The sequence below is a fragment of the Pelodiscus sinensis genome, chromosome 3 (assembly GCF_049634645.1).
Source record: "Pelodiscus sinensis isolate JC-2024 chromosome 3, ASM4963464v1, whole genome shotgun sequence".
NCBI classification, from domain to species: Eukaryota; Metazoa; Chordata; order Testudines; family Trionychidae; genus Pelodiscus; species Pelodiscus sinensis.
In genome coordinates, this window is record NC_134713.1 from 77231129 (window position 1) to 77488377 (window position 257249).

The 257249-nt window shown below is 42.7% G+C and overlaps 1 protein-coding gene and 1 long non-coding RNA gene across 2 annotated transcripts; one reads left to right on the forward strand and one right to left on the reverse strand.

The window, feature by feature from the left end:
• Nucleotides 1–14389: 14389 nt before the first annotated feature.
• On the reverse strand, nt 14390–38988 carry LOC142827510 (uncharacterized). The gene is made up of 3 exons (XR_012902193.1): nt 38955–38988; nt 27774–27938; nt 14390–14573 (listed from the first exon to the last, which is right to left on the reverse strand). It is a non-coding gene; the product is annotated as an uncharacterized LOC142827510 (long non-coding RNA).
• Nucleotides 38989–44188: 5200 nt separating this feature from the next.
• FOXO3 (forkhead box O3) lies at nt 44189–204984 on the forward strand. Its single transcript, XM_006123179.4, has 3 exons — nt 44189–46066; nt 177285–178726; nt 199429–204984. The coding sequence occupies exons 1-2, from the start codon at nt 45494–45496 to the stop codon at nt 178689–178691; spliced, it is 1980 nt and encodes a 659-aa protein (XP_006123241.2). The 5' UTR covers nt 44189–45493; the 3' UTR covers nt 178692–178726; nt 199429–204984.
• The last annotated feature ends 52265 nt before the right edge of the window (nt 204985–257249 follow it).

The window sequence follows — 257249 nt, forward strand, 5'->3', positions numbered from 1 at the left end:
CTTTTTATCCATCTGCTGTATATTTGGTTTAAGAACAAATAGCTATTTGCTTACGTGCTTCTGTAAAATGTATTAATTGTTGTATCCACTGATTTTTTAGTGCTTAGTGAATCATTTCATCCCAGAGTACTTCAGTTACCTACCATTGTTCAGGCATTCTCATGTTTCTTTCTGACATTGAATTAAATGGAGGTATGCCATGTGAAACTGTAGTTTCTGTAATGGCCATTAATATCAAAGGTAGTTTTTTATCGCAGTCTTTTCCCTTGTTGATTAACCATTTTTCTTAGAGCAGTTTTTACTGTCCTCTTTATTCTCTCTACTTGTCCTGGGGACGTGTCAGCAAGAACTCCTGCTTGATATCAAAAGCTTGACACAATCCCTTGGTGATTTCTTCTATAAAATGGGGTCCTTGATCAAAATCTGTTTCTTTAGGGATTCCTCATTGTGTAATGACTTGCTCTATGAGAAATCTTGCTGTGGTCAATGCAGTGTTATTTTTGTAGGGATTGCTTCAACCCATTTTGTAAAAGGATCTATTATTACTAGACAATATTGATTCCCTCTTGCAGTTTTGGCAAGTGGGCCGATAAAATCAATCTGTAGTCTTGCCCATGGGCTTTCTATTCTCTGATGTCCTAATGATCCTTTTATTATTTTGGCATCCATATTGTTAGCTGCACAAGGTAGGCAATTATTCACATATTACTCTACATCTGCCCTCATACTTGGCCATCATCCAGCTCTCTGTAATCTATCAATTGTCTTTTCCACTCCTAAATGTCCACTATTGTGTAACAAGAAGATCATTTCAGTTTCTGCTTTTGGAACTACCCATACGGACGTATTTTCTTCTGTCTTAGTAGCTAGTTCCAATCTCATCTTGTGTCAATATTATCCACCCCTAATGTCTTTCTTTTTATACTAACTTTTGGACTTCAGGGTCTCTCTTTTGTAAAGTCACCAAATCCACTTGCCCTATTTTCTCTTCTATTTTTTTTATTGAGGCTAATTGAATCTTTGGTTGCCATACTGCCCCCTCCTTGGGATCCTTCCTTAGTTTGCTCATCTACCTTTTTATTCCATTGAACTCCTTCAATGTTTTTCTTATAAGCTTTCACTTTTCCCATTGGTACTGGTGAGGTTCTTTGTTGTGCCAATTCCCACAAAGTGGTTAATTTTTCTGAGTGTCTGATAGGTTTTTCATCTCCTGATCTCATCCCCTTCTCTTGCCATATTAGCATCCAGTCTTTTATAGCTCTTAACACACAATCAGAGTCTTTAAAAATGTCTACAGTCTCGTTCCATGGGATGTTCTCCAATTACATTATGATAGCTACTATTTCAACAGCTTGTGCCAAATGAGATAGACATGGTTCCTTGACCACTTCTTCATTTGGTACCTTAACAGCTGCTGCATATCCTGTGTACACTTTGCCCTCTTTGTAGAAACTGGATCAGTCCACAAAGCAAATTAAATTTGCTAAATTTATTACTTCACTCAGCTTTGCCCCTCCTTGGAAGTATAACAGACCTTTAGGAGGGGTTTCCATCAAAGGACACTCATGTTGATTCCCTTCAATTGACAGGCCATATGGAACTGGAGATAAACTCAGAAGCGTCTTCATAATGATGCTTTTATTTAGTAGTGCCAATGTCCATTTTGCAAACATGGAACTAGAGACATGTCCTTCATTGATTTTTCCCCATTAATATATATTTGTCCAGTGAGTGAGAGGTTTTTAGTAATACTGGAGATAACCCTACAAGGTATTCCCAATTCTGCATAGCCCTTACTAAAGCTTGTTTTTCTTTTTCACAAGGGGAAAGCCCTTGGTCTGCTCAAGATTTTAGAAGCATAAGTTTCTTAAAAGAAGAACATGAGAATAAAATAAGGCTTCTAACACTAAGCCCACCAACCCTTTTGTCTCAATGTGATTAATGGCCATGAACATCAACATGGGCCCAAACACTGAGTGTCCCACTCCATATTAATTGATGACCATTCAGAAGCTGTCTGGAATAGTCAGCACTTCTTCACTGGGCAAGCAGCTCTCATTTTTCTGTCCTTGCACCACAGGGATGGAATGGGCTCATCACACAGTCCCATGAAAGTGGCTTTTCTCATCTGAAAGTTTTGCGCCCACTGCTCATCATCCCAGCCTAGCATGACAGTGTGATCCCACTGCTCAGTGCTTGTTTCCTGAGCCCAGAAGTGGTGTTCCAACATGGTCAGCACCTCCTTGAATGGCACAAGACATCTCATGTAGTTACGACGTGTGGCAAGATCAGTGTTGGACTCCTCATTGTCACTTTGCAGCTTAAGGAATAACTTGACTGCCATTCGTGACGTGTCAGCAAGAGCTATCAGTGTGTTCTTCAACAGGTCATGATCCATTCCCACAGGCAGAGGAGACTGAGCACACAGCACAAAAGCCATTGAAAGATGGCACCAAATGCAGACAGAAGCTCAGGGGTTGTTGAGATGTGAAGCAATGTCCCATGGAGCACTGGGACTGAACTCAGGATGCCTTATGACCTCCCCCTCTGCCTTCCCACAAGCCTCAGCAGCAGAAGAGGAAGAGCTGCTCCGTGGGATAGCTGCCTAGAGTGCACCACTCCGAATGCCATTACAAGCGTCACCGAGTATGGTCATGCTACTGCAGTGGCACCTGACAGTGTGAACAGCAGTTTCCCTGCAGCACTCCAGCAGTGCTGTAACTCTCAGCACTTTACCTTTGCCAGTGTGGACATACCCTTAGAGAAAAGGATTGGATTCGGAGAGGGGGAGAGGGTGCTCTGGTTGTTCTGTAAAAGTCCAGTATCATCTATTAAACTCTAGATAGTTGCTGATCTATGCCAACCACATCCCTCATTGTAGCAGTGTCTTTCCTGTGCACAATTTATATATATGTAAAAAACTACCTTAGTTTTGTGATCAATTCTGACCAGTTATTTTACAGTTTTTCTACTTCCTGTAGTGTCTGAATTCCTTCTCCGATGCTGTTATTGTTAGATAGCATCTGCACTAACTTTGGTTTTTCATTTTCCAGTATATTGAGAGTTTTATAAATTCTAATTTAATTCTCATGTATAAAGGACTAAAGAATTTTAAGTCCTTCAACATCATGAAAACAATTTATGCTATAGTAAAGAAGTCTGAAACTAATAGTACAGCCACATTTTAGAAGTATTTTAATTAATTATTCTAGGTATGTGTTTATCCTGGTCCTTTGTGCCAGGTATGGACTGGTCACAAAACTTGCTTTTACTCACCATTTGTGTTCATGGTAAGATACTTTGATGCTTTGTCAGGTATGGCTGAGATTTATTTAAACAAGGTATTTAAGATGGGCTTAAACTCTGAAACATGAAGTTTAACATCTCCAAAATTAGCATTAGCTTTAACTATTCTAACTCTAGAAATTAATATTCACACAAATGTCTGGTTCCTTGTAAACTTTACTAAGCTTTTTGTTTCAGGGGCATCCTATGGCAATGATTTCCATGGTTTAATTGTGTGTTATACAAAAAAAGTATTTCCTTGTATCATTTTGGATTAGCCACCTTTCCACTTTATTCAGTGTCCCCTTGTACTTGTGTTATGAGACAGCATGAACAGAGTATCACAATTTATCCCCTTCTCTGTGCCATTCAGTATGGGTATGTCTACACTACCTAGTTCGAACTAGGGTGGTAATGTAGGCAACCAGAGTTGCAAATGAAGCCCAGGATTTGAATTTCCCGGGCTTCATTTGCATCTCGCCGGGCACCGCCATTTTTAAATGTCCGCTAGTGCGGACTCCATGCCGCATGGCTACACACGGCACAGACTAGGTAGTTCGGACTAGGCTTCCTATTCCAAACTACCGTTACTCCTCATTTCACGCACGGCACGGAGTCCGCACTAGCGGACATTTAAAAATGGCGGCACCCGGCGAGATGCAAATGAAACCCAGGAAATTCAAATCCCGGGCTTCATTTGCAACTCCGGTTGCCTACATTACCACCCTAGTTCAAACTAGGGTGGTAGTGTAGACATACCCTATTTTATATACTTGTTTCCTCTTAACTGCAGCCTTTCTAAAATAATTAATCCCAATCTTTTCAGTCTCTCTTCATATGAAATCTTGCCCTTGCCCTTGATCACGCTCATTGGTCTTCTTTAAACCTGCTCTATTGGTGCAATATCCTTTTGTGAGATAGAGTGAGCATGAGCAGTACCCCACACAGTATTCCAGATGAGGCCATACCATAGATCATATTATGTCATATTTTCTCTATTGTTCCTAATTTTATTCCTTTTGCATCTTGTGTTTGTTTTGCTTTTTTATTGTCGCTCATCACAGTGATTCCCATTTTTGAGCTGATACAATTAATGTGGAACCCTGTGAGATGTATGAATAGATTTACATTTTTCAACCAAATATGCATTATTTTGTATTTATCAACACTGAACTTAATTTGCATTCATATTGCCTTGTCCTCAGCCAGAAAAGAAAAAAAAATCCCTGTTGCTGACTTCTTCCCACCAAGGGTCTAAGAAAGCTACGTGGGTTAAAGTATTCTCTGCCAACAGACAGTAGGCTCCCCTTATCTTCTGTCATTTTCTGAGGAAAAGGTAGCCCACTAGCCTATTAGTCTGGGCCCTCCCCATGTCTTTAGTGGATGGCTGGCAAGACTTCTCCCACACTCTCCAAGGCAGCCAGCATTGTAGCCAGGCCCCACTATCACAAATCTATCTGAGGTGCTTTGTTCATCTCACTATCAAGGGGCAGGAGACCAGGAAAGGCATGCCTTTAAATGACACTTTTCGTTGCCCTGGCTTGTATAGACACCACGTGTTCCACATTAATAAGGAATCTTCATTTTCATGATGAAAGGTTTACAGAACTCTACAGCATGTATATTTGAATAAACCCCACAGGAATATAACTGTAGAGAATTTTCTCTCTGGAATGTACCCTTATTCTGGAAATTGTGCTGAATGGAATGAAATAACATGACAACGCTGGAATATGCATGCCACTTTTGAGATGGAATATTTTTCCTACCTTTATGTTAGGTAAATGGATGTATTCCATTTCCTTCTGCTGAGAAGACATGTTTATAGCTGCAATCCACCATGTAAGAGAGCAGGAAAGGAACACTAGATGGAGCATGCAAGCAATTAATTCCTCTCCTTCCAGCTTTCTGAGTTCTCCATATATTTGTAAGACTACTTTTGTTTTAAAATGAATCTAATTCTCTTTGAGTGCCATCAAAATACAGAAATATTACTTTCTGACCTCACTCTGCATTCATGCTGGTAAAATTTTGGATGAGTTTGTAATATTTTACCATACAGTTTTTTGTCAGGGTGAAAGGTGTGCTTGGCTCTGATATCTCACTTGCTAGTTGAAATTGTTCATTTAAAACCCAGTGATTTCCAATGAGAATCCGGCATTCCAAAATTCAAATCTCACTTCTAATAGAACAATTCCAAATTCTTCTTTAAATGCAATCAGGGTTTAGACCTGTCCAAAGTAAGTTCACAAGGTATTCAGAATGCCCTCCATTCAGCACCCACTCAGCGATCTCATCCATCAAAATATACAAAAAAATAATCAGGACACCTCAAGTGCAAGTTATTTGTTTATCAGTTCCTTCAACAATGATAACATTGCTTGAATATGTTTTTCTACTTCAAATAGATTATTCCACACAGTTGAACCCTATGATTTATATGATACAAACGTATTCCATGTGAATGGTAGTGCAAAAAAATCATTAGGGTTATTGTGCATAACTATAAATTCCCATAATTTCTACAACTGTCTGCTATTAAGACATTTAACAAAGGGTGAAGACGTATGATTTGACTGTGATTTGAAATAAGATGGTCAGATGCAGGAAGGCTTTTGCAGATAGCAGAACCTGTGGAGGAAGCAGCACTGTAACAGTAACGGCTAGGAAATGTAAGGAAACAGTGTTCCTTGCCATGAAGTTGGGTCATCTTTCTATCTTGTGGAGGTTGCAGGGCAGTATCACATTTCCTTGGTGATAGCACCTATGGTGGGGGAGTGAATGTAGCATAAACCCTGTCCTACCCCCATTTTGTTTCTTTGTTTGTAGACACTGTGTTCTGGTATCTTAAAGCAAGAGACAAGGAAGCAGACACAAAGTGACAGAAGGTTATAAAACACAGGAATAATTATAGCTCTCTTGCTTTAGGCTTAACTTATACTTGTAACACTGAATTCCCAAAGCCTCTATGGGTTACATTAACCTTTCAGAAACTAGACATATGTGTATGCATAGTGACTAGCACAGCAGAGTCTTGGTCTTAATTGGGGCCTTTAGGGACCACTAAAAATTAAGCAAATAACTGTGTATAGTGTTTTAAGCTGAAGCTAACCAAGCTGGGAAAAGAAAAGGATTACTTCTGTCCCCAGAAAAAGTTTTAAATGTGTCCTCTGCTGTATTTTTAAGAATTGCTTAAACCAAAAAATCTTCACACAGCCAGCGCAGAATTAATTATATTTATAATCGTTATGATGATGTTGAGATCATTTGTGCTATGAACAAACTGAAAAGTCTTTCATTGCTAGCTACACTTGCAATGAGAATTGGGCTTTGGTTGTTTTTTTTCTTTCTTTTTATAATGTAATTTTCTCCACCAACTATGATGTTCTGACCATTATTGGCTTTCAAATCTTCTTTATCCGGCTGATGTGTTGAGCACATTTAGTATTTCCCTGTAGAGAGAAGATTTTAAACATTCTGCAGATGACTGACAAAGTTGTTGTATGTGGGAGAAAATTGAGGTTAAACACTTGGATACTATGGTGGTGATCACTATAGAATATCCTAGCAGAGAGATTTTTCAAAATTGTAAAGTTGGACTTAGTGAAGCCCATTTAATGAGGCAGCTGCCAGTTGTGCCTGTTTGCCAAATAAATTGTTGGAAAATGCTGATTGAACTGTCCACTGAATGCACAATGCAAATGAAATTTCAGTTACAGACTCCTGGCCCATTTTGGTTTCATGCGTCCAAAGAGTATGCAGACATAGGCAATGAAGCATTAAAAGTGTTCCTACTCTTTGCATTAACATATCTTAGGAAAGCTGCCTTTAGCAATGTTGGAGATCAAGACAAAACACAAAAGCTGTATGCAAGTTTGTAGTATCAATATATCCTTAGCTCTCTAGTTGCTATTTATTCCATAATTCAAGTACACTGGTCTGCAAAAAGGAAATTGCATTTGGCAAATGTTTTGAATATGAATAAGTACAATCAACTTGTTGCATATTGTTAACACGAGTAAAAATAATTGTCTTTCAGTGTAAGAAAAAACCCACAGAAACAAATCCTGGATATTCTGAAGAGGTTCATACTTTATAAAACAGAAAAGCTTTAAGTCTTTACATAATATTTATCCACAAAAAAGTGACATTCTTTTTAGTAGTGGTTAATATTGAATTTTTGTATGATTATGGTTACCTTCATGGTTTATCTACATTTCCTAAATAAATAGTTATTTTTAACATAAGAATGGCAATACTGATTCAGACTAATGGTCCTCTGACAGTGACAAGTGCACCATGTTTTAGAGAGAAGGAACAGAAAGCAGCAACTTTGAGTGATCCGTCCCATCATCCAGTTCCAGCTTCAATTAGAAGCTTAGTGATACCCAAAGCATGGGGTTGCAACTCTGATCATCTGGGCTAATAGCTGGCAGTGGAGCTCTCCCACAAGAACCTATCCAGTTCTTTTTTGAGCCCAGTTGTACTTTTTACCTTCACCCACCTCCCATGACAGTGAGTTTCACAAGCTGACTGCATTATGTGAAGAAGAACTTTTCTTTTATATTAAACCTGCTGCCTATTAATTTCATCAGATGCGTCATGTGAAGGGTAAGTAACCCTTCCTTATTCATTTTCTCCATACCACTGATGATTTCATACACCTTCTATAGATCTTTAGTTATCACTTTTCTGAGCTGAACAGTCCCAGTCTTTTTAATCACACCTCATATGGAAGCTGTTCCATACCCCTTTCCATTTTTGTTGGTACCTTTGCACCTTTTCCAATTCTTTTTGGTTTTGAGATGGGCAACCAGATCTGCACTGAATATTTAAGACATGGTCTCATACCATGGATTTATATAGTGGTATTATAGTATTTCCATTTTATTATTTAGCTGTTTCCCAATGTTTCCTAATTCCATTCAATTTTTTGAACGTCAGTGAATATTGAGCAGATGTTTTCAGTGAACTCTTCATGATAACTAGTGAATTATTATTAAAACAATAATAAAATAGAATGCTTTGTATGAGCACTGAACCAACAATACAGAAACTGATATTATCTAAGAAAGCTCAAGTATCATGATAGAAAAAGTGATTGTCCTTTATGTTTATTGCACAATATAATTAGGTATCAAAGTGAAATGTCTCCATGTGTCTCCAATTTCCTCCTTCTCCCTATAAGGGTACTAGTATTCCTTGATGCCACCTGCTCCCATTGCATTTAATTCTCAGTCTCTTCCTACTATCCAGGATCAAAACCCACCATGTCATGCCTAATAATTATTCCCATTAGTTTATATTTAATTTGTTTTCCTTTAATCTCTGATATTTCATTTGCTATTCAAGCTCATCTAGAATGGAAACCAGCTTTCATTTCTTAGGAATACTATACATGTTCCCTGTTGAATTTCAGATCTTTCAGTAGCAAATTTACAGCAACTATATGTCTTATTTCAAGATGTCTCCTCTTTGGTGCAGGGGGAGAGGAAGATACCATTTCTGTGAGTTCAAAACATTGTGCTTATCCCAAGGCTGTTCTTACATATGTGGATGTTTTGTATTTATTAATTCTTACCTCTGCTGAGCAGCACTAAAATCTATCACTCAGCATGCTAATGCTGCCTTACTCTGTTGCAAGCTGAAGCTGCAGAACTTGACTGGAGAATAAACACAAATAAAATGTGTTACATTGGGTTTCCTCCATTCTGCTATGAACCCAAACCATTACCCACTTGCTGCTTTTTTGCCGTATGCTGTGTAAAAGCAACACTCTGTATGCTTCCCTTTCCAGAACCAATTTTGAAATCTGCATTCAAATGCACTCTGCTGCTAGTAATCATTGCAAAGACCAGAAGATTAAGTATTGTATTGTAAAAGTAAAAAGGAGTCCTGTGACACCTTATAGACTAACAGATGTATTGGAGCATAAGTTTCGTGGACATGCATCTGACAAAGTGGGTCTTTGCCCACAAAAGCTTATGCTCCAATACATTTGTTAGTCTATAAGGTGCCACAGGATTCCTTGTCGCTTTTGCAAATCCAGACTAACACGGCTACCCCTCTGATATTGTAAGTAATTTTTTAGAGTTGCAGTAATAGCCTCCCTCCCCTGTGAGGATTCTGGCTCCGTTGTCCAAGGCCCTTCAAGATCATAATACAAACTGTCCTAGTGAGGAGGAATAGTGAGCTAGTAAGGGGGCTGTCCATGTAAGAATGGGGAGATAGTACTTCCCAATCTTCCTTTGGTGTGGTGAAGATAAGTATGTTATAGTGTGTAAGGCGCTCAGACTCTACATCACCAGGGCCAGATCCCTATCTGAGCCTTATGGAAGCAACTCAGAAATTATGGCAATAACCCCAAAACCAAAGAAATCTATGGTTGACACTGAAATTCTTAATATGCCCTGTCCTGCACAAAGGTGTTTGACTTTGGATATGTAAATGAAATACAGAAAAACACTGGGGGAGGCATGCAAGATATTAAATTGCACTACCTTTAACTGGTGAAGTTACAAGTGAATTGACTATGCTTAAGACACTGTCACTGTATATACTGGGGGAAGTCCTATGGCGCTTTAAAGACTAAAATTTATTTGGGCATAAGCTTTCATGGGTAAAAACCACTTCATCAAATGTATATGCAGACTTTTTCACATGAATTGATTACTTAATTTGCTGTTGGTTAGTACAGAGCTGTTTTAGCACATTATTTGTGTGTATTTGGAAACCCTTTGGGCTTCTGATGTCCTCATGGACAGTAATTGCTTTCTTAGGTTTGAGTTAAGGTTTAGTTAAGGATTCTAATCTGTTGATTCTTGACTTCCCCTGTGATGCTAGTAACCAGCTAGGTAGCCGTGTTAGTCTGGATCTTCAAAAGCAACAAGGAGTCCTCTGGCACCTTAGAGATTAACAGATGTATTGGAGCATAAGCTTTCGTGGGCAAAGACCCACTTTGTCAGATGCATGTAGTGGAAATTTCCAGAGGCAGGTATAAATATGCAGGCCAGAATAAGGCTAAAGATAACCAGGTTAATTCAGTTAGGGAGGGTGAGGCCCACTTCTAGCAGCTGATCTGGAGATGCGAACACCAAGAGAGGAGAAACTGCTTTTGTAGTTGGCTAGCCATTCATACAGCCAACTACAAAAGCAGTTTCTCCTCTCTTGGTGTTCACACCTCCACATCAGCTGCTAGAAGTGGGCCTCACCCTCCGTGTCTGAATTAACCTGGTTATCTCTAGCCTTATTCTGGCCTGCATATTTATACCTGCCTCTGGAAATTTCCACTGCATGCATCTGACATAGTGGGGTTTTGCCCACGAAAGCTTATGCTCCAATACATCTGTTAATCTGTAAGGTGCCACAGGACTCCTTTAGCTGGTTACTGACATAGCAAAATGATTGGAGTGCAGCATGCCAGCCCATACAAGGGGACACCTTGATCAGCTGGGATGGACCCTAATAATATCTTTATATTGTGCACTGTAAGCACTTTATAAGGCACAAGGTTAAATACTTGTATCTAGGACATCCTCATTACACACAAGTGTGTTGTTATCATTTCCTTTAAACCGCAGTGTAATTGATTGGTCTCATTTTAAAATGTTTTCTTCAGTCTGTATAACTCGTTGATGTTTTACTCTTGTTCTTTCCAGTTACACATTCCTATTTCATTCTGCTCTCAGCCAGTCAACCTATCTGATGTACAATTACAGAGTTTACAGGGCACTGGGGTGAAACAGGCCACAGATTTGGGGAATACATTTTCTAAGAAATGAGTTGGGTTGGTGAGACAGCACCCTCTTACTGGTGGCTTTCCCGAGCTGTTTACCACCTCCTGGGGTAGAACAGCCTCTTAGAACTGCTGCAGAGCTCTCTCTCCCTCCTCCCCGCACTTCTAGCTGAGTCAAGACCATTTTCATGCTGGGGAGGGGGAGCAGAAAGCGCTCATAGTGGCATCTATTTCCCCCCCTTCTGAATGGGATGTTTCTGCTGCTTCTCCCCCTACACACTCTCCAGCTCTGCAATACTTGACTTGCAAAGCAGCAGACCTGGGGAGAAAAGTAAAGGATCCCTGAAGCTGCGGAAGATGAAGTGAGGTTGGGAGATGCTGAATTCATAAGAATGCTGGAGGGGACCAAACTGATGTGAGGGCAGTACTGATTTGAGCCTTAGAAGTAGAATTAATTACTGGACAGTGGGACTAGCAAATTGTAGCCCCTTTGTTCAGAGCACTTTAAGGCTTAAAAGTACTGGCTCAAAATCATACAATATTTCTCCAACCATACAGTGTACAAATTCCTCCTCACTCATTCTCTCTTGCCTTTAGAAGCTTTTAGAAGCCTAAGTGAAGAGCTAGAGTCCCATTTGCATTTTAGTTGCTTTTGAAAATTGTATCCGTTGCCTTTTAAACAGTAAGATCGTTCAATGTAACACGTCTGGGTCTATATGTATGAAAAGAGGTTAAAGTAAAGTGAGAAAGGGGTGGTGCCTAGTTTCCACTGTCTGTGCTAAAAGCAGAAGAGATCTTCCTGCCATTCTTCCTGGTATCAGGTAGTCAATGCTCCTCTGTACAACCCTTCATTCTCCCTGGCTGGGGCAATGAGATCACCTGTCCTGGTTTGCTGTTTGAACCATGCTGTATAAATACTGAACCATACAAAGTGTATGTGGAACTATTTACACATCCTATTGTAACTGATTTAATAAACATTAGTATTTTGTTGGGTTACAACATTTACAACTTATTAAATAGAGAGGGTTTAAGCATAGTACTGGGAATCAGGTGAGGGTCTGATCTGTGGCTCCTCCCACACTGAATCAGTGTGTGACCTTCAACAAATTACTTCAGCATCATGCCAAGACTATGCTTTCACAGCAAGGATATGTAAGGTTAATGAATTAAAATCCATAGTAAACCTGATAGTTTCAAATGACAGATGCTATAGAAAATTCAAAGAAAAAGAAGTTGGAGACCATTATGCGGTTCTACACTTACTTTACTATTCGTTTTATTTTTCTGGACTGTTTTATTTTATTTATAATGCTGGAGTGTATCCTTCTTTTCCTTTCCTTTCCTTTCTTCTTTTTTCATCACTGGCATATCAAATCAGGAATTATACAGGCAGTCCCCGGGTTACGTACAAGATAGGGACTGTAGGTTTGTTCTTAGGTTGAATCTGTATGTAAGTCGGAACTGGCGTCCAGATTCAGCCACTGCTGAAACTGATCAGTTTCAACAGCGGCTGAATCTGGACACCAGTTCCAACTTAGATACAGATTCAACTTAAGAACCCCAGGCATCCCCAAGTCAGCTGCTGTTGAAACTGATCAGTGGCTGATTCCAGGAAGCCCGGGGCAGGAGCTTCCTGTACTCAGCTGCTGGTCAGTTTCAGCAGCGGCTGACTTGGGGATGCCTGGGGCAGAGCAGCTGGGGTGCTGCTGGGTTGGTCCAGTAGTGCCGCTGCTCCTCGGCGCTACTGGACCAACCCGGCAGCACCCCAGCTGCTCTGCCCCAGGTGTCCTGATTCAGCTGCTGCTGAAACTGATCAGCAGCGGCTGAATCAGGACTCCTGGGGCAGAGCAGCTGGGGTGCTGCCGGGTTGGTCTAGTAGCGCCAAGGAGCGGTGCTGCAGGACCAACCGGCAGTGCCCCACCTGCTCTACCACAGGCCCGGGGCTTTGCTCCACGTCTCCCTAGTCTGCTGGGGGGGGCGCACTAGCTGCGTCCCCCCCAGCAGACCAGGGAGACGCTGAGCAAAGTCACGGAGGACCCGGGCGGGATTGCGGCGCTTCCAGATCAGCGCCGCGATCCCGCCCGGGTCCTCCGCGGCTTTGCTCAGCGTCTCCCTGGTCTGCAGACCAGGGAGACGCTGAGCAAAGCGAGGAGGACCCGGGCGGGACGCGGCGCTGATCTGGCTCCTCTCCCCCCCCCCCCCCCCAGCAACCAGGGAGAGGCAGAGCAGCTTTTCTCGCCCCGGAGGACGGGGACAGCAGGACCGGGCATCCGCCGCTCCCGTCATCTGGGGTGAGAAAATCCCCGTTCGTATCTGCGGATCCGACATAAGTCGGATCCGCGTAACTCGGGGACTGCCTGTATCCTGTACTTTATTTTAAAATATGTATGTAGTATAGTTAATTAATCCAGTTAAATTAAACATTTCAAATTAAAATATTGCATGTGGAATATTATCATGTAAGACTGGAAGCCATGAATAGGTGATTAGTCCCTCATGTTTGTAAAAAATATTTTTATGTTGGGTATGTGTGCTATGCTTTTCATATGCCATCATCTAGCTCCACCAAGTGTTGAAATTAATCTTTCTGCAGTGGGGGAAGAGGAGTAGATACTCTTTTTTTTCTAACCTAATTACTTATCAACCAGTCCATAATAGTACACTTCTTTAACCTCTAAAAAGATATTCAATATACATAAATCAAATGCATTATCCAGTATGCTTCCTTAATGCTTCAGCTAAAAATGTACTCTCTGCAATCTGTTCTACATTCTATAGGAATATGCAACAGAAAAACATGCCAGGAAAAACTAATGGCAGGAAAATAGTGAGCTAGGACTACTGGGTTCTAGTTGTGTTTGGACTTTGAGTGAACCATGGTTTTAGAAATATTGGTACCAGACTTCTGTAACTGATATACAATCAGGCTTTGCTGCTTCTTCCCCATCAAACTTTGGAGCCTGATTCACTCCTACATGCACCTACCCTCCCATAGAGATGCTTAGGGTACTTCCTTTGTGCCTGTAAAGAAGGCAATGCAATTCATAGCACCCATAGGTACTTCCTGAACTTTCTGGCCTTCCTTTTCAATTCACAAGACTCACATTGTCCACCACCTAAAGGAGCGAGTTATTTTGAATTAATATAATTAAACTTAAAAGGACAAAATAAGCATAAAACTCAGACTTCTTTCAAAATTCTTTTTACCTACTATTGTTACAAGTAACACCTTGTTCCCTGCCCTTGGAATCATCCAAGGAATAAGCCCAGACAAAGGGTGAACTAGAGCAGCACCGAGGCTTGTTTATTTGTACAGATTTGTAATGGTACAGCATTACTCACACACACATCACATTCTTGCTGGAAGTTTGGAGGCAGGCTGCAAGGGCAGAGAGAGGTTTTGTTTTCACAGGTGGCTCGGGCTGACTAGGCTATAGCTTCCTGGAGATCAGCCACAAGGTGACAAGTGTCCCTGGAGTCTCTTTGGATCCATGGGAAGGCTCTACTGTTTCCAGTCCAGTCCCGAGTTTGGCATGCTGTTACATCTTTTCTGAGGAGAGAGAACCCAACCTGACTGCCCATCACATTAATCAATTTATGCACTTTTCAAGATCCTTCCTCATGGCCGGGACAGATGAGAGTTTTGCGGGGCATGGGGCCTATTGAAGCGCGGGGCCCGGGGCAACCGCCCTGCTCGCCATGCCCTATATCCGCCACTGCTCATGGCCATATAAGGTAACATATGCTGTACTACCTTATGATTGGTGGTTTCTCATTCACAATTCTTCATGCACTTCATACATTGACAGGTTACAAATTCATAAGCATGAATACAATTGATTCTATTAAGACAATGTGGTTTTAGCAAGCATCTAACATTATGGGGATTTTTCACTACTCAGCATAACAGGAAACTGTTCAGACCGCAGCTACTGAGCATAACAGAAAACTGTTCAAATTGCATCTGAAAGGGCTATGCACCTCACATTTTCTATGACTGAAGGCTATCAGAGATAAGAAAAGAAGACATTTCTCTCTTCCCCCACAGTTTGTACACTTGGTGGCATTTTTGAATATACAGTAATTCCTCATTTAACACTATAGATGCATTTCTGAAAATGTTTGTGCTAAGTGAAAACATTCTATGCGGGGTCTATTTTCCCATTAAAATAATGGAAAAGGTGGGGGTTGCGTTTCAGGTGGTAGTGGTGGCAAAGTCAATTTTTTGTTGGTGCTCGGTTATCAACATCAACATTAGATCTCTAGCAACACAAGATATCTAGCAACATAAGTCACCATGGTTTGTTAAAACAAAGATAAACACGAGTGAGAGGAGGAGTACTGTGACTACGTGTATTCATCTGCTCATGCGTATTACCATTGTTTTCACCAACTTATACTGCCACACGAAGTAGTCCACCACTTGATTATTTTCATGTTATTTCAGGGACAGTTGTGTTATTTGAGAAATGTTCCCTAAAAAAAATTGTGCTATTGCGAAAACGTGTTAAGCAGGCACGTGTTAAACGAGTAATTACACTGCTCTACAGCCAAAATGCTTCTGAAATAAATGTAGTCAAATTTTACTAATTCTGGGTCACTGAGAATGAAAATGATGCTTAAAATTGTTGATGGGCTCTAGTTTTCAAGATATGCTATTAGGTCAGTATATGCGACCCTTGACTTGGGAATGGCGGAGGATAAGTGAGTTATAAAGGGAAGGGATCTCAATTTAAACCAGAAATGACTAAAATACATCTTTGACTGGATCTATGAATAAATCTATGACTGGGTTTGGACAGTTCTTGCTTTTTAGGCAAAACAATGAATGATGCAATCTGAAGCTGGTATTGGATCATACATGATATGAATTTCATCATGTTATTCCTAGAAGTCATGGATATTTTGCTGCATAATGGCAATGTTTTGCCATCAATTCCAGTTGGTCATGCAGTCCATATGAAGGAAACCTATGACAACATGAAACAACTTTTGAGGTGCATAAACTATGACCAACATCAGTGGCAGCTTTGTGGCGATTTGAAGGTTGTTGCTCTCTAGCTTGGTCTGCAGACTGGATACACAAAGTACTGCTGTTTTCTCTGCGAATGGGATAGTCGTGCAAGAGATTCCCACTACATCAAGATAGACTGGCCACTCCGACAGTCATTGGAGCCTGGTAGGAAAAGTGTTCAGCATCCACCACTTGTTGAATCAAGGAAGATTTTGTTACCACTCTTACACATCAAGCTGGGTATGATGAAGAACTTTGTCAAGGCCATGGACAAAACACAAGCAGCTTTCAAGTATCTCCATGGAAAATTTCCAAGGTTAAGTGAAGCGAAGATAAAGGAAGGTGTCTTTGTTGGTCCTCCGATTCGTGAACTTCTTCGAGATTATGCCTTTGACCATGCACTGCGTGGCAAGGAAAAGATGGCATGGAAAGCCTTCCAGTTAGTGGCAATAAATTTTCTCGGAAACAACAAGGCAGACAGCTACAGGTTGTTGGTGGAAAACCTTTTCAAGACATACAAAAGCCTTGGTTGCAACATGGCACTAAAGATACATTTTTTACATTCTCATCTAGATTTTTTTCCACTGAACTGCGGAGCAGTGAGCGACGAGCATGGTGAGCGATTTCACCAGGATTTTGCAACAATGGAGAAACGCTATCAGGGCAAATGGAGCCCATCAATACTTGCAGACTATTGCTGGACAGTGACAAGAGACGCTCCATTTAATGAATACAAGAGACAAGCCAAGAAGCGCCGAGTAGACACTGAATAGGACTAAACTATGTACATAATAGTTTTTTGCCTTTTGTTTCATAATAAATTTTATTTATATAACCCTTTTGCTGATTTTTAAAGTGTTACATAAACAGGACAGGTGAAATATTATTATGTAAAGCAACCATAAACACGTGAAAAGACCTAGGTTTACAATTTATTATTAAAACTCTACTATCTACACAATATACATAGATGTAAAATGTAAAAACTTAAATATCTTGGAAACAGTAGCCAATCAGTTGTTTTAATTGTCATATTTGAATTCAGCGCATCAAAATACATAATTAATAGCACATTTTATCTCTGAAACAGATGACTTCTAAAAAATTGTAGACCAGTGTTACTGTAATTAGAATTGTCTCAAAGTTCAACTGTATGGTACTGGCTCATCTCTAAAATTCATTGTGACATTTTTGGAAAGCTACAAGGAAGGCTATCCTACCCACAGTTGATGACTATGGTAAGTACAAATGCTGTTCACAACTGACCATCAGGCCCAAAACAAGCCACCGCTTGTGAAAAGTTTGTCTCAGATATTTGCCCTTTATTCCAAAATGCTTTTTAAATGTATTTTCTCTTTTCAATGTTTTGATGTCATTTAAAAGTGACATTTTTAAATAAAAAGGAATAGAATGAATTTTGCCAATAAGAATGATAAAATGGTTAACTTAAAGAATGGAGAAGGAATTTTGTTGAATATGTTGAGCATGTGCAAAAGGAACTAAGTTAAATTCAAAACAATTGTATTTAATGAATTTTTAAGAGTAGAAAAATAAAATTTCCTTATTATGCTTTTCTGAGCCTTTGTTATTTATAGGTTATTTTTATAATTGATTTTATATATATATAATTTCTTATACAGCCTCTCATGATAGTGTTCCAGTAGTGCATTGAGCCACATGACTATGACATCTCATGCATGTAGTTGGATCTCTCTCATTGTTTCCCCAGGGGAAGAGCTGTGTATGCAGTGGAGAATATTGTTTTAATAGTATTGTATTGCTTTTTAAAAGTACACATTGTTCTGTGTTTGTTAACAAAGGCAGGTAGAAGATATGTGCCACTTGGAGCAAAGAGCAGTGGAGTTTGTGCTGGGTCTTAGTTTTGGGGGGAGTTATTGTCCACCATATAGGACAATATTTTCAAAAGTGACTCTCTATATTGGATACTCTAGTTGGTATATGCCTGACTTACCAGATAAGGCCTGATTTTCAGAAATGCTACACACCAATAATTCTAAGTAGTCACTGAGTGTTACTGGTGCTCTGAAAATTGTCTGTTTATCCTTTAATTATATACTTACCACTCGTGGCAGGACTATGTCTATGATGATGGCTTTTCCTTTTCTTATTTTAAAAAAAGTTTTTTTCAAAAGTAATTTAAAAGAGCTGGTAAGACAGTTACAGAATAGGAGGGTTATATTACATCCCGACTTTTAATTGGCATTTGCCTGCAAGTATGATTAAGACCACAAGATGGCATAATCAGATCACTGAATAGAAGGTATGAATATTACTCATTTGCAACAGCTGGGAAGGAAATGACTTCCTTTACTAGACTGCAAACTGTGCAGACTAATCATGGCTCACTGGCCTATCCACCAGCCAGCTAACTGTTCTTATTGTAAGACATTTCTTCTTATTCCTAACTGGTGAGAAAAACTATGCTGGGGCCTTGATCTCTAGTTCAGGCTGCAAATGAAAGAAAACAAATATTTTGCATGTTGCTTGAGCATATTTCATTATTTCCTGCATGTACTGATTCTGTCTTGTAAGCACTATTCTCATGGTGACTATACTAGTATTGCAACAGGGGAAAGTGTATGCAAAAAACAGTAAGTATCTAGTAATGTGTGATATAGAAAAAGTATGCAGGTGAAATAAAGGAGAGTGTTCCCAGTGTCTCAAAAAGATACTTTAACACTGACATCAGCATTGTTTCTTGTTGCAGTCTAAGGCTATATGAAACAAGAAAAGACGAAGCCAAATGACTGTATTCAAAATCCTGAATTTTAGCATCTTTAATATTTTGCAAACTAAGAGTATATCTACACTGCAGGACATAGGCAAATTAAGACACCCAATTTCAACTATGTTAATTGTGTAGCTGGAGTCAAAGTAACTTAACTCAGCTTTTGGTGCTGTCTACACTGCAGGAAGTTGAAGGAAGAACACTTCCTTAGACTTCCCTTTCTCCTCATGAAAGCAGGATTACTGGTATCAACCAGAGTGCCCCTCTCACTTCGAACTAGCTGTCTTAACTAGACCGCTAATTCGAATTCTCAGTAGCCTCCCCAGGAATTGAAATTGGGGGGGGGGTGTTCGAATTTACAAGGGGAGGTATCAGGGCCGATGAGGGGTGACATCATGAAGGTGAAGGTGGGCTGTATGGCACCATAGTTCACAAAACTGGAGGGGTGTTGGGAAAATTCAGGGGGGATATACAACCCCATAGGGAGGGTGTAGGGATATCCCCGTGAATTCTGGAAGATTGACAGCGGCAGCTTCAATCTTCCTCTGTAGTGTAGACTACCCTAACTGTCATACACATCATTCCTCCAAGGCAGATATATAGTATTAGTTTTCTCATTTGCAAAATGGGATTAGATAGCTTGGCCAAAGGAGGGCATCATCATCAGAGCCAGGATTGGAATATAGCAGTCCCTTACCTCCAGAGCTGTGCTTCAATCCACTAGACCCGTGGTCACCAACCAGTCGATCACAATCAACTAGCTGATTGAGGGGGCATGGCCAGTCAATCACGAGGTGTTCCCAGCCCTCCTTGCTCTCTTTCTACCTCCAACGAGGAGCCCACACTCATGCTATAACCTCCTGCAAAAATGGAGTTAGCTCCAGCTTCCTGAGGCGTGGGGGTAGGAAGGAGAGTTCCGTGGTTGCGTGCTAGATCCGGCTTCTCAGGAAACACATGCACTGCTCCTCCCACCCCTACAACAGCTGGTGCACTTCCTGAAAAGCCGGATCTATGCAGCTGCGGGACTTCCCCCCAACACCACAGGAAGGAAGGAAAGCAGCACAGGGAAGGAAGGAAAGACAAGAAAGCGCATGCTCCTTCCTGCCCACAACAGCATGTGCACTTTCTTGTCTTCCCTTCCTTCCACGTGCTTGGGGGGAGGGGGGAGTTAAAATGGCAGCGCAGAATCCGGAGCAGCAGGATTTTTAAAAGGAGTTGCACGTGCGCTTCATCCAGCGCTGCCTACAGATTCTGTCCCAGAGAGCCTCATCCCTGGAAACCCCAAAGCTGTCCCTGCTCTCTCTCCCCTTGCTAGATACCCCCACCAGCACCCTGCTCTCTGGCCAGACCCCCACCAATACCCTGCCCCCTTCCCAGGCATCATCCAGCACCTTGTCCCCTGGCCAGACACCATACAGTAACCTGCCCCTCCCTGCTGGCCAGATGCCTACCCTAGCTTGATCCTGTACCCTATTTTCCATCCAGATTCTGCAGCCCTATCCCACTCACTGGCAGCCCTGTCCTGCACACTGAGTCCCTCATTTTGCACCCCACCTCTGAGTGTAGAGAGGCCCACAAATGCCACTAACCCTAGACCCCCAGAAGAGTTAATCTGGCCTGATGACTTGAACCTAAAGTCCGCCCTACTCTTTCCCCTCCTCCGTGGGGCTGAAGTGCCAGGGGAATAAGGTGTCTCAGTTGGGGCCACATCAGTGAGGCTTTGGGGGGGCTTGGAGGGTTTGGGTTTTTTTGCATCTCATTTACATGGTCCCCAACTGATTTTTCTGAACGTCAGTGGCCCTGACCCAAAACAGATTCTTCGCCCTTCCCATAAGTACAAACAATGCTGAAAAGTTGTGTTGGACATAATAATTTATTTTAAAATAAAACCTGACCCACAAGCACCCAACTGGGGCCAAACCTCCATCTGGCCGCAGCATCATAACACTCTTGGACCTCCCACAGACCCTAATCCTGAGCCCATCATTCACCTGAACCCCCTGCCCTCAGCCCCTCACATCCCCAAACTCTTGTAGCCCTACATCTCCAGTCTTATGCCACAACACTCCTGCACCAGCCACATACTGCAAATCTGTGTCCTGAGCCCATCATACTGCCAAACTCGCTGCCCTGAGCCCCTCAGCTACCCAACCCAAACTCCTGCACCCCCACATCCACAAGCCTGTGATTTGCTCAGTACCCCAACCCTCCACCTGGACCCCCAACGCTCTCCAGCCTGGAACCCCCCTCCCTGAGTCAGCATCCCCCTCCTCTTGCACCTAAATTCCCTCCCAGAGCTTGCACCTCTCACCACTTCCCACACCCAAATCCCTCATACCTACCCCAGAACCTGCACCTCCTGTCTCAACCCAGTGCAGGACTGGCCTTACAATGAGGCAAACTGAGGTGGCCGCCCCAGGTGCCAGACTGTGGGGAGGGGGGCCCCACTAGGACCCAGGGTGTAGAAAATTGTGTCTGCTGCTGGTGCAGCGAGGGGGATTGGGGTGTCATTTGAGCTCCCCGGCTCAGGTGCCAAAATTCTGTGGGCCAGCCCTAACCCAGTGAGAGCAAGTAAGGGCTGGAGACAGCAAATGATGGATAGGAGGGGAATGGAGAGGGCAGGATCTCAAGGAAGGGGCGGGGTCTTGGGGAAGGGAAGGGGTAGCTCTTGGCTTGCCCTGACATTTAAAAAGTGAACTTGGGTGTAAAAAGGTTGGAGACCACTGCACTAGACCCTACTGGTTTTCATAACAGTGCCCTCTTGCTCCTTGTGAATTTTATGTCAGCACAGGAGATGGCTCAGCAATAGAATATGCAGGTTGACACTGCTGCAAGTTGACGTGAGTTTCTCTCAAAAATTTGGCCATGGGTTTACGGACCCTCTGCAGTGATCAGTTTATACTTTCAAATTTATCCTTGGAAAGAAAAGGAACAGAAATTTATTTTAAAAACAGATTTGCCTTGACTTCATTATACTCAGTCCTAGAAATGTCAGGAATCTATTGTTCTGAGTGAGAAGGGAAAAGGCTGTTATGAACAGATTAATACGTATTAGGCCCAATTATTTTCATAGAACTAATAACGTACGAGGCATCTCCTAGTTAGATTTTTAAACAAGAATTGAGCGTTCCAAAGCCAACTTGGGTATTTAACCACAGAGCCCCCAATGTCATTAATGCAAGTGCAGTGGCTAAATCCCTTAGTCAGCTATGAAAACTTCAACAAAGGTCCTTGACCTGATATGTCTACAATCTAAATAAGGCCTATCCAGGGGAGAAGTGTTTCAGGGATCACAAAGGCACCACTCAATTTGCTGAAAGGATAATGCAGACTCCAGGGAAAAGATAATACTAGGAGAGTGAAAAGCAGGCATGCAAGGGAAAATTATATAGATGCCCTGAGAGAGAAATGAAAATAGCTAACATGAGTATTTGAGTGAACAGGGAAACATGACTTTGTGTGTGTATTTTGTATAAATAAATAAAATTACCCAATAATATACCTGATTTAAATAATCAATATCTGAGTCTAATATAAATGATGCTGCAAAGCCCTGGGTACAGGTTGAACTTCTATACTCTGGCATCCTTAGGATCTGATTGGTGCCAAACCAAAGAAATTGCCAAACCACATGAGGGTCAATATTGTCCAGCAGCATTACCAACACTTCCATGGCTTACTGGGCTCTTAGAAGACATTTAAGTTTAAATCAGCACAGAACACTGTGGCTGTTTCTAGATTACATCCCTTTTCTCAAAAAAAGGGATGTAAATTAGACCCTTCGAAATTGCAAATGAAGCCAGAATTTAAATTTCCTGCACTTCATTTACATAATGGCGACCGTGGTTTATTTCAAAACGAGGCTTTTTGAAAGAAAAACAGCAGTTTAGATGGGGATCGATCGAAAATAAACCCTTTTTTGATCGATCCCCATCTAAACTGCCATTTTTCTTTCAAAAAGCCCCGTTTTGAAAAAAACCCACAGCCATCATTATGCAAATGAAGCACGGGAAATTTAAATCCCGGCTTCATTTGCAATTTCGAAGTGTCTAATTTACATCCCTTTTTCGAGAAAAGGGATGTAATCTAGAGGCAGCCTGAGAGCCAGGAATGGTGGCTATAAACAAACTCTATGGAACTGTGGGCAACTTGGCCACACCCATGATAAGTGGACATCCACCTAACTAAAATCATGCTGAACCATGGATATTGCCGGACCAGAGAGTGTTGGACTAGAGAGGTTCAACTTGTATTGGCTAACTGCTCACCCAAAAGGGAAAACAAAACCAAATTTTTAGCCTGCGCGTGCACACACAAACACAGTTTGTAGCCCTAACTTACGAAAAACAAAACAGGTGAAAGTACTGTATTCTCAAACTGGTGCATTCTCAAACTAGTCTTTTGTACCTCTGTGGCTTGCACACAAAGAAAGGAACCTTTGGGAGTTTTTCAAACCAAATTCTGAAAAAAATTCTCCATGATTAAGAAATATAAACACACAAAATATATATAAGGATCATATAGTGAAATGAATGTTGCTGGAAACCCTTACTCATAGGCAGAATCTGCTGCAACAGAGGTCTAATACTGGTAAAACTTTTTTTAAAAGGCAGGACTAAAAAACATGTAAAAGGTAAAGCAGCTGCAATATTTTTGCAGGCAAGAAAGATGATTGGTCAATATATCAAAGGAGATAAGGAAAACACAACCCATGATGTGAAGCCAGAGCCCTCTTTATAGGTAGTCTTTGAAAAAAATAAGGAATCCAACCCTGCAAAAAACCGAGACTGAACATCAGACAATACTAAATTGTGTTAAAAGAATAAACAGGCACATTAACATAACAAGCCAATGGATTTTAAGATAATTAATTTCCCAGAAAAATAGCTGCATTGCTGGGGTAACCAGATTGGCAAGGACAAGGAACACAAACTAGTATACCAAGAGATGACGAGATTCGCTACAAACTTGGTTGTCTAAGAAAGTAGGTTTTACTTTAACAATGTCTGTCTGCTGGATTCTGTGTCATTATGCAAATAGTTCTACAATAATGATTACTAGTGGTCTGAGATCTGGAGGGCTTTCCACATCACTCAAAACTGATGGGGACCTAACAGTGCTGGGCCAAAAACTAGGTGCAAGTCAGATGGGCTGAGCTACCATTCCTCAATGATAAACTGATTCCTTAGTGCTACATCATCATAAAAAGTGACTGAAACTGTGAACATCATGCAGAAAGAAAACAGAGCATTGAGTGTTGAGGGGGAGAATAAGCTACGCAATTTGTGTAGTTCAAATTGCATAGCTTATTTTGAGCTATGGGTAAAGTCTAGACACATCCCAAAAGGGAAAGGAAGATGTTTTATCACCCATAGGAAAACTTTACCTACCTGCAAAAGCGGCGAGGAGTCCTGTGGCACCTTATAGACTAACTGAAGTTTACCTACCTGGAAATTAGAGATGGGCTCTACTACAGGGATGAATTCCAAATCAAAATGTCCTCTGTGCTTAGGCAGATTTCAGATTCATGGTTTTAGTTCAATTCTAAATCTAGAAATAGGCATTCATGGAATTCCAGATTTGAATGTCCCATAAAGAAGTGTCCCATTACAGAATTGAGACCACTCTCTACTGAAGATTCATACAGATCAACATATAAGAATGGCAGCCACCCTAGGACCCTGGCTTCCCTGAGCCGTCTCAACATTTGCTCAGTTATGTCAGTTTTGAGGACTGTAATTGATTTGGTGATTGTCTCCTTACTGTTTGGTTTTATTAAAAGCAATTAGTTGCAGCTCCAGTGGGCACAGCCACAGGAGTGCATGTCTCCCCGCTGAGGCAGGTTGTCCTGTACAAGTTGCAGCAGATTTCAGCATCCTCCTTAAAGGGTGCCTAGAGGACTGCCCCAGGCCCTTTCACCTGCCTCGTGATACTCTTTTCTGTATGATTTTTTGAGAGACAATCCCATTCCAGGCACATTTCATTTTCTTGGCACATCCAAACCATTTCCTTGCTTTTTAAATTATCATAAGAGGAAGCTGTTTACAAATTTGGAGGTCCTAGCTCTTACCATTTAGGAGGAGTTCTTGAACAGACGGATACACAGTCAGACAGACAAACTCTCTCAAATATAGAATTGAAGATGTAATCCCTAATTATTTAGAGGGGAAAGCAGGGGGCACTAGAGCCCCAAATTGTTTATGCCTATGAATAGTACAAGTATATTCGGTTTAAGAGTAGAAGGAAAGGAAAGATACAAAGTTCTTAGGCAAATTAGAGTACAGGCTGTTCCAAGTCACTAGAAGATTACCTAAGATCAATGCAAAGGGAAACCACTCATATTTCAACATAGAAAATAAGGGAACTCATATCTTAGACAAAGGTTGTACTAGGAAACAGATGACGACAGTGACAATGGGGGAGCATGGAGCTACCAGTTGGGCTGCTAAGCATGGTGCCTTTTACTCTCAGTCCAATAAAATGAAAGACTCTGAAGCCAATTGGCACATGATTTGGGCAAGATCCCTAAAGCACTAAACAAATAGATGCAACATAGGAACTTTGGATACATTTCTGTCAGTGTTTGGCCTTCATGCTTATTGTTTTCTTTCATTTTCTTCTAAGGAGAGCTTTTCCATAGAGTTTAAGATTAAAAGGGACCAATATATTATGCATTTGCATATTATAGGCTCTTATATTTCATCTACTTGCTTCTGAGTAAATCATAACTCATGTTGTATTAAACTCCCCTGCAGTGGGGAGCCAGCACTGGCACTCCAGCTATGTGGGGGAATTCTGAGGCTGGAGCGCCAGCACTAACTCTTCGCTGCCAGGCAATGGGAGCCCCAAGCCTTGTGGACCCAATCCAGGCAAGCCGGGGCCAGATCCAGCCTGCGGGTTTTGTCTGACAGGGGGAGTAAGTGGCTCTGCCTGCTACAGGGAAGCGCTCCTGGCAGGCACCATTCTATGTCACTCCCACTGGCCAAATTACACCCAATGTAGCACAGGGTGGTGCCTTTATGGAGCACTTCCCTCAATGGTGGGGAGTGAGGTGAATATAATTGTTTTTCTGGTTCTCAGTTGGGGTCCACATCTGTGAGGGTTTTTTTTTCCCTCCCCATTTGGGGGCCAGATCAGTGAAGGGTTTTTTTTCCTTTTTATGTGTGGCCCCTGACTGATTTTTCTGTAGGCCTGTGGCTCATGAGCCAAAAAAGGATTCCTCGCCCCTGGATTAAAGCATCTCTCCCATTCTTGCTTTGGTAGTTCATTCCTTTAATAGTCTGTTCCAGTAGTTAATCACCCTCCCTATTAAAAATGTGCCTAATGTCTATTTGAATTTGTCTGACCATTGGTTCTTGTCTGGCCTTTACTTAGGGTTGCCTCAGCCCAGAGCCCTCTCCCATGTGCAGACTCCTGCCTAAAGCCTGCACCGGAAACACTAGACATTACATCACAATCTACATTACATCTTATTTAGAAAATACTGGACATTTATATTTTCTCAGTTTGTTTCCTGAACAGAAAACTCAAATACCGGACTGTCCAGTTCAAAACCAGACACCTGACAATCCTCTCTCTACTCTGCTAGATTAGAGAGCCCTATAGTGTCTGCTATTTTCTTCCCATGAGGATACTTGTACACAACCATGCAGAATTCAGGTCTTTGTAACTTATTAAGAGTGTCTTGTATGCTAATAAAAGGTATCCAGTTCTTGTAAATACACCTTCCAATGATACTCTTAATACTTTCATAGCTAGTTGTCTTTCTGTTATTCTATGGCATACTTCCTCTTGAAGAGACCAAGCACCTCATGCGCGTATGCCCAACACAAGAGTTTGGGACTCGCTATCTACACACACAAAAGGGGGAGGGATAGCTCAGTGGTTTGAGTATTGGCCTGCTAAACCCAGGGTTATGAGTTCAATCCTTGTGGAGGCCATTTAGGAATTTCAGGCAAAAATTTGTCAGGGATGGTACTTGGTCCTGCTGTGAAGGCAGGGGACTAGACTTGATGACTTTTCAAGGTCCCTTCCAGCTCTAGGAGGCAGGCAATCTCCATTCATTTAATTTTTAATGTATGAGAAATACAAAGTCTCCCCCCCTTACATAAGTTATATAAGATGCTTCCTTTCTTGAAAGGAACAGAATAACTACACTGAAAATGTAGCACTTTGTTGTTAGATGGTAATAGTGACAATAAGTTATGATCATAATGAGTTAGAAATACCTGTTAACAGAACTTTGACAATCACTAATAGCAAACCTTGTATCCTTTCAAGAGCCACTAATTCAGGGTTCCTCTGCTTGAAGTGCAATAAGTTGACTTCACTGTATAAATCCTTTAATAAAGTAAATCAGTTTTCTATTATTTTTAAGCCTCACAATATGGACCAATATGACATTTCCTGTCTGGATCTACCACCTACCTATGATCTAGCTTTAACCACTAAAATAAGTCAGCAAAAGCTACAATTAGGTACATACAGCAAAGCTTATTTTAATCTAGTTATATCCAGTTATTGGGTAGGTTATTCATTTTAGACCCAAATATATTTGTATCTCAGGGGCAAGGTTGTGCCTGTACAGCACAATATAAATTAAACTTTCTAATCTCAACAAAATGTGCAGGATTTTCAGATCCATTCTACACACAGGAGACATCTGAAAAATCCAGAGTTGAATTCAAATCCCAAAGACACCACTGCTTCCAATTTCAGGAACTAAGGGGAGAGTATTCTGAGACAAAACATCTCAGACACATCTGACCAATAAATACTGGATTGGATTTTTTAAAATGAGTTTTTTATTTTTATTGTCATATAAAAATATATTTACATCTGCTCCAAGCCTCTCTCTCTCCCTTCCCTCAGATGTTTTACTTTCCTGATGTACTAATTTCTCTGTAAATTAGTGACATAAAATGCTGAATCACAAACCCAAAGCTTAAAAAAAGAAGCAATTCATACACCGAAGGTATGTATCTTACCTCATTTCAGGCTTCCCTGTCTGCTCTTTGATATCATTTTTCTTATTCTGCGCCTCTGTTTAAAGGACATTTCATACAACTGATTGTTGACTATGGTAGTTCAAAGATCTTTTCTCAGAGGAGAGGGTCCAGGCAATGCAAGAGAAGCTATTTCCAAAACCAGTCCTGCAGCAAAAATTCAGTCAGAGTAATATTTTTCAATCCACTCTGGAAATCAATATTCATCATCATACCAGCATTCCATGGGCTGGGAACTACTGCAATAATGAAGTATTGCTGTCATCTATAGCTATGAAAAATCATGATTCTACATATTTTTGTTAGTCTTTAAGGCCACATCTAAAACTACAGATAAAATTGAAGCAGCTGCAATCTATCTTCCAGGATTGAATTAGCAGGTCTAGTGAAGACATGCTAATTCAAACTGAGAGGGCACTCCCGCTGATGCCAGTAATCCTGCTTCTACAAAGATTAAGGGAAGTCAAAGAGAGAGTGTGCTCGGCACTAAAATTTGAGTTAAAATAGTTTGACTTAAGCTATGCAATTAACATAGCTGAAGTTGCATGTCTTAATTCAAACTTATCCCCTAATGTAGACCAGGGCTAAGGTGCCATAGGACTGACTACTCATTGCCTTGAAACTCAAGGTATCTTATTTTCAAACCAATCAGGTCAAGTACTGTATCATTAGCACTGAATCTGTTTGTTTCTCAACCTTCACATTATTTTAATATAGTTTGTTTCCTAATAGGATATGTTGCATGTCCCATAAATACTATATTTAAGAATGCTTTTGTTGATATGTGTACCATGTTTCCAAAGATTTCCCATTTTATGGGCTTTTGTGTGTTGTCAGTTTCATTGATTCAGGGATGTCCCCTTTTTTCCAACTGATTGGTATCGGCAGTAATCTGAAACAGATTTGGTAACCCTATAGCATTAAATCATGCTTTATGACCCTTTATTCCAGATTCAAAAGACTGCATTAGTTGATACATACTATTGCACCAGAGACATTGAATACACACTGAAAAGTATAGGTTGGCACCCTCTGGACCTGACTAGTGCTGAACCAGTGAATCTGCCAAACCACAGGAGGTCAATATTGTCTAGCAGCATTACCAACACTTCTACTACTTACTGGGCTCTTAGAAGACATTTATGGGTAAATTAGAGCTAAATAACAGCACAGAACACTGAGTGCCAAAACTGGTGACCATGAACAATCTTTATAGGACTGCAGAAAACTTGGTCACACCCATGATAAGTGGATATGCGGCTAACTAAAATCATGTCAGGCCACAAATGTTGCCAGACCAGAGTGCCAGAGAGGTTCAACCTGTAATACATGATTCCATGTGGTGTTAACTTTTAAAAGTGATGCACTACTATTTCAAAACAATTTGTGTTTAATTTCCCAATTCAAAGGCTTTGAATAGATTTTCTAACACATGGACATAGACACACACACTTCAGTTCTCTCCAGCAGAGAAATTGGATGAATTAATAGATTTCGCAGTCAAATGGTATCTTTGGTCAGCTAGTTAGCAAGGATGCCATTAGCCTAGACAGTTAATTTCTTCTTCCTTTTACTCAAAAGCAGCTTGTCATCATTACTGCAGACACAGGACATAAAGACTCGCAAGTAAATTGAATAGCATACGTTCCTCCTTAATCCGGTTGTAATTGAACATACGTCAATCCCGAACTACACTCTCACCCCACTTTTTCACTCTACTTTGCCAGGGGAAAATTCCATTTTGAAAAAACAAGTCTTTGGAATAATTCATCACTTACATATTTTAGATTCATTTGTATATATGAACTATTAAATGGGGCTATTTAAAAACGGAATCTTTCTTGAAGAGACCTGTTCCCTGTGTATTTAGCAGGAAGAAGTTGCTGTCAGATTTTACTTTTTATTCCTGTTAGCCTTTCAGACCTAAAATAGCTGAGAGTGAGCTGGATTATAGTTCATTTTTGTGCATAAACTATTGTTTACTCAATTGAAAGCAATAAGATTGCAGAGGTATCAATGAAAGCATAATGTAGTCTGCAGAACCTTTATGACTGATAATACAGAAGAAGGGAAACAAAAACACACACACACACCTACCTCTTTCTCCCCCCTACTTCTAAATTAAGCACATTTCTAGTGGAAGTAACAGAGATACAAAGCACATAAAATAAATTAATAGATTGCAAAGCAAAAATGGTCACTTTGATAATCTAGTCCAGAGGCTCTCAAAGTGTTGGCTGTGGACCACTGGAGGTCCATGACCATCTTGCAGGTGGCACACGAGGTCACCCCTCCCTTCCACAGCAGGGAGCCTGCGCTAGTGCTCCAGCCCTCAATCCCCCATGAGGTTGGAGCACCAGTACCAGCTTTCTGCTGTGGGGAGGAGGAGCCTCATGGCTGGATCCAGCTTGCAGGGGAAGGAAGTGGCTCCATTCACTGCTGCTCCCCATTCTCCTGGCTGGGGGAGGGGAAGGGGACAGCAGCGCAGGAAACCATTTGCCTGGAGGCTTTCCCCACTGCTCCAGTTGGCCAGAATCACAGCCAGGGAGCAGTGGGGGATGGTGCCTGGGAACAGTGGGAGGTGTGGAGCCTGGTAAGCACCCCCATCCTCCTCATGTACCCATTTTGTCATCAGGGGTGGTTGGCTGGAAGTCCACGGAAAGGTCTGCATTGAGCGGGGTGGGCTGTGAGCCAAAAAATTTGAGAACTGATCTAATCTGACTTCCTATAAAACACAGGCCACAAAACTTCCTTAAAATAATCCCTACAGCAGATCTCTTAGCACAACATCCAATCTTGATGGAGAATCCACTATGATTTTTGGTAAACTATTCTAATGATTAAATTACTCTTGTCAGTAACAAAATTTCACCTTATTTCCAATCTGAAATTCTCAAGTTCAGTGGTTTTCAACTTTTTTTTTTATTTAAGGACCCCCAAAACATTGGAAAGGGAGACAGACCTCTTTAGAAATATTAAACAGTTTGCAGACTCCCCCCCCCCCCCATAGGTCTGTGTATCATACATTGAAAACTACTGGTCTAGTTTCAACTACCAGTCATTGGATTGTATTAGAACTTTATTTGCTAAATTGAAGGGTCCACTATTAAATATTTGTTCTCCATTTGGTTACCACTTAATCTTATCTAAGATAAACAGAATAAGTTCTTTGAGTCATGTTTTCTAATCATTCTTGAGGTTCTTCTCTGGACCATTCCCAATTTATCAACATTCTCTTTGAATTGTAAGCACCAGAACTGGAGATGGTATTCCAGCACCAGTTGCACCATTGTCAAATATACAGGAAAAATAACTTCTACTCAAAGTTTTGCTTATACATCTCAGGATTACATTAGTTCTTTGACCAGGGAGAGTTCATGTTCAGCTGGTTATCCATCATAATCCCCAAGTCTTTTTCAGTCATTGCTAACAAGTATAGAGTCCTCCATCCTGTAAAGATGGCCTACAATTTTTGTTCCTAGATTATACATTTATATTTAAATGTATTAAAATGCATATTGTTTCTTTGCACTCAGTTTACCAAGTGAGCCAGATAGCTGTTTCAGTGACCTGTCCTCTTCTTTCAGAATAATCAGAATTTGATTTCAGTTGAAAAGATCAAGATATTCATATCTATGAGCCTGATCATGTTTCCATTATTTTCGTGGAAGACTCTCATTCACTTCAGTGGGAACTCAGTTGGGACGTATAAGAACAACAGATTTGCTTTATAAAAACTTAAAAAAAACAACAAATAGTCTTGCAGCACCTTAGAGACTAACAAAAAACATGAGCTTTCGTGGGCCACTTCTTCAGATGAACTCAGAGCCCTAATCCTCTCTCTATATTTCAATGGTCAGAAATTAAAGTTTAACTTCTCCCCACATTAAATATAATTATCCTTTCAACATATATCAGAGAACTTACAACTGTTTTAATAACACCGCAAAGAACTAATATTATAATTTCAAAACAAGCCCTGAGCATAACTAAATGAAATATACAGTATACAATGAAGTATGTCTTAAGTGACTACACAAGGCACAAGCAAGCAAGAGAGGTCTTCATTCAAATGCTAAACATAAATATACAAGAAACTCTGAGAAAATCTTTAAAACTGCCAGTTGAAAGCGATCTTTAGGCAAATTTCCTGTACTTATTAGCACAGAATAATTTTTGCTGTTACTATCACTGGAAATGTAACAAATCTTGTGAAGTAATTTATATAAAGAGAAGGTACCGTGTCCCCTTCAAATGGAGACTTTTGTTTGGCCGCTTATGTTTAGACAGTGTTAAAAGTCTCTCCTTTGAAGGATGAGGGATTTTTTTTCTGCACGGGTTTCAATGAGACCAAGAGATGTGGTGGATTCAACATCACTTGCAGTGTTTAAATCCAGATGGGATGTCTAAAAGATAAGCTTTATCTTAATCAATAGTTATAGAGCTTTATGCAGGAATTACAGCATAGAAATTCTATGGCTTTTCTTATACCGGAGGAGAGACTAGATGATTATAGCAGCCTCTTCTGGTCTTAAAATCTGAGACATTTAAAATCCCCTTCATAATTTAAACTCTCATTCTCAGTGTGCCAGCTGTATAGTGGCCATAACAATGACCAGTCTCTTTTCATCTTGATCATTATCTATTTTTTCTTTTTTTGTGGCACCTTCATTAGCTAATTCCAGCAGTATTGCTACCCCCTCAGCTAGAGCATTGCTATAAGCACATCCCACTTGGAACAGGAACAGTCACAAGAGTGAAATGCCTACAAGCTGCATATAAAACTATTTTAAAACATAATACATGTTCAATCTATATATATACACACCCACACACCACACACAGTTTAAAAAAAGGTGAAAGGATGCATCTGTAACTAAACAACAGAGTAAAAGAGACAGAGGCAAAAAGGCATCCTTTAAAAATTGGAAGTCATATACAGGCAGTCCCCAGGTTACGTACAAGATAGGGACTGTAGGTTTGTTCTTAAGTTGAATTTGTATGTAAGTCGGAACTGGTACATATTGTAGGGGAAACTCTAGCCAAACATTTCTCCAGAACTCAGTTTTATTCTCCCACACCTCACTTCCCTCAGTCCTTTATTCTCAAGCTGAGGTGTCTGCTGAGAAAAGCTGCTCCACATCTCCCTGGTCTGCTGGGGGGGGGGGGCGCTAGCTCCTCATCTCCCTGGTCTGCTGGGGGGGGGGGGGGGGTCGCTAGCTTCGCGTCTCCCTGGTCTGCTGGGGGGAAGCAGCTAGTGCGGGGTTGCCTCACCCCGTTTGTAAGTAGGGATCCGATGTAAGTCGGATCCATGTAACCCGGGGACTGCCTGTACTGTGGTAGGGTGACTGGCCAGAAGGGTTAAAGCAGGCAGGAGGGAGCGTATACATAGCCCTGGCCAATTAGGGAGAGGCTTTAAGTAGCCAATAAGGGTGCAGCTTGCTGGGGCAGCCCTGTATAAAAGATGCTACTCAAATGGGGGCACAGGCTCTAGGCAGGAGTAGAAAGTGAACAGTTGTGTCCTGACCAGAGTGGGTGCAGGCCTGGTTCCCTCAGAGAAGGCACCTTTGATAGAGAAGTACTGGGCAGGCTCAGGGGACCTAGAGAGGGAGGCTTCAGCCTAATACCTTCCAGGTTGCTGGCCTTGCTTCAAGGGCCAGGAGGATGCAAAGGATCAATGGAAAGTGGCCCAGGGAACTAGTGGCAGTAAAGGGTAGTAGAGGAGGGCAGGACAAGGCTACTGCTAAAGGGTCCCAGGGTTGGGACCCAGAGTAGTGACTGGGCCTGGGTCTCCCCCTTGCCGCTTGCATCACACCTTGTCATCAAGGCATGACTGATACAAACTGGGGTTTGCCCCTGAGGTAAGGTTGGAGGCCCAGTGACTCAGGACTGCTGATAACCCCCAGAAGGGGGTGAGAAATCATTGCAATGGATACTGCCAGAGAGCAGTGTCTTGAAGATGCTGCGGTCGAGGAGCAATGCAGGTCCAGACTAGAAGCATAGAGCATGGATGGGGGAGACACCAGCCCAAAGTAGGCAGCCTGTTGATGAAAGGACTAATTCCTCAAAGCTACCAGCAGGAGGCCCCCCACAGGAGAGAGTCCCACCCCATGACACCTACTAACCAATAAATATAAACAAGAACTTAAATACTGGCAACCCAAGTATAAAAATACAATTAGGCAGGACAAAAAAGAATGTGAAGAGCAAATAGGAAGAGACAGAAAAACTAACAGAAATTTTTAAAGTACATCAGAAGCAGTAAGCTAGCCAGTCATGGGACACTGGATGATCAAGGTGCTAAAGGAGAACTCAAGGAAGGTCAATGAAGAGAAGCTATATGAACTCTTTCCATTGGTTTCATTGCAAAGATATGAGGGAGGTTTGTCCACCTGAGCCATTCTTTTGAAGTGACAAGTCTGAGGATTCTCCCAGATTGAGGTGTTAATAGAGGAAGTTTTGGAACAAATTGGTAAATTAAACAGTAATAAATCACCACAATCAACCAGTCACCCAACAGTTGTGAAGAAACACAGTGGTTCTGCAATTTCATATTGTAGCATAATCTGTATCAGATCTGGAGGCGAGATAATGTAATACTGATTTTTTTTAAAAGGCTCCGGAGGTGATCCTGGCAATTACAGGTGAGTAATCATAACTTCAGTACCAGGTAAACTGGTTGAAGCTGTAGTAAAGAACAGAATTATTAGACACAGATGAACATGATTTTTTGGGGAAGAGTCATCAATTTTTTGAAGGCAAATCATGCCTTACCACTCTATTAGATTTGATGATGTCAACAAATAAGTGTGCAAGGTTGGTTCAGTGACTATAGTAGTACTTGGACTTCCAGAAAGCCTCTGACAAGTTCATATACCAAAGGCTTGTAGGCAAACTAAGCAGTCATGGGATAAAAGGAAAGATCCTCTCCTGAACCACTAATTGGTTAAAAGATAAGAAATAAAGAGTAGGAGCAATTGGTCGATTTTCATAGTGGAAAGTGGTAAATAGCAGTGTCTTCTATGAAACCACACTGGGACAAAAGCTACTTTTCACATTCATAAATTATCTGGAAAATGGATTAACAATGCAGTGGCAACATTTGCTGATGATTCAAAATTACTCAAGATAGTTAAGTCCAAAGAACACTGAAAAGTGTTACAAAGGGATCTCACACAAGCAGATGACTGGGCAACAAATGGCTGATGAAATTCAATGTTGATAAAGTAATGCACACTGAAAAAATCTCAATTATATATAGAAAATGATGGGGTCTAAATTAGCTTTTACCACTCAGAGATCTTGGCATCATTATGGATAGTTCTCTGAAAAGATCGGCTCGCTATGCAGCAGCAGTCTAACGCACTAACCGAATATTAGGAACCATTACAAAAGGGACAGATAACAAGATAAGAAAATATCATAATGCTCTTATATGAATCCATGTTATGCCCACCCCTTGAATATTGTGTGCAATTATGGGCACCCTATCTCAAAAAAGATATTTTAAATGGAAGAAGAACAGAGAAGGGGAAGACAAATGATTAAGGGTGATGATTAACAGTGTGGAACAGCTTTCATATGAGGAGAGATTAAAAAGATGGAAACTGCTCATTTTCCAAAAGACATGACTAAGTAGGAATGACAAAAGTCTATAGGTGTTGTGAAAGCCAAAATTAATTGGATTTCAAGTAGCTAACTTCATGGAGAACAGGTCCATCAATGATTATTAGCCAAGATGATCAGTATGCAATACCATGTTCTGGGTGTCCCTATACCTCTATCAAAGGTTAGGACTGGATACTAGGAGATGGCACACACAAACTTGCCCTGTTTATGCCCTCTAAAATCTGGCACAAAGCACTATCAGAATACAGTAGAACACGGGTTCCCAAACTTTTTTACATGGGGACCAGTAAATCCATTTGGAGGACTTGTAATATTCATTTGCATATTCATTAAGCACATTATGAATATTCAAATAAGTTGCTTCTGGTCCTCCCAAAGGCCCCTAGTGCCAGCGTTAGCAAAGCTTTTGATACGGTAACCCACAATATTCTTGCCAGCAAGTTAAGGGAGTATGGATTGGATAAATGGACTGTAAGATGGACAAAAACTGGCAGGAACAGGGTTTCCCAAAATTTTTACTTTAGTTGGAACCCATATTTTTTCAGTACTGTTTTTTGCAGCCCAAAAATATAAACACATATTAAAAAAAAGAATGAAAAATTAATTAAATTTTCACTGTTTCACCTGGCTGCATCCTCCGCCCAGGCCGGGCCAGGGCTTGGGGGACGTGGCCCCGCACAGGCACTCTGGGAGGCGGGAGCAGGAGCAGATTGGGGGTAAGGTATCTGGCTAGGAGGGAGGGTGCAAGGAGCGAAAGGTTGCCAGGTGTCCAGTTTTGTTCTGGACAGCCCAGTATTTGAGGCTTCTGTCTGGGAAACAAATTGAGAAAATATCAGACATATAAAATGTCTGGTATTTTCTCATTAGGTAAGTTTTATTATTATTAGGTGTATCAGTTTATAGATGTGAACTGCCTGGCTAGTATATGTGCTCAGGCTGGTCAGTGTGTCTACCAGCCAGACAGTTCGCAACTACTCGAGGCGAAGGGGGGGCAAAATGGAATCCCTGGGGCCAGACTCATTCGTGCTTTGCTCCCCCTTGCTGCCCCTCCAGCCAGCCCCACTTCCCCAACCCCCCCCCCCCGGCCTGCTGTTTCTCCCCCACTTCCCCTTCCGATCTCCCGTCCAGCTCCGCTGCTCCCATCCAGCCCTGCTTCCTGTGGCCAGTTCTCCCCAGCCAGCCCTGCTACTCCCTACCTTGCGCCTGCTGGCCAGCCCTGCTTCCGCTGGCCCCCCAGCCAGACCCACTGCTCCCCCTGACTCCCTCACAGTTGGTCGGTTCTCCTCCTGATCTCTCCCGGCCAGCCCCGTTGCCCCAGTCCAGCCCTGCTTCCAGTGGACAGTTCTCCCCTCCTCCTCCTCCTCATGATCTCCCCCGGCCAGCCTCCTCCCTCCTGGCCATCTCTGCTTCTGCCAGCTGGTTCCCCCCACCCATCTCCTCAGCCAGCCCTACTGCCCCAGTCCAGCCCTGCTTCCGGTGGCCAATTCTCCCCTTCTCCTTCTCCCAACCTCCCCTACCCAGCCCCACTGCCCCCAACCTTCCCACCCATCCCTGCTTCCCGGCCGCCAGTTTCCCCCACACTTCCTCCCGGCCTGCCTCCTCCTCATCTGAGATTAAGTGTGTCCAGCATTTTTTCTGAACTCATCTGGTAACCCTAGCTACACCTCTGCCAGGAGCCTAGAACATCTGGCTGCATCCTCCGCCCAGTGCAGCCGAGGGCTTGCGGGACACGGCGCCACACGGGCACTCCAGGAGCTCGGAACACCCGGGCAGCCATACTGAGGCCCGGTATTTTTTTTCTCACAGCCTGGTAGCGGGCCACGGTCTATAGTTTGGGAAACGCTGCAGTAGAACCTCACCAATATAAATACCTCAGGCTTGGACATTGTAACTCTGAAATGCTCACAACTCTGAACTTTAGGGTTGTTCTTTCAAAAGCTTACTGCTGAATATTGATTTAATACAGCTTCAAAACTTGACTATGCAGAAGAAAAATGCTACTTTCCCCATTTTAAATATTACATTTAACATAGAACTGTACTGTTCTTCCCCTTGTTTTTAACTCTCTGCTGCCGCTTGGTTGTGTAATGTGGCAAATGATTGGTCCAGTTCTGGTGTTCATAATTCTGAAGTTCTACTCAAAGGTGAAAGTAAGTTGGTGTGCAGTTGATCCAGCAAGAACTGACTTAGCTGTGGCAAAGTTATCAGAAAGTTATTTAAAGAGCTGGCAGGGACCTGGGTTACAATAGGAGAGTATCTGAAAATTTTTAAATTAGTTTCACCGCTGTTTCTATTGTACTAGGATTAATGACCCAGTATAGCTATTCTTATGGTCTTTATAAGAAATAGGCATATGTACGGATGTGCAAGCTGACTTGCAACAACTGAAGAGAGGCACGACTGGTGTGTAGTGCTGACAGACAGAATGAACGAGACCTCTGCAGTTTAGTGCATGAGCCTCTACATCTTGAACTAAAAGCGAGCTAGCTCTCAGGTAAGTAGAGCAAACACACTAGCTGTGTCTACACTGGCATGAATTTCCGGAAATGCTTAAAATGGAATACTATTCTGTTTTCAGTTTTTCCGGAAAAGGAGCGTCTACATTGGCAGGCGGCTTTTCCGGAAAAGCCCTTTTTCCGGAAAAGCGTCTGTGGCCAATGTAGACACGCTTTTCCAGAAAAGAGCCCCGATCGTCATTTTCGCGATCGGGGCTTTTTTCCGGAAAAGACCACTGGGCTGTCTACACTGGCCCTTTTCCGGAACAGTGTTCCGGAATAAGGATTTATGCCTGAGCGGGAGCAGAATAGTTTTTCCGGAATAGTGGCTGATTTTGTACAGTAGAGCATCGTTGCTTTTCCAGAAATTCAAGGGCCAGTGTAGACAGCTCGCAGCTTATTCCAGAAAAGCGGCTGATTTTCCGGAATAAGTGGCCCAGTGTAGACACAGCCACTGTTTCTCCCTGTAAGTGGTCTAAGTACCATTATATGGGATAGTGAGCCACACCCAGTAGGTGTGTAGGTTACATGTGCATCCCACCAGGTTAGCTGAACATTCCCAACAGGGTGGGCAACCTCTCTCAACACACAACTGGACATCCTGCCTCTTCCCGGAGTTGCATCCCTCCTTCCTGGCTCTCCCCCAACCTCACTCACTCATTTTCACCAGTCTGGAGCAGGGAAATGGGGGCGCAGGCTCTAGGCAGGAGTCCGCGCATGTTAGGGGGCTCAGGGCTGAGGCAAGGAGTTGGGACACAAGACAGGCAGGGCGCTAGCTCTGGACAGCAATTCCTGGGAAGCAGCTGGCTCCTAGGCATGGGGGCAGCCCGAGGGACGCTGCCCCCCCCAGGCCCGTCCCTGCCACTCGCACTGCTCGCAGTTCGCAACCAATAGGGGCGGCGCTTCAGACAGGGCGGGCAGCCCACACAGCCCGTCCCCACCCCGCGCCTAGGAGCCGGAGACACGCGCCAGCCATTTCCCTGGGGCACTGGGCGCTAGGTGGGGGCCTGGGCAGCTCAGGGGCAAACCAGACACGTACCAAGTGAGCCAGGGGGCGCCTCCGGAAACCAGACCCCGCCCCCCCCCGCCCAACTACAGGTGCCCGCGGCTGCCCTTTGCCCAGCCCCTCCCGCCCGGCGCTCAGGTCCGCCCGCCCCCGCCACGCACGCAGCGCCCGGGCCTGGCACCGACCCCGCGCTGGGCCACGCCCGCCTCGGGAACCCTTCCCCCGCCCGCCAGGCGCCTCAGCCCGCGGCTCCCCCGCTGGGCACAGCCGCTAGCGCCGCATCGCCCCCCCCGTGCAAGGTCCCGGCCGCCAGGGGGTGACAGCGCCCCCGCCAGAGCGCCAACGTTACTAGCTTGTTTATTATTTTGTAATGGGCCGTGGAGGGGGGTGCCCCTCGGCCAATCAGGAACGCCGCTGACTGGACTGACGGCAGCGGCAGGCTAATGTGCAGAGAGGGCGGAGCCTTACGGTCACGCGCTTATTTATAGCATGACATCATCTGTTTGCACGCCGCAGCCTAGCTTGGTGGAAAGGGAATGGGCGGGACTGGTGGGCGGGGCGGAGCTGGGAGTGGGTGGGGTCTGTGAGGAAGGGAAGGTGGGAGGGGAAGGAATAGTTCGGGTACTTAATGGGCCCCTACAAAGCCCTGAGCGGGTTGCAGCGAGTTGATCTCTGTTGCATTTCCTACTACACCCACTGCTGGTGCATCGGTGACTGGTACAGCATATTATACACGTCCCCCAAGAAAATATCCATGGCATGCTAGCAACTTTGAACTCCCTGTCTTGTACAATACACTGAGGTCTTGCTCAGTTTTTTGTAGGGAACTTAGCCTCATGCAGGAAAAGAGAGGAGAAAGTGCAAAGATTCCTGAACAGCCTTGCATGTGGAAGGTGCTTTATGCTAAAAATAGGTGCATTGTGATATTCCGTATACCACCTTTCTTGGAAGCCTCCCAAAACATTTTACAAGAATTCATAAATAATACTTAACACCACCCCTTTGAGGCAGACTCACTGCACATGCCTAGGGAAGGGGCCATGTCTTCAGATATTTGGGTAAAGGGACATGTTAAATTATAAGAAGATGATAATGAAGTATTAAACAAGTATTATCCCTATATGGGATAACTGAAACATAGACAGGTTAAGTGACTTTGTGAAGATCATATGAGTCAGTGCCAGAGCCAAGAGCAGAACCATATTTCCTGACTCTTTTGAGGCAGCCTGGTGAGATGAATAAAGCACCCACGCAAGTGATCCGGGCTATCAATTCTGCAAAATATCGAGTGAAAAAAAATTAGAGGCTTTAAATTCCTCATTAAATGACATTTGAGCAAAACTCTCCATCATAGAGGTGAAATACTTCAGATATTTGTCTAAAAAAGAATGCATAAAGAAGGACTCTTCCTTTTGTAAGGTTGGCAGGTCTTAGCAACTTAGAATCATTCCACTATAACCTATAAACTGAACTATGACAGTATTGCAAACCCCAATTATTCAACAGACCGCCCTCCCCCAAGAAACTCTGGGATATGGAATAGTCTGCCCATAAGGACATTTTCTTCCTAATCCCCTCAGAGTAAGGTTACCACTGACATCTTTTGCAAATCCCACCCATAGATTTTGTCTAGTTAGATTGCAAACTGTTCAAGCCAGACCTATGTGCTTTCTACAGAAGCTGCTGAACCCCACCTTCCATTACAAACCTCTGTGAAGAATGCTCTAGAACCACGATCCACCTCAATAAATCTAGAATGTGAGTGAATACCATACCAAAAAAAAAAAAAAAAAAGCACATAGGTCTGGTTTGAACAGTTTGCAGTCTAACTAGACAAAAAGCCATTGGTGGGATTCTCCAAAGATGTCAGTGATGGCCTAACTCTGCTCCCATTGAAGCCTGTGATAAAATTCCTGTAAACTGAGTCCTTTTAAAAATCCCATTGATGGAGCTGAGGGAATGGATGTAACATGTTAGCAAAGTGAATGAACAGTTTTATGCTTGTCATGTGTAATGTTTATCCCCAGCGACATGTGTCTGTGTTGTGTTGTAATGAGAGATCAATTAAAGATTTAAGGTGAAATATGGGAGAAGAGGTAGAGAATTGAGTTTTAGGAAGGAACTTGACTGACAGAAGTGAGGAGATCATTAAGTCCTTTGGGCTAAATTTTGGTCAGTTTGCAAGCAGAATTCAGTAGGACTACTTCTGGGATTGTAATAAGCAGCTTCAGCCATGTAACTCTTTTTCATATTAAATATAAAAACTGCAGAGGTTATTCATTGAATTGTTCATTCTTTTGCACAGCAATAAGAAGACTGGAAGTTCTATGCAGAGCTATGAAGAACTGGTGAGCTGTTGTAACTCACTTTGATAAAGACTCTGTGGATGATCTTGTGGTTCAACCCATGGATTGAAATTCAGGAGAACTAGCTTTAGTTCCTAGCTCTGACTACCATAGACTTCCTGTATGACCTCAGAAAAGTCACTTAATCTGTCTGTGCCCCAGTTCTCCATCTGTATAATAGAGATAATGCTAATTCTTGTCTCCTATATTTAGTTTATCTTGTCTGTTTGGAAGGTAAACTCTTTGAGGGATAAACCAGCTCTTACATATAGCACACATATATAGGGCATATAGCATCTAGCACAACGATGCCAATCTCAGGGTGCCCAGCCTGCCAGCATAACTATGCCTCCAATACATTGATAAAGCAGACATAAGTTCTATCTCCTTCCTACCCTTTCTACCCCCTTGCATGTGAAACCTCACCCCACCTCAGGAAGCAAAGATACAGTCCTTAGTGCTTCCACTATTCTCCATTAAAGATGAGTTTTTCATGACAAAATATTTTGTTTCATTTCTTATGAGAGATATTTATTGACATGGAAGGTATGCCAGCCAATTTAGATTTTAACAAAGTCTTATTCATATTTCATAGTGTTTAAGTACAAAAGGGACCATTCTAAAAGGAGATTCTAAATCACTAAGCATTTCAGTCTATGCCAGGATTGTGCCCCGGTAGTTGAAAAGGAAGCTTGGTCTCTAATTATGTGAATCTGGAAAAAATGAAAGTGTCCTTAAACCTAAACAAAAAAAATCAGGACTATGTAGCACTTTAAAGACTAACATGATGGTTTATTAGGTGATGAGCTTTCGTGGGCCAAACCCACTTCCTCAGATCAAATCCTTAAACCTATTCATACTTCTGGCAAATTAACTCCAACTATACAATGCTGGTCTAATTGAAGACTGAAGTATATACAATTTTCTTAAATATGGGGAATATGTTTAAAAATCCCAGTGAATGCTCCAGTCACAGGATAGTCTGTGGGAATATTAGGAGGGAAAGCCTGTCACCTATAGGTCACTGGTTCCAGCCTGTTAACCACTGAAGTTCCATACAGTTTAGTGGCTGCTTAGAGATAAACTGGTGGTCTGAGGTGTTCATAATGTGCCATGATTGGGGATCCTACATGTTTCTGCATTATAAATAATAAAAACTTGTAATTACCTTAATTCTTAGCGGATAAATATCTGTCACAACTGTTTCCAGAGACTGAATTACTATAGGTGGCCTCTGCAGACATGCCCACAGAGTCAAACCTTGATGATCTTAGGAAGTCATGTACAGCATTGAAATTTCCCTCCATTGTTGGAATGAATGTTTATCTCAATTAATTCAACGTCCACATTCCAGCAGGAAAACTGAGAGTTGCTTGTATGCATATTAAAATGAACTAAATGTTGTACTTCACATCTAAATTATATCCTATGCCTGTTGCAGTTTTGTCCCCTATAATAATAAAAAATGAGAAAAGACTCCTACTGGGAGCCACTCAGCATTGCAATGAAGCCAAAACACATAATTAGGGCCAAAACCTGAAGGGTATAAATAGTGTTTGGCTGATTGAGAAAGGCTTCCAGGATCAAAGCCTTGCTTTTTTATAACCATTTAAAATCAAATTATTTCATACCCTATTATTAATCCATTATTATAAATAAACATAAATGTGTCGAGCTAATTCTATATTTTTTCTTTTGCCATATAACACGTTCAAAGCAAACCTACTTTTCAACAGGCAATTGTCTATATCTAGAACTTGGGAAGATGCTATTTTTGTATTAAATCAAATGTTCTAAGTAAATACAAATCTGGGCAAGCACTGATACATTTATGTTGCTATGTTATATATTTATGCCTATATTTATGTTGTTAGTTCTATATCTGGTATGCTCTTTGGCTTTGCCAAACTGAAGATGCAATTAATATCTTTCTTTGAGCTATTCAGGACTGGTTTCTATTAAAGTATTAAAGAGGAAGTCAAGTGGAATTATATGCATATTTGTATATATACTTGTCTGAACATGTTCCCCTAGTCACTCAAAGTACAGAATGAAATTTCAAAGAGACACTGTCATGTTATATTTGGCTAAAATATAGGTTTTCTAAAACTGACTTTTACATAGTTTAAAATCAATATAAATAAGTCCATGAATGTAGAACAATTACAATTAAAGCTGTTTTTAAAACAAAAACAAAACAAAACAAGCAAACATACATCTATGGTGTTTGCAGCCCAAACGTTACCAGGTAGAATTATTACAAACTGTAAATATTGAAATAATGTGTTAGTAGATAAGCAGTTAAGTGAATATGACTAAAATTAACTGTGAAGAAAAGTCTATTTGCATTGTGCAATATGAGATAAATGCAAAAAGTAAACAAGCAGCATAACGATGATGATAAATTGCACTTTTACAACAATTTCTATATGAGACTAAAAGGACATTATAAATACTAATTAAGTATACCTCTATATTACAGAAGGGGAAACTGATTTATAGAAAAATATGTGACATCTTTAAGATCAGAGTCAATGGCAGAGTGGAGAAATGAAAAAATAAATTGGGATATTCTCCCTCTAATTTTAATAAATTAAGATGTTTTTAGCACAGGCAATGGGCTTTTAAAGATTAGATAGTTAATAAGGCAGTGTTTCTTTAAGTCTGTATATAGATTTGCCATGTGGTATAAATATACATGGCCTGATGACACACTCTGAACGTCTTGACTTTCGAGGAGTTAAAGACAGACTATTAACAGAGCATTTGCTGTTGACAGAGCCAGATCTATCAGATAGCACGGGTTTCTGTAGTAGCTTGGAAACTTGCCTCAGCCCCCCTCCCCCTTCCCCCGCTTGCGGCTTAGCTCATCAGCCCTCCCTGTGGGCGGGATCAAGCTGCTGTATGGTTAGGTTGAGTCTAGCTGCGTGCGTCTATAACTTTGTGTTGCTTGCTGGTGCTGCTGGTTAGAAGGAATGTGGAAGTCAGTAGAGTGCAGGGTGACGGGCTGGTCGGGCGAGCTGCAGCAGCGCAGCATTATTTCCCCCTGGCAGATCATTTGCTTTCCCCCGTCTGTTCACAAAGGTACCGTGCGGTTTTTTGCTTTCTCCTCCTTTGCCTTTAAAGGGAAGGCGACTCGAAGCTGAAGACGCAGCAGCAGGAGAATCAGGAAACCATGCACCAGCGCTGTTTTTTCCTCCTGTGAATCTGGATCTTTATTTTTGCTGGAGGGTAGAGATTGCTGCTGGTTTTTCCCCTCCACTCCTTCCCCTGCCGATGTGGCTTTCTCTGTCTCTTTTGCCAGCGTTTTTTAAATGACTTGAGCGAAAGGGGGGAAAACTGTCAAGATGGCAGCAGCAGGAGCAAGGAGGTTATGAATGTGGTGTTGATGCTGGAACAAAACCCATCCTTTTGGCAGCCCTAAGGAGGGCTTAAAGCTTCTGGACCTGTTGGAAGACTGGTGATTTGATTTGTTTTTGTTTTGCTCTCCCCGTAAGAAGGATAAAAAACATCCAGAGTGGCGTTTTTTTTATCCTATTCGGTTGGTTGTGAAATTTATTTTTATATATAGATATATTTTTTGGATAGTGGAATGCATAACTACGACAAATGCTAGTGTGCAATTGGATGTACATGGAGACTTCAGCTCCCTTCGGGGCATTTTGAAGGAGGTAAAAGTCATCAGTGTGATCTGAGGGACCCTTGCCTGTTTCCCCCGGACACAGAGAGAAAAGAAATAAGGAAAACGTCTGCTAGGGCAGCCGGGAGCGTGGTGGAATTGGAGGGGTCTCTCTCCGATCATGGATACAGCGTGATTGCCAGTAGAGCACTTCTGCAGCTGCATGGAGTGAAACATAAACAAACACACACACACCACTGAGCTGCACCAACTCCACTACGTTTGAGCCGCTGCTGGAGCCATCCCCTCACCCTTCCCGATCCATAGGCGCATCTGGAATCTCTGGCCTCACCCGATCCCTTATTGATCGCTTTGTGATTATTATTATTTTGTGTGTGCGCGCTAGCGTGTGTGAACTGTCTGCTGGAAGAAGGGGGCGGGGAAGGGAAGGCAGGAGGCTGCAGGACTTTAATGGAGAGTGGCATGTTCACTCGCTCCCCCCTGCCTGCTAGGAACTGATCCGCTGGAGCAGGGGACTGGGGTCCGGACCTGTCTATCCCATCCCAGCACCAGGAGCAGCAGCAGCAGGAGGAGGCGGGGAAGCCAAGATGGCAGAGGCGTCTTCTCCTGCCCCCCTATCGCCCCTGGACGTGGAGCTGGACCCCGAGTTTGAGCCCCAGAGTCGGCCACGCTCCTGCACCTGGCCCCTCCAAAGGCCTGAGTTGCAGGCGAGCCCGGCCAAGCCCGCGGGGGAAGCGGCTGCGGACGCCGCCTCCATGATCCCCGAAGAGGAGGATGACGAGGAGGAAGGGGGCAGCTCGCCCATGGCCATAGGCAGCGCCGTGCCCACCGGCGGCGGAGGGGAAGCGCTGGCCCCCGAGGAGGCGGCCCGGCTGCTGGCCCCGCTCTCCGGGGTTGGGACGGAGGGCTCGGGCCAGGCTTCTGGGCCAGCGGCTGCGGGGGGCAGCGGGCTGAGCGGGGGCCAGGCAGCTGCGGCGCCGCGGAAATGCTCGTCGCGGCGAAACGCGTGGGGCAACCTGTCCTACGCCGACCTGATCACCCGCGCCATCGAGAGCGCCCCGGACAAGCGGCTCACCCTGTCCCAGATCTACGACTGGATGGTGCGCTGCGTGCCCTACTTCAAGGATAAGGGCGACAGCAACAGCTCGGCCGGCTGGAAGGTGAGGGCTGGGGAGTCTCGGGGGCAGAGAGGGGGTCGAGGGGCCGGGGTATCCCGCTTCCCCCGAGCGCAGAGCGCCCGGGAGGCGAGGAGAGAGGGGGCGAGGTATCCGGGAAGGGGAGGGCTGTGGTGCACGGGATGCTGTGGGGAGCAAGGGTTTGGGTACCCCGGGGCAGGAGTGGCTCGTAGATGGAGGCGAGGGCGGCTCTCAGGCGGGGGTGGAGGCGCGGAGAGGGTGCCCGGGGAGAAGCGTGGCGGTGCTGGCCCGCGTTCAGCAGGCAAAGCCCGTAGCAGGCCCATGCCCGGCACCCCCGACGCGCTGGGGCGGCTGCCTGGAGCTCAGTGGCGAGCAGCTGGCTTGGGAGGGAGCGCGGGCTGGCCCGAGGGGCGGAGGGAAGGGATGTATGGCCGAGGCGCACCAGCCTGGGATTAGAGCAACTGGCTGCTCGCAGCGTTTTAGTGCGGTGTGGCCGTGGGCACTGTGATCCCAGCCCCTCATTCCCAGGCAGTGGGCTCTTCAGTGCACTAGCCGGGGGAAGGCCAGCAGGGGAGGGCCCGTGCTTTTCTGCATTGGAAATGCAGAGGAAGCAAATACTCGGAAGAGATCTTGGACTCCAGGGTCTCTCAACCATTTGCAGTTCCTCGCCGTGCACCTTCCTCTTCCCTGGAGTGACATTTGCCAGGTGCTCTCTGCCTGGCGTGCGCGGTGCGCCACTTAAATAGTAAACGTAGGAAGCTTTGGAGTCCAATGAGCTTTCCGAAAAGCTCTGGTAAGACTCCTCTTGTTGCGTGACTGGCCGGGCCCCAGCACCTGCTGCTGGCTGAACCGGTAGCTGATGTTTGCTAATTTGAGAGTGATCCAGGCTGCCTCCACTGTGTACTTGCGGGGCAGGAGGCCTTTCTGCTGGCTGGGAGAGGGGTTCTGTAAGAGTGGCGTTTCTCTGTTGTCCCATGTCACTTTCTCTAATGCTAGAGGCACGTGGCTTAAAGGAAGGCTTGGAATGGCCTTTGAGATCACAGTGACCCTGATGCAGTCTAATAAAATGCCCTGCTTCATTAGCTGCTTGAAGAATTGTCTTGGTGTGCATAGCTTGATGTGCTTCCATTGAGACTGTCATCTTGAAATCTAGGCAGTTAAAAATGAGTTAAAAGTAATCAGTACTCTGTCAATGTTTGTGGTTTTGCAGAGGCATTTTCTAAATTTGGAAAAGTCCTCTTTCTGTCTCCTATGGAAAACTCAGCCTGACTTGAAAGAGAGCTCTCAGTGCGAGCTGGAAAGCTTGCATGCCTCACCAACGGAAGTTAGCCGAATAAAATATATCACCTCACACACCTTGTCTCTCACATAGACCGTGAAAATTAACTAAACACCAAGGAAATAGTAAGAAGTCTATACACAGAATACTGTCAAATGAACAAAACAAACTGAAAACAATAGAAAAATACATTTTTATTTTTTTTTCAGTTATAGGAAGTTTAGCTTTTGTATCTTATAGTAGTAGGCCAAAAATACATAGATGCAAATACTCAGAGTTCAACTATAGAATTACTACTACTTTTTCAAGAAAAAATCAAAATTTTCCGTCCATCATTCTCCCCTCTCCCACTTCCCCCCCCCCTCCCCCCAAAAGCCAGGGTAGGTGCTTTTCCTTGTAAAGTTAACTTCATAGTGGAATTACTTAAAGGGTGACTTCTCTGAAAATTTGTTTGGCATTTTTTTCCTGGTATGGTAGAGCATATAGAGACAACATCAATTGAAAAATCACATATATCTGAAAAAATTCTATTTAGAGTTTTTACAAATGATACCTCTGATTAGTGTAGGTTAAAGACATAGAAGAAAAATCATTTTCCAGATTGTTTGTGCATGTGAAAACACTTCACGTATAGTTAGACTTTTGCTTTTGAAGATCATTTTTTAAAAGTTAGTAGTACCTAATATTGGGTAGACAGTTTAAAAGTACTTTATAAAAAGTGTTTGCTTTGGTTTTGCATGCTCATCTGTAGATATGCCATTTACTAAAATGCCATTTATTTAAATGTTGCAACCTATAGTAAGAATCAGGGCTTGCATGATGTAGGTGTTATTTACAAAGGAGGGAAAACAGGTTCAGTTAAATTTAATCACATTGTCAGTATGTGCTATTTGTAAATGAGCATCCTAATGGGTGATAGGATTCTTGAGGAAGCTTTAGCATATTAGATGGAGGATTCTTGAGGAAGTTCTAGCATATGTATAGATGTTAACTTTTCCATTGTATGTCTGTATTTAATTTGAATAACAGTTTACATCAGAGGCGGGCAAAATTCATCCTGGTTGGGGAAGAGGGGAAACTGTATACCTCCCAGCCTAATCATCACAGATCCCACTGGCTGGAAACTGGCCAGTGGGAGCTGCGATGATTGCCTCTCCCTAAGGGGCGTGCAATGCAGAGGCACGTTGAGGGAGCAGATGGACGTTTTGAGCAACCTAGGAGTGTGGCAGGCAGAGAGCCTGTCTCAGGGTCAGGCAAGGCTGCTGGCCAGAAGCTATCTAGGTAAAGACCTTCTGGCCAGAGCCTGCCTCTGATGCTTCAGCTGCTCCTGCTCCCCAACTCCTCACTACAGGTCACAACTCCCTCCCAGATGCTGCACCCTCTCCCACATCCCTCCTCCAGGCTCCTCCTCTCCTGCCCCCAAATCACTTCCTGGACTCTGCACCCCAATTCTGTGCCCCAGGTCACCACCCAAACCCTCTCTTCCCCCTTTTCCCCAGATCACAATTCCTTCCCAGATGCTGCAGTCCTTTCCTACTGTGATGGCGAGTTGGGGTTCCTCCAATCCTGCAGCCCCGTAGCAGCAAGAACAGATTCCACCAGCCAGTAGAATAGAGAGGGTTTATTGCTTCTCTCCAGGATATAGCACAGCATAGACGCGATGTGTCTACAAGAGTCTGGGCCAGGATGCCTCAGCCCCCTTGAGATGGGGTGCCCTGGGCCCCCTAGATTCCAGCCCCCTCCTTAGTCTGTCTCCTTCATGGTTCCAGCCCCAGAAAACATGGTTCTAGCCCCAGACTGCCTCCCTCCTGGACCCTGCCCCCAAACCAGGTTTTCGTCTCTGCCTCCCTTCCTTTGTCTCTCCCCTGGGGAAAGAGCCTGTTATCAGGTGTCTGGGCTAATACACATGTGGGTGAGTCAGTGGAAATCACACACCACAGTGCAAGGGGGACAACAGGTTACAGAACAGATAGTACCCCCACTACATCACACCTACACCCTTCTCTCCGGTCAGAATCCTCTCCTGCACTCAAACCCATTCCTGGATCCTGCATGCCAATTGCCTGCCTTAGGTCAGAACCCCTTTCTTCACCCAAACTTCCTCTCAAAACCTACACCTTCTCCTTCACTCCAGTCCCCTGCCCTGAGCAACCATCTGCATCCAACCTCCGTCCTGGACCCCACATTCCCTCCATAGAAAAGTGCAGCCCTTGACCACTTACCAAAATCTTGGAGTGGCCTTCATCAAAAATTATTGCCCACCCTAGTTTACAAATCAGACAAATTGGAAATGCCTAAGCTGGAGGATTTTCATATATACTTATACTAGTAACCCATTCACATGTTTTGCTTTCTGAGTAAGACATATTTGTAGGAAATTGATTTGAATACAGATGCACGATTTTTACCCTCCCAAATGGAGCATTTTAGGAAAAGTGTTTGCACTGTATTTGACTCAGGCTAATGAAATATTTTTTTATTAAATGCCTGTTGTTTAATGCAAGACCAATATATTAAAAAGAGAACAGCAAGTAGTATATTATTGTAAGCTTTCGTGAGCAAAACCCACTTCCTCAGATGTGCTTGAGTGGACACTCAAAGCCCATATAAATATATCTATGATGTATATATTTCTCTATATATGATACTATATATATATTTGTTAGTCTCAACCGCTTGTTGTTTTTAAAGTTACAGACTAACATGGTTATCCCTCTGAGACTATTAAAAAGAGATGCATTTTAAAATTGGATACCTATTATTTATATTATGGTAAATTTGATTAGGTTCCAGATGCATAATAGAGAGCATGATAAGGGTTAAATCTACTATGACAATCCCTTGCTTTTAAATGTATACCTTGATGTCATTTGCCAAAGCTTTGGTTTTATACCTCAGCTGTTCTGTTTTATCTGCTGCAACAAGTTCAGTCTTCCACTGAATTTTATTGAGTTTTGGTCAATGATATCAAATCAATGATGGAAAAAATTCAAAAACAACATATAATATATAGGGCCTACTACTACTTCCATTGAATTTAGTGGCAAAACTCTCAGGGTATGTCTACACTACCACCCTAGTTCGAACTAGGGTGGTAATGTAGGCAACCGGAGTTGCAAATGAAGCCCGGGATTTGAATTTCCCGGGCTTCATTTGCATAAAGCTGGGCGCCGCCATTTTTAAATGTCCGCTAGTGCGGACTCCGTGCCACGCGGCTACACGTGGCACGGACTAGGTAGTTCGGACTAGGCTTCCTAGTCCGAACTACCGTTACTCCTCAATTTCTGTGCAGCATTAACTGGTATCTGGAGCTAATTAAAATGTTAAAAACTTAGATCCTTTGAGATTTCACTGATATAATTTAGTTAAGAAGCTTCTCACTGGTCTCTAACGTGACCATCAGAAGATGAGGATGCATTAGAAGCTTAAAATCTTATTTATGGTTGTATGTAAGGTGTCTTTGAAACTTATGGTAACATGTTTGATTGTGGTAACAATCTGTTTATGTGTGTGGCCAATAGGAACATAATAAAGTAGGGGAAGGAGAGGTCAGAAGCTGATAAACTGTCAGGCATCCCATAATAGAGATTTTAATTTCTAACAGGATTAGAGTTCTTTTTATGGTATGTGTATATTAGGGATATGCAATCCTATGGACATTGTTAACCAGTTAAACTATAGGTGCAGGTGGTCCAGCTGGGCGCTGCAGGCAGGGAGTACTCCAGCCTGGCCAAACTGGAGCCCTCCTCCTTCCTGTGGCACAGTGTGGAGGGCCAGACCGGGCCAGGCTGGAGTTCCTCCCGCCCACAGCTAGGCATGGTGGGCCGAGCTGGGCTAGGCAGAGCCTGCCACGCTGCTGGTAGGGGGGCTGCTCTGGCCCAGCCAGGCTGAAGTGCCTTCTATTGGCTGCTGGGGCTATGTGCATCTCTTTGCACCCTTGGGGATGGGGTAGGGGGTGGTTCTCTAACACTATCTGTACCACAAGCACGGCCCAGGCAGCTCCCCTTGGCTGGTCTGCCAATGGGAACTGCAAGATTGTTCTGGGGGTGGCGGCAGCATGCGAAGCCCCCGCACCTCAGGGTTTGTGCCATACAGAGACTCACATGGCCTCATCAGCTTTGAATGGCGTGCGGGGGCACGGCAGGCATGGAGCCTGCCCCAAGATCCCACTGGGCTGCGGGTTAGTGGTGGACTGGATGCAGCTCATGGGTGGTATTTTGTCTGCCCCAGAGCTAGCATCTAAGTAAAGAAGCATGGGTATACTGCAGAGTTGGTTTCTTGTGATAGCTGCTTGAGTGTCATCCTTCCCAGTGCCCTGGGTATGTGTTCAGATGGTTAGGCTGAACTTCCGCTCATGTTGCTGCTGCCAACTTTGCTCTTTTTAGGAGCTATCTCAAGCAGAGCTAAGAAGCAAACATCTACCTTAGTTGTGAATTACACTTCCCAGCTGCTATGAATATGTGCTGTTTTATTATTTTTTAATCAACTTTTCACTTTGGACCTTGGGTGAAGTAACAGGGAAACAGATATCAAAGATATATAAAAAAAGATATAGATTTGTGTATGAGAAAACCTTTTACCTTAGCCTACAATTATTATTATGCAGATAATTTCAGCTTTATAGACAAGGAAGATATTTAACTGAGTTATTCCCTTCTGGCATCAAAAGGGGAAAACTCTCATTTTAAATAAAGGTGAAAAAATAACTTAATTTTATTCTCATACATATTATATAAAATGTTACTTTTTCCCTGTGCAATTAGCAGGAAAACATACACCATAAAAATACCTTAGATTAGTCTCCCCAAAACAATGACTTTAAAAACTGTAAATTCAAAATACTGGTTACATTAAACTGCATTTATTTATTTATTTAGCCTCAGACATTGCTGCAGAAATGAATATTCAGATGTGGTTAGGAAGTCAACATTATGTTTCCTCTAATTCAGATAAGGTTTGTCCAGTTCACACACCAACAGGGTGATTGATTTGTTTCTCTCCCCCCACCCCTTAAACCATTGGAATGTTAGCTAACTAATGCAATAATATACAACAAATCTCCCTAGATGCAACATGCTACATACACTCCAGTATACTTACATGCAGCTCTTTTCAGCATTGTCCTGTGTTTCCAAACCACCCCATAATTATTTAGATATATGATTGAATATCTGCTCATGTCTTTGAATAATAATAAAAGTGAATGTTTCAGTATTTGATGCCCGAGAATAAAGGCTTGAAAGAGACTGTGCATGCTCTGTTCAATAGAAGCACAGGTTCTGATAGTGTCTTGTCAGTGCACACTATATAGAGATGAATCTTGTCATTACTTCCACAGAGATTCTTGTTCACCAGACTTCAATATGTTACAGTTTTCTAAACAAAAGTATGTAATGCCACATCAAAACACTGCATTAATATAGACATTCGGAAAATTAGTGTGTCAGAACGGATTTTTATTAACTTTGTTAAATTTTTCAAGATTCAGTACATTTCTTTGCTCAATATTTTTCATTTGCCCCAAAATGGAACCTTCAGGCACCTTTGTATAAAGGTCGGAGGAATGTCCAGATTCACTGTAACCTCTGCAAGTATTTTGGTATCTCTTGCTGAACTATTATAAGTTTTTATGGCAATACTCTGTGCAACTCAATCCTTCCTCTACATAAAAAGTACACTAGAGGGACTATTTTCCTCTTTATTCAGCAGAAGCCTAAAACTGTGAAATTGGTCCTTTCTGAATATCTACTAGTAATTCCTGAGTTTAAATACAGACTATTTGTTTTATTTTATTTTTTGTATCATGTATCTAATTGTTTTTCAATGAAAGATAAAGACCAGTTACTAGTATATTTAATTGTTTTTGGAAACTGTTTTAGAAAGTGACATAGCTCTGTTTTTAGCGATTTGCAATACCTATTTAGATGTTGTATTTGTTTAATGTCACTGAAGGCTTGTCTACACATAAAGTTACTTCATAATAACTATTCCTGATTAATTCCTCATGTTGACACTCTTATACTGCAGTAAACATGTTTCATTCCAAATTATCTTAATTCACTTCAAAGTGGATTAACGTAATTCAGAATAAGGCATTATTATGGTAGAATAAGAACATCCTCGTGTATAGTTAACTAGATATAGTTAAATTGGGAATAGTTAATGAGTTTTATATTAACATCATGTCTTATAAAATAAAATAATATATGGAGATATACAACTGGAAGGGACCTTGAGAGGTCATCAAGTCCAGTTCTCTGCCCTCATGGCAAGAGCAAGTACCATTCCTGACAAATTTGCCCCAGATCCCAAAATGGCACCTCTCAAGGATTAAGCTCACAATCCTGGGTTTAGCAAGTGAATGCTCAAACCACTGAGCTATCCCTCCCCCCTTTATGTGTAGATAGAGAGCCCCACACATCTTCGATAGGAGCCTTTGTCTGTGAGATTAGGTAATTCATTTAGGCCAGGTGTACACTAAAGGGGAAAGTCAATTTAAAATACGCAGCTTCAGCTACATCAGTTATGTACTGGAGTCGACATGTCTTAAATTGTGTTTTCATGCCATCCACACAGCAGGAGGTTGACTGGAGCAAACGCTGCGATTGTAAGCCCTATTTCGAACTACCTGTTATTCCTTCTACAATGAGGTTTAACAGGTAGTTCGAAATAGGGCTTTATTTTGAACACCCATTTCACTGCCGCGTGTAGATGCGGGTAGTTATTCCGGGCTTGTAAATTTAAAAAAAAAAAAAAATGTGCCCAGCCAGGAAGATGCAAATCAAGCACGGGATATTTAAATCCTGGGCTTGATTTGCAATTCCAAATGCCTACATTTGCAGCCCTATTTCGAAATAGGCTGCAAGTGTAGACATACCCTTAGCATGTTATGCTTTGGTTAACTATTTGGTGAGTACTGATAGTGTGCTCAGAACTGAATAAAATAAAGAGATCCCATAATACCTACCTCTAATACTGAAATGGCAGACTATACAGTTCTTTGATCCAGTAGTAAAATGGTAAATTTTTTCACTTTCTTTTTAACCTTCCATTAGAAGCCAGAGGTAAGTCATAAGGCACATAAACTGGTGGTCATGACCATCTTCCATCCATTGTTTCATTTTATATCGGTCAACTCATCTACCTATGTTCTAGATATCCAAATAACCTACATTAAAATTTCTCACTTTCTCCAACATGTGCATCCATGTAGTATCCATTGTAGATGAGATGGAAATCAGGTATCTCTTTTAAAGCTATTTGACAGTGTTTCTCGAATGATGTTGTGCAGAGGAAGGGCCTTACTGAAGGGCCTTTCTGATGCAGATGGGAATCTGCCACCTCAGCTGATGGCACTATCCCCAGATAGTGACAGGTCCTGAAAATATAAAATGAGGCCCAAACCACAAGTATTGTTCACAGCAGAGATTGACAAGAGCCTCTGCATGTTCCATGGCGGAAGGCATATTCAGAGCTCTTGATAAGTTTGCAGCATGGGCTTACCTGATAACAGAACGCTCTAGGGTTTGGGTGGCTTTTGGTGTGGGTTTCATAATGCCTGACACATAATATTGCAGTGGTTATTAGCAGCTTGTTCAGTTGTATGTAAAATCATTAAATTCAATAATGTTTGGTTAGCACCACAGCAGCTTAATGAAAATTATGTTAACCTTTTATATCCTTTCTTTGTATATTTTTTCAGATTTATGCTATTTTATTGTTATTTACTTTTCTGACCATTACTAGATGCTACAATTCTCAGTCCTGTCTAGGGACGTAAGCGACTAGTCAAATAGTCGACTACCTGATAAGCGTAGGCTTATCGGGTAGTCGAGTGACTACTCAACTATTTGCTCCCCCTTAGGGAAGGGAGGGAAGCAGGAGCCAGTGATGGGGGGAGCCAGCTTAAAAGCCGGTTTCCCCCAGCACCGTCTCCGTGGTGCAAGCAGAGGCAGTGAAGGCAGAGACGTCGTGGTCCTGGAGCTGGTGCGAACTGGGACTGCTTAGCCCCGGTTCACACCACATCCAGGAGCTACCCCCGCTGTGGCTTTGTGCTTTTTGACTACTCAGTCAAATTCCATTGACTACTCAGTTAGCTAATTAACCATTATTTAATATCTCCAATCCTGTCTGGGGATGTAATAGTGCAGTCGATTAACCGATTAACCAACAAGCAAAAGCTTATAAGTTAATGCTATAGATGTAATAGTGCAGTCGATTAACCGATTAACCAACAAGCAAAAGCTTATAAGTTAATGCTATAGACTACATACATTCCGAAAAAACTATCAGAAAAAGGTACGCAAATTGCACTCCGATAGAGCCCCTTAGTATAGATATAGCCTGGGGGTTGCCACATGTGGTTCCCCTTTATCTATTATATTGTCTTTGGGGGTATATGCTTATGCTTTAGGGTCATCAGTCTGCCTTTTCTCAGTTATTGTTGTATCCTGATGGTTTGATCGGCACCTCTTGATCTTTTCCTCCTCCTTGGGTCATCTAGACCATGTAGTACTGACATCTTCTGTCTTTTATTTAGTATCAGAAGGGTAGCGTGTTAGTCTGGATCTGCAAAAGCAACAAGGAGTCCTGTAGCACGTTATAGACTAACAGATGTATTGGAGCATAGGCTTTCGTGGGCAAAGACCCACTTCATGCATATGTTAGTCTATAAGGTGCTACAGGACTCCTTGTGTCTTTTATTTATTAGCTTACCATACACTCCCCATTTTCAGAACAGTAAACATATGACAGAGCAAAAACATATTTCTTCATAAGAATTGTGTACTTCTTATAAAGTAAAGCATTAACCAAATCCTAAGATCAGACTTTTTCTGGCCTTTTCCTGCCTCAACATCAGGATAGTCACTGATAGCTTCCCCAATGTGTATTTTCCAAAGGCACAGGCTATTTTTTCCTGATAATCAAGAAGGGTGTCTGGCAGGGTAAAGCACATAAAACATAATTATACTGCCACCAACTATTACCATTAAACTAAATATGACAGTTTTCCTACCTATTTTAATTTCCAGTGTTTCATATTCTACATACATAGATTCAGTTCTCTGTTTACAAACTGCTGATGGATGCTGCATGCTAGGATTTAACAAATGGACTATTTTACTAAAGCATATACAGGCAGTCCCCGGGTTACGTACAAGATAGGGACTGTAGGTTTGTTCTTAAGTTGAATCTGTATGTAAGTCGGAACTGGCGTCCAGATTCAGACACTGCTGAAACTGACCGCCAGTTCTGACTTACATACAGAATCAACTTAAGAACCCCAGGCGTCCCCAAGTCAGCTGCTGCTGAAACTGATCAGCAGCTGATTCCAGGAAGCCCGGGGCAGAGCAACTCTGCCTGGGGCTTCCTGTAGTCAGCGCTGGTCAGTTTCAGCAGAAGCTGACTTGGGGACGCCTGGGGCAGAGCAGCTGGGGTGCTACTGGACCAACCCAGCAGCACCCCATCTGCTCTGCCCCAGACGTCCTGATTCAGCCGCTGCTGAAACTGACCAGCAGCGGCTGAATCAGGACCTGGGGCAGAGCAGCTGGGGTGCTGCCGGGTTGGTCCAGTAGTGCCCACGGGCGCTGCAGGACCAATCGGCAGCGCCCCAGCTGCTCTGCCCCAGAGTCCAAAACAAAAGCCTGGTCTGCTGGGGGGGGGGGGAGCACACTAGCTGCGCCCCCCCCCCTCCCCCCAGCAGACCAGGGACACGGGGAGCAGAGCCGCAGCGGCAGCGGGGTGCCTCGCCTCTGAGGCTTTGCTCTGGCAAAGCCTCTGAGGCGCGGGACCCCCCGCGGCTGCGGCTTCAGTCAGGGTGCCTGTGGTCTGCTGGGGACCGTCCCCAGCAGATCACAGGCACCCTGACTGAAGCCGCAGCCGCGGGAGGGTCCCGCGCCTCTGAGGCTTTGCCAGAGCAAAGCCTCAGAGGCGCGGGGAACCGCCGCTGCTGCCGCTCCAGTCTGGGTGCCTGTGGTCTGCTGGGGACGGTCCCCAGCAGACCACAGGCACCCTGACTGAAGCCGCAGCCGCGGGGGGGTCCCGCGCCTCTGAGGCTTTGCCAGAGCAAAGCCTCAGAGGCGCGGGGAACCGCCGCTGCTGCCGCTTTGACTGAAGCGGCAGCAGCGGCGGTTCCCCGCGCCTCTGAGGCTTTGCTCTGGCAAAGCCTCAGAGGCGCGGGACCCCCCCGCGGCTGCGGCTTCAGTCCGGGTGCCTGTGGTCTGCTGGGGACCGTCCCCAGCAGACCACAGGCACCGGGTCTCATGCGGCAGCAGCGGGGGTTCCCGCGCTTCTGAGGCTTTGCTCTGGCAAAGCCTCAGAAGCGCAGGAACCCGCCCGCTGCTGCCGCTTGGGTCCCGGTGCCTGTGGTCTGCTGGGGACGGTCCCCAGCAGACCACAGGCACCGGCACCCAAGTGGCAGCAGCAGCGGTTCCCGCGCTTCCGAAGCTTTGCTCTGGCAAAGCCTCAGAAGCGCGGGAACCCGCCCAGTGCCCCTGGTCTGCTGGAGACGGTCTCCAGCAGACCAGGGGCACCAGAGCAGCTTACGAACGGGGCTTTCTCGCCCCGACTTCCGGGGCGAGAAAGCTCCGTTCGTAAGTGCGGATCCGACGTAAGTCGGATCCGCGTAAGTCGGGGACTGCCTGTATACGTCTTTGTAAGCTTTGTGTACAACTTTGTGTATTATACTTGATGATGATGATATATTTATTTAGCAGCCTTCCTTATTCAGGGCAAGTTACAAAGGTGATGGTAGTACAGAACTATATTTGCATATCTATGGTATGAACGCTTCGGTGAAATTTTACTACTTATGCTAGAATCAGCCTGTGTAAAATGTGTGATTTTCTACCATAAAAATAGATCCCTACTCATGAGGGCTTCCAGAACTGGGGTGAAATTCATTCTTCTTGCAGCTTGAGTAGATAAATATTCAGTCATCTTCCAAAAGTCTGAGAGGTGATTTTTTTGAGGGTGGGGGTTATCTTTTTTTATTATCTTTATGGAGAGTTTTGCTGTATAAGAGATTTGCACAGATCTACTTTGTAACAGCTTTCACCTGTAAAAAACATTTTAGTTATAGAAGAGGAAAATCATGTGCCACAACTTCCTTTTTATTCAGAAGGAAGTAACCTATATAAATCCTCTCTAACTTACATTTTAATGTAGCTGTACTAGATAAGATTGTTTTGACACAATTTCAGGCTCTGATTGTAAGTGTTGCTATATCACGGAGCTCACTGTTATCCTTGCTGTGCTGAAAACGGTTTGATTACCTCATTCTGACAATACAATTCCCCCACTTTCCCAATTTATCCATATAGATCAGAAGCCTCTGCCTAGAGCTGTTACAATTCTAGTGAAAATTCTACTGTTGCTTTTTTGTACCCAGCTAAGTCACTTGTTAACATCTGACATGGAAACTTACAATCTTACATGGTATGTTCATAAGTAGAAGCATATTCACGAGTCTCCAAAGTTGCATAATTAATCTGCTTTGCTAAATCAAACTAATCCTGAAAATAGTAGATTTAATTTTTTTGCCTGCATAAACATATAGGGTTCAGAGCATCTCCAATGAATGCCATTTACAAATATCTCAAAGCAAATTTTAATTTGAAGTCTAAAGGAGATTTCTGTGCTCAACATTGGCTCTGAGTTGGGCATGGAAGAAACAGATATCCAAAATCAGTGTTCATTCTTGGCAATATTTGCTTCGGCCTGTGAACATACTTATGTGTTCTTCATGGATCATGTTGTTTAAATTAGTTCACTCTTCCCCATAACTATTACCACAAAGATGATTGACTTCTAGACTCTAGTATTAGCTATCTCCAGCACCATCACTGCATTTCATCCCTGCATTACAGATTCTGGTATCTGTATCTGTCATGACACGCCCCCCCCCCCAAATCGCGGACAGTGCTGGACAGCTTCTGGCCACACTGGCTGTGATTTCTTCTTGGAGGTCTGGGATAAAACATAGTAAATAAGTATATGCACACCTTATATTCCTAGCAAATACATGAGAATTAAACAACCCCTTCCACATCTGTGGAATACCATGACTTATATACAGAGAAAGTCCTAAGTATATTTCTCGTACAGCATTACTTTTGCAGGGCCTTTTTGCCAGGGCCCCATACTGTTGTTGACTCATTATAACTGCCCCTTTAACCAACCAAACTCTCAGTTTCAAAATCAAATTTAGAATAGCATGGGGTCCTGATCCAAAGCTCAGTTGACTAGGTTCTACGCATCCTACTGAATATACCACTGTCATACACCAGGCTGGGTCTTGGCACTGCTGAGGGCCTCAGCGCAGGGCGAATTGCTCAAAACCAGGGCTACTTACTGCCCTCAAGTGGGGAACCTTTCCCAAGGCACCCCACCAGACATACAGAGTGCTTCAGCTGCCAATCCGGCAAAACCCCTAACCAGCAAAGCCCCTCACCAGTAAAAAACCACCAGGAAGCCTTACCAGCAAAACCCCTTGAACACCCCAGCTTCCATGTGCCACAATCAGACCTAGGCCTCACACACTGGTGAGAGGTTATAAAACCCACACTCACCAACTCCAAACAGATCCTCCTGGCCCCAGGTTGGTTTGCAGTCTCTCAGATGAGGCATGCCTCAGGTGTGTATGGGCCATTTTGAGAGTCATTGTTCATGAGGTAGTGCTACAGTAAAACTCCATTAGTCCGGCATCCAATGCTCCGGCACTCCTGATGGTTCGGCACCATCAGGAACCCGGAAGTGCTCGGCAGCCGGACAATTGGAGCTGCTCTGCGCCCGGCTTCCCTTATTCAGTCGCTGTTGAAACTGACCAGCGTCTGATTCCGGGAAGCCCGGGGCAGAGCAGCTGGAGTGCTGCCAGGTTGGTCCCGTAGCGCCACCCCTCAGTGCTGCGGGACCAACCCGGTAGCACCCTGGCTGCTCTGTCCCAGGTGTTCCCAAGAGCAGCTGGGGTGCTGCCGGGTTGGTCTCGCAGCCCTGACAGGCGGCGCTACCGGACCAACCCGGCAGCACCCCAGCTGCTCTGCCGCAGGCATCCCCGATTCAGCCGCTGCTGAAACTGACCAGCGGTGGCTGAATTGGGGACGCCTGGGGCAGAGCCGGACTATCGGAAGAGGGGGCTATGAGGGGTTTGGAGTGGCATCCCTCCCACTCCACTCCAGACCCCTCATAGCCCCCCCTTCTGATAGTCCGGCATATCTGATAATCCGGCACCCTCTGGGTCCTAAAGGTGCCAGATTATCGGAAATTTACTGTACTTAGCACAGCCATTCACTGAATAATTATCCCTACGGGAGGCAATCCATTCCCATTGCTTCCTTCCAGACAGAAAACATTTAAAATACAAGAATAGAGTCCATTCCATAACTTCAGATACAAAAATCACACACGTACACAAGTATCATACATAGAGTCAGCAGAGTACAAGCTTTCCTTAGACACCTTACACAGGCCCCTTTGCATAGCATTTGGACCCAACACCCATTAGTGAGTACAGCAATGCCCTTGCTCAGAGCTAAAAAAATTAATTTTATCCATGCCATCTTTGGCAATTGTTTGAAATCCCATTATCACTGATATAATGTCTGTATCCTTATTCCCCATAATGTAGGCATCTTGGCTCTTAGCCACAAAACAAAAAATGTAGTCATCCCTCAATGTCCCCTTTCACATAGCACACCAAATCTGGAATATCCCTTCTCAAGTGAGAAGCTCCAAAACTAATTACATGTATCAACAGTGAAATACCAGTATCACAAGGCCTCCTAACAAAGGGTATGTCTACACTACCCTCCTAGTTCGAACTAGGAGGGTAATGTATGCATACCGCACTTGCTAATGAAGCCCGGGATTTGAATTTCCCGGGCTTCATTAGCATAAGCGGGGAGCCGCCATTTTTAAAACCCCGCTGGTTCGAACCCCGTGTAGCGCGGCTACACGGGGCTCGAATTAGGTAGTTTGGACTAGGCTTCCTACTCCGAACTACCGGTATGAGGTTTTAAAAATGGCGGCTCCCCGCTTATGCAAATGAAGCCCGGGAAATTCAAATCCCGGGCTTCATTTGCAAGTGCGGTATGCCTACATTACCCTCCTAGTTTGAACTAGCGGGGTAGTGTAGACATACCGTATTTTATTTGACATCAGGAAGGGGGGTTATGGAGGGGTAAGTGGAAGGATGTGAGGGGGGAATGAGGCACAAGCCCCCAGTGGGGCAGACCAGGGAGGCTCTTCATGCTCCTCAGGGTGGAAGCTCTCCCGTAGGACCTCCTGGATACTCACAGCCCCCTGATGGACCTCCTGGATGGCAGCCTACAGAAAGTGCAGCCAGGCTCGCAGCAACGTGTCCAAGAGAAGCACCAGAGTGCCCAGGGGCAGCTCTGGCTCCATGTTGCAGAGTGCTGTGGTATCCCGAGTGAGAGCAACCAGAATACGCAGAGACAAAATGCTTTGCTGTCCCTCATTGAGGTAGACAAGCAAGCAAGGAAACCTGAGAACTGGCTGTCTGGGAGGGTCCCTTTAAGCACAGACTTCAAATAGCCTCAGGCAGCAGCCCCACACAGTAAGTCCTGACCTGGTGCCCTGCCGGAACTGGTTCCGGTCAGCCTTAAATGCGATTCAGCGTCCATTCAGTGTGGGCGCGCTATTTCAAAATAGTCAAAAGCTATTTCGAAATGCATTTTGTGTGTAGACGCGTTATTTCGAAATAAGCTATTTCAGAATAACACTGTAGTGTAGACATACCCCAAATGACTTAAGCCCTAGTTATGCAGTGAGGACAGTGCAGAGACACCTGGCGCTTCTTTGGAGTCACATTATCTGTCCAAAGCTATTTGGCAAGATCAAGGTCTTGGACTCTTAGAAGAACTTTTACTTAGTAGGTTATACTTGAAAATATCTCTTCCAGGAAGGTACTTCATGAAAACAGTCATCTGGAAGTGCATAAGCAAGTTGTCCTTTCTCATCTCCCCTGCCACTTCTTTTTCTGCCTATGCTTTTGAATAGAAAAACACTCAAGTTTTTCCAGTTTTTATGTTTAGAATATTTGACCTTGAATATTTATGGAATTAAGTTGAATTTTCTGGCTCTTAAATTCTTGCTAAGGTTGGACCTAGCACTCATCACGACACTCTGTGTCCTGCTACCCCCTGCCCTCATCTACTTTTGCAGGAAGGGCCCAGAGCTCCAGGGGGACAGGAGTCACATGCTCCCCCCCTTCCTGGAAGGAGCCAGAGTCACAAGGCTTTCCCCTTCCTTGGTGCTCTGTGGGGGGCAGGACCTGCAAGGCATCCCCCTCTCTACCCACCTCTCTCTTGGGAGTGGGGAGCTGTATGCCCTCAATGCACCCACAGCCCTGTCACACACACCCTCCGCGGAGATCCCACACCCACAGCCTGCTCACTCATACCACCCTAACCTGAGACCCCGCACCTCCAGGCTCCTCACTCACCACCCTACTGAGAAACCCTGCACCCCCAACCCCCTCACACACACCTTCCACTGAAATACCACACCCCCAGCCTGCTCCTGCCCCCTCCTTTCTGGCCATATACCTCCCCCCAGAGAGAAGAGGATTGGTGAGCGTAGTGAGCAAGGGATGCCAGCCCCTATTAATTCAAATCAAAACTTTCCCAAAGTTTGTGGGTGTCAATGCCTGACATTCTGGTATAGACCCCATCTCTATCATAAACTTATGTTGCTGGCATATCATGGAGGTGATTTACCTATTGTATTCATTGGGTTCTTGATAAGCCAGGTACTTAAAGCTGCCTTCTGTCAAGAGAAGAATATTGCAATACAAACAGTACCTTTTGGGAGACTCTTAACGGGGCTCAAATTACCACTTTTTCTCAGATTGGTCATCTTTTGGGCACAGTGATGTGGTTTCTTGAAAGCCTCTCAGTGCCGTCTGTTTTCCTAGACTGGTCTGGACTTCAGCTGACTTTCAGAAAATTTCCAGGAGTTCGTAAGAGGAGACAGTGCTGTTTCAAGTCATTGCACAAGATGTGTAAACTTAGAAATGTAAACTCACCACCCTAGCTCTATGCAACAAACTGTTATACTACAAGTTTCACTGTATTCTGCAACTCAAAAAAAATGGACGAACAAGTCAGGTTTTCAACTTAATGGTAATATTTTATTCATCAAAATTATAATTCTATGAATTTCCCATAACCACCTGCTAATTTTCAGTAGCTGGGGCTGTAAACATTAAGCAGGTGTTTACCCTATCCAAGATAAAATTGAAATAATCTCAGAGAATTGAATGGCTAGAGCAGAAGATTTCAAATTCTATTTATACAGTAACATCTCAAAATCTAGCATTATAAATGTTGTTGTTATGCTGACAATATGTTCATCTTTCTGTAATGCAAGCTATGTTTCCAGACCTACTGATCTTACAACTTAGCTCAAAGCAGTTCAGATTAAAATAATATACTAGAGGATAGCACATGATTGAGGTTGGGTAGAAATCCCATTTGGAGTACAATTTATTAGAAGGCTTTGGGGAAAGTGTGTTTTAGGAAAGTATTTGAAGGGCAAAGGGAGGCAGGCCATTTTCAGTACTGTATAGTCAAAGCAAAAATGTTTGGGTCACGAGGAGGTGGTAATGTAGCAGGCTTAGGAGTGAGGAGCATGAACTTGATGCATAATGTGATTAGGTCTGAGGTATCTCTAAACCAGATATACTGGATTTGGAGGTGGAGTTTAGAACACGTGGCACAATAAAATTACCTAATCTAAAAACATAATAATCCGCCCAGTGTCTTTAAAAATTACAGTGTATTTAAAACATACGTTGAACTTCTCTCGTGACTCACAGAAGTCCTCCAAAATGCAAGTGTTCCTCTCTGCCAGTATTTTTCCCCCTCTTCTTTAGGATTCCACAGCACAGCAAATGTCACTGGTATGCTGGTTATGGAAGTTGGACAGAACTGTTCCTGAGCATACCCATAAGATTTCATTACAATCAGTGGGAGATTGTACATTTTCTCCCTTAATTTGCTTGAGAGCCAGGAGTTTTTGATCTTGGGAAGAGGAATCCAAGAATATAAGTACTGTGCATGAAATTCTGGCTCCATTGACTTACCTGGGAGTCAGTGGAGCCAGAATTTCACTGCATGTGTATATAAAATCAGTACTGCTGGGTAGCAGAACAAGGTTCCTCCCTGTATGGTAAGAAAAGTCCTGTTCCTGCATTCTAGACCCTGGAGGGAAGGAGATGATGCTAATTACAGGAGAAACTAGTTGACTGCTTTGTAATCTGTTTAAAATGAAGGAGAAATAACACTGATTGAATGACCTATTTTGGCTTCCTCAAGCTTAATTTTTAAATATTTTTTGTGCCTATTTTGATTCCAGCTGTAAATTAGTACCTTTGTTTACTAAGAATTTTAGTTTCAGAGTATTAAGTGTGAAGTTGCCTCTTATCACGCTGGACACTGGCAACAGTTTTTCTTCCTTTGTGAAGGCTTCTTGCCATGCAGTACGCTCACAAGAGAGTCTTGTACAAAATATTGACCTGTCAGGAAGTGTATGAAATAGGGCACTGAGGGAGCCTAATTTAGAGGAAGATAGGGCATAAATCAACACTTCTGTCTGCTTGTGACAATAAAGGCTAACATGCAGAAATGTTTCCTAGATGGTAAATTGAGGCTTATAACTTGGCAAATTTTTACCAGTTTTTACATGCAGACAGTAAAAAGCATGTTCCTGACACAAAGGCAAATTAAGACCCAACTCCAAACTAGGAGTCTAAGAGGCACAGCCTAGAGCTTCTAAAATAAAAATTGTAATATTTTTTAACATGAACAAAACAATGTATTTATCTCTGATGTCATTTTCAGAAACAACTGAACAATTTTTGTTTAAACTTTAACAAATAATTAAAAATATTACTCTTCAAAGCAGCTGCCAGCATGGAAACTTTAGCTGTTGAAGTCTGGCATAATTAAAAGCAAGTGGAAACAGCATTTTATATTGGGAAATGTTGAGCAATCTTAAGTATAGGCAGTGCTACCATTGGCACTTATATTTTACAGTTTTACCTAAGAGTCTAATCCTGTTGCTTTACTTAAGAGTATGTGTGCTTGCTCGAGTAACCTTATCAGTTTAATTGGAACAATTTGTATAAGTAATGTGGTGGGTAATGTTTTTTTTTTTAATGGGGGTTTTTATTTAATTGTTTTTATTTAAATACATTCTTACATTTTAAAAACAAAGAATTGCTAATTCAGTCTAAAATTAAAATGATTCACAATGCCAAACATCTATTAAAATTATGTAAATTAATAATAGCTGTTGCCAAATTTTTCTAGATATTTAGAAGACCACCAAGGGAAGTCACTGGTTAAGCATCTAGAACTAGGATTTATTGAAGTGCTATACCAGCTTTTCACAGCAAAAGCCTCTTTTTTAGATGCAAAGTACATTTCAGTCTACTAAACTAATTCAGATCAATTTAAATTGAAGAAATCAATGGGGAGTTTGAAAGAGCAGGAAAGCCTCTTTTCTTGTTTATATATATGTGTATAAAACTGCTTTAGTTTAATAATTCGGTTTTACATGCAAAACATGTTTTGATCATCTTTTTTAACAGATATTTTCTTGAGAATCCAGAAAGATAGTTTTATTTAACCAATAAATACATTAAAATGCTGGTTTTGTGCTTTTTAATTGAATTGTAATTTCTGTCCAAATAGAGTTCGATACAATAAAAAAAATCAGTCATCTGAATAAGAAATATATCATTCACCATTTTCTAACATAATCAAAAGTTCACAAATTAAGAACCTGAATAAATGTAAGTAGTATAATTGCTGAAATAAATGTGTATGGACATAATGTATTCTGGTTAGCAAAGAAGCACCACATCTACTGTAAAAGCTATTGTATTACAAATCAACATGTTGTAATGATTACTAGGGATGTTAAAATGTGTTTATTTAGGTAAACATATAACCACTGAAAATTTCAATGGTTACATGTTTACATGCAGGGGTCAGAATCCTATTCCTTGTCAGTTTTGTGACAGGTGAGAGTGGATTAATCAGTTTCCTCTAACCTTGCTGTAATACTAGGATACATTTGTCAGTGTATTTTCCTGGTTAGCAAAAAGAAGGTAAATGCTTAAAGTCAGAACAGACTCAAAGCCAACAGGATATAAGCTGAACTGCGGAAGAGCTCCATTTGCCACCCTCTTCCCTTAGCAAGGCTATAGGCACCAGTCTTTGCTATTTTACTAAGTTAGTGGAAAGGACAAGTGAGAGTGGCAAGGCCTTGAAAGAGTGAAACACGCATATATGGGTTCTGTCAGTTTGTAATGTTAAGGCCAAATGTGGCCTTAATGTAAGTGGGTGCCACAGTGAAGCCAGCAGAGTTTGTCTCATGAAAGCCCCCCACCTACTTTGTCTGATAGGATATATATTCACTTCAGAGTTATCTGGGCTCTGACCTTCATTCAGCCCCAGTTCCTCATACTAACCTTTTACCTGGGTTTTAAACATCAACGCCTGGAAAAGATGACAAAATGTGTTACATGTAACACTTGTTCTGATATCAGTTGTGAGGGTTTTGTTTAAAAAAATAATTGGTAGGAGGAAAGAGTGATAGGAAGATATTTCTTTGATAATATGCAACGTATAAAGATACAGAGCCCATAGCCAATGCACAGTCTGTACAGTATCTACCTTTGTTTGGGCATATGTACTTTTAGTTTGTATATCTGGAATAAGGAATACGAAGAGATTTTTTTGGCCACTTCTGTTTTCCTGAACTCTTCCATTCCTCCTTATGCACTTTGTTAAATGGATCTGATAAGTAATACACATATACACATTTTTTGAGATTGGAAATACAGGCAGTCCCCGACTTACGCTCCGCACTTACGAACGGGGCTTTCTCGCCCCGGAGGTCGAGGTGGCGGATTGCTACCTGCGAGCTCCGGGGCGAGAAAGCCCCGTTCGTAAGCTGCTCCGGTGCCCCTGGTCTGCTGGAGACCGTCTCCAGCAGACCAGGGGCACCGGACGGGTTCCCGCGCTTCTGAGGCTTTGCCAGAGCAAAGCCTCAGAAGCGCGGGAACCCGCCGCTGCTGCGGCTTCAGTCCCGGTGCCTGTGGTCTGCTGGGGACCGTCCCAGAGCAAAGCTTCAGAGGCGCGGGAACCCGCCACTGCTGCAGCTTCAGTCCCGGTGCCTGTGGTCTGCTGGGGACGGTCCCCAGCAGACCACAGGCACCGGGACTGAAGCCGCAGCCGCGGCGCGCCTCTGAGACTTTGCCAGAGCAAAGCCTCAGAGGCGCGGCACCCCGCTGCGGCTCTGCTCCCCGTGTCCCTGGTCTGCTGGGGGGGGGGCGCAGATAGTGTGCCCCCCCCAACAGACCAGGCTTTTGTTTTGGACCCTGGGGCAGAGCAGCTGGGGCACTGCCGAGTGGTCCTGCAGCGCCGCTCTGGGCACTACTGGACCAACCCGGCAGCACCCCAGCTGCTCTGCCCCAGGTCCTGATTCAGCCGCTGCTGGTCAGTTTCAGCAGTGGCTGAATCAGGACGCCTGGGGCAGAGCAGCTGGGGTGCTGCTGGGTTGGTCCAGTAGCGCCGAGGAGCAGTGATACTGGAGCAACCCAGCAGCACCCCAGCTGCTCTGCCCCAGGCGTCCCCAAGTCAGCCGCTGATCAGTTTCAGCAGCAGCTGACTTGGGGACGCTTGGGGTTCTTAAGTTGAATCTGTATGTAAGTCAGAACTGGCGGTCAGTTTCAGCAGCGGCTGAATCTGCACGCCAGTTCCGACTTACATACAGATTCAACTTAAGAACAAACCTACAGTCCCTATCTTGTACGTAACCCGGGGACTGCCTGTACAGGGATTAAAGTGAGTCAGTCTGACCCTTTGTCTAACCCAGCAAAGCAATCCTTAAATATGCAGCAACATATTCCATGTATTTGGGTACAAAATTTGTCCCTTTCTTTTAGGGCTTGTCTCGGCTCCTGTTAGGCCGTGGTTGCACAGTATTCAGTGGTGCTGAAAACATAGCACTGTGCACACCAGCACTTTCATTGGTATAATTTATGTCTCTTAGCCTAGGTCTACACCAGACTAGGCAGGTCGCCTCAAGGTACGTCATCCAGCTACACAAAATGCGTAGCTGGATTTGGCTTACCTTAAGCCAAGCCACTGCAATGTCTACACTGCAGGAGGCTGAGGGGAGCACATGCTCCCATCAGCTTCCCTTACTCCTTGCAGAATGGGGAGAACAGGACGCTGGCGGGGGCTGCCCTCAGTATTCAATTTGGGAATCTACACTAGATCCGCTAAATTGAAACTAGAAGATCGACCTCTGTAGGGTTGATGTTTTCCATAGTGCAGACGTGCCTGAGGGGGGTTATTTATGTACACCCCTGAGTGCTATAAGTTAGGCCAACCTAAGCTGTTGTGTAGACAAGTCTTAGAGTCAAAATTCTCATTGACTTTATTGGGAGTTGGATCAACCATTTATTGCTTTTTTTTAAGTGCAGACATTTGCACAAAACTTGTATGTTTTAAATGTATTGTTTTGAATCTTTATATAACTGTAACTTCATGTAATGGACATAAAATGCATGTGCACACTCATAAGTATACATAGTTCAAAGTCAAACCTGTCCTACACTCTCTTTAAAGAGAAATATGTATTTTATTTCCTATCATTACTCTTAAAGCCACTGTAGTGCCAGTCTAGGCTAACGGGTTCACTTATACTAACTGTTGTACTTCAGACACTATGCTGCAGTGCTTCAGACTATTGATAACAGCTGTTTAATCGTATCTCTGGGTCATGATGTACTGGGATTTTCTGAGTGGCTGTGACCTTGGAGGGGAATTAGACTGGATGTAATGTTTCCAAGAATTGGAGACACCCTGTGCCATTGAACTAGAACATATTGCTGGATCAATGACTAGCATTGGCAGGATTATGCTGTAGGGAAATCTTACAGCTGCATCATAATCTTGTTATAGTGCGTGACTGTTAATTGAGGTGTTAATGCAATATGGCGTCAGATATTTGTGATGGGGAGGGAACTTAAGCAGTAGGTTTCTGCTAAGTATTTTCCCTGTAGTATTTCAATGCATATTCTAAAAGTTTTGTGCCATTCATATTTTTAGAAAAATATCATTGGGTCATCTGTGGAAATACAAGCTTGTGATCTTGAAGGATGCTAATTCGGGATAATATTTAATCTACTGTATTGTAAAAGAGCTTTATTTTTTATTCTAAGATGTTTTAATGTTTGGTTTTGTAGTTTTGTACCATGCATGTTTAAAATGGAGGGGAAAAGTTAAACAAAAAAAGGGAAGTTTTAGAAAACATTGAATCTAATAGTAACAGTGTATAGAATTATAATAAAAAACATTAGACTCACTTCACATGAATATGTTCTGAATGTCCTGTTGACAATAATAAGTAATGCAAATGCTCTTGTCTTTTGATAATTTTGTGGATGAATTTTTATTCTCCTGAAAATGAGGGATTAATAGCATTTTTGTGAACCAAGATATTACAAAACTTTGCAAGTTTTTCTACACAAGTTTTAACAGCATACCTCCATCTTTTATCTGTAACACCTCCATTCACGCTCATTAGCCTCTTCTGAGTAGACTGCTAATCATGTGACATTGTGTGGTCATTTTGCAATGTAGTAGGAAGACAGTACTAAGCTACTTAAATGGATGACCTAACAGTTTGAATACATTTCTTCATAGGTTACAAACTGCTACATTGACCACTATACCCTATTAACTTTTCATGATGCATGTTTTTATAGTTGCACATGTTCATTTTTTACAGGCATATTATGGAAATCTGACAGATATATTAAGATGCGGTATTGTTTATATTAGCACTTACTTTTGTAGTTTCTGAAGTCACAAAAAATCCCCTATGGAATTGTAGTCCCATAATTCACAGTTGTCTGTTGTTTATTCTGTATGTAATTGACTGTCAAAACATTGCATTTAATTCAGGCACTAATGGGATTTTCCTGAGAATGTCTATGTAGTATTAAGCCAATCAGGAGTTATAAATGTAAATATGTTTACATAGAAATGAGGAATGCATGAATGCTGGCATTGCTTAAACAGTCAAAAGCAGCAGGATTAGATGCTGGAGAGACATTGAAAATATAGGCTACCTAAGAAACAGTACTTTTTTCCTTTCTAATATACTGTGTACTCTGGCTATATACAAGAGGGTCAGAAAGAGCACAGTATTGGTTTTGATAATAAACCAGGCAGACATTTCATGAATAAGCTTTTTTTCTCAGATAGTGAGACCTAAAGATTTTAAATTTGTTTTTATGTAATTTATGGGATAAGGTCATTGTAGCTCTGGGCTTTAAGCAAATACTCAATCCATCTCTACTTTTCCCTGTGTGCTTAGAGAAATGTAGTCTGTATCTAAACTGTTCTTTGTTTTCAGTTTTCCTGAGCAGTAGCATTGTGGCCAACAATAACTGGGAGATCTCTGACGTATGCGTTTCATAACTGAAAGTTAAGCATTCTTCACAAGCTATCATATTTAGTGCTGTGTGTATGAGCACACACACAGAGGGAACATTGTTTACTTCCTCAGTAAGTACTGGGACATTCAGTACTAAGAAGTATGATACGCTTACAGAAACACAGGGCCAGATTTATCTCTCACTCCTATCTTTCCTTTCTAGTCTTGGAAAGTGATAAATCTGCAATACACAGTTTGTTCTTGGATTGCAGTGTATATTCTCTAATCATTTACAGTTTTACAAAACTCTAGAACTAATTTAAAGGAACATTTCTGTCATGTATCCCAAGACTATGGGCTTAGCCTGTGGCAGTAACTAAAATTTGAGCAGCAGGAAATTCCTCTATAGATCTTTCTGTGACTTTAAAGCTGTTTTATTTTCCTTGGATTGTTTACATATACTTTGAGGGGGTCCTTTTTAACATACTTTTTTAAAATAAAAAGATTCACATTTTAACAGCACATACATTATTTCTGCTGCAATACCTAAATGAAAACAGTGTGTCCTCAGAGAATACTATGTATCTGTTAAACCACAATCTAATTACTAGAGGGTACCCACAGTTTGTGCCTGTGTATAACTTCACATCATGTAGTAACATTTATTCTAGTTCAAAAATGTTAACCTATTCAATTATAAATATATATGTGCAACATCAAGGATCTGGCACAATCAGAAAATCAAAGAAACTGAACTTTTGAGCCAGAAAACCCATGCTGTCTCAGTGGTATTGATGCCTTCTGTATTGTGTCTTTTGTTTTTGTTTTAAATTCTGATGTTGGGGAGGGAAAGTTCACAAAACCTGAGTTAACATGCCATGGACTGAGATTAGAGCATCAGATGGGATTTTGAGTTTTAACTCTGAATTTCTATGTTGTAAACCAGTAGCTTTTCTTAAATTGATAACGTTTTTGCAATAATTTTGTACTACTTATATCTGAGAGATTTTTATGTTTTATACAGTTGTCATGCAGAGTGCTTAATGATAAAGTCCAATGGAATTTACATGCAGGGAAAGAGGAATTAAGGATTGTGTAAAGTAGTTGCTTTTTAGGGAGATTACAAAGTTATTTCTGTAAACACTGAATAGTGAAGAGTGGAAGATCGATTCATATGGTCTGAGAGAGATTTTGGGGTTGATCCTGTGAAGTGCATGTACCTTCCTCTGCTACGATGTTAACACTTTGCTGGATTATATTCTGTGAGTGCATTGATTCAGTAATATTAAGATTTAACAGTTATATAAGCAGTACTTATGAATTGGTTTGTAATGTGGGTAATGGTATAGTTAACATTTTAGAAACAGGTGTACCAGAAAAACATTTCAGCTGCATGAACCATGCCATTTCTGGTACATCTATATTGCATATTTTTTGGGTAGATACCCACATAGCTTCCCCCTCCTGTTCAAACAGGAATAAACAGTAGGGATGTGAAAAGTTAACCAGTTGACTGATGATGCTTATTGGTTAACCCATGGGAGCTGGAGTAGCTCCCCGCCCGCCACAGACAAGGGTTGTTCCAGCCACTGGGAGCAGCGGCTATTCGAGGTGAGCCCAGGTGTGTCATAGGCAGAGGCTGTTCCCAGCTAAGGGGTGGGGCTACTCTAGCTGTCTGTGAGCTATCCTTGTCCACAAGCAGCCCCTGCCCATCCGCAAGCAGCCCTGCCAGTCGCTCGTCTTCCCTTCTTTAATCAGTTAACTGGGTTAAACGTCATGTTTAAATGGTTAAGCAATTAAGTAGGATTTTACATCCCTATCCTGGAGCCGGAGGTGAATGGTTGCCAACACCTTCCCCCACCACCATGAAAAGCTCTGGAAATGGGGAGTAGCTGAAGTTTCCCCCCACTGTCTTCCCTCCTGCCAGAGGCTTTCACTGGCATGGGTGGCTACAGACTACAGTGTAGATGCAGCAGGCTTTACAATGCAGTGTGTAGCTAGTCATACCCTGTACACTGCCAGTATAAATGTGGCCTTCCCACTAAGCTGTGTTCGCTCTGTATCGCATTTAGAACTTGGTCCAGTACACCGTTTTGTGATCACACTTTAGCTGTCTGACACAGTTGAGCACTCAGTTGAAGGTGTTCAGCAGCACCAAAAGGTCTCTGCATCAAAGTAGGGAAAGAGAGTTCGAGTCCTTAAAGGCCTGAAGTGTCAGAAGAGGTTTAGACACCAGTGGCTGAGAATGATTTGTGTACTGTACATGGGATCATTATGGCCCATAACTCAATAGTAGATCGCATTTCATTTTTGGGAACCATTACATGTTACATTAACTTCTGCTGTGGTACACAGATGGAATCTGTCATTGAAGCCTTTGTGCTCTCTCTACCCCCCCCCCCCCCCCCCCACTCCTTTGGCATTCATAGCTGCCAAAGTGGGTGTAGTCCTCTTTCCAGAAACAAAAAGTGGGTGTTCTCAGGTTTCAGGCACAGGTAAGATCCAGCCCTGCATACAGTGGTTTTGCCAGTTTACACTGGAGTTTATACTGGGATTTGTTCCACTGCAGCTAGACTAGCAGCTGACCAGTTTATTAGATTAATAAATTAATAGAGTCATAGATTCCAAGACTAGAAGGTACCATTGTGATTACGTAGTCTGACCTTCTGTATGGAACATTTTATAGATCATCCCCAAAATAATCCCTAGAGCAGATCTTTTACAAAAACACCCAATCTTGATGTAAAAAACGCCAGTGATGCTGAATTCTCCAGGATTCTTGGTAAATTATTTCAATGGTTAATTAACCTCACTATAAAAAAAGACACCTGGTTTCTAGTCTGAATTTGTCTAGCTCCATCTTCTACCCATTGGATTGTGTTACTGTAATTGGGTCAAATCTCATATGTAGACAAAATCTGAGGCACCCAATAAATGACCCAGTAACTCCAAAAACAAACAAACAAACAAACAAAACCAAGAAAACCAAACCAACAAACCAGAGATCTAATTTCTGATATTTCTAAATTAAACAGGAAAAAAACCCTTAAAATCCCTTTCAGATTTTCTTTCTGCAGCATAAAGAAACAAAAATTACCCAGGCTTAATTTTAAAAAAATGATATATAGGTCATGTTTAAGAAAAAATGTTTTAAAACTGTAAATGTCTAACTAGGTTAAAATTTAACTATGAAACTTCATGTCATATTAAAAGTTAGTTCTTACTCACAATGAGCCCAATCCTGAAAGGTGCTGAGCGCTATCTGAAGGATGCAGCATGGGGCTGAGATTGAGGAAATGAAATCAGAAATGGGGGAAGGTTACTTGAATTATAAATATCTGTGGTAGGAAAGTAAATGTTTTGTGTGTAATAGTACAGTACCTGCTGTGTGTATTTTAAGAGAACTAGAAATAGCAGCTGCACTGAAATGCTTGACAGTAAAGTCCAATATACTGTATTCTAGGATTTAAAAAAATCCTTGCAGACACTGGAATTCTCATCTGAAACTTGTATGGTGTGAAGCACAGGATAATTTGTATTAAATGAAGATTGCAAGTGAGTCTGAAAACATGAAGATCTGGTAATATTATACCTCCAGCACATACGGTTATGTGCATTTCTAGCCCCTCTTCCCCTCCAGAAAAACCTCTTCAAGAATTAGAATAAAATGGTAAAAAAACAACAACAAATGATCTGGTAGCACTTTATATACTAACAAAACATGTAGATGGTATCATGAGCTTTCGTGGGCACAGCCCACTTCGCTGTGCCCACGAAAGCTCATGATACTATCTACATGTTTTGTTAGTCTGTAAAGTGCTACCAGACCATTTTTTTCTGTAATAGACTGACTCAGCTACCCCCTGAAGCAATAAAATGGTAGGCAGTTCTGCTTCACCACTTGCATAAGTGGGGGTTATGATTTATAAAGTTTTTTGCAGTGTTGTGAGCTGTGTTGGTCCTAAGATATGAGAGGGTGAAATATTATGTTTTATTGGGCAAACTTCTGTTGGGGAGAGAGACCAAGAATAAGAAGAGCTCTGTGGAGCTCGAAAGCTGTTCTTGGTCCATTAAAATAAATTAATTCACCCTCCTTGACTCACATAAAACTTTGTTGTTTTATTCCTGTTGAATTTTAGATTTACAGAACCATGAGATACCAAAGTTAAAGGCACAAAACAGAGCTCTTACTAGAGATGTCAATGCCTTTGGCTCTGTGTGTGTGTGGGGGGTGGGAGGGAGGTGTAGCGTGTGTAGTTGACAAAATTACCAATAAGCCCAGACCATTGAAAGCAGCTCCCCATGTTCATTGGCTCCGCAAACCCGCCTTCTTCTCCCCCCGCCTTGCTGCCTCCTTCAGAGGCAGTGGGGTGGGGAGGCAGGTACGAAGCAGTGCTGGGAGGAGTTGGCTTAAAAGCTGGCTCCCCAAAGCGCTGGCTCCACGGTGCTGCCTCTCCCCTTCCCCCCACTGCTGCCTCTATGAGGGGGTTCCAAACTCTCCATAGACAGAGGCTGTTCTGCATCCTATGGAGCAGCCTCTGTCTGCGCTGACCCTCAGCCTGCCACTGGCAGAGGCTGCTTCATGGCAGCAGCCCCTGTCTGCGGGGGGATTAAAGCTGCTCGCAGACAGAGGCTACTCTGCATCCCATTGAGCAGTCTCTGTCCAGGGGGAGCTCGAACTCTCCCCTCCCCCCCGACAGGGGCTGCTGTCTCCCTGCACTGCTGCCTCTATATTAGAGGCAGCAGTGCAGGGTGGCAGGCAGCCAGTCTGTGAGGGGAGCTGGTTTTTAAATGGACTCCCCTCCTGCGCTGCTGTCTCTAATACAGAGGCAGCAGTGTGGGGTGCATGGGGCTTCCTGGGAGTGGAGCCGGGAGTGCACTCGCTGCCGGCCCTGCCCATGGAGACTGTGGAATGGTTGTGTAACCAACCAACAATATTTTTTGTGGTTACATGACTATTCAGTTACTCAGTATCTAACATCCCTACTTCTTACTACACTGTGAGGTCAAAAAGGATCAGAAACTAAACTAAAGTTTTGCCTGACGTTCAGGTTTTGGTCACAAATTCAGGAAGTTGTACATGAAAATCTGCCTGAACATCATTTCCTCCATCAGTATTCTTCAGCTAAAAATAATACCTAGAACAATGGCCAAGAATAACAACATGGGTTAAATGCTCATCTTAAATCTTATTAAATAGTTACAACTTGTCAAAATAAAGGAAGATGATAAAGGCAATGACATGAATTCAGTTGAGGGACATACAGCTTGCAGTGTAGAGTCAGAGTTTTTGGAACAGCACCCAAAGCTGAATTGCAGTCTAATTATTTAACTAGTAAAATGAAAAGAATGTGGCTCTAGAGAGACTGTCAGTATTTCCATGTCTGGTGAAAAACCCATTGACTTTGGTAGAGTTACGCCAGGGGTTTGTAATGTCTAAATGTAGTATAAAGGGATTTTCACGTGACAAACTTTATTTTTAAAGAAACTGTACATTATATTACAATAATTTTTGATCAATCACTATGCATTTGGCTCAAGATGATTTCTCAGCTTCATGTTCTCTAGTTATTGTCTTATTCTAGCTGAACGGTGATCAGTGATTGCAATCAAGCCTAACTTTTCACTGTAATTTTTTAAGTGTAATCCGTGCCAGTAAAATAAAGTTACACAGTGGACAAAGCAATATGTTAAAAGTGGCAAGAGAGGATTTCTGTATTGTTGGCAAAAGGTTATAGAGCAGGGGTGGGCAAGAGAGCCTTTGTGGGTCAGATGCGGCCTGCCAAGTGGGTTGATCCAGCCCATAGATGCCCTGTCACTCCCCCACTTACAGGGCAATCAAGACCTGGGGATGGGGGAGTGCGCGAAGTCTCCTCTCCCTGCCAGGGGTGTGTGGTGCCTAGAACAGTGTTTCTTAAACTTTTTAAGACTGAAGAACACCAAACAATAAATTTTTTTATGGGGAACACCAAGGATTTTTTTGTTGGAAAAAAAAATAGGCTTGCCCTTTTAAGGGCGGCCATTCCCCAGGGAAAAGTTGTTGAGCAAAAAACAAAACAAACAAAACCCCCCAAAAAATAACAATAATAAAAAAGGAGGCTTGTCTGTTTAAGGGCCATTTTGAATTCTGTTCTCTCTGCAGCACACCTCCGACTGCTCACAGCACACCGGTGTGCCATGGAACACATTTTAAGAAAAGCTGGCCTAGAGTGAACCACCAACTGTTATAAACAGCTGGTAGTTAAAGCTAGGTACCACATATCCCTTGCAGGGCGGGGGCAGGAGATGAGAGACTTCGCATGCTCCCAGGCCCTGATTAGCCTGGTGGTAGAGGGAGCATGCAAAGTCTCCTCCCACCCTGCAAGGGGCACCTAATGCTGAGAGTGAACCACCAATTGTTCAGAACATGTGGGGGTTTGCTCTAGGCGCTGGGGGCAAAGACTTCACACGCTCCCTTCACACCCAGGCCAGTCAGGGTCAGGCAGCACACAGTGTTTCAAAGCAGCAGTGCCACATGGAGCCTGGGGTCAACAGGAGAGTCCCCAGCTGACCCCGGGTTCTACGTGGTGCTGCCTCTTAGAAATGCTGCATACAAGGGGTACTTCATTTCATTGTGGTGTACATTACTTAGAACACATCTAGGATAACTTCATTGCAATTTCTATTTTATCACACATTCATTTTTTCTCCAACAGAGGGACACACAAACAATAACCCTGTCTCAATCCTAAACATGTCACGATTAGGGATGTGAATGACTAATCAACTATCCGATAAGCAGATGTTTATCAGATAGTCAACACACTAGTTGACTAGTGGTTCCCCCGCCCCACTTGCTGCCTCTATCAGAAAGAGGCAGCAAGGAGACAGGGAAGAGGAGGGGTGCTTCAAAGCGGCAGCACCGCATGGAGCCAGACCCTGGGCTCCATGCGGCGCTGCCACTTTGAAATGCCATGTGTAGTTGGCCCCGGGCTGCACGTGGTGTTTCAAAGTGGCAGCGCTGCGTGGAGCCCAGGGTCTGGCTCCATGCGGTGCTGCCGCTTTGAAGCACCCCTCCTCTTCCCTGTCTCCTTGCTGCCTCTTTCTGATAGAGGCAGCAAGTGGGGCGGGGGAACCACTAGTCAACTAGTGTGTTGACTATCTGATAAACATCTGCTTATCGGATAGTTGATTAGTCATTCACATCCCTAATCGTGACATGTTTAGGATTGAGACAGGGTTATTGTTTGTGTGTCCCTCTGTTGGAGAAAAAATGAATGTGTGATAAAATAGAAATTGCAATGAAGTTATCCTAGATGTGTTCTAAGTAATGTACACCACAATGAAATGAAGTTAGATGTGTGATAAGAAATACATATTGCCATGAAATTAGACTTTTCAAAAAATGGAGAGACAACTTTATTGTTCTTGTGAGCATGATGCAATGCCATTGATGTACTGGTAAAGGCTAGCACCTTCTATGATAACAAATCACATGTATGTGTGAAATCAAACCAGAGTGGCATGAGCTAAAAACTTTGTATAGTTGGGAGGTTTTACTTGGAGGAGATGTTTGTACATAACGGCTTCAAAATGTTTTTCAGGTTGCATTAAATTTCAGTGGAAAAATGTTTGTAAAGATAGAAATTTGGGATCTAGTCTGGTAAAATGTCTCTCGTATCTACACCATCAAATAGCATTGCACTCAATGAATTGGTATAATGTCATTCCTTGTTTTGTAAAATATTTTTGATTCACACAGGCATTACTTACTGAAATTTAAATAAGCAAGATTTCAGATACACCTTTTTTCAGAGTAGTCCATGAAAAAGAAATGATTGTATCACAATTTAAAGAGGTTGTTATTACGTGTTTGTAATTTCTCCCAAGTCGGCTGAGCATTTGCTATCTGTTTGAGAATGTCTGGTGTGAAGTTTCACTTGTATACAGTAGTGTTTTTTTTTCTCTATTCTAATTTCTGATTTCCTACATTAAGGGTTGGGTAACAAAAATGTCCTTCTGTTAAGTAATACACAGAAAATAGAAATCTAGTGTGCTTATAAATTGTTCATTGTATGAATTTTTGAAGTTGAGTGTTGCTTTCCAGAAGTGGAATGGAGTATAAAAAAAGATCATTTAAAATTAAAGAACATTTAAAACTAAAAAATTGAGAACAATAGAGCAAAAATGAATCACTGCTTTTTAATGGAATTAAAGATTTGTTGGGGGAGCAGGAAGAAAGTTTTTAAATATGTGTGTGGAGGTGTTTGATTTAAAGAGCTAAAGGGATATCAAATACTTTTCAGTACCTATGGAAAGATATTCAGTAGGTTTGTAAAAAAACCATGTTTTCTGTAAGTTTTAGTACTGGAAAAAAGGTGCTAGATTGAGTGCACAGGAAATTGAAATACTTATTCACAGAACTTGAAGAACAAAGGCAACCTACTTGGCATTGTCTTGCCCTTATTCCTCATCTCTTACCTGAATGAATCATTTCTAGGATTGAGAGGTAATTTGATCTCCATGCCCCATTTAGTCCAGACTCTTTACAGGTGCCAGTTACTGCCCAGGTATATTGAGTTTTGGAACAAGGATGCCTGTCTATCTTGTATCTAAAACTCTTGTTATCTATGAATCTAAGTACCCTCCATTGAAAACTGGGTTAAAACAACCAACTCATTTTTCACAGGCCTCTGAACAGAGCTATCAGTGATTAGCATTAACCTGGCAGGATTTGATTTGGTCTCTAGAAATGATAGATTCTGTTTCAGTGTTTCTCAACAAGTGGTACGAGTACTCTTAGGAGTACTCGAGAGAAGTCTGGGGGGTACGTCAGCGCTTTATTATTTTTATATTTTTACACCCAAAAATTTCATCACTCACCTGTCTACAATTATGTTGTGTAAACAAATGTGTTGCAATGGTGGAAAAAAATGTTGTGTGTTTGAAAACTGTAGGTACTGGGGGGTACTTATAATTTGTTTGTTTTTTTTAAAGGGTACTTAAATTTTTTTAAAGGGGTACTTTATAAAAAAAAGGTTGAGAAACACTGTTCTATTCCACTATCAATCCCATCATCTGCCTCTAACTTTTCAGTATGTTCTGAACAAAAATATCATTTTACCTTTTTCTTTTTTGAGGTCTGCAGTGTTAAGCACAGGTATGCAGAAAGTACAACACTAGGCCTGGTTGAATTTGGTTTATATTTGTTTCTGTGAAGAATGTTGTTGTTGCATAAGAGTTCTTTGCCGTTCCCACGTGACTAACTCAAAGTAGGCTGGTGTACAGTAAGAGCCAGCTGCTTTTTCCCTTCTTCTTAACTGCTTGGGCCATGCTGCTCTTGTTCTTACTGCCTCCTCCATCTCTAAAAATACATAAAGCAAATCTGAGCTGTGCTGCATTGGCTGTTTTCCATAGGCTTCTGGTCATCCCCTCCCCCTCATCTCATTGGCCAACTGGTTTTAGCTTGGCTCAGCTGACTGGGAGTTAATATAGGTCAGTATAGCAATGTGGAATTGACTAGCTGTTCTTGTTCCCAAATCCAGCTTTGTTTAATCTGGCATGTTTCCAGCTCTTTCTAAATACTACACTATGCTTAGAGCCTATGTGACATGACCAGATTGAGCCATAGAGGGGCAATGTTTAATTTTTTTGTCTTTTTTTTGTTAAATAAGTAACATTAGAAAAAATTAAAACCACTCTTCAAAAATATTTGTAAAGCTCCTTAAATAAATGTTGAGTGGAACTGAGACTTTAGCACAATACTTTCTGAATACACAAAATGAAGATAGATGATTAGCAGAGATAATTCCATTGATTTCAGGAAATCCCTGTGTCCAAAATCTCTGAAAATAAGGACACTAGTTTGTACTTCAGTTTTAAGACATCAGGGCTTGGATGGATGTAATTGTAGGCAAGAATTTGGTTCTTAGTAAGTAAAGCTACACATTTCTGTAAATCTTGTGATATACTAATATATTTGTGATAGACACTGAGTTTTAGTAAATCAAAACTTCAGTATTTTAATTGATTCTGAAAATTTCACAGTGTGTAGTTTAAAGCTTCTGTTTCTTTCATTTAGAAAGAGTGAATACACGTAGCTTATAATTTTGCAAGCCATCGTTGGTGTAGAATGCAAAGTATTGTTTTTTGTAGCTAGTGAAGAAAAGTGAAAAGGTTTTCCTTAAAACAGCCACCTTTGTGTTCTTCAATTAACCCACATTTAATAAATGGCTTGAGAAGGCTGACAAAGTTTACAAAAAGTAATGTCTTTGGCTATACAATTGCTTTGTGAAATTGCCATGACTGAATAGCTTTGATAGCCTGCAATGATTGTATGCAGGGAGAGATTTTTGTCATGTTCTTCCCATTGTTTTTTGTTGTGCCCTCTTCCCCACCTTCCCTATCTCTGTTTAAAGTATTTTTTGTAACTTTTTTGCAATTGTAAATCAATTTTTAGCAACTTGTCTTTAGTTCAGTTATTTTCATAAGAAAGGTACAGTCTCATTTGTTGATATAACTATTAAAACATTGATTTACAACTAAATAGAGGTCTTCACATTAGATGAAGTACAACTTTTTGCTGTCTGGGAATGTATACATTTAGTTAAGCAGTTTTGAAGCTTGATTCTTTTTAATTAATTGTATGCTCTTAGTATGTTAGAAAATGATGAATGACATATTGTTTATTCCTTAGATAATTAACTTTTTGTGTGAAGCTGTATTGGGATAGTACTAGAATTTAATTAAACACACAAAACCAGCACATACTATTTATTTTTATTAAAACAAGCCCTTAATACACTACATAACGTGCTGTGCCATATTTTAAAAAGCATGACCTACAAAATTAGATGTTTCCCCAGATTTATTTTATATGTAGAAAAGCAGCCTTTAATTCAAAGTTTTTGACAGAGACTCACGGATTCAGCATATTTAATTTTCATTAAAATTTTAACTAAATTTTATATTTAAGCCTTGATGTATTTTATATTAAATTCTAATTTCATTTTAAGCAGGTTTACTCTTAAAAAGAAAAACTTATAATTTAAATAACTAAATAAGCAAATCTGATAAAAAACAGAATTCAAAACAATTGATTATTATCCACCCTGATTTTTTGTTGTAGGTGTAATTCAGAAAGCAAGTTACATGGGGCAGGGACCTTATCTTATATATCTAGAGAGGGCAGTGCATTCCAGTGGTGCTATAGGCACAAAGCAACTCTGTGGCATCTGGTATTGGCCACTGTCAGCAGACAGGATACTGAGCTGGATAGACTGTTGGTCTGACCAAGTATGGCCGTTCTTACGTTCTTACGTTAACTCATACCATATACAGAGTTGCTTTTTTGTTGCTACCTTTTTTGTTTGGTGTCTTTCACAGAAAACACATGTTATTCAGGAGATAATCAACTGATATTGAGTCTGATAAAAGGCATTTCTCCTGCTTTGTATCATCTACTCTAGATACAGTTGTACCGCATGGATATTTCTGTTCATTCTAGCAGAATGGAGATGGAGTCCAGTTTTTCCTTTATAAACTGAGATCTTGTCCATGACATTCACTTGTGCTTGTCACTGCCAGTGTAGCTCTATTACAGATGTGCTAGTGTAGAGAAGTTGTCAGTGTCTTAACCAATGTGTCACTTCCTCTTAGCTGTATTCTGGCAGTAAAGGATGGGGCCTGAACAAACAAAAATATAAAATAAAACATTATTTTTCAAGATGTATTGGAATCCGAGAAATAGATGTTATTTCCACCAATCCTTTCCTGGTCTTGAGGCAGATTCAGTGGATGTTGCTCCCAATCTTTCTCAGGGTTCTCCAAACAGGAATTGAAAATCTTTTAGGAAACATCCAGGTCAGGTCTTGAGTCCAAACTAACTCTCTGAAAAGAAAGCTCCTAAATGTATGTGATACTCAGACCAAATGGTTCAGTTAAATACATATGTTGCTGTTTCAACTTGCCTCTTCTATCTAATCTCACCATACAAAGTACTAAAGACCAAGAGTTAGGGCCACACCAGTCCCCAAATAAGTTATCTTAGTCAAGGACATGAGTACTTCCAAGATCTCTTGAAAAATCAATGGATTTGTGATACCTAAGCACTTTCTACTTAAAAACAAATACATCCTCCTATTAAAAAAATCCTCTCCCTTTTTTTCAAGGGGCTTAAACTGAAAGCAGGTCTTCTCAGAGAAGGCCCTCGATGTTCTGTCTGATTTCTTCATTATAGCCCATTCTTCTTTGTATAATAAAAATATCCTATACAGTTTCCTCACCACAATCCTTTTGAATTTTTAGGACAGTTCTGTCCTTTTCAGCTACCTGGTTCATTTGGAGTTTGTATTGCACTTTCATAAGACATATAACCAATTCAATTCCTTCTTCAGCAATCTCTGGTATACAAGCAAATTTGGCCGATTCTGAATTTTCTAAAGACAAAAGAAAATAAACATGTTCCCGTTTCCTTCTGAGCTACTCCCACGTTGAGCATAGTGCTTGAAAATGTCTTATATTTTTCTAGAGTTTTTTTACCTTCACTTCTGTGTCCTTTATTCCAGCAAAATTTAAATTAAAAAATTCAGTGGCACCTGGCATGCATAATCTCTCAAGTGTTGTCAAATCTGGTATGATCTTAATAGATCAGTTGAAGGTGAAGGACATTTACACATTCTTTTACTGGATGATTTACAGACCTCCTCCCTTGTGTTGAAATTGGTAGACAACCATGTCAAGGTTGAATTTCTGGTAGACACTCCTCCTGACAGAGTTCCAATGTGTTGATGTGGGGAACCTCTGATAATTTGTTTGGCCCAGAGTAGAGACTCACTATATGAGCTGTATAGATCTTTAAAATACAAGAACCTCTAAGCACCTTCTCTAACACATGTCCCTTTGGGTATATCTACACAGTAGTGTTATTTCAGAATAACTGGAATTATCCTGAAATAACAAAATGTGTGTCTGCACTACAAGCCTTTATTTTGAAATAATGTCGAGTTGGAGGACTTCTTACTCCGATTCATAGTAACCCTCATTTTAAGAGGAGTAAGGGAAGTCGAAGGAAGAGTGTTCTTCCTTTGACTTCCTGCTGTGTAGCCAGCACCAAAAGCCGAGTTAAACTCTTTCGACTTCAGCTACACAATTGACGTAGCTGAAGTTGCGTAGCTTATTCCGACTTTAGCCCTGCTGTGTAGACCTACCCTCAGTGAATGAACAAGTAGGTTTTATCCTACCAGGTGAGTAGACATTCTTTACCAAGCCTTGCACAACCAGGCCAGAGCACTTTTTCAAACAGATTAGTTAAATCAGCAGCTCTTGGGGGCTACATATCATAGCTGTGCCAGTGTCAACTGTAGTGAATCTGATTTAATAGGGTTCTATTTTGCCATTATTTTCAGTGTCTCACTTGAGATTTTAATACATTTTTACTTCTTGGGCTGAACCATTCAGAGTTTCTAGCCCCACAGTGTTCCTGGATAAAATGTGATTCCTCTTTTTCTCCATGATGTTATCATAAAGTTATAGAATAGACTTTTTTTTCCACGTAATCTGAAAAAGAAGTATCTTTGGTTCAAGTCTTACCACTATATCCTGTTCTGCAGCAGTTCAGCTGCACCCAGCTCTTTCTTGCTATTTTGTAGCTGTCCCTCACAATTGCTTACCTATAACATGGGAGCCCAGAATGCTCGCATGTGATGTTACAAGTCTTCATTTAAACTTTAGTAAATGTTTGAAAGGAGCTTTTTCATAGCTTACAACTCTAGCTCTCCTGTCCCATGACATTCAGTTCAGTAGGAGGCTTTAGTTTGTTGGAATTTTGTTATTTTAATTGCTTCAGAGAGGTAGCCGAGTTAGTCTGTACAGGATAAACTTAATAAACAACAAATAGTCTGATAGCACTTTAAAGACTAACAAAACATGTAGATAGTATCATGAGCTTTTGTGGGCACAGCCGTCTTCTTCAGATGACTGGAGTTTTGAGTTTAGGATGTCCAGACCCAAAATAAATAATGGAAAAGGGAGAGGGGGAAAGGAAAAAAATGGAAAGGAGCAGGAAACAAGAAGCAAGAGGGTATGTAACTATCAAAGGGAAAACCAAAAAGGCAAAACTGGTAATGCATAAGCACCTAAAAATTGGATAGTTAAAAGAAGCAGATAAGAATCATGGGATAGCAATTAGAGAGGAAGAGTACTAACACAAGAATCTATACAGACAAGAGCTGTTGGCTCCTTTGTTTTTTGTTTGGTTGATAATGTCCCAGCCATCCATTATCTCGATTGAGGCCTTAGGTGTGAGAATTACATTTGTGGATGAATTGTAATTCCAGCCCTTCTCTGTGTATTTGGCTTATAGAATTGGTCTGTAACAAGACAGTCACTTGGAGATCTTTTAAAGTGTGACCAGGTAGATTAAAGTGTTCCCCAACAGGTTTCTGTATGTTTTCTTTACGGATATCTGATTTGTGTCCATTGATTCTTTCCTTACAGGAAATGGATACAAATAATTTATTTCCTCCTTTCAATCAGAATCTTTTGACCTCTTATAAATATATTTTTGTTCTCAGGAAAGGGTTTGTATAATAGTTTGTATATTCTAAAACAGTGTTTCTGAAAGTGTTCTGCGGGATCACACTCAAAAACACATTAACTGGCTGCCCCAGTTTGTTTATTTACCGGCGCCACGGCCATGGAGCCTCACAGCTCCCATTGGCTCCGTTTCGTCCTTTGCAGCCAAGGGGAGCCACAGGTAGCGGTGGCCCGGCCCATGCCACTTCTCGTGGCTCCCCTTGGCTGCAAAGGATGAAATGGAGCTAATGGGAGCTGCAAGGCTCCAGGGCAGCCAGTTAATGTGTTTCTGAGAGTGATTCCACGGAACACTTTCAGAAACACTGTTTTAAACCATTCTAATCTATGGAGATGTCTCATGCTGTTCTCCTGGTATCTGGCAATATCCTGCAAAGACTATATTAGCCTCCAGGATTTATGGTGCCAGACGGATTAAATGATCCCATTATCCAGACAGGGATGTCAACAATCCAAGAATCGCCATTGAGATTTTGTGACTCATTCTGCTGAAGATGTACAACACGAGGGATTGATTAACTCTGGCCCCCTTTAGAGGAAGTCTACAGTGTTTCTAAATGGCCTTCAATACATTCATTTCTTGTGCATTAAAAAAATAATTTGCTATTTTCTTTAGATACAATATTTGTACAACAGATACTTCAAAGTACTCTTAGTGCATTTCAAGATGAATATATGTACTAGTAATTATAATTACATCTGTGAATACTCTGTAAAGATATGTGAAATTATTTCTTCTGGTTAGAAGTAATTTCTGTATTTAAATCTCATTGAATGGACTTTAGAACATCTTTTAAATCTCAGACTAATTCTAGAGGATTACTCAGTGGTTAGTTGTATTTGACCTACTGTCACCCTTCTGTTCTCATTGTTTTGAAAGACAATTTTCATGTTTAACTGTTTTATTAATCTCCTTATGTAGATGGCAGTCACAATTTACCTTCTTTCCTTGAGTTATGACTTTTGTCCAGGGTAGTGAATTCAAAGTAGGAGGAAAGCAAAAGTTTTCTTGCTTGTCATTTTGATTTCTCTTACTGTGGAGCCAATAGTATAAATTGTCTAGAATTCATATACGTTTGGTGTAACACAGGATACTGTTTTGCCTCTTTTCAAATCAAGACAAAAGGGCATAGCAAATGGGGCTAATATGCAACAATGAAATCAATTATTTAGAATTTTAGACTCAACATTTATTCAGGCTTTTCACAAGATTCTGGGGAAATCTATAGGAACAAACAGTCTCAAAAATGGAAGACATTTATGAAAAAAATAGTGATAGAAATATAGCCGTGTTAGTCTGGGGTAGCTGAAGCAAAATGCAGGACAATGTAGCACTTTAAAGACTAACAAGATGGTTTATTAGATAATGAGCTTTCGTGGGCCAGACCCACTTCCTCAGATCAAATGAGGAAGTGGGTCTGGCCCACGAAAGCTCATCATCTAATAAACCATCTTGTTAGTCTTTAAAGTGCTACATTGTCCTGCATGAAAAAAATAGTTTTTGGAAACAGTCTCGCAAAAACTCACATGCTTAAAGTTAAGTGTGTGCGTAGTTCTACTGCAGTCATTTTGATTTGATTGGAGAAAGTAAATGTGGGAATACAAAATGAACTAGGGGATGGGTCATCATTCCTGAGGAGTCTGAAGAACCCCTACTATTCTATGTTTTAAGTATCCTTACAGATGCAATTGCTTAGTAAATGAAAAATAAGTGTCAGTCTCAAGATCTGCCCTAGTTAAAGGTAGCCAGTATTAACACAATAAACCACTCTCTTTCAGGATTTTGTAATTAATATTATTTAGTTGTGATTACTTAGTTCATGTTGGAACTTGGCCTTGAGTCTCTGACTGGGCAGGGCTGTGCTTAGAGGGAACACTGGGTTCCACCTGCTGCCCGTGAACCGCCTTTCTGCCCCCTCCCCCACATGCCTCTCTCTCACTGGGGCACTGGGTCCTCACTTCCTCCTCCTCCTTCCCAACACTTTTAGAGCACCATGAAGCCATTGATTCGCACTCTGTTGCGTTTCTCCCCTTCTCTCCCAGAGCTAGAACACCAAAAATCTACTGTTCGTGTCTGTTCAAACTCCGGGAGGCAGGGAGGGAAGGGGAAGAACGGGGACAGAGTGTGAATCAGCGTGCTCGAAGGGAGGGGAAAGAGTAGGAAGTGCGGGCCCTCCAGTCCCCCAGTGCACGAGAGGCACGTGGGGAGAGCGGCAGACAGGGAAAAATTCCAGTGAGTGGAATGTTTGTATCTCTGCTTTTGACTTCTCCCTCAGAAATAATTGGATACTTAAAAAAAAAGCGCTAATGTATTGCTCTTTGAAAAGTGCTGATTTGACAGGCCTGGAGAATGAAGTCCTCTGTTCAGCAGCAGGCCAGGCACAGCACATGCAGCAGCAGTGCAGTGTTTGTCTGCAGAAAGGCATCTCACGGGTGAAAGGAGTAGTTCAGTCTCCAAGCCAACTCCCATACTTGACATTTCGAATGAGATTGTCAGCTATGGAAGGCGTTTTTATGAATCAGAGTCTTGTTTACTATAAGTGGAATTGAGACCACCAACTCATTTCATGCATACCATCTCTAAGTCTGCTTCAAAGCATTACTGTGTGGCAGGGGTGCTGAAGTATCTATTGCAGTGCCTTGGCTGCAGGTTCATTTTCTGTCTGGATGTAAAATACCTCTGGCTTTGAAGTGAAAGAGTCCCTATTTCCCTATAGCTATCCAGTCTCCAGGGCAAATGAAGTGTGTTATATCCACACAGCATGTCTTAGCTCGAACATCAAACTACTCCCCCAACAGGTCAACTAGCATAGGTCAACTAAACTTTAACAAGTTTAAAGCACTATCATAACTGAGGTTAAGATTTTTGTGCGTGGGTCAGAGTGAGGTTAGGAGAAACACTCCAGTTAAAATTCAAGGTAACTTTGCAGTGAAAAAATATCTTGAATGTATCTTTAATAGCAATTTGAACTCACAAATGGCTGGCTGTGTGCAGTTTGAGTTGAACAGCTGTAATCTGTTCCTCTACCTTGTAATATCTAGGTACAATAAAGTGAGCTTAGAATGTAGTTTGAGAGAAAACTTCAATCTTTTCTTTAATTCTTAACCCATTTGATATTTTGGTGAAGTGTAACTTAGACATTCAATACCATATCGACCTGTCTTATTTCCCAGATATCCCTGTCTCAGTCTAAATATGCTAATTTACCCTAGTGAGGACAGAACCTGAAAAGCTTAAAATGTAATCAAAATCACAAGAAGATAGATCTTTAAAAGAGCTCATTTTTACAACATTTAGACTCATAGACTTAAGATCAGAAGGGACCATTATGATCATCTAGCAACCTACATTTGATTGCTTATGTTAATAAAGTTGGTCACTACTTACTATCTCTTTATTTAAAACTTTTTTTTTCTTTCTTCCAGGAATTTCTGAATCAGCTGCAGGATAACAATATGTTATTGTAATTTGTATTTATTTATACCTCCTGTGAAAATTTTCAAAATACCCGTTAGTTAAAATCCTCTCTCTTCTTTTCCTTTGCTCTGACTGTGCTGATACAGTCTTGGGACATTTGATAAATCCTGGAGATTACTCTCTTACTTTTTGTTTATTTATTTGGCTAGGCATTACATTTCTTAACAATGACCCCTTGTTTAAGTAAGGAGCAAAGTTGACTGTCTCCAAGCAGTTACATCATCTCTTTTTGGCTTGAAGGATGGTTGCTATCATGTTGGACTTCAGACTGAGTAAGGGTAAAATCCTCTTCTCTAGTATTTTGTTATGATAACATTATTAAATTTTTTTTAGAGTGGCAGGTAGTGAAGAGTCATGGATGAGGAAGGATTTTAATCAAATGGATCAGCTGTGGGTTTTGCATTTGCTGCACACATTGGTGTTTGTGGTGTTCGTGGTTAACTCTCTCAGAGCTTTGAGTTGAAATAAGTGGGAGCAATTTAATAGCTGAGCTGTGACTGAAAACACTTTGTACCAAAGTTGTCGTTTTGTTTTTCTGTTTTGTTTTTAATTCTCTCTCCCTTCCCAGTAGGACCTTAATTTGCTGTTTGGGTACAACTGGTCTTTATAAGTTGATTCTGTTGACACTTTCAAACAAAGGCTAAAACGGGTGGAAAATCTTTTTTGGGGCCCATTGGCCCACAGAAAAAGCAGTCAAGGTCTGCACACAAGTGAGAAGCAAAAAAAAAAAAAAACCACTCACTGATGTGGCCCCTGACAGAGAAGGAGAAAGACACTCCCCGCAGTTACACACCAGAGCATAGAGGGGCCCAGGCGAGTACATTTTGTGTGCTGTGGGGTAGCGGGGGGCTGGAGTGCCACTGCGGGCTCCCCGAGGTGCGGGGGGAGGGGCTGAGGCTGAGGTTCCTCACCCCTGGGCTCAAATCTATAAGAAATAGTGTTAGCAGCTTTTTGGATGTAGATAACCTTTTGCCCTTATTAGCTGATTGGGTAATTAAAAGGTGACTTAAGGCAATTGTGTCAGGCTTGGGTTTGGGGTTTTGTTTTTGGTTGTTTTTTATTTTGTTTTTGGTGGAAGAGCCTGTCAAGCATCAAATGAGTCGCCTCTCTCTCCCCCTGCCATTCTCCTCATTTTAGAGAACAGGGGCAAGGCATTTCCCCTTGCAAATATTCTGTGCATACACAGATCAATTCCAAATGCCTGTTTGCTAACTATGTATGGCTGAGTTTTTTTAGTTATTTGGCTCCCCATAGCATTCACAGATAATTGTTGTACCTCTAATGCCTTTAATTTTTTGCATCCTTTAAAAACACAAATACTTACATGTATTAGTTACAGACAACTTTTGCAGACTGTAGACTCAAAATTCTCTTCTCACAAGCAACCTGAGCATTAAGCTAATTTAATCAGAAAATGAAAGCCATGTTCTTCTCACTGTACAGCAAAATGGCTGGCCTGAGCAAATCCGTTCATTAGCTCTGGAACTTGCTTTAATTTCCTCTCAGCCCAATTACTAACTGGTCTCATTCACATTATCCAAGTTTGCAGACTTAGTCTAGAAAGATTCAACTTTTGTTCTTGTGTTTAGTGCCAAGATATTGCAGTGCAGTGGGGAAAAATAATTCCTTTCTGGTGGGTGTGAATTGAAAGCTATTTAAAAAGAATGTTACTACTCTTGTATATATGTTATGTCTAAAAAATATGCATACACCAATTCTAATTTTTAACACCCTCTTGTCAGAAAATAGTTTGAATGTACATCAGCACTTACTTTATGAGATTTTCTTTTAAACCAGGCAATAGCAGAAATAACTCAAATTTAGCTGCCTTTCTTTGTGCTTTCTTCAACCACTATTGGGACAGTAAGGGGAGTGGGGATTTTTCAAATGCACAATGGTTTAGGAGCCCAACTCACACTGACTTTTTGGCCACCAGCTGACCTTTATCTTCTTGAAAATGTCTCCCTAAATGATTTGTCTTCAATTTAGTAACGGAATTGTATTGTGCAATATTGTGCAAAAGGCTTTTAGCTAGCACTTTCCTGAATTTCTTACCAGTACTAATAAGCCATGCCTTACACACTGAGTTTGCCAGAATATATGACTAGGCTTAATTTTTGTTAATACTTGTATTTGGTTTCTTTTGTTGAAAATGACTGTATTCTCAATTGACATTAGCATAAATAATTATGTGAAAGGTTATAAAGAACATTATGCTGGAACTCATGGACTGAGCTAGCTAGGTTTCACAAGGGTTTGGTGATGTAGAGGGATGTGGGAAGGGGTATTGTTGGCTTTTTCTACCATCCTATAAGAAAAGCAGTCTGAAGAGCTATGGTCATTTTAAAAAAGAATCATACTTAACTCTCCTAGGTCAGGACGAGTTCATGTGCCTGCATCTTTTTCCAGAACTGCTGCAAGCACTGTTAAAATCAGACTTGATAGCCGAAGAGAGATGCTTTAATTTACTATCATAGGGTACATCTACACAGCAGTGTTATTTCGGAATAACTGACGTTATTCCAAAATAACATAGTCCTTATCCACACTACCAGCAGTTATTTTGACGTAACGTTGACATAATATCACACTGGAGGACTTCTTACTCTGACTCCTGGAATCCTCATTGCATGAGGAGTAAGGGAAGTCTGAGGAAGAATGCTCCAACTTGGACTTTCAGCTGTGTAGACTGCCAAAAGCTGAAAAAAGCTATTTCCACTTCAACTATGCAATTGACATAGCTCAAGTTTCATAGCTTATTTCGGCTCTAGCCCTGCTGTGTAGATGTGCCCATACAGAGCCAGATTCTTATTTACACTGAAGCTCTTTTATGCTGCTCTGGCAGTATAGGTGGAGCTTAATTTTGACATGCACTTCCAGAGCAATGTAAAAAGGGGCCTTACAGAAGTGAGAATTAGGCCCAAAAGTATCCAACACTTTATGCTGAGTGATACATACTCATCTAAATAGTGCCATTAGTGGCAATGGGACTTTTCACGTAAGTACTATTTAACATGAGGATCCAATGCATAAAGGTATCCACTAGGGATGTGGATGACTTGTCAATTAGTCACTTCTTTCCCTCCTCTCCCCCACCCGTCCACACTTGCTGCCTCTGTCACAAAGGCTGTGTCCAGACTCCATGCCTCCGTCGACGGAGGCATGTAGATTAGCCAGATCGGAAGAGGGAAATGAAGCCGCGATTAAAATAATCGCGGCTTCATTTAAATTTAAATGGCTGCCCCGATCTGCCGATCAGCTGTTTGTCGGCAGATCGGGAGAGTCTGGACGCGATGCCCCGACAAAGAAGCCTTTCTTCATCGACACAGGTAAGCCTCGTGAAACCAGGCTTACCTGTGTCGATGAAGAAAGGCTTCTTTGTCGGGGCATCGCGTCCAGACTCTCCCGATCTGCCGACAAACAGCTGATCGGCAGATCGGGGCAGCCATTTAAATTTAAATGAAGCCGCGATTATTTTAATCGCGGCTTCATTTCCCTCTTCCGATCTGGCTAATCTACATGCCTCCGTCGACGGAGGCATGGAGTCTGGACACAGCCAAAGAGGCAGCAAGGGTGGGGGGAAGAGAAGGAGAACTAACGTTACTCCCCCATTTTTTGAGGAGTAATGTTAGTTCGAACCAAAGGGTTTGGTTCGAACTAATGCGTCCCAGCACACTCTTTCACTTTCGAAACAGCTGTTGATCGGAGTAACGTGCTGGCGAGATCATGCTAATGAAGCGCAGGATATTTAAATCCCTGCTTCATTGACTATTTCGAATGCCTACATTTGCATCCCTAGTTGTGGGGATTGCTCATGTAAGGAAAGTTACTAACATACCTAAGTATTTGCAGAATTAGAACTCCAAACAGAATTTCCTCAGTGAGTCCATTTTCAGCAAGAAAAGAGTCCAGACTATATTAGGGAAAGTCAAGGATAAGTAATGCAAAGTGAATAAAGCTTAGATATTATTTTCCAGGACTGCATAATAGTCCAGTTGTAAGTGTTCTGGGAGTTAAGATAGGTTGAAAGCTCTAAATGACTTGTTTTGATGAGTCAAGGGAGGGAGGAAAGAAAGGAAATAATATGATGGGATATTTTCTCTTATACAGAGCAGTTGTAAATTTTCCTTTTGAAATAATGGATAGTGGTTTTGGATTGTTGATGGGAGGTGTATACTCGCGCAAAAACTGGAAAGAGTATTTTTGTTTTCTGTGGAAAAAGCAATCTTTTGTTGAAAGTGGCTGTCTGAAGGAGTATAGCAAACAATGCTATCATAGTGCATCTTCTCTTTCTTTGCGTGCAGTTGTCACTAGAGATTTATAACTCTTTTCTTGGTTCATTGTTCCTTGGCCAGTGTGTACTCTCTATTCAGTGGTGCCAGAATTAAGATGAGGCTTGCCTATTTCAATAAGGCTGCTTTGTTGACAAGATGGCAGTACTTGTATAGAAATTGGACTGACTCCAGCAGAGCTTGCACGATACACTGCAAAACTATTGTCATATGATCTTTTTATTACTAAGAAAAAGCATGTTCTCTTAACAAGAAAGAAAGGAATAGTTATTTTTTTGTTTTCTTGTTTAGGGGAAAAGAATCACCAGAAAGGTTTTTTTTTTTATGAATATTTACTGCAAATTTGAAAACTGTGCCTTATTATTGAGTATAATAAAGAGAACAGAAAATGAAGAGACATTAATGTACAGATATGATGGAGTCATATAGAGTTCGTATCATTGCACATCAACTTTGATTAAACTGAATCAAGTAACCAGTGTGCACATATATGCACTTTAACCTCAGCTAGGAGGGGGTGGAAGATGAAGTGTGTATGAGTGTGAACAAGAGAGATGTGAGAAGTCAGTGTGTGCTATTTGCCTTTTGGGTCTCTGTGTAGTATAGTTCATTAACCTATGTGTGTATTACCAGTGGATACAAAAGGGGCATTGTAAACTTTCTTTAACTAAGCAATTTGGGGAAGGGACCATCTTTTTGCTGTGTGTATGTTTGTACAGCATCTAGCACAGTGGGAACCTCATGCATGACTGAAGTTACTGCAATACAAATAATAATAAAATAAGAATAAGAATAATAACAACAAATTTTCTTTTAAAAAGAGATATTAAAAAGGGTAAATGGAATTAATTTCATTGAAAGCATTTAAACAAAACTAAATATATTCCCCCTCCAGAGTTGAACATATAGAAAGTATAGTATCAGGTGGCTAGTCCTCATCCAGAAAATGGACGTGCTGACTGGTCTAGTTTTATTGTCCAATCTGATTGCAATGCAGAAATTATCAAATAGCATGTACGTGAAAAATAATTTTGATGTTAAAATTCTGTCAGTCCTAGTAACTGAAATAATCAGTAACACAAATAAGGGATTTTCTTCTTTAAAAACACAGGGGAATCAGAATATATAAATCGGGGAGTTCAGCTATTTGTGAGGTTTTTATTGATCAATTGCAAAGCAATATTAGCATAAGTATAATATGTTGCCATAGTGGCAATTAGGGACGTGAAAGTGTAATCCTGTACACGGTTATGATAAGCCTCGACTCACTGGTAAACTGTCATGGTTACATGCAGGCTCCTGGTACTTGTAGTTCTTATGTTTATTTGCAAAAATGTGTGTAGCTCTTGGCAATTATAAAACTGTCTTTGAGGTCTGATAATGCATAGATGGGAGTTTATAGATTTTTTTTGAAGTCCAAAGCAAAAAATTATAATAATCTAGTCTGACTTCTTGTTTAACATAGACCATAGAATTCCACCCAGTGACATCTGCATCAGGACTATAACTTCTGATTGAGCTATAGCATATCTTTTAAAGGCATCTAATCGAAAATTGACAGCAAATGATAGAGAACTCTCCATATGCCTTGGCAAGTTGTACTATTGGTTGATTCTCTTCTTGTTAAAAGTTTGGGCCTTACTTCCATTTTCAATTAGTCTAGCTTCTACTTCCAGCCATTGGATCTTGTTATACGTTTGTCAGCTAATTTGAAGAGGCACGCTACTGTGAGTACTGTGAGACGCTAATCATCTCTCTATATAAGTAGATGATTGAGTCACCTCTCAACAATCACTTACAGCATTCAATCTTATTTAAATTATTTATCTCCTGCACTGTAAGCAGGTCTTCTAGACCTTGTAATCATTCTTTTCTGAACTTCTTTTCAGTTTTTCAACATTACTTATACTTGTATAGGTATGATTTATTATACGTTTGTTTGAAGTTGTTTTAATCGACTGAATTGTCCGAAATCCTGTTTATTCTTCCATTAATAAGTTACTACTTTCAGGTACATCTGTACACACTAGAAAGTATAATTTATATTTGGCAGCCATGGAGCAAATTTACATATATGGGCTGTATAATTTTTAACTGCTTCAGGAGTCAGGAAGTTTGTATGCAATATATGTCATTAGGTAATGGCAAATTAATAGATGATGTTTTAATAACTTGAGCTTAAACCATCCCCTCCCATGGGAGGAGAATAGTTATTTGGAGCAACTCAATTAAGGGTAAACGTACACTGTAGCCTCCTTACAGTGGCATGTAGAGTACATATGCTGCACCCTTCCTTTGCATGGGTATGAATACAAGTGTAAACAGTGAAGCACTGCTTGAGGGGATTAAAAAAGCACTTGAACCCTGTGGAGATGTACCCCACACACCCAGGCAGTACCTCCCCTGTCTAGACTGCTTCAGCAGTGTAGTGACTTGTTGCCTGTAGGAGAATGCTCAGGCAATGGGGAAAGGTCCTTGCTGCTGAAGCTTTTTCCTGCCAGAGCTGCTGGAATCTTTCCTATACAAGGGAGGGACTCTGGCACACAGGGACAGATTAACTTTTTGTGGGTAATGGTGCCTGAACTGTGGCCTGGAATTCTGCATGCCACTTGGAGGCCTTGCTCTACTCCAAGGCCCCCATTCTCACTCTGCCTCTTCCCCTCCCCGCCAGGCCCTGTCCACCAGTCACACAGGAGATGGCGGAGGTGACAAGTGGGGAGAGAGGTGAGGAGGAATTGGAGAGGAATGAGGAGGAAGAGGCGGGGCAGGATCTCAGGGCAGAGTGCAGGCTGAATGCAGGTGGGACGATGCTACGGTTTGGTCACTGGGGACCCTTTGCAATGTGGGCTTTGCACCATTGTGAATTTGGTACCTCTTGAAGGGTGAGGCAGCAGGAAAAGCTCCAACAGTTCTCTGCAGCTGGAACTTTTCCCTGCTGCCTCCCCATGCCAGAGCCTTTCACTGACACATGTAGCTAAATGCGGCAGTTTGGGTGCAGCTTGCTTTTCGCTGTAAGATGCCCTATATGTCACCACTAATCGTGTGCTGTGTAGAGCGAGGCCAACAGCAACTCTGGGCTCTGGGGCAAGGTGTGAGGGGACCAGTTCTATGCCTTGGAAGGTGTGAGGCCTGAGGTAGAAGGAGTGGGGCAGAGGACAGCCAGCCCTCCGTGCTGCCTGGACCACAACGTGCCTTTCCAACATTCAGAGCCATGTGGCACACCTGACATGACGCTCTGCCAGCAATTTAGAGGGGGCTAAGGCCGGCTTCCGAAGCAAGAGATCTTGTACTGACCAAATAGCAACTCTCAGAGTGATCATAGAACAGTCGCTTGAGTGGAACTCCTCCTTGTATGTAACCTTCATAGATTTCAAAAAAGCCTTTGACAGCGTTGATAGAGACACTTTGTGGAAACTGCTGCTTTGTGGAAACCATGGCATCCCATCCAAAATTATTATCCTGATCTGTTCAGCGTACGAACCCTCAACATGCCAAGTTGTTCACAATGGTGTCTTCACAGAATCCTTAAGCATACTCTCAGGAGTGCGACAAGGGTGCCTATTGTCACCTTTCCTGTTCTTGATCACAATGGACTGGATTATGAGCAGGACAACAGATGGCCATCAAGGGGGCATTCAGTAGACACTTTTTAAACAGCTACAGGACATTGATTTTGCTGACGATGTCGACCTTCTTTCACACCAACATGAAAGCATGGAAGAAAAGGTCGCAAGACTAGACAAAACTGCCTCAGTGATTGGACTGAGCATTAACAAGGGAAAGACCAAAACAATGAGGATCAACCAGTCCAACAACATCACACTGAGAGGGGATGACCTGGAAGATGTGGAGCAGTTCATCTATTTGGGGAGTATTATGGGCAGAGACAGAAGAACAGACAAGGATATCAATGCTAGAATAGGGAAAGATACAACTTCATTCAAGACTCTTCATCCCATGCGGAGCTCACAAATAATATCTGGGAAGATGAAACTGCAAATCTTCAACACAAATGTGATGAGTGTGCTCTTGTACAGATGTGAGACCTGGCATACTAAAAAATACTCAAATCACAAGTTTCAGACATTCATAAACAGATGCCTGAGGTACATCCTTTCACATCAAATGGCAAGACTTTGATGTTTTGGAACAGAGCAGAACAAGAACCACTTGCTGTTCAAATCAAGAGAAGAAAGTAGGGATGGGTAGGCCATACTCTCAGAAAATCATCATCCAGCATAGTCCGTCAAGCTCTCACATGGAATCCGCAAGGAAAACGCAAAAGAGGAAGACCTCGGACAACATGGAAAAGATCTGCTGAGATTGAAGGACAGCAACTGGGGTACTCCTGGAGTCAGCTAGAAGTTTTGTCTCAAGACAGAGTGAAGTGGAGGAGACTTGTAGATGACCTATGCTCTACTCAGAATACAAGGGTTTAAGAAGAAGAAGGCAGTGGTAGTGACAAGGAGCCCCAGGCTCCTTTGAATTGCTGGGTCCCAAGTCAACTGCCCCGTTTCTCCCCTCTCCCTCCCCACTCCCTCATCAGCGGGCCTGGCTGTGTAGACGTACCCACAGGAATTTATGTAGTGTTCTAGAGTCCTCATTCCCTCTCGGGGCAGTGGATGGCACCTTCAAGCACATGGATGATATGAAATGCAAGACAATCTTTTTGCATTTCTCAGCAACTACTTTGTTAGTATTGTTGAGCGAAATTTGGGGGAAACTGACACTTCAGCATTAGTTTTCATTTCAAAACAGTTGACATTTCAAAATTTTTTGTGGAATGGAGATTCTGAAACGTAGTTCAGCAATGTTGCTACATTTTGTTTTGACATTTTTGATCAACTCAAGCATTTCAGCACTGACAAAATTAAAATGTTTTGTTTCACTTTGTTGAAATGTTCCAAAATTCTTTGTTTTGAGTCAATATCGAATTTGCATTTCCTTTTAGTTCATTGTGGGAATTGAGTATCAGAGAGGTAGCCGTGTTAGTCTGAATCTGCAAAAGCGGTGAGGAGTCCTGTGGCACCTTATAGACTAACCGAAGTGTCGGAGCATAAGCTTTCGTGGGCAAAGACCCACTTTGCATCTGACGAAGTGGATCTTTGCCCACGAAAGCTTATGCTCCAATACTTCAGTTAGTCTATAAGATGCCACAGGACTCCTCGCCGCTATTGTGGGAATTGTAAACCCAGTCCCCATTTTTTCTTATGGCCCAAGCTCTTGGCCTAACTACATCTCCTACCATACATCATTTAGCTTAGCCAGAAAGAAATCAGTGCATTGCCTAATGAGAGATACAGTCATCCAGGGAGTCTGACCCATAGGAGAAAATAGGGGCTGGAACTATAGCTCCCACGAGGTATTTCAGGTCAATGTTTGGCTAAATTGATTCAAAACAAGATATATTCAGTCAATTCAAAAATGATGCTGGAAGCAGTGTCTCAGTCTGAGCCACTTCCTGCAGTTCCCACTGGCCAGGAACCGGGAGCTGCAAGCTGCTGTTCCTGCAGATGTGCAGGTCAAGAAAGTGTTGGTGGCCTGCCAGGGGCTAACCCTGGCGAACTGCATCTGACCCTTGGACTGACATAACCACTCAGTTCATAGCTCTGAACTTCCACCACTGATGTTTGTCTTATTTGACTAGTATATTCAGGAGACTTATTTCCTCTGTTCAGCGCAGAAAAGAAGTAATATGGCCTTAATTTTATGACATAACACCTAAAAATTATAACTTTTGAGCTAGAATAGTGAAAAGTAATAATTATAAAATCCATTTGCCTTCTGATTATGGATTCTCTAATGGTTATTCATATCCACTTCATCTTCTTTGATTCCCGTCTTTCAGATCAACAGCTGTGATGGGGTCAAATTAAGTTTTTTCCACCACTTTCTGTCTTGTACCTGCATTATAGTTTTCATCTTTAAACCTTTTTTGTTCCATGTCATTCGTCTTTGTATCTGTTTCAATGCATTCTTGGTCTTCCTCTGTTTCTGGTTCCTTGCATTGTAGTATGTATGGCCACATATGGTATCCTTTCTGGGTCCATTACAGACACGTCTCCAAACCGTCTCAGTTGTCTTTCTTGAATCTTATGTAAAAGCATTATTTCCTGCCTTCGTTGTTTTCTTATCTCTTGTTTTTTATTTTCTGCGGTCTTGAAACTCTCAGTATTCCCTTCAGCCAATTCATTTCTGCAGTCAAAATCTTTACATTTGTTGCTTTTCCTCATACTCCAGCATTTCAACCCATACAGCAGTATTGGTGTTGTGGTTGTCTCAAATACACTGATTCTTGTTTTTATCAAAATGTCTTTAGCCTTCCAAATCTTGTGGTTTTCCATAGTGTACATTCTAATACCTTCTTATGTAATCATCACAATTCCTGTTATTTGATATTAGTTCTCCAAGGTACACACAATTTTAACTTGTTCTATAGTTCTTTATCTCCAAGTTTTATCTTTGCCTTGTTCTCTTGTCTTCCAACTTCTATCATTTTTGTCTTCTTCATGCTAATTTTCACTTCTAATTTTCTGTTTTCCTAGTCTGTCATGTCACTGATTCTCTGTACCTCCTTCTTGGTCAATTCTGTGACATCAGTATTGTATGCAAATCTAAGGTTATGCATTGTGCTACCACATAACAAGACTTCTCCCATTTCACCTTTCAGTGCTGCAGCTATTCTTGCTTCTACAACCAAGTTAAACAAGTGGGATAATAGTGTGCATCCTTTTCTCATTCCTATAGCCCTGGACCATTCTGTCAGCTTCTTTTCTACTAAAAGTAGAAAAGGCACTAATTGAGTTGCTATAGATGTTTTCTATCAGCTTGATCAATTTTGATGGGGCTGCCATATGTTCTCATAACTAGACACAACCCTTTCTGCCAAATGCTATCAAAGGCCTGTTTGAAATCTATAAAGTTGTAATAGGTTTGGCTGTGTTCTATGTACTTCTGTGATATCTGTCTTATCACCAATAATTTATCTTTATATTTCATCCTGGTCTAAATCCAGCCTGTTCTTGTCACACACGCACACACACACAAAAAACCCCACACTCACATTCATTTTTTATTCCTTATATAAAGACTTTATGAGAGTCTTTCTTGCTCCTAATCAAACTTTTAAATTAAAACAAATAACTTTTTAAAAATAATGCTATTACCTCATCTCATCTGTGGCTTGGCCTCAACTTTGCTTCCAGATATTAATAGATAGCATAGCTTCAGATATTAATAGATACAGTTGGGTTTTCTTCTTAGTGGTACACTTTCAGAAATGAATGAGTTGAACTTGCTCAGCTGTTTCAGCAGAAAACCACTTTGGTTATCCAATTGAATATCTTGCTTATCTTTAGTCTTTAGTTAGTATGTTGGCTCCTTCCTGTTTCCTTTTTCTATGCCATCTTTGAAAGTTACTTTGATAGGTAGATCATCCACACCAGAGGAGGCTGAAAATGATAGAAAATGCAGTTGAATCTGACTGATTGCAACATAAAGAATTTTTGGAATCTTGTGCCTGAGCAGTGACTGAAGCAGAGAAAAGATTCTTCTCCTCTTTCATGTAAGGCCTGAAATTCCCAGAAATAGAACTGTTTTGGGCTGCAAACTGTTTGGTGCATCTGAAGTGTCTCTCCTGAGACAAAGTCAAATATTTCTTACCACAGGGGCTTATCTGTCTACTTTATAAACAAGATTGTTTGGACTTGAGCCAGATTTGCTTTTTCCAGGAGGGCAGGTATATGCTACTTCTGAACTGAATTCAGACTGTTTTTCTTACTGAGATTTTAGAGGTGGATTTGGACCAAGAGTACATCTACACCGTATGCTTATTTTGAAATAAGCTATTCCGGAATAGTTTTTCCAAAATAGCTTAATTCAAAATAGCACATCTACACTGCAGGGAAGCCTCAAAATTAGTCCAAGGCAGGCTTCCCTAATGTAGACATGTTTTCTCGAGTTAGAGCCCCAGGAGGAACTGGGAGGAATAACTTAGAATGGCCCTGGTGAGGGGTTAATTTGAAATGGCATCAGTGGATTGTCTACACATGCCCTATTTCGAAATAGCTATTGTTCCTCATAGAATGAGGTTTACAGATTTCAGAGTGGCTGTGTAGACGCTCGCATTATTTCAAAATAATGCTAGTTATCTCAAAATAACAGTGTAGTGTAGACACACCCCAATTCTGCCTCATTGGCTGGTGTAAGCTTGCATGGGGAACTGAAGTGGATTTTTAATAGATTGTCATAGTGAACAATGATTTGAAAGACACAAATCTGCTCTCCAGAGATATTAACAATCTCAACAACTATTGTCTGTCTATGTGTTTCTGCTCTGTGTAGATTGTTGAGTGTATGGTGGAGCAGTGCAGGCATTATCTATATTCCTTAAATTTCTTTTGACCTTTGTAGTGTGGTTCTTAGCCTGCATATAGTGCACAGACTATGTTCATCTCATTGGCCAATTAACTCCTTTGTTGACCTATACAAAGATCAAATGTCCACCCCACACTGATTGTGTTAGAACCAGTAGCTCCTTTGGATGCTGTTGAAAATTAGCAGTTAACATGTTTGTAGACTCTGACATGAATTCACAAAGTTGCTTTTAATTCTATTCATTTCTCCCTCTTAAGATCCAGAGGTTTTGCCGTGAAGGCTCTGTTGTAAGGCACGCCATAGGGTGCTCCTGGGACAGATTTCAGGTCACCAACAGAGATGGACATTAAGGACGATAGTGCCACCAGTAGGATGATAAAAGTCAAATGTTTTCAATCCTAAAGGAGGTGCAGTCATTTATCTTTCCCATGGTCTGAACTAGAAGGTTGGATGATGATAGTAAAATGATTGACATTCAATGCAGTTAAGACAAAGAAGATTCTGGTTGGCTGGGAAGGTAACCAGAGGAGATTGTTCCTTGTAAAAGGCATTCCAATATTCCAACTGACTTCCCCTTCCCCACCAAAATTACAGTCTTCTGTTAAATGAAGATAGAAAAGGATGCTCAGCTACTGCTGTTATCTATATATCCACAAGCAGCTGAAGAGTAATTATCTGTGCAATTAACTTCAGTAACAGAAACTACAAGAAGTTCTGTGGCACCTTAAAAACTAGCAGATTTATTTGAGCATAAGCGTTCATGGGCAAAACCCCACTTCATGCAGCTGACAAAGTGGGTTTTTGCCCACAAAAGCTTATGCCCAAATAAATCTGTTAGGCTATGTCTACACTACCAGGTTATTTTAAAATAAATTATTTCGAAATAATAACTCCTGAAATAACTTTTTAAAAATAAGCTTATTCCTATTCACAAACAGGAGTTATTATTTCGAAATAACAACCCCATCATTTTGAAGTAACAGGCTTGGTAGTGTGGACACTCGCCTTGTTATTTCGAAATAAGGGGAATTATTTTAAAATAACACCCCAGTGTAGACATGCCCTTAGTCTTTAAGGTGCCACAGAACTCAGTTGTTGTTGTGGATACAAACTAAATGTCTACCTCTCAGACTAGTAACAGAAACTGTTAGCTTTGATCAAGGAAATGAGGGCTAATTTTCTAAAATATAAATATGTAAATTTAAATAGTGAATTACTTTTGCAAATTATCATTCAGTGAATGTGTTTTCATGTCAAAGTCTTAACAATTTCTGAGAAGTGATAATTCTGAGTTGGAAACAAAACATTTAAAAGAGGTGAAGTAGTATCAGCAAATAGCTAATTCAGCATTTTTTGTAGATCTGCCTGGTAGAAGCCAATCAAGTCCTACTTCTTTACTGTTGGAAATGTCTGTATCAGATTATGAGTAATTAGTACTCACAGCCAGAAATTCAAGAACTTTAGAGCTGAATTTCCTTGTGAAATAAAAGCTGCAAAACACCATTTTTTGTACCTTGATTTGTAAATCATCCGTATGTTAGTTTCTGTTTCATGGTTGCTTGATTGTAATGATGCAGTTCTGATGAAAAGAGAGGCTCCTAATTACACTTTTTTTAAAAAAAGTGTGTGTTTTTGTTTTCTTTAAACCTCTTTTATATTTGGTTTTGAATACTGGAGTAGCAGAGTAATAAAGCAAAATTATATTTTGTAAAGTTACGCTTATGAGTCAGCATTAAAAATGTATCTTTGTGGTTGTTAATATAAAACTGTGAGAGATCTACAAAGTACATTGACCAAAGTAGTCTAAAAATAAGATTCTGCATTATTATAAAATATTGAGCAGTATGATCAACATCTGTGGTATCACAGAAGGGAAGTGGTAGGCCCAGAGTGATTCTCTGTGAGTTCTGACCATTATTATAGCTATCAGTCAGAATTTGTTATGATAATGTGGAAAGTTAATGTAAAATAAGAAGGAATTGTATCAAAATACAGAATCTATTATTAGAAAGAACTCTGTGATCTATAAGCACATGAACAACCAATGAGAGTCAACATTTCTATTAATTAACTTTATTATCATATCAACCCAAATATTTTAAATGAGATTACAGGCAGTCCCCGACTTACGCGGATCCGATTTATGTCGGATCCGCACTTACGAACGGGGCTTTTCTCGCCTCGGAGCTCACGGGCGGCGGATCGCCACCCGTGTCCTCCGGGGCGAGAAAAGCTTCTCCCGGTCTCCCTGGTCTGCTGGGGGGGGTCCAGCAAAGCCGCTGGACCCCCCCAGCAGACCAGGGACACCCGAGCAAAGCCGCCCAGGCGGCGGGAGTCCTGCTGCCTGGGCGGCTTTGCTCGTTTGCCCCGGAGCAAAGCCGCCCAGGCAGCGGGACTCCCCCCGCCTGAGCGGCTTTGCTCCTGTTCCCCTGGTCTGCTGGGGGGGTCCAGCAAAGCCACTGGACCCCCCAGCAGACCAGGGACACCCGAGCAAAGCCGCCGCCTGGGCGGCTTTGCTCCCGGGCAAATGAGCAAAGCCGCCCAGGCGGCGGCTTTGCTCGGGTGTCCCTGGTCTGCTGGGGGGGGTCCAGCGGCTTTGCTGGACCCCCCCCCAGCAGACCAGGGGGACAGGAGCAAAGCCACGGAGCACGCCCGCAGCGGGACAGCCCGGGCGCGCTTGGGCTGTCCCGCTGCGGGCGTGCTCCGCGGCTTTGCTCCTGTCCCCCTGGTCTGCTGGGGAGGGGGGGTGCAGCTAGTGCCCCCCCCCCAGCAGACCAGGCTTTTCTTGCCTATCCCTGGGGTAGAGCAGCTGGGGGCTGCCGGGTTGGTCCCGCAGCGCCGCTCAGGACCAACCCGGCAGCACCCCAGCTGCTCTGCCCCAGGCGTCCTGATTCAGCCGCTGCTGGTCAGTTTCAGCAGCGGCTGAATCAGGACGCCTGGGGCAGAGCAGCTGGGGTGCTGCTGGGTTGCCCCAGTAGCGCCCAGGAGCCGCACTACTGGAGCAACCCAGCAGCACCCCAGGTGCTCTGCCCCAGGCGTCCCCAAGTCAGCCGCTGCTGAAACTGACCAGCGGCTGACTACAGGAAGCCCAAGGCAGAGTTGCTCTGCCCCAGGCTTCCTGGAATCAGCCGCTGATCAGTTTCAGCAGCAGCTGACTTGGGGACGCCTGGGTTTCTTAAGTTGAATCTGTAAGTAAGTCAGAACTGGCATCCAGATTCAGCCGCGGTTGAAACTGATCAGTTTCAGCAGCAGCTGATGCCAGTTCTGACTTACATACAGATTCAACTTAAGAACAAACCTACAGTCCCTATCTTGTATGTAACCCGGGGACTGCCTGTATTTTAAATAATAATATTTTGAATAATTTTTCAGATGGAATTTCCAGAGCTAACCATGTGGTGAACAGAAAAATCTTTCAAAATCTTAGAATTAAATACACATGAATATACATCCTGAAATACTCATTTAGTCTTGGTGATTTGATGCCACTGAGATGCTATTATTCTTCTGTCTTCACCAACAGATAAAGAAGTCAATGCAATGATCTGAAAGTGGGAAAATGTTCTGTTTCAAGTTGATCCATAATTTGGTGGTGAACAGTAATTCTGTTTCCTTGCCTGCATCTGGAAAGACTTGTTTCATTGGGCTGTGTGCAGCTATGCTGTGATGGAATTTTTCCCTGTGAGTTAAATTTCCTTTTTGTCCTGTGGCCCTCAGAGTTCCCTCCTGGAAAATTACTTTCAATAGTGACTTTACACTAATTAGTCTTTAAAGTGCCACCGGACTCCTTATTTTGCTGAAACATACTAACACGGCCCTCTAAAACCTTTACAGTAAGGCTGTGTCTACATTGGCACCCTTTTCCGGAAATGCTTAAAACGGAACAGTTTTCCGTTATAAGTATTTCCGGAAAAAGAGCGTCTACATTGGCAGGATGCTTTTCCGGAAAAGCCCTTTTTCCGGAAAAGCGTCCATGGCCAATGTAGACACGCTTTTCCGGAAAAAAGCCCCGATCGTCATTTTCGCGATCGGGGCTTTTTTGCGGAAAAGACTACTGTGCTGTCTACACTGGCCCTTTTCCGGAATAGTTTTTCTGGAAAAGGACTTTTGCCCGAATGAGAGCAGCATAGTTTTTCTGGAAAAGCACTGACAATTTTACAGTAGATCATCATTGCTTTTCCGGAAAAGCAAGCGGCCAGTGTAGACAGCTTTCAAGTTACTCCGGAAAAGCAGCTGCTTTTCCAGAATAAGTGGCCCAGTGTAGACACAGCCTAATTGTTTCTCTGGGTCACACTGTTACCGGATCAGTTGAACACCAGTGTCAGGTAGCAGTTGTTGGTGTAAAGAAAAACTTCTTTAGGATTCATTTGTATTACAATCTCAGTATCTTCTCTTCAATTGATAAAGGGATCAGGATTCTGCTTCTGTGTCCATCTGGCCACCTAGAACGGTCAATATATTATGGACATGGGTCTGATTGTCCAAACTCTCACTTACGTCTCTTACAGGGGACAGACAGACATTTTCTTTAGGCTAAAATTTAGTTGTGAGAAGTGTGGCTTTTCAATGGGAAGAATGTGGTTTTCATTCTATTTATAGTACATTCGATCCCATAGGTGCCGACTTCCCCTCTAGTCAGTGGGTACCTGATCTCACCCTTTCTGTGCCAGACCCTGCCCCCGTTCCATCTGTTCCTCCAAGCCTCCACCACACTCCCCTCTACTCCTTTCCACAAGCTCCTGCACCACCTCTTTTTGCTCCTGTTCCCCCTGCCCAGGTTCTTTCTGCCTCCAACTTTCAGTGCGCCCTATCCCTGCTTCTCCCACACATACACATACGCCCAGAAGTGCTGGGAAGAAGGGGACTGGTTGATCTGTGAGACTGCCGGTGGGAGGGAGGTGCTGCGGAGGAGCAGGGAGAGCTGGCTGTCACTGGATGCCAAGCACCTACTACTTTTTCTGTGTTCAACGACAGGAGCACCCATGAAATTGGTGCCTATGTTTGATCCCGTTTTCTCCTCCAGCTTGTCAATTCAGGAGAGTTTTGTTTCATATTCATTACCCATTAAAATTTACCAAGATCCATTCATGCAGGCCTTTAATGTACCCTTAATTTCCTAAGAATGCTCCTTGTTACAATCCGGGGGCATAACAAGTGCTGCTTATCCAAGGCCAAAGAAGCTCCTCACTCCAGCTTCTACTTCTCCTTTAACCATGCCTTTAGCTTGCAGTAGATTGGGAGAATAGAGGCAAGGATGAAGAAATTGAAGAGGAGGATGTTAAAGGCTGAAAAGCGACAGAACTGCTTGCATGAATCTGAAGGCAGTTTTGCCAACAAGGTCAACAACATTTTGGCAGACTCTTCTGCCTCAGTGAGGAAGTAAGAAAAATCCAGGAAGGCAAAATGACAAGAAATGGGATGTGGGGGGGGGTTAGGGTTAGGAAAATGCTTGTATTGAATCAGGCCCTTACTCTCTGGCCCTTCACTTTTTTGTGTTTTTAGAAAGAGCTAAATCTAAATAAAAGCATGCCAAGTGCCCTTTTATTTTAACTACTAGAGAAGCATCTGACTTCCCCTTTGTTTCATGAATGGAGCAAAGTTTATCAGTTCTAATGGATAAGCTTATAGAGGAGAGAGGAAAATTTTGAAAAGAGAAATCACAAGGGTTAAAATTTCATATTTTATGCTTGTTTCCTCAACATTAAAGATTCTCTGTTTATGCTGTCATTTATGGGTACCATTTGTTAAAAGTAAAACATAGACATTGAACGGTTTATATACAGTAATGCATACAACACTTCCAGTTATAATTCAAGAAAGAAAAGAGGCTTTCAGATTCTTTCCTTGGATAGTTTTTGAATATCATATGCAGTATGAGAGAAACTCATCTGATAATTTTTGGTTTCCTCGTGTCTTAATCCAAATTGACAGCTTTCCAAGTACATGACACAGGAGACGTTACCACATGTCATTTAAAAGCAGTCTTCCAAGTTCAGTGCAGTTCCTATTTATTAAGGAGATAGGAGTGTAACAGGTAAGCGGAATAAATAGCTTTAAGCAGTATTATTATTGGCACCACCTGAAAATGGACTGTGAACCAAGAAGTAATTTCTAGCAAGTGCTATTCTTTCACTTTCTGATTAGAAATGAGTAACATAAATAGAACAGCCTGTATGGAAATGATTCCTGGACGAAAGTACCACATAAAAATCAGTAACGGCTATAGGTACTTGGGGCAAAATGATCAAACATAATACCAGACCCAAGAGAGGGGAGAGAGAAAGAAGCATTAAGCCAAGTATGCCTCTGTGCATCTCTGTCTGTATGCTTGAGATGTTACAGACAAATGACTCCTTCCAGGCATGCAGTACTGCTATCTTCTTTAGGACCTGCATGCAGCAGCTTTTACCTTTAGCTGTTTTTACTGGTTGGGTACTCTTAGCTTGAGGGAGAGTTACATGAAGCAGGTCATTTAGGAGAATGCCTCCTAATTAAAACACTATCGGTGATGGGTAATTTGTTTCTTGAGAGAGAGGTATTTTTTCTTATCCTTCAGAGGGGTAGCCAAGTTAGTCTGTAACAGGAAAAACTTAAAAAACAACAAATAGTCTGGTAGCACCTTAATGACTAACAAAACATGTAGATGGTATCATGAGCTTTCATGGGTTGTGCCCACGAAAGCTTATGACACCATCTTGTTTTGTTAGTCTTTAAGGTGCTACTAGACTATTTGTTGTTTTTTAATTTTTTCTTATGTGCATCTTAAAGAGTAACATTAATGCTAACATGTTTAGGGATAACATGGTACTGAAGTACAGTGACTGCCATTAAAAAGATCGTTTACACCTATACACTCTACGGCTACGTCTACATTGGCCCCTATTCCGTAATAGGGATGCAAATGTAGCACTTGGGAATAGGCAAATCCGCGGGGTATTTAAATATCCCCCGCGGCATTTGCATTTTCATGGCTGCCGCTTTTTTCCGGCTTGTAGCTAAGCCGGAGAAAAGCGCCAGTCTGGACGCGATCCTCCGGAAAATAAGCTCTTTTCCGGAGGATCACTTATTCCTGCTTTCAAGTAGGAATAAGTGATCCTCCGGAAAAGAGCTTATTTTCCGGAGGATCGCGTCCAGACTGGTGCTTTTCTCCGGCTTATCTACAAGCCGGAAAAAAGCGGCAGCCATGAAAATGCAAATGCCGCGGGGGATATTTAAATACCCCGCGGATTTGCCTATTCCCAAGTGCTACATTTGCATCCCTATTACGGAATAGGGACCAATGTAGACGTAGCCTACCTTAGTAAGAATGTCCACCTTCTAGCACCCATCACCTGGAACATGAGTGAGTGTGACTTCTCCCCCTACCCTCCTAGCTGTGTAGAAAAGATAGTGGGGTAAAGTCTGCTCTGATTGTTGTGCTAGCAGTGGTGAGTTTAACAAAAGAGGTGCTGAAAGAATTCAGGTCATGGAGTAGGGTGGTTGTGTGTGTCTTTGTGTGTGAATGCAGGAACAGAGAGTGTGTGCTGTTGTTAGATATCTTTATTTTAATTTCTTTATTGTATAATTTTGTTTTATGTTTATTGGTGAATTGTAGACCAGCTGTAATTGACATACAGCAATGTGGTTTTTGTATTAGAAGACATTTATTTTCAGCTCCTGCATGCCTAGCAATAGTTTTACATTCCTCAGAGACCCCAGAGTGATCTGTATCTATCAGATTTGTTTCCACATAAGTGGAACAAATTCTTGCAGTTTCTTGAAGTATATATTGCTCTCTCTTTTGCTGTCACTCCCTTTAGGTGAAGGGATTGAGAGTTGCAGGAGTGACTCAAGGCAAATTAGAAATAGCACTTCTTACATCAGTATTTTATGAAAAATAATAGGGAATCTACAGTTTTGCCCAGCTGTGTATTGTGCTTTTATTTGTGTGTTTGTCAACTGACCTCATCATCCACATTTCATTTAAATATTTTTCTATTTATGGAGAACTACATAGTTGAAATGTAAAAGTTTTCTTTGCTTCTATCTTATCTGCTGATTAAAAAAAAAGTTCTGACTTTCATAATATTGTGTATACACATAGATATTGGTATAAATTAGGGAACAGACTTTGATAAAACTTTCAGGCGCTGATAATGGCTTGAGTGTTCAGGCCCACATGGCACACTAGAGGAGCCTGTAGTAAAGATAGAAGTTCATATGCTGTTAGGGCTCATCTACACTGCATTCATAGGTCAAAATAAGATACCCAGTTTGAGCTAGCAAATTGCCTATCTTATATCGATCTAATTTCAAAATAGCTTGAATTTTTAAAATAAACTGCTAATCTGACTGACATCCCTTAACCCTTCTGGAATGAGGGTTACAGGGTTGTTGGAATAGTGAGCCCGTTATTTCAAAATCTATTTCAAAATAATGAGCTGGTTTAAAAGATGCAGAATAGCTATTTTGGGATATCCCCGGTATCCCGAAATAGCGCCGCAGTCTAGACGTACCCTCAGGAGGTAGATTTATTAAAATGTCTACCTATATCTGGTCCTTAACTTGTTTAAGTTTTAAAGTCTCAGAGGGTTAACTAAAAAATCTTAAAAAACAACAATGATCCTATAGCACCTTAGGGTATGTCTACACTAGCCCCCTAGTTCGAAGTAGGGAGGCTAATGTAGGCATTTGAACTTGCAAATGAAGCCCGGGATTTAAATATCCCGGGCTTTATTTGCATGTTCCCGTCTGGTCGCCATTTTTAAATGCCACTAGTCCGGACTAACTGCCCGCGACTACACACGGCAGTTAAACGGTAATTCGAACTAACTCCTTAGTTCGAATTACCTGTTACTCCTCCTGGAATGAGGTGTAACGGGTAATTTGAACTAAGGGCTTAGTTTGAATTACCATTTAACTGCCGCGTGTAGCCGCGGGCAGTTAGTCCGGACTAGTGGCATTTAAAAATGGCGACGGGATGGGAACATGCAAATAAAGCCCGGGATATTTAAATCCTGGGCTTCATTTGCAAGTTCGAATGCCTACATTAGCCGCCTCCCTTCTTCGAACTAGGGGGCTAGTGTAGACATACCCTTAGAGACTAACAAAATATTTAATATTTATATATTTTTGTTCGTCTCCAAGGTGCTACAGGATCATTGTTGTTTTTTAAGTTTTTTCAAATAAGGTTTGTTTTTCTTCATTTAAATAATTGATCTGGGGTGGGACTAGGGATCAGAGGTTCAGTATGCAGGCTGCCTTGGGGAGAGAGAACTACCCCAGCCCTCTCTCATCACTGCAGCTTGGTCCAGGTAAGAAGCATCTGTCCATAGCTGTTGCAGCTCTAGCAAGCATAGCTGGAGGAGGGATGCATGTTGTCCGGTTGGGGGACAAACAGATACACAGACAAACAGACAAACAGGCAGGCAGACTCTCTGAATTATATAGTAGATAGCTATCCCTTTCTCCACATCTGCCCCTTGCTGGTCCAATGGGGTTATAGCTGTCCTGGTCCCCACCTCTGACCAGTTGCAGAAGAGCCACATGGGGGCAACAGTGTAACTTCCTCCTACCAGACCTCTCCCTTTCTGTTTTATGAGAAACAATCGAATTCCAGGCATAGCCCAATATCCTGACACAACCGAACTCTTACCTTGCTTTAAATTATAATAAAAGAAAGCTGCAAACCAAATTTGGTGGTCCTAGCTCTTACCATTCAGGAAGAGTTCTTGAACAAATGGACTCATAGACAGACAGACAGATGCACATTTCTAAAATATATGGTAAAGAAGGAGAAGAAGATTTGTATATTCACACATGGACAGGAATGAGTTAACTCAAAGACACAGGAGTAAGGTAGCCCCACTGCTCCTACAGGTCATGAACCCACATAGAGTTCTGTGTTGGATAAGGGGAAGTTAGAATTAAGTGTCTTTTTTTAACTTGTCTGTTAAGATTAATAGATTTTTAAGGTCAGTAATGGCCTTTGTGATCATCAAATCTGACCTGCATAAAACAAGTAATAGAATTTCACCCAGTAATTCTTGTATTGAGCCAATAACTGTTCGAACTGAAACATATTTTTAGAAAGACATCAGTTTTAATTAAAAGTAGTTAACCATTTTCTAATTAGTCTAGCTTTAGCTGTCTTTTTTTCATGCATGAATTTCAGTTCCTCTCCCTTTCCCCCATATGCCCAAATTTAACCTATTAATATACAAAGTATTTGGATCAATTACTAAATAAAGTAGTAGCTGAATGTTAATAGTTAACATAACTTAGAAATGAAGCAAATAAAGTAAGCATATTTTTAATTTTTTCAGTGCACATCCAAATATGTGTGCAGTATTAGAGGTTTTTAGTTATCTTGATATTTAACTCCCTGCAGTTCACAAGCAGGAAGAACAGCTTTTTCAGTGCACTGTAGTATGTCAAAAGAGATACTTGAATTGCGTACCTTCAGCTGTCATTTGTACAATTGCATCTTGCCTCTACTAGCAGAATGATAAAGCAGTGTTTCACATGATTTGTCTCCTTCAACAACTCTTTATAGAAGATCTTTGTGAAGCTGCAACAATTCATTTGAGCTCCTTTCCAAGCATTTAAAGTGTCAAAGAATAGAAAGGCGACATAAATTCTGGTCTCATTTTATGTAAAGAATTGATTAGTCTCATTTCATGAATGTTAATCAACCTATTTGTGTTCAGGTATTAAGATATTTCTGACATAACTATCTTTTTATATAGAGAGTGAATTCAATTGACCTTTGCCGATCCCTCTTCATTTCTGTAATAGTTTGTTAATGGAGTACCTCACACAGCCTATTCCACTGAGAGGTTATAATCCTCCTGATTGTGGCTAAAGGCAAGACCCATCTAAGCACATGCTCATTGCCTTATCTGAAGTTGTGAGGGTGTGATTGATGGTTTTAAACATTTTAATTTGGTGCGTCTTTCTTTTAAGTGAGGTTGCAAAGCATGAAAAGCGACTGCTAGCACAAATCTGGGAATTGGCACTAACTTCCTTAAACAGGGTACTGTGGCTCTGACTGATGTGCTCAAGAGAAGGAAAGAATTCTCAAGCTGGGTTAAAGTTGGAACACGTTTTACATCTTATTTTTTTAGATAATGTACTTTCATATCTTACTACCTTGGCTAACTACAGGCAGTCCCCGGGTTACATGGATCCGACTTACATCGGATCCCTACTTACAAACGGAGTGAGGCAACCCCGCACTAGCTGCTTCCCCCCAGCAGACCAGGGAGACGCAGAGCGGCTTTTCTCAGCAGACACCTCAGCTTGAGAATAAAGGACTGAGGGAAGTGAGGTGTGGGAGAATAAAACTGAGCTCTGGAGAAATGTTTGGCTAGAGTTTCCCCTACAATATGTACCAGTTCCGACTTACATACAAATTCAACTTAAGAACAAACCTACAGTCCCTATCTTGTATGTAACCCGGGGACTGCCTGTATTTGGTCTCTGGATTCAGAGCTGCCCTCTCCTGCACTCAGCTCCAGCTGTTGGGGTTGGTGGATTGGGCTGATAAGCAATAGAGGAGCAGGTACGGACCAGAACAAGGAGTAGAATCTTTCCCATATTTTCAAGGTGGTTAGGTGAGAAGATCTAACTCAGACTCTTACCTTTTTTGAAATTCAGGTGTAAACTGTGGATCATGATCCCAAAGTGGGTCTTGACTCCATTTTAATGGAGTTGCCAAGGCTGACATTAGACTTGCTGAGACCAAGGGCTGAAGCTGAAGCCTGAGCTCTGCTACCTATGGTCAAAGCCAAACCCCAGAAGCTTCAGCCCTGGGTGGCAGAACTCAGGGGGTTCAGATGGGCTCAGGCTTCTGAGGTTGTGTAGTAATTTTCGTTGTCAGAAGAAGGTGTTGGTACAGTGAAGTTTAAGAACATCTGATCTAACATATATCCACAGCGGGGAGACAGTGGATAAAATCTTCAGATTAAGAAACAACGGTTCTATTGCTAGCTCTTCTAGTGGCGTGCTGTCATTTCATTACCTCACTCTCCCCATCTGCAAAAGAAGCACAGTGACATTTCACTTAATCTGCTTTGAGGTCTACAGGTGAAAAAGCACTGTATAAGTAGTAAGTCTTCTATTGTCATTATATTTTCCAACTCTAACTTGTAGGATTCTAATAAATGTCACACACATACCACGATGGGGAACTAGGAACTGTGGTTTATTAGTATGACACTTTCATAGTGTTATCTTTGTCAATTTTTACAAAGGAAGCAAATTTTGGTTGGGAAAGTAAATAAATATGCATCCTGGAACATTAGAAGGTGAAACAAGATCATTGTCAAGATAAGTCAGTTTATTATTGGCCACATTACCGTGATCACATACTTTAACTTGGGAATAAAATGTTTTGTTTACCTGAAGTGATTAGTTTGGAAAGGAAAAGTGTGAAGCTTTAATATCTGGCCAATTTCCCTAGGAAATAAAAATTCTCTTTATAGATCCGTACATTTATGTTGTTCCTTTTTAACACTCTAGTGATGTTAAAACCAATTATATTAGAAGCTACATTTATGGCCTGATAACCAGAATTCTAAGTAATTATTTATCTTGGAAAGCTCCAATGATTTGTTTTAGTTGTAACAGTTCTGTTAGTTTTTATATTAGGCAGCCAAATGTTGTTGGCTTAGAATACATGTGTCCTCAGAACTGCAGTTTTTAACTTTCGGGTTTTGGACCATAAATTGTGTCCTTTATAAAATTGTGTCCTTTTTTTAACAAGTTGAGACAAAGACCAAACTGGTTATTTCACCATATAATACACATACTCAGCAACTGATTTTGTTGATTCCGTGGTTACAACAATAAAACCAAAAAAATATGTATGTAGCCAGCTTGCATTTTTATTGTTCAAGGTGGAGGATCTTACATAAAATTAGCTTTAATGGAGAAGCAAGAACGATGTACTTGTGCAATTGGAGTTTATGAAATAGGACTGGAAAAATACACAGTATAATTGGGCACATCCTGTACTTAGTGAATCACCAAGCTAGTGCAATAAACATTGCTGCATTCAAGCATTAAGACCTGTATCCCTCCTCTGCTGAAAATGCTGGGAGTAGCTTTGGAAAATGAATTAAATGAAATTTTCAGCTACTTGCACTGAGTGCTGTGCAAAGTTGGTTCTCTTTTGCGTGTTCAATATTTTGGGGGTAATTTTGGATGACTAGACTTAGGACATAGACACTAATCTAATCATGTGATGTCTGCCTTTGTTCTGTTTAGAACAGGCCTATGGAACTTGTAAAACAAATAGCATCTGTGTCAGTACATTTCTAAAAGACTGCTGTAATAAAACAGACGGCTCCTGTAAACCAAAATATAAATTGCAGCTAAACAACATAGTTGTTAAAAGAACAATCTGTTGTTCTCAGAAGTAAAAATATAAAATACAGACATCTAATGGAACTTCAGTGTTTGTCAAAGAAATAAACTTGTGAATACATTTACGAAGTTACAGGTTTATAAAGAGCAGTCATCTCTGATATTTAAGAGAGAGAGAAAGCATTGCAAAGCTAAAAACTACAGGTTGGACTTCCATGGTCCAGCACCCTTGGGATCTGATGGGTATCTGGCGCCTGTGCTACTGGCTTCCCCCAGCCCTGGACCAGCTGCTAGCCTCCTGCTCAGTTCCCCCTTGCCACCACCCTCAATGCCCTGCTGGTTCTCCCCTCCCCCACATTCTCTGCCCCACGGGGGAGCCTCGCTGCAGTGCACTGAACTTCTGGCCCCGCCAGACAGCCCCTCTGGGTTGTGCCTGACTGCCCAGTAGAGCGCCAGGCAGCGCACCTGCGGGAAACCCAGCTGCTAGCCCTCCGCCAGGACTCCGGTCCTGGAACACCTGTGTTCCTGCAGGATAATGGAGTCCCTGATTATAGAGGTTCAACCGGTACAAACAAAATCTGGGATTCTTTAAAGCAGCGGTTCCCAACCGCCGCTCTGTGGACCAGTGGCAGGCTATGAACCCCTCTCTGCCAGGCCATGGTACAGTGCCAGGCCAGGCCCGGCCCCTCGCTTTTATTTAGCCCTCCTGCTGGGGTTCCCCAAGGAATTCCCTTCCCGCCTCCTTCCCCATGCTGCAGTAGGGTGGATGGGGAGGTGGGCAGCTGGGTGTGCTGCAGCTGGAGCCGGGACCTCAGTGAGGCTGTCGCTACTGGGGCAGCTTCACCAGTGGCCTGGTTCTAGCTCCGGCGGCCACTATATGGCCAGGCCAGAGGGTGCTGTGTGGAGAGTGGCTTCTCTGGACAGCGAGACCAAGCGTCACATGGAGTGCAGCTGCCCTGGTCAGTGGGGCCAAGTGTCCCATGATGGGTGGCTGCCCCTGCAACACCGTTTTTCTCTCTTCCTACTCAGCGGGAACCTCCCCCGGCCTCTAGCTGTGCCCAGCCAGCAGGTACACACATTATTATTATGTATTATTAAGTGCATAGGAAAGTATGAGTGTGTAGAATGTGTCAGCACTGTCAGAAATGTTAACTATTGCCTCTTTAATTCCGGTGCAATTGAGGCAAAAGGTTTAGACTGGAGAATACTTTTGAAGAAGTATTAGCTACTATTTTATTGTATTTTTAAAATGTGTGTGTGTGGCAGTATTTCAAATTCTTGTTAACCATCACGTCCCCCCTCCCTTGATTTTCCTGATAAACCATGGGTGAAAATTACCATAACAAATATGCAAATAAATTAATTTCCATAATGAATATGCAAATATTTCAGTGGTGGTCCAACAACAGTTTTTGAATGAGTTTGCCAGTCTGCAGTATAAAAAAGGTTGGAAACCACTGCTTTAACGAGAAACTTTGGGTGTCTTTTGTTGGCAGTTACCATTTCTGTGCCAGGTAGATGACATTATGCCAGATGAATAGTCATGCCTGTGCTCTAAGTAGGAGGAAAAGATAAGTCTTAGAGAAGATTCAAGTTGAGGGGGATTGCACCCTTACAGTGATATCCTGACCCCATTGAAGTCAATGACAAGACTCTCTTGTAAGACCTGGGTTTGGTACCAAGCAGCATTGAAGTCCTGGAGAGTCTTTTCTCTCACACTTCTGCTATAAGCAGGGAAGGGAAGTCAGGAATGTAAAAGTGGGTTGAAAAAAATCCCACAGCCTTTACTTGGACAAACCAAACATACTTAGATACCTCCTAGTCCAGAGGTGGGCAATACTGTACTTTTAAAAAGGGGGGGGCACTTCATACATTTCTGAAGTGGCCCCAGGCCATCCCAGAAGGAGCGGGGCCTCCGGTGGAAGGGGTGGGGCCAGAAGACTTCTCGTGCTACCCCCCACCCCTGGCATCGAGAGAGACTCGCCAGCTGTTTTTAAGTAGCTGGCAGGTCCCTCTAGGTGCCACAACAGGAGGAGACCTTGCACACTCCTCAATCAGGGCCTGGGATGTGGGGGAGGGCAGCATGCAAACTCTCTCACCCCCTGCTCCTGATCTGCCAGGGGCACACGGCTAACGAGAAACACTGGCTGTTTTAAAACAGATGGCATTTCTCTCTAGCTGCCCTTGGTGGGGCGGAGGGGCTTTGTGTATTCCCCTGTACCCAGGTCTGGATTGGCCTGGAGGTGGGGGGGGGGGGATGTGGCAGTGGCTAAATCCCACCCTCCAAACCAGTAGCTCTGGCCCACAGAAGCCCCTTTGCCCACTCCTGTCCTAGTCATTAAGACAGAAGAGAATAGTGTCAGTGGATTTCTTATGGTTTAAACTTTGTTCCCTTTTTTGTTTAAAAATTATTCTGTAGATTTGGATTCTTCTGGGGAAAAGGGAAGTGAACTAGACCCAGCAGAGAATTTCATTCTAGTCTTCTAGCCAAAGGCAGAACTCCCTCCCAAACAAATAAATGCTAGTGGAACTCAGAACATTAAATCTGAGGATAAAATCAATTTGCTGTGCTCCTTAATTCAACACAAATGCATCATCAGCAGACATACAGTAAGTGACTCATTCCACAGTGATCTTTGAGTTGTGAAACCCTTATGTGCAACATCTTCTATTCAGAATTTCAGACATTTTCTTTTCTAATTCTCCATTCCTCATTCCCAGAAACATGAATAACGTGTCTTTGAGCAGACAGATGGAAATGTTCTCTGAGACACAACATAAAGGATAGAGTATATTGCAAATTGAGTGCTGAGTATAGCATTAGAGACAGGAGAAAATAATGGCTTGAACTGTTGCTCACCTCTCAAACCCAAGAGTTTTGATGAAGTTCAGATAAGGTCTCTCCCTCTTCTTCATTTCTGTTGGAGCCCCAGTCCCTCTTCCTCTGTAATCTAACACTGTCCTCATTTCTTGCCTTTGAAAGGTCCCCTTGTAGAGCTTAGCATCTCTAGATGCTCCCATAGCTGGGGATTTGGATACTACAGAATGAAAGTATAACTTGCTCTGGAATACATTACATGTTCTGAGGTATGTTAATTTGGAGCAAGTGACAATTACATTTAGGGGGCCTTGGAAAACAATATTTATCAAAAATCTAAGGGAAGGTGCCCAGCAATCTCTAAACCAGGTAAAATCCAGGGGCTTTATTGAAAGCTTGTTACTGTCAATAGAAAACCAGTCATTGACTTTATCAGGCTTTGGGTCAGGCTTCTGGTGAGGAAGGTGGTATTTTTAGGTGGCGAAGTGGTAGTTAAACCCTGGCCTAAAAATCTACAGGCTCAGGCTTTGTGATGAAGCAGAAAGGCAGAATTATCTTTCCAGCCTTAAACTGATTTGCATTCAGATTAAAATATGAATCAGACCTGATCTTAATTTTCCTAAAATTTAATGAGAAAAATCTCATTTTTGAGTGTATTTCTATTGTATACAGACCCAAATATAAAACACTGCTCTAACACATAAAGTATGTTCAGTTGAAATGTGACTCATGTATTTTATTAATGTAAATGTAATGTAATTACAAGTGCTGCAGGATTTAGTTACAGAAAGTAATGTTGGTAACATCAATAGTCTATAATAATATAAAGTCTGCATACCATCAGAGTGCTGAAGAATGCTTGGGCTATAAGGAGAAGAGAAAATCTAAGCAATGGATCCAACCAGACACTTGGAAAGTTATAGAGGAGAGACGTAAATTGAAGAGTCAGGTGATTAGCACTCGATCAGCAAGATTACAAGAACGTTATAAACAACAGTATAATGAGGCCAATAAGATAGTTAAAAGAATGGTACGTGCTGATCGCCGTGCTTTTGTCGACGACCTCGCAAAAGAGGCAGAAAGTGCTGCGGCTCGAGGAGAACAAGGACAACTGTATAGAATTACTAAGCAAGTGTGTGGTAAGTACCATTCCATAGTCAGCCCACCTATTAAGGATAAGCAAGGAAAATTGCTCACAACACAAGCGGAACAAGACGCTCGCTGGGCTGAACACTTCAAAGAAATACTTAACAGAGAATCATTGGAAGAAGGTGTTAATATATGTGGAAGGGAGACAGATTTAGATATTACCATAGATCTACCTACCAAAGAAGAAATTATATCAGCAATCAAGAAACTGAAGAACAACAAAATCCCAGGAAAGGACAACTTGAATGCAGAACTTTTCAAAATAGACCCAGAGACAGCAGCTGGAATACTGGAACCACTTTTCAGAACAGTTTGGACAGAAGCCTGCGTACCGGAGGATTGGACTAAAGGGGTGATTTTCAAGATCCCAAAGAAGGGCACACTTAGCGATTGTAACAACTGGCGCAGAATTACCCTTCTATCAATACCCAGCAAGATCCTCGCTAAAATCATCATAGGTAGAATATCAACAGCAGTTAATGAAACGCTGAGGAAGGAACAGGCAGGTTTTAGAAAAGGTAGGCGTTGTATAGAACAGATCTGTGCTCTGCGTAACATCATAGAACAGAGTGCAGAATGGCAACAACAACTTTACGTGAACTTTGTAGACTTTGAAAAGGCTTTCGATAGTGTAGACAGAGACAGATTATGGCAGATTTTGAGGGCCTATGGAATACCGTATCATATGGTGAAGCTCTTTAGGAGCTTCTACAAAAATTATAGCTGTTGTGTTGGAGGAAGCGATATATAGTTTGAAGTCAAAACCGGAGTTCGTCAAGGTTGCATAATGTCGCCACTGCTCTTCAATCTTGTTATTGACTGGGTGATGCGATGTACGACTGAGGAGGGGCATACCAGCATTAGATGGACGCTTTTCTCTACACTTGAAGATCTGGATTTTGCCGATGACTTGGCACTTCTCTCTCACACTCATCAGCATATGCAAGATAAAACAGATAAATTAAATAAGTATAGTTCACAAGTTGGCCTTAAGATAAACCAGAAGAAGTCAGAAGTCATGACTCTAAACACTACAATACAAACCCCCATCAAGATCAATAACAACGATCTTCCTTTTACTGATAGATTTGTATATTTGGGTAGTATCATCACCCCAGATGGTGGAAGTAAGCAAGACATTCAGAATAGACTGAGTAAAGCACGAAATGCCTTTATCAGTATGAATAACATCTGGAAATCCTCAAAGTACAGCGTGCGCACCAAGCTGAAACTATACAACCGCTGTGTTCTCCCAGTGCTTCTCTATGGAGCAGAATGTTGGCGCATGATACAATGAGACCTTACTAAATTGTCTACATTCCATACCAAGAATCTTAGAAGAATAATCAGGATATTTTGGCCAAATAAAATTGCCAACGAAGACCTACTGTCTCAGTGTAAACAAGAAGACATGACCACTATAATTATGAAAAGACGCTGGCGATGGATAGGTCATGTGTTACGAAGAGAAGACGGATCTATTACGAAAATTGCACTCCACTGGAAACCGGATGGGAAGAGAAAGAGAGGAAGACCAAAAACAACCTGGCGCCAAACGGTAGAACAAGAATTAAAAGACCATCATCACACTTGGGGAACAATAGGATCTTTGGCCTGCGACCAACAAAAGTGGAAGGACTTTGTTGCTGCCCTATGCGCCATTGGCATAACGGGCAGTAAGTAAGTAAGTAAGTAATGTAATTAATCGCCTGTCCATATGGCAGGTGGTGTTTTCATTAGGAAGTGAATAATCTGAGCTATAGGCTCTGTGGAAGGCGGGGATGGAGGAGATTCAGGTCATCTGTTATGGATCCATAAATAGAAACTAACAAGGGAGTCCTTTCTCCCCGGCATATGAAAACCTGTAAAGCTTTATTTTTCCATGAACAGATTATTCATGAGTTTGGGATCCAGTGTGTTAATTAAACTTCTCTTGGAATCATTCGCTCCTCATTTGTGATGGTGAGTGAATGGACAGTGTGGGGAAAAATAGGTTTTATGTGAGGGAATGAAAATTAAATGCTAATATAAACCAATATGGATAGGGAGATGAGATTTAAAAACAAATTTCCAAAGTTTGTTTAGTTCATACCCAAAGATAACGTGTTGTCTGAACAAAAGCATCAATTATTAAGGGATTTATTCACTTCCAAGATCTGGATTTTTAAAAAAAATACATTTGTGTCAGAAAGAAATTCAGTTTTATATATACAGTAATTACTCATTTAACACGTATCCACTTAATACATTTTCGCAATAGCACGCGATTTTTTTAGGGAACTTTTTCGAATAATACGACTGTCCCCGAAATAACATGAAAATAATCAAGTGGCGGACTACTTCATGCGGTGGTATAAATTGGTGAAAACAGTGGTAATACACATGAGTGGATGAATACACATGGTCACAGCGCTCCTCCGGTCACTCACATGTTTATCTTTGTGTTTTAACAAACCCCGGCGACTTGTGTTGCTAGAGATCTTGTGTTGCTAGATATCTAATGTTGACATTGACGACCGAGCACCAACAAAAAATTGACTTTGCCACCACCACCTGAAACGCAACCCCCACCTTTTCCATTATTTTTAATGGGAAAATTGACCCCACATAGCACGTTTTCGCTTAGCAAAAAAAATGTTCAGAAATGCATCTATGGTGTTAAATGAGGAATTACTGTACAGTGAATGGAATCCATATTTTGTGAACTAAAACTGATTGCTCTGTGACCCTCTGCATATTCTTTTCCTGGGCAAAATTTTCTGTGTCCACATGGAAATAAGAGAATGATTTCCTCTTTCCATGTCCTCGCAAGGCTTTTCTTGGCACACACAAGTATCAAAAGTACTAGCTAGAGCTCTGCCCTGGAAAGATACAAATATTCTGGCCCAGTCCCAGGAATGTTCAAATGAGGATTAGGTTTTACATTTTATCTGGTAGTGTTCAGGGCAGTCTATCAGGGTTGCCAGGACAGGCGAATGTTCACTTGGTAAAGATTTCAAGAAAAGAGGTAAACACAATTTTTTTAAAGTTGATTTTTAAGGGTTTGATTGGCGCAGTATAGAGTCTCTTGAAATTGTATTATCGACACATTCATGTATCATTGATAACCGAAGTGCAGAAGCCTAGAGTTTGTGTGGCAGTTCTGTACAGGAGTAGCTTGTAGTCATACAAGGCTTTTTGATCTCTCAGAGAAATTGTTCACCAGGTAAACTGCCGGTCAGACAAGAGACAAGTTAAATTGCTGTTCATCCTGAGCATAATGCAGGAGGGTCCAGAGTATAAAATTTAACTTATTTCAGAAAATACACTCTGAACAAAATAGTTAACGGACAATGTGTTCGATGTTCACCTTTGAATAAACCTACTACTCTGAAACCAAAGAACTAGAGGCAAATCCACCAAAAACAATTGGGGAGCCTAGAAGTCATCCACTACAGTCACGTCTACAGGTATACTTTTGTGTCTGGAATCATTTTTTTCCTGCCAGCTAAAGATACTTTCTCTCCCCACAGTATAATAATAATATAATAATAGGGGAGCATTTAACTGATATAGTTAATTATTTAGTATTAAGAACTGATGGAACCAGGAGATAATAAATAAAGCGTCCTGGGCAAATGGGTGAGTCGAATTTTGCAAGGCTTTAGTAAAGTGTGGTGAAGCCTTTTATAGATTTGTGCTTTGCTTTCTATTTAATCATGTGATTTATCCTCTTAACTTTCTCAGACATTATCCTGAAGGGCTAACTGTTCTATTCAGTAAAATATTACTGACCCTCTGCCTCCTTTAACCCACTCATCCAGTTATATTTTGACAGGTGTTTATGATTTGAATAATATATATTTTTATTATAGTAAGAAACAGTCTGCTTCCCTGAATTAACCATGCCATAGGGTTCCTGTGCATGTGTTATATAGATCAATAGATTTGTCAAATACCTTATTGTAAACCCTGCCACTAAATCAATTGATTTTAATTTTTTAAAATGTATTGTGCTTCAGAAGAAATCTACTCGCTCATGTAGACATGATCCCAATACAAGAGAAATGCCTGAGAGCTCTTTGTTCTACCTACATCAGTCATTAATCTTAGCTGATAAGTTTTTGCTTTGTTCATGGTCAAATGGATCAAAATCCTCTGCAGAATGAAGGAGATTTTTATTGTCAAAATGCTCGCAGTGTAGTCTGGTTTTCCACAAAAACAATTAACAGCAGAAAACTTAACAGGTAGCTGATCCAACAGATGATAGTCATCCTCTTTTACAGACCCCTCTGTTTCTTTCTCACCTCAGCCCTACAGAACTACACAGAAGCCCCTTATATGGTGGCAAAAACAAGATTTTTTGTTCACCATTGTAATTCCCTAATGACTGTATTCTTAGATGACATAATGACTTAGTGCATGTCCTGTCTCAAAAATAAGCAGACATAATTCATAGCAGGCAGGTCATTCAGCCTTTGAGATAACCAGCAACTGCAGACTACAGGGAACAAGGAGATAAAGACACTATACATCAGCAACAGTAGTTCAAGGTTTCAACCTCTCCACCTCCTTCCATGACCCTAGCAGTCCTCTGCAGTTGATTATTTAGCCATTTACATTCTTAAGAGTGAATGTGCTGGCAGCGGTGTGTGGAAGTGAATGCATTTTCATTTTTAGTTATGCTTTTCAGCCCTGTATCAGTGTATCTTTCATCCAAAAGTATGCATCCTGGCATAGTTGAGCAATTTCATCTCTGCATTCATATCCCCTCCCTCTACTTGCCTCCAGTAGCTAGAGTTCATAAACTGAACTCAACATCTGGAGATGCCCTGTTCTAGATAACTAAAGAAGATAAGTGATATAGCCAGCTAGCATTTTGTGGTGACTAAGCTTTATTGAACTATTTATATCTTGTCTATACACAGTAGCAATAAAAGACAGGGGCAGGGCTTTCTTATGGGATGTAAGATTGCCATGGTGTGATTTGCAATTTGTACTATAGCTTTTATATGTGGGTACTTCTTTTGGGTTATTTTTTGCTTCTTTGTGTTTTAATTTCCAAGGCCATTTTGTTCCACTCAGCAATTCTACATACTACATATTGAACCGCTAGGATTGCCAGATGGTTTAACCAAAAATACCGAACACCCCCACTCCCCCCCAAAAAAAATTGTTGAGAAAAAAAGGGGGGGGGGAGAGACCAAAGTTGTTAAAAAAAAATGACCCCGACAGTTATTAAGAAAAAAAAAACCCAGCATGTTCCCTTTAAGGCCTTTGGGTTTTTATTTTAAGCCGGTGGCCATCTTCTTTTCTTACTCTGTGCGGGAAAAGAGCTCTCCTGAGGAACCAGGTAAGCAGGGGAAGCTGGGCCCAGTTGCTGAGTGTGTGTAGGATTGTCTGGTATTTTTGCCTCCTAGCAGGGAAAAAAAATCAGAAAATACCAGACATTTTAGGTGTCTGGTATTTTCTGATTTTTTTTACCGGACAGGTAAATACCAGACACCTGGGAACCCTATGAACTACTGTAACTGGTAGTCAAACAATGGTGATGATAAAAGCAAGTATCCTGCAGTTTCAGAAGGGAGTAGAAAGAGATGGAAGCATTAGTCCGGTTATGCTTTTGTTTGATATTAAAGTCTCTGGCTGTGTCTACACTGGCCCCTTCTTCGGAATAGCTATGCTAATTTAGAACTTTGGAATAGGGAAATCCGCGGGAGAGTTAAATATCCCCCGCGGGATTTAAATAAACATGGCCGTCACTTTTTTTCCGGCTTGGGGAAAAGCCGGAAAAGAGCGTCCAGACTGGCGCGATCCTCCGGAATAAAGCCCTATTCCTGAGGAACTCTTATTCCTACTTGAAAGCACCAGACTTGAAAGTAGGAATAAGAGATCCTCCGGAATAGGGCTTTATTCCGGAGGATCGCGCCAGTCTGGACGCTCTTTTCCGGCTTTTCCCCAAGCCGGAAAAAAAGCGGCGGCCATGTTTATTTAAATCCCGCGGGGGATATTTAACTCCCCTGCGCATTTCCCTATTCCAAAGTTCTAAATTAGCATGGCTATTCCGAAGAAGGGGCCAATGTAGACGTAGCCTCTCTCTGCATTTGTGCTATTCTGTAATCTTCAGAACTGTATTTCTGAAGAGAAACATTAAACAGCTGCCAAGTAGAAATCTAAATAGTTTCATACAGTGTTCTCCATTTAAAAGCTTAACCTGTTTAGATGAGCAAGACATTTTTATTTGAACACCCCATATAAGAATTCTTATTACAAACAAATTGAAGAAACCTTTTGCCTTTAATAGCTTCTTAGTCCCTTTGGGGAATATCTAAGAAGAGGGTAGACAATGGAAGTCATGGGAGTGATATAATGTTCTTCAGTAGGTAGTAGCATATTGTGTACATTTTCATGCCCTCCTCTGTGATGTACATGAAGCATAAATTATGCCCTGAAGGGGCACTTCATAGCTTCCTATTTCTCAAAATTTGTAAGGATTGAATATTTCCTTCCCAGGTTAGTTCTCGTTGAATTCTTTGTACTCTATTTTAAGTGTGCGATCACATAAATAAGTGTTGCCAAGATTTTAAGAGTTTGACTGTTTTCATTTGAGTTGTTATTTTCAATAGGTTTCTGTTTCCTGTGTGCAAGATCCCAGTAAAAATTCATTTATATTGATATCTTGTTGCTTGTTTTGTATACAGAGGGTTCCCAACTAATGCACCTAATGCTTGTCATCTTTTTTTTTCAATCTGTCATTATAGTGTAAGGCACTCATGCCTCAGGGTTTGTTTAAAATAAAGGCTTTCTGTCCTTTGACATAGAAGCCTCCGGTATTACAAGAAAGCCAATGTAAGAAAAAGGGGTGTGAACTTTAGGCATCATGCTCAGATAAAAATGCCAGTATTTACAACCATTAAAGAAGGAATTTAGGGGTGGGAGAGGTTTTCTAAATTGTTTTTTTTTTAATTTTATTTTAAAGAGTATGGCAGCTGAAAGACTGGGAGTTGAAAAATATGTGGTGTGGTATGTTACTAGATTTCGCAGACATTCACATTCTTGACTGATAGCCTATTCCATCAAATTTCCTATGAGATGCTCTTAATAGTGTATTTTGATTGTGTCATTTTGTATTATTAGAAGAAGCATTTGAAAGCCTCCTAATTGGCCTCCTGTGTTTAACAAATGTCAGAAAACGTAAGCATGTCATCCTTGTAATATTTAATAACCTGAAAAAGATGAGTCCCAGAGCCTTTAATATTAATAATTGATATCAGAACTGTGGATGATGCCCTCTCTTGCAAAGGAATAGGATTTTCAGCCTTGCTGCATTCTTCTTCTTTAAGGAACAGGATTTTTGGCCTTGCTTCAGTCTTCTTCTTAATTCTCCCCTTCTGCCATCTGTATCATTTTGTTAATTCCAAAATGTTATTTTCCTTTGAAACAGTAATTGTACTAAGCGCATCTGATGATTCAGAAACAGCATATCTTGTACACAGTCTAGCTGACTCTGCAGTTGCATGCAGGAAGTACTGCATTGCAAACTTCAGTCATTCTTAGCTTACAAAAGCCTGATAAGAAACTTGGCCAATGTGATATATTATAGAGGCAAGTAAAAGTTCAAGGTAAGAAAGGAGGATAGGGCAGTTTACCATGGGAACAGGTAACAAAAGCACAAGGTGAGTGTGTGTATATAGCTTTATGTAGAAATCTATTAGAGCAAGCTTGAAGGAGCAAAATGGGCCTCCTCAAAAAATGTTCAAATGTGGGATATTGTGACAGTCTGCTACAGTGCCCTGTAGACTTATTCAGTTAACTCATGATGCCACTGAATTTTGCCTTAGTCCAGCATCCAGTGCTCCAGCACTCCTGATGGTCCGGCCCCATCAGGAACCTGGAAGTGCTCGGGGCAGCCGGACAATTGGAGCTGCTCTGTGCCCAGCTTCCCTGATTCAACCGCTGCTGTAACTGACCAGCAGCTGAATCGGGGAAGCCGGGGGCAGAGCAGCTGGGTGCTGCCGGGTTGGTCCTGTAGCGCCATCCCTCGGGGCTGCAGTACCAACCCGGCAGCACCCCAGCTGCTCTTGGGGACGCCTGGAGCAGAGCAGCCGGGGTGCTGCCAGGTTGGTCCTGCAGCGCTGAGGGGCGGCGCTACGGGACCAACCCAGCAGCACCCCACCTGCTCTGCCCCAGGCGCCCCTATTCAGGTGCTGCTGAAACTGACCAGCGGCTGATTCCCGGGCTTCCTGGAGTCAGCTGATGGTCAGTTTCAGCAGCAGTTGAATCTGGATGCCTGGGGCAAAGCAGCTGGGGTGCCGGTGATAATCCGGCACCCCCTGGGTCCTAAAGGTGCTGGATTATCGGAAGTTTACTGTATTTTGGTTCATTTGAATTTCTAATCCTGTCTTTCAAAATGCTTGCAACTCCTTGCATCTTAGTGTCATCCATTCGTTGTTCCTGTTATAGTGTTCTCACTCCTTTCTTCCCTTAGTATCATGAAATCTGTCATTTCATGATCACTTTAACCCAAATTGCTTTCTACTTTCAGATTTGCAACCAATTCTTCCCAATTGATTAGAATCAAGTCTGAAATGGTTATCCCTCAGTAATTTCCTCCACTTGCTAAAAACAAATAGTTGTCCCTAATACATTCCATAAACTTGTTGAAAATTTTGTTTTGTCTTATTATGTTTCCAACAGATGCCTGAGGGTATGTCTACACTAGCTTGTTAGTTCAAGCTAGGTAGGGTAATTAGGGCAACCGGAGTTGCAAATGAAGCCCGGGATTTAAATATCCCGGGCTTCATTTGCATGTTCCCGGGCGCCGCCATTTTTATATCCCCCTTAGTCCGAACTCTGTGCCCGCGGCTGCATGCGGCACGGAGTAGGTAGTTCGAACTAGAGATCCTAATTCAAACTACCATTACTCCTCATTACCCTACCTAGCTCGAACTAACAAGCTAGTGTAGACATACCCTGAGTAATTAAAATCTCCCATTATTTCTTGGTCTTGTTGGATATTTCTGTTGTTTGTTTTAGAAGTGCCTCCTCTTTTTGTTGGTCTGCAGTAGATTTCTACCGTGACTTTTCCCCCATTTTTTGCCTTTTTATTGTTACCCAGAGACTTTGAACTGATATACCTCTTGACTCTTTCTTGACCTCAGAATAAGTGTATATATTCTTGGCATATCTCCTCCCTTTTTTGCCTGCCTCTTCTTCCTGAACAGCCTATGCCGCTCTATACCAGGAGATTTTTTCCCACCAACACTCTGTGATGCCAATTAAGTCATAATTTTGGTTGCTTACTAATAATTCCCTTTCTCCCTGTTTATTTTCCATACTCTTTGCATTTGTGTGCAGACATATAAGATGCTGATCAGAATTTTCCAGTTGATTTCCCTCTTATTGCTCCTATGACCCTATTGCAATTTCCCTATTTTGTTTGACCTGAAATGGATTTTTTAAATCTTTTGGTTCACCAAAAATTAATGTTTACAGTCTGACAAACAAAAAAATTTTTTTTTGAGAATTTTCAAAATTGCCATTGGATCAAAAAAATCTATTATTTGTCCAGTTCTAGCTAAAATCTTAAGAGAAGGTTGTGGGTTTTTTTCCCCTAGTGTAGGTAAACTGTACTCTTATCACCACCAACCCAACACACACACATACATACCCCCTGACCTACCCACCGGTTAGTGTTGCCAGCTCTTCTGGATTGGCTGGGAGTCTCCCAGAATTATAGGTTGTAACACAGTATAAGAGTATTATGTTTGGATCTAAAAATGTTCATGAGTTGTACAGTGAGTTATTGTCTGGTTCTTAGAGAACCAAGGCAGAGGTTGATGCCAGAAGTTACCTGATTCAGGAAAAAAAATTAAATACAGTAATTCCTCATTTAACACGGTTGATACGTTTCAGGAAATGATCGTGCTAAGTGGAAACGTGCTATGCTGGGTCAGTTTTCCCATTGAAAATAATGGAAAAGGTAGGGGTTGCATTTCAAGCGCACGTGTGCTCGCAGCTCCAGCCTGCACTTGTTAGCAGCTGGGACCGGGACATAAGGTTGGGGGAGAAAGGGGACTGGGTTATAGCAGGGAGGGGAGGTGTTTGGCTCTGAAGAAGGGAAGGGAAGGACAGGGGAGGGGGCTTGCAGCCAGCGGCTGGGTTTCCCCAGCTGACCGGTCGCCAGCAGCTGCGTGGGACTTCCACTGCCTCCTTGCAAAGCGGCACAGGGTTCGCCACTCACCGCGCTGTTCCCCGGCAACCCCCTCTGGCTGGATGCCTCGCTCCCTCTCCTCTGCTCCCCACTTGCAGCTGGCGGCTGGGTTTCCCCAGCTGGCCCGTTGCCAGCAGCTTCACGGGGCTTCCCCCTGTCTCTGGAGGTTCACCGCTCGCCGTGCCATTCCCTGGCGACCCCTTCTGGCCGGATGCCTCGCGTCTGGCGAGGAGGGGTCTCCAGGGAGCGGCGCAGCGAGCAGCGAACCTCCGCTGCTTTGTAAGGAGGCAGGGGAAGCCCTGTACAGATGCCAGCGATCGGCCAGCTGGGGAAACCCAGCCACCGGCTGCAAACAGGGGGCGGAAGAGGGGGAGCGAAGCATCCGGCCACAGGGGGTCGCCGGGGAATGGTGCAACGAGTGGCGAACCTCTGCTGCTTTGCAGGGAGGCAGGGGAAGTCCCGCGCAGCTGCCAGCAACCGGCCAGCTGGTAGGGAAAATCGTGTTATTGTGGAAACGGGTCATGTTGTTCGAAAAATGTTCCCTAAAAAAAAAATCATGCTATCGCGAAAACGTGTTAAGCGGGCACATGTTAAGTGAAGAATTACTGTACGATTATATTATAACAGGAAATTACCTAGGTGATATTTAAGCACATACTTAAAACTAAGCATATACATAAGTGTTTTCCTAACTTGGCATCTGTTCCTGAATACAGGCTAAAAAAGAGAAAGCTACTTCAAAAAGTTTAGCAACTTCTTTAAGGGTAATTTTTATATATGGAAAATTATATAAACATTGATTCCTTTGGGTTTGAATTTCAAAAGAGCCTAAGGGAGTTAAGTGCTCAAGTCCTATGGAATTTCAGTGCATCAAGAATGCCCTCAGGCCTCTTTGAAAGACTCAGCCTTTGTTTATTTAGTAACAAATCAACCTGGTGCAGCTCATTGCAGTATGTTTTCTCTGTATCATATTGACACATTGGTTGCCATGTAAAAGGCTATTTATCTGCATACTTATTTATCGCATATTTCCAAATACTTGTATGGTTTTGGTATTGTTTGAAATATTTTTGCGGGGCACTAAACCACATCAAAATCTTCAAGCCTCTTTAAGATGTTAGCACACATTAAAACTTGCAGCCCAGACAGAAGAGTTGAGGTAAGAGAAATGAAAAGCAACTATTTAGCTACAGTGCCAATAGTTTCTTACAGCTGAAGTGCTTTTTACAAGCCAATGTGGTCTGGATGGGTGGTTTAGTTCAGATGTGTCTGAACCAAACCTCCCAATCCAAACAAACTGGGTTAAATTGGCTCTGGATCTGAACTTTCCATCTAGCCCCTTTCTCTGTTCCAAGATGAACCAAACCCTTGACTTCAAACACCCATGAACTTGGGGACAGTGATGATTGGAACTCTGGGTCCTTGGCCCAGCCATAGTTTCTGTTTAATTTTTATTGTGCCCAGTAAAAGCAGTGATGGATACCTCACAGTGAATATAGCTTTTAATCCCTGATAAACTTCTCAGTATTTCTCATAAGTGTGCATTATATATGGGTAACTATAAAATATGAAACCACCGTGAGACAGAGAGTGCTGTAGAAATGTGAAATGAATGCTCTTAGAAGAGAAGGGCAGAAAGCTTTGGAACACAGTGGGGTTATTTAAATTAATCCTTTTTTATTTGGCTCAAAGCCATGATAAAAATTATAGCCAGCATTAATTAGCCGCAGACATCCATAGTTTTTAAAAGGCACGAGGCCCATGGGGTCTATTGACCATGGCATGCAATGCTGCATCTCAATCCAGGTTGAAGGCAATCTAGATCAAGGAATGTTGCATGATAGGAACTAGCGTATCTTTGATATGACTTCTGTATGAAAAATGACAGTGACAGCAATGTTCCCTACTACTGGCAAAAGTTTGAAAACTCTATTAGCTCTTTCATGTACACATACAAAAACACAGCTAAATTAACAGAACAGCATCTAATAGAATCATAGAAGATTAGGGTTGGAAGAGACCTCAGGAGGTCATCTAGTCCAGCCTCTGGCTCAAAGAAGGACCAACTTCAACTAAACCATATTGCCCAAGGTTTTGTCAAGCTGGACCTTAAAAATCTCTAAAGATGGAGATTCCACCAGCTCCTTAGGTAACCTGTTCCAGTTACCTTCTAGGTAAAAAGTTCTTCCTAATATCAAATGTAGACCTCCCCCCACTGCAACTTGAGACCACTGCTCCTTATTCTGTCATCTGCTACCACTGAGAACAGCCTCGTTTCATCCTCTTGGGAACCCCCGCTTCAGGTAGTTGAAGACTGCTACCAAATCCCTTCTCACTCTTCTGCATACTACATTAGCCCAATTCTCTCAGCCTCTCCTCATAAGTCATGTGTCCAGCCCTCTAATAATTTTTGTTACACTACACTGGACTGTTTTCAATTTGTGCACGTCCTTTCTGTAGTAGGGAGCCCAAATCTGGACACAGTACTCCAGATGTGCCCTCACCAGTACCAAATAGAGGTGATTAATCACTTCCCTTGATCTGTTGGAAATGCTTCTACTAATGTGGTCCAATGTATTGTTAGCCATCTTGGAAACAAGGGCACACCGTTGACTCATATCCAGCTTTTTGTCCACTGAAATCCCTAGGTCCTTTTCTTCAGAACTATTGCTTAATCAGTTGGTCCCCATCCTGTATCAGTGCATGGGATTCTTCCCTCCTAAGTTCAAGACCCTGCACTTGTCCTTATTGAACTATGTCAGATGTTTTTTCACCCAATCCCCCTAGTTGTCTAGGTCACTCTGGACCCTATCCCCACTCTCCAACATATCTACCTCTCTCCCCATCTTATTGTCATCCATGAACTTGTTGAGGGTGCAATTCATCTCATCATCCAGATCACTAATGAAGATGCTGATCAAAACTGACCCCCCCTTCCCCAGGACCAATCCCTGGGTCACTTCTCTTAATACTGGCTGCAACTAGATATTGAGTCATTGATCACTATATTTCTTTAACTTACTGGCAAAAATACTGTGGTAGAACGCATCAAAAGCTTTGTTAAAGAGAAGGGGTATCACATCCACCCCTTTCACCATACCCACAGGACCAATTATCATAGAAGGCAATCAGGTTGTTCAGGCATGACTTGCCCTTGGTGAATCCATGTTGGTTATTCCTGATCACCTTCCTTTCTTCCAAGTGTTTCAAAATGGATTTCTTGACGACCTGCTCCATGATTTCACTGGAGACAGAGGTGAGGCTGACCTATCTGTAGTTCCCCAGATTCTCCTTCCCTTTTTAAAGGGTACTACATTTTACTTTTTCCAGTTGTTGAGGACCTCCCCCAATCATCATGAGTTTTGAAGGAGTGACCAATGACTCTGTAGTCACATCAACCAACTCTCTCAGCAACCTTGGATGCACTGCATCCAGCCCCAAGAACTTGTGCATGTCCAGCTTTTCTAAATAGTCCTTAACCTGCTCTTTCATCACTGAGGGCTGATCATCTCTTCTCCATAATATGCTGTTCAGTGCAGCAGTCTGTGAGCTGATGTTGTCTGCGAAGACTGAGACAAAAATAGCAATGAGTACTTCAGTTTTGTCCTCATCATCTGTCACAAGTTTGCCTCCTCCATTCAGTAAAGGTACCTTCTTCTTGTTAATAACCTACCTGTAGAAACCCTTCTAGTTATTCTTCACATCCCTTGCTAGCTGCAACTCAAACTGCTCTTTGGCCTTCCTGATTACGCCCCTGAATGCCCGAACAGTATTTTTAAATTCCTCCTTAGTCATCTGTCCAAGATTCTACTCCTTGTAAACTTCCTTTTTGAGTTTAAGTTCACCAAAGGTTTCTCTGTTAAGCCAAGCTGGTCACCTACCATATTTGCTATCACATCACATGTAATTTATATTCTTTATGAGAATACCAGTACATAGGCAAACATTTTGCCTGGTCCTTTTATTATATTAAACCACTAAGGGAAATATTTTTTTCAGATACACAAATGAGAGTTAGGAACTAACTTCACTGACTTTCAGCAGGAGTTGATCACCTAACTCTCCTTGGTGCCCTTGAAAATCTCTCCTTGGGTTTTTGTCTTATTGAAAACCTTTTCGTTTCATGTATTAAAAAAATTAATAAACAAATAAATAAATTCTTTGGGATGAGAACCTGGGCTTGTTTAATACCTGTAAAGGTCTTAGCGTACAAATTAAATAAATATACATTGAAAATTGAATTCTGAATTTAGTTGCAGACTTACTGGATTTTTTGTGTGTTGCGTGATTGAAAGGAGCAAAGCAGGCAGCAGGTTCTTTTGATATTTTCCCCTTCCCCTGTTTGTTTCTCCTTTTAGACTTTGAGTTGTCAGAACTCATATCTTTACCATGCTGCTGCACAAGGCCAGTGTATTGCTCTGATATCTCAACTAATGCCTGTGCAGAGCAGATTACAAGAAGAATTTTGCTGACTGGGATTTTTTAAGACAAGCTGTACCTCTGCTAGTTTAGTTTGTGTGTTTTCTTATTTTCAGCTTATTTTTCATTTTCTCTGGGTCCTGGCCAGGCAATAGTCTGTATTCACAACTTTTTCATTTTTTCTTTATTTCATCCTTCTGCTGTTTGTGACTTCTTCCTGAGCCTCTGATACATTTCCAGTTCCTCTGCAACTCCACTTCTACCAAACCGAACTGTGATATATTTCTCAAATTTTTGTTTACTTTGTGAATCAAAGTTGACCTTTGCTGTTATATCCTGGCATGGGAGAGTATTTAAGTGGGGAAAAAATTGGAGAGTGTTTTTTAAAATGTGTTACCACATGGATTGGATACTAAGCAGTTTTCAGATAGTTAGGAGGAAAGTTGTAAAAGTCTCTTTATATCAGGATATGTCTACTCTGCAGAGTTTTTCCAGAAAAATAGACGTTTTTCCGGAAAAACTACACTTACGTCCACACTGCAATTACATTATTATTATTTCGACAAAAAGTCAAAAGAACGCAGGGATTTTTCCGACAGTGGTAAACCACTTTCTACAAGGAAGAAACCTTTTTCCGAAAGAGGTCTTTCGGAAAAAGGTGTGTGTGGACGTGGAAGAGGGATTTTTTTTTTGAAAGAAGAGGCCTAAAGGAAAAAGCACAGGTGCTCTAGCGGCCACTCCATCCATAGTAATCACAACTTAAATGCGAGATAGTATCTAATCAATGTGGATGCTATCTTTCGAAAAAGCAGATCGCTTTTTTGATGCGCTTTTGCTGTGTGGATGCTCTCTTTCGAAAGAAGTTTTTCCAAAAGATCTCTTCTGGAAAAGCTTTTTCCAAAAGAAGCGTGCAGTCTAGATGTAGACTCAGACTGTTTTAAAACCAAGAGCCACTTTAAAGGGAGTGAAGAGCATTTTAAATTCTATTATCTTCACTTCCTATTTTGCATCTTTTCCTGTCCCTCTGTGGTATCCAATCCTTGAAAGCAGAATAAAAACTTAGTTTGCTCTAGTTTGGTGTAATGTTAAATTCAGTGTCATGTTAAAATGTTTAATCATTTAAAATTGCACATAGAATATCATTGTGTTTCTCTTTTGCAGTCTGAGGCTGTGTGTTTAAAAATTTAGTCACTTACAAGAACCCTTGGCATAACAGGCCAAATTCTACTATTGCTCTGCATGTTGAACTCCCATTGTTATAGAAGCTCTGTCTAAGACTAAGGGGAGAATAGAGGCCATTGTATTTTTAAAGCTGGTGCTTTTTTTTCTTTTCGGTGTGCAAGTTTGGATTTCCCAGCACTAATGCAGTGAGTAATCACCACTAAATAACTGCTGCATATAGCTACTTCTGTACCTGATTCCCAAGGCTAAAGTGGTTAGAATAATGGAGTCTTCCAAGCTTGCATTTTTACATGACACCTCCATGTTCATCTGTTTTTAAACATGTTTGAGGTCCATTCTTGAACAATATGTGCTGTGTGCAGAGTTTATTTTTGTTTTGTTTTTTAACTACAAAATAAATCAGCTGTGTGCTGATTTTGTGCTATTGGCAATTTCATTTAGAATTTTTACCATGTTTGCAGTTGCATTCAGTGACAAGTTTGACCTTTTCAAACTTACTGTAAATTAAGTTGGGTAGGGAACAGAAGGGCCTAATAAGACAAAAATCATTGTGTATTAGGCATGTACTGAAGTTTATTTATCCTTTCATTATTGGAACTTAGAAAGCATGCCAGGCTGCCTGAAGTACTTGGGCAACCCACAGTGAATTCTTTATTAGTTTTTAATATGGAAGTTCTTGATCTGTAGATTAATTGATGGGCAGCTCAAGTACATAGGGGTCAGTACAAGTGCAGGTGTTAAGTACAAAACTATATTTAATTAATCTGAGAGGTTTTAATATAGCAACAAACGAATATAAGGAAATAGTGGATTCTCTTCTCTTTTGTTCCTGTACCTTATTTCCATCTTTTCTACACTTCTTCCATTTGTTTTTCTTTGTATTCTTTCAAGAACAGAGGTAGAGGATGACGAAGGATATGAAAACAATATGAACTATTGATGGAACTGCTGAATTTAATATCTCTTCACCTACTTCTATGCCACTTTTAGAATTCACTGTTTTCACAGTGCTTTTTTAAGAGCAAATGTAATAGCAACACAACTACGCATTGTTGCCATGAACGATGTGATACAGTTTTAAGATTACTTAGGACAGAAGTCTCAAAGGGGTAGCCATGTTAGTCTGTGACTTTAAAAACAATGAGCCACAGGACTGCTCGTTGTTAGGACAGAGGGTAATTCATGCTTATATTACACACTACACTCACAAACAATCAGATTTTAATGATATCTTACTGAATTATTTTACGTCCTTATCAGCAGAAGATTAACAGGGTGTTTGAGCGGCAGTTTCAGCTAGAAAGGACTGTGTGCAGATCTTTCATGTATTAATGAAAGGACACTGTATTCACACTGATTCCTTATTGATATAATATCATGCTAAAAAAACATTCAGCAGATTCTTCATCGGTAACATGATCAGCTTTCAGTACCAATAAAATCTACATTTAGCTCTTGATTCACCCCGGAATGGCTTGAACGCTGCATCCTCTGCACATCGGATGACTGCTGTGCCCAATAGGGATTCATACCAAGGGAAGCGCTTCTGCAGGAGCTTTAACAAGTATGAGCAGGTCAGTTTGGTGTAGGGTTTCCAGGTGTCCGGTTTTGAACTGGACAGTCCAGTATTTGAGCTTTCTATTTGGGAAACAAATTGAGAAAATATAAATGAGAAAATATAAATGTCTGGTATTTTCTAAATAAGATGTAATGTAGATTGTGATGTAAAGTCAAGTATGTCCTGTATTTTTGTTGAAACCATCTGGCAACCCTAGTTTGGTGGGTTGTAATATAGATGGAGTTTAATTTTGTGGATGGAGCTACTGTAAAAGCTGCCTGGGAAATCAGTTGAATCACTTTTATCCCTTGAATACCCCAGCCATGCCTCCCCACTGGCAATGCTGGAGCAAAGCCTGCCTGCCATGAGCCAGAGCACCCTACAGGCAGAGGCTGCTCTGGCACATCCTTATGTTAGTTACTATTTCTGATAAAACCCTGGGCTGTGTCTACACTGCACCCCTTTTCCGGAAAAGGGATGCAGATTAGACACTTCGGAATTGCAAATCCGCGGGGAATTTAAATATCCCCTGCGGCATTTGCATTTACATGGCTGCCGCTTTTTTCCAGCTTGGGGATAAGCCGGAGAAAAGCACCAGTCTAGACGCGATTCTCCGAAAAAGAAGCCCTTTTCCACAGGATTTCTTATTCCTACTTTCAAGGGCTTCTTTTCCAGAGAATCGCGTCTAGACTGGCGATTTCTCCAGCTTATCCCCAAGCCGGAAAAAAGCGTCAGCCATGTAAATGCAAATGCCGCGGGGGATATTTAAATCCCCCGCGGATTTGCAATTCCGAAGTATCTAATCTGCATCCCTTTTCCGGAAAAGGGATGCAGTGTAGACACAGCCCTGTTGTTCTCCCCCTGTGCATGTAACTTACACCTGCTTTCATGTTGTACTTTACATGGTTTACCTCACCTCTGAATCTAGCTCATACTCTGTATTTACGATATTAAAATAGTGATACATTGTACCCTTGACTAATTAGAGTTCCACAAACAGATCTCTGATAAGGCTGTGTTTAATAATGGCTTCTGTTGCAATGAGCTTTATTGACTATACTGAGATTTAACTTGCTTTTCTATGCTATTGAGTGGGTTATTATGCATTGTGCATTTTGAACTGAATTCTATTCTTGCAGTAGCTTGGAAATGCTGTGCAGTGGAGAAATAAGAGGGGATAATACATCTTTTGTTTAGCACTGCTAGAGTTTTTAAAAACCACCTTTACGCTTTTGGCTAGAAGCAACACAAAGATAATGTAAATAACTGGTGTTGTAAGTCTAAACTTTGAAACTAATGCCAAAAATAAAATCACCCTACCTTTACTTTTTTCTACCATAGAAAGAAGTTTCCAGCCACATCAAGTAAAAAAGCCGAGTGGGAGTATTGTGTTTATTATCACTAAGTTGTATATTGTACATTAGCTGGAACATTTGTTTTGTTACTATTAGTTTTAAAATGCTTTTGGGGACAGGGAAGATTATTTTAGAGATATTGTCACGTTACAGATCTGATGCTGCATCCCTTTTTCTGATTTTTGAGAGGGGGCTAGCAAGGACAGTGATTCCCTATTTTTTGATTTTTTTTCCCCTTCCTCCCCCACAGTTTTGATAGACTGACAAAATTATCAAGGTACAGGCAGTCCCCGGGTTACGTACAAGATAGAGACTGTAGGTTTGTTCTTAAGTTGAATCTGTATGTAAGTCGGAACTGGCGTCCAGATTCAGACGCTGCTGAAACTGATCAGTTTCAACAGCGGCTGAATCTGGACGCCAGTTCTGACTTACATACAGATTCAACTTAAGACCCCCAGGCATCCCTAAGTCAGCTGCTGCTGAAACTGATCAGTGGCTGATTCCAGGAAGTCCGGGGCAGGGGCTTCCTGTAGTCAGCCACTGGTCAGTTTCAGCAGCGGCTGACTTGGGGACGCCTGGGGCAGAGCAGCTGGGGTGCTGCTGGGTTGGTCCAGTAGCGCCGCCGTTCCTCAGCGCTACTGGACCAACCCAGCAGCACCCCAGCTGCTCTGCCCCAGGTGTCCTGATTCAGCCGCTGCTGAAACTGATCAGCAGCGGCTGAATCAGGACTCCTGGGGCAGAGCAGCTGGGGTGTGTGCTGCCGGGTTGGTCCAATAGCGCCAAGGAGCGGTGCTGCGGGACCAACCGGCAGCGCCCCACCTGCTCTACCACAGGCCCGGGGCTTTGCTCCACGTCTCCCTGGTCTGCTGGGGGGGGGCACTAGCTGCCCCCCCACCCCAGCACACCAGGGACACCTGGAGCAAAGCCGGGAGCAAAGCGTCAGAGGTGCGGGACCCCTCCACCTCCCCGGCTTTGCTCCAGGTGTCCCTAGTCTGCTGGAGACGGTCCCCAGCAGACCAGGGGCACCCGGAGCAGCTTTTCTCGCCCCGGAGGTCACGGTGGCGGGACCGCTGCGCTCTGGGCGGTCCCACTGCCTGCGAGCTCCGGGGCGAGAAAGCCGCATTCGTAAGTGCGGATCCGACATAAGGCGGATCCGCGTAACTCGGGGACTGCCTGTATTACCTGCTATCAGAGATAACATGAATGTTTTCTGAGCTCATGTTTATCTACAGTAACTGTCTTAAAGTACCCAGGTTTGTTCCACCCCACAATAGAACCCAAATGGAGACAATTACAATTCACACTTTCTGGGGACCACACCTTGAAGATCTTTCCTGAACCCTCTCTTCTGGCTTTCAAACCACTCCCCCACCTGGCTAAGCTCATCGTCAGTAGCAGACTCCCTATAGATCACTCACCAACTCAGACTGACAACATCTTGCCAGAATTCCAAATGCAAAACCAGCAGGCATATCTCCAATGCTATGCTGTTTAGTACCCCACTGCCACAACACACCCATCACGGCTGTTGGCCCTACACATGCCTATCACAATACATGGTAGACCTGATCCAGTGCATCAAATGCCTCAACAATATCTATGTGGATAAAACCCATTGATAAGTAGGCTCTCAAATGAACTCAGGCAGTAAAATGTTATGAGACAAAAACTCCCTATCACTTGTTGACAGATGCTTTTCACAAAGTGATCTCTATATCTGTCCCTCAGTTCTCATCTGCAAAGGAAACTGCACATCTTCAAAACATTAGATTCGGAACTTACTGAATAATTCTGCTAGACACTAAAAATCTTATTCCCTGCTAACTTTTAACTGTATACTTCATTTTAAGTGGTCTCCTAGACCCTGTGTGATTCCCTTATACTTAATCTTTTCCAACTTGTGTTTAGTTTAGATATTCTGATTATCTTCCCCAGGTCTGAAGAAGAGCTCTATGAGGCTTGAAAGCTTGTTCCTTCTAACAACAAAAGTTAGTCCAGTAAAAATATTACTTCTCTCACTCCCTTCCCCCCTCCCCCTTAGATCATTTTATAAAGATAGTAGCAAACCTTCTAAGGCAGAAAAATGAAAACTCAGATTCACATCTAAATTGCTATGAATACAATAGGGTTTTTTTATAAAGCATTCTTCATGGAAGGTATTACAAACTGTTTTACAGTGGGACTTAGAACTTAAGAGATGTAAATGGGAGAGCTGGAGAGGAAAGTAAATCCGTGGGTAGGAGGAAAAGATGATTCCATATTAGATAGGTCAAGTGAATGAGTCATCCTTGAACATCCCAGTTCCAGTGCTGAAGGGACAAGGAGGGCAAGATTAGTGGAATAGAATGGATGTTGAGTAGATTGATATTTAATCTAATTGGTACGATGGACAGAATCCATGGTGAATTTTTGAAAAGCAGGAGGGCATTTGTTCTCATTCTCTGTAGGCTAGGGCAGTGATCCCCAAACTTTTGAGAGTTCCACCCTCCCCTTTCCTCCTGTCTGCAATCCCCCACCCCCGGTCAAGAAGTGGGATTGCAGTTCCTGTTGGGGAGGGGACACGGACAGAGGTAAGGGCAGTCATGACTGGAGCAGCATCTGGGAGCAGGTCTGGGAGCAGTGGGGGTGGGGACAGTATTTGCAGGGAACTGGCTTCAAAGCCGGCTCCCTGTGTGAACCAGCTCCCGGGGAGCCGCCTCCCGCCCACGTATAAGTGTGTAACTGCTGAATTTTCAGCAGTCCACATTTACCACCCCCTTCCCAAAAATGCTTTTTAACATCCCCAATAGAAAGAGAAATATTGGACCACCCCAGTCCAGTACCCTCTTGATCTGATTTATTTGGGTGTAAGCTCCCCAAATGAGGGAATTTGCCAGACCAGGGGAGGTCCCCTGTTACTCACCCCCCAGTTGTTTGATCCTCCCCACTGCCAGTTGTTTCTGGCCAACCTGGCCCCCTGCCTCTAGACTGGCTGGGCAGCCAGCCTTGGCCAACCCCCTGGCACCTTACCAGCAGCCCTGGCTAGGTCTGCTGGAAGCTGGCCTGCTTGCCACTGGGCTCCCAGTCTTAGAACTTTCTGATCCAGGGACATCCAGGGTTCTCCTGGACCATAGGTGTTGCCAGTGCAGAGAGTCACGGTTTAGGGAGGTACAACCTGTACTTTCATTTAAGAAATCTGCTTTGAGTCAGTTTATTAACCACTGATCACAGCTCCTGAAGGGGGGAAGGACCCCAAATATCTGAACCCAGTCAGACACTTTGGATCAAGCACAGCTGATCCACAGGGTACTTCAGTCAAGTATGACTGAGAGAATTTATGAAGACATAAGGCCTGAGACCTGACTAAGTGCACTTAGAGAGCTGTCAGAGGTTTAGCCCTATAACTAATGCTTTGGTGTTTTATTATCAGGGCTCGCCGAACCGCGGTGAGCCCCACTCGCCAGCTGCGCTATCCAGCGATCTGCGCATGCGCAGATCACCCAAACCCGGCTCTTCTGGGTTACAATCTACTTGCCCCAGGTGAGTAGATTGTATTATTTGTCGAGCCCTGTTTATTATCATCACTATATTATTGTTAAAACAACGAGTTCTGTGGCACCTTAACTATTTAACTGATTTATTTGGGTGTAAGCTTTTGTGGGCCAAATCCTACTTTGTCAGATAATTATTATTGTTTTAGCACACACTTGCTACCTGTAGGTTTTTTTCTTACTGTGCAATTTTTTTGCTCTGTGAAGATGTTTATTCTTATAGGCAGTGGCACCGTCTAGCTTTTGCTCTCTGCACAGCTGTAGAAGGTCTTGCTGATACAGAGATCTTGTGTGAGTATAGCAGGTTTATCAGGCACAGTGACTGTTATAAGTGAACAGAGATTTCAGTGGAACTGGGGAGCTAAACATATCTTCTTCTTTGAGTGATTGCTCATGTGCATTCCAATATAGGTGTGTGCACGCAGCGTGCACGCACCGTCTGAAGTTTTTCCCTCAGCAGTACCCTTAAGGCCAGCAGGGATCCCCCTGGAGTGGTGCTGGTATACTGGCCCATATATACCCCTGCAGGGCCCCTCACCCACTCAGTTCCTTCTTACCACCATAACGGTCCTTGGAACAACCCTCAGCTCCTCAAGGAGATCGTTGTCTTCATTGTTCTTCTTCAATCTGCAGTTAATCTTCAGCTAACTATCTGCAATTTAAGTTAAAGACTTTTGTTGTTTCTGTTGATTGCTCCCTGCCGCTGTGTGCCATGCGCCCACAGCAGAGCATGCCCTCCCGCAAGGCTTTAAACCCTGCAAAAAGTGCAATAGGCCTATGCCATGAGGTGACCCGCACTCGTCATGCTTAAAGTGTCTGGGAGAAGTACTACTTACAGAAGCCTGTAAAATCTGTAAGGCCTTCAAGCCCAGGACCAAACGCGAGAGGGAGTTGCGTCTTAAGAGCTTCTTCATGAAAGCGGCTCTCCGACTGGTACCTGCACCGTACTCGGCACCAGCCTTCTGAAGCGCACCGACCTTGGTGTGCAACAGTTCCACGCACCGTACCTCTCTGGCACCACTCTCAATCGCTAGCGCCTCAGAAGAAGAGGTGGCCTAACGGGTCGGCACGCACTCTCCATTGCCCTTCAGTGGGGCACACGGTGCCGACGAGCCAGGAGCCCAGGCCTTCTAGGTTGGGCAGGCCTATCTCTCAGCGAGGAGACATCAGCCCTCTGAAGGACTTCCCAGAGCCATCTACACCGGAGGCCTTGGAGACAGTGACGGTTCTAATTGAGTCCTCCCCTTCTCCTCTGATTCCAGCACCCTCTAGGCGGCACGGGGACACTTGGCACCGATCGCCTTCCGGGGCGACCGAAGAAATGGTGCATCAGGGCAGACATAGCCCGGCCCTGATGGCACTGCATGTGGCACCAGCCATCGAGGCACCAACACCCCTGGTACCATCCAAAGACACGGCACTGGACTTGGTGCGGCAACATCGCCCAGCACCGTCACCGACCTGGGGCCCATCGGCACCTACCTCCGTGTGGGACCCCTGCCCGGCCATGCCTCCTCCACGGCCTCGGCACCATGGTAAGCCGGAGTCCATGTCTCAGCATACTGCAACTCTTTTGGAATCCGCATCAGCACTGCCCTGGTCTGCGTTGGAGTATTCATCCGACTCCAAGGCGGAATACGTCCGGTCCTCAAGGGGCTCCAGGTCTTGCTCATGGTGTCGCTCCCACTCTAGGCACCATTCCTGGCACCATAGTCCTCCGCTCCTGTACCAGCAACAGTGGGCTCAGCCGGTTCCGGTGCCCATGGTGCAAACATGGCCCCCTCACCCTTTGGGGCAATGGACCTATGGATGCTGGAGATAGTGGAGAGGGGTTATGTAATCCCTTTCCACATGCCCCCTCCTTCCCAGCCCCCTATCCCATCTCTTTTCAGGGATCCCTCTCATGAGCCTCTGCTACAAGAGAAAGTAAATCACCTCCTCACGCTAGGAGCATAGTAACCTGAGTTTTGGAACAGGGGATTCTATTCCTGTTACTTTCTGGTTCCAAAGGCGAAAGGGGGCCTTCATCCCATTCTGGACCTCAGAGCTCTAAATTCCTTCATCGTCAAGACAAAATTCAAAATGGTGACTCTGGCGTCCATTATCCCCTCCTTAGCCCCCAGAGACTGGTACGTTGCCCTCGACTTTAAAGACGCTTACTTTCACATTTCAATTACCTCCTGCCATCGAAGGTTCCTACAGTTTACCGTGGGCCCGGACCATTACCAATTCATGGCCCTCCCCTTTGGTATTTCTATGGCTCCTCGGGTCTTCACCAAATGCATGGCAGTGGTGGCTGCCGAGCTCAGGAAAAGGAGTGTCCCACTGTTCCCTTACCTAGATGATTGGCTACTGAGGGAGGAGTCAGAGACTCATGTGAGAGCAAATATCACCACAGACCGCAAACTCTTCGAAGACTTAGGCCTTCTGTTAAATCTGGACAAATCGACCCTGACTCCTACCCAGATAATAGAGTTTGTGGGCACCACCTTAGATTCCCTGGCACAGAGCGCCTCTCTGCTCAGTTCCCGGTTTCTCACGATACAGACGGTGGTCAGGGCGCTCCAGAACTTTCCGGTGACCACCGTCCGGACTTGCATGAGTCTGCTGGGCCTCATGGCCACTTGCACCTATGTGGTGCAACACGCCAGACTACACATGCGCCCGCTACAGATGTGGCTATCGTGAGTCCGCAACCCGTCCGTCCGCTCTTGGACAGGGTGCTGACAGCCCCCGCCCCCATCCTCTTTGCATTGGAATGGTGGACCCACCAGGCGAAGGTCTGTGCAGGGGTTCCATTCTCCAGAACCGTGCCGTCCATCCGACTGGTCATGGATGAGTTGGACATGGGTTGGGGAGCTCACCTAGGAGACCTCCACACTCAAGGTATGTGGTCTATGGATGAACCCTCCCTGCATATCAATGTCAGGGAGCTCCGGGCAGTCCGACTGGCTTATGTGGTTTTCCTTCCCCACTTGAGGGGCAAGTCCGTCCTCGTTCTGTCGGACAACATGATAGCGGTGGCGTACATAAACAAGCGGGGCGGGGCCTGTTCCCCTCGCCTGTGCTTGGAGGCGATCTGCCTGTGGGACCTCTGCATCGGGGCGGACATGCACCCGATGGCCTCCTATCTCCCAGGCTCCCAGAACGTCCTGGCAGACAGGCTGAACAGATCGTTTGCAGGTCACAAGTGGTCCCTGCGCTGGGATGTAGCCCATTCCATCCTCCGCGCGTGGAGGTCCCCCCACCTGGACCTGTTCACCACGGGGCAGAACAAGAAGTGCCCACATTTCTGCTCCCTCATGGGACAGGGGCAGGGTTCCTTAGGGGATGCTGTCCTCCTCCTCTGGCTGCGAGGCCTGTTGTATGCCTTCCTGCCTTTTCCACTAGTTCACAAGGTCCTCCTGAAAGTGCAGGAGTTCAGGGCGTCCCTGATTCTAATCGCCCTGGCATGGCCCAGGCAACATTGGTTCTTGACCCTCCTCAGCCTCGCCTGCAAGAGGCCCATATCCCTCCCACTGGTTCTGGACCTGATATCCCAGGACTTGGGCAGGTTCTGCCACCCGGACCTGCAGTCGCTGCACCTGACAGTATGGAAGCTCCGTGGTTAACGGCAAAGGAGCTCCAGTGCTCTGAAAACCCTCTACCAGGGCCACGTATCTGGCTAAGTGGAAGCGGTTCTGCTGTTGGGCTTCCCAGAAGGGGGTGCACCCAAGGTGGGTTCCGATCCCCCTGATCCTAGATTACCCTTTGGACCTTTAGGCTCCAGCATCTTTCTTCCTCCTCCATCAAGGTTCACCTGGCGGCCATCTCAGCCTTCCACCCATGGGAAGGGGGAAAAACCCTATTTGCCAATCCAATGGTCAAACAGGTTCCTGAAAGGGCTGGACAGGCTCTATCCCCACGTCCGCCAGCCTGTTCCCCAGTGGGACCTAAACTTGGTTCTCTCCAAACTCATGGGGCCCCCGTTTGAGCCGTTAGCGCCATGTTCCCTCCTCCACCTTATAAGGTGGCTCTCCTGGTGGCGATCACTTCCGCCAGGCGGGTATCTGAGCGTAGGGCACTCACATCAGATCCCACCTAGACGGTATTTTTTAAGGATAAGGTTCGGCTCCTCCCTCACCCGGCTTTCCTGCCAAAGTTGGTGTCGTCCTTCCACGCCTCCCAGGACATCTTCCTGATGGTTTTTTTACCCTAAACCGCATGCATCTGGGAAGGAGCAGGCTTTACACACTCTAGATGTCCAAAGGGCACTAGCCTTTTATTTAGACAGGACCAAACTGTTCTGGAAGTCGCCACAACTTTTCGTGGCTGTCGCAGAGTGCATGAGGGGCCAACCCATGTCCACCCAGCGGATAGCCTCTTCGATAACTGCTTGCATCAGGGAGTGCTACGCCCTGCGGGCATTTCAGCTCCGCCCCTTAGAGACCACTCCACAAGGGCGGTGGCCACCTTCACCACTTTCATAGCACAGGTTCCCATCCTGGTTATCTGCAGAGCCACCACATGGTCCTCCGTCCATACGTTTGCCAACCACTATGCACTGTCGCATCAGGCCAGAGGGGACACTGCCCTGGGTAGGGCGGTCCTCCATTCCTCAGTAGTTTCATCGTCCAGCCCTCCACCTCCGTGGGTTCTGCTTTGAAGTCACCATATTGGAATGCACATGAGCAATCACTTGAAGAAGAAAGAACAGTTACTTACCTTGTAACTGTGATTCTTCGAGATGTTTTGCTCATGTCCATTCCAAATGCCCGCCCACTGCTCTTTATCCAGAGTATGCCAGTAAGAAGGAACTGAGTGGATGAGGGACCAGCATGGGTATATATGGGCCGGTATACTGGCTCCACTCCAGAGGGATCCCTGCTGGCATTAAGGGTACTGCTGAGGGAAAATCTTCTGACGGTGTGTACACGCTGCTCACACACACCTATATTGGAATGGACATGAGCAACACATCTCGAAGAATCACAGTTACGAGGTAAGTAACTGTTCTTTACTGCATACAGGCCCTGCAAAATCCATGTCCATAATCATCCCTTGGTTATCATCTCCCATCAGTCATCACTTGATGCAGTGAGTTGCAGAATGCAAATTAGCAGACAGGTCTCACTTGGTTACATCCATCAGAGGTGTTGCTCTCAAGATGATATACATAAATTCTAGGTTCCCTCACTGCATAATTTTTTAAAATTTTAATTATGAGACCTGCAGTATAATGAGAGGATGACTTTGTTTCCATCCTGCTTTAGTTTACTTTTGTTACCTACAGCCTTGTTTGAATTGTCACTTGGGGCAAGGGCAGCAGAGAATGTGGTCTTGTTATAAATGTAAATCCAATGACAGTATAAAACAAGATGTCATGGCATGCTGTACAGAACCACATCACTCAATTGTTTTTTAGTCAGTCACTATATCACTATATTAAATAGCACATGAAAATTAACACAAGACTGCAATAGTCTCTTAAACTTCATGGTGATTTTCATAGAGGTAAAAATGCAGCTTGCTGTAAATGCTAATATCTAGAGTGGCAGAAAAAACTTCTACATAAATCAACAGCCTCACGGTTGATAAAGAACAAACACTAGAGAATTCTTGCATGAATTTATTTATGTCCAGATAGCAGAAAGCTGGTACCAGTTCAACAAAAAGTTTCCATCAGAGTCTCAAGCTTGTCATGTGAACCTCTTCCTCTAAACAGATACCATAACTAGCTTGAAATATGAGATAAGATCAATCACTTTTAAGTTCTTCGTGGCACAAAAAACAAAGATAAGATGCTATTTGTTTCTTGTGATGGGGATGAAAGTGGTGTGTTTCACACATAATGTTTTGGAGTTTTTCTCATATAACCCCTTCCTCCAAAGTACTTATTATGTCACGTTATGATCTCTTGTGGTAACTCTTTTGCTTTCACCACTAGTGCAAGTTCCAAAGTAATATCTGAACAGAAAAGACCATTAACATTAAGACAAGGCAAGCAAACTTGGGTTCGTAGATTTTAAAGCCAGAAGGGATCATAGAATATATGATCTGCATAACATAGGACATAGAACCTCATCTAATAATTTTGGCATTAAACCCACAATTTCTGCTTGAGCTATAGCATCTCTTCTAGAAAAACATCCGGTCTTAATAGTGTAGAATCTATCATGTCTCTTGATAAATTGCTTCAACAGTTATTATCCTCACTATTTAAAATGTTCCTTTTATTTTTAGTATGAATTTGTTTAATGACAGCTTCTGACTACTGGATCTTGTTCCACCTTTTTCTGTTAAAGTAATCCTAAATCTTCATCCAAACCTTCACAAAATCCCTTTTTGAGGTTTCTGGATCTAATTGTTGTAGAGATAGATTCTTATTGGCATTCAAATGATGATGAAGACAGTAAAATGAAGATCAAATGGTGTCATACTAATATCTTCTATTTTAAGTATCTTGCAGTCTGCCTTCCCTGGTAACACTTGCTATGTACCAGTGGAAGGATGGGAGCTCCCATTGTTCTAATGGTGTAAAGCATTTGTTTCTAGCATTTGTGATACATGGGGTATCTGATTATATCCCTAGTGGCCTCAATCTGGCACTGCTTTTTAGGAACTCGTTTGAGAGAAAATATAACAAGTCTAATAGGACTTGTTTAATTTTCAGTCCCTGAAATAAATAAAACATAACATTTTTGTTCTATTTTAATGGCAATTTTAATTTGTAATAATTTAGTACTTATACTACATGGTTTGATTATAATGTCGGGAGGTTTACATGGAACGAGTTACCAGGAGATGTTCATAGAATCATAGGGCAGGAAGAGACCTCAGGAGGTCATCAAGTCCAACCCCCTGCCCAAATCAGGACCAATCCCAACTAAATCATCCCAGCCAGGGCTTTGTCAAGCGAAGACTTAAAAACCTCTAGGGATGGAGATTCCACCATCTCCTTAGGTAACCCATTCCAGGACTTCATCACCCTCCTAGTAAAATAGTTTTTCCTAATATCCAAGAGATCTCCCCATTGTAACTTGAGACCATTGCTCCTTGTTCTGCCATCTGTCACTACTGAGAACAGCCTCTCTCCATCCTCTTTGGAACCTCCCTTCAGGGAGTTGAAGGCTGCTATCAAATCCCCACTCACTCTTCTCTTCTGCAGACTAAATAAGCCCAAATCCCTCAGCCTCTCCTCATAGGTCATGTGCTCCAGCCCTCTAATCATTTTGGTTGTCCTCCGCCGGACCCTCTCCAATGCATCCACATCCTTTCTATAGTGGGAGACCCAGAACTGGACGCAGTACTCCAGATGTGGCCTCACAAGAGCCGAATAAAGGGGAATAATCACTTATCTAGATCTGCTGGCAATGCTCCTCCTCCAACCTAATATGCCATTAGCCTTGTGGGCTACAAGGGCACACTGTTGACTCATATCCAGCTTCTCATCCACTGTAATCCCCAGATCCTTTTCTGCTGAACTGCTACCTAGCCAGATCCTTTTCTGCTGAACATCCAGTCAGTCCCCAGCCTGTAACAATGCTTTGGATTCCTCTGTCCCAAGTGCAGGACTCTACACTTGTCCTTGTTGAACCTCATCAGATTTCTTTTGGCCCAATCCTCTAATGTGTCTAGGTCACTCTGGACCCTGTCCCTGCCCTCCAACATATCTACCTCTCCCCCTAGGTTAGTGTCATCCACCAACTTGCTGAGGGTGCAATCCATCCCCTCATCCAAGTCATTAATGAAGATGTTGAATAAAATTGGCCGTAGAACTGATCCTTGGGGCACTCCGCTTGAAACCGACCGCCAACCAGACATTGAGCCATTGATCACTACCCGTTGGGCCTGACAATCTAGCCAGCTTTCTATCCACCTTACAGTCCATTTATCCAATCCATTTTCCTTAACTTGCTGGTAAGAATATTGTGGGAGACTGTATCAAAAGCTTTGCTAAAGTCAAGGTACATCACATCCACTGAGTTCCCCATGTCCACAGAGTCAGTTACCTCATCATAGAAGCTAATCAGATTGGTCAGGCATGATTTGCCCTTGGTGAATCCATATGGACTATTCCTGATCACATTCCCCTCTTCCAAGTGGTTCAAAATGGATTCCTTGAGGATCCCCTCCATGGTTTTTCTGGGGTCTGAGGTAAGGCTGACTGGTCTGTAGTTCCCTGGATTGTTTTTCTTCCCTTTTTTTTTTAAGATAGGTACTACATTTGCCTTTCTAATCATCTGGGATCTCTCCCAGTCGCCACGAGTTTTCAGAGATAATGGCCAAAAGCTCTGCAATGACATTTGCCAACTCCCTCACTACCCTTGGATGCATGTCTAGCTTTTTTAAATAGTTCCTAACCTATTCTTTCTCCACCAAGGGCTGCCTACCTCCTTCCCATACTGTGTTGCCTAGTGCAGTAGTCTGGGAGCTGACCTTGTCTGTGAAGACAGGGGAAAAAAAAGCATTGAGTACTTCCGCTTCAAGGATAGGATAAGGGGCTAGACCAAGTATTCACCTGACCCAGGATGGCTGTTCTTATTGCTTCCCCACTAGCAGAGTATTTTGTCACACAGATCTACACTAGGACCTTAGTCCGAAATAACACAAATCCCCTCATTCAAATTTGTAAGCTGTCCGTCCACAATACCAAGCCCGCTATTCCAGAATAAGGGGATGCAGTATTTGTACTCTGTAGTCCTGCTTTTCATGAGGAATAACGCTAATTCCAAACTTGTAAATCTGAAATAACATTAGTGTGGATGCTCCAGTGCTGCTAATTTAAACTAACTGGCCTCCGGGAGCCCCACCCCCACCCCCAGTTCCCCAGCGTGCCTCCTGGGGCTCTGAATTCGAGGTAGCATCTCTACCTTAACGGAGCCTGCTTCAAACTAATTTTGATGCTTCCTTATAGTGAGGACACTCTAGTTTGAATTTATTAAATCTGGAGTTCCGAAGTTGAATTTAGTAATTTCAAAATAATTTCCTAGTTGTAGACATGGCCTTCCTGTATGTTGTCCCCTCCCAATCTTCCCTGCTCTCTTTTGGGTCAGTGGAGGTTGGCTCCACATGCCCATACTCCTGGCAGACTGCGAGTTGCAGGTGTCTTACACTTCTATGCCTCTTTTATCCTGAACTGACTTCCAGCTACTAGGGACTCATGGAAACCTGGGAGTGAAACAAATCAAATGTTCTTAATTTGCTAGTTCTTGCCAAAATCTGTTGGCAGCTGTTCTACTCTGTATATATTGAAAATGGATTAGTTACATTTTTCCCCTTTTTGTTACAATTGTAATCTAAACATGAAGCTCTAGCTTTATGTGTTTTTTGGGCAGAGTTTGTGTGTTGGATTAAAGCAGCCTGAGAAATAGGCCTGTTTTCCTACAGTAGTTCTGTTTTTTGTCATATGTGACCACAAATAGCATTATATCAAAGTAAAGTAATGTCCTGATTCATGGGAGGGAGGGGTAGCTAAAGAAAGCTCTTTGTATTCACTGGCCCAAATCCCACACAGGGTGAATGAGGTTGAACTGTTGAGCAATTCTATGGCTTTTTAATTGTTGATGATAACTTTTCAGTGTATATATTATTTCGACATATGGCAGCAATCCAGTATCATTCCAGCATCATATAATATGTAAGTGCATGTAAAGAGTACAGTAAATGTTGTACCTTGCACCAACTACAGAAATAGGTTATGAAAAACCAACAGAACAATACGAGAATGTGACTACTTTACATTAGTGTCTGAAATTATATTGAGATAATCTTTCCTGAAAGGTCTTTGGATTCCAGACAGTGAACTCTTGCCTCTTGGCACACACACAATTCTTTCTCTTGGAAGATTCTGAGAAACGGTTGCTTTTTTTTTTTCTTTTTTAAATACCCAGGAATCATAGGACTTGCATATTCTGTTTTTCTTGTTACAGGTCTAAAGCTGTTAAAGCCCATGTCAAAGTAATGAAGAGAACATTGTGTACTGAATGCATGGGTGGAGAGAGAAGGGGTGGGGAGAGGGAAAAGATAACCCTGTCTTCCAGCATAGGACATGATCCTGCAAACCTGTTCTCATTTGAGAGGTTCTGTTAAGGTCAATGCAGCTCTTCACATGAGCAAAGGTTACTTAGGTGAGTAAGGACTTGCAGATCAAGACCACACTATGATTCTGCTTAAAATGTTCTGAGTAACTTGGTTAGGTTTTAGGATAACAGTCATAGAGTGGTTTAAACTAGGTTTAAACACTGTTAAAGATTACTAGGAATACAAGGGATTTATTAAGTAGAAATTTTGCAAATGACCAAGACTGGAGTCAAACTCTGGAAAAAAGTGAAATAGCTCCTTAAAAAGAGCACACACATACACTGCATAAGCAGCATTAATGTGCAAGTTGGCAGTGTTTCTAAGGAGCCACATGACTATATGCGCACTGTTGCCAGGATTAATCTGCACAAGGGGTCCAATTTTCTGGTTTTCTGCATCTTGTGTAGTCATTTAGGCTCGTGCAAAGTGAGTGCAGAGTATGGTAACAGTTTTGCCTTATTATGCACTCATTGTGCACTGCTGTAAGTGGCTAGATAGTAAGTTCTTTGGGGCAAGGACCAACTTTTTCGTTGTGTGACTGTATCGAACCTAGTGTGGAGTTCTTCTAGTCCAGGCTTTGGGCTCTTAATTACTATTGTAATGCATATAAGTAATAATAATACATAAGGTGCAGAGTAATGGAGAATCAGACCTAGGGCTGCCTAACGCATGCTGTATTCAGTATGTATTCTGCCTCCTAATGGCATATGGAATCTCCTGCTGGACATATATTTTCTAGCATGTGCCTGTGTGTAACATCTGTCAGAACATGGCCTTTTATAAAGCACTTCTTGCTAAAATACAGCTCATATAAGAGACTCCATCCTCTGGGTACTAAAGACATGAAATTCAGGTGCCCAGCACCTTGTGGGGTTAGGTCCATAAGAGAAGGAGCTCCCTTATGCTTGTAGCTGGAGGGTAGATTGTTATTTTAACTTTAACTGATTAGAATTCACTTATGGGGGATTCTTAAATTTTAGTTAAGCAAGAGAAATCAAAATTCCCTCGACTCCCATTGGTACAGGCATAACACCACAGGCAGGGCAACAGCTGATAAAGGCAGCAGCTGCTCTGGATGCAGGAAAGTACAAGTTTACAAGTATCCCATCTGTTCCCCCTCCCTCCTTTTTTTCCCCTTTGTTGACAACACTGCTATTTCTTCTACTGAAACCTTATGTGGCTATCACTAACCATCTTAATGAATGTTCAGAATGTGCTGGAAGACTGGGCTGTTACCCAATCTCATTCTCCTTCTTTATATGTCAGTGGAGAAAGAGAACTAAACTGAGATGGGTTGTCCAGGGTCATCTTATTGTACTGAAGCAGCTGACTTGTTAGCCTTATAAAAGATGACATTAAATATTGCTTTTAGCTTCTTGGGGGTTCCCTTCTTCTTCCTTTTCTTCTTCTTCTCCATAGTTGTCATTCTGCTTCTGAAGGGCTGCTAGGTTATATTATAGATGTGATTGGAAAAATATCAGTTCTAATTTCTGCTGAAAATAATTAATATGGTATATTTGCACTCAATAGAGCTTGAGACAGTGACCACTGAAGGCGCCTATGAGAGAAACTGGAAGCCAGATATTTGAGTTTGTTTGTTGTTTACATAAATGAGGCCCTCAACCAAAAAAGACCTATGCACATGCTTAGCCTTTTACACTCTGAGTATGTCTAGACTACATGGCTCCATTGATGGAGTCATGTAAACTAGTTTACCTGGCATAGGCAAAGAAGCGGGGATTTAAATAATCCCCACTTCATTAAAATAAACATGGCCGCGCTGTGCCGACGATCAGCTGATTCGGCACAGCGCGGTAGTCTAGACGCGGATCTGCCAGCTGGGGCAAAGGCTTCCCCAGCTGACCGATCCATGTCTAGACTACCGCGATGTGCCGGATCAGCTGATAGTCAGCATAGTGCGGCAGCCATGTTTATTTTAATGAAGCGGGGATTATTTAAATCTCTGCTTCTTTGCCTATGCCGGGTAAACTAGTTTGCATGGCTCCATCGACAGAGCCATGTAGTCTAGACATACCCTCTGAGTATGCTCATTGCAATCTTTGAAACTATTCACATTGTCTGAAGTTTAGCATGTGCATAAGTCTTTACTATTTAGACTCAGAATTTAACTTTCTATAGTGTGATACAGACAGGCCCAATACAAAGAGAACCCTGTGAACAAAATGGCTTTGTATTGGCTTTGAAGAATCCTATTAGTGGAAATTCTTGAATGTCTCACCTCTGTAATTTTACAGAAAATATCTTCAGTGAGATGCAGCTATAATCATACTTCTAATATAACAGAAAAAATTTGAAGAGAAATTACTCCCGTCTCCTTGATCGTTTGCATATTTTCAGAAACCCCATGTTCCAGGTTTTGAATGCAAAGACAGTCCTGATTGTCATTTTGTGCAGTGTTTGTACAGTGTCTAGCAAGGGTGAGTTGCTCCATGCTTTGGGCTGCCAAGCTAGGGATGTTAAAATGTGTAATTAAGTAACTGTATAACTAGTAAAAATTGTGGGGTGACAGTCAACTCCCTGGGAGCTGGTGCGCACCAAGAGCCGGCTTTTAAGCCAGCTCCGTGCGCATTCCAAGAGTCTGCATGTAACCGTGAACATTAGCTAATGAGCCCAGGTTCATTGGTTAACCATGTACATAGTTACACTTTCACATCCCTATGCAAGGAACTGCAATAACATGCAGTTGATGTGTCCTTATAACATGATAACACTCTTCACATTCCACTTTTATCTCAGGAGAATGTTTAACAGCAGGTACTAAAATAAACATTTTAAAATCAGCATGGCCAGGTAATTAGCATCTAAGGTTTTTAAAAGAGCTAGTGGAGACTTTTACTGGACTGTTAATGTTGCTTCAGTAAGTCTTGGAACACTTGGAAAAAAGCTAATGCACCAACATTTAAAAAGAGTGAAGGGGCTGACTCAGATACCAGTTCTGAGTAAGATAATGAAGTGGCTGATACAGAACTTGATTAATAAAGATTTAAAAGAAGGTGATAAAATAATGTCAGTCAACTTAGGTTTTACAGAAAATAGCTCGTGTCAAACTAATTTGGTATCTTCTTTCTGTAAGATTATATATTTGGTTGATAAAGGTAATAGTGTTGATGTAATATACTTTGATTTCTGTTAGGCATTTGATTTGATACAACATTTTGATTAACAAAGTAAAAAGATATAAAATTAACATGGCACACTACAAATGGATTAAAAGCTCAATGACTGATAGTTCTCAAAATGTAATTGTAAATGGGAAATCATCAAACAGGCGTGTTTCTAGTGAGGTCGTATAGGAATCAGCTCTTGGCCCTATAGCTATTTAGCCTTTTTATCAATGACTTAGAAGAAAACATAAAAATCACCACTGTTAAAGATGACAAATGACTCAAAAATGGAGGGAGTGGTAAATAATAAAGAGGACCGATTACCAAGCAATCCATATTGCTTAGAAACTGGTTATAGGCAAACAATATATGTTTTAATACAGCTAAATGTAAAGTATCTGTATCTAGGAACAAAGACTGTAGATCCTGCTTTCATAGCATGGGATAGGGATATGGTTATTGGATAGTTGACTAGTGATTTGACTAGTTGCTCCCCTCTCTCCTTTTTCTGCCTCTATCAGAGGGTATGTCTACACTACCCCGCTAGTTCGAACTAGCGGGGTAATGTAGGCATACCGCACTTGCAAATGAAGCCCGGGATTTGAATTTCCCGGGCTTCATTTGCATAAGCGGGGAGCCGCCATTTTTAAAACCCCGCTGGTTCGAACCCCGTGCAGCGCGGCTACACGGGGCACGAACTAGGTAGTTCGAACTAGGCTTCCTAGTTCGAACTACCTAGTTCGTGCCCCGTGTAGCCGCGCTGCACGGGGTTCGAACCAGCGGGGTTTTAAAAATGGCGGCTCCCCGCTTATGCAAATGAAGCCCGGGAAATTCAAATCCCGGGCTTCATTTGCAAGTGCGGTATGCCTACATTACCCTCCTAGTTCGAACTAGGAGGGTAGTGTAGACATACCCAGAGAGAGGCAGCAAGTGAGGGGGAGCAGAAGCCGGTGCTGAGGGGAGCTGGCTTAAAAGCTGGTTCCTCCCAGCATTGCCTCTGTGGGAGGTGTGGGAGGTAGAGGCACAGCAGAAACGGCACAAGCGGGAACGGAAACAGTCTCTATTCCTGCCGGTTCTGCTTTGATTCTGCTTTTGAAATGTACAAGAGCCCTGGTAGGACTCTTGTACATTTCAAAAGCAGAAGCCCTGCAGAGAGCAGGGGGCCAGTGACAGAGTCCCCCACTGGCCCCACACTCCTTGTGGGGCTTCCTTTTGAAATATACAAGAACCCCAGTTTATCTCTTGTACATTTCAAAGGAGAGTCACCTCAGGGAGTGCGGAGTCAGTCCCCCACTAGCTCTGTGCTCCCTGTGGGACTTCCACTTTTGAACTATAGCAAGAGCCCAATACAGTTCAGAGGCAAAGGTACCCTTCTCGACTAATCAAATAGTTGATGGAAATCCCATCAACTACTGAATTAATTAATCTAAATTTAACATCCCTAGTGTGGTACTCGGTCTCTGGGGAGCAGTGACTCTGGAAACATTTTGAGAATCATGGTGAACAATCAGCTGAACATGAGGTCCCAATACAATGCTATGGCCAAAACTATTTATCCGGTATTTGAATGCATAAATAGGGGAATCTTGAGTAGCAGTAGAGAGGTTATTTTACCTTTGTATTTAGCACTGGTGAGATCCCTGCTGGAAAACTGCATCCAGGTTTAGTGTCTACAGTTCAAGACAGATATTAATAAATTGGAGATGGTTGAGAAAAGAGCTATGAGAATGTTTAAAGGATTAACACCGCTTAAATTAGGGCTCCATCTCTATAGTGGAGGTCACAGAAGTCACAGATTCCATGACATTCCACGACCTCCATAACTTCTGCAGCAGCCATTGTGGCTGACTCCAGTGTCACACCAGCCTCTGTTCCAGTAGCCCCATGAGGCTGGCCAGAGCAGCTATAGTCCATGGCCCCAGGCAGTGGTCTCCTAGTGGCCAGACAGAGCAGCTGTGGTCTGCAGCATGGACAGCTGTCCCTAGCCAGCCAAAACAGCTGCAACCCCGGACAGCCTGGAATAATGGTGCCTCCATTAGGGACATAGCTGATTAATCAGTGGTCTGGTTGGGCTAGAGCAGCGCTTCGCCTGTAGCACGGTATAGTGGACCATGCTGGGCTGGAGCAGCACATTGCCCAAGCAGCCCCTGCTTTGGCTCAGCCCAACCTGGCCAGGATAGCCCATGTTGCAATGGGCCTGGCCAGGCAAGAGTGCCCTCCCTCCCCGCCTGCAGGATCCCAGTTAACCACTTAACTGGTTAAATGTAACTGATTAAATGGGATTTTACATCCCTAACCTCTATCCTGACTGGGGCATCCAGATGCTATCGGAACAAATTAATGTATGATAGTGATGTTCCTTGTTGTATGATTGTCTAAATGTATCTCATAGATCAGTGTTTCTCAACCAGTGGCAGGAGTACCCTTAGGGCTACTTGAGAGAAGTCTGGGGAGTACAACAACACAACTGAAATTTGGAGAAAACTGAATTTTTGTATTAAGTTTTACAGCACTTCATTATTTTTGTACTTCTTACAGCCAAAAATTTCATTGCCGTCCCAGCTACAATTAAATTGTTTAAACAAATGTGTTGCAATGGTAGAAAAAAAAATTGTGTGTTTGGAAACTGTAGGTACTGGGGATACTTTTTTTTTAAAGGGGGTAGTTATATATATATATTTTTAAAAGGGCTACTTTATAAAAAAAAAAAAAAAAAAGGTTGAGCAATACTATCATAGATCATTCAAAACCAAGGCTCAGTGCTGAATTACCTTGCATTCTGAATAGAGTTCTGGATTTATCCAAGTTCAAGGGACAAATTTTGCCTTGCCATGCACTCCATTCACCCTTGTTGAAATTCGCCTTGTTTAGTTGTGAATTGAATTTGGCCCTAGGTTACTCAATATATTAGTTCACTTTAAAAAAGCCTGAAATGTAACTATTAAGTAACATAAATATTAAGACACCACTGTAATCCTGATCTCAGTTTCAAAATAAATGGTTACTGTGTTACAGGTTCACATTTGGAACACAAAATGACTCCATTCATCAGTTTGCTATTCAGGATTTGGTGTCAGGGTGTGGTGCTAATAATGTGTTGGAACTATTTAAACACTCTCATGGCCTAGCTTTAGATTCAACACTTGACCTACAATGATACTAGTTTTTCAAGCAACGTAAATAGCCAGTGAAAACAGACTTTCCTTACCTCTTCCTTTTGCTTTGATTCTGGGGTTTCCTGGTTGGTGATGCTTCATGCTGAACAGAAACCATGGGAGCGTCCTGCTGGCTGTATTGAAAGGGTGATTCACTGAAAGTACAGCAAGTATCATTTTACGTGCTATATGTGATGTTCTAGTTGGTCCAGTAAAAGATATTACCTCACCCACCTTTCATGCTGTCAGTCGCAAGGCATATTTTACTTCCTGTGGTTAAAAAAAATCTAGTAAAACTGGTATGATTGATTAAAGCAAAAGCAGTTCCTGAGATGAATCATGTGAGACTAATTTAAAGGTAAAAAAGGAACTGGAAGTTTAAATCCGCTTACTCTGATTAAGGACGTTATCCTTTATAACTATTGTATCCAAAACTCTCACTATTGTCTATGAGAATTTAGAATAGGCAAGGAGAGCAAAATCACCTGAAGTCAAGAGAGCCAACTCAATTTACAGCAGTTGGGGGGGATCTGATCCTGTATGTTGATAAAAGTGGTGTTAGATACACAAGGAGAGCAAGGCAATATCTTTTATTGAACCAACTGCAGTTGGTGAGAGAGACAGGCTTTCAGGCTACTAAGAGCTCTTCTTTATGTTTGGGAAACATAGTCAGAATGTCACACCTAAATAGAAGATGGAAAAGATTGTTTAGTACAGGGGTCTCCAACCTTTTTAAGTGCAAGATCACTTTTTGAATTTAAACGCAATCCAAAATCTACATCAAACCCAACTATCCTTGTCCTGCTTCGTTTGTGCCCCTTAACCGAGGCCTTGTCCCTGTTCACTCCATCCTCCCTCCCACCCCCAACCTCCCTCACTTTCACTAGGGACAGAGGATTGGGGTGCAGGCTCTAGTCTTGGATTAAGGGATTTGCAGTATGAGAGGGGTTCTGAGATGAGCTTGGGACAGGCAGTTGGGGTGTCAGAGGGGGTTCTAGGTGCAAGCTGTGGGATGGCGTTTGGATATAGAGGTGCTGGGGGCTAGGGCAGGGACTTGGGGAGCAGGACGGGGTTCATGACGTGGGTAGGAGTTCGGGATGTGGGTTCCAGCAGGACACCACTTATTTCTGGTGGCTCCTGGTTCTTAGTGCAGTGGGGCTAAGGCAGGCTCACTCTGCCCTGGCCCTGCACCACTCCCAAAAGCAGCCAGCAAACTCCATCCCAAGTCCTGTTGTGCCCCCTCTCTGCTCTGTGAAGATAGGATTCAGAGTGGGAGGGGACACTTTGACATCAGCACCCTCCTCTCCCATCCCTGATCTGCACAGCAAGCAGAACACACCCTGGGGATATGAGGGGACAGCTTCAAGGCAAAGGGCAGGAGATGTGCAGCAGTGGAGGGAACAGCAGCTGAAGTGCCAACGCTTAGCCTCTTGGCCAAACCAGTTAGGATCACCTGTCAGAGGTTCCCAAGATTTACCAGTAGATCCTGATCTATTGGTTGGTGACCACTGGTTTAGTATAACTGGTTAACACACATTTCAAGGGACAGTGAAAGATAAAGTAGTCCGTTTTCCTTTTTCTTTTCTTTTCTTTTTTAACATCCCTTCAGTTAGAGGAAAGGAAAGGAAAGGAAAGGAAAGGAAAGGAAAGGAAAGGAAAGGAAAGGAAAGGAAAGGAAAGGAAAGGAAAGGAAAGGAAAGGAAAGGAAAGGGGGAGCAGCTGCAGATTTGTTATGTATTGTTTTAATAAGCCATAAATCCAGTGTCCTGTTCAATTCACGATTTTTAGTGTCTTACATTCTGCAGCTGCACTGCTGTCACACTGTACATGAAGAAAAGCTTTACATTTCCTAACCTGAAAAAGAACTCTGCAAGCTCGAAAGTTTGGCTTTCCCATCATCAGAAGTTGGTTCTGTAAAAGATATTGCTATCTCTCTAATATCCTGGGACCAACACGGCCACAATAACACTGAATAGACCAAAGCGATATTCAGTCATACAGTGACCATGGCCTCTTCTAACCTCTAATTTTTAAAAATGGTTCTACATATACAAGTTAAATACTGTGATGCCAGAGAGTATGGACAGTGCATAACTGTGTTTAAGCTAGTGGGGGGCAAACTTGGGACTGGGACTTGAAACTAAGAGCCCTCTTGAGCTCTTTACTCTTCTATCATGCAATACTGATGGAAGCTGGAGTAATTGATTAAAGGACTGTGTATCGGCTGTCTCAAACAATTAAAAAAATTATTTAAAGACATTTGGCATACCATGTGCTTAACTTGTGTTTGCAGAAACCAATTATAAATCTATTTCAAAATTTATTTCCAAATACTTTGTTTTCTAACATGAGCCAGAACTTTGGTGCTGATTAGGGATGTGAACTATCGATTAATTTACTAGGAATTTCCATAGACTACTCAACTAGTCAATAGGCACTTCTGCATTTCTCCTTTGAAATGTACAAGAGCCCTCTGCTGGAAGTCCCGGCTGACTCCGGGCTGCATGCCAGCTTTGAAATGCACAGGAGTCCCCAGCAGAGAGTCTTGTGCATTTCAAAGCAGAAGCACCCTCAGGGATCCACCGGGGATCAGCTGTGCTGTGTTGCCCCTTTGAAAGCTGCCTCGGGTACGGGCTCCGTGTGGCACTGCCGCTTTGAAGTACCCTCTCTCCGTCCCCCGTCCTCCCCTTTTGCTGCCTCTATCTGATAGAGGCAGCAAGGGTGGGGGGAAGCACTAGTCAGCTCGACTATCTGATAAGCATTTGCTTATCAGATAGTCTATAAGTCCTTAACATCCTTATTGTTGACATGGTTTGTGTGTTCTCTGACATACTGAGAATGGATGCAAACTAGTTTATCCTAATTTCATTGTAATATTTTATAGCTAGCATTATAAATGTTACATATTTGTTGCTATATAATTATTGATATCATATAGTCACCCTCAACTTTTTTTAAAGGGGAATTGCCCATTTTTCAAACTGTTTTATTCACTTATCCATCACTTTCATACCAACCTTTCAAGTTCATTCAACTATTTCTTATCCTGTAAATGATTCTGGTTACAGTTTTGTATTCCTCACTCAGGCATAAATTCTTGTGGAGGCCATCCGGAGTTTTCCTTGTGTAGAGACCACAGAACCAGGCCAATTGTAAAAATAAAAATAAAAATAAAAATAAAAAAATCACATTTCAAACACTTCCATAAATTGTTTTAAACCCTGGTCTTGGGGTTGTCAAATAGAATGTTACTATTGCTTCGCCCATGGCCAGGTTAAATTAATCAAGTTTTAAAATTCAGATATAAAAAAATCAGATAATCTTTTCAAGTTTTATTAATAAACTAATTTTGTGTTTTAAATATCTCAGAATAGAGTTCCTAATCTTCATATTAGAATTAGAAAGGTTGAGGACATTATGGGCCTAAAGCTTCTTATTAAAAGACCTGTTATGCCAATGCCAGCTTCTGAAAGGCCTGTTCAGGCCTGCTGGAACTTGGTCAGTTTACAGTGTGTTGGATCTATTTCTCTAATCAGGCGTGTGTTAGCTATACTGTCACCAGATTTGAAAGTTAATATGTGCAGCTCATTGCTTCTGATTAATACAGACCACATATTTAACTAATTATTGCTATTTCAGAGTTAACCCTTTGGTGACCTAAACTTAGATCATTATTATACTTTTTGTAAATCAGACATTTCCTTTTAAATGGTTGCATTGTTAATATGATATATTAACCAACAGAGAGACCATGAAAAAGTCAAAAATTTGCCAGTCACTAGCACAGATGTCTCCTGTTTGGAAAAGCAATGGTAATCTCAGATGTTCTTGGCATATGTTAATGCTTTAATGGCAGGTTTTTTGCCGTTACCCATAATGGAAGTATCACTTATTATTTTAATTTTTCATTACCTTATCAATATAGTGGTTAAAATATATACATTTATCTTTTAAAACAAGTCTGATCCTGAAAGTCAGCAGGTCTGTTTGCATGAAAGAAATATTTGGCTCTTGGAATGCTTATAAATACAAATGGAGCTAATTATTTTTATTCTTTACCTCCTATAGTATGGTTAATCTTGTTATAGAACAGGTAGTTTAGTCACATTTCCTAAGCTTGGTACATTTCAATAAAATGTGTGTATTTTTAATAGGTGGTCTATCATTAACTCACTCTTCATGTGAAACTAATATTTCTAACAGTGGATTATTATAGATCGTAGAGGCACTTATTCATATTTATTTAGAAGAGTATGAAAGGACACCTACGTGTTCATCTAAGGAGTCAGTCTTTCTCTATATGTGGAGAAAGAAAGAAAGAAAATAGCTATTTAGTACTTCAGTTCCAACAAATATGTGTGAGGTATTTGCTATGGCGGGGTTTTAATCACTTTTTCTTGTAGTTTAAAAATCTGCAACCCAAAAATTTGCCTTAAATAAAACTGGAATGTTTACATGATGCACAATCCAAAGATCATTCAAGTCTATTGAAATTCTCCCATTAACTGTATTGGATTGAGTCCATGGTGAACAGGGTAACTATTTTTGAGAATTACTGTACTGAGTAATATTGTGATTAGTGATGTGTGTGCCTTCTCTTTTCCTGGGACTCCCTTCAATTGAGAGGAAGAATTGTAGTAGTTTCCTATTAATTGAGGTGCTATATAAACATAATGTGATATAATCTCAAAGGCTATCACAGGGAAAACATTTTTAAAAGGAAAAATAAAAGACATACATGATAATGACATTGATCGTAAATAGGGATTCTGAGATTCTTTATATTAGCTCACTATATCAATGTCTTTGGGGGTTGCCATACTTACTATAGAAAGTTTTGTTTTGATAAGATATTGTTTCAACCCTTATTGCTGTAAAGAAAATGTTTTGTGTGAGGCCAGTGCACTGTGGCCTTACTGAGTCTGCAGTCAGATAAACTGAGTGCTCCATGAGCACTGAGTATCTCCTATTCATCTCAATAATTTAAATCCGAACATTAATGGTGGCTGGTTTTATATTTATATTCACTCTTTCACTGTTGATTGTTTTAGCAAAAAAATCAAGCTTTTCTAGAACTGAGGGTAGATCTAGAATTATTAGCAAATCTTGAATATAGTAACACTGTTCTTCCAGCATAGATACACTCTGACCCTAGGACATAAACATTAAAAATGAATCAATGACCAAAATCAGGGAACAAGGTCATGCACATACTATAAAGAACCATTATGTAGAGATTCAGATAATGTAGAGGCTTATATAAGAGGTTTTTCGATTAAAGTATGCTTACTGTACATCCGTTTTCTAGAAAAGATTGGTGAATCTTTATCAATGGAAAAATACTGAAGGATGTGAAAGATAAGGGGTTTATGCTGTAATAAAGGGAAAGGAAATAACACAGTGGTGGTTTGACAGGGTTAGCTTCTGGCAGGTCGCTACTGCTATATTTACCCGCACGGCTGCAGGTACCGGCAGTCACAGGAACAGGTCACTGTTCCTGGCCAATGGAGTGGCAGGAAGCAGTGTGGATGGAACACCACTTCCCTCAGCTCTCATTGGCCAGGAACAGTGACTCACGGTCAATGGTAGCTGCAATCGCTGGCACCTGTGGCTGAGCAGATAAATATAGCTGTGGAGTCCTGTCAGGAACTAACTCTGGAAGACTGCATCAGGCTCGCAGGCTAGTATCTGCCCTCCCCCCGCTGTAATAGCACCAAATTGCCAGGGTCCACCCATTTCAATTGACTTTGGCCTAAAAAATTCTGCAGCTGCCTCTGAAATGCATAGAGAATACATACATCAGATACAGAAGATTTGCTGAACTAAAGCTTACAATAAATAACAGTTGATGCTATAATAGACAGTAGAATATGTTATTGAATGTTTTTCCATATATTTTTCCCAGTATTCCATAAAGAACTGACTTCCTGCACATACCAGCTCCCACCTGCTCCCCCACGCTGCTGCCTCTGGCCCAGAGGCAGCAGCACGGGGGACAGGCGGATCGGGGTGAGCCCGTAAGTGTAGGGAGCCATCTTAAAAGCCAGCACTCCATTCATAGCAGTTCCCGCCTGCCCCTGTGTGTAACTGTGCACATTAACTGATGAGTCCAGGTTCATCAGTTAACTATGTAAAAGGTTATATTTTCACATCCCTAATCCAAATGTAGGGCCTGTGCTACCAGGAGGGCAATCTGTCCAGATCATAGCAAACTGCACACAATGCTCATTAGCTTCAATGGCAATAGAAGGCACGTAGGGTATGTCTACACTACAAAGTTAATTCGAACTAACAGCTGTTAGTTCGAATTAACTTTAATAGGCGCTACACATGCAAACCGCTAGTTCGAACTTAATTCGAACTCGGTAAACCTCATTCTACGAGGACTAACGCCTAGTTCGAATTAAGGGCTGTGTAGCCACTTAATTCGAACTAGTGGGAGGCTAGCCCTCCCCAGCTTGCCCTGGTGGCCACTCTGGGCACAACCAGGGAAATTCTTCTGCCCCCCCCACCCCCCCCCCCGGCCCCGGAGCCCTTAAAGGGGCACGGTCTGGCTACGGTACCCGTGCCAGGTGCAAGCCTACCAGCACCCAGCCAGCAGACCCTGCACCTGGCACAGAACGTGCCAGCCACCCGCTGCCACCCAGCCCTCCGCCTCTTCCCGGGACCAGGCTGGCGGCTCCCAGGAGCCTGCCCGGGGCCGCAAGAGGCGGGCACCCGCCTGGTCTAGTGCGGAGATCGTGGACCTCATCCAGGTTTGGGGGGAGGCCTCCAACATCCACGACCTCCGCACTAGGCACGGGAAAGTGGCCGTCTAGGGCAGGATAGCTGCCAGCCTGGCCACCAAAGGCCACATGAGAACCCAGGAGCAGGTTTGCGTGAAAATCAAGGTGGTCCAGTGAGACCCCCAACCCTGAGCCCTGAGCTTAGAACATAAGAACATAAGAACAGCCATACTGGGTCAGACCAAAGGTCCATCTAGCCCAGGAGCCTGTCTGCCGACAGCGGCCAACACAGGCTACCCCGGAGGGGATGGACCGAAGACAATGACCAAGCCATTTGTCTTGTGCCATCCATTTCCAGCCTTCCACAAACAGAGGCCAGGGACACCGTTCGTACCCCCTGGCTAATAGCACTCCATGGACCCAACCTCCATGACTTTAACTTCTCTTTAAACTTCTCTTTATAGTTCTAGCCTTCACAGCCTCCTGCGGCAAGGAGTTCCACAGGTTGACTATTTGCTTTGTGAAGAAGAACTTTATTTTATTAGTTTGAAGCCTGCTACCCATTCATTTCATTTGGTGTCCTCTAGTCCTTCTATTATAGGAACTAATGAAGAACTTTTCTTTATGCACCCTCTCCACACCACTCATGATTTTATAGACCTCTATCATATCCCCCCCTCAGTCTCCTCTTTTCCAAACTGAAATGTCCCAGTCACTTTAGCCTCTCCTCATATGGGACCTGTTCCAAACCCCTGATCATTTTAGTTGCCCTTTTTGGAACCCTTTCCAAGGCCAAAATATCTTTTCTGGGGTGAGGAGATCACATCTGTATACAGTACTGAAGATGTGGGCGTACCATAGTTTTATACTTCCCTTACTCCTTCTTCCCCTGGCTTCCCCCTTCCAGCTCCCTCCTCCCAGGTTTCCCCCTCCCCTCTCCCACCCTCTCTCATCCCCTCTCCCACCACCTTTTCCCAGTCTCCCCAGAGGTTAATCCCTCCCCCCAGTTTTGTTAAATAAAGAGAGTTTCTATTTTTGAACACACGTGTCCTTTATTTTTTACATCAGGAAGGGGGGGTAGGGATGGGTAAGTGGAAGGAGGTGAGGGAGGAATGGGGTACGAGCCCCCAATGGGGAGGACTGGGGTGGCTCTACAGGCTCCTCGGGGTGGAAGCTCTCCTGCAGCCCCCTGTTTGCCCCCCCCGGATGGCAGCCTGCAGCAAGTGCAGCCGGGCTGATGGCCGAGTGCTGTGATGTGCCGAGTGTGGGCACTCAGGGCACTCCAAGTCAGGACTGCTTTGCTGTCCCTCATCGAGGAAGACAAGCAAGCGGGAAACCCTGAGAACTGTCTGTCCAGGGTGGGGGTTGGGTCCCTTTAAGCACAACCCTCGGCTAGCCTGAGACAGCAGCTCGACGCTTTAAGTCCTAACCTGGTGCCCTGCTGGCACTGCTTCTGGTCAGCCTTAACTTCAGTTCAGGGTCCACTCAATGTGGACATGCTAGTTCGAATTAGCAAATCGCTAATTCAAACTAGTTTTTAGGTCTAGATGCACTAGTTCGAATTAGCTTAGTTCGAATTAACTAATTCGAATTAAGTTAGTTCGAATTAGTGCTGTAGTGTAGACATACCCGTAGCATGTTAGTAGCAACCCAGCACTTTGCAAAATCAAATTCTGTCAGCAAATTTTTATTCTCAATTGAACATAATTTTGAGATCTTGAAGTATTTTCATTCATGATATAGTGTGTCTGGAGGGGGATGGGTAATAGAACAGTTGTTTACAAAACTCCTCTTCGGTTCTTAATTCAATTAGTTGCTTTACGTGCACGTGGATGCAGATACTTTATTTTCACACATAGTATTCTATGTTAAAGCGTGCGTGTGTATGTGTACAGTTTTATAATATTAACAGGAATTGCTGGAGTACTCAGCCAAAAGGGGGGGGGGGGGGGGAACTCTTCTGAAAGCTGCTTCCAAAGTCCAATGTGTGCCGGAAGCACAGGTTTGGCTGTGTGGAATGGAATGTTCTCTGTACTCATCCAAGAACAAAAACAGCTGGGAAATAGCTACTGAGACAATTTCTAAATTTGAAAAAATAAATGCTGCACAGCCGTTGCCATCTCTCTTCATGAAGTTTACCTCATTTTTCGGCACATTCAATATGTTTTTTTTTTTTTTGTAGGACACAAGAGGTTGTTTCTGCTTTATTTTTCTTAATCCTCTGACTTTTTGCTGTTTGGTCAGTCTCTAAAATTACATTATTTTGATTACTGAGATTTACTTCACTCCTTTCCCCCACTAAATGGAAAAAAAAGTAAACTGAAACCAGCATGCTCTACTAAAAGCAAACCAAATGTTACTTATTTGAGTCCTCCTGCGGTCATTGGATAGCTGTCTGTAAAATAACTGGAAATTTTGCTGCTAACTGGAAGTGTGATGTGTTCAGCCAATTCCCAGACATTTTAACCAGATTTTTTCTGTTACTGTAGTAGTTTTAAATATCAGTGTTTTCAAAGATCAGGGCACCAGCATGTTTTAATGATAATGATATGGTGTAAAACATGGGATTAAATATGTATTTGACTAACTAGCATAACTGTTTTGATACTTCTTTCCTATTGTACCTATACTTTTGAACAGTGTGTAAAAAGTCCTTTTCAGCAATTAAATGGGGAGGGACTAAAACTCCTACTCCTAAGAGTTTCTTTTCACTTATTCTGGCATAAAGGAATAAAAACAAGCAGTAAGTGCATGTGTAGAGAGAGCTAGTTTCCCCTGTTGTAAGCACATTTTTCCATCACAGTATGGTACAATTGTGATCCTCACTTTAGAATGGACAGAGGTCCATAGGGTAGTCTCGTATTTGACCATAGTAGATTTCAGGGTGTAAATTTTCACCCCACTGAATGTTTCTCCAAGCAGTTCTGATTATCCCCTTAATGCCACCTACCTTTCTGAAAAGTAGGAGTAAGGATGTGCATGGGGGAGAGAGTTAATTACAACCCATCTCTCTCCTGGTCCCTCCCTTTAAACCACAATCAGAAATACCACTCTCTTGAGAAAATAAGAAGGAAATTCCAGAAAGCAAGCCTTTCAGAGTTCCAGGTGACTTTTTTTCTCTTCCTGTATTTTTTTCCAAAAAGGTATGCTTGGGTCACCTCAGTGTCTAGGGCTAGCAGAAATGAGTATTGTTTACTTCATACTTCTATTTCTGCTTATATCTGTAAGTGCCATAGCCATTGTTAACTGTGTAATAATTGGCTGCTGCTCTCACACTTTGGTGGCAATGCTGTTCTTTCTCTGTGTGGTCTGAACGTCTGTTGTGATTCACAGAGGAGCTGAGAAATGCCTTAAGAAATGTACAGCTAATATGTCATCAGGGCCGGATTAAGGGGGGGGCTAGCCGGGCAGCTGCCCAGCACCCCTTAGAGCTGCTATCAGGTGCTCCGGGGCTGGGGACTGCGCAGCGCCCCTTAGAGCTGCCATCAGGCGCCCAGGGCCAGGCACGTGGCACCTGATGGCAGCTCTAAGGGACACAGAGTGCCGGGAGGTGGGGCTGCCATGCGCCGTACGCCCAGGGGCAGAGCCACGCATGCATCGTGCGCCAGCCCTGTATGTCATCTAATATTGAGACTAGAAAATGAAACTATATCAATAACATTTTAATTTGTGTATGTGTGTGTTTGTAATAGCTATAATTCATTCAAGTACACAGGTTATAAAGCAAAGACAATGCAAAATCTAGCACTAATGCAGACTAACATGGCTACATCTCTATTACTAATGCAGATTGAGAAATCAAGCACTGAAATATGAAGAAATATCCAATTCTGTACTTTTTCCCTACAACTTTAACTGTTTAGGTAAACATTAATATCAAACAGGAATATATTTTATGTTATATTCAACAAGAACCACAGGAAATGAAAATAATATATATATGTGTAACGTGGCTGATTTAGGCTATGTCTGCACTGGCAATTGAGTGAAAAAGCTTTTGTTGTTTACAGGTGCTTAAAAAAAACAGTGAATGACAAAAGGTTTGCTGTGGCAAGTGCTAGTGTAAACAGTGCTTTGTCAGCAGGAACACTATCCTGTCACTCATAGGGGGATGGAAGATTTTTGTCTGCAAAAGTGCCAACAAACAGCATTTACACTGCCCAGATTTTAGCAACATGGCTGAGGTGGCACAGCCATGTTGCTAAAAGCTGTTGTGTAGCCAAAGCCTTAATGTTGTGGGAGAGAGATTAGTTAGAACTTTTACTTCTGAATGCTTGGCTTCTCTGTGTCTGCAACACATTATCAGGACAAGTGAAGATAAAGTGTTCTTGATTTCTTTGGACCTTTTACATTTCTTGAACCAGAGGAACATGGCAGTCCTATGGGCCTATATAGGAAATAGGGATGTCAATGTGTAGATGAATACAATCCTGTCATCTGCACACATTCCCCCCTGCCATTTCTGCTTCTGTATCAGAGGCAGCAAAGGGCAGGGAAGTAGGAGCTGGTGCCTGGGGGTAGCTGGATTTTAAGTGCTGATAGAGAGGCAGCAGCATGGAAGGCAAGATAGGGCAGGCGGGAGCCGATACACATGAGGAGCCAGCTTTAAGCAGCTCTCTGTGTGTGCCAGCTTTGTGGACTGTCTTTCCTCCCTTGCTGCTTCCCACAGAAGCAGTGGGGCAGGGACCAGGCGGGAACTGGTGCTCGGCTGGAGCTGGCTCCCCTCTCCTACCCCCCCCCAGCACCCGCTCCCTGGAGCTGCCTTCCCTCCCCCCCCCCCAACACACACACTGCTACCTCTATCATGCTGGAGCAGCCTCTGTCCGCGGTGAGTTCAGGCACCTCTCAGACCAGATCTGTATCAGAGGCAGCAGCACAGGGTGGCAGGTGGGAGCCGGTTTGTGCGGGGAGCTGGTTTTTAAACAGGCTCCCCTTGCAGACCAGCTCCCACCTGCCACCCTGCTTGCGCGAGGTGGCATGGGGCTCCGCGGAAGTGAGGCTGGGAATGCACTGTCTGCCAGCCCCACCCCTGGGAACTATCAAATAGTCATGTAATAGCTACATTTTGATGCGGTTACATGATTATTCAATTACACACTAAGCAACAACCCTAGTCGGAAAGGTCCTTCCAACACCAATAAGTTGGCTCTTCACTGAATAAAACAACACCATGTAAAGGAAGTAGGTAAGGCAAAAATGCATCTTTTAATATTTGGAAATCAAATCCCAATGTAGAAAAGAGAAAGGAGCATAAACTATGGCAAGGCAAGCATAAAAGTATAACTAGGCACACACAAAAAAGAATTTGAAGCAAAATTAACAAAAGTCACAAAAACTGATAGCACAGGTTTTTTAAGTACATCAGAATCAGGAAGCTTGCCAAAAAATCAGTAAAGAGAACTTAAATGAATTATTTGCATCCGTCTTCACTGCAGAGGATATGAGGAAGATCCCTTCTCATCCCACCCCAAGCCATCCTTTTGGGGTATCAGTAGAGGAGATTTTGGAACAAACTGATATATTAAGCAGTAATAAGTCACCAGGAGCAGATGGTATTCACCCAAGTATGAAATTGCACAACTACTAACGTTGGTTTGTATCCTATCATTTAAATCAGCTTCTGTAATAGAGGAGTGGCAGATAACTAATGCAATACCAATTTTTAAAAAATACTCCAGAAGTTATCCTGGCTATTCAGATAGAAACCGTAATAAAGAAGAGAATTTTCACACACATAGATAAACATGATTTGTTGTTGATCAACACAGCTTTTGTAAAGGGAAACCATGGCTTAACAGACTGGTAGAATTATTTGAGGGACATATAACTAGATGAACACTGCCACAATCAATCTTCCAGGATTTGATTTAGGGTCTAGTAAAGACCTGGAAAATGGAATCCAAAAAGCACCCCTGTTGGCGTAGGTACTCCTAGTCCTCAGGAGTAGTGAGGGAAGCTGATAGAAGCATTTGCTCCCATCAGCCTCCCGTTGTGAAGACCGCGTGGAAACTCGAATTAAGGTACATCAACTCCAGCTCCATAGCTGGAGTTGTGTATCTTAATTCCACCTTCCCATGTAATGAAGACTTAGTCCCAGCATTCATCAACTATGCCTCCTCATGCTGATCTTTAGGCTTTTTTTGGTTTTTTTGTTTGTTTGTTTGTTTGTTTGTTTAACAGGGGCTCTTAAGAATTAAGATATACAATTCTCTTTTTATTTTTAAGTGAGTGGATTCCTTGTTGCATTGTTGATAATTTTCAGACTTTTAAAAAAATAATGGGAGGGGAGGGCTTTGAAGATTTAAGTTACACAACTCTCTTTTTATTTTTAAAGTGAGTGGATTCCTTGTTGCGTTGTTGAGAATGATAAATTGATACCACATGGTGCTTTTAGACAAAAAAATCTCTGTAGTCCTGTGGAAGCACTTGCAGCTGGTGTCTGAGTTAATGGACGGGCTCCACAAGGTAAACACAGTTTGGAAGAGACTGAAACAGACACTGACTAGAAGGGGCGGGGAAATTCTTACATTTTTAAAGACAAGAGGATATGTCAATTTTGCTTGACGAGGACAAGGACAAAATGCTGAAATACTTTACAATGCAAACCTCTGAGACAAGGAGCATATATATTTAAATCTGGTATATAATATTTTGTAAACAATAAAATGCCTTGTAAAATTCCTACCTTTTTGTAACCCTATCAAAAAATGGTCAGAAAAATAAGTCCTTAGGACATAATAGATACGCTCATTTTTTAGAGCAAAACTTAGCTAATTTCTTGAAGGAGGATTAATTTAAGGAAGTTTTATGCAGTTGATTAAAAAGTTTTGCCCATTAGAATTTGAAAATACAGCTCCGAGTTCTATAAAAATATTACTGCATCTGAGTAATTATTACTGTTGATCTGAGTACTGGTCTGATTCATTATCATAGAATTATGAGTGAACCATTGTATGCTAACTGTTGCTGTCCTAGCATACGTCGTTCTGTCCTTTTCACATACAAAACTATATGAAAAAATTAAAGATTGAGATATACATAGCAGACATCAGAAAGCATAGAACAAAGGAGCCAAGGAAGAAAGATTGACACTCCGCCCCACATCCATAGATCCAATAAATGAATTTCAGGCCCAAAGCATTTCCTCTCACCCATGTGGCCCACCTCCACCAGACTTCTCCTTCCAGGCATGGCCTATAAAAGGTCTCTTCCCCCCAGAAATGCCAGCAGAATTATTTAGCTGTTTGCAGCAGCAGGAGCCCAGGTTCAGATGCAGCAGCCTTCTGACTTTATCTGGACATTCTTCTTCATTCTTCTTCCTTGACTTTTCATCTTGACAGTGGCATCTCCAGCTGCTTCTAATATCTTATTGACATTCCAACCTGCATGCCCAGCCTCACTGCACCCTGCCCATCATGCATCTCATTGGGAACACCACAGCCTATCCTAGCTCCAGTCCTGCTCTGCACCTCTTTCAGCCTTTTCCACACACTAAACTCTATAATCACTAACACCAGTGTTCAAATAACTGAAAGTCACCTGTAACCTTTGAGAAGTGTGTGTACCCACCACCGGGTGGATTTGAACCTGAGACCTCCTTGGTGTAGGAGCTTCTACAGCTTAAGCTCTCAGTTTAGTCTGTAGAACTCACTCATTGTTCTCTCTCAGGCTATGTCTACATTTGCAGCTTCTTGCGCAAATACGGCCGTTCTTGCGCAAGAATCCGCAGAGCGTCTACGCTGCCCACCCACTCTTGCGCAAGGAAATTTACAGTATGGCATGGTAAGAGAGGGCTTCTTGCGCAAGAGTGATGCTCTTTTTTAACAGGTGTAAGCCCTCTTGCGCAGGAGCTCTTGTGAAAAAGGGCAGTGTGGATGCTCGCAGGGATTTCTTGCACAAGAAAGCCCTATGGCTAAAATGGCCGTTGGAGTTTTCTAGTGCAAGAGAGCATCCACACTGCCATGGGAGCTCTTGCGCAAAAGCACAGCGTGCACATGGCAGTGTGGACGTTTTCTTGCACAAGAACCCGTGAGAGTAGACATAGCCTCACTGTAAGTGGTCTAAGTGGCCCTACATGGGACAGTGAACTACCCACTATGGGTGTGTCTAAACAGTGAAGTTGTTTTGGAATAATGGCCGTTATTCCAAAATAACTATGCGAGTGTCTACACAGCAATTCTGTTATTTTGAAATAATTTTGAAATAATGGGCGGCTTATTCCGACTTCTATAAACCTCATTCTGCGAAGAATAACACCTATTCCGAAATAGCTATTTTGCAATAAGTGTAGAAGATGCTCCTCTTCTGCTATTTTGAAATAGCCCCTTACCAGGGACATGCTAAGTTATTTCTCCTGGGGCTCTAAATCAAGATAGCACATCTACATTAGGGAAGCCTGCCTCGGACTAATTTTGAGGCATCTCTGCAGTGTATTCATGCTATTTTGAAATAAGTTATTTCGGAATAACTATTCCAGAATAGCTTATTCCAAAATAACTAGGCAGTATAGATGTAGCCTAGGTGTGTGGGTTACACGTGCAGCTAAAGAAAGCCTCAGATTTTCCTATCGTCTTACCCCATCTTATTTCCTTCTCTGAGCATCTTTCCTTTTGTTCTTTTCTGTGTTCAGTGTTTTATTATTGCTCTTAATATCTGTAGTGCAGAAGTGCCCATTGGGAGATCAAGGCCCAGTTGTACTAGGCACCGCACCTATATATACATATCAATACTGTAAACATTAGATTTTAGACTGTAAGGACAACCTATTCTGTTGTTAAAGCATGTAGCACACATTGGGCACTGTAGACAATAAATGGAAGAATATACCATATTTTTTCTATTTTGTTCTTATACTGATCCTTATATTGCACCTATCACTGGGCCCCTTCCACTGATTCATTAAACAACGCAACTAGCATCTGTCTCATGTATTTCCTCTAGTACAGTGCCACAAGAGTGCCAATGTAGTTTCTTTAAAGTATTTCATTAGGCATGGAAGCACTGGTTACATTTCCATTGTAAGGCACGTCTACACAGCAAGGCTAAACTCAAATAAGCTACAAAACTTGAGCTACCTAATTGTGTAGCTTAAGTCAAAATAGCTTATTTCGACTTTTGGCCCTGTCTACACAGCAGTTATTTTGAGGTAGAGCGCTCTTCCCCCGACTTCGCTTACTCCTCATACAGTGAGGGTTACGGGAAATGAAGTAAGAAGTCCTCCAGCTTGCTTGTGTGTAGACGCAGACTATGTTCTTTATTCCGAAATAAGGCTGCTATGTAGACATAGCCTTAATGACCTAATCCTGCTCCCCTTGGCATCAAAGGCAAAACATAGGAGCCAGATTGAATCCTCGCTTTGCAATTTCCTGGGGTATTTCTGTTTGGGCTTTACCACAAGGATGATATATTTCTAATGCACATTTTTGTGAGTGAATATTTTTTTCAGATTCTTTTACATTTTCTAATGACTGTGATAAGAAGTCCTCATGACACTTCAAAACCTCTGTCAAAGAGGTTCGCTCCCATGCATTTTACAAGCTGAAGGATAGATCCTATAGCCTTTGCTCACTAGAATAATCCATCACATTGACTTTAGTGGGAATGCCAACAAAAGAAAAAACAGCAGAATAAGGGCAAAATTCAGTTGCACTTGGATAGACGTGATACATGAGATGGTAGTTCCAGAAGGTATCAAGACATTGTGAAAGGAGTAATGTAGGAAGGCTACACAAAATATGTTTCAAAGTATTTGAAAAGGGAATGGGAAGACCCTTTGTGTATGGAGATTGAGAGGCATAGGAGTGGGGAGTGGGACACAAAAGTAAATTGGCATCAGTTATGCTGCAGCAAACAATCTTACAGAAACCAGTAAAGGAAAACCAGAGCTGGTGTGTAAATGGCATTTTGTGTAACTTACATGAAAACAAACTGCCTGGATTTTTCATAACCATCAATTTTCAGTGGAGAATTTTTTTATTTTATTTTAATTTTATTTTCTTTGTGTAATGCCCACCTTGTGCCCCAAAAGAGATGAGCATGCAATAAATGTGCAAATTACATCCCTCCCCATTTAGGACCTGATCCTGTTAGCTGTGAAGCTCTTTCCATCCATGAAGTCAATGCAAGTTGAGGCCACTCAGCCTTTCTCATGCCAGGGATTTATGTGATACGATTAAAGGTAGCAGAAATCAGTGGGTTGCTTTTGCATTGAGGTTGCGAATGACATTTCAAGCCGTTCGTTTTTATGTGTCAAGTTGCATAAAGTTCCATTTATGTACCAGCTCTTGTTTTACTTTACTGATTTACTAAAGATTGTTGGCTTTAGCATAATTGCTGGTCATTTCACTTGTGTCCAGTCTTTGTTGTGTCCATTCACATGGATCCAGTTGCAGGATTGGAGTCTCAGATAGAAAATGTCAGTTAAATTTTAAAAACTCAAATGGTTTATTTAAGAGCCCAGTTGGGGAAGAGTAGGTAAGTGGATAGTGGCATCTGGTTAATATAATTTAAAACAGATTTCTACCGGGCCCTAAATATAGTTAAAATCTCACTAATTCAATAATAAAAAAAGCCCTCCAGGCTAGACTATGAACTTTGATGCTGAGAATGAACCCAAAATAATTTTTTTCAAAGCGAGAAGTCCTGTGGCACCTTAAAGTCTAACAGATAGATAGATATATTTATATCTATCTATCTGTTAGTCTCTATAAGGTGCCAAGGAACTTCTCGTTGTTCTTGCAGATTCAGACTAACATAGCTACCCCTCTGATACTTTTTTCAAAGCATTATAGTCTCTAAGAGTACGTCTACACTAGCCCCCTAGATCGATCTAGGGAGGCTAATGAGGGCGACCGGAATTGCAAATCAAGCCCGGGATTTAAATATCCCGCGCTTGATTTGCATGTTCCCAGCTGGTTGCCATTTTAGAAATTGACTAGCCCAAAGTAATTTCCTGCGTCTACACACAGCAGTGAAACGGGATTCCAATTTAAAACCCTAACTTGAATTAGCTGGTATTCCTCCTACAATGAGGTTTACTAGCTAATTTGAATTAGGGGCTTTAAATCAGAATCCCGTTTCACTGCCGCGTGTAGACACAGGCAGTTACTTCGGGCTAGTCAATTTCTAAAATGGCGACTGGACGGGAACATGCAAATCAAGCGCGGGATATTTAAATCCCGGGCTTGATTTGCAGTTCCGGTCACCCTCATTAGCCTCCCTAGATCAATCAAGGGGGCTAGTGTAGACGTACTATTAGAAATGTAAGAGTGTATAATTGAGATGCTGACACAAACTTAACTTCAGTGTTGTGATGGAGTTTTGTTCACTATGCTCTGCAAATTGTTTAAAAATAACAATTCCTGTTTCAAACTGTAGTTTATCATTTTTTTCTTTTTCATAAGTCGTTTTTGTTGCCCATGTGTAAGAATGATTCAAGGTGGAGGATGTCAGTGCTGAATCTGATCAAAATTACAACATTAAAAATACTATCAGTGAAACGGATAAATACACTATCAATGAAATGGGAAAAAATAATCTGGGCTACATTTCTTGGTATAGCCAGTATGTCTTCATTTCCCTTACATCAAATGTCCCTGTATGTTAATAGTAGGAATGCTAATGTGTTTATGAATAATTGTTGGTTGTATGTGTTCTTTGTCCCATTGAAACTGGAATTCCTTCAATGCATTGTACATGGAAAATATTCTAGCTTGTTTGATTACAATGAGAGAGCCTGTTGACTTTCTCTTCTTAAAACATGCTGGTGGAACACATGTATTTGTATCCTCCGTATAGATACAGCTGATGTTTGCCGATATTTTAAAAAACGTCTCTGACTTAAAACTGGTTCATATTTAACATGTAACATTAGTCCAGCTGGTGTGCCAAAATAAATGGCATAGGTCCAAAACTCTTTAACTTGTGCATAAAATTTAAAAAAAAATACAAATTCTTATTAGCAAACTTCTTACATTCCTTTTATCTGTAATTTTAAGCAGAGGTTCTAGAATGAGATTTTGATCTCAGTTACACTTGTGTAAATCTGGTGGCATTTGATCTGAGTTTCTGTGAGCTATTTTCTGGGTCTCTCTCAGGATTTTGTATTGGGTTCAGCCACCATAGTGTGAAGTCACAACACCCTTTGGACAATGCATAAGCAGAATACTATTTTTAATTTCTTCTGCCCAGTGCATCTGATGGCTTCTTGCAGGATTTGGGATTCATTGGACCTTTTATGAGTTCTGTAGATTTCTGTAACTAACAGCCTGCTGTGTTACTGATTTTACTGTGCACAATGGCAGTCCAGCTTTGGGAGACTATAAGTATGCTGTGGGTATGGGGTCATATATAATTCTTATTCCAACAATAGAATGAAAAATTACACTCCACCTACAGTAATGCAGTTCTGTGTGTGATTTGCACTGTAGTATTGTTATAATACATACACAGTATTGCATTTCAGTAAAGAATACCAAGGTACTTATAAAAGCTTCAATGAGAGTAGACAACCTTTCACTCATCTTTACTGAAGGGTTTGCAGTTCTCACTGGCAATTGGAACAATAGTAACTGATAATTGAATCTGTATGCAGGACATTTTAGTCAGTGAAAAACAGAAGTGGTACAGATTGACCTGGGCTTAGCAGTTGGTGATGCCGTTTTTAGTTGGTTGGTTGGTTGGTTTGTTGTTTTTGAATTATTTGAAAATCTGAACAACTTGCAGAGGGCTCAGTTGTCACCCATCCCATCCCAGAGGGGTGGGTGCGTGGTCAGGGTATCGGTTGCAGTTCCCTTGTCCTGTGGTCCCCAGCTCAGTTGCTGGTTATATGCCAATGGAGGATGGGCTCAGCAGAGTGGAGCTCAGCCACTTCCATCTCCCTGGAAGTGCTCTCTATGTCAAGGGTGAAGAGGGGTGGGGTAAGGCAGCTAACACAGGGTGGAGCTGGCTCTGCTTTACAGCAGCATGACATTCTCCACAAAGGGAACGCCCTGCTCGCAGCTAACAGCCAGCGCCTGGCCACTATGTGTCCACTCCCTGAGCAATGCCGGATGCCCAGAGCAGCCCAGTACTTTGATCTGATTTCTAGGTTTGGTTTCTAGCAGAGGAAATGGTACTTGCCCTGACCTTCTTCTCCTGTTCCTTTCCCACAGAACTCGATCCGGCATAACTTGTCACTGCACAGTCGATTCATCAGGGTACAGAACGAAGGAACTGGGAAAAGCTCGTGGTGGATGATTAACCCAGATGGCGGGAAAGGTGGGAAGCCCCCACGGAGACGCGCCGTTTCAATGGACAACAGCAACAAGTACACAAAGAGCAGAGGCCGAGCAGCGAAGAAAAAGGCAGCCCTGCAAGCTGCACAAGAAGCCAGCGAGGATAGCCCCTCTCAGCTTTCCAAGTGGCCGGGGAGCCCGACTTCCCGCAGCAGCGATGAGCTGGATGCATGGACCGATTTCCGCTCCCGTACAAATTCAAACGCTAGTACAATAAGTGGTCGTTTGTCACCTATCTTGGCGAGTACCGAACTAGATGAAGTTCAGGATGATGACGCTCCACTTTCTCCAATGCTGTACAGTAGCCCATCAAGCATGTCCCCATCGGTAAATAAACCATGTACTGTTGAGTTGCCTAGGTTGACTGATATGGCAGGCACAATGAACTTGAATGATGGACTGACAGATAACCTCATCATGGATGATCTTTTGGACAATATGACGCTCCCCTCTTCCCAGCAGTCACCATCAGGGGGGCTCATGCAAAGAAGCTCCAGTTTTCCATATGGTTCCAAAGGTTCAGGCCTTGGTTCTCCGTCAAGTAATTTCAACAGTGCTGTGTTTGGCCCATCATCTCTGAATTCCCTTCGTCAGTCTCCCATGCAAACCATTCAAGAGAACAAGCAAGCTACTTTTTCTTCCATTTCTCATTATAACAGCCAGACGCTGCAGGATCTCCTGGCATCTGACTCACTTAGTCACAGTGATGTCATGATGACGCAGTCTGATCCACTCATGTCTCAAGCCAGCACAGCTGTGTCTGCCCAGAACTCGCGCAGGAGTATCATGCTTCGTAGTGATCCAATGATGTCATTTGCTGCTCAGTCCAACCAGGGAAGTTTGGTCAATCAGAACCTGCTCCACCACCAGCATCAATCTCAGAATTCTTCTCTTGGTGGCAGTCGTGCCTTGTCTAATTCCATCAGTAACATGGGCTTAAATGATACAAACAGCTTGGGGTCGGCCAAACACCAGCAGCAGTCACCTGTCAATCAGTCTATGCAAACACTTTCTGACTCACTCTCAGGCTCTTCTTTGTATTCCACTAGTATGAACCTTCCAGTCATGGGACACGATAAATTCCCAAGCGATTTGGACCTGGATATTTTCAATGGAAGCTTGGAATGTGACATGGAGTCCATTATCCGCAGCGAACTCATGGATGCAGATGGGTTGGATTTTAACTTCGATTCCCTCATCTCTGCTCAGAACGTTGTCAGTCTGAATGTGGGAAGTTTCACTGGTGCTAAGCAGGCTTCGTCACAGAGTTGGGTGCCAGGCTGAAGGATCTCTGAGAAAAGGGGAAATGGGCAAAGCAGGTTAGTGTCTTGTAGACGTGGTAAAAATATTATGGGTTTATTGTTTTTTATTGGCGTTTACCACGAGTAGTTAATGGTTTATGTGCATTCATGATATTAATGTGGTCTGTGGTAAACTTGATGTATTGTGATGTTTGTGACATGCAAAGTCAAGCAAATTTAGGAGGTGTTGATGGAGAGGAGGGAAAGCTAAGAATTACAAACATTTCCACGTTCAAAATTAGGGCTAGCTCCCAGGCCTTAGGTAGTTTCTGCTCAGCTGCAACACTGTCACTGAGTCATTGAGGAAGACAGTGTCAGAAGCCACCTGCTTTTTTATTTAGTTTTCAGAAATATAGCTACTAATTAAACCAAACTTTTTACTTACAAAAAATAATGAAAACTCAATTAACTGTGGAAGATGGGGTGGGTTTGACTCCTGGAACTCAGAAATGACTTAATTTTATATCACAACAGACTGAACCTTCACCACAGTGTATAACCCAAGTAACCAAATAACTGGGGTGATATGCAAGGGTGGTTAATGGCAGAGGGCCCTGCATTAGAGCTGTGTTTTAGCTATGATGTTGAGATTTTAAGGAAATCAGAATGTTTTCACATTTTTCTCAAGGAAAAAAAAGAAAAAATTGTGGAATTATTTGGAACCTGTGCCAGGGAACAGTCATTTTAAAAGTGTAAATTGTACAAGGGGTAATTCCAACCATAAGTAGCCTAATTCCATTTTAGAACCAGTTCCTGCAATCTGTCCTATATGTAACTCCTAATAACTGCATGAAAGTTTCCCACACATAACACCAGTAGTATCAGGCTGTAATATATTCCTGGTTAACTGTTAGCCTCTTCCAGTCTTTTTGAATTTATTGTTCTTTTCCTTAATAATGGAAATAGTCAATCTTGCTCCTGATACGAGTATGAGCCTCCTGATTTCTGCAGATCATTTGGGTTTTCACCTGCATCCATACATCCATCTTTTTACACTACACATATTCACTCTCTCATGTTATAGATTCCTCCTGAAGTGTCCTTTGTCTCCAATGTTTGTTAGTATAGAGGAATAGATATCAAAATACGGGAGTGCAAAAGGTTAGTTATAAATTAGAGAACAGAAATCCCATTAACTTCAGAATAACAATATTGAATACCCCAACTGTAAGGTTAACAGAGGCATTCAGTTTGTGATTTACTTTAAATTCTTTTTGTCTTTCAAGTTTAAATTGCATAACTTACTGATGAACAGCCCTCTGACCCTTGCTACTTGAGGTATTTGGTAGTTAATGGCAATTTCTTTCTCTAATTTACAGTTAGACTGTTAAGGAAAGGCTTTGAAGCTGGGGAACAGCAGTGGTGAGTGATGCCTCCTGCTGCATGTTTTCAGCATTGTAGAAAATATATATTGATTTGTTGTCTGAAAAAGAGAGAAGGACTGTGCCATGTAGAAAATGTCTTCATTTATTCTTCAGCAGCCACTTTCTTAGATGTGAGAGTTGGCTGCCTCCCCCCCTTTAACTTTTCTAGAAGAGAGGAGTTTCACTGATTTCTTTGTAGTACAAGCTATACTTTTTCCAAATGTGAGACTACTGAAGTGCAAGGCCTGGAGATGGCCTTTGAAGGAAATGAGACATAGATTCTTAATCTCACCCCGCTGATCACGCCATAGGATAGTACCTTGACAAGGCCATGCACACTATGTGGGTATTTATTGAAATTCAGAAGACTCAGACTCTCTTTCAGTTTCATCTTTTATAATTTTAAAAGGATTATTTCCTTCCCTTAGAATCTTAGAGCCTTTGTCCATGAACTGTTAATCAGAACTTCCAAAGCACCATGCTTATTCTGTTTTTGTTTGTTTGTTTGTTTGTTTTCCTTCTTAGTGCATTTATAGCATATGGAGTTCGAAATCCCAAAGCTTGATGTGAGGTATAAAAACAAAGCATGAATGTTCTCACAATAAAATGTCCAAGGTCATAGTTAGTCACCAGGTCTCCCAAAAATAAATGCAGTTGACAATACTGATTGATAAAATGTATCCAAAGAAATGATGCCCTGTTTTAGTAGCATTGCTGTACTGCTTATACGAAAAGGATATCTACATGAAACCTTGGCTAGGAAACATTACAGTACATGTGTTGCTCAGGGATATTTGTAAAGTTCTCTTATCTGCCTCATAAAAGATTGCCTTTTGTCATTTATGGGAAATATAGATGCCTTGATCTTTCCCAGACTGAATAGTCAGAATAAAGAAACTGGTGTATGTGTGAAAAGACTTTATTTACAGAGAACAGATTATATAACTATATACACTGTATAAATTCTTATTGGTGGAATACTAGCCACTTTTCTGGGGAGACTTTCCACTGCCTCTGATTGCTGGACCAGATACTGTTGGTTCATTTGGTACCAGGTGCAAAGATAGATGTGTTTTTTCATCTCAATTTATTGATTGTAAATAGTTCCTGGTCTGATAATCCCAGTTGAGAATTTGCTTGCATGTGAGTCCCTCTTAATTTTGATAATGTGTTCCACATAAAATATTATGCAGTAATTCTGCATTGCTTTTTAAATTATTTGTCTGCTTCCCCATAGTTACAAGGAGCTTGAATTAAATGTTGTTCTAAGCAATTTTCCTGATCTTAGTAAAGAATCTTTATTAGACTAACACTTAAGAAACTAAATTTCAACAGAATATTTCAGCCCTTGCAAACATGAAATCTACTCCATGAAAAAGTCTTGAGTAGGATTTCAAAACCAAAATGTATAATTTTCAACAGGCTATCAACATACATCTCAAAAATATATATATTGGCATTGGAAAAGGTTCAGAAAAGGGCAATAAAAATGATTTGGGGTTTGGAACGGATCCCATATGAAGAGAGATTAAAAAGACTGGGACATTTCAGCTTAGAAAAGAGGAGACTAAGGGGGGATATGATAGAGGTCTATAAAATCATGACTGGTGTGGAAAAAGTGAATAAGGAAAAGTTATTTACTTGTTCCCATAACAGAAGAATTAAGGGTCACTAAATGAAATTAATAGATAGCAGGTTTAAAACAAACAAAAGGAAGTTTTTCTTCATGCAGCGCATAGTCAGCTTGTGGAACTCTTTGCCAGAGAATATGGTGAAGCCCAGGACTTTAACAGGGTTCAAAAAAGAACTAGATAAATTCATGGAGGTTAGGTCCATCAATGGCTATTAGCCAGGATGGGTAGGAATGGTATCCCTAGCCTCTGTTCGTCAGAGGCTAGAGATGGATGACAGGAGAGGGATCACTTGATGATTATCTGTTCTGTTCATTCCCTCTGGGGCATCTGGCATTGGCCACTGTTGGAAGACAGGATACTGAGTTATGGACCTTTGGTCTGACCCAGTATGGCCACCCTTATGTTATATGTACATAGAATACTAAGTGCTTCCTTGTCCATAAACTAGCAAAATCTCTTCAGTGGTAAGCTTTTTGTTTATGCTTAGATTCTATATAAAATCTACATAAGATTTATTTTTGGTTTTTTATTTCAAAGACTTTCTTTATAGGGCCTGTGCAAAAGAAGGCAACATTATAAATTTAGTATCTGTAGAAATTTCTGGAAGAGAACACTCCTTGCTTTTAGTACAATGGCTTTGTGCCTCTGATGGTAACCATGACCAGCATTTCAGAGTATGTCTACACTACAGAATTTTTTCGGAAAAACAGCTGTTTTTCCGACAACTTTTGAGAAACATCCACACTGCAATTGCGTTCTGCAAGAAAATTGAAAGAACAGACGGGTTTTTCTGGCCTTGGTAATCCTCATTCTACGAGGAAGAAGCCTTTTTGTGAAAGGGGAAGAGGGAGTTCTTTCTGAAGAAGAGGAAAAAAGCACAGGTGCCCTGGTGGCCATTCCCTCCATAGCAATCACAGCTTACATGCGAGAGAGCGTCCATTCAGTCTGGATGCTCTCTTTTGAAAAAGCAGATCCCTTTTTTGATGCACTTTTGCAGTGTGGATGCTCTCTTTCGGAAGAAGTTTTTTCAGAAGATCTCTTCCGAAAAAAGCTTCTTCCAAAAGAAGCCTGTAGTCTAGACATAGTCTCAGATGGATCTGATTGGGACACGTAATAACAGCTGTTGGTTTTGGCCTAAAATAAGGAAAGGGAGAGAATTTTGTTTCATGGTCATTCTCATCCACTGAACACTCATGAAACTGTATTGACCAACGGGGTAAATATACCTAGGATGGTAGAATAGATTGGAACTTTGTATCTTCCTAGAACAGTGTTCCTTAAACTATTTTCTGCGAAACACTGGTGTTCCATAAACAACTCACAGGTGTTCCACAACCTCTTCTTTGTTTTTGTCTTTTTTTTGTGTGTGACAACAATTTTTTTTTTACGCATAAAAAATATTATTGTTTGGAGTTCCGTGGTCTCAAAAAGTTTAAGAAACACTGTCCTAGAATGTTATGGGCTACTGAGCAGCATCTTGTGAAGAGAGATTTTAAAATTTCTATTTCTTCAGATTCCTCTCGTTGCAGGGGACTAAGATGACTCATTTGAAAATTGAAAGCAAAAATGCTTCAAAAATTGCCTAGAGATGTTAATTTTTCCTTCATGCACCATTTAAAATGATGCAATCCTAGATCATAAAGTCTTTGCAAGGTCAGCTAATTATAGTTGTAGATTACCCAAATTACAAAGGATGACACTTCATTACTGAAAACAACAGTTCTTCTTCGAGTGCTTGCTCATGTCCATTCAATGTAGGTTTGTGTGCTCCTCACATGCACCACTGCCGGAAAATTTTCCCTCAGCAGTACCCACAGTGGACCAGCTACAGCTCCTCTGGAGTGACGCACATATTCTGCGCTACATAGGGTGCTGCCGGGCCTGTTCCTTCCCCAGTTCCTGCTTGCCACCAGTGCTGGTGCTTGGAACTTCTCGCTCTAACTTATCTGTAGCCTTTTCAATTGTTAATAGTTCTCTTTAAATTGTAAATAGTTCTCCCTCGCCTGTTAGTTTTAAAGAAAGGCTTATCCATTTAAAAGTGCTGTTCATGGAGTCTGCCTTGGCTCCGCAAGACCAAAGCTCTGACTTGACGTCCAACACCAGTGCTACGGTGTGGAGTGCCCCTTTGGTGCTGTTCTCTAGCCGGCACTGGGAGTCTTTGGTGGTCCTGTTGAAGAGAGCCAGGAAGACGGGCAAGGAGACGTTCCCTTGACCTCAGAAAGAGAAGCACAAACAAATGGGCGAGCCAGAAAGAGAGCATGGACAGGGCAAGACACCACAGCAAGCAGAATGCACTAGTCCTCTTCATTCCCCACCACCTTCCCCAGAGGCACTATACTGCTCCCTGCGCCATTGATACTCACTGACACCATGGTACATTGTCATGGCACCAAGTGTCCTCTTTATGTCACCAATCTCCATCCCCCTGAGGTGGGTATAGACACCAAAGTTGGTCCCCTGCATGCCAACGTGCCTACTTCCCTAAGCCTCAGCATTCACCTTTGTCGGGGAGTTCCTGGTACCAGACAGAGCAGAGTGCCTGTTCACTTTCCTGAGCATCGGCCAGCGTTAGATCACTTAGTGCCGCATTGGAGCCATGTTCTTTTCTTCCAGCACAGTCCTCAGTACCACAGCTTGCATCTTCCCAGTTGGCACTGCAGATGGCACAGCTGACTCCGTGGCCTTTGCAGTGGTGCCCATGGGCCCAGTGGGGTTTTCCCGTCCAACCCCGGGCCACTCATTCGGTGGCAGGGGCTTTTGCTTCCTCTACGAGTTAGATTCTGGCACCGGAATCGGTCAGACCAAATACAGGCAGTCCCCGACTTACGCGGATCCGACTTATGTCGGATCCGCACTTACGAACGGGGCTTTTCTCGCCCCGGAGCTCACGGGTGGCGGGTCGCCACCCGTGTCCTCCGGGGCGAGAAAAGCTTCTCCCGGTCTCCCTGGTCTGCTGGGGGGGGGGTCCAGCAAAGCCGCTGCACCAGGCGGCGGCTTTGCTCTGGTGTCCCTGGTCTGCTGGGGGGGTCCAGCGGCTTTGCTGGACCCCCCCCCCCCCCCAGCAGACCAGGGGGACAGGAGCAAAGCCGCGGAGCACGCCCGCAGGGGGACAGCTCAAGCGCGCCCGGGCTGTCCCTCTGCGGGCGTGCTCCAAGGCTTTGCTCCCCGTCTCCCTGCAGACCAGGGAAACTGATCAGTTTCAGCAGCGGCTGACGCCAGTTCCGACTTACATACAGATTCAACTTAAGAACAAACCTACAGTCCCTATCTTGTACGTAACCCGGGGACTGCCTGTACCCCACTGATGCAGGAGGAAACAAAAGACCCACCCCCAAGTGCAGAGGAAGAACAATTGGGACAGACCACTTCCTCCTTGTCATCAGATGATGCCATAGTGGCACCCTCTCCGGTAGCCCCCCAAGATGATAATGGGGGTCCATCAGGACTTTTTAAAGACAGTGGCAGCAAACTTTAAAACTCTTAAGTGGAGGAGGCCACGGACACCCTGTTTGGCGTGTGAGGTCAGGTCACCCTGGCCAAGGTGACATTGCTCCTGCATGAGGGAGTCACTAAAATAGCCAAGGCTGTGTGGCAAACACCCTGCTCCATCTTTCCCCCCGATTTCAAAAAGGACAAAGCACGATTACTTCATCCCTGCCAAGGGGCATGAGTACTTGTACACTCACCCAGCAACCTACTCTCTCATAGCGGATGTAGTAAACCACAAGGAGAGACAAGGGCAACCCACCCTGTCCTCAAGTTGAGGAGTCTGGACTAGGGATGTTAAATTTAGTTTAATCGACTAATCAACTAGTCAATGGATTTTCCATCGACTAGTTGATTAGTCAATAAGCAAGGGAGCTGCAACACTCCTAGCCTGGGAGTTAATCCCGCTGCGGCTCTACCTTTTAAATGCATTACAAGCCTGTTGGCTCTTGATACATTTAAAAGGCTGGGGCTCAGTAGGGGGACCATGCATGAGCTGGGAATCAGCTGTCCCAGCTCATTCTGGGTCCGCCCTGCTGGGTCCCCCTTCTGCACGTTAGCCGTTTAAATGTGTTAAGAGCTGGCAGGCTCTTAATACATTTGCGAAGTAGAGGTGCATCTGGGACTGGACGCGAGCCAGGTGGGAGCAGTAGAGGAAGTGCCTCCTCAGGACAGGGGCCTCAGTTTATTTTTTACTCCTGAAGACCAAAAGGGGGGCGTTCACCCCATCCTAGACCTAACAGAACTGAACTGCTACCTGGTGAGGCTCAAGTTTCGCATGATCTCCCTGGCCTCTATCATCCCCAACCTGTATGCAGCTCTTGACCTCACGGACAGGTACTTCTACATTACAATCTTCAAGGGGCACAGATGGTTTCTGTGGTTCACAGAAGGTGTGAACCATTATCAGTTTACAGTCCTCCCCTTTGGGTGGCAACTGCCACAAGAGTTTTCCAAAGTGTACGTCAGTAATTGCAGCTTGCCTCTGGAGTCAAGGGATTCAGGTATATCCCTATTCCAGTGACTGGCTGATTAGGGTAAACTCAGAGACCAAGATCCGGGACGATGTAGCTCTCCTCTGGGAACGTGCCTGGGCCTCCTGGTAAACGACAAGAAGTCAGTGTGAGTTTTGGTGCAGAGGATAGAGTTTATCAGTGCAGTGCTAGACTTGATCGTAGGCCGGGCATCTCCTCTGCGAGACAGATATGAGGTGCTCATTGCCCCCATTCAGCAGGTTTTGATTTCACAGTTACCACCACCAGGGTCTGCCTTCGCATACTGGGTCACATGGCAGCGTGCACGTATGTGGTGCACTTTATGTGGCTCAAGATGCGCCCCTTAAAGATGCAGCTAGCCTCAGTACACTTGCCAGCACGGACTATCTTTTACCTCTGGGCTACATCTACACTGGCCCCTTTTCCGAAAGGGGCATGCTAATTTTACAGGTCGTAATAGGGAAATCCGCGGGGGATTTAAATATCCCCCACGGCATTTAAATAAAAATGTCCGCTGCTTTTTTCCAGCTTTTAGAAAAGCCGGAAAAGAGCGTCTACACTGGCCCCGATCCTCCGGAAAAAAGCCCTTTGAAGTAGGAATAAGAGATCCTCCGGAAAAGGGCTTTTTTCTGAAGCTGGGTCCCCACGGCTGTGCTTCAACCTTTTAAATGTATTAAGAGCCTGCTGGCTCTTAATATATTTAAAAGGCTGGTGCACAGCGAGGGGAATCAGCTGTCCCAGCTCGTGCATCGTCCCCCCCTGCTGATAAGCTCTTAATACATTTAAAAGGCTGAAGCACAGTGGCAGGGTTAGCTCCCACCCTGCTGTGGCTATCCCGCTTGTGGACTAGTTGATGGAAAATCCATCCATTAGTTGATTACTTGATTAAATGAAATTTAACATCCCTAGACTGACAGTCCCAGGTCCTTACGTGTTCCTTTTTCTGAAGTAAACACCATCATAGGGCCAGAAAGAAGGCACCTTCAAATAAGTGTAGGTCAGCAGGCAGTCGTTATATAGGTTTTGGAGATAGGATAGAGATTGCTTTCAAAATCTAAAGGATTTTAAATTTACAAGAGGACTAAGGGACTTCAGAAAGGCTTTTGGATGACAGATAGTACTCAGAGAGGAGGCACAAGTACTTTCTGAATAAACCTGATGGGTAGTTATACAAGTATTGCCCTTATTGGAACTGGGCTTTGCCTTTTTTTTTTTTTTGTGCCAGACTAGAAGGCAGTTTTACAGGGTTGGAAAGATGCTATCTGTCTGCTTTCCAATTCACTCACTTTCTGATCTAAATTATATTCAGGTCTAAGTTTGAATCAACAATACCCTGATATAGGTTATTATTATTTATCATTTTACAGTGCCCAAAGATGTGGTAGGCACCTCACAGCATTGACAGAAGACATGATCTCTGCTTTGAGGATCTTACAGTTCAATAGTTGATAGGGTACAAGTGGTGATTGCAATCAATAGCTGCTATGGGGTGCTGTGTGGGTTATAGGAACCAAAATTACAGTTACTAAGATTAGTCTTTCTCCCATGCTGATTCAGTCATCAGGTTAGTTTTTTAAATATTTAAATATTTTTAAATATTTGCTGATATGTGTCATCTCATGTGGACATTGAGACTTAAGCAGGCATTTGAATGAGGAGAGGTTGGCAGACTGGAAGAAAGAATGTGTTCCAAGCATAGAGGCCAATATGAGAGAAAACACAGAAATACTTGAGACTTTTTCGCTAATGTTTGTGAAGCCATTAACTTTATCCCTCAGTATATGTAAGTCTGATATATTTTCTAACTGTTGTGTAAACCCAAACCTTTTCATGAGTGTAAAGTTAATTCTCCATTTTTAAAAGACAATGAGGAATAAAAGGAATAATTAAAGATCTAAATCTTGTCATCTCAATTAGTCGGTGTGGATTTGACCTGTATGAACATTAAATTTAATTTTCACATAATTTTATGATGGTGTTATTTTAGAAATAAACAATTAAATAAGGTTCAGTTTTATTTTCATTAGAAATGCAGTGATTGATAGCAGGAAACTACTCACTAGATAGTTATTTTTTATACTACACCATATATGTGCATGTAAATTAAGTCGATTTGGAGAATACAGGATGAAGTAAACTATTTTTTTTGGTGAAATTTTAAGGTACTTAGGCTCCTATCATGCAGTGCAGTCCTCTCATTTGGACTATGCAACCCATGAAGAGTCTCATTGACTTCAGTAGGTAGAATAGAGAGTAAGGAGTAGGGTAGGGAGTATGATTTCTAAGGCATACTAACATCTTGCATATTAATTGATCCATATAGACCCTGATGGTAACACCTGCCTCAGTTTCCTCTTTGCTCAGGAACTCCTTACAAAGTCCACACCATCCAGATATTCAAAACATTTCTCTTTGGAGATTCAGTTTATTAAGGCCAACACAAACTCTTTCAAAATAGAACTCAGAGTATGAAGTCTTAATCCTAGATTCAGTTGGACTTAGCACTTCCCTCTTAAATGCCTGTCCTCTCTTTGAAGCAAAATGCAGGACATTTTGCTTCAACTACCCCAGACTAACACGGCTACATTTCTATCACTGTCCTCTCTTTAAAATTCATTTCTTCGCCCCCTTACCAAACTGGGTACAGCCTTTCTTCCCTGAGGGTCTGCCTTCTCTTTCGAGTTCCAACACTCTTCTGCACCAGTTCCTGAAGTTCTGGCCTCCTGCGTTCATGGCATTTCATGCCTTGAGTTTGGCCTTCTTCACAAGCCTTCTCCATGACTCCTGGCCCTGCAGGAGCCTTTTTAACTCCCTGCGGGGCACGTCTCTGGCAACAGCTACTTGCAGCTATATCCCACCTTAAAAGACCCTGGTGCCTTCCCTTTAGCGGCTAAATTGGGCAGTAAATAATCAGTCAGGGAGCACTGAATTCTGCTTTCTCAAAAAGGGCCAGTGACCTATGACAGACTCCAATATCTAAACACTGAATTGTTCACTACTTCTGGAATTGGGTGGGTGGTTTACCTGGACCTGGGCTGGATTTTGCTTTTTGTTGTTTTTTACTAAGAAAAAAATCTATAAAAATCAACATCCCCTTCCTAGAATAGAGTTGTGAAAAGACAACTTCAAAACCGGATATGTTCTAATGTTGTACAATGTGCCTCCTTTTTTTTATTGATTGTATTTTATTTTTTAGTACAGTATGTTTTTGTCATGCGATTCAAGAGCAGTAATTAGTAGAAACTTGCCATCCCTGCAGATGCCAAGATTACAGGATGACATACTCTCACCAGATGACACCATAAACTGATATTTTTAGAACAGCCTGCATGAGTTGATCTCCCCAGTGCTTTCCTCTTTGTATCAACGACATTAGAATTTTATTACAGAATGAGTCTTTGCAAATTTCCTTTTTTGTGTGAATGAGAAGTAGTGATTGTTTAGACCTGCAGGTTGCCATTTGTTCTGAAATACCTTACTGCCTAATAACTGTGACAGTTACAGGTGGATTTATTTTTTTTAAAGAACATTGTGCCTTTTCTAAATAATTCTTTAAAAAGCACAATTTTCTTAAAAAATCACACACATAGAGGTTCATTTTAGAAACAGAGAGTCATCCCACAGAGCAGGCCAAGGGCATTCTTTTATTTTAAGAAAACCAAACTTTTTCCATGTGTATTCTGTGCTTGATTAAGGTGATGAATTGACAGTACTGGAGGTTGAAGTCTTCTGTTCATTAAGTTCACAGACAAGAACAGCACAGACAGCAGCAGTTCAAGCTTCCCTGCGTAAGCACTATACTAATGAATGATATAAGACAATCTGTAAATTATATGCTCAGATAGCAAAAGCATGCAATCCTTGGCCTTTTTACAGAGATGGACAGTGAGGGTGGCAGTTGTTGTGGGGTGTGTGATGTGGACATTGGTTCAGTGGTAATTGTACTCAGAGCACTGAACTCATTTCTTAGAGGGCACGTCTTAGCCCTGAAGGCCTGAGCTCAGTTTCAAGAGAAAGGTACCTTTTCAGATTATTCTAGAATGAACAGTAGGTGTTTATGCACACTTTCATTCTAGGTTCATGTCTTCTCCAGTCTTTTTTCTTATATTGCCATGTTTAAAATTTTTTCTTTTCTTGATTTCCACAGAAAAGTAATTGATTTCAAGAAGGGCTAGAGAAATTTGGTACAGCGGAAGAACCTTCTGTCTACCTCCTTTCCTTTTGAGTTTCTGCCCCTCTGGTGATAGAAGGGATTGTACCTTTCCTTTACTGTATTCCAAAGGTGTGCATTCCTTTCAGTGATTTTTCCTGGGCTTATTGATCTGTCATTTTCAATTAACTTCAGCCGAAAATGAGAAGCTGGTACTGCGGGAAGGATCCCTGTAAAGAGATGCTCACTACCCTAATCTGACAGAGGAAAAGCAAGTTCTCATTCTTGGTAAATACACATGAAGTAAGGAAGAGAAGATTTTATTATTTCTATTGCAATATAATCCAGAATTCACTATGTCTATTTCTGCTGTCAGTCAGCAAGATACTTTTTACCCTCTCACTGTGAAAGCTTTGGTTCTTCAGATACAAAAGTTTGAGTAAAACCTTTCCTCTACTTTTATAGAGGCACTAGGATACCACCTCCTCTTCCCATGAACACATGTAGCAAGACCTAATCTCTTACTAGTGTTCCAGAGAACATAGGAACTAATTACCATGCCAGCTAGCACACAGTGTTCCAAACAGGGCATGATTTCACTATCTTGCAGGCATTTCTAATCCTCTTCTTCCAGCCAACTAACCTGTATCTGCAGAATGCCAGTAGTGCTGAATATGCAAGTTGAAACCCTGACTCACGTCTAACAAAACTCTCATTGTCTTCAGTGGTGCCAGGATTTCACCCATTGATACCACTACTATCTCACTGTGTAGCTCAATGGAGAAAAGGCAGAATTCTGCCCATAAAATTATAAGATAAGTGGCATCTCAGACATTGTAGAGAGAGAGCCCTGGTCTTCACTAGGGAGTTATTTCAAAATAACTCCCCTTATTTCAAAATATAAGAAGAGCATCCACACTACCAAGCCTGTTATTTCGAAATAACAGGCTGGTTATTTCAAAATCTGTACTCCTGCTTACCTTGGGGAATAATGCTTATTTTGAAATAGCATTAGTGCGGACGCTCTGCTGCTGCTGTTTCAAAATAACTGCTCCCCAAAATCATTGAAAGTAATTACGCCCCAGTGCTTCCTAGGGGCTATAAATCAAGGTAGTCTGTCCACAGTAATGGAGCCTGCCTCGGACTAATTTTGAGGCCCCCCCATAGTGGGGGCATGCTATTGCGATTTTGTTATTTCGGTAGTTATTTCAAATGTAGTTACTTTGAAATAATTTCCTAGTGTAGAATTGCCCTTAATATCCTGTACTTAAACCTTTTTGAGCAGGCCAGTTTAGAAGATTAAATAGTGGCTCTAAGAAACAATTAAATATCTTACCATACTTTGCTGGAAAGCCAACAAAACAATGCAATGACATCTTCATAGGAGCATATATGCAAAAGAAAGGGTTACTTTCATGCAGGTGAGTGTAAACACCAAAATAGGATCTTACCAGCACCCATACTGCTATGTTCTACTTAATGCGGTCTCTTTAAATTTCTACTTTGTTTTTCTTGCTCTCTGAACTGGAAAGCAGCTGAGAAAATCTACTTGGGTAGGAGTATGCCTCAAGTAACAGGCCTTTCTAAAGAGATTTGTAAAATTGCCACCCACCTTTCTGGGATTGTCCCAATTTTGAAGGAGTTGTCCCGTGCAGAATGTTAACAGATCCCAATATATCTTTCAGATTCCACAAACCATTGTCAAATCAAAATGTTACAGTAAGTGTCATTTTGTGGCAGTGTGATATGCCAGTACAATGTCATTATGACACCCTGTGTCATGACATCAGGATTCCTGATTTTTATTCTGTCAGGCAGACTGTCTTATAGCAACTCTCTGTATCATCATAGAAGCTTCAGCCACAGAAGCTGTCTTCAGTAGTAACTTCAAAATAACTAGCTAGTATTATACGTCAGTAGAACTGTGAATTTTAAGGGCAGAATGTTTATCTGAAATCCAAATAGAAGAATATCTGGAATAATTCAAAATAAAAATATTGCTGTTTTTCTCTGACTCTTAACACCTTTCCAAAAGATAGTGAAAATATATCACCAGTGAGAAAAAAAAACAAGTATGTTCAAATATTTTTCACTTCTAAGAACAGCCCAACTATATATATTTTTCTGAGGAAATAATTATCCGTGTCCTAAATGAAGATGGTGCAAACTTTGGGCAACAGGTGTTGTAGTTTAATGCTCCTTTTCCCTCAACTCTTTTACATTCAGCCTGGAACCATTGAAGCAATCTGTTGCCCTTATGCATGTCTGTCCACCACAAAGAGTTTTTAAATCAAAGATGAGTAAGCTAAACTTCCTGTGATATCATATTTAATAAATGAATTTCCCAAAATATCTGTGATTCTGTTGCTTTTCCATCCAGAGACAAGGTCTTTTATTTTGTATGTAGCTACACAATTGGCAGTCATCACCCAAGCAGTATGCAAGTGCATCAAAATCCATGGTCATATGCCACTGAAAGACAAGGGATTTATTTCAGCGTCTCCCTCCATGTCTCTCTGGGCAGATTACTTAAAAGTAATGTATTGTAATATTTTGTGCCTAGGATTGCCAGGTGTCTAGTATTGGCCCAGACAGTCCGGTATTTGCTGCCTTTGTCCGGTAAAAAACAACAACAAAAAAACCAGAAAATACTGGACATGTAAAATGTCCAGTATTTTCTGTTTTTCTCGGATGGAAGGCCACTTGGGACATTATTCCCCTGCTGCTTGGCGGGGGGGGGGGGGGGGGAGGGAGAGCGGGGGGGATTTAAAGGCACAGTGACTTTTTTTTTTTTTTTTAGTGTGGGTTGTTGTTTTTTCTCAACACCTTTGGTGTGCCCCCCCCTTTTTCTTTGTTCATTTGTTTTTTTGCTCAACCAATTTTTTTCCCGCCATGTTCAGTATTTTTTGTGAAAGTATCTGGCAACTCTATTTGTGCCAGCTAGTCATGCCCACCAAAAGTACCAGTGTCTATAATAGAGGCCTATGCATTGTGACATTTTCACAATAAAGGCACTTTAGTTAACCATAATAATATAGATTATTAGGAAGTTGTTTCTAGGATTCCTAGTACAGGAAATGTTAGTCTGTTTCAGTTCCAGGTAGTCCAGTTCCAACATCATAATTATCTCAAGGTCCTAGACCTTTTCTTTTACAAAGATTGTATTACTGATTGTTATGGTTACCTTCTTGATAAACTCACGTCACATCCAGTTTCAGCAGGAGCACATTTGCTGTGCCTTGCACTTGTGGGACATTAGTGTGTCACCTTTCTATTCTGAAGAAGTTTCCAATGCAATATAATGAACACCAGTGGGACTGAAAGGGAGAAAGCGTTTTGCATTAGGTAATGCTTTAGAGTTTCCCTCTGGGTTCCTGTGTTGAAATCAGGGCTTGGGGGACCTAATTCCAACATAACTCTGGTGGAATGATGTTATCTAGTGGTAAATTAAATATTATTGCATGGAGGGAAATCCCATCTCAAACAGCCAAGTCACAAAGCATATGCAAGAAGTACTGGTTCTTAATCTTGGGGAGGAGGTGGGGTGAATAGGACAGGAGGACAGGCAAATGAAAGAATACATTGTTTGCAACACATTTGCAGGTTAAATAAATTGAAAATACCAAAGCATTTGTTTGTTTGCTTGTTCATTACTTTGTAACTTTAGTGGAATTAATAGAGCCATCATTTACGATTCTAAATGTTAGTTGTGTATTACAAAATAGAACATAGTCTTTGGCTGTGTGTAATCAACATGAATTTATAGTTAATGATTTTTTTAAATGGCCACTATTTTTTTTAATCTTTCATGTACACATTCCAGTTTGGTACATGTGAGACGCCACTGTGGAAAAAAGTCCAGTGGCCCTCTTTTTGGCTGTGTTCCTCTGTGTGTGCAGTAGGCCAAAATCAGATATATCACTGGCAAAGCTGCTGCATGTGCTTACGAGTTCTGAATTTAGTACAGGAGCATCCATGTGTGTTTGTTTTAAAGAGTTCTTGATGTTAACTCTGTAGTCGAGGGCGCACTAAGGTTTATACCAACAGTGAATGTGATGAGTCACTCTTTATTGGTTCAGTCTATAGGTTGAAATTCTCTTAACCGGGATTCTCTGGTCCAGCAGCATCAATGGTCTGGAACAGATGTTGCAGAACCAGAGTCCCAGTGAAGGGCCAGTAGCAAGGATTCCTGTGGGGCCAGCAGCACAGTGGGCTGCCCTCAGCAAGCTGATGGCGAGGCTGTTCAGTGCTTGGCAGCCGCGGGGCTGAGAGTAGCAATAGCTTGGTGGGACAGGGAACCATGTCACGCGGAGCTGCCCGGCGGGTCCTGGGGCTCCAGTGTGAGGCTGCCCGGCGGATCCCAGAGCCATGGCAGCGATGGCTGCCCAGTGGGGTTCCCAGGGCAGTGGGGCCAGCAGGAGGTGGGGAGCCAGCTGGGAGGTCAGTGGCCAGGCCAGGGGAGCTGGTGATTGGGGTCCAGAAATGACCTCTCCTGGTCCAGCAAAATCCCTCATCCGGGATCAGTCAGGTTCCGCTGGACCAGGAAGGTCCAACCTGTAGTCTCCAAATTTGGCACAGAAAATCTTCAAAGGATAATTGAATTTTCTGTTTGCATAGAAACCATTCACATATGCTTCCTATTTGAAATGTTGCCACACCTATGAAACCATGGAGTCTTCCTACCCATAGAAGCCAGAGAATTGTGTGGGCTCCACAGGGAATCAAATGAAAAATCTGCTATTTAGGCCCACTATTCACCTAGCCCGGCAGCTACATGGGTTCTCTATCCCTGTCCCAAAACCCAGCCAATTTCTGACTCACATTTCAGCTTTAATTATTCCTCTCTCCCTGCCTCCATTAGTAATAAGGACTGGCAAATGGTGGGGATGGGAAAGCCACTGGACAGCCACTGGTGTCTCAATTGAAGATCAATCAGTTTGTCTCTGTGGCAAATTTCCATGGTCTCCAGATTGGGGGTTCCCACCTGGCTGACTGGAATGCCTGTTGAGGAGAGGCTTAGGACTTCCCAGGGATGCAGTGGAGGGGGGAGGGTGAAAAGGAAAGAAAAGGCCTGCCAACAACAATTCTGGGCCCCAAGACAGAACAGTCAATGGGTACCCACGCACACACAAGTCATGCCCGTGCAGATGTGGTCTGCCTGACATTTACAAAGTGCTGTACCAGCGTTGGCTGGTGCCCAATGTGCTGCTGGCTATGCTGCTGTGTGTACTTTTCCAGCACAGCCAGAGCTTCATGCCAACTCCCTAAATGCACAAATCCAAAGACTTCTGCCCTGTCCCTGTCCTGCCCGAGATTCTGCCCACTCCTCATTCAATCCCCCATCTCTCTGTCACTGGCTCTCCTCCACCCTCACTCAATTTCAGCAGGCTGGGGTAGGAGGCTGAGATGTGGGACAGGGTGTGGAGTGCCCGCTCTGGGGGTGAGTTTGGATACAGGAGTGGGGTGCAGGCTCTGGAACTGAGTTAGGGTGCAGGCACTGGGAAGAAGTAGAGATGCAGGCTAGGATAGGGGGTTGGGGTTCAGTAGGGAGTGCAGGGTATGGGCGGGAGTTTGGGTACAGGCTCTGGCCTAGGGCAGGGAATGAGGGTTCAGAAGGGCATGAGGGGGATCAGTGCTTACCTTGGGTGGCTCCCAAAAGAGACTAGCACACCCTTCTGACTACAGTTCCAAGATGGGAGTCAATGGGTGTCTGTGTACTGCTGCCCAGAGGCGCTGCCCCTACAGCTCCCATTGCCTGTGGTTCCCAGTCAATGTGAGCTGTGGAGTCAGCACTCAGGGTGGGCCCTTTAAAATCACCTAGACCAGATCCCTTGGCAATTGTCCCCTGCCCCTATTGGGAGCCCTGGAAAAGGATGCCTCTTAGTGCTTTAGGGTGAGGCAAGGGTAGACATCTGTGGACAGTGGAAAAAAGGTATTTAGAGTGGAGAAGGAGCACTGATCAGCAGAAGGGTGCATGAAGTGTTGAATTATTTCCCTAATTTTAGGGGTGGGATATTGCAGTCGAGCCATCTCAGTGCAAAACCAGCGAAGTTTATCATGAGTATATATGTGTATGATAAACTGTATAATGAGTCAATGTTAAAGTCTGTAGGTTAAGAATTTAATTTACTTCTTTAGTTTTGTTAGTGACAGTGCAGACAGATGCTTACCTTAGCTGCATATTTCTCTTATTTAACACTGTCTCTTGCTGAGTGTCTTTCTAGCTATTCTTTATATTGCCCAATATATTGTTGGTAGTCTCAGAAGAATATTTGATGGTGCAAAATACAAAAATTACATATGGAATTGTCTATCCCTAATATTCTCTTTTTTATTCTTACTCTTTCTCAACAGTACAATTTTTAAATAATTGTAATGTGAATGCTGAATAAACCAGTCAAGATATGATTCAGTACTACAGTTGCGTACAAGTGTATCTGTTCTAACCCGTGACTAGTCCTTTTTTAAGTCAGTGGGACTTTTTACGTATGCTTAAATGCTCTGCTAAATAGGGAACTTGATGCTTGAGGTGTGAATCTTTCTCCTGTAATGAATTAACATTTGCAGAAGGTGATAGCTTCCAACCCCACCAATACTAAGGAATTAACAAAAAGTGTCGGAGTATGAGACCAAAAAGGGTGTGCTTCACTTAATGTATGATACAAATCACTGTCCAAATTATATGTGAGGTACTTGACTTAGTTCACTCTGATCAAATGACCTTGTTACAGCATCATCACACATTTACTAAATCGAACCCCTGCTAACTAGCCAAATAACTGAATGGCAGACATTAATTTACTCTTTAAAAATGAAAAAAAAAATCAATATGTTTGTCCATGTAGAAATCCCCTTATTCATCAAATATAGCCTATCTAAAAACACACTATTAAGGATAAAGCCAAATTGTGATTGAGTGAAACAACAATCTGCTTTCCCCAGCATTCAGAATGAACTTCTCATGTAATGGTACAGGGAGCAGCTGTCATTCTCTTGCTCCAGTAACCAACAGGCAGAATTAAATTTCTGTCAGTCATTGGGTAGTATAGAAATAGGTCATTTTAGTAAAATGTTATTATAAGATCAGTGTCTGGCCTTTTAGAGGGTGGAGGCTTCAGCATAATCTAGCAGCCAGCGACTGTCACTTGATGACAACATTCTAATACATTGGTTCATCTCCTTTATGTAATTCTGCACCCTAGAAATAAGGAATGTAGCTGAATTAGATTAGAACTGGTCCATCTAGTCCATTCACCTGCCTGATAGTGACTAAGACCAGATGAAAAATATTTAATTTTAAGTTTTAATTTTGTTGTCTTTCGTTCTTTCATTACATAAAACACAAAATAATTTGTATTGAGTAAATTTTCAAAGGTGTCTATGTGATCTAGGATCCTTTACCCCCTTTTCAGAAGTTACTTAGTATTAAATGTGTTTAAGCCCCTAACAATGCAGGTAGGCACCTTGATGCTTTTGAAAATCCCACTGCATTGCTAGGTGCCTAAATACCTTTGAAAATCTGGCTTTGAAAATTGGCCCCTTTGTCTGTACCAATCATCATTTTATATGCCTTTATCATGGCTCTTTATATTCTTGAAACTGAAGTGTCTTTTCAGCCTCCATCTGTATAAATTTTTCCCCATATTTCTAATTATCTTCATCTCCTTTCTCTGAATTGTTGGATTAGGGTTCACTTACTCAGCAGATGAGTCTAACCAATATTTATTAAGGCAAAACACTCAGAGAGTATTAATCAGTTATTCACAAGTGGGAAGCAGATGAGGACCATTTCATTGCCATGGCCTTCAGCACCAAACAATATAGTTTAAACTTTCCTTTGTTACACAAATTTATTTATAACTTGTGTTATATTTTATTATCCACACTTATGAGTCTCTCACTTCCATATGAATTCTCCTCTCCCAGGAAGACCAGGGTTAATATAAGTCCAGACTGGTCTTTTCTGGCTTTTTTCAGTTACTATTAGCATTTCTTGTTCTCACCAACATGATGACTCTGCAATTTCTTACAGCTAGGATGACCATAACTGAACACTGTACTGTAGGTGATGACATACCATGCATTAGCATAATGGCATTAGAACATTGTCTGTATTATTTTCTATTTCATTATTTATATATCCTAACTTTTTATTTCCTCTGTAAAAAAAAAACATAGCTGCATACTGAGGAGAGGTTTTCATTGAGCTATTCACAATGACATACAGGTCTTTCCAAATAACGAATGTAGGGTTCATCTGTGTAATTTATGCTTAAGGATTATCCCTGTGCCCCAACCTGCTCTGTGCGCTCCTCAGCTGTAACTGAGGATGTGACCTTTAATATCTTTAATGTTTTAACACTGAATTTGTAGGAGTTATTCAGTTGGTCTAGTGATAGCATCTTGCGCCATGTAGGAGGTCAGAGTACAGAGTTTAAGTTTTAGTTCATTGTTCATAGCACCAGCAATGGCTAGGCGTACAGAGAGGGCAGGGAGGAGAGGAGCAACTTGTGTTTCTCTTTGGCAGCTGATATACACTCTGACTCAGACAGAACTTGTGTCCAGACCTCTCATGATGTTAAGAAGACCCACAACAGATGGTAGAGAGGAACAGACAGACTCTAGATGGATCCTTCTACCACCCATCTGAAAATATATTGAATTTGTAGAAGCTTTAGTAGGTTTCTTTCCGTGTTGTTGTAGCCATGTTTATTCCAGGATGCTAGCAAGACAAAGTGGGTAAGTGTTTTATTGAACCAACTTCTGCTGGTAAATTTACCTCACACACCTGGGCTCCTGATTAGGTTTCTATCATTCAGACTTGATCCATAGTGTTCTCTGGGGTTGGAGGGCAGTTTAGTTTTTGTGAGCTGCCAAACCTGTAAACCATTGCACATGAACACTTCCATGACAGACAGCAGCTCTTGCCTGATGCTCAGGGTTATTACACTGTGCACCATGTTTCCTGCAGGAGAGCACTAACTAAACTTGCCAGTACCAAATGGTTAATGTTGTCTTTCATTTCATGTGGGTTATTTTTTTATACCTAATAATCTCGTTTTCTTTGCTTTTGTTCCTTCTTCCTCTCCAGGCCCTTAAACTGACACGAGACCTAAAGAGAGAACCTTTTGCCAAATCTGCTGTCAGCAAGTGGACAGTGATACCGTTTACAGCTTATGACCTTTGTGAACCCTGCATTATTTTCCTAACGAAGCAGAGACTGTTAATGGGCCCCTTTCCCAAGCGAAGAGCCTCCTTTTTCAGAATTGAACTCACTCTAAAGTATGCAAAATCTTCTTTTTGGGGGATGGTCAAGCACCTACTGTGGAGACAATGTTCAGCACCATCCTGTTGAGAACACACTGTGTAGCCTTTACAGTAGTTATTTGTCAATGAGTATGTGGTGTTTCAATATATTAATGGTTTATGGGATATTTTAAGTTGGCTTCTATTTTGAGGGGTTTCCCCATCTGACCCCTCTAACTTACAGTTTGTTTTGTTTTCTAAAGATGTTTTAACCATTTTCTCTTTCTCTCCTGGTGCATCTGAAATGCAGTGTATGCACAATGAAAGGCTGTACTAATTACCGTTACACAAAATAGCGTCAGACATTAGCACTACCTGAGTATGTAGCATTCATTACAACAAGCAACTGACTGAAGTCAGGAGAGATGGGGTTTGTGGGGTTTCTTTGTTGATTTTTTTTTTCAAATCTTTTTCTTAAATTTAATGGTACATACCTTGTTTTTCATAAACATCAAGCCAGGGTCGATATTACAAGAGAAACTAGCAAGATTGCTAGTTGTGTCCAGTGTTTGTAAGGACTGAGTTAGGGTGTGATTTCATTATGTTTACTGATTCAGCACCTGAGTTGATCAATCTCACCTATTGCATTATGTTAGCAGAGCTACCCTTAATGATTGCAGGGAATAGAGTTTGCCTGCCTCAGCAGGTTGGAAACTGGTTGATCTTAAAATGAGCTATCCACCCATTGCCAAACAAGTTGAATGTAACCACTTGTAAGGATATGGCTTAAAAAACAAAAAGAAAGGGAAATAAAATATATGACATTGCAGAAAAGATAACTTACAGTATATGTATCAGCAGTGACTTACAATAGAGTCATCAGAAGTTCAAATGCAAATCGCTGCAGGGCAAGTTATTACATCAGTGATTTTTCTTACATACATATCCTTGATTATGTTTTCCTTCTCGCTATGCGTAATCCAATCTGAACGAAGAAGCTGTAGAGAGAAAGGCAAGAAAGTAATATTATACAAACAGCTTTTCATATAAGCTTAGATTGTAATTGGATAAATGACACTAAAAGACAAGGCAGTTTTATATGTTTTGCTTATGGGTTTCTTTTTTTAAATGAATAACAATGAATGAATAACGAATAAAAGGTATGGTGCTGCTGTATAGATCCTCTCTATAATCTGGAAAGCTTGATTACTTTTTATTACTATTTTTTTGTGGGGGGGGAGAGGAGGAAACACCAATGGTACATAAGAACTTGGTATGAAGAAGCTCTGAATAGGACAGTGTATACATACTTCTCCAAAGTGATATATGAAGACTTTTTTCGTTGCATAAAAGCATTATGCGTATAAATATATAAATATATTTTATTATGTACAGAAACAGATCAGTATGCATGGATGTTAGGAAAACAAACTAGCATTTTAACCCAAAGTTTCCGTGCATGAGTTCCCACTGACACGTGTACCATGCAATGTGGAGTGACTCCCTTTCGCCACCACCACACAAGCACACATACACACACACACACACACACAGACTTACAGACACACATTTGTGGGCCCCATTTTGCTCCTTACTTTCCAGCTCTCTGAAGTAATATTGGTGAAATAACAGCTCCTAGTGTGATGGAAATTTTGTTTTGTATTGTAACTTCCTCATGCTTGTACTGTTCTATTTTATAGATGAACCTGTTGATTTCATCCTGCCCTTTACTGAATATGTAAACTCTGTGCAGTTGTGGTTATAGTAGACCTGTAGCATATCAAGCAGCTAAGAGTTTATCATTTTCATTAAACAAAACAATTTTTAAAATTAAGGTGGTCTATTTATCAATGGCAGGGACTAATTTGTTATATTTTCTTTATCAGAATTAGTTTATGCACATTACTGATCACCCCATGTGAGGTGAAATTTCAGGAAGCCAGCTACCCAGTACGACAATGGTATACAGCAGTAATCTGTTTTAGGGATTAGTTCACTTACAGGAGTCCACATGCAGGCACCTTCTACCAAAGTTAGTAAAGAGCTTTATTGCAAGCCTTCACTGTACTCGGCGTGTATAACAGTATGTGTCAGGTTTTTGGTACATCATTAAATGTGAATTAAACTGAGGATGTTTTTCTTTCTTTGTCTTCTGTGGTATTGTGCTTGCTGATTGACACTTTTTAATCTTAAAGTCTCACTCGCTGACTAATAGGAGGGCTGTGCACAAGTACTCCGGTACAAAGCAGGCTTTGTGTTTATTTCTGGTGTGATATTTTGCTGAACTGTCTCTTGTCCACTGGAGGACATACATTGTTGCGTTGTCACGGAGCAAGCAACAGATTCTCCCTTTCACAAAATCTAATTTCAGGTGGGTTACAAATATGTAGGTAGTACAGAATTATGTTGCTATAGCTTGCTACCAGTGTTCCCTCTAAGCTGCATGACAGCACAGCCCCACAGCTGCATAATCAGTCCCGCTCAGTCATTCAGCTCCGTGCATGGAGCCCTGAGCCTCTGGCTGGGCAGGGCTCATTAAACAGCTGCAGGACTGTGTTGCCACACAGCTTAGAGGGAACACTGCTTCCTACCATCTATATCTACCAACTGCACCTTTTTTATTTACATTTTTTGGAGCAGTATTGGACTGACCTATCTGCTGGTGTAACTTAAATGGCATTGGGCTGACAAAAGAATTGGCTCACTTTGTGGAATAGAATTACAAAAGATACTGGACCAAATTCTGCTCCCAGTTACAGTGATGTAAATCTGGAATAACTGATGTAGTGAGTTACCCCAGATTTACAGAATTCTCTCTCTCTGATACATAACCTAAGCACCTGGATTCTTCTCTGGGGATACTCCTGGGAGCAGGAACAAGGAATCCTTTTCTCCAGCCCACTCCATAGCTGGTTCTCCAGCATCAGAGCAGAAATAGCCTTCACACTTCCTTGGTTATGTGTCCCCTCTGTAGCAGGGAATAGCCATCAGAACCATAAGCAGATCCACCGATCCTACCCCATCCCCAAATGCCTTCCATGCAGTGCATACGGGAGGGGAGCAGCACATCTTCGGGAATTCAGCTCTTGCACACACACGCACACATCCCTGCAGCAGAACTGCACCTCTTCCACTGCAGCAGACCCTGCTATACTCATTTTGGAGGACAGGATTTATGCCAGTGATTAGGATTTGCCCCATCGCTTGCAATTACTCACAGGGAGATAAGGCCCAATGTTTCAGTCAACTCAGATAAAATCTCCCATTAAATGGGCTGGTCTGTATAAGAATTGCAGGATCAAGTCATTAGTGTCAAGTGCCTTTTTGACATTAAGACTATGGTGACAAAGATGAGTAATTTTATTTTTTCTTGCTCTGGAACAGATATGTCTAGTGGAAGGGAAGGATTGATTATTTGAACATACTGGGCCCGACTGTGTTACTGCAATGTTAATGCAGCATGAGTCCCATAAGATCTGTGGAGTTACTCCATATTTACAAAACGTGGTCCAGTTTTTTTGGAAAATGAAGAAACACCAGTCAGTTCAGAGACAGACATCCAAACGATAGCGGAGAAGTTACAGAACCTCTCCAGCAAATCAAAATCAAAGCACAAGCAAATAAGGGGCCTAATCCTGCTTCCACTGAAGTCTGTGACAAAACTCTCCTTAGTGTCTGCAGGGCAGTTTTGGGCCCCGAGGCTATGTCTGCAGTACAAAGTTTTTGCGCAAAAACGTCTGGTTTTGCACAAAAACCGGCGGAGCGTCCACACCTCAAGCACATTTTTGCACACACAAAAAATACAGTAAATCAACAGGACAGAGGGTTTTTGCCAGTAGAGTTGTTATTCTCCCCACGAGGAATGACTCCTTTTTGCACTACAGCTCTTGTGCAAAAAAGCATGTGTGAATGCTCCGCAGAGGTTTATTGTGCAAAAAGCACAGTTGTTAAAGGCCATCGGAGCTTTCTTGCACAAGAGCGTCCATGCAATGTGGATGCTCTCTTGCGCAAAAGCACATTTTGAGGTGTGGATGCGCTTTTGCACAAGAAGTTTTGTGGAAGCTCTCTTCTGCAAAAAGCTTCTTGCGCAAAAACCCTGCAGTGTAGACAAAGCCCCAGTGTTGGGGGGGAAAACCTGCACTACCCAGGGAGGGATGGACTAGAAACATTTACAGGTCTTTTCTAGCTCTAATTTGGTGGCCAAAATTTTCAAACTTAAATATCTGAAATTAAGCAGATAAGGTTGGAATTTTCAAGAGGCATAAGAGAGTTAGGTGCTCTGCGGGAGTAGGGTGTCTCATTCATTTAGACCCCTTAGAAAATCCCAGCTCTAAATGTTTATTTAGATACATTAGAAGTGTCCTGGTTTTCAGAAGTGCCGAATAGTCACATCTCTTTGAGAATCCAATGGCAGACCTGGGGATGGAGCACCTTTGAAAATCAGATCACTTATTTAGATGCCAAAGTATGGTTTCAGGAACCCCATTTTTTAAAACTTTGGCCTTAGTTTCAGGAATATTTTTTTGCATTAAAATCCCTTCTTCCCCTAAAATTCATGCCTGATAGATAGTCTCAAAACACATGCACAGGTTACTGTTTAAACTTTGTGTTCCCAAAAATAAATAAATACATAATTAAATAAAAGGGTAGTACTTTGGCAGTTTAGACAATGGCATGTTTCTGCTTTTTGTTTAATTTTCTTTGCAGAATATCTTCTCTCATGAATAGCTGATTAATAGGCCACTACCTAACTCCAGAAATATTTGTACTACTGCTATACAAAGCTAAATGTTAGCACATATATTACTCTAAACTTATGTCATTGCTTGGCAATCACTCTCCTATAATTGTTTTAGTACATAATGTACACTGGAAATGCCAACACATGTGCAGGAGGACCAGATGCATTTAGTTAATATGATGGAAGAAAGGATTGTACGTTTTGACTTCACATGTTAAACTTTTTTTTAAAAAAAAGTTGCATGATTGGAAAATAACATGTATACAGTATCTGTAAAATTGTTTTATCTGTTTTTGTTTCACCATGTCAAGCCATATAAATTGGAAATCCACAGCCTTGATGCATGGCTGTCTTTACATACTGAAGAACTGAACAGTATATACTTTTAATTTGGGCTATCTTGCACTTTGATGTTGCATTCTTACTGAGGATCTTGTAAACTAGATGCTGTCCTGGATGAATATACTACCTTACTACACAAAGATTGGAAACAAGTTTGATTTTAAAATATTGATCCCCTTTCCAAATGAAGTAGCAATGCAGTGCTTACTCCACTTGGTGTTAGTAGATATTGCCTTGTGTATTCTATTTTAAATTGTAATCTAGTTTGTAAAAGATGGTGCCGCATGTAAATAAAGCATAATGGATCTCTACATTGAATGTGCAGCTTTGGTTTCGTCATTCTATTGTATTACATTGCAGATATTTAAGTCTAGAAATCTGGAGAGAAAAAAAACCTTCTACATTTATCTAAATACAGTTGGGTTTTGTTTGGTGTAGTGGGGAAAAGCTGATTCAAAGCCCAAGTCAATGAGAATGCTTATTTACATAGGCTTCAGCAGTCTTTGAATCAAGCCTATACTGAAAAAATTATTTAGCCCAAGGATGAGCTGTTAAGAAGGATAGAGCAGAGCATTCTCAGTAGCAATCCCTTGACTCAGGAATTTATCAAATGGGGTTATGCTCAAATCCAAGCCCATTTATAAAGTCACTTGTTCTAGTTTCTCCACTAATTGCAAGATCTGGGATCCCTGGATTCTAATATATATATAAAACCAAATCCTGGGTTCTGCACCAAAAAGTAGGGTTGCCAGGTGTCCGGTATTCAACCAGACAGTCCGTTTTTGAGCCCTCTGTCCGGTAAAAAAATTCAGAAAATACCAGACATGTGCGATTGGCGCTGGGAGCCTCTGGTTGCGTCTGGCATAGGAGTGACATCTTGGGAAGGAGGAGAAGCCCTGTGCGTGCTCCTGAGCACTGTTCAAGCGCATTGTGGAGCCGTAACTGGACTCACTCATGCTTCACTGGGACCACGCGTGGGACAGGCAGCGCCCTGGGATCTGCATGTACCCAGGTCAGTCCCGCTCCCCACTAGCCGATTCTCTCCCTCCCCCTCCGGCCAACCCCACTCTCCTCAGCCCCTCCCGACCAGCCCGGCTTCCTGCCAGCCGGTTTTCCTCCTCCTAATCTCCCCTGGCCAGCCCCACTCCCTCTGACCAGCCCTGCCATCCTCCCCCCACACCTGATCTCCCCTGGCCAGTCCCGCTGCCCCCAACCCATACCCCCCTCTCCTCCCGGGCAACCTCCCCCCTCATCAAGTGTGTCCGGTATTTTTTCTGAAGCTACCTGGTAACCCTACCAAAAAGTAGCCAAGCTTGGTGTAGGAGTATTGCACAGAGATTAGGGAGAAATGGCAGTAAGGCTGTTCTGTAGCCACTATTTCAGTCCTGAGGCTGCAGATCATGCTGACCATATTCTCTCTCTCTCTCTCTCTCTACGTCCTCCTCCCACCCCCAAGGGCCAGTATCAGGTGGATCAGCTAAATAACAAATCCACTGACCCTATCTCCTCTCATCCCAGGCATGCCCTGTTCTGCCCTCCCTCCCCCCATTGCCTTCCAGAAACTGATCTCCCAAATCCCACACCTCTCTCATCTGTAAATAAAATTACATTGGTTCCTCTTTGCCTGGAGTCCCTTGTAGTAATGGAGGAAAGCTTAAGAAACAATCCATGGTGAGAAATATCAGGTGTAAATAAGAAGTATGAATATTAGAAGTGAAGATCTGCTTGGTCTTAATTTTTGGGCCTGACCTGGACACAAGCCCACCCAATCCAAGCCAGACCTTCTACGTTCCCTACAGTCTGAGGCAGTGCAGCCTCTTGCCTGTGGAGTCAGAGCACCAGCAGTTGCATGCCCTGTTCCTGCACTCCCAGCTGTGCTGTATGCCAGGTTGTAGAATGAAAGATATTGCAACTCCATCATACCATCCCCATGGGCAGAAGGCTCGCCCATGAGGGTCAGATAGTTTTACCACCCTACCTCAACAATTGTAGCTTAGCTCCTATCAGTTTTGGGTCTAGTTGCAGGCCTCTAATGAGATGTGTATTCATAAAAGATGTTGCAGAGTTATGGGAGTTCTGAGGGCATTTATAGCCCAGTTCAGAATGTGCTGATAAGATCATGGGTTCACAGAAATGTAGGGCTGAAAGGGACCTCAAAAAATCATCAAGCCCATCCCCCTGCACTGAGGCAGGCCCAAATAAACTATCACCAACCTTAAGAGGTGTTTATCCAATCTGTTTTTAAAAACTGCCACTGATGGGGATTTTACAGCCTCCCTGGTAACCTATTCCAGTGCTTATTTACCCTTCTAGTTAGAAAGTTTTCCCAGACATCTAACTTAAATCTGATTAAGCCCATTACTCCTTGTACTATCTTAGTGGACTGTGGAGAACAATTGACCATTATCCTCTTGATTACAACTTCTAACATATTTGAAGACTTATCAGCTCACCACCCCTAGGCTTCTTTCCTCAGGACTAACCCTGCCCTTTTTTTAACCTCTCTTCATAGGTCAGGTTTTCTAACCCTTTTATCAGTTTTGTTGCTCTCCTGTGCTCCCTCTCCAGTTTTGCCACATTTTTCCTGAAGTGTGGTGCCCAGAATTGGATACAGTACCCCAGTTGAAGCTTCATCAGTGCCAAAGACAGGGGCCATTGTTTCCTGTGTTAAAAATACAACACACATGTTGTAATATTCCAGAATATTAGCTTTTTTAAATGCAACTTCATCACACTGCTGGCTCAGATTCAATTTACATCCACTGTAAGGCCCCAGATCCTTTCCAGCAGTATTATCACTTACCCAACCCCCATTTTGTAACTTGCCTTTGATTGTTGCTTCCTAAGGGAGTACTTTGCAATTACCTTGAGTAAATTTCAGTTTGGTCAATTCAGACCAATTTTTCAGTTTGTCAGGATTGTTTTGAATTCTAATCTGGGCCTTGAAAGTGCTTGCAACCCCTCTCAGCTTGGTGTCATCCTCAAAATTTGTAAGTATGTGTTCCATTCTATTATCCGTTATTAATGAAAATATTGAATAGCACCATATACAAGGCATACTCCTAGTGGAACTTCACTACATGCAGCCTCCCAATTAGACCTTGAATCGGTGATAACTACTCTTTGAGAAAGTTCTTTCAATCAGTTGTACACCCATTTTATAGTCATTCTATAACATTTCTGTAGTATGCTTATGAGATGGTCATAGGGGACTGTGTCAAAAGCCCTTCTTAAGATATATCACATCTATGGTTTTCCCCATCTAGTAATCCTGGATGGGGAAAACTAAACACATTAGTTTGGCATGATTTGTGTTTGAAAAAGCTATGCTAGGTATTCCTTTTAACTCTTATTATTTCCTAGGTGCTTACAAATTGGTTAATACCTAGAAAATTACTAAAACAAATTATCAAAGTTAGGCTGACCAGTCTCTAATTCCCTGGGGTCTTCTTTGTTCCCCTTTTTAAAGTATGTGCTAATATTGCCCTTCTCCATTCCTCCATGAGTCCTCAAAGATAAATGGCTAACAGTTCTGAGATTGTTTCAGCTGGTTTCGTAGGTACCCTAGGATTAATTTCATCAGGCCCTGCAAACTTGAATACATCTAAGTAACTTATCTAAATAGTCTAACTTATTCTTGCCCTATATTGGCTTATGTTCCTTCCACCTTGTTAACATTAATTGTGTCACAATTTACCTTTGTAGTGAAGACTGAAGCAATATAGGCTTTAAACTCCTCAGCCTTCTTGATATCCTCATTTATTAGCACTCCTGCCCTACTAAACTGAGGACCTACATTTTCCTTCATCTTTCTTTTGCTCCTAAAGTATTTACAGAACCTCTTCTTATTGCATTTTATGCCCATTGCTATGTGTAACTCATTTTGTGCTTTAGCCTTTCTGATTACTGTATGTACTCTATCCTAGCAATTTGTTTCCACTTGTTGTAGGATTTCCTTTTGATTTTTAGATCATTAAAAAGCTCCTGATAAGAAGGACAGTAAGAGACAAATATGGCTCTCTCATTCCTTTGAATGGGATAATTTGCCATTGTATCTTTAATATTGCCTGTGTGAACTGTCAGCAATCCTGAACTACTTTATCCCTTAGAGTCTCTTCCCATGGGACTTTGCCTGCCAGTTAGCTGAGTGTGCTAAAGTCTGCTTTTATAAAGCTGCCCGTGCTTTAATGCTGCCTCTAAACCTGGATGTTTCTTGGCTACCCACTGGGCATTAAACGTGGATGTTTCTTGGCTACCCACTGGGACTGAATTCAGAGGTGCTCAAAGTCCAGATGCAAGCCACTACCCAGAGAGGAAACAGACATTGAGGATGCAGCCAGAGACTGCTGCTCTGACCTCCCTGTTTACTAGCTGTTTCACAGCTGATTGCTGCTCTGCTCCCAACAGGCTACCTACCAGGTGCTGATTGCCTGTTGGTAGCAGCTGGAGGAAGCCAGTGTTGCTCAGGAAAAGCAAGAGACACAGGGAATGGATACCTTACCTCACTCAGGTCTGGGACAACACGTACTTTCTTACCAGCTTACCTCATCAGCCAAAGGAAATGTCTAGAGCTCAAGATTCTGGATAGAAGGAGCCAGCACAAAAGTAAGGAGGAGCAGGCATCCTGCTCAGAACTGGTAAGTTATGGAGGGTTGTTTCCACCCTGGAGGTTGGGAGTGGAAGAGAGCTATCCCATGCATTGGCTGGTTTGGGGCAGCTAACCATGCCTGGGCTTTGCACTTCAGGGACAAACAAGGGGCCTGGTGCCAGCAGCAGGTATTGGGCCCGTCCTTGCATTCACCAGCAGCGGGAGCTATGGGAAGAGGAGCAACTCAGGCTCAACCTGTTCCAGTCCGTCATCTCTCAGCTGGGTCACTCGACTTCACCATGGGGGCAGGAAGCGGAGTTCCCCGGCCACAGCCCACTCTGCTTCACCAAATGACACAGCTGGGAGCTGAGCTCAGAGGACTCCAGCAGGCTGGGGCTGAGTCGCTCTGTTTCCTGACACCACAGTGAGTGCAGGGTCCCAACCCCTGCTGCCAGTACCAGGCCCTCTGGTAATTCCTCAGGCCGTGTCACTTGCGGGAGGAGCTTGGTGGAAGGGGCACAATGGGGATGGAAAGAAAGAGGTGGGGTGGGAAGGGAGCAGGGGTGGGCCTAAGGGAAGGGGTGAATGGGAATGGAAGGGGACAGAGTAGGGGTGGGAAGAGGCAGGGCAGGTAGGGCCTGGGGTGGAGTGTGGGCCATCCTGGGCCCCACATTCCCCAAGGGACAGTGCTGGAGTGGACCAAGGTTTTTGTGGAGTCCACAATGTTGATGTATCCAGGGTTTATGTTTTTCCAGGTGTTGGAGATCATGGTAGAGCCTTTGGCCTCAGAGTCTGACCCACCTGCAGAAAAGAAACTAGCAGACTAACTTGCCAGTTCTCATACAGTGATTCTTTCCGGGGTTATAAATGGAGTAAGTGGGCACAATATGGCTAAGGACTATGAGGCCGTTACACACTGGGATGATAAAAGAAGAACATGGGATACGTGTGTGTAACCCAGTATTTAGCTTGCAAAGAAAACTTGATAGCAATCAAAATGATAAATACAGAGAATGAAGTGAGAGCTGGGGAGAGAGAGGGACAGGAAAGAAACACCTTCCTTTGCATCCCGCCTGTGAGAGTCACTAGTCAGGATTGCTCTGGTATTTCTCATGTAAGCAGCTCCCTGCCATCGCTGAGGGGTCAGAGTTGTCCATAGGCTGGTTTGGGGACACACTTATGGGGGATGGCATGTCCCGTGGTGGCCTCCTCCTCAACCATCCTATGGCTAGAACAATCCTCCATGTTAGTTGGTGGGAACCTTGGCAGCAGCAGGGATCGATCCCCATCCACACTCACCACAGCAGTTGGAGCCATTGGAGGTGGAGTGACGCAGCAGCCTGCTCTGCTCTGGTGCCATCTCCCAGCCAAGTTGCTTCACTTGACTGTGGCGGTAGGAAGTAGAGACTCCTTTCCCTGCCTGCTCGGCTCTCCAAATCAATGCTGGGCTTTGAGGAGTGGGTGCTTTATTACCTGCCACTGCAGTGAAGCAGAGCGACGAGGCTGGGCGATGGCAGGGCAGAGTAGGCTCCCGCTGCCAGAGTGAGCGGGGAGGCCTGAACCCTGCTGCCACCTTGCACCAGGCCCCTCAGTTATCCCCGGGTTATGTGGCTCAGGGGAGGGAGTTTGGGGAAGGTTTGCAATGGAGGTGGAAGAGGGGGGAGCAGGGACAAGAAGAGGCAGGGCAGGGGCAGGGAAGAGGTGGGATGGGGCAGGAGGTGGCCTGGCTGGGGGTCTGGCACTCTGGTGCACTTCAGTCCTTGTATTCGGTTTGTGGCAGAGTTATCTAGTGTCCTGTGGGCTATAAAATTTTGATCTCATTTCAGTCCCTGGGTTAGTGTGTATGTGCGGGTGGTGTTGGTGGCCTATACTATACAGGTGGCCAGACTTAGTGGTCCCTTCTGGCCTTAAATTCTGTGACTCTACATTTCCTTACAGAGAAAGCAGGAGGAGACTTTGCTTTGAAAAGATTGTTGTCCTCATTTCCTTTTGGTGCCCAAAAGTGCCTGCTGTGCTTAAATAAGTAAATAGGGTGGCTTAAAAAAAAATACCGGACATACTTGATCTCAGATGTGGGGGCAGGGAGAAGGGAGGACTAGCAAGGAGGAGGTGGGCAGGAACCGGCCGGTGGGAAGCAGGGCTGATGGGGGGAGGGTTGGGGGCAGCGGGGCTGGCCAGGGGAGATTGGGGCAGGGGAGAGAACTGGCCGGTGGGAAGCAGGGCTGGCCGGGCGGAGTGGGGGGAGCCGAGCTGGCCGGGGGAAATTAGGAGGAGGGGGGGAAAACTGGCTGGCGGGTAGCAGGGGTTGTTGGGGGGAGCAGGGCTGGCCGGGAGAGATCGGGGGGGGACCAGCCAGCGGGAAGCAGGGCTGGCCGGGATGGTGTCAAGGGGAGCAGGGGAGGAGAAGAGCAGAGGGAGAGAATCGGCTGGTGGAGAGCGGGACTGACCCGGGTGCACACAGATCCTGGGACTCTGCCTGTCCCGTGCACAGCCCCAGCGAAGCACTAGTGAGTCTGGCCCCAGGAATTCTATCCTGCCCCGGCCCCCCCTCAGCCCCACATTGTTGTGTACTGCCTGGTTGGTAGAAGCAAAATGCAGGACAATGTAGCACTTTAAAGACTAACAAGATGGTTTATTAGATGATGAGCTTTCGTGGGCCAGACCCACTTCCTCAGATCAAATAGTACTCATGCAGCGTGAGCGTGTCTACCAGCCAGGCAGTACGCACATATGTACTGATATCCCTAATAATAATAAAACTTACCTAATTAGAAAATACCAGACATTTTATATGTCTGGTATTTTCTCAATTTGTTTCCCAGACAAAACCCTCAAATACCAAACTGTCCCGTTCAAAACCGGACACCTGGCAACCCTATCAAACACACTGAAAATGGGGGAGGAGAGCTCAAGAGGAAAATCATGTGGTCACTTAGGTTTATTCTGCCCGTATCTCAGAGTACCCCCATGTACACCCCAGCCATGCTGGGGAACAGCCTACTGAACAGGCTCGGTAGCAGTGGTAGCTGGAAAGTCTGGTCTCCTAACTGTCAAACCAGGACTAAAGCCTACTCGGGGGGGTAGGCTGCATGACACTAGGAGTAGCACCATGCACCTGCCAGTCACAAAGCCACTTCACTGACACTGGAGTAAAAAGAAATGTTACTTTGGGCATAGGAGAAAGACAGGACGCTGAGAACAGCAAACACACTTTCGTGCCAGTCCAAAGGGAGCAGCCAGGTGAGCCTAGATAGCAACAGCCAGAGAAGTAATGTCTGTGGAGAAGGGAGTGAGATCAGAGGAAAATAATCTTCTGAGAGGGGTGTGGTGGGCCCCACTATGAATGGGTTGTCTGTTAGAGCCCTGAGGTGATGATAGAAGGAAGGAATAGGTTTGGTCTTTGCAGGGTTAGTGTTCTAGCCACGCCAGAATGGTCTGTATAAAAATCCTTAGAGGAGGTGCGGGCAAACTTTTTGGTCTAAGGGCTGCATCAGGGTATGGAAATTGTACGGAGGGCCATGAATGCTCTTGGAATTGGATCTGAGGTGCAGGAGGGGGTGAGGACTCTGGCTGAGGGTGCAGGCGCTGAGGTGGAACCAGAAATGAGTAAAGGGTGTGGGAGGGAACTCCTCCAGACTGGAGCAGGGCTATGGAGTGCAGAGGCGGATGGGGCTCTGGCTGGGAGTGTGGGCTCTGGGCTGGAGCCAGGGATGAAGAGTTTTGGGTGTTGGAGGGGCCACCAGGCTGTGACCAAAAAGGTCAGAGGACAGGAGGGGGCTCTGGGCTGGGGGTTGGAGTGCAGGGAGAGGGTGTGTGATGGCTTAGACTAGGGATTTGGGTTGTGGGGTTGGGCTGTAGATGAGGTGTTTGGGATGCAGGAGCTCAGGGCTGGGACAGGGGGTTTGGACCAAGGAGTTCGGACAGTGGAAGGGGGACCAGGGCTGGGACAGGAGTGTGGGGTGTGGTAAATGCTCAGGAATACAGGCTACAAGCTGCACTTACCTCCTCAAGCAGTTCCCAGAAACAGCGGCGTGACCCTCTTGACTCCTATGCGGAGGTGTGGACAGATGATTCTGTGCACTGCCCCATCCACATGTGCCATCCCTGCAGCACTCATTGGCTGCACTTACCAGCCCTTGGGAGCTGCAGGGGTGGTGGGATGGGGGCAGCGCATGAAGCCCTGTGGCTGCTCCCACATGTAGGAACTGGAGGTGGGACATGCTGCTGTTTCCAGAAACTGCATGGAGCCATGGCACATGTCGAGCAGGGTAAGACCCCCGATCTCAATTCCCAGCAGGAGCTCCGGGGCTGAACTGAAATGGGTGAGAGGCCAGATGTGGCCTGTGGGCTGTAGTTTGCCCACCGTGCCTCAGTGCCTTGCACATTTAGCAACTTCTGTGGGATTCAGTTTGGTTTGACTTTCAGAGAAAGATTAAGACCTGCAGGCTGCAGTCAGATGCAGGTTGCACCTCTGTCAACTGTATCTCTCTGGTCCGGCAACATTCGTGGTCCAGAAGGATCATGGATGTTCCAGGATTAGAGAGTCCCAGCACACTGCTGGGGGCAGGAGCCTGGCAGTATGTAGGGTGTGGGGGGGTGATGTGTGGCCCAGCTGGGCTGGGGGGGAGCAAGGAGGCTCGGGGGGGGGGGGGGCAGCACAACAACAGGTGGCACCAGGGGGGCCAGAAATGACTTCCCCTGGCTCAGAGAAAATCCCTCATCTGGGACCAGTCAGGTCCCAAGGGTGCTGGACTGGGGAGGTCCAACCTGTAGTTCAAAGACAATATTTTTTGTAAAGATGGCAAGCACCAGCTAAATTAGTCAGCCGAGCCACAGAACGTTTTGTAGTTAAATAACCAATAATTAGATTACCTCTGCTCCTGTGGCAAAACGACAATTTTCACTTGATTTCAGGAAGGTGGGGGCCTCTCTTTAATACTTCATTGCTGTAACAAGTGTAAACTGCTTCTGCCAGGTTGAGACATGCTTATTTGCAATTCTATCTATGTCTTACACACTTGCTATTTTAAGCACATTTGTCTGAGAACTTTATATTCACAGACTTGCCTAGTGTAAACATAGCATTTGAAAAATGTCTAAAACACATGAAACAACCACTTGGGGGTAAGAAAACCATCAGCAGAAAAGTAATGCTCTCAGTCCTGAGCCAAGCAAGCAGAAAGCACGTGACATAGAAAAGCATAAGGGATATAAGAAACTTAGACAAAAAAACAACCCACTCGCTCACATTCATGGAAAGTGATGTTTTGTATAGTTAGTTTGTAAAGTTAGGTTTGTATAAGTTTCCATAAAATGAGCTTTTGTGACTTTTAGGGCTAAATCCCTGCGTACATGTGACCTCTCTACTGTTCATGTGAACCACATGGAAATAGAAAGTGTCACTTTGTCCACAGGAAGCTCCTATTACTGGATTGCTGTGGAAAATGCAATATGATGAGATCCCAAATTTTTCAGGTTAATTAATGCAGGTAACATGGCTGCTAAACAACTTCAGTTTTAGACACTTTTTGCAATATTTTGTACTGTCTGCAGGCAAAAACTTCACCTTAATTTTGACTTGAATTTGTATGACTACCCCCAGGGTGAAAGACTGAACAGAGGAAATTGCAAAGACTAAGAAAGTGTCTCAGAAATGGATGCCAAAAGCTAGATTTATTACTGTGCTTCCTGGTTGATCCATTAATAGGTCTGGTGGGGCACATTTACACTACGCGGAAGATCAATGCTGCTGCAGTCAATCTTCCAGGATTCAATTTAGTGGGTCTAGTATAGAGCCAGTAGATCGAACTCAGAGGGTGCCCCTGTCACTGGGAGTAGTTCTGCTCCTCATGAGGAGTAAGGGAAGCCAACGGGAGCATTTGCTCCCGTCAGCCTCCCGCTGTGTGGACGGCACGGAAATACGATGTAAGATACGTCAACTCCAGCTATGTAATTTACTGCGAATCTTTCTTCGACCTTACCATGTAGTGTAACCCAGGTTGTGCTGAGCAAATTAGTGTACATCAGAACTGTGCTGAATGGGAAACCTTGTCCTCTTTTCTTTGCTATCATAGTAGACTTGGATATCCAACAACTTATGGCAGCTTTAGTAGATGTGGGACTCAAGCCAGATGGGCTCAATCAGAAGAGCTTGACCTGAATTTAGAGTGAGTCAGTGTAGGTTGTTCAGACGGTGTACATGTTACATTAAGATCTGCCTTGCTATGTTGTGCATTGCATCAACCACAGCCATGATCTCTCTACTCTCAATCTCAAATACGGTTATACTTATTTTAACGTTTGGATCAATCTTTACTAAGTTCCATAAGACAAAAATCATTTCAAACTCTTCTTGATGCCTGTGAAGCAGCTGGGAACAGGAATGCCCAGGGGTAGTGATAAAAGTGGCAGTTTAGTCCCCCTAGTTTGGCCCAGAGCTAAGTTGCTGCTGCAGGGTATGTGCATGGCAGTGCATCAGGTTTACTCTCGAAACCGCTCCCTGCCTGCCCTGCTTCCCCTTAATGGTAATATTTTGGAAGGGTGGAGAGCTTCCATTTCACATTTTGACCCACCACCACCACCACCAAAAAAACAAAAACAAACAAACAACCCCACCCCTTCTGTGCTGTCCTGACTGTGAGCTATTTTGGAACTATTCACCACATATGCTGAGTTGCTAGTTAAGCCAGACCACTGAAAACAATGATCCATAATTATCTTTTGGCTCTCACCCATTTGAAATAAATCAGAAAAAGTCAGGGCATTCTTAAAGGGATTAAGATAAACAGATTAGGAGACATACCTTATGTCATGATTGGCTTCACCCCCATTATGACTGACATCTCCCTTTTCAAGGATAGGCTCTCTTATTTGTGGTCATAAAATCTAGATTACCAGTAAACAGATTCCTTTCTCCCCACAGCTTGACTCAGCAGACTGGAAGAAAGAATTGGGTCCAGGCTCAAGTTGAGTGGGCCCCTCTCACAACTTCAAGTATTCTGCCCCCTTGCACTTTTGCTGCACCCATCCAAAAGGCTCTCAATGCCCTTATTTATACTGATAGTTCTGCATCTCTCTTCACTCCCCTTCCCCTTATTTCTCATCTCTCTGCCCTGCTCTCTGATGTTTGCCAGAAGATGCCACGAGTGCCATGTGTGGCTGCCTACCCATGTTGTCTGCTCTTCCAGAGGTAACTGTTAGAGATGGATGGGCCAGAGGCAGACAGATGAACTGGTAGCTTCAAAGGAGCTACCCAGTGATGTTCCTGCTAGTAAAAGGTTCTGTCACCACCTGCCCTGTAATGCTTCTGTGCCATGCAGCTTTTGCTCAGGGCCCTGATAGATTCCAGCAGCCTGCCTGCAGCTCCCAGGCTTTCGCTAGCTTGGTTACACCTTATAGGCTGATGCCAACAGCCCCTTCAGTCCTGAGTTTTTCCCCGAGCGTCCAGTCCCTCTCATTGAATACTCACAGAAATTCATCAATTTGCTGCCTCCAAAGAGCCAGAGAACACGCTGACCTATTAAACTGAAGGGTGAAGCCCTCAGGTATATTAATACAGAGCACTGAGGTGGCACTGTAATAAAAACAGTGGTATGTTTATTAACAAAGTGGGTTTATTAGCTAAGTGATAATAAGTAAGAACTGAAGACCCAGATATAGTTACAACTAAAACAAAACAAAATATCCTTTCTAGTGACTAAACCTTTACTTCTGCAAGTTACAATCTTTGTCTATGCCCATTGCTCACCAGAGACGTCAGCTCCCGTTGTTGAAAGAGCCACTTTTCTCAGATTTCAAGAACTGTGGCTCCATGTGTCTCTCCAGTGATAAAAACAAAAAATGGCTTTCTGTATTTCCTTATGTTTCCCAAAGTCTACTGTCTCTGTTTCAAGCACCAGGAAGGCTTCCTGGATATTCCGGCTCCATCCCCCATGTTAAAAAGTCCTTCCCTTCCCTCATGTAGCTTGATAGCTTTGTTTACCTTATATATAGATGTACTTTCACTGTCCTTTGGTTTACCACTTGGCTCTATTTATGTTTGGGACACTGGAAAATAGGCAAAACAACTTTCCTTTGTCTATGGCCTTGTCAACACAGGTAAGTTTTTTGTCACCAAAATACTCTTTTTGGTGACAAAACCGGAAGAACGTTCACATTGTAACACAAAAAAAGTTGCACCTAGTTTTGGCGACAAAAAGCTTCCAGCCTCACGAGGGACTTTTGTCTCTCCCTCACCCTTTACTGTTGAACTCCAGGGTATTTCCCACAATGCCCGATTAGCCACTCTGGCCAACACTTTGAACTCCGCTGCTCTGCAGCCACGTGAACAGGTAAACAGATGCTCCCCTGGGGAGAAAACCCTGGGAATTTTAAAATTGATGTCTGGTTTATTGTGTAGTGGTCCTTGTAGCATCTTCAGGGAAACAGGGGTTGCTATTGCTCAAGGCACTCTCCTGGTTGTAGCATCCCAGAACTTTTGGGTCTTATCAGTGTGTGGGGTGAAGAACCGGTGCATTCACAATTGTGAGTGACCAGTAGGAACTGAGGGTATGTCTACACTGCCACCCTAGTTCGAACTAGGGTGGCTAATGTAGTCATTCAAACTTGCAAATGAAGCCCAGAATTTAAATATCCTGGGCTTTATTTGCATGTTCCTGGGTGCCGCCATTTTTAAATGCCCCATAGTTTGAACTACCTGCCCGCGGCCATTGCAGGAGGAGTTACGGTAGTTCGAATTAGGAGCTTTAATTCAAACTACCTAGCCCGTGCCGCGTGTAGCCGTGGGCAGGTATTTCGAACTATGGGGCATTTAAAAATGGTGGCGCCCAGGAACATGCAAATAAAGCCCGGGATATTTAAATCCCGAGCTTCATTTGCAAGTTTGAATGACTACATTAGCCACCCTAGTTCAAACTAGGGTGGCAGTGTAGACATACCCTGAGACGCATACAAGAAGGGGTGTAAGTGAGACACCCTACAATGCAGAGCCAACACAAATGAATTCCAGCAGGTGTACCAAAAGGTGAACGAGACAAACAATTGGTCTGGTGCTGTGCCCGCAACATGAAGTTTTAATAAAGAACTGGATGCAATCCTTGGTGGGACCCCATATCCACGCCTACAGGGTGTGTGGATACTTCTGATAGCACAGAGTCAGAAACAGGAGCTATCCAGGAGACGGAAGTTATTGATGAAGAGATGGAAGAGGATGAGGACCTGGGGCTTGATCTGCTGACAACCTGTGATCCAGGCAGCAAGGAATTGTTCTCAATTCCCAACGTTTATGAAGACTCTCAGCAACTGTACATGAAGCGTGAAGCAAGGGAAGGGATTCAGTGTAAGTTACTGTGCAGGCAGGGGTAGTGGTGCAGGTGCGGCTATGTGGGCTGGTAAATTGCTCTAATGCAGCTGGGGTAGAGGGAGCGGTGACGGTGTGGGGCAGTAAGGTACTGTGTTGCAGAGCAGAATGGGGGTGAGGCTGGAGGCAGTGGCATAAGGTGGTATATTGAGGTACGTCTAGACTACAGGCTTTTGTCGACAGAGGCTTTGTCGACAGATACTGTCGACAAAGCGCGTCTACGCTACATCCAGTTCTGTCGACAAAGCAGGCCGCTTTGTCGACAAAAGGAGCTCTGTCGACAAAAGGCGTTATTCCTCGTAGAATGAGGTTTACCGCTGTCGACAAAACTGCCAAGTTCTATCGACGTTATGTAAGCAGAACTCAGCGGTAGTGTAGACGCAGGTATAGTTTTGTCGACAAAAGTCCGCTTTTGTCAACAAAACCCTTTAGTCTAGACACACCCTTGCTGTATATTGCAGCGGGGTGGGATAGGCAGCAGCAGCGCAGGAAGTTGCTCTTGCAACTGCAGGGGGTGGAGGGTGTCCGCACGGGGCGCCTGGAGGCTGTCTTTCTGTGAGCGGGATGCATACCCACATTGCCTTGTTCTTTCTGTTGACGCGGGAGCTAACAATGGGGCTCCAGGATGCCACTTCTCCTACTGTTGCATCACAGCGGTCAAAGTCCTGGAGCCTTTAAATCACCACTGGAGCCCTGCATGGCATGAACCGGATGGTGCTGAGGGCTGGCTGCGGGAGGCGAGCTCCTAAACCTGCCCCTTCTGCCTAATGGGCCTGATGAGGTTTGTCACCGGGCCTGATGAGGTTTGTCACCAGCCCTACTTCCATATCAGGTTCTTGGCACGTGATTTTTATGTCTAAATAATGTTAGTCTTTAAGACGCCACAGGACTTTTTGTTGTTGCTGAAACAGACTAACACGGCTGCCCCTCTGAAACATGCTCTACCCCAGCAGCTTAGAGTTGGTGCCCTTGGCTCCGTGTAAACAAGGGACAGGGAACCTTATTTGGGTCGAGGGCCACTAACCCACAGAAAAATCAGTTGGGGGCCACACACAAGTGAGAAGCAAAGTGAAAAGCCCTGACTGAGCGGGAGAAAGACCCTCTCCACATTCCCCTTGCACACCAGAGCCTAGTGGGGCCCAGGCTAGTAGATTTTGCGTGCTCCAGCTCTGCGGGTAAGAGGCAGGGGGCTGGAGCGCCATCGCGGGCTCCCCAGTGCTGAGCCCCCAATGCTGCGCTAGGCAAGCCCAGGTCTGCATTCAGCCCCCCACTCCTGAGATTCCCCACCAGACTAATGGCAAATGGTCAGCCAGGACCTTTCATTTCTTGTGAAAGAGAGAAAGCCTGAGTGGCTTGGTTGCCCAGAACATGGCATGGCATTTTTTTTTCTATGACTGAATAACTTTGTTCAGTAGCTATCAGTTTCTTGTGTTAAGACCACAGTGCTTTTTTGCTTTGTTTACCTCAGCATTTCAAATGTGTATGCCATACTGAGGTTGTGATGCCACTGTGCTTAATGCGGAGAGTGTTTGGCAGCTTGTCCCACTCCCTGCCTTCCTCTGCTCTCCTATTCAGCTTTTCCTGTTGCTTCTTCACCTTCCCCTCCCTTGCATGGCCAGAGATGATCGGGGTCAGCTCCTGGAGCCTGAATCACCCTTCCTGGTGCCCTGGTTCAAGGACTTCTGGGAACACACACAGAGCACAGACAGGATTTGAGCCTTTTCTCCTCGTTCAAACAAAAATTTGCAAAACAGCCAGTGTGAAAGCAATGAGGTTGTATCCTGTGAAATTACAAGTTTGGGTATGGGGAATAAAGTATGTTAGGAAAAAACGCATTCAGTCAACTAGACTGGAAAGAGGTGATTCACAGTGAGTTCATTTAAGGACTTCAGTGTTTCAGTGCAAGGGTCACACTGCTTAGCTTGGTGTTGTCATCATGAGTGGCATAATGCTGTGCCAGCTCTTTTTTGTCACTGTGCTTCCTCATTGCAACATGTAGTTTTTAACGAATAGCCAGCTAAGGAACTAATTTTTTTTTTTAACTCTTCCTCCCTGATAGTGGAAAATGAATGTAAAACAGCATCTCTCACTTGAGTGGCTTAGTCATAAATGGGACACAACTATGAATCATTAATTTGTAGTAAAGTATCACCATAAGGTCCGCCCAAATCTGGGACCTCATCCTGCTAGATCTTATACATACATGTTGTAAAAAGACAGTCTCTACCCAGGGGAGCATACAGTGTCAATAAAGATAAATATTTCCTTTCTCTCTTTTCTTTAAAACAGAAATGAGGCAGAGAGAGGAAGTAATTTGCCTAAGGTTGCAGAAGGTCGGGGGTAGTAATATATGGAGATATACCTATCTCATAAAGCTGGAAGGGACCTTGAGAGGTCATCAAGTCCAGTCCCCTGCCTTCACAGCAGGACCAAGTACCATCCCTGACAGATTTCCCCCAGATCCCTAAATGGCCCCCCTCAAGGACTGAGTTTACAACACTGGGTTTAGCAGGCCAATTCTCAAACCACTGAGCTATTCCCCCACCTCCATCTGTATGTTTCATGACAGTTTCCTTTTGTATAGTGTCGAGGATTTCTCTATCAGCTACCCCAATTACATTTTCACTAACAGTCTCTTGCCAGTCCGAAGCAAACTGAGGGGAAGGGAGGGGTCTGATTCGCCCTTTCTGTTTTCAGTGTCATAGTATCATTCCCCAAAAGCAAAGAACATGGACAATACACTGACAACCACCAGCACCCTTGACCGTTCCTGGGTCTGAATAGAAATCTGGACTGTGGAATGCTTTTGCAGCAGGTATGTTAGTGTACATTTCACACCCTGGGAGCTTCTGATGAGGTTTCATATCAGGGGCTTAACTATTATTTCAGTAGTCCCCTAATCTCTCCATACAGTGAGTATCTCTCCATTAATTACCACCTTCTGCTTCCACTGACAAGCCGGCATATCTTCACTGGCATGCCGCTTGGGGTGTGGTTAGAGGCATGAATGACTCAGCATGAATTTATATGCCATCAGTTCACTGGCTATGTGACTCCCTCCCTACAGAGAGTCACTTTGTGAAGCTGAGGTGCAGCTGGCCTTTCCAGTACTGCACTGGGCACTGGGGGCCTTACCAGGCACTACTGAGCAAAGTCACTTAATTGGCCACATATGCAGCACCTCTTTTCCCTACCTATCCCAGGACATCTCAGTGGTGGTTTCCATACCCACTAGAACAAGTCTTGGCGTAGGTCTGATCCTTGTCCTTTTATCCCATTCCTTTCTTGTCAGGTTTTCTATCAAACCCAGAGCAGCTATCTGCATATTGGCTTTTCCATTACCCAGCTCTAGCTACATCTCCAGCATTTTTGGTTGGAGTGGTAGAGTTTACAAAATTGTTCTCTTAATTTGTAGACCTCATTGACCATGGTACCCCTTCCAGCCAGTTCCCCATTGCCTTACATATCCCTAATTTGAGTTGAAACCTCAGCACAGGTCACTGACCCTTTTTTCTGAATTCCCCAAAATATTCTAGTTGTTTCATGAGTCAGTTTAAACTTAGCCTCAAAGCTTATTTACATCACTCATAATCTGGATAGTTTTCCCTGTCCATAAGGATGAACATGTATAAGGTGTTTGTCCTAGACAGTGATGGAACCAGATGCCATAGCATATCTGCCTTCCCCACCTTATTCAACTCACACCCTACTTCAAAAGCATTTAGAAATATCTGCATGTCATCCGCCTCCCTAATGTGAGAAACGAGTTTGGAATTTATGCCACCCACGTGGATAGATACTTGGGATCTGGCTTCACCTACCAGACTGAGGCCACGCCTATACTTACCCGCGGATTGATGCTCTGGAGGTCAATCTTCTGGTGTTCAGTTTACGGTGTCTAGTAAGTGCCTGCTAAATCAAATGAGGAGGGTGGCCCTGCAGAGGCCTGTATTCCTACTCCTCATGAGGAGTATGGGAAGTCGATGGGAGCCTTTTCCCCATCAACCTCCTGCTGTGGGGATGGTACCGAAGTTCAAATTAAAATGTCGACTCCAGCTATGCAATTAATGTAGCTGGAATTGCGTATCTTAATTCAAACTTATCCCCTAGGGTAGACCTGGTCTAAGGTTCTACTGGTGCAGTTTCTCCATCTCAAGCTGATATTGACAATCCTTGTTCTTCTCTTCTCACTTGCTCTGGTGCTTCCAGTCTCTCACGCTCCAGGTCTTTAAGATGCTGGATTTCCAGATGCAGTCAGCCCCTCTCTTGGTCTTTCTGTAGACTTACCCTGGTCCCACATACAGTGAACAGAACATAATCTGCCTCGGTCAGTTTCTTTCTGACCTCCCACCAGGAAATTGACTTCAAAATGTCTCCCTCTGCCAGTGAGCTGGATGATCCCTGGACCATCATTCCTCCTCTTGTCATCAGAATATCACAAGTGGACTAGCTGTATCTTTTGTACAGTTCTCCCTTTTTCCTTTCTTTGCATAGCTAAGCCAGCTGACTTTTCTTCAGTTTTCCAAAACCCATTTTCTTTTTTAGTGTACTTGTTTTCACCGCTATTAGCACTTCTGCAATTCACATTCTTATAGATCTGCATATGCTGACACCATCTATGTCACAGTTCCGGGCAATTGCACCTGTACTCCCCCTCTATGGGCCAGCATGGGCTCCTGACTCCTCAGCCATCACCTCTCGTGGCTGGAGACCTGTCTGTCACCAAACGGGAGGAGGGGGTAAAGAAAGAAAGAGAGAGAGAGTGTGTGTGTGTGTGTGTGTTCACATGGTCATAATAGCTATTAGATCAGAACAACACACACACACTTTGAACAGTTTGTTCTTTCCTTTACACAGTTTGAGCCTTTGATCTTGTCCTCGTTTAACAAGTAATCAGCAGACAAAAGCTCCATTCTTTAGGGTGAAGCTTCAAAAGGCAGAGTGCTTACATAACTGTAGGGGGAGCATTTGCAGATTTCCTCTCCTAGAGATTTCCAGGAAACTAGCTAAACTTCGTTTGTCCCACAAGTTCATTCTTGTTTGGCACATTCAGATAGTCTTTTGCAGCTTGTAACTGTTCCCAGACCTTACATTATTTCTGCCTCTTCAAGAAGTTTATATACAATTCCACAGTAGTACATAAACTTTGTTTTTTGAGTACAATGAAATCAAAAGGTACTGAGACTTAATTCATAATGTTTTCCAAGGACATTGCAGGAAATTTTCATATCTGTGTCAGATGCATTTACTGGCAAGTCTTTTCTACTATAGACTAGGGACTGTGGTTCTCAAGCAGAGGCCACTTGAGCAGGTTTTAGGGAGTCAGCCAAAATCACCCAGAGAGCAGGGATGGTGTTAGAGTTCCTAGGGCCAGGGGAAGAAAGCTGAAACCTGAGCCCCACTGGCTGCCACTGAAGCTGAACCCTGCTGCATGGGCTGAAACCAACTTAGCTTTGCAGAGCCCTCAGTGGTGTGCGTCCTCCCGCAATTTCCCTGCTTACTATCCCACAACACTGGCCCTGCATTTGGATCCACTAGAAATGAATACAAACATTTTTTGTGGCACAGATGAGCCACAGAGTTTTATAGCATGTTGGGGAAGCCTCTGAAAGAAAAAGGCTTGAGAGAGGCTTTAAAATATCACTTTGCACAAAGTAGAAAGCTTACAGCCTTCTAAGGACCGTTTGTTCTTTTCAAAGGGCTTTAGGGACTCTAAAAATTCTCCTTTGTGGTTGGACTAAATTTGCTGTGCCACTACATATTATATGGGAGTTGGACTTGGACCATGTGTTAGTTCCTATTCAGTTGGCTTTTAGTAATGCTTTAATAGCATTCTAGACTGGAAAAGCAAATGTGCCCAGAAAACACAGAAGATCTCTCACACCTTTGTAAAAAGATTGTATTGTCTTTACGTCTGTTGGTGCAGCCCGTGGCTGTACATACCTTAAAGGCCTTGGAGGGAGGTGGTGCTAATTGGCACCGCTTCCCCCAAATCTATCTCTTGGAATTATTAAACTGGTCTTTACACAATTCAAAATGGCACAGACCAAGGTACAGAAATAGAAACTGTTTCTCACTTTGTGTGCTTGGCCCAGACTAGTCAGAGACTCGCTCATTTTGAATAAACAAATTTTCTTTCAAAGATACCTCCTTTAGAAGGCATCTCTTATTGTTAGTGAAGCTTTTCCAATCGTTCAAGAGACTGTCGCCCTTCTCCCCAATTACTTGATCTTAAGAGAGAAGTTCTCTTATAGTTAGAAGGAGCTAATTCTGTTTGTTCCCTTTGTCTCCTTCCTTTCATCTCTCCTATTAGGGTCATGCTGTGCTCCTGACAGAGATGAGAATGGATACATAAGTGCTTGGACATTTTGATTGGTGTTGCTGCCTGTTGATCAAATTAATTATAAAGAATTTTTCAGTGTACATCAGTGTAGCCAAAGGTGTGAAATAATGAATGCAATAAATCCCTTATTTGTGTGTCTTCCTTCTGCACAACAAGAAAATCATGTTACTAAGTAGTTGTAAATAATAAAAATGTTTGCAGATAATCCAGGATTTCCACTGACTGATCAAATCAAACTTGCATTCCTGTGCATTTACAAAAGGGTGTGTGTATATCCTGCTCAACAACAGTCCATCCTATGGGTAGGTGTGACTCTCAACATTGGCATTTGTGGCTTGCTCACTTACAATAACTATCTGAGCTGTAATCTGTTAAGCAAAACTGCTGTCCTCAGATCACCTTAGCTTTTCTGAACTGAAAGCCTCCTACTCAATCATCTCATGGAAGAAATAAACATTTTTGGATATTTTTAGACTGACCTTCCAGTGATCTAAGAAGGAAATGTCAAATTTATTTTTTCTATTGCAATAGTCCTTGGTAAATAAATATACCAAATTTGAAGACTACAGCTCAAAAAGACACACACAAACAGATTTGATGAGCTCAGAGTTCAGGAAAGTCTCTTTATGTATCTGATTTCCAGCTACCTCCCTTGACGTAACTGGATGTATGTTTTTCTTGAATCCAGTTTATCCACTTCCTCAGAGGCCAGGTCTACACTAAGGGATAAAGTCAAACTAAGATACGCAACTCCAGTACTTGAATAGCATAGCTGAAGTCGACAATACCTTAGTTTGAAATCTTATGACATCCCCACTGAGGGAGGTCAACAGGATAAACTCTACTGTTGACTTCCCTTATCTCTCACAATTCAGTGGAGTACCAGAGTCAACAGGGATGTGATCAGTGGTCCATTTAGCAGGTCTTTACTAGACCTGCTAAATCAACCCCCACCCCCCAGGAAATCAATCTCCACAGTATTGATCTCCTGGTAAGTGGAAACAAGGCCTTAGATATCTGTAATACATACTGAGAATGATGACACAAGGCCAAATTAGCAAAAGCAAGAGGCCAGCAGGATTTCGTAGCCAAAATGTGGAATTGTAACTTTTATTTCCTGTACTTATACAGTGACCTACATAGCAGGTTCTAATTTAGCTGACCCTTCTTATCTGAAAACCCCAGATATAGCAAATTTGGCAAGGTCCCTAATATTCATTTGCATTGGAAAAAATATTTTTGTCCAAATCCTTATTTATCTGACAACAGGTTTCTACTTTATACATCAGGAAATTCTTCAACAAAAAATAAAACATTCCATACATAATGTGTATGTTCTAAGAGAGTTGAAACTGCTGTTCTTTAAAACACAGTTTCAAATGCAACTATACAAGAAAGATATTATAGTTAACTAAATTCCATACACAAAAAATGTAGTTACATGGAACTAAGGTTGGTTAAATGTGAAAATGGTATAATTAAGATTTAAAATGTAAATATAATGTGTAAGATAACTTTGCTAATTACAATTTAATTTTGGAAAATGTAAATTTGAAGGCAGCTGGCAAAGAGTTTGAACTATATGGAAAATAAGGATAATAAAGCAGTCATAATTGGCAAAAAAAAAGTGAGATACTGGAAATTCTTAAATATATTTAAAAAATATTTTACTAATCTAAACTAAGACATGACATTCACTAAAATCTTTATATGTTCTAATATTAAGGGTGCATGGAGAAGATACATTGTCTCATCATACAAAACAGAAAGACTGGATTGATTTTTTTAAGTAAATAACTGAACCCAACCTTGATACAGAAGGCAGAAAAAGAGGAACTAGAGAGGCATTGTCATGCCTCTGATATATTCGTGGACATTGTGTAGTTTGTAACGTATGTTTGTTTTTAAAAAAAAGCCTTTCCTTAAGTCGTCGTGACTAAACCACTCATTGGAGACAATAAACATTAATATGCTGGCTAGCTGGAGGTTTTTAATTCCTTTCCCCTGTAAGAAGATATTCAGCATGAACAAATGAAGTCTTTGTAGACATTACTGCTCATATGACTTAAACTAGTGGCTACATAACCCATGCCAAAGGTTTTGAAAGACTAAAGTATCAACCTTCTAAGTCTTATTCTTTATTATGAATTACCCCAACAATTTCTATATGAATGATACACAAGAAAACATTTTCATATGTAAGAGTATTGCAAACATGTAACTAATTTAGAAAGTATCTAAACAAGTTTTTACCAGCAAACCTGCTTTGTAATTTGAAAAATAGAAATTACTCCAATGTAAAGGGTTTTTTTAATGTTATACAATTAATTTAATCTTCAACTCAAGATAAATGAGTTTGTAGAACAATGGGTGGATTAGGGGAATCAGTTAGACAAGCTAGAGACTGTCACTTCAGTCATGGTTTCAAATTTAGCCTCTATTGGAATTGGCTGCAAATTCTTAGAGATCTGTTCAGCTTACATTAAATTAATTGGGCTCATTCCAGTTCCTGGAGGACAGGTTCTAGTTGTCTTTGCCATTTTTTAAAGACAGAGCAATTAATTTGTACCTGTAATAATTATCTAGGCACGTGGGAAGGATGTCAGAACCAGAGAAGTGGAAGACGTGGGAGTATAATCCTTTCTGCATTTCTACATATTCGAATTAAACATTTAAATCTGGTAGGTTTCATCCTTTTTGTATAAAAATTATCTATTTGAGCAGTAAATAATAATTATAATAAAAAATCATGGGCATGCAAAGAGTTTTTTATATTGGCCAACAAGCAGTCAATGAACAATGAAAAATTTACAACAAAGAATTTGAGGGAGTTTTCTTCCATTTTTAAAAGAACTTTGCTTAAATTGAACTACAACAGAGTTCTTGTTGGTTCCTCCTTTGGGGATGGGGAAACCTAAGTATCCCCAGTTAGCTATACTAGATGGTCACTACCCTGGTCCCATTTCCTACTCTGTGAGGTTGATCAGTGGTGTCTGCCCTTAAGGCTCTCTGGCTGGGAGATCAGTATGAAATCCACAAACCCCCATGCATTCAGGGATACTCTCTTCCTGAGATCCCAGCAAAGCAGAGGACCAACCCCAGGCCTGGGGTTGGAGAAATCACACTGGTTGGGTCCCTGAGACCAGTGCCAACTGTCTGTCGTACCCTGAGAATCTGTATTCTCCGCCAGGTTGGGGTGAATGCTTCCAGCCTAGGGCTACATCTACATTGGCAAGATTTTGCGCAAATACTCTTTAACGCCAGAGTTTTTGTGTTAGATTATTTGCGCAAGAGAGCATCTACACTGGCATGTGCTTTTGCGCAAGAGATGTGCTTTTGCGCAAAAGCATCCATGCCAGTGTAGATGCTCCTTGCGCAAGAAAGCAACGATGGCCATTTTAACCATCGGGCTTTCTTGCACAATAAATTCATGTTGCCTGTCTACACTGGCATCTTGCACAAGAACACTTGCGCAAGAGGGCTTATTCCTGAGCGGGAGTCAGTGTTCTTGCGCAAGAACTCGTGGCCAGTGTAGACAGGCAGCAAGTTTTGAGCAAAAGCAGCCACTTTTGCGCAAAATCTTGCCAATGTAGACACAGCCTAGGAGTTCCACCCACCACTTCAAGAGTTTCTCCTGCAGTCTGCTACTTAAGGCAATTCCTCTCCTTCCTCTCTGTTGACTGCAGCTTCCTTCCTGTTACAGGCTTCCTCCCTATCATGCATGATTGACTGATAGGGCTAGCCTGGCCATTGGAATCTCTCTGCCCCTTCCTCATCTGTGTGGCATCTACACCCTCCACATTTGTGACACAGAGGAGTTGTTCCTGTTGATGAATGTGTGTTCTTTAGTCATGACAGTGCTCTTACTCTGCAAAAAGAAATCAGTGGTAACATAGGTCCCGCCAGCCCAATGAAGCACTTGGAATCAGTCTGGCTGAATGTTTGGTAACCTATGATCCTAGCATTGGTGTCATGCATTGTGTGTATCTATCAGAGGGGCAGGTGAGCACAGGGGTTCTCAGTAGATAGTACAGTAAAATTCCGATAATCCGGCACCTTTAGGACCCAGGGGGTGCCGGATTATCAGATATGCCAGACTATCGGAAGTGGGGGCTATGAGGGGTCTAGGGTGGTGTGGGGGGATGCCACCCCAGGCCCCTCATAGCCCCCCTGTCCGATAGTCCAGCTCTGCCCCAGGTGTCCCTGATTCAGTGGCTGCTGGTCAGTTTCAGCAGCAGCTGAATCGGGACGCCTGCGGCAGAGCAGCTGGGGTGCTGCCGGGTTGGTCCGGTAGCGCCTCCCCATGGCGCTGTGAGATCAACCCAGCAGCACCCCAGTTGCTCTTGGGGACGCCTGGGGCAGAGCAGCTGGGGTGCTGCTGGTTTGGCCTTCTGCTTGTACATTTTGGGCTCTAGCCATTGAGTCCTAGTTTCTTCAGTCTCTCTTGCTCAATAACAAAACCATTTTCCCCACAGTTTGAAATAAGGGCATTATCTCTCTTGGGTTGGGGAGGTGTCTCTGACTTCCCTGTTTACCACAGCTAACTTTGTCATATATGTGGGAGAGAGTGGGATCTGCTTGTTCTTGCACAGAGTTGATGTCTCGGGCTAGAATATCTGCCTGGTCTCAGCTTTGGGCTAGTGCTTGGATGAAATGAGGGTTGGGCCATGATGGTCCCTCTCCAGGGTTTTCTAGTTCACTCACCCTTTCCCATGGAGTGACTCTAGTCTGGCAGTTGTGGGTGTGCTTGTATTGCAGCGCCTGCCTACTATAACTAAGTAGGCCCTATTCCGGGGTGGGCAGTAATTTTTGCAGGGGGGCTACTTCATGAATTTTGGTACATGGTCATGGGCTGGCTCCTGGCCTCCCAGACTGAGCAAGGCCTTGAGCAGAAGGGGTGGGGCTGGGGAATACAGACAGAGACAAAGGGAGTGTGAAAGAGAGACACTGTGTGTGAGACAGACTTTGTGACACAGATAGAGAGTGTGTGTGTGTGTAGCACAGACTAAGTGTGTGTGACAGTGACATGGTGTGTGTGCTGGCTGCTGCTGGGTAAGTTTCTGAGAGAAACCATGTGCTGTCTCTTTAAAGGAAATCTGTGCTGTTCTGTTGTCCTCCTCCTCCCCCCCCACTCCTCTGAGACACTTACCATCCCCACTACAGGTTGGAGTTACTCTGCCCTGTGTCTCCCTCACTGCCCATCTCTGCAGAGAAGGGGTACAGGGCCAGGGGATACCCTGACTTCAGCAATCTCTTCCCCTTCCCTCCCTGCTCTGCATAGCTAGCAGGAGAATCCTGAAAGCAGTTTGGCTTCAAGAAGGAGCAAGATTGGGGCAGGGCCAGCTGAACACACACTGCAGCTGCTGGAGGTAAGTTTGCACAGTTTGCTAATCACGTGGGTGAGCCAGATTGGGCCCTCCGCCCTGATTTTGCCCACCCTGCCCTACAGGGATGCTACATTGTCCTACATTTTGCTTCAGCTACCCCAGACTAACACGGCTACATTTCTATCACATCCACCCACAGATTCACTGACTATTCCCCTAGAGCTCCATTCATACCAGCTGTGTGGAACAGGGCCTTACAGCCTCAGAAGAATATAATTCCTCTTGGGCTCCATGAGGTGCTGGCAGATCTGATTGCACCCTGGCTACATCTAGACTGGCATGATTTTCCACAAATGCTTTTAACGGAAAAGTTTTTCCATTAAAAGCATTTGCGGAAAAGAGCGTCTAGGTTGGCACGGACGCTTTTCCACAAAAGCACTTTTTGCGGAAAAGCGTCCGTGCCAATCTAGACGCGGTTTTGCGCAAGAAAGCCCCAATTGCCATTTTCGCCATCGGGGCTTTTTTGCGCAAAACAGTTTTTAGCTGTCTACACTGGCCCTCTTGCGCAAAAACATTTCCGGAAAATGGGAACGTCAAAGCATTTGCACAAGAAGCATGGATTTCAGACAGTAGAACGTCAGCGCTTTTGCGCAAAATCAAGCAGCCAGTGTAGACAGCTGGCAAGTTTTTGCGCAAAAGCAATTGCTTTTGTGGAAAAACTTGCCAATCTAGACGCAGCCCCTGAGTCCACCAGCCCTGCTACTTTCTAATCCTCTACCCATGCTGGAACAACTCACTTGGTGGAGCTCCTCTTACAGGGCATAGGAATGCCTGTAATCACATTCCATATAGGAACTAGGGATGTAATAGTGTAGTTGATTAATCGTTATCTGATATACAAAAGCTTAAAGGTTAATGTTACAGACTACATGCATTCCCTCTCGCCCTCCGTCCCCCTGCCCTGGACAGCGGCTGCTGCCATTCTGCATTGCTGCCTCTGTAACTGGGTGACTAGGGTTGCCAGGTGTCTGCTTTCTGTTTGGGAAACAAATTGAGAAAATATAAATGTCTGGTATCTTCTAAATAAGTTGTAATGTCGATTTTGATGTAATGTCTAGCTTGTCCGGTATTTTTGTGAGGACAACCCATCTGGCAACCCTAAGGGTGACAGGCAGCCGGTCCGCAAGGGGAACTGTTTTTTAAACTGGCTGTCCTCACAGACCAGCTCCCACCTGGTACCGCACGCGGAGTAGCAGGGGACTCTTCGGGAGTGGGGCCAAAGCGCACTGGTTGCCAGCTCCGCCCCCGAGGACTATAGAATAGTCAGCTAACTGATAAGAATTCACGAGGTTACTCGACTATTCAATTAACCGATATTTAACATCCCTAATAGGGACAGTCCCTACAGAAGTGGCCAGTTTGTCTGCAGGAGAAACATTTTCTGCCTGATGGTGCAGAAGGAGAGGATTTATGGGCTGTCATTGCCTAGTCTATCTGGTTTCCCTGGGATCATAGCAGGGGTTCTAGTCTGGGAGATTAAGGGTACGTCTAGACTTTTTTTTCTAAAGGAGATATGCAAATTTGGCACTAATTTGCATATCTTCTTCCGATCGCTTTTTCGAAAGCAGGTTTTTCAAAAGTGAAAGTAGTCTGGATGCATTTTTTTCGTGAAAAACCCTTTTTTGAAAAAATCACTTTTCCTAAAAAAAAAAGGAGATTTACGCCGTTTTTCAAAAAAGTTTTTTACAAAAAAACTGCGTCCAGACTACTTTCACTTTAGAAAAACCTGCTTTCGAAAAAGCGATGGGAAGAAGATATGCAAATTAGTGCCAAATTTGCATATCTCCTTTCGAAATGTGCATATCTCCTTTCGAAAAAAAAAAGTAGTCTAGATGTACCCTAAGAGTCCTTTATAGTCAGTAAAAGACGAAAGGTCCTTTATAGGCCCTGCTTTCTTGTTATTCCAACATGGAAACTTGGCTTTTTTCTGCAATTGGGGGTTCTTATGCGACCCAGTCAGGACTTGTACCTTGTATTGCTGGTTGTCAGTGAATATCTCTGTCACACTGAGTCAGACCTCTGGGCATCTCCAGGAATGCCCTCTCTCGATTTCTGTTTCTTCTCTCTAAAATCCACTTTCTAGTCTCCCTTTTGCTATGTCTCCCAATATTAATCTCCGTGTTATACCAGCCAGGACTTGACTGAGTTGTGGCTCTCACTGGTATGCCACCAGCTCTCCATACCCGCAGTGTGCCAGACTGCATCTTTGCTCCCATGTCCCAAAGTAAATGAAGGGGTGAGATTTTAAAGACGTCTTCATAAAAAAACATTAAAAATTAATCCAAATCAAATGAGAGTGAGCAAGTCTAGGTCGGACCCTTTTCAGCCCCTGCCAATTTATTCTAATACATAATCCACCATACTCATACAACTTAAACTCACAACTTCCTAGCTAGTTTTGTCAACATCCAAGTTAGGGCATTCTAGTCTAATATATCCATTATTTACAGAACAAAATTAAAAACCATTGTTTCCTTGGAAATTAAATTACTCTGTCTTGTACTGTTGCATTAATTTTTAAATAAAATAGGGACTGATGAAGTAGTAATCGCTAGATTTTTAGGTGGTGAGGATTGGAAACTGGATTGAGAACAACTCCATTCAAAACAATGGATGTGTATATACCATTTACTATTTATTTTTAATTGCCCCACTGTGCTAGATGAGCAGTAAGTAAAAATGTACAATTTCTGACCTGAACTGTTTCATTCTAGGCTCCGTTGTTGCAATGAGCTCGGTCTGAGCATATTCCTGTAAGGGCGCAGAGCACCAATGAATTCATGAGGCTAGTTGCATTGTGTAAAGGTAAGCACCGTGTAAGTGCTTTCAGAAGCAGAGTTTCAATGAAAGGGGATTGTCAGAGCACTTCCAGATATTGCTGATTTCAGACACAGGGGTAGCCATTCAACGCCTGAAAATTAGGCCGTAGTGGTAATTGTCTCAAATGGGACACTCAAAGCATGCAAAGTTAGTGCCCAATTTGGGATGTAATGTTTTGGCCTCTTCCAGACATATGGAAGGTATAATATATAGAATTGTGATACATATGTCATCTCTCTCTATTAGATTTTTACATCATAGTGTTGTACATGTAATATTTATTTATAAAGATACATGTTTCTTTCAACACGTGCTATAAATTGGCCAGGTCCACAGGGCTATTCCAACGTTGCCAGACAAAAGACATGCAGTGTCAGAATGGATTGACAGTAATATTAATTGGATGGTCTGTGGCAGTGCCCAAGGTTGTTTAATGGCTTGTTATAGGTAGCGCTAGTTCAGGGGTGGACAATAATTTTTCAAGGGGGCCCTTCACAATTTTGAAAGTGGTCACAGGCCATCCCAGCAGGGACGGGGCCTCGGGTGGAAGAGGCAGGGGCAGGAGACTTCACAAGCTCCCCACCCACAGATCCTGATTTACCTGGGGCAAGGGAGCACGTTAAGTCTTTGCCCCACCCCACCCCCATCCTGCCAAGGGAGCTTGGCACCTAAAGAGTTCCCTCTGGTGCTGTGCGTCCCTGGCGGAAGGGAGGAGACTTTATGAACTCCCCCGTCTCCAGGTCTTGATTGGCCTAGGAGCAGCAGGGCAGCTGTGAGCCAGATCAAAGGGCTTGGTGGGCCAGATCTGGCCTGCTCAGGCTGTCTTACCCTCCCCTGGAGTACAGGGTCTGGGAGGGGGTCATAACCTGGGGCAGGAGTACAGGAGGGGGTGCAGGGTATGAGAGGGTCTTGTTATCTGGGGAACAAGCGCAGGGATTTGGGCTATCACCAGGGATAGATGATTGGGGTGCAAGTTCTAGGAGAGGTGTGTGTCTTGAGGAGGGACGTAGGAGGGGATGCAGTATCCAGGAAAATGTATGGAGGCTGGAGCAGGGGTCAGAAGGTTTGGGTTATATGGGGTAGGAGGGCAGAGTGTTGAGGGGGGGAAGGGCTGGGAGCCAAAGGCAGGCTCTGGCTGGGGAGCCCTTACTTGGTTGGCTCCCAGCCAGCAGCCCAGCAGGTTCCTTAACCAGGGTCCCTTGCCTTCCACGTCCCTGTACTGCTCACTGCATGAGGGGGGAGGGGAACTTTATATGTTGCCTGTCCTGCAAACAGGCAGCTGTTATTGGCTAGAAACTGGCCAATGGGAGCTACTGGTGGTGGGAGCAGTATGAGACACCTTTGCCTCCTCCCCCAGGATCTCAGCATTCACAGAAGCTCATGGCCCTGAGTGCCAAGTAGAGGCGCTGCAGGCAGAGGGCCGGCTGAGGCTCTCACGGGCTAGATCTGGCAGTTTGGAGAGCCAGATCCAGCCCACAGATTATATTTTGCCTAGCCCTGCTCTCTCATAGTTGGTGTTGCAAAGCAGTATGACAGAGTATGCTATGTAGTACGCACAAGCAGAACAAATGTAATGGGAAAAACTGCTGAAATAAAAAAAAAACCTCTTATGATTTAGTCTGCATTCAGTAATGGCCTATGATTTTTAGGACTGATGGATCAAAGATCTGTGGAGTGTTGCTGCTTTCTTGCTGATTGCAGGGGATTGCATTAGCAGAGCTGCTGAATTTTGATAAGGACTGGTATGTTAAAAGAAGCTGATTGATAAATACTTATCCTGCCAATACAGTTTAATATGCAATGTTTGTGTAGTCATGTTGGTACCAGGATATTAGAAAACCCAGGTGAGTGAAGCAGTATATTTTATTGGCCCAACTTCTGTTGGTGAGACACAAGCTGTCAAGCTTACACAGAGCTCTTCTTCAGGTCTGGAAACCTAATTTTATAAGCTTTTCAGCTGACAGCTACCATCTCTTGCAGAGGTGGAGAAAGTAAGGCAGCTGATGGGAGAGAGCTCTCCCATCAACTTAATTTGCCTTCAGTCCATGCATTTTAGTGTCTAGCAAAGTTATGGATTTAAGCTTCCAAGCTTGTCTTTTGGAAATGTTATTGTTCAGGTTTCTGATAGGACAGATATAGAGACTAGTCACTAAAAATCATGGACTAAATAAAGACTGGACTTATTGCTAGCCTCAAATACCCCCTCCTTTCCTTTTCTCCCTATGACTGATGGGATGTTAACAGGCCACTTAACCTCAAAGGGTCCCTTAAAATATGTGTTTAACGGCTTATGCTAAACAACCTCTTGTGACACTCTGTGTATTTTTTCCAGACCTAGAGAAAAGCTCTGTATTGCTCCAAAGCTTGTCTTTCTCACCAATAGAAGTTGGTCCAATAAAAGATATTACTTCACCCACCTTGTCTTTGCAATTCAGTAGTCATTTTGAGGTAAAAGACTATTTGCATGAGCTATTCCTTGCCATAGTCCAGGGGGGAAGAGTGCAAGTTATATTCACAACTCTGCAACCTTCAGTTCTCCTCCACAATATCCTTAAAATTCCGCTCCTGGGTCTTTCCTTAATAAGACTCCAATTGCACCAAATTGCATGATGGTTTTGTGATATAGACAGTGCCTTATTCACTTTCATTTGTGGCCCAAGGAGATCGTATTAACCTATGTCTTTAGCAGTGAAAGGCCACTGAAATAACACTGACCTATTTTCTATATTTTAAGACTGTAGGTGATTTTTAATCCATCGTCCCCATTCCTTTCAAAGCATAAAAAGCCTACAATTTTGTGCTGCTTTCAAAGTTAACAATTCTCACTATAAGCCAGAATTTGTTAGTAGGAGTCAGAAATGCGAGGCATGGAAGAACTTAAGTACTCCCCAAAAAGTCATGTGTAATTTGCTGTCACTAAATCCTTGGAGCCAGATTCTACCCTCACATCTATATGCGCAAACTGTAAGGTAGAGGTTCCCAAACTGTGGGGTCTGTCCCTCTAGAGGGGGCATACAGGAATGCTCAGGAGAGCATGACGTGGACCAGGCCAACTCCCACAGGGGGCAGGGACTAGGAAGGAATGCACCCAGCCAGACTCTGCTCCCAGCTCTACTCTGGGCCTGACCTGGGCTCTGTCCCAGTTACTGCAGCTTGTCTTCCAGCCCTGGATTTGTGTTTGTGTTTGTGTTTATTAGAAGATCGTATCTAATAGAAAACAGCATGGTGCAGACCAATACAAAATCACAGTCCGAAATACCATTGAAAATGTAAAACAAGGAAAATATACAAATGGAAACAATGCTCCAATTTTGAGCCCTAAACACAGAGTCCAATGTGTCTCAGCTACACATGAAAACCCCTCCCATCTGAGGACAAAGACAAACCAGATGGACTCAAGGTCCATCTTGGTTCCAGAGCCCTGCCCTCAGCCACTGCCACATTTTATTTTCCCCACCATGGCCATCTGCTTAACAGACACACAAACCCTAACCATAGCCCAGCCTGATTTAGCCCCAGCTTCCTGCAGCAGTTCCCCTTCCACCATGACCTGGCTCCTGAGCCTGGCACCTCGGGGTGTGCGAATAGATTCCATAACTGGTAAAGGTGGTGAGGGGGACAGAAAAGGTTTGAGACCAGTGCCCTAAGGGCAGCATTTGACTCAAATTGGACTAAGTGGATTTGGAGCAGGGAGGATCTAGTAACTTAACTGCTCTGTGGCCACCACTGCTGCACTGAATGGGAACTCAGGGATCCCCGCCTTTTGGGGTGACTGAGCAGTGCTGGGGGAGCCCCACTTTCCATGGCAGTTGGGAGCTGCCAGGGGGTTGGCTGGGAACTCCAGCTCTGGGATAGAAAATATCATGAAGGTCAATGGAAGTCACAAATTCCATGACTTCCATGTCCTAATCATAGAGGGTATGTCTACACTACCACCCTAGTTCGAACTAGGGTGGTTAATGTAGTCATACGAACTTGCAAATGAAGCCTGGGATTTGAATTTCCCGGGCTTCATTTGCATGTTGCTGGGCGCCGCCATTTTTAAATGTCTGCTAGTGCGGACTCCGTGCCCGCAGCTATACGCGGCACGAACTAGATAGTTCGGACTAGGCTTCGTGGAACGAGGTGTACAGATAGTTCAGAATAGGAAGCCTAGTCTCACAAAGGGTGACATTCTCCTGCCCGTATCCTCAGTCTGGGCTTACACCCCACTTCCTGCACGGGTTCTATTGTGTCTTGGGCCCTCCAGAACCCAGGAAAAGGGGTTGGGATAATGATCATTTTTCAGGAGTTTGGGTGGATTTTTAGCAGAGGCACTTTCTTTTGTCTTTAATGTGAGTTTCTTGGGTAGGGCAATGGGCACCACACTGAAAATTTAGGGGTTAAATCTAAGAATTGTCCTAGTGGAGGAGATCATAGCTCAATTAAATCTAACCAGTATCTAGAAGTGACACAGCTATGTTTAATATTCCTGAACAGCAATCCATTAATCTCCTCCCTCATTCTTTTAGTCCATAATATACATAGTTAATACTTTTGCAATGCTGTAATATATGTGAGAAAGACAGAGGATAAATCCTTTCCTAACCCTTAGAAGGTGATTGCGAAGCTTTTGAGGTTTGATTACTCTTATCTCAGTTTATGTAACTATGTGAATATTGTTAATCATCATAAAATTATCCAGCCCTTTGCTAATATCAGGTAGCTTTGGACTTGACACTCAGCATGAGTTTTTAGACTTTAGAGGGATTTTTATAAGTTTGTAATAAGAGTTGGATATGAATAGGGTGGTGTAACAAGTCTTAACCACAGAGTTCTTGCACTTAATTTTTCCACGTGCCACCTTCAATACTGGCTACTCTTCATGACTTCACATCAGTTCATAAAAATTAAGTCTTTCTCCGTAATATTCCACAAAGTAAAAAGGTTATTTCCAATAAATCCTGCTCTTATGAAAATTTTGTGGTATGCAGAACTGGATAAATATAGGGCAGTCCCTCAGGAAATATAATTAGTGGCATAAAATTAAAATAGCATCGATTAAAAAGTCTCTCTTTTTTTTAACTTTTGTATGTTAATGCTTTTGTTTTTATGCTCGCCTTTGTCCTGATACAAAACAATGTTAGCAGTAAATATACTAGCCTTCATACTGCACATGTGCAGAATCATACTAAACATTTTAGTGTTGGGGTTGAGCAAGCATATTTATGACTTTTATAATTTTAACTTTCATTTCTCCACCCCATTTTCCCATCCCCCCAGGCTCTGTACCGCACCCTAGTTATGGCTCTGCACATGTATATTTAGTTATTCAGTGTCTGTTAGATGAGGTAGCCTCTAAAGAACTATAAATTGCCATTTGATATACCATGAAACAAGAAAGAATCAGTATGTTAATTAACAAGTCAACACTTAATGTTTTGTTCTGGCTCTTTGTTTTGAGATACGTATCTACAGACATTGTTCATGCCAGATAATGAATGCTTTGGCTGCACAGGATTCATAGAAGCCACAAAAAGAAATTCAGAAGATCAGTTGATCATCCATACCATATGGCTACTAGTGCAATATTATTGTCTTGGACACATTTTCTTGTGTTGCACCCAGTATGGTTCAATTCAGTCTCAAACGCATGAATTAAAAAAGACAGGACAAAACACAAGAAAAGGGAGAATCTTTCTCTGTTGCGATTAATGAATTGGCAAAATTAATATTATTGGTTAAATTAAAATTAGGGCTGTCAATTAACACGCGTTAACGCCTGCGATTAATGCAGTCCAGGATTAACGTGTTAATGCGTGCTGGACTCCCCAGCTGACCCGGGCTCCACTGCCCCTTTGAAATGCGCAGAGGCGGCATTCCAAAGGAGCAGTCGCCTCACAGCTGAGCCAGGGGTCAGCTGTGTGGCAGCCACCCCTTAAAAATGCTGCCTCTTTGTGTTTCAAAGGGGCAATGGAGCCCAGGGTCAGCTAGGCAAATATAACTTAGATAGGGCCACGATAAGGTGGGTGCATAATTGGCTGGATAACCGTAGTCAGAGAGTTGTTGTTAACGGTGCTAAATCCTGCTGGAAAGGGATAACAAGTGGAGTTCCGCAAGGGTCTGTTTTGGGACCCGTACTGTTCAATATCTTCATCAATGATGTAGATATTGGGATACAGAGTACACTTATTAAGTTTGCAGATGATACCAAACTGGGTGGGGTTGCGACTTCTTTGGAGGATAGAGACATAATTCAAAATGACCTTAGCAAGTTAGAGAAATGGTCAGAGGTAAACAGGATGAAGTTTAATAAAGAGAAATACAAAGTGCTCCACTTAGGAAGGAACAATCAGTTCCATACATACAAGATGGGAAGCGACTGTCTAGGAAGGAGCATGGCAGAAAGGGATCGAGGGGTCATAATGGACCACAAGTTGAATATGAGTCAACAGTGTGATGCTGTTGCAAAAAAAGCAAATATGATTCTAGGTTGTATCAACAGGTGTGTTGTAAGCAAAACTCGTGAAGTCATTCTGCCGCTCTACTCTGCACTAGTTAGGCCTCAGCTGGAATACTGTGTCCAGTTCTGGGCGCCACATTTCAAGAAAGATGTGGAGAAATTGGAAAGGGTACAGAGAAGAGCAACCATAATGATTAAAGGTCTAAAGAACATGACCTATGAAGCCAGGCTTCATGAACTGGGCTTGTTTAGTTTGGAAAAAAGAAGATTAAGGGGGGACATGATAGCGGTTTTCAAATATCTAAAAGGGTGTCAGAAGGAGGAAGGCGAAAATTTGTTCCTCTTGGTTTCTGAGGACAGGACAAGGAGTAATGGGCTTAAAGTGCAACAGGGGAGGTTTAGATTGGACATTAGGAAAAAATTCCTAACTGTCAGGGTGGTCAAATATTGGAATAAATTGCCAAGGGAGGTGGTGGAATCTCCCTCTCTGGAGATATTTAAGGACAGGTTAGATAGACATCTGTCAGGGATGGTGTAGACGGAGCTTGGTCCTGCCTTGAGGGCGGGGGGCTGGACTTGATGACCTCTTGAGGTCCCTTCCAGTCCTATGATTCTATGGGCTCTGCACGGTATTTCCCCAGAACCCGGGGTCAGCTGGAGAGTTCCCAGCTGACCCTGGGTTCCGCTGCTGCACAGAGCCCAGAATCAGCTGGGCAGTCCCCAGCTGACCCTAGTCTCCACGGCAGCTACCCATTTGAAACACCAGAGGCGGTATTTTAAAGGAGCGGCTGTGGAGCTTGGGGTCAGCTGGGGACTCCCAGCTGATCGTGGGTTCCCCATGGCAGCGGAACTCAGGGTCAACTGGGCACTCCAGCTGATCCCGGGCTCCTAATGTGCTGCCCCTTTGAGGTGCCGGGGCAGTGTTTCCAAGGGGCAGTGCAATGTGGAGCCCGGGATCAACTGGAGACTCTAGCTGACCTCAGGCTCCATGCAGCGCTGCCCTGTTGAAATGCTGCGGCAGCGTTTCAAAGAGGAAGCGCATGCGATTAATGGCACAATTAATCACGATTAAATTTTTAAATTGCTATTACACTTTTTAATCACTTGATAGCCCTAATTAAATTTAATAATTAGTTAAGTAATAAGTTAATGATTGGTAAAATGAACATCCAAAATACACAGCCCTACACTAGGGTCTGGTCAGGTAGATAAAACCAGATAATGGGATGCAAGTATCAAATGTCTTTCTTTCTGTCTGTTCCCCTTCGCTCAAACTAACACAAGATGTTTACCAAATCATTCTGCTCATTCCAAATGGTCCCTCAAAGTAATAAAGACTCTTGTTTTTGCCTTCCCTGAAACATCTGGGATCACATATTTGGAACAGAAAGATGGCAGTGTGGGAAAGTAGATGGTATTGTACTATAAGATTACTGAACATTCAGTACCAATGCATAGTTAGTTCATATACTATGCAAGGGTCTGTAACACTTTTCCCCTCCATTGTAAGCTGAAATAGTATAGTCCATATTTTTTTTAGGTGGATGTACAGTATTTTAAAATATAATGTCAAGTGGCTGTAGAGCTGTAAATACTATTTAAAAAAAAATAGTGTGTTTCAATTCCAGTGCCCTCACTTTTATATTGATTTATTATGATTATCCAAGCATTCTTAGGAAACAAGATCTAATACAAAGGTTCTCATACTCTGTGACATAGGCTATGTCTAGACTGCAAGCCTCTTTTGAAAGAAGCTCTTTCGAAAGATACTTTCGAAAGAGCCTCTTTCGAAAGAGAGCGTCTAGACTGCACGCGGAACTTTCGAAAGAGCAAGCCGCTTTTTCGAAAGAAAGCACCCAGTGAGTCTGGATGCTCTCTTTCGAAGAAGCCCTATTTACATTCAAGAACGCCTTCTTTCGAAAGAAGCACTTTCGAAAGAAGGCGTTCTTCCTCGTGAAATGAGGTTTACCGCCGTCGAAAGAAAAGCTGCGTTCTTTCAATTTAATTTCGAAAGAACGCGGCTGCAGTCTAGACGCAGGTGAAGTTTTTTCGGAAAAAGGCTACTTTTCCCGAAAAACCCCCTGAGTCTGGACACAGCCATAGAGTGTACCACTACTTAATACAAAGATTCTCATAGAACTCCTCGCTTCCCATTCACAATTACGTGGTCTGTTTCCTTGTGACTGGCAAGCATGTAACAAGTGTGTTGCAACTGCTGCAAGTGGTCACATGGAAAAGTAATACAGGTTGGACCTTCCTGATCCAGCACCCTCGGGACCTGAATGGTCTCGAATGAGGGAGTTTGCCATACCCTGGGAGGACAGTGCCAGCCCCCTGTCCCCGATGCAGCCTGGCTGGGCTCCTGGCACGGGCAGGGCTGCCAACCCCACTGCCACCAATCCCACTGTCACCACCCCAGCGGGGCTCCTGGCCTTGGTGCCATGGGCCCTGTTGTCAGCACCTCGGCAGGGCTCCCAGCCACCAGCCCTTATGCTGCCTGATTCCTAGTTGCTGCGGCTCTCCAGTCCTGGAACATATGTGGGTCGGCATCCCAGTTTACAGAGCTTCAACCAGTACTATGAAAATATTTCATGTATTTAACTTCTTTTAGGCTGTTTAGCAACTTAAGTTGGAATATGTAGACAAATCAGGCACTATGTGACAAACCGACTCTCCATAGTGATCTTTGAGCTATTGATGGCCCACGGACCACAGTTTATATGATCTTGGGCAAGTTACTTAGCTGATATCTTACATTATACCGTGGAGTCCAACCAGTTCTGTGGCAACTGCTATAGTCAACTAGCCAAATAGCCACATTGTTTAAGCCAACTAGACACACTCAATAGGACAAATAGCCTCATGTGGCTAGTAACTATGTTGGACAACACAGCATTATACACTGAGTCTGTCCATGTAAGTGTAGCTAACCATCCCTTCCAGATCCACTTTCTGGTTCTCCTTTTCCTCTGGGTCTTAACTCCCAACTATTCTCGTCAAACACAATAACAATAATTATTCTTTCTCCAACCATTATCACACCCTTCATTAATACATTGCTTCACTGGCTAGGAGTCTTTGGTGACTACATATATTACAGTCCAGCCCCACTCTTTCTGTAGTATGAAAATAGGTGCTTTTTTTAAGCACTCCAGGGGTGAGTTCATTAGACATGAAGATAGATAACATACAGTACAGGCAATCACCACCTCTGGATTTTCCTACTCCTGATTACTCATTCACTCCATCCAAACACACTTCATCCCATAATTTGATACAAGCAACAAGAAAATGACACACTAATAGCCTAGGGCTGCCAATCCCTCTTCCCTCCCAGTTTTAGATTTGTAACCATTACTCTATCTCTAGGAATGTACACTGAACCAAGGCTTTAGTGTATCGTTTCGGCTGTTCCAGGTCTCACTTCAGCAAAGCACTTAAGCAAGTACTTAAATACATTATTCAGGAGGGGCCTTATTATGAGGTTCTTTGTGTCACACACAAATGCAGCTTACACAGAGGTTGGCTATGAAACCTGCACAAGTCAGAGCAAGTAGCCCTTTCCAGAGCAGAACCTATGACTTAGTTCCACCTAAATGCCCATTTGTGGCCTTTAGAAATGGAAGTGGGGAGGAAAAGCTCTGAATTTGTGTTCCTGCCCTCCAATACTGCGGTATCCTAATACGGGGAAAGGGTTCAGTTAGCTAAGGAAACAAATGTAAAGGGGCTGCCTTGTTCGAAGCTGAGTTCTTGGCTTCCTGTTCTGAAATACAGCTGATGCTGTCACTCAGGGGAAAGGTCTTATTGGGTTCTTTCTTCCCCTCAATCCAGCTCATCCTTGTAAATAGTAATTGGAGGTGGAAGCCACCTTCCTGTAGGGAAGCAACTTCAGTAGCTCTGCTAAGGTGGGGCCATTTATTACCACCTCCCTACGCATGGCAGTGAGTAATGTGTCTGTATCATGAGCAGCTCCCCAATCCCAGCCACTGAGTGAATGGGTAGCTCTTCCTTCTGTTTTCACAGGGCTGACCTTCTCCTCTCCCTTTTCCTCACCCCACCTCAGAACAGGCTGATCCAGTGCAATCAACATACGTGGCCTTCTGGAGTATATCGACACTGCAATTAAACACCCCCAGGATATGCACCAGCTTACTCAGGTTTGTGGGACTCAGGCTAAGGGGTGGTTTAATTGCAGTGTAGATGTTCAGGCAGAAGCTGGAATCTGAATTCTGGGACTCTTCGCCATCATGGGGTCCAGAGCCTAGACTCTAACCCAGGCCTGAGCATCTACACCACAATTAAACAGCCTTTTACCCTGAGTCAGCTAGCATAGGCCAGCCACAGGTTTTTAATTGCAGTATCGACGTACTCCTAAAAGCTCACCCTCTCCACAAGAGACATAGATTTTGAAAGGAATAGGGCTGCTTGGTAAGCTATATTATAAAACATTAAAGGGCAAGCTTTGTGCTCAAATGACTTGTCAGAAGCCAGTGCTGCTTTTAAAAAGTACTCTGAGAAAGGTAAACAAATGAGAGAACATTCTGTAACGTCACTTAAGATATTATGCTGGCAAGGCACCTGAAGATAATTATTTTCTCTAACTACTAGGGTAACGCTTCTGAAAGGATTTAGAAAGCAGATCCAATTCATGAAGCTGGATAGAATGAATGGCTCTGTAGCACCTTATACACTAACAAAATTATAGATAGTATCATGAGTTTTCATGGGCACAACCCACTTCTTCAGAGAGCATGAAGAACCTATCTGGGGGAATCTTTTCTTGGTTTGGAAGGTGAGACAATGATTACAGCTCCTGAGGAGAGGGCATCATCCTTAATTCAAATGACTAATTGTACACGCTTGGCTGTTTGCTGGAGCTCAAGAGAGAACTAGAAGACAGGTTCTGGTGACACTGGCATTCCATGAGGAAGGACTTCAGCCCTGAGGTAAGAATGAAGAGAAAGGGGAAATGTGGGAAGTAGCCCAGCAAATATCAGGAGCAACTATTATAGGAAACAGCAGCTGGCTGCTATTTATAGGGTCCCTGGCTGGGACCTGGAGCACTGAGAGTACCTGAATCCCACTACTGACAGGGTGGCCACATTCCAAAAAGGGGATAGGGCTTGTTGAGAGGCCCAAGTGAAGAGCAGGACTTAGCATCTCCAAAGAGAAAGCCCTGTGGATACTGCTCTAGATCAGGGCAGTCATTGATTTAGAGCTAGCCCAGAAGGAGCTAAGGACTGAGCCCAGAAACCAGCCTAAAGACATTATTGATGGCACAGGGACAGGTGCTGTTTGACATTTACTCTGGAAGGGGTTTGTTTATTCACATATTGAATCTGTGTGACTTGGCTGGAGGGCTGAATGACTGGAGACCGGCCTGACAGGGCATCAACCAATGGGTCACCGTGAAAAGAGAGAAAGAGCAGGTTTGTACCCACCTAACAGGAGGCACTTGTGACAGCTGAGTGTGGACTGTCACAGAGTTGAGGGTGAGGAAGAGGGGTCCAAGCTGGGCACACACCAACAATACCTCCCCTTCCCACAGAGATGCAGTAGCCAGTTCCCCACTCAACTCTTGGATAATAGCCTTCTCCTGCTGCCATCTAATGTAATTAGACCTGTCACTCAAATTGTACTGCAAAGATGAAAGTTCAGGGTTCAAATACTGATGATGCATGAAAGGGGGCTGTTGTAATTGGATGTTACCATGTAAGTGGTTTGATTCAACTTTTTCCTTCTAAAAATCAGCTTGGATATTACATACAAATGACTATGTTAAAAGGATGTTATATAGGCTGGAAAATCAAACACTGTAAAGTGAGCAATTCTAAGATCTACACATTCCCATAGTAAATGGTTATTTCTGTAACAGAAGCTATCTAGGAGAATGAGATCTAGCATCTCTCGCAGCTTTTTGATTCTGATACAAATAGAGACCAACCCTCATATTTCCCTCAGACTATGTCTACATTAGAGGGTTTTTGCACAAAATAGCTGTTTTTGCGCAAAACCAGCCATTTTTGTGCAAAAACCCGTGGAGCATCCACATGTTAAGCGCATTTTTGCGCAAGAAAATTTACAGTAGAATGGCAGAACAGAGGGCTTTTTGCAGGGTAGGTATACCTCTTTCTACAGGGAATAATTCCTTTTTGCACAAGAGTTCTTGCGCAAAAAGGCATGTGTGAATGCTCAACAGGGGTTTCTTCAGAAAAAGCACAGGTGCTTTGATGGCCATTCTGTGAATGGCCATTAGAACTTTCTTGCGCAAGAATGTCCATGCAGTGTGGATGCTGTCTTGTGCAAAAGCGCATCGCTTTTGCAATGTGCTTTTGAGGTGTGGACGTGCTTTTGCGCAAGAAGTTTTTGCGGAAGATCACTTCTGCAAAAAGCTTCTTGTGCAAAAACCCTGCAGTGTAGACAAAGCCTCACTGTTTCACATCTATGCATATGTATAACTAGATTCTTGTGAGTAATCCCATCAATTTCAAACTTCACTTGAGTTTAGACTCGTACATGTACAACTGTCTGCAGGACTGAATCCTTAATTCAGACAGCGGCATAATCAGGCTTTTCTTATGGACAGTTGGGTGGATTTTTTTTTTTAAAGTAGACATTTTAGTGAAAAATTCCAGTTTTCATCAAAATTCTGTAGGTTTTCATTTCTTTCAGTTTTCAGCAAATGAAAACAGAATTTGCTTTGTTTAAAATTGTAACATTCCAGTTTGGATCTTGCCGTGGAAACCTGAAAAAATTGAAAAAATATTTGAAAGCAAATAGAAAAATGTCTGACATAAAAATGTTGCTGGGTCAAATGCATTTTGCAGCCAGCTCTAACCATGACATTAAAATATCCAAGGAATGGGAAAGCTGTTGAAAGGACGCATCAATATCATTGATATGCAGAGCAATTCAGGCTTTTCTATCCATGAGGGTTATAGCTTGGATAGCATATCACTTCCATTGCCCCTCCCTCTCAGTCTAGTTGTTCAGTTTAATTGAGAACATCTGGTGTTCTAAATCAAAAAGTTTCAAAAGTATCTTGTTTTTTGTATTTACAATTATTGTGTAGTAGATATTTGTTCACTCAGATTCCTGGCATAAATTTTTTATATATGATTTCATTAGTTTGAAACTTTTTCCCCTTTGGGCTAAAGTTACCCTTATATTTTCATAGTATCTAAACAATACAAATGTAGTATTTGACTCTTTTTTCATCAGACTTTTAGCTATGCAAATGTATCAAAAGACTGTCAGAAAACAGCCTTTGCCATTTAAAAAAAGTCTGTCGAGCAGCCTTTATTTTAAGCTTCAAGTGTGCATTGACTTTCTCTGGGAAGCATTTGAATAAGAAAAGGTTTAGTTTTGCTTTTATGCATTGTTATTTTTTCAACTTTTGAAATATTCTCTCCACTTCTTCTTTAGCCCTGAGTTCTTTTAAGACCAAAATATGTTTATCATAACCTGCATTTGTGCTCATCTATCTCAGTTTATTTAACTGTTTTTCACTAAAAAGAATAATGGAATATATATCACTTTCACCCAAAAGGCCAGTGGAATATTAAAACATCGAGCCAGATGCATATAAAGAGGCTACTTCACGTTTCTTTCAATAGGATTGAACAAAGACTCAGAGATATGCTACATTTAGAAAATTCTTTTTTATTAATGCTAAAATGCTTTACTAAAGAAAACTAAATACATTGAAGGATGACAATAAAAACAAATGTCTGCCCATCCAAAGCACAGAGGAAAGTATGCTGCTAATTGCGTTCTTTTAATTTTGTAATAAGGTTTAACAATGTTGGCAAGATAGTGAGTCTTGTCATATGTTAAGGGAGCTTCACTCTATAACTTCTACATTCTGGGCAAGATTCTGTCCCCCTTTTTTAAAGAACCTGCCCCCACAAAAGTTCATTGAACACAATTTGAGACCCACAATTTGAAATGTTTTTCACAGGGATGAATCTGTTAAAAAAAATGCTTGTCTGTCTCTCTCTCTCCAACTGAAGTTGGTCCAATAAATGATACTACCTCACCCACCTTATCCTTCTAAATCCTGATCCAGTCCCTCATCCAGTCACTACTGCCCGGATGCAGCAGCCTGGCCCCAGTCAGGCAGGAAAGGTATCCTAGCCCCAGGGCCCTCTCCCCCACTCTACTTCCCACACGCAGCCCCTTGCCCTGCTTTCTGTACCCCCACATACTTCATCTCCCGGCCCTGAGCCCCTCATACACTTCAATCCCCTGCTCTGAGCCCCTCATACATTCCATCCCTGACTCCTGTACCCCCCCATATCCCCAGCCACCTGCACTAACACTCCTGCACCCTCCCACACCCCAATCCTCTGCCCTGAGCCCCTCATACACCTGAACCCTCTGCCCTGAGACCTCTTGCACTCCACCCTATGCTTAAATTTCTTACAGGTGTTGTAGCGCATGCCTGCATCCCCACTGTCAGGCTACCCCAAAGGAGTCTGGTGATTGAGGGGAGGTCCCAAGGGGAGGGTTGTAATAGGACAGTACCTGTAAGAAATTTAAGTTACTCTCACCCCTACCCCTCATTTTTCTCTTCTGCAGACTAAATAAGCCCATTTCTTCTTAAATCATGCCCCCCAACCCTCCAATCATTTTTGTTAACCTCTGTTGGACTCTCTCCACAAATTCACATCCTTTCTTTAGTGTGTGTGTGTGGGGGGGGGGGAGGGGCAGGAGGCAAAACTAGAGGCAATACTCCAGATGTGGGCTCACCAGTGCCAAGTAGAGTGAAATCATCACTTCCCTGGGTCTGCTGTCAATGTTCATACTAATGCAGCCCAGTAGACCATTAGCCTTCTTGGCAACAAGGACATATAGTGACTCAGATCCAGCTTCTCATCTACTGTAATTCCTAGGTCCCTTTCTGCAGAACTGCTGCTTAGCCAGTTGTTTCTCAGCCTGTAGCTGTGCATAGGATTATTCCTTCCTAAGTGCAGGACTCAGCACTTGTCCCTGTTGAATCTCACCAGATTTCTTTTGGTCCAATCTTCCAAGACAGATTTCACAAAACTGGCTCCAGGACTGACTCGGGTTATTCCACTTGATATTGGCTGCCAGCTAGATATCTAGAACCTCCTCTTGATCACCACGTGTTTTCAAAAATAATGGCCAATGGCTTCAATCACATTATCCAGCTCTCTCATCACCCTCAAATGCATTAGATCTGGCCCCATGGTTTGGGCATGTCCAGCTTCTCTAAATAGTTCTTAACCTGTTCTTTCACCATTGGGGGCTGTCACCTCCCCCATACTGTACTGCCCAAAAAAGCAGTCTGGAAGCTGATCTTGTTTATGAAGGGAGGGACATAAAAAGCATTGAGTACTTCAGCTTCTCATTCGGTAAGTTTCCCACACTTTTCCTGACCATCTTCTCGCCTTTAGAAACCCTTCTTGTTATGCTTCACATGCCTTGCTAGCTGCAACACCAACTTTACTTTGTCCTTCCTGCATGTTTGAGCTCCATTCATTCTGTGTAGGCTGGGAGAAATGGACATCAGTAGGGGCCCGCAAGAGACCTTCAAAAACACCTTGCCTCTATAGGCTTCTGCTTAAAGCTCCCCAAGGTCAGAGATTCCCTGGCCTTGGGTGATAGGCTGCCATCATCAAGTGTAAAAAACCTCTTCTTCTTAAACCCAGGAAGAAGCACTTGAACTTCTTCAAGAAGGTTACCCCAAGCTCTTTCTTCACAAGAGAACTTGAAGAAGAAGAAAAAAAAAGAAAACAAACTGCAATCTCTGATAGCTGACCTCTCAGTCTTAGGCATGCATACACAGTCCTCCTGTTTACCTTCCAGGACACAAGGATCAAATCATTGCCTTAAAAAAGGTGATTTTATTTACAAAACAAAAAGATATACTTGATAAAGTATACTTGGCTGCTGGGTGTAACAGAGCAACTGAGAAAAGAACAGATTAAAAAACTGGGGGTATGTCTACACTACCACCCTAGTTCGAACTAGGGTGGTAATGTAGGCAACCGGAGTTGCAAATGAAGCCCGGGATTTGAATTTCCCGGGCTTCATTTGCATCTCGCCGGGCGGCGCCATTTTTAAATGTCCGCTAGTGCAGACTCCGTGCCGCGCGGCTACACGTGGCATGGACTAGGTAGAGTGTAGGAAGCCTAGTCTGAACTACCTAGTTCGTGCCGTGTGTAGCCGCGCGGCACGGAGTCCGCACTAGCGGACATTTAAAAATGGCGCCGCCCGGTGAGATGCAAATGAAGCCCGGGAAATTCAAATCCCGGGCTTCATTTGCAACTCCGGTTGCCTACATTACCACCCTAGTTCGAACTAGGGTGGTAGTGTAGACATACCCTGAGAAAAGTAGCATATCTGGGCTACAGCTTAGATACAGTGTATGGGGGAAAAGGGGACACATTGATTTAGCACAGAGAAGTTTAACCAAACAACAAAACAAAGAATATAACCTGATTACTACTAAATAGACATTTTCCTGTCTACTTACAATCAGTTTTCCGTTAAAAGCATTTTCGGAAAAGCGCGTCTAGATTGGCAGGACGCTTTTCTGGAAAGCACTTTTTCCGGAAAAGTGTCCATGGCCAATCTAGACGCGCTTTTCCGCAAAAAAGCCCCAATCGCCATTTTCGCGATTGGGGCTTTTTTGTGGAAAACAGAACTATGCTGTCTACACTGGCCCTTTCGGGCAAAAGTCTTTCGGAAAAAGACTTTTGCCCGAACGGGGGCAGCATAGTTTTTCCGGAAAAGCACTGATGATTTTACATTAGATCGTCAGTGCTTTTCCGGAAATTCAAGCGGCCAGTGTAGACAGCTGGCAAGTTTTTCTGGAAAATCAGATGATTTTCTGGAAAAACTTGCAAGTGTAGACACAGCCCAAGTGTGGCTTGACAATATTAAAAGGGCACTGGAGTATGAAAAATACGACTGCAGTATTTGCTGATGTATTATGAACATATCCCATTAGTCACTTTACATCTGAAAGGCAGAAACACTTCTACTTAGTGCAACAGCAAGGGATGTTCAGTTAGGATTTAAAGAGCTTCTTTGCTGGCAATAGGTTTTATTAATCTCTGTTAGGAATAGACCATTCAGTGGTACCAGTATCTGCCAACAGGAGTGCAAGTAAGTTGCTCTTAAAGCTGCTCTTTATGATTATAGACAGAATACAGATTCAGAGATCTCTATCCAGGATAAGTGAAAGGTCAAGCCGTTAAATATTAAAGGTAGAATGGTGTGGGCCACTGTGCAAGAGAACTAGGCCTAGAGGCAACTCTGAGATCTCTGCTTTCTAATGTAATGAAACCAGAGCATGGCAGAGAGTTGATCTGTTTGGTTGTGCAGGGATCTGAACCACTGGGTATCTAGTTTTCAGAGCTCCTTGTGGTGTGGCATCCGTGGTTGCTTCAGTGGAGGCAATGTGTCTCATCTTCTTGGCTTGGATGGAAGATATCACAACATCTTTCTACTACTGATGGGATTATTGGGGGAGAAAAAATTTGCTCTGCAGACTAAAGCGAAGAAAGAGAGGAAAAAGATTACTTACCACTGCAAATCAAAGCTTTTGAAAACATAATTCTAGATGGGAAACTCATCTGATGAAGTGGGTTTTCCTCACAAAAGCTCACGACCTAATACATTTTTTAGTCTCTAAGGTGTCACAGGATTGCTCATTGTTTTTCTAGTACATATAGTTCTTCTATTAATTTCATAAAGCATATCTACCAGTTTTTGCCCTGTGTAGAGCTGCCCTGCAGTGTAGAGCTAAGCAAAAAGAACAAGAACTTTGTTTTCATTTGAGTAGCCCATTAACCATACCAAGTACTCTCTTAAGATCTGTTTTTTGTACTGAAAGCCTAGGAAAGAAAAGTAAGAAAGAAACTAGTGATTTTGAGGAAAAGGGCTTGTTTAATTTAGGAGCAATTAAAACACTTTCCTTGTGAAGCCATTCTATTTTTATATTTCATACTTTATCTTGAAATGCCAGGTAAAATCCACAATCCTATTTGCTAGATTAGTCTTTTGAGAAGCTGGTTTCACTGAGCTAAACCTTCAGTCATACATTCTTCTTCTGGTTAAAAGCTGCAATACGAGAAGTTCAGAAAGAATATGGGATATGTTTGCATATTTCAAGAGTCCTATGCTGGGGAAAGGTGTTGGGTGGTGGTGGTGGTGGTTTTCTATTTGGCTGGTTTGTTTGAGGGATGAACTTAGTAGAAATAAGATTGCACTTTATGGAAAAATTCTTATTTAGTTCATACATCACTATACTGTAAGAAAGTTGCAAAATAAATCAGAGGCATTGCCATTCCTTTCATAAAGTGGCAATTGCTGATTTAAACTTGATGTAGCTATGTACAATAAGTAGGACCCTACCAAATGTATGGTCCATTTTGGTCAATTTCATGGTCATAAGATTTTAAAAATAATTTTTTTCAACTATTTAAAGCTGAAATATCACAGTGTTGTAATTGTAGGAGTCCTGCCCCATAAAGGACTTTTGGGGGCCCATAAAGTTATTGTAGTGGGGGAGGGGGTAAAACTACACAAAAGACTAGATTTCACAGGGGGAGACCAAAATTCATGGTCCATGATATGTTTTTCATGGCCATTAATTTGATAGGGCTCTACACATAATTTATGTTTAGATTACTACAGTGTACAAGGGGGCTGTCGATGTCAAAACGTCTGTGCCAGTCTAGACGCTCTTTTCTGCAGATGCTTTTAATGGAAAACTTTTCCGTTTATTTCCTCCTGCCTTAGTCCAAAATCCTGGTCCATGCCCATCTTTTGGTTTAGATGTAACTTTTCCCTTTAATTGTAACTAAATATTTCTCTATGCTCTTTCTACTGCTAACTGAATTAATTTATGTCTTTCAAAGTCTGCCACTATCTTTGTTGACCATACTGGGGAACTTGTCCAAGTCAACAAAGAGGCAGCCTTTATCAGTGTGAGGCTGTTCATGAAGTGGATGGCTTCATACATAAGCGTGGGAGAATTGCGTTAATGTAGTCTATTCATGCTTATGTGCCAGGTGCATCCACTTACACAACTCAAAAAGCTACTGCCACCCCATCCACTGCTGCCAGGGCCATTGTGTACACTTGAGTGATAGGGCAAATGCAGGACTGGAATCTTCTGTTGGAGGAAGTGGAGGGAGAGACACCAATTTCAATCCTCCCCCCACCTCTATGTGCTGTAGAGAGTCTTAAATCTGAGTTGCTCTGAAATGCTGGTGCTTTAAAGGGGGATTGGGGGCAAAAATGTGAGCATTTGGAGCAAGATTCTGTACTGCATCACTGCCCTCCAATACTGTAAGAGGGACAAAGGGAAACTGAAGTATAAATGGAGAGTGACATTTTCCTTGCATTGTCCACAATGAATACATTTGTACATGAACAAAATTGTTGGAACAAGACGACATGCATGCCTGATGTTGAAGAAAAGCCTGTTTGTGCCTAGTACATTAGAGACATTGTTCTAAAATAGTTCATCCTTTTGTAAATATTGCCTCTGTACTGGTGCCAAGGTTACTGTCAGTTTGGGTTATCAGCTGAGTATCAGTCATGCACGTGTGGCCTGGGAGAAACTTTAATACATGCACAAGATTTAAAAGAACAAATCCTGTTCCTTTGCATTTAAACTTCTCTGTCTCCCTTTTCCTGAGTTCTTCAATATACTCTACTCTCATATATCAATAAGAAGGGTGTGTTGTGCCACATGTAGCACTGTAGAAAATGAACCATCTTCCACTTTTCTGTGGGAGCAGTCACAGTTTTGCATTAGTCATCATCAAAGCTTTTAATATAAGCCCATGTCATTTATGGTATAAAGTAAGAACATATTTCCTATGTATTACTGAGAGGCAAAACTTGCCATATCCCACACTTTCTCCTTGAGACTTTTCTGTATATAAAGTAGATGATCTTTCCGAGATAAATCCTGGTCATGTGAATTTTGCCATTGACTTTTACTGAACACTGTATTTACTTAGAAAATGTGGTCCAACTAGTCTGCTGGTATAAATTGGCATATATCCCAATGAAGTCAGTGGAGCTGCACCAAATCAGTGAAGAATTTTGCCTTTGTATTTATTCCAAAAAATAATTTAAACTTCTAGAAACATTGATATGTTAGGAAATCATTCAGCCAGAATTCCATTGTTAAAACACATTCTCCTTTGCAATTCAATAAATTTCCACTGTACTTCAAGCAAACTAGGGTAAAAATTAGTGACAGCTTAATTATTATTAATATTGGCAGAGGGCCTCTTTGCTTCCTTCTGTCTGTCTCATCAGTGTGTTCTAAACAAATGTAGAGGTTGCAGACTTTGGAGTAAATATGCTTTTAGACTGTAATGTTTTTGACAAATGTATAATAGTCATAGTTCTTCTTTATGTTGTAATGAAACTGCTTCAAGACAGAATAACCTACAAGCCATTTTTAGTCCAAAATATCTTAGTTGTTTGATATAAATCAGTTACTAATACAGCCTTTTATTTTATTTAAAGTGAATGTTGTAATGTGGTATTACACCACCATGGGTTCAGATTTGGTGGCTACAGTTTTAAGTGTGACAGAGTATAAGTCACTTGTACTACTTGCTTCCAATTTAAAGTTTCTAGGGACACATAAAGATGAAAGTTAGTGACCACACACACATTCACTTTACCACACAATTATATATGGCATAACATTACAATAAATGAACAATAAACTAAAATTATTGGCTACACTAATATAAATCAGGTACTAATACTAGTACCTTCCACCTAAGGTGTTTAAAGCTAACATCTACAAACATCAGTCCTCACAGCTTGCCTATGATGTAATTATGGATAACACTTATTTTACAGATCACTATACTGAGACCATACAGAAATGTTACATTATTTGTTCAAGATCATATGGCAAGTCAGTAGCAAAGTCAGCAAAAGATACCAGGACTACAACCCCCCAATTCTGTGTACTAACAACTAGACAGTACTTATATATGATGTAAGAAAAATTAGGTGGTGATTCTGGGTTAGTAGGTCAATATAGTTTATTGCAATTTTGGAGATACGAGAGTTTATTAAAATCAGACTTTTATGATAAAAACAGAAGAACAAAGGGCCCAATTCTCCCTACAAACCAATTTTACAATGGCATATTTCACTCATCCCTGATTTTCCCGGGGCTGGAGAGAAGAAAGCTTTTATCCTATCCATCCCCGTGGCTTAGTTGATGGATCACTGCACTGTTTTCTGGGAAAACTCCTTTTGGGAGTTATTATGGGTCTTTCTCCTCAGGCTGGGAGCACTGCAGAAATGGCAATTGTAGCCTCAGGAAATGCAGAGTACAGTTTTCTCCAGCATCACCTAATGACAGGCTGAAGTTAAAGCCCTACAGTCTTTTAGGTAGTCAATGCCTTTTGAACTTGGTTAGTGCCTTAAGAAAGGGGGTAGGAGCTGGGGGAAGGATGAGAGAGAAGAGAAGGTACCAGCTTGTATTAAAGAACTGGTTGAAAACAAAGTGCATTGTGACTACTAAGACTAGCTTGTTCCCTAGTCTCTTATTTGACAATAGGACCTTGGAAAAGTTAGCCTGGATGGTAGACAGAACAGACTCTGTATTATTTAGAATCTTTTGCCACAGAAGATAGGCACAACTCCCTTCCTCCCCCCAAAACAAACCATACACACACCATTATCCTACTAACATGGTATACAAGTTGTTAAAATATTTGTCTGGTTTGTACTAGATGTAGAGAAACACAGGTGATCACCTGCCAAGAGACTTGCCACAGTGACTAGAAGTTTTTATAACAATATTTCATATCTGCCTGGCTCTCTCTCTTAAAAAATCCCTCTGAAACTTACAAGCAAATACTCATACCCTGCATGAACCAATATCTATTAACCTTTTCTGAATAAATGATCAAAGAGCAAACCTGATGAATAAGAAGGAAAAAATAGCATATGCAATACAGTGAAAATCACAGTCAGTTAAATACCAGATATAATGAGCCAAATTCTGTCCTTACAGCTGTAAAACTATTGATGTTAATGGGGTTGGAATCAGTGTAAACGACAACAGAAATTGGACTACTAACTGCAGAAACCTACTATTGAACTAGTGTGTATTAAGTGTTAGCACTATATACTCTGTCTCCTGCTTTCTGTGATGACAAAAGGAGTAAGTGGAGTGGTTGCATGCTTGCACAACAACAGGATGTGTCTCTTGGGTCATGTCTACACTAGGAAATTATTTCAAAATAACCAAATTCGAATTAATAACTTCTGATTTTACAAAATCAAAATAGTGAGCCCCCACTATGGGGAAGCCTTGAAATTAGTTGGAGTCAGGCTCCGTTAATGTGAATACAAACGACCTCGACTTAGAGCCCCAAGAAGCACTGGATAATAATTAGTTCAAATTACTCTGGGAAGTAGTTATTTCAAAATAGCAGCAGCAGAGTGTCCACACTAACATTATTATGAAATAAGTATCTTGAAATTAGCATTATTCCCGGAGGAAAGCAGGAGTAAAGATTTCTAAATAAATGGCCTGTTATTTCAAAATAAAGGGCTTGGTAGTGTGGACTGTCCGCTTATAAATTCGACCTAAGGGAGGTTATTTCAAACTAACTCCCTAGTGTAGACAAAGGGTTGAAGTCTGTGTGCTGGGTGGTACATAATTTTATATCTGTGCCATTTGTTTTAAAAGCAGTTATCAATGCAGTGTGGTAGCTTTCCACATTCTAGGAAGCTCCTACCCGCAGCTGAATGTTAAAGATCCCAGAACCTCAACATTACAATACTTTGACTGGAGATGTTTCCATTAGAAATATGACTTGATATATTGAGTCCAATATCATTACCGTAGTTTTCTTGTTTTTATTTTTATTTTAGTTAAGTGTACTCTCCCAAATGTCATCAGAACCCTCAGTAACACAGGTTCAACTGCATGAAGATCAGACATTAGCACTGCATATAGCAAAATGGTTTTTAGGCAGTCTGAAGTTAGATATGTCATGCTACCCTATTTTCCCAATCATGTGGGGAATGGGCATATGCTTCTTGGTCACCTTCCTGACCAAGAGGAAAATCAATATAATTGTATTTATAATGTTGTCCTCCCATACCCATAAATAATATTCTGAACTTATACAACACCATTGATCCAAGGACCTCAAAGCACATTATGATGGAAAGTGAATACAATTATCCCAATACTACAGATGAGAAAATCAAAGCACTCAGGTTTATGAAATAAAGAGAGAGTTGAGAATTATACATGTCTATTTTTACTGTGCTTAAGAGATTCTGAAAATGGGAGGATACTTTTTTGAAAGTGTTTCCCTCTGCCCTTGTCTTAAATTGTTTACAGTACAAGTTAAGACTTCGTAGGGAAGGGAAAGAGAGGAACAAGAGCTATGGCAAGAGGATTACACAGTTGTTAAAGATATTGAAGCACATCTTGAAGATTACCAGATTCTTCATTTCCTACTGTATCTGCCAGACTGTGCAACAGAGTTGATCTGTGACATCCTTCCAATCAAAACTAAAGATTTCATAGTTTGTTGTGGTAGTTTCATCTTATTTAATGTTGGAATAGAAGCTTGGAGTGGGATATTTTTCTTCCCAATCTC

What these genes read in the sequence shown, in the direction of transcription:
- FOXO3 (XM_006123179.4), top strand. Translation starts at nt 45,494, where the DNA reads ATGGCAGAGGCGTCTTCTCCTGCCCCCCTATCGCCCCTGGACGTGGAG. An exon ending in ACAGCTCGGCCGGCTGGAAG is followed by an intron (nt 46,067 to 177,284) that starts GTGAGGGCTGGG and finishes CCTTTCCCACAG; the next exon opens with AACTCGATCCGGCATAACTT.